The 288,358-nt window shown below is 38.4% G+C and overlaps 2 protein-coding genes and 2 long non-coding RNA genes across 4 annotated transcripts; 2 read left to right on the plus strand and 2 right to left on the minus strand.

The window, feature by feature from the left end:
- The first annotated feature begins 21,931 nt into the window (after positions 1-21,931).
- Positions 21,932-22,371, plus strand: LOC137204989 (uncharacterized). The gene is made up of 2 exons (XR_010933942.1): positions 21,932-22,089; positions 22,228-22,371. It is a non-coding gene; the product is annotated as an uncharacterized lncRNA (long non-coding RNA).
- Positions 22,372-48,705: 26,334 nt separating this feature from the next.
- Positions 48,706-74,994, minus strand: LOC137204601 (uncharacterized). The gene is made up of 2 exons (XR_010933750.1): positions 74,678-74,994; positions 48,706-49,048 (listed from the first exon to the last, which is right to left on the minus strand). It is a non-coding gene; the product is annotated as an uncharacterized lncRNA (long non-coding RNA).
- On the plus strand, positions 74,047-229,034 carry CEP85L (centrosomal protein 85 like). Its single transcript, XM_067702261.1, has 13 exons — positions 74,047-74,376; positions 95,127-95,288; positions 129,486-130,273; positions 162,164-162,285; positions 171,337-171,454; positions 190,099-190,278; positions 196,839-196,991; positions 199,185-199,339; positions 201,493-201,610; positions 202,157-202,207; positions 217,896-218,000; positions 220,082-220,313; positions 224,477-229,034. The coding sequence occupies exons 1-13, from the start codon at positions 74,304-74,306 to the stop codon at positions 224,638-224,640; spliced, it is 2,421 nt and encodes an 806-aa protein (XP_067558362.1). The 5' UTR covers positions 74,047-74,303; the 3' UTR covers positions 224,641-229,034.
- On the minus strand, positions 134,806-146,611 carry PLN (phospholamban). Its single transcript, XM_067702262.1, has 2 exons — positions 146,455-146,611; positions 134,806-137,562 (listed from the first exon to the last, which is right to left on the minus strand). The coding sequence occupies exon 2, from the start codon at positions 137,463-137,465 to the stop codon at positions 137,307-137,309; it is 159 nt and encodes a 52-aa protein (XP_067558363.1). The 5' UTR covers positions 137,466-137,562; positions 146,455-146,611; the 3' UTR covers positions 134,806-137,306.
- Positions 229,035-288,358: the final 59,324 nt, after the last annotated feature.

Here is a 288,358-nt window from a genome sequence, read left to right on the forward strand (position 1 = left end):
CGGGTTTGTGCCCCGGTCCGGGAAGATCCCACATGCCGCGGAGCGGCTGGGCCCATGAGCCATGGCCGCTGAGCCTGCGTGTCCGGAGCCTGTGCTCCGCAAAGGGAGAGGCCACAACAGTGAGAGGCCCGCATACCGCAAAAAAAAAAAAAAAAGAACATCGCTTGATAGAAACATTTGCAAATTCAATTATGTCTTATCTCAGGCTACCTGTCCAAATAGTTCTTTAACCTATATTAACCTTAGATGCCATTTTTATTGAATTTTTAAAATACTTTAGTTATAAACAAATCTCTTTGTACATAGAACCCAATCTTTCTTTTCGTCATGTTGGCAGTCTCAATTAAATGCCTGACATGTGTTTTAATTCTGTCTTTTTAAAAATAAATAAGACAGTGGTCCATAGTGAAGCTGAAGATGGTGTAGGAAATACTTTTGCTAACATACAAACTCATGTATGTGCGGGTACATGCATGCGGGTGTGTATGTGTATGTGTGTAGAGTGGTCATTACTTTATTGAGAACTTTTTGTTTCCTTCTAGTTTGACATCATCTTTTTCCATAATCAAATTTTAAGAATATTGTTTAAATGATAACTTATAGTAGGCTGAATAGTGGCCCCTAATGGTAGCACATTCTAGTCCCTGGAACCTGTAAATGTAGCCTTAAACAGAAAAAGGATCTTTGCAGATATAATTAAATTAAGGAGTTTGACATGGAGAAATTATCCTGCATTATCCAGGAGGACCCCAAATGCAAACACAAGTGTCCTTATAAAGGAGAGACAGAGAGATTTGACATGCAGAAGAGAAGATCATGTGACCATGGAGGCAGAGACTGAAGTGATGTGGCCACAACCAGGGAGTGCTGGCAGCCACCAGAAGCTGGAAGCAGCAAGGAATGGAGTCTTCCCAGAACCTCCAGTGGAGTGGCTCTGCTGACACTTTGACTTTGGCCCAGTGAAACTTATTTTGGACTTCTGGCCTCTAGAACCGTGAGAGAATAAATCTCTGTTGTCTGAAGCCACCAAGTTTGTGGCCAGTTGTTTCAGTGGCATTAAGAAACACTAACCCGGGCTTCCCAGGTGGCGCAGTGGTTGAGAGTCCGCCTGCCGATGCAGGGGACACGGGTTCGTGCCCCGGTCCGGGAAGATCCTACATGCCGCGGAGCGGCTGGGCCAGTGAGCCATGGCCGCTGAGCCTGCGCGTCCCAAGCCTGTGCTCCGCAACGGGAGAGGCCACAACAGTGAGAGGCCCGTGTACCGCAAAAAAAAAAAAAAGAAAGAAACACTAACCCTTCTTCATGTGTCTCAGGAGGAAGGGCACTTAGTTATAAGAACTAGTTATAGATCAGTGATTCCTAACTTCTTCTTCAAGATTGAATTAAATGGGTTAATTGAGCCATGTAAGGTGCCTGAATGGCACTAGATGCAGCAAGGAACATAAAAGGAATAAGAAATACTACCTTTCCCCAGAGATGCTTTTCATCTAGTTGAAGAATCAGAACAAATAGCTGCAAAACATTTAGCACACAATTCAAGACAGTGCCTAAATCAAGGGGTAAATAACTCTGGTGGTGTGAACAAAATGAGCAAAGTTAAGGGCCAAGATGACCAAAATGGGTCATAGGCAGGGAGTCTGTCAAACTCCTGGGATGGAAGGGAAAGCTCATGATGGGAATAAGTTTAGCAGTTAAGAAGGGCTCCCTTGCAAAGAGAGAATAAGCAGTAAGATGTCAGCTTAACGGTAGAGGAAGCCGGGAGCCATTAGCTGTTTGGAGGCAGAAGGATCAAATGATGAAAGCCGTGTCTAAGGAAGGCTCATTTGTTTCTCATGGGGCAGGTTGTACACTCTAGTTTGCTTGTCAGTCTCCTTTCTCCTAATAGGCAGTATGATATTATATTTTAGAATAATTCTTTTCTGAGAAATATTTGGGACAGCTGTGATGCTCCTTGGGACAATTAGAAACACTCTGGGATGTCAGAAACAAGAACTATAAATCCTTCTCTCAGTATTCCCAATTAGATGTAATTGATATGTCCCCATATCTCACCAGCCAGAAAAACAAGAACATTCTTTCTTTAATATCCAAATTGCAATGGAGCCCTACTCATGGACTGCAGGAAGCCCGTTTTCCTTCTGAAGTTACCTCTCAATTGGTTTCTGGACATCCTAGAGGAAGGTGTGTAACCTGTTGAATCCTGGCTCTCTGGACCGCCACGAATCTTCTAGTCCAGACTGCGTCTAACTTCTCCAGGCTGCTCTGGTTCCCCTGTGCCTGTCGCTCTGAGCAGGGGCTCGGGTTGCTCGCTCTAGTCCTCATGGCCAAGCAAAGTCTGGGCTGTGGTGGGGATAAACAGACACTGCTGCTGCACGGGCACACCTCATGGTTGTGTGCCCAGATCAGCCTCGGAGCTTGCAGAGCATGGGGTATTAATGGAAACTTCTATCAGGCTTCCACATGGAAGAGCCAGACCAACCCCCACCAAAGAGCATGCCCAGGCATCTTCCTACCGTGCAGTCTAGTCTCAGGAAGAGAAGTTCCTTCCCTCCTCCATCCTAGGCCAACTCACTCCCACACCAAGATGGCTCACAGGGGGAACGTCCACTTTCTTCAGGAAGGCTTAACCCACACACATGCTTAGGCTTCCTCCACGGACCAGAGGAGGCACGCAGATGGTTCATTATATGTTAGGACACCAGTGGTCAAACCTGGCGAGGCCTGGTCCATCAGTCCACTCCTTCCCATGGCCTCCCTCAGCTTTCAGCTTAAGGTGAAGGGAAGGTCAGGCTGCTTCTCACTCCCTGTGTGACTCAGGTTCACAACGTCTTGTGGGTACATATTTGGGCCTGAAGACACACAGATAACTTTAAGAAACAATAAGAAACTTCAAGGACGGTCCAATCTCAATGCCAGATTTCCTAATATTCTTCTTTAACTCGACCAAGTCTCATGAAATGTACAGTTTTTATTACTACGCAGAACATTCAGCATCTCAAGTTGCAATATCCTCAGTTTAACAATAGTTCCACATTTTCCCCAAAACAATGTGTGGTGTTTTTGCTCCATGTAGTGGTTGATTTTATATGTCAACTTGACTGGGCTAAGGATGCCCAAATAGCTGTCAAACGTGATTTCTGGGTGTGTCTGTGAGGGCGTCTCCAGAAGAGGTCAGCAGGCTGAGTAAAGACCGCCCTCACCAGCGTGGATGGGCATCGTCCGATCTGCTGAGGACCTGAACAGAACAGAAAGTCCAAGGAAGCATGAATTCACTCTCTCTCTGCTTGAGCTGAGGCATCCATCTTCTCCTGCCCTTGGACGCTGGACATCGGTGCCCCTGGTTCCCAGCTTTGAGACTCAGACTGGAAAATACACCACCAGCCTCGGGATTCTCAGGCTTTTGGATTCAGGCTGAATCATACCCGTGGTTTTCCTGGTTCTCCAGCTTGCAAATGGCAGAGAGACTGGGGGACTTCTTGTCTTCCATAACCCTGAGAGCCAATTCTGGTAATAAATCTCCTCTATATATCTATATCCTATTCGTTCTGTTTCTCTGGAGAACGCTAATACACTCCACATTTGTAAACAAATATCAATGGCCCGTTCTACTAATTATTTTCAATGAAAGGAAATGTGAGACATAAAATTGCTAGCAGCTTTCATTGGCGCTCCTTCAGCTTTCAAGAGTAGGTTAAAACCCGGTCTCCACCGTGCTCCGTTGCATATTTATTGAACTATAAATGTGATTGAACAGCTATTCATTTATTCATTCAACAAATATTTTTAAATGGCTACTATGTGCCCAGCGCTGCTCTAGACACTGGAATACAACAGTGAACCAAGCAAAATCCCTGCCCTCAGGGTGTCTGGCGTTTCATTCTGATGAGGGAAAGCATAAACAAATAAAACTGGAATGTATCAACTGCTCATACTTGCTGAAAAAGAATAAAATGTAGAGTAAAGGGATAAAGAGTGGCTGGGGGAGGATAGTTTCAGAAGGATAAAAAGGGCAGGTTTCTCTGATAAGGATATATTTGAGTCCTGAATCAAGGGAAGTGGTATGACAGAGGCTAACAGCGCTCCAGTATCCTTTACCCTTGTTGTCTTCCGTGATAGCACCTCAGAGGTTTTGCTAAGCAAATGCTTGACATTTGTACTGACTCACTTCCCAGCTTTCCTTGCACCTCTGTGTGCCATGCACTAATTTTGGGCCAATTGGATGTGAGAAAAAGTGATGTGTGCAACTTCTGGGTCATCTTTTTAAGGACATTTGCCTTTTTCCCGCTAACTGGGAAATGGTGACAACTGGAACGACCTTGGAGACCGCATAGTGAGACGGCTACCATCCCTGCACTTCTACACAGAGAGAACTAACATCCTCTTCTGAATTAAGTGGCTGTGTTTTGTTAGAGTAGCTTAGCTTGCAGCTTAGCTAATTCAAAGAAAGAGCCGTGTGGGTATCAGGGAGGCACCTCTCTAAGCAGAGGGAATAGTGTTGGCAAAGGGCTGTAAAGTAGGAACTTACAAGGAATGTTGGAGAACAGCAAGGAGGTCAGTGGGGTTGGAGTGAAGTAGTAGGAGACGAAATCAGGAAAGAATCAGAGGACAGCTCACTTTATGCCTTGGAACTTTCATTAGTGCTTGGGATTTTACTCTTGGGAACTATAGACGTACCAGTGGAACAAAAGAATGACATTATGGGCTTCCCTGGTGGTTGAGAGCCCGCCTGCCAATGCAGGGGACATGGGTTCGTGCCCCTGTCCGGGAAGATCCCACATGCCGCGGAGCAGCTGGGCCCGTGAGCCATGGCCGCTGAGCCTGCGCGTCCGGAGCCTGTGCTCCGCAACTGGAGAGGCCACAGCAGTGAGAGGCCCGCGTACCGCAAAAAAAAAAAAAAAAAAAAAAGAATGACATTATGGGATTTCTGTTTTGAAAAGGTCATTCCGGCTGTTGGGTTGAGAATAGAGCAGGGAAGCAAGGGTGTAAATCCAGTGAGACCAGTTTAGAGGTTATTGCAGTAGTCCCGGCAAGATAGTACGCTGGCTTGGACCAGGGTGCTAGTGGGGGGTGCACTTACTGTGTATTCCTAAAGTAGAGGTGCTTGGATGTGCTGATGGATTGTAAATGAGAGAAAGAAGTAAGGGTGATGAGTATAGAGGGAAAAGGGGTTGACGTGGGCATGAGAAAATCACATGAGGAGGTCGAGGGTTGGAGCAGGCAGTGGGACTTATATTTCCTTTGCTCATAAGCATCATATGACCACCTTCTTTTTGCATAATTATAATTAATTTTATCTCAGCCTCCACCAATCCAACTTTGCAGATCAAACTCCACCCTCTCTCTCTCCTCTATTTGACCTTCTGTCACATCTTCCTGTCTTTAGCCTAAGCATTATTTAACCCATTCATCCCTTTGGGGACATATTCAGTGTCAGCAGAAGATAGTGATTTCTGAGTGACATACCGCAATTATTTTCTCTCTCAAAAGCACTTAGGGAGGGCTTCCCTGGTGGCGCAGTGGTTGAGAGTCCGCCTGCCGATGCAGGGGACGCGGGTTCGTGCCCCGGTCCGGGAGGATCCCACATGCCGCGGAGCGGCTGGGCCTGTGAGCCATGGCCGCTGAGCCTGCGTGTCCGGAGCCTGTGCTCCGCAACGGGAGAGGCCATAACAGTGAGAGGCCCGCGTACCGCAAAAAAAAAAAAAAAAAGCACTTAGGGAAAGAGAAATGAGAACAGGGATATGGAATCAATGTTGAAGATACGCACTGTCACTGGAGAAACGATGGGAGGTTAAAATAATGATGAAGGTCAGGAGGGAGGAGAAATCCAAGCCTGGGACTGTGAGAACAAGTGAGAGTTGCACAGTGGGAGACAAGAGCAGGTATCAGTGGTCTCCATGACCATGAGGTGAACCAGAGGCAAGGGGGGAAATAATGACAATCCATGCTGGGGATGAGCGAACAGAAGGATTGACCTTGTCTCTCCTTCATTCATCAGTGGTGCAGTCTTCAGGTGCCCCATAAACTGATGGGATTAAGCAATCTTGAGGAAGTGGCCCCAAGAGAATTGTCACACTTTTCAAGAGCTGATTATAAATTAGATTCGAGCTCAGTTGTTCTTATACGAAAGCATGGCAAATGTTATCATAATCCTCTGTCCAAGTCTGTACAAATGACTTAAGGTGGGAAGCCCTTGTTCATTTCCAGGGGAAAGTTATCCATGGCAATTTCAATACATCTAGGGACACCCAAAGTCAAACTCCAGGGATGACTTTGTTTTTCCATTTGCTAAGAGGATGTTTACAGAATGGGCAGTCATTGAAACTGGAGCAGGATACCCTTAAAGCCACTTGGGAGACTGCAAAATATCCAGCACTATACTAGGCATTACTAGGCAAACACGGAGGGAAATATGTCTTAAACCAGTGAGGGACAGGTTGAAAGCATGTTTATACAAGAGGTACCTTCTTAATTATGATTTCCATTATGGTTTATAGCTAACAATCAAATTTAACATGAAAATTAATATGACTAGAATCTCAGCATTGTTTACATACGTTTTTGTGTGACCAGGCTTCTAGAGTGCATAGGAAATATAATCAAAATGTACATATCTTATAAGTTCAAAAACCATGGCAAACTCCAGTCTGTTTTTAACTGGGCTTTTCTTTTTTTTTTTTTTTGCGGTACGTGGGCCTCTCACTGTTGTGGCCTCTCCCTTTGCAGAGCACAGGCTCCGGACGCGCAGGCTCAGCGGCCATGGCTCACGGGCCCAGCCGCTCTGCGGCATGTGGGATCTTCCCGGACTGGGGCATGAACCCGTGTCCCCTGCATTGACAGGCGGACTCTCAACCACTGCGCCACCAGGGAAGCCCTAACTGGGCTTTTCTTGAAATCAAGAATACAGAGGCCAAAATGTTTGCTTCAAAATATAAGTACACCTGATAGTGACTCCCTGGCATCTTCACCACCAACACAATCATCCCCACCTCCCACCATCAGTAAACATTTGTAAAGTGTCTACAGTGTTCAGGGTACTGAACTGGAAAAGGGAAATCAAAAGACTATAAAACATAATTACTTTTTTCAAAGAGCTTAAGATCCATTTACGGAGAGAAGATGCAAATTAATAGATAAATACAGGTACAAAGTATGTAAAGTCAGAAGCAGCTAGGTTATGCTGCAGAAACAAATAACCTCCACATTTTGGAGGACTATAACAACAGAGATTATTTCTCACTCCTTCAACATGGTCATCACAGGTTGGCGTGGGGGTTTTGCTCCTTGCATTCACTCAGGAACCCAGGCTAATGAGGGCTCCACACTGACTTACTTTTATGATCACTGCAGCAGGAGAAAAGGAAGGTGATGAATCACTCAGTGGTTCTTAATGCTTCCTCCTAGATGCTATACTTGTCACGTCTGCTCATATGTCATTGTCTAAAGCAGGTACACGTCCACACCTAACTTCAGGGGGGATGGGAGAGTATGATTCTACCATATGCTAGGAGGGGAACTATACATATTTGGTGGACAACATAAATGATCACTACAAAATGTACATGTTAAGTGTCAAATACATTATATGGACTGTGTCCATATGCTGTAGACATTTAGAGGCGTGAGCGAGCAATAAAATCTAAGATTTTAATTTATGCATTCACTTATTCATTCATCATTTATTCAGGGTACATTTATAGAGCATTTTCTAGCACTAGGTACTCTCCTACGTGATGGTCCTACAGCATTAAACAATCCTGACAAAACTCCCTGCCCTCCTGAAGATTACCTTTTAGTAGGGGAAGACTTGAGCTAGGCCTTGAAGGATGAGCAGAATTTAGACGGGTGTACAAGGAAAAGCATTCTAAGCATAGGGAATAGAGTTTGTTTCACATGAAACCAGAACAGTATCAGGCATAAAAGAATGGCAGAATCACTTAATGAATATAACTTTTTCCACTTCTGTGTACCTAAGAGCCATTGATAAAAACCATGATCACATAGATCAAAAAATAGTTTGGGGGCTTCCCTGGTGGCGCAGTGGTTGAGGGTCCGCCTGCCGATGCAGGGGACGCAGGTTCGTGCCCCGGTCCGGGAGGATCCCGCGTGCCGCAGAGCGGCTGGGCCCGTGAGCCACGGCCGTTGGGCCTGCGCGTCCGGAGCCTGTGCTCCGCAACGGGAGAGGCCCGCGTACCGCAAAAAAATGAATAAATTAATTAAAAAAATAAAAATAAAAGAAAAAAAATAGTTTGGATAACATGGAATTAATATGGATGCTTTTAATTAGTAATTAAAATTAATTAAATAGAATATAATTTTTAATCATGCTATATTCTTAGTATATTTTGTTATATGTAAAATATAATGATTTAGATATGTTTCACTGGTAATTTGCTTTTTAACATGTCTTTATTCCTTGAAATGTTTGGTAGTGGGATAATTTGAGTAATGATTATTGTGAATAATTATGACCACTCCCACATTTCTAAGGACTTAGTTATTCCTTAAAGACCCTCAGAAACCTTAAAACTTTTTTTTCTGCATACCTACAGAATATGTCATCACCTTTGAAAATAAATTTACTAGGATTCTGAAAGAGGGCAAAGTAAAAACAAACTTACAGCTACTCTTATATACATAAACTCATAAAAACAAATAAAATCAAATACTCATATTGAGATCTTTAGTTCATTTTTTACCTAAGAGTTGTTGATGAGGCCCTTGCTAAACTCGAAACTTAGGCAGATGGAAAATGTTGTTGAAAATACAACCAGGCAACAGATGAGTGAGAACCAAGAGATGATATCACTTAACTTGAACAATATTTATCTGTGGGGAAGAGGGTGTAAATATTTTCAGAGGTTGAAAACTTGCAGATGATTTATGAAGAAACTTAAAGATACTACCTCAACTTTTTTAGGATGGCTACTATCATAAAGACAGAAAAACAACAAGTATTAGAGAAATTGGAACTCTTATGCTCTGCTGGTGGGAATGTAAAGTGGTGCAGCCACTATGGAAGATGGTGTGACAGTTCATCAAAAAAATTAAAAAATAGAATTACCACATGATCCAGCAATTCCATTTTGGGGTATATACCCAAAATAATGGAAAATAGGGACTCAAAACTATTTGTACACCCATGTTCTTAGCAGCATTATTCATAATAGCCACTTACATGAGGTACCTAGAGTAGTCAAATTCACAGAGACAGAAAGTAGAAGGGTGGTGTCCAGAGCCTGGAGGGAGGGTGGAGGAAGAAGAGTTTATTGTTTAATGTGTACAGAGTTTCAGTTTTGCAAGATGAAAACAGTTCTGGAGATGGATGGTTGGACAACAGTGTGAATGTGCTTGATGCCACTGAACTGTACACTTCAAAATGGTTAAGACGGTGGACTTTGTCATGTGTATTTTACCACAGTTAAACATAATTTTAAAATATATAAAAACAAACGAACAACAAGAAGAAATTTTAAAACTTCTGGGCCTTGTAAAATCAGCAGCCGTTTATTTTCCCTTCAGTCTTAAGCATCTCGTTTGTGTTTGGCTCAGAGACTAATTCCCTGATGTGATGCTTACACATTCCCACTGTCCAAACCTTGATCGCTCTGCCTGCTGCTACATTCCAAGAGTTCCTGTCCTAATTAACATTTCAGTCTAATAAGATTTTCTGGCTCCTAAAGTGTGATCTATCAATTGTTGACATACCTTGGGATATGGCCAGGCATAACCCAGTTAACTGCAGTGGGACAGGCAGCCTGGGAGGGGCTGGAGAAACAAGCACCATGGAACAGGTGCCAAGAAAAAAACGCAGTCGGGAGAGTAGGTAGCACGGCAGGAATGAGTACAGGGATGGCCCATGATCACAAGGCTGCAGGGAGTCCCAGTGGAGTTCGTCGCGACCTTCTGGGATACAACAAGAACTTAGATGGGCAGAAGATACTGGGCAAGGTTGTCAGCAGCTCATGGTTAGCATTGTTCCAAGAAGGGAGATGGATAAGAGCATGGCAGAGCCTCAAGCCTCAAACGGCTGGAGAATTCTAGCAGGTTGAAATTCTGGCAGGTTGAAAAGGCAACATTCTCAGCACTCAGAATCCTTGTTACCAGATCTTGAACAGAGATGGTCCGGAAAGGGTGACTGGACCTAACTTCTAGACTGTGGAGTTAAAGTTTATGCACCCGCAGCCCCTTGCCTAAAGTCAGAGGCTTGGCAGAGACTGAGCCGGGCATAGCTTACAGCCAGGAGCACCATGGACTAGCTAACTAGTCAACCATGACTCGTAGTAAAATAGAGTTGAATCATCCATTCTAAAGCCATGCAGCGTTGGGAGTTGTTAGTGTTCTGGGCTGCTTCTCTAATGTAAGGAGACTATCAGTGAAGACTCTAGCTTTCTGAAAATCACAATGCATGTCAGAACTTATAAATCTATGGCACAGAAAACATTTTGAGGTAGAAGCAGTCTAAGCTTTGTGTCTTGGCTGGAAGGAAAAGAGGAAAAATCTTGGCGAAATATCCATTCCTAATATTTCTCTGGTGTCATCAGCGAATGCCGTATGCTCTTCACTGACCTCATAGAGACAACGATCCTGAGCGGAGGGTAACTGTTGAGCCTAGTGAGCAGACCCACAACCAGAAAGAGAATTCTGTATATTTAACATATTATTGTAAACACACACACACACACACACACACACACACACACACACACACAGTCCATTTCAAGTCCAGATGGAAATGTACACAAAACCTTGGGCTTCACAGCAGAGAGAAAGCTGCTATAAACCAGTGAAGGTTAAGGGCGTGCTGTGTAGTCAGAGTTTCTGAATGGGGCAGTGCTGGTATTCTATTGAGGAGGAAACTTAAGTCTGGGAGCTTAACTTATTTTCTCAAGACCTCTTGTCCAGGCAACGGCAGCCCTGAGGTAGAATCTAACAGTGAAGAGAGTGAAGGAGAATTAGAAGGTCGGGTCCAGCTGGATAGGAGCTCACAACAGCACTCATCACTGTGTCGTAAGAAGCCCTCCTCACCACCGTCTGCTCTAGGAAATCTGTGGTTTGGAAGTACAGTTAGGGGGTCCCCCTGCTTAGCCAGCTTAGACCTTAAGGCACAGTGACTGCCTTTAGCCTTCAAAAAATCCAGGTAGGGAATCCCATGGGGGTCCAGTGGTTAGGACTCTGTGCTTTCACTGCTAAGGGCGTGAGTTTGATCCCTGGTTGGGGAACTGAGATACAGGAAGCCGCACAGTGCGGCCAAAAAAAAAAAAAAAAATCAGGTAAAAATGACAATTTGCAGGATGATAGACTTGTGATCTTTGCTGAGAAGTAGGAGGAAGAACCGGCCCTCCAGGGAACCCCCACTTCTCAGCATCACAGTTACCCACCCTATCCTCCAGCTACCCTGACCTCAGTGGCTCTGACCTCTGTTCATTCTTCCTTTCCCAGACTGGGGACAATGCCAAGTGCCAGGGCCAGCCTTGAAATAAGAAAGTGGGTATTTAAAATAAACCCTGGTCTCAGAAATGCTTCAACTCATAGTGCGTTGTAATTGACCAAAAATACATCAGTATTCATTTCTTATTGCTGCTGTAATATATTACCACAAACTTAGTGGCTGAAAATAACATACATCTATTATCTTACAGTTCTGGAGGTCAGAAGGCTGAAATGGGTCTCACTGAGATAAAATCAAGGTGCTGTAAGGATTCATTTCCTTTCTGGAGCATCTAGGAGAGAATCCGTTTTCTTGCTTTTTCCAGCTTCTAGAGACCATCTAAATTCTTTGGCTTGTGACTCCTTTCCACCTTCTAAGCCAACAGTGGCTGGTGGAGTCTTTCTTGCTAGTCGTTTACTTTATCCATTAGAGCATGTTAATCAAAGTTGTTTTAAATTTTCAGTCTGATAATGCCAACATCCCAGCCATGTCTGGGTCTGACGACTGCTCTGTCTCTTCAAATTGTGTCTTTTGTCTTTTAGTACGCCTTGTCATTTTTTCTTCATAGCCGAACATGATGTACCGGGTAGAAGGAGCTGCTGTGAACAGTGGGTGGTGGTGAGGTTGGGGGGAGGGGGCGTCTGCGATCAGGTGTCCAGTCATTTAGTGAGCCTGTGCCTCTGGGCTGGGAACTCATAAGTGTTTCCCGGGCTTTTTCCCCTCCCCCCTTAAGTGGAGTTGGGTATTTCCTTTCCCACTGTCAGTTAGGCTTAGAGAATACCCCAGCAGGTTAGGCTTCGTTAACGAGTTTCTCCAGAGGGCAGGCCTTGCTAAGAGCAGAATGCTCTGACCTTGCTGGAAGTATGAGAGGGTCTTTTTTCTCCAGTATTTACTGTGGGAACTTGGTTAAGCTCATGGAGAGAAATCTCACAATATTGTGGGGACCTCCTATGACTGGGTCCCCCTGGAGTTTTTAACTCTCAGCACTGTCTGCACTGAGCCTCCAGCAGCTCATCAGTTATAATTCACTGTAACCCTGGCACTGGTCCCTGTGGCGCTTCCCCCTCTCAAGCCTCTGTTAGGGAGGCAGAAACGCCCTGTATTCGCCTGTCTGTCTGTCTAGTCTTGTGGGCAGTGGCTTGCCCTGTGTCCTCCTCTCTCTTATGAGTCTGGGAAGAGTTGTTGATTTTTCAGGCTGTTTAGCTTTTTACTTCTTGTTAAGATGGAGAGACAACTTCCAAGTTCCTTACAGCAGACCCGGAAACCAGAGTCATGGACTCTTTCTATATGGCACCCAGCTAACTCTGATGCTCCTGCTTCCCTCTTCCGCTCACAAGGCCCTTGTGATTACAGGGGTCCCAGCCACACAGCCCAGCCTGTTCTTCCCATTACAAGATCAGCTTAATTTCATCTGCATTTTTAATTTCCCCTTGCCACATAACAGAACCAACATAGGCACAGGTGCCAGGGATAGGACACGAACATTTTTGAGGGGCTATTATTCTGCCCACTACTAGATCCTTCCTCAGAACTTTTGTGGGGGAGGAGGCCGGGGGGCAGAAAGCACCGGGGCATCATGAAGAGAAGAGCCAGGGAAACTCAAAGCATCAGAACAATTATCCTCATTTCCTAAACCCCGAGATGGCTCCACAATATACCTTAAAAACCTGTTGTCCTTCTGTCTTGTCTCCCAGTTTACTTTAAGAGAATTTTTTTTTTTTTTTTTTTGCGGGTATGCAGGCCTCTCACTGTTGTGGCCTCTCCCGTTGTGGAGCACAGGCTCCGGACGCGCAGGCTCAGTGGCCATGGCTCACGGGCCCAGCCGCTCCGCGGCATGTGGGATCTTCCCGGACCAGGGCACGAACCCGTGTCCCCTGCATCGGCAGGCGGACTCTCAACCACTGCGCCACCAGGGAAGCCCTAGGAGAATTTTTTAAACTTCATCTGTTTGGGGAGGAATGGATTTCTCATTATATACAAATACTATGTGTTTCAGAGATGAAGGAGAGGGTCTCTTCTCCAGGGCCAGTGGCCAGGGCTCCTAAGTCTCAATCCAAGAATGACAGTAATGACAGTAATGAGTCCTGAGATCAGTGTAGGGGGTGAGGAACAGTGCAGGGGTAGGGGAGAGCGAGGGAGGGAGAGGGAGAAGAAGGGATGGAGAGAGGGAGTAAAGAAGGAAGGAAGGAAAGGGAAAATGAAGACAAAAATTAAATAGACTGGTATAGAAAATATCGGGATGCCTCATGTGTTCTAAGGATAAAAATTATTTCAGTCACATCTGGACGTAGGCACTGGCTTGCTGTGTGAGTGCATTTCACGGTGGGTGCAGCAGTCTGAACCTAGGGGCTCCCAGGCAGCTGCAGGTGTTTGCAGGGAGAGGTTTCTCCCAATCCCTACTGAGAAAAGTGCATCTGCTTATCTGTGCAGAAGCTTCAAAAGGACATTAGGGGACCAAGGAGGCAAAATGGGGATGGGGATGTGAAGAAAGGAGATCAGAACAGAAGAGGCAGAGATGGGAGTTCAAAGGGAGAAAGAGAAAGCGAAATGAAATTAAGAACGTTAATCCTGTGGGATTAAGAACAAAAAGAGTAGACTCAGACAAGAAATCAGCCAGGAAGATAAGTGTGGATTCAAATGCTTTCCCGGGAAAGTGCAAAGGAGAGAAAACCCCCAAATCAAAACCAAAACCAAAACCAAAACCACCCTGTGCTCAGCGAAACTCCAGCAGCCCTCTTTCCATTGCAGGCACTTGTGGTGGGCGCTGGTGCCCGAGGCTGGCCATCTGGGCTTGCTGGTGTCTGCCTGGCGCTGTGACCTCCAGCTGTCCCTGTAGGTGCAAATCCTAGCGGGAGAAAGTGAAAATGACAGGGGACCTGGTCTGAGTGATGGGCAAGGAGGTGGAATGACAGCGCTGCTGCAGTCAGCGTGCAGCCCCAAGGGGCGGTTTCTGTTTAATGCTTGCTGAGGACCCAGTGTCCTTGACTATCGCCTCATCACAGACTCAGGGGCAACAGCTATTGAGCACTACTAAATGCAGACCAGGTACCATGAATCCTGTTACATAGAGAGGAAACTGGGTCTCAGAGGGATTCAAGAAATTGCACAGGATCAGTAAGTGGGAGAGCTACGACTCCAGCCACCCTCTGACCTCTGCACAGGGCTCTTTCCAACACAACTGCCCCTCAAGGACAAACTTTTCAAGGAGGCTGCCCCTAGCCTATCACACCTGGAAACTGCGCTAGCCATTTTAGTCTCAGGCCTCCAGGCCCTCACCCCCAACCAGGTCCCTACTCTGAATTTTGGACCAGTGGACCTTTGGGGGTGGGGTGGGTAGGGTACTTCCGGTGGGAGAGTGGGAAACCCTAGAGATGTCTTCTACTCTCATCAGCGTTCGTGAACAGGCATGGTGGACGGATGAAAGTAGCCCTCTCTTCCCAAGTTTAAAATGGAGTTTAGGGTCGCCTAAAAGTCAAATCCTTAAAAGGAAAGGAAAATACTGTTGTCAATTCATTCTTTTTTTTTTTTTTTTTTTTTTTTTTGGCGGTACGCGGGCCTCTCACTGCTGTGGCCTCTCCCGTTGCGGAGCACAGGCTCCGGACGCGCAGGCTCTGCGGCCATGGCTCATGGGCCCAGCCGCTCCGCGGCATGTGGGATCTTCCCGGACCGGGCACGAACCCGTGTCGCCTGCATCGGCAGGCGGACTCTCATCCACTGCGCCACCAGGGAAGCCCATCAATTCATTCTTATACACAAACTTACAAAGGGCTGGTTAAGGATTATATTCACGTCCATTTTATGGTCCCCTGATGTAAGCACAAGGTCAGTCTGCCAGTCACTGTTCTTCCTGGTTATCTTTTCCACTGCTTTTTCTCTTTATGTCTCAAGCACCCAGTCCTGCCTGTGAGCTCAGGCACCCAGAAGATTCTAACTGAGAGTGGCAATGGACCTGACAGGAAAGCTCTGGAAAAGACAGCCATTTCCAGTGAACAACTGGGGAGCTGAAATAGGGACACTGGAGTCCTGCTCACCTACCCCTTTAAGGAAAGAATGTCTGGAGAGTTGGGGGCTGAGGTGGGGCCTGCAGACCTCCAGAGGGGTCCGGGTGACACGAGGACTGCTGTGGACTCTCTCACCTGTCATCTCCCTCCCGTGTGACAGGCTGGTCACTAGGTAAGAGAAGGCATCATCCTGCTACCACTTGAGGAAACATTAGATTCAGTCAAATTCAGCAGAAGTCTTTCCTTCAGGATTTGGTGAGTTTAATAAACCAACAGGTGTTCTGAGTCTCCCAAAGAAGAGTACGGTATGAAGTCAGGAGCGGGGTCCTGAAGCTCTTTCTGGCAGCCTCCTTGCAGAAGAGGAACCACTAGGTGTGGGTGAGATATTATTAATCTTGTTACACGGAAGAGGGAAGTGGGTCTCGGAGCAGTCCAGGGAATTGTGGTCCATACAACACAAAATCATGAATGTAAGTTAGGTGTAGCTGCAGCTTTGATGGGACCCACACAAACAAAACTTATGCTTCCTTAGGTCATGGTCAATCCATATTTTCTGAACACTTTTTTGGGGGGGCGGTGGGCACACCATGTTTCAAGGAAACAGTCTTCCAGAACTCTGAGTCTAAGTGTAAAGTGTCCAGGGTCTTGGGCAGCTAGCCTGGCTCTGCAAGGAAGGCATCTGGGCAGATGCTGCCGCCCAGCTTGAGTCCCCCTTTAGCACAGCTTTTCTAATCCACTGAACAAAGCAGTGGCCTCTGGGCTGGAGCTTCTCTGACACACAGTGATAAAGAAAGGAAAGTCACCTGCACAGTAAAGGTGGCTTCAGGGAATTTGTTGTTTTTGTGGCTGTTGGATTAATCCTGGACACTGTGCAAAAGGCCGAGACCTCCCAGAAGGTGGGTAGGAAGCGATAGCGTCTAAGAGAATGAGCCAGGACCAAGGGACGCAGAAGCAACTCAGAGGACAGCTCCTTTCATTTTGCTGGCTTTTAAAATGCTGCTCACTCTGTTTCATGTCATGCAGGCCCGTGTGTGACAACTGTTGAGGAACTTGGGCTGTGACATTAAGCAAACACTGCTGATGTGTTTCTGATTACATCAACGGTGCCTCACTCTCCAGCATGTTAACTCATCGTAGTTGATTATGCTGACACCGAAAGCTTGTGTTAACACGTGTGTTTGTATTTCTAGCTGTAATTTGGTTCAATACCAATACGAGTATCAATACTATCTGAATTATATGTGAGATGATCAGCCTAAAACTAGAGCACAGAGGACTTAGATGAGCTCTGAAGATTTACCAGGAGAGACAGTTGCTAAACACTGAAATAGTTATTAAGGGAAGTTGTGGAATCTGTTTCCCTGGAGGTTATTAAAACAATGCCTATTCTATAGAGGGTTCCACGATCCTGACAGAAGGTAGAGCGCTTAGTTTGACTGGCAAGGTCTTCTAACTAAAATCACAGGTACTCTACTCAAGGTAACCACTGAGGGCTCTTATACGCAGGTGGCGTTTTGATTCCGTAACACCTTGCTTGCTGAGGCTATTCCTGTTAGGAGAGTTAGAAATTCCATTTCAGGTTAGACTAGCCAGGTATGAACTTATTACCAACACGATGCTTTCTTAATTCCTCTATAAAGTATGGTGATTATACTCTATAAAGTAAGGCAACTGTTGTTATTGTTGTTACTACTATAATAATAATAATTATTACCTACCATTTTTGAGCACTCGCTATATATTAGGCACTATGCTAGCTCTTTATATACATGACTTCCTCTTGCTCTTATAACAAATATTTTAAGATGAGTATTATGATATCCATTTCATAGATGTTTAAACTGAGTTTTGAGGCTAATAACCTGTTGATCACCCAGCAGGATTCAGACCCAGGTCTGTCTGACTCTAAAGCCTGTGCTTTCATGTATTACAAGGTGTGGCTAATGTATCTAGAAGCACATCAGATCACATACAGTGTTGGCTCTTACATGCAGTCCCATTGGGCAGCCATGCTCTTCTGTTGGTGCTCAGCAGAGGCTGGGTTCTCTTTTGGACTTGCCTTCATCTCCACAGACACCTCAGAGGTTCACAGAGAATGACATAGTGCCCATTAATCCCTGAAATTTTAGTTGGGAGGAGAAAGACCTTCATGACAATCACCTATTTCATATGTAGGGGTTCTCATTAGGATAATAAAAGTTCTTCTGCTAAAAAAGTTTGCAAAAATAATACACTCTTTTGAAAATTCTCAACATGTTTTGAAAATCCATTGAGCACTGGATGTGGGGGGAACACCTGAGGATTATTCAAAACCAAACCTGGTGAGTTGGGAGAATAATCAATCCAGTTATTAAAATCAAGGTATGAATGATAAAATAATGATGTCAATTTTCTTATGTGATATTGTGACATGTATACTGTCGGTGTATGCCCTGTATTTCCATCACAACCAACTGTGGCCCCGGCACTGACATCCATCTCAGAGTCCACACAGTGATCTAGAAACATCTCACCTATTCATTGACCAATGTCCAAGAGAGGACCAAAATGATGACTTCTATGAAATGCATTAATCTAGCAGCTGGTGGACTTTGGAGCAAGACAGATGGTGGAAGTGATGATTTTGTGTGAAATGTTTCCCCTCTCAGCGAGACTGCCAAAAATGTGCTCCTCTGCTATTTTTTCTATCAAGGAGAGGGTGGGAGGAAAGACTCTTTTATTGGTGTCTGCAACAGATACATTTTCCTTAAACAAGATGTAGGTCAGTGATAGGCATGACCTTTATAAACACTTTTTGTGCATATTATAATAGGGAAAAAACATTTAGCCTCATGATGAAAAAACAGCACAATATTCTTTTGCTAAGAATTCTGAAATTATTATATTTAGAGTTTGGACTTTTTTTTCTGAGAGGGTTTGGGTCATATGTTGGTTGTTTGTCACCTACAGCTAAATTTAGCCAAACTCGGGCTTATTTCCTTACCTGTTCTCCTTACAAACCCTTGTCACATCTGAAGTTCCCCATTGTTGTCAATGGCTCCATTCTCCTGCCAGCCTCCTATGTTCCTAACTTGGTCAGTTCTTTCCCTTCTATAATTTTATCCAGAAAATCACCAGTTCTAAGGATCCTTGCTCTGTGAGGCCTCTTGAAGTCACATGTTCTCTCCATTCCCACGGGGACAGCCTGCATTGGACCGAAGCATTGCATCTAGACATGGGGAATAGTTTTTAATCTCCCACCTTTAGTTCCTTCCTTATACGAACCATCCTAGCAAGCGTTCTTTTCATCATTTCCCTGACAAAATTAAATTAGAGTTATTCAGCAAGTATTCTATCACCTTACTACTCAACTCATTGTCTTGCAGGTCTTTACTATGCCCATCAGACCCTTTACTGCCTCTTCCTTCAACCGTCTTCCACCTCTGATGTATCCACATACCATTCAGCCTGGCAGTCTTCCCAACCAAGTGATGCCACCTCATCCCTTTCCAACAGTGTTCAAGATTGTTCTTTGTCATGTTTTCCCAGAGAATACGTGGTTTCCGTGTTTTCATCCCCACAACTTTCTTCAATATCCTCTTATCCCTTAGGCGCTGATATACAATACAAGGAAAGGTTGAAATTAAAAATTTACGTGCCATTGTGTTTGTATTCTTACCTGCTCCATAAATTGTTCAAGCTTCTTTTGTGGTAGAGTCAGTTTCCATTTTTGACGTTGCACCTGCACATTGGGCAGTCCTTACACACAAGATGGGTTTCCATTTGTCCCATCTCAGTCCAGGATCATCTTTTTTTTTTTTTTTTTTTTTATGTGTAACTTTTATTTTATTTTATTTTTTTTTTAAACATCTTTATTGGAGTATAATTGCTTTACAATGGTATGTTAGTTTCAGCTTCACAACAAAATGAATCAGTTATATATATACATATGTTCCCATATCTCTTCCCGCTTGCGTCTCCCTCCCTCCCACCCTCCCTATCCCACCCCTCCAGGCGGTCACAAAGCACCGAGCTGATCTCCCTGTGCTATGCGGCTGCTTCCCACTAGCTATCTACCTTACGTTTGGTAGTGTATATATGTCCATGCCTCTTTATCGCTTTGTCACCGTTTACCCTTCCCCCCTCCCCATAGCCTCAAGTCCATTCTCTAGTAAGTCTGTGTCTTTATTCCTGTTTCACCCCTAGGTTTTTCATGACATTTTTTTTTCTTAGATTCCATATATATGTGTTAGCATACGGTATTTGTCTCTCTCTTTCTGACTTACTTCACTCTGTATGACAGACTCTAGGTCTATCCACCTCATTACAAATAGCTCAATTTCGTCTCTTTTTATGGCTGAGTAATATTCCATTGTATATATGTGCCACATCTTCTTTATCCATTCATCCGATGATGGACACTTAGGTTGTTTCCATCTCTGGGCTATTGTAAATAGAGCTGCAATGAACATTTTGGTACATGACTCTTTTTGAATTATGGTTTTCTCAGGGTATATGCCCAGTAGTGGGATTGCTGGATCATATGGTAGTTCTATTTGTAGCTTTTTAAGGAACCTCCATACTGTTCTCCACAGTGGCTGTATCAATTTACATTCCCACCAACAGTGTAAGAGGGTTCAGGATCATCTTTAAAAATTCCACATTTTCCTTACAAACTTTGAAGTCAGGAGGTCCTTCCATGCTATGTAACCAAACTTCTTCTGCTGGATTTAATCAACCCACTAAAAAATTTATCTCCTTTGTAAAGAATTTTCTGTGTAAGGAAGTCATTGAGTCTAAAAACTGAGTTTTAAAATAATTCTTTCTTTATTCCAAAACTTATTTACTTTAATGTTGTGTGGAAAAGAAAGATTTAAGAATTTTTTAGAAAGCAGTTTCTGTCTGCAGACAAGTTGTTAAACAATCAACCCAGAGTTAAGATGCCTACTAAGCTATTCAAATAGGTTATGTTTATTTTTTCAGCACCAGAATTTGTTAGGTCGAGTCATATATATCAACTTATTTTACCCTCACAACAATTCTTTGAGATAGATTTATTATTCTCACATTATCGACAATGAAACCAAAGCTCAGTGCAGTAAAGTTCCAAGTTCAAGCTCACCAAACTACAAGTGGTGGAGTAGAATTGTTACTTCTGTTTCTTACCATCTAAACCCTGCCCTCTTTCCTAATGCCAAGCGGTTCTGTGCCAAGGGCCTAGGGTTAGCACGGAGCCCCTTAATGAGAAAGAGGCAAAGGACCATGCAACATGGTTGACAGGGTAGTGAGGCAAACAGAGCTGTGGGGAATGTGTCATGTTGATTAGACATTACATTCCCATATGCATTCGGAACTACTTCTGGGCATTATTTCAGTTCCATTGTTTTGTCTGTTTACTATGGAGTAGTCTGAAGCTGTATATTTCAGTATCTGATAGGGCTACACCTCATTACATTTTTCCCTGGAGATTTTTCTTCTTGCTTTAGAATCAGCTTATCTAGTTGAGAATATCATTATGAAGATTTTTGGGGTCTTATGTCAGATTTATAGATTAAATCAGGAGAGCTGGTATCTCAATAATATTTTGTGTCTTCCCAACACAAAACATATCAGGTTTTCCCATCTGTTCCAGTGTTCCTTTGTGTCTCTTTTTCAGTTCCCAGTACTAGAGTCTTTTGTGCTTTCATTAGATCATAAAGGGAAACCATTATTTTTTAATAGTCTTCCTCTTGGTTTATTCTGTGTTTCAGTGTTGCTTTCTTTTCCTCTTTCTCTCTTTCACACAGCATGCATGGACACACATACTGAGTTTTTCATCCACAGAGTCATCAAGGGCATTTGAAAGATAGTGAACTAAAAGTTCCAGAATCTTCTGTGACAGGTACACAGTAAGGTGTTCTTTCTCCCTAGAAGAACATGACAATAAGCTGTCGTTAGCTTCATGATGGAGGGACTTTTATCTCGTGTTCATTGCAGTTTTCAAAGTGCCTAGAACAGTACGTATTTACACTCAGTTATTATTTGTTGGCTGAAGGAATGAAAAATCCAGTACATGCCTCCCTAAATCCCACTGGGACAAGGCCCTTGGTTTATGTTTTCTGGCAGGTGAAACTCACTCTGGGTATTTTGTTGTAGAAAGTCTGTTGAGAAAAGAAGCAGTGTGTAGAGGAAAAGTATCTTCCTGTGCATATGCTCTACTGACCTATTTCTCCATTAGAGTATTAATAATAAATGCCCAAGGCTCTACTGAAAATAAATAAGCTTATTCCTTTTTGCTTCTTATCAGCCAAAGCCTTGCAATTCACATTTGCACAGTGATGGCTCTAAAATGCATCCTGGCAGATGGATACTTCTCGAGCTGTCATAAGGCGATGAAGAAAATCCAGTTAAATGTGTGGGTTAAGTCGGCAGTGAACAGTCATCATTCTGAACTGTGTTATAAACCGAGGCTCCGGGGCTCCTCAGCGTTACAGCGTTTCCTGGCAGTGTGGGCTGCAAAGTGTGTACAGGAAACACAGTAACACTGTGGTTTCACACCGGAGCTCAGGTTGCCTCTCATGAATATGCATGACGAGGCTGGATCTCGCTCTGGCCACTTGAGTGTTCTTGAGCTTAACTTAACTCCCACAAACCCACTTCCTGCCTATCATTTGAAGATGTTCCTTGAGGAGGTGTGAAAAAGTGAGTTGTAACTCCAATTGTGGAGCATTTTCCTTTCTTTCTTTTCAAGATGACAAACTGCATCCTGATTTATTTTTATTCACTGTGAGTCATTTGCTAGTCTTATTTTATAAATAATATTTTCTACATCTTACTCAGAGGCAGATGGGACAGTTCAAGGAAACACCCTCTTGGAGAGGAAAAGCCCTCCGGTCTGGATTTGCACATTGGTGCCTTTGCTGGAGTCCCCCATGAGCAACACTGCCATGAGGAAATAAACAGATGGCGAATGGTTCCAGCGAAGCAGCATTTAGAGTGGGTTTTCTTTGTTTTAGAAGTGTCTGTTATTCTGCTGTCACTGCGAACTCTGTGTACTCCTGAGAATGCAAGCTGGAACCATTGCACTCCTGAGAATGCAAGCTGGAAACTCTTAATATTCCTAAAACAGGTCACCAGATCGAAAGATACTTGGGATACGCGCGCGCGCACACACACACACACACACACACACTTGCTAACGGTTATTGTGTGTTTTCTTTGTGAGAGGAAATGGGGGAGGGGAAGGGGGGCTCCAGCTCCTCTGAAGCCAAGAGGCAGTGCGCCAGGAACCCACGTGATGAACAGCATGTGCTGGGAAATGCCAGCCTGTGGCACTCCTCAACTTGGCATACAGACGCAACTCCTGTTTGCCAAAATTTACGAAGCCGACAGGGAGTAGTAGGGGTCTCTTCTCTGGACAAACAGTAAAGGGTGAGAAATGGGCATATGTATGTTGCTATGCAGTTGTTTTGCTGTTTATATGGGAGCCGTGCCAAGCAGCACTTAGACCCTGGGAACATTTGCATTAGTCCATGGAGGTCCCAGGCTTTTCATTCGAACCCACACCAATGTCTTTTCCTTTAATGACAATCGTTAGGGAGAAAATGTACCTACCTTCTTTCTAGATGTGCTGCGTTTATTTCTCCACAGTCTGACGACCCCTTCCTGAAGTCTGTTACTGATATTATCTTGGTTGTCATAGATTACTACGATTCTAATGAACTGTTTGTTTTTAATGTTAGACATTCTTCTCCTATGGAATGTTCATCCTTTAAAAATTGCTCAACACTGTTTTGGCATTTAAAGCTCATGTTTTAAGAGCTGATGATTTTGTCTCATGGTTAAATGGTGAAATAACAGGGTCAAAGTGAGGTTAATGGGATTTAGAATTTCAATTTGACTGGAGTCTTTCCTTCTGAAAAATGGTGAAAGAAAAGAATGGAGGGATGGAAGGAAAGAGAGGAGGTAGGGAGAGTGAGAAGGAGGAGAGTCTATTCAAGGAAAAGTCTTGAATAGGTGAGATTATTGACTAAATCTAAGTTTATCTGAGCTAAACATTTTTTAATACATATTTTTTTAATTAAAGAAGGTAAATAATTACATTCACATTTCTAAACACTTATTCTACCACATTTTTTCTTTCAGTATTATTGAGATATAATTGACATACAGCACTGTATAAGTTTAAGGTATACAACATGATGATTTGACCTATATACATCATGAAATGATTATCACAATAAGTTTAGTGAACATCCTTCATCTCATATAGATACAATAAAAGAAAAAACTTTTTGTCCTTATGATGAGAACTCTTAGGATTTACTCCCTTAACTACTTTTGTGTATATCATTCAGCAGTGTTCATTATATTTATCATGTGACACATCACATCCCTAGTACTTGTTTATCTTATAACTAGCAGTTTGTACCCTTTGACCACCTTCATCCAATTTCCCAACCCCTCACAACCCCCTCCTCCCACCTCTGGTAACCACCAATCTGATCTCTTTTTCTGTGAGTTTGGTCGGTTGGTTTTGAAGTATAACTGACCCACAACATAATCTTAGTTTCTGGTACACAACATAGTGATTCAGTATTTCTATACATTCCAAAATGATCACCACAGAGCTAAACCTTTTTACATGCTCTTCCCAATTCTGTCTTTGTTGGTTCAACAAATACGTTTCAAGAGTGTACTCTGTACTAGGCGTAGAACAATACAGCATTTTTGGCTACCACTTAATCATAGACTCTTTGGATTTTATTCCCAAAAAGTATAATAAATCCTTTTTCCATCGTGCACCTCATATTGTGTCACCCCTGCCATTAGAAAAATTAGATTACCTGTGATTTTTGTTTCATGGCCAGTTTAGGGTTATGTTTCCCCATGTCCAGTTATCTTTACTCTGTTTAGCTCTTGTGGACCATACAACTTAATCCAAGGCCTTAGGAACATGCTGTCTTTTACCAAGTCATGTGAGTGTGCTTTTCTGAGAAGTTTTTGCAGCCCTCCATCTAATGCCCGAATTGCTTCCTCTGCATCTCTCTCATGAACTCCAATTGCTTGGGCACTTAACTCTCTCCCCCAAGAGGCTGTGAGTACCTTGAGGGCAGGGCCTGTGTCTTATTCATTTCTGAAGCGGTGGCAACATAGTCAGCACTTAACAAGTATTTGTAGAAAAAAATGAATGTTGCCCAGAGAACCTCTGTTTCTATATTCTGACCTTTTGGCCTTTTTATGGGATTGGATTCTAAGAGTGAGTTTGTTGGTCGAAGTCTATGTATATTTTTAGTTTTAATAGATGTTGCTAGATTGCTTTCCAAGAAAAGCTAAGGCAATTTTCTCCCATATTTCTACCAGTAATAGGTTTTATTGGTCTTTTAAATGTTTGCCAGTTTAATAGCTATAAAGTGATAGCCCATTGTTTAAGTTTTGTTTTCCTGCTGTTAATCAGTTTGAGTATCTTTATATGTGTTTGTTGGTCATTTAGATTTGCTGTTCTGTGAATTAACTTTTTATATACTTTGTCCATCTTGACACGGAAAAGTTTGCATTTATTTCAAGATATATAAAAACAAAAAATATAAAACCCCTTTTCTTTAAAATTCCAATTCTAGGTATGTATCCTATGGAAACACTTAGATATGTAAACAAAAATATATGCAAAGCATCCCATGACAGTATTGTTTGTAGTAATAAAAAATTAAGTGTAGTGAAAAGAAAGTAGTTTAATGAATTATGGTGTTTCCTTATTATGACACAGAATGAGGAATCAAAAAAGAATGAGGTAAATCTACATGTACTGTATAAAAGGAATTCAGCATATTGTTAAGTGAAAAAAGCAAGTTGTAGAAGATGTATTGCATAGTTCTATCCAAAATTATATATGTACATATGCACATTGTGGAAGAAACTATTTGTCCTTAATCTCAGGAACTATCAAAAACTATATATTTGAGTCACACTGCAGCAAGCAAATAGCAATTGTAAAATCTAGGTCACATTCCAAAAGATGCATTGAGTTTTTATAGTGTGGAAAATATATGACTAGTCCAATGTGGGAAAAAAGAAAAAAAAGGTGTAAATCAACTATACTCCAATATAAAATAAAAATTGAATTAAAAAAAAGAAAAAGAAAAAAAGAAATAAAACCCAGTGAGTCAGTTCCCTGGGGGTTCAATTAGTTCTGAAGTGACTAACAAGAGCTATGATTTCTTATCTATCAATGCTATATTGCCATATATTATGACTTTCTGTATTTTATTTAGAACATGTTTCACAAACCCTGATATTGATAGCTAAAGTTAGCTTACACTTCAGATGGGTAAATGCTGTGTTTGTAGTGAAAGCATTTAATAGAGTCCTTATCTATCTTTACAGATCTTCTCTTTTGTTTCCTAACTTTATTTGTGATAAAAGTGTATAACAAAGTGTAATTTTACTTAAGATCACGGCTCAACGTGATGAGTCAGCAAGTGGGTTTATTGTTTTGTTCCCTGGATCATTAATATTCTCTATCATTGAGCTTTCGTATCAGCTTATAGAAAGCAGCTTAAGTTTAGATCCAAGTGATTTGCAATGAAGTTTATTCCTATTTAAAGGAAGACATGTCTTTCTAATGTTTACATTTTCCCCTCTCAAAAAGATTATTTAACTATGCAGTTTCTAAAACTTAGGTGTGTTATGTATATGCCTGCAAACATCTTTTTGTATGTAAACCCATTAAAACGAGACCTGTCTGGACATATATCAAGCTCTTAACAGGGCCTATGTGCAGGGACAGGGAATGGGAAAGGGGAAGAAGGATGTTGGGAGAGTTTGCTTTTGTTCTGAGTACTTCTGTAACGTCTGAATATTTTAAAAATGAAAATATTTTCATTCTTTTGTACTTGTATAATGTTAAAAAATGAGAAGAGAAAATCACTAGGAATTAGCAAAAAATAAGATTTTATATATCTCTTAGAACAATATACAAGGAGATTACAACTTTTTGGAGTATGAGGATGCCTTTTAATTGTTAATAATTTTCCAGACAATCATATGATAGCAGTTGTACCTTTAGTATCCGTTTAGAAAAGAAATAACTATCAAAAGGCACTTCAAATCCATTAATACTTTTTAATCTGAATTATCTTTTGCATAAGGTTTCTCTCTAGTTTCTCAACTCCCTTGCCTGTCATCAGCATGGAAAAGCCCCAGCCTTGGAAGTGTTTATCTTCATGTTTTCCCTGTCTGCACCCACACTATTGAGTTATTCTGGAGAAATAACACGAGTCGGCCATTGGTACTATTCCAACTCTGTGTCATTAAGCACTGGTCCCTAAAAGCTGCTAGCTCTCCTCCTTTGTTTCGCTAGCCATCTTCTCTCCCACTCACCATAGTAACTATTTCATCCATTCACCATTCTTTTTAAACATTAGCCTCCAAATAATTCAATTCTCTGGAATTCAATTCGCTGGAACAGTTTTGGTTTCAGTCTTCCAGGCTAGATTTTAAGCTCTTTGAGGACTGAGACCTTGTCTGTCTTGCTCACAGTTATTTTTCAGGACCCAGCATACTGCTAGAGCGGGTATTCAATAAATATTTAAGGAATAAGTAAATGAATGAATGAATGGATGATGGTTTATAACAGATAGATGATGAGGATTGCTGTGCAGCTTTGAGGGACCAGGGCTTGATGACAGGGGCTTGGAAAACACCCGTGGCAGAGTTGTGTTATTTCTCCAGGACATCTCAGTAGCGTGGGTGCAGATGGACAGGGAAAACATGAAGATGAACTCATTCAAGGTTGGGGATTTGCTAACGAGGAGCAATGGAGTCGCGATGCTAGAGAACATAGTTAAAGTGATGGATCGTGAGATCTCTGCAGGTAGGAAAGGAGTGAAAAAAGGAGACTACTAGGTGAAGAATTGGGCTGGGCTTGTGAAGTGAAAGTTCTGGTGGAGTGTGTGAAAAGTAGCTAAATGAGGCTGGAAGAGAAGGAGATTATGGTTGGAAGAAAAATTTTTACCTAAATGTTTCAGAGGGGAAGCCGTCCCAGGTGATGAGGTTGAGGGTGTGGCCAAGGTTATAGGTGGCTGAATGAATAGAGGAGTCATTAGCTTTGAGAGGTCAGGAAACATGAGAGTCCTCCAGAGCTCTGGTTGTATTACCATGTAGATGTTCTGGGTGGATTGTAAGATTGTTTACTGGGAAGAGTGCCAGTTTTCAGTCACAGGAGGGACTGTGGGACTATAGGTCACATTGAGGAGGTGGGATGGAAGGGGACAAAGGAATTAGACATGTAGAGATGTGAGGAAAAGAAATCAATATGACATAAGTGGTGTTGACCAGTACAAGTTGGAGAAAAGAGTTAAAAGAGAAGCAAATATTGAAGGGTAGTAAAAATTTTGTTTAATTTTCAGTTGCTTAAAGTAAGCAGTACATAAATCAAAAATTCCAGGAAGTTCAAATATATGTTTCATTAGTTGAGATTACCCTAAGCTAAAAACTAAAATCATATTAAAATTTTCTGAACCTTTCAGAAGATATAACATCCCAAACAGGCTCGATTCTAGAAGGAAAATCATAGTAGCTTGCCAATTCCAGTTCTGGTCAGGCATTCTTAGAATACCTTGGAGTGGATTTTAGTCTCAGAGGGATTCTACTTTCAGAAATCAACCAAAGGGCCAAAATAAGGCTCTTGAAAATTTTCTCTACTGAAATGCTCAGTCTGCAAACCTGGATAGTGATGGAAACACATAAGCTTCATTTCTGGCACTTTGAGTGCTGATGAACTTGGTCTTTAATACAAAGAAAACTACTGTTCCTTCTCTCTAGAAAATGAAACTAAAACCAACTCCCTCATCCGAGTACCTGTGTTCTATGCCTAAATTTAAGGCGATTGATCAAGTATACATTACATGCAAGATCTGAGTCCTTCCCTTACAGAGAGAAGTACCCGAGGAGCAGGGACACACAGCTAGTGAAAGGCTGTGGTTCCTACAGACAAAGCAGCCCCAATGCTCCCCAGTTAGCTCAGTGTTGACTGTAGCAAAGAGCTGAGACCAACAATGTGGGGCAGGGTTATCGGGGAAGGCTTCCCAGGCATTGCATCAATGTACAAGGAGAGAGAGAGAGAAAGAATTCACACCAGGGAGGAAAATTATTTATGGCATTACAAGGGTGAAAAGAAGATTTTTTCAAGGTCCTGGTATCTCTATTACTCTATCCTAGTGTTTGGACATATGGAGTACCCACTGCCATTAAAGTATTAAAATGTGCCAGAAGACTTGGAATCTCTTAATAGCATGTTGAGAAGGGCTGATGACACAACTCCAATTATGCTTTTGGTACAATTGTCATGTCAGATTGATGTCTGGAAAAGGACTGAGATTTGAAAAACTGCATAATGAGTTCTTTTGTTGTTTTTATCCTTTATTTTGTGCACACCATACTCCACATGCCATTAGTAGCTTCTTCAAAACTCAGATAAAAGTCTGTAAGAGGGACTTGCTGGCTCTCTTGATCCCTAATAGAAAGCTCTTAAAACCTGGATTTGATGAGCCCAGGCCAGGCCATGTAAATAAACTTTAAACATTTTCTCTTTCGTTGTTCCTTTAGCAGAAATTATATCCCTTCCTCCCGTCCATAAATTGTCTAAGCTCAAAGGGATGTTTTGTGCTGTTTTAGTGTTATCTGACAGCCTGGGGCAAATTATCAGGTAAAACAAGAAGCCAAAATCTAATAAGAGGCAGTGTGCGGAATGGTGTGCATCCCCTGGTTACGAGAAGATCAAAGCACCACCCTTCGTGTTCTTTGAGAGCCCGTTTGACCCATGCACTTATAAAAGCAGCAGAAGAAATGCACAGAGTGGAAAAGGGTGTGTGTGGGTGATGCTGTTACTTAGCAACAGGGAAACTTCTGGCTAATATTCTGAACTGAACAAAGGAAAGCAGCTGGGATGGCATGGAATAAATGAATGTGGAAAAAATGAGAAGGAGGAAAGCAGATGTGGCGGTGAGGGAGGGCTAAGAGGAGACTGAAAAATAAAACAGTAAAGGAAAAGCATGAAAATGGATGTGATAGGTACTTAAAAACCAGAAGACTATGAATAAAAATCTTCTGGAAAAAAAGTAACTGAAAGAAAGGTGAAAATAGCCAGAAGGATAAGAAAACATCTTCAGTGGAAGCCAGGCAACTGGTGGGAGAAAATTCCCCAATGTAGTGAACTCTCAGCTTAAAACATGGCTCTTTCCTGGTGTTTGAGGTCACATCAGAGTGGACTTGATGCAAGGTTCCTGGAACAGAGTCCAAACCACCTGAGTCTGATTAGGCCACTTGGAAGATGAGCCGGGAGGTAGAGGGGTTCCAAGGATGTTTTTTGTAATATTTTATAATAGGTATGAACCCTTAGAATGATCTGAAAAGAACTTTCAGGTTTTGGGACCACTACATCAGGCCTGACCTAAAAGGAAAACCCCAAGAGAATTGGACGTAATTTAAATCAGGCTAGAAAACTCCCAATTCCATCTTTGATTCCTCCAAACAGGTTATTACAGTGTCAGCACAGAGTAGGTCTTTACTGTGATATTTTCCATGGGTAGATATGCCTTGATGTTTTCCCAAGGCCTTTGTCATGGCAGTTAGATGAAATCTTGTACGCATGGGTGTGTTTATTTATATTACATGACAGGTACAGTTCTCACCTACGTTTGTCTCTTAAAAAGGGCAGCCGTGCTTCCTAGCTCATCCTTCACATTTTTTGATCATTTACATGTGTACGTAAAAATATTGCGAGCATTTCCTCCCAGTATATGTGCATTTTTATTCATAAACTCTATGCATGTATTATCTAATGATACATGGGCCATTAGATTATGAGATCCATATTAAGAAAGATGAGATAAAGATAAAATTAAATATATATTTTAAATTCTATTTAATTAACAGTTTTGTTTATGAATGGAACCTTCTCCTCCCCACCTTCACCTTCATTCCCCCACCCATCCCGAAGCTCACCTGCCTACCACAGGGCATAACGCAATGGCACATAGTAGGGGCTCATTAGGTATTGACAGAAGACAGAAGTGGAATGGCATTTTCTCAGTCCCTACTCAGGGTTCTCACACCATGTTTTACAGGGCTGCATGGAATTACCTACATTATTGACAACCACATTGGGTGATACGTTATTTCTGTTTTTCTACGTATAAAATAGGACTAAGTTTTTAAGTTATTCCTCTTTTAAAAAACTTTTCTTATCTATAACATATAATTTATTGATTTCTAAGTAAGCATGTTGAATGATAATATACTTTTGGGTCTACTTCTTTCCCACATCTCACTAAAATGACAGTGAAAGGATACAACATGAAGAACCAATGAAAATTAGACCAGGCTTGGTGTATCAGTTATCTATCATTGAATTAGAACTACCTCAAAACTTAGTGGATTAATATAACACCATTTATTAGTTCACAATTCTTGGGGCAGCAATTTGTTCAGGGTTCAGTTGCAGCAGCTCATCTCTTCTCCACATGGCACTGACTGAGATTACTTGCAATTGCAGTCAGTGGGCAGTTAGTTGGGGCTAACGATCAGGGTGCCTCAGTTCTCCACAGAACCTCTGCAGCAGGCTAGCTCAGGCTTCTTCACATATTATTGAGGTTCCAAAGAAGGCAAGAGGAAGCTGCAAAGTCTTCTTGAGGCCTTGTTAGAAGCCACAAATCATCGCTTCTGCAGCATTCTATTGTCAAACAAGTTGCAAGGTGTTATGGACTGAATTGTACTTCCCCAAAATTCATATGTTGAAGCCCTAACTCTGAATGTGACTTAATGTAATTTAAAGGCATATGGGGCCTTTAAATTAAGGTCAAATGATGTCATAAGGGTGGGGCCCTCATCCAATAGGACCAGTGCCCTTATAAGAGGAGGAACACACCAGGGACATGCATATACAGAGAAAAGGTCACAGTGAAAGGGTGGCCAGAAACCAACCCTGCTAACACCTTGATCTTGGACTTCCAGCCTCCAGAACTGTGAGAAAATAAATTTCTGTTGGTTAAGCCATCCAGTCTATGGTATTTTGTTATGGCAGCCTTAGCAGGCTAATACACAAGGTCAGCTCAGATTTAAGGGGTGGAAAATAGACCACCTCTTGATGAAAGTAGCTGTAAACAATTCTGTGACCATTTTTAACCCACCACACTTGGAAAATGTCAGCTTGTTTTAGAAAGTGTAGGTGTGTCAAGAGGTATACTTAAAGAAATGCACAAAATACTCCCACCTCCTTCACACATACTTATTTCACTTAAACCACTTTATAACAGAAATTGCATTAACATGTTTTTACTTAGGTAAATAAGAGGTAGTCATTTAGTAGGCATATGTCTAATTAGGAACTAGAAAATGATATCAAAGGCATAAAATTTTCATTAGAAAGTGAAAGCTCTGTTATGCCAAAGCAGAGCTATCTATAGAGTAAATATAAAGAAAAAAACACATTTATTTCCAAGATTGAACAATAGAATTATATACTCTATTACATTTATTCTTCTCTGACCACTGGGTAAAAGAAAACATTTCTAATTTTCAGTAGCTGTTGAATCATATCAGTAGATGTTGCACCATGTGGACCTTTCCCCTTCCTCCTTCCTAATGGAAACTTCAATTTTATTTGGGTATTCAACCTACCCTCATGTACAGGGGTAAACTTATTAGGTTGAGCCATCATGTTAGTTCCTTTCCCCTTCCTAATGACTGGTTCAAGAACCCAGTCTTGAAAGCTGTTCTGTACATGCCATCTCCATGGTGACTATCATTGATGCAGAGATTGAAAATCACTCTAAATGGGAGAACTTATATTCCATAACTCTGAAATGTCCTCTCCCCTACTGAATATAAACAAGGAAGTATTAGAGTCTGGCAGCCACCTTAATAACCACAAAGGATGCCCACCTAAGGACAAAGTAAACACAGAGGCTCCTGAAACTCACCTTTCCTCTAGAAATATTATTATGTACGTAATAAACATCTGACTCTTTAGGCCAGTTTCACACGGGTAGCCAAAAGAGTCCTTCCTGTCTGATGATGCTGTTTTTGTCTCGCCTGAGGTGTCCTTGATGATCTCACATAAGAGAGTCCATGGAATGGTTTTACAGGGCAAGTCATTCTCCTCACACGTCACTCCCACTGCTCCTCAACATAACCAAACATCTAAGCAGATTCAGATCTCCGTATGCCTCGGGAGATTCATTATAAAGCCAAATCCAGGATCAGAAGATGTACTTGCCAAAAGAATAGAAAGACTGCTAATTTATGTTGGAAAAATATGGAGAATATATATGTGGAAATGGATTCTGAGAGTACTAGACCAAGGAAGGAAGAACAAAATTATAGACCAGATAGAATTTATCAATAGAGATGTATTTATCAGAAATTCTGGATTTAATGTGCTAGGTCAAACAGTTGGAAGTTGTCTAAATTATTTGCTAAATTATCTTTTGAGCTGTGCTCAACAGCAGTCCATTCTAAATTAACCAGAGATACTAGAAATTTCTTATTTTAATATAGAGGAAGAAATCCAAAAGTTTATGGAGATATAAATATTGGGGTAGATCCTCACATGTGAACCACTCACCTATTCCCAACTGTTTCCTTCCTCTTAGGAAAAGGAAGAAATGGCCAGAAAATATGTCCTAGACCAGAGGCTTGAGAATTGCATAGGTATAAAAAGCACTTTGTGGTTCTTCTTCATATGCTGGGGTAAGAAGACAATACTCTGTGGTTGAAAAGGGCTCCTGATTTCAATAGGGATGCTAAGATGGAAGAGGGCAAGTTGTGGTACTTAACTGCTAAAGTCAAGGTGGGTATGCTGACCATAATAACAGCAGTACAATTGGCATGGTATTCAAAATGATACAACTCTCAAAAATCTCTGCAAGTCTTTTATATTCAGTAGAGTTACAGACATCAAAATAGATGGCAGCCTACTAGAGTTCTAATTCATTTGTGTAATGAAAAATACTCCAGGATTAATGGTTGTAGCTCTGGTGTTGTGTTCTTGAACATGGTAGTTCTGGTGGTGGCCTTCTGACACCTTCCTTTCCAGCCTTTCCAGTGATTTTTGTAAGCACCTAATTCTCTGTCTTAAAACTCTTTCTACTTAAAGTACCTAGAGTAGTCCTGTGCCCTGAACACTGATGTATCCCAATAGGACCCTGAGCCCTGGCCATGATTATTTCCCCAGTTTCTGGGTATATTATTAAGATAGATGACCTCAGAAAGTGGCAGACTTCCTACACTGACATGTTGAATAAAAAATTACTGTAATATTTTTTAAACTTCATCTCTGGGGGGAATCACAGAGAATGAGGCCGTAGTGTTTCCTATCCATCCCCACTTTTGGCCAGTGCAAAAGATAGGTGAGTCTTGAGAATCACAGAGGATTGCTGTAGGCGAAGTCAAGTGGGAATTCCAAGCATACATGATCTTCTGAATCTACATACACTGTATGACTGCAGCTTGTATCTGGACGCTCCTTTTTCTCCATTCCAACAGAGAACACAAGAAGTAGTTTGATTGCACCTCAAATGACAGAAACATATTTTCAACTCCAGGTTATTTTAACTCTCTATTCTCTGTGCCATAAATTAGTCTATAAGAACTAGGTTGTCTCACCATCCCCAGCTAAATCGGCAATAATATACTGATGAGCTCCAAAGAGCAGGAAGTGGCTGGTATTTTAGATTGAAACCATGCATGCCAGAAGGTAGGAAATAAATCCTATGCTAATGCAGTGACGTTTCTTGGGATCTGTGCTATGTGGCATGTGAGTTTATCCTCTCTAACGTCAAGGACAATTTGTTTCCTACCTCTAGAAAAAAGTACTATGATTTCTGGTGCTTTTTGGATTTTAGAAGCAACAGATATAACATTTTGTGTGCCCGTCAGCTCTTTCCTGAGTGACCCAAAAGGCTGACAGCTTTGAGTAGGGTCCAGAGGAAGACTCTCTAGCTGGTCCAGGCTGCAACTTTTCCATATGGCCTATTAGGACCCAACAAGATCAGTGGTGCTCAAAAATCAAATGAAGTCTGTGGTGCGGAAAGACTGAATACAAGATTCACAACAGAAACATCAAGGTTTGAGAACAAAGCTATGCCTTCCTCAGCGAGGTCCATTCCGTTCCTCTTTGGAGGAATAGTACTTAGCTTGCTACTGGGCCCTGACAGAAACCAGGTGACTAGGAAATATAAGCTGCCCATCATGAACTGAGTGTTATCTGATCTACCCAGCTATAAAGTCAGACATATCCAAGTGGAAATAGTATATAGGTGAGTGCATCTGAGCAGGTCCTGAAAGCTAAGGTTTCACAGGCTGATGTCTTCCTACCATGCCTACTCATGCCACAGGCCACCGCTCCCCCCACCAACACTTACAACACCATGAACACTTCTCTAGTATCAGGTAACTGAAGAAAAAGACAGTGTAGTTTACAGATGGCTTTGCATAATAAGCTGACACCAGCCTCAAATGGATTGCTGAGTACCGCTCAGTCCCACTTAATTGAAGGTGCAAAATTCTCCCAGTAGGTAGAACTTTAAGTGGTATAACATCCTTGTTTTATCCTGGAAAGAGAGATAAGTTGATGGACAGTAACAAATATTTTGGTCAGATTGTCATAGACATGAAAAGAATAAGACAAGAGAGTTGGTGACAAAGAAGCTTGGGAAGAAGCATGTGGATGTGTCTCATAAAATGGGCCAGGTTGTAAAGACATTACGGTTCCATAGAAATGTCCACCACATTGGTTGTGAACCCAATAGCCATTCTTCTTTCTTGAGAACAAAACTTCAGTTTTGTATAGGTACCCATGCTCCTCCATGTGACTTTACACTCCAAGGAAGGCTGGTTACATCTCCATCCCAACAGGTGAATCAATTCATCTAGCCCATCATGGTTATTCTATTTTCCATATGAGTGGTTGGCTTAAAAAGGGCCATGTGACCCAATTTTGGCCAATGAGACATTGAAGGAAGTCTGCTATGCGGTTAGTTCTGTGAGAGTTTCTTTACCTATTAAAAAGAAAAATAAGAGGTGGTCTCTTCTTCTGCCTCACTTTGAATTGGGAGCTAGTCTTACAAATAAGAAGAGAGAGGGGAGCATTTCTACTTGTAGTGGTTGTAGGAACAACATCTGGTTTCTAAGGCCAGCTGCATCTGTAGTAGCATCCAATGTATTGATACAGTGCCAACAGTGTCAACTGTGCAAGCTGTGATTTCTGACACTAAGTGGCAGCAGCAGCTGTGTCCTCACAGGAGTAGTTTTGTGATATGATTTTCATTGTATCCCTGGATGCATGGCTTCTGAACCTGGACAATCTTTGAACTAACCAATATCTTTTAAATAATCCCTTTTCTGCCCGAACCAGGCAAAGTCCATATCTGTTGTTCGCAATGAGGCTCCCTGGCTGATATAGGTCTTCTGGATAAAATTGTCTGTGAGATGTTGGTCCAAAAGAAAAAAATGTATTTTTGCAACACTAATATTGTTTTCAGAATTGAGTGTTTCTCTGTAAGTTTTACTTTTTGATGTTATTAAAAGTTAGGAAAGACAAATGTTCATCCACCTACCAGCAGTATTGCCTGGGTCAATCTCCAGCTGGTAAAAATAATTAAGGAGGAAAACATCTTTCTTTGAAAGAATGGGAATTTGTAAAAAATGTATTAATAATGGACTCAGTGGAAACTATCAGTAAATATGCAGTTTGGAATTGGAAAATAAAGGCAGTGCCTTCCATATACGCTGTGGTGCTAGCCCTTACTTGTTACTGCTCCAGAGGAGCAGATAGGCAGATGTTTCACTCACAGAGACTTTTAAATTTTATCCTGGGACTGTCCTCGGTCATGTACTGAATGTTGTAATTTCAGCTATTTTTTCCCAACTAGCGGGGCTAGAGGTCTCTGTTCTCCTCCTGTCTCATCTGAACAGTTGGGGCCACAAGATTCCCCCTTCACAATCTGTGCATGCCTATTTCTTAGGCCCAATTCCAATCAGAAGTAAGACAAACTAAATAGCCTGAATCTCACATTTTGGCCTACTACGTGCTGGGCATGCTTCTTGGCACTGAGGGTACCCCGGTGTCCAAAAGAGACAAAGTTCAAGATTTAGTGAAACTTCCTTTCCAATGATTTCTTTCCCCGCCCACCAGCAAAAATCCCAGATGCCCCCTTCTATCGATATATCTGCATGTTGTTTCATTTCATTTCCTCTGTACTGGCTTAGCTCGCTGCTGTCTGTGCCCCAAATCTGGAAATGAAGCAGAAGCCTTAATAGATCTGTTAGATTACAAGAAGTGGGCATGTTGCTTTTTCTACTTAGAAGATTAATATTTTTATTTACTTCAGATGTATAATTTTATGCTTTCATGTAATTGGTGTAGTACATTTATGCCTTCCGTGATGAAATAAAACCCAGATGTTCTGACGCAGTCAACGAGGGGGAGGCTTTTCTTCGTAGAGGAGGCTGTACTCTACAGTCTCAGCTCTTAGCTCTGAACGTTCTCCTCGGGGATTATTTTAATGACTGTTATCACCTGCTGGCCTTGGGAGGCAAAGACTGATACCCTGCTTCCAATGCTTTGTCCCGTATATGGGCACATGACTTTTTCTCGTATATCATTTAGCTCCGCTGAGACAGATTTAACGCCCAAATTAAGCTTTACGAAAGGCTAACAAAATGGCAAACTGGATAAGAGTGAAACCATAAAAGTAACCCATCTAACAGACGTTGCATAGCTTACTCATCTTCGGTTTTTAACCCATTACAGGGCTCTTTACTTTTTCTCTTGAGTTCTGTTTCTGCAAGTACATATCCCCAAATATCTGGCTTTGTCATCATTAAGACCCAAAGAAGAACAGGAGCTTCCGTCTATCTCAGGACCATCTTCTCAGCTCTGAGTTTCTACCTGAGGACCTCCTTCCTCCCCAGATAATCGATCCTGGTGAGAACCACAAGCTTCATGGAAGAAAAGAAGACATCTACAGTGGTGTAGCCTAACCCACCAGTCCTACCCTCTGAGTAGCTGTACGAAGCATTAGTCAGGCCTCTTCCAAGTAAACGTGACAAAAATTTATCTGAAATTTGCTTAAGAAAAATATTTATATCTTTGGCTAAGAAAACTGAAAAGATAGATCTTGCTTGCTTCAGGCATGGCTGGACGTAGAGTTTCAAATAATGTCATCTAACTTCTGTCATTTGACAGAGTCTTTTGCTCTCTTTCTCTTTTTGTTTATCTTTTTGTTTATCTTTCTCTTTTTGTTTATCTCAGTCTTTCTCTTTTTTAAACTGTTCTTCCCTTTCTGTCTATCCGTCTTTGTTCTCCTTTCTATTGAGTCTACCTTCAAGGAAAATTCCCATTTTGGCAAACATGGCCACTAGCAGCTTTGGATTTACATTAAGCTGCAGCAATCCCAATGAAAAGAAAAAGATGTAACCTCTTTCTGAATGGTTCCAGCAAAATTTCAAGAAAGGACTATGATTGGCCCAGTATGGCTCCCGAACAAATCCTGCGACGGACAGATGGAGTGTTCTGATTGGTCAGCCTGGATAACATACCCATTCCTGTGAAAGGAAAGATGGTGCCCTGTGATCAGCAGTCCTACCAGGGAGCAGAGAGGTATTTCCTGGAAAGAAATGCTTTAGGACGTTCACGAAGTAACAGGTCTGGATAAAATATGGTATTCCTAATATTCATTCTAGAGATATAGGTATACCAGAGCAGATTATTAGAGTTATAGTTACACATGATAAATTTGATATGGTCTACAAGTCAGACACATAAGAATTAGGAATAATTAATTATAAAACTGGTTCAGTCATAAGCAGTCTGAGACATTGTATCACCAAAGGTGTGGGAAAAGTCCCCAAAGTATTAGACAAACGTAAATCCCATGTAAGATCAAATGCCAGGATGGATTCAGACATACAAGTTACTTTGAAGTGAACTGGGCAAATCAGAAGGGAGGGACCTAGATGCAAAACTTAACCTGAGGCAAGAACCACAGATAATTGACTTTTTTTTTTTTTTTTTCGGCCGCACCATACGGTTTGCGGGATCTTAGTTCCCTGACCAGGGATTGAACCCGGGCCACAGGCAGTGAGGGGTGCTGAGTCCTAACGCTGGACTGCCAGGGAATTCCCCCAATAATTGACTCTGTTGAAGGTGGAAAGATAAAGGATGTACTCTTACAAGCAAAGCATGGTGTGCAGGATAAGAAGAATGTAACATTATTGCAATTAATCTTTTTTTTATTACTACATGCTTGAATGAATGCGTTGTACTTATGGGGCTTCAAAATCAAAACAAAAAGAAAGATTCTTCTGGTGGTCACATGTTACAGTTGTCTTAACCTACAAACAGTAAGGCTGAGTTGCTTTAGTAATGAAGTAATGAAGTAATGAAGTAATGAAGCAATTCTATTCACAAGCACTGATCACTGTCTATTTTAGTACTGTAGCCATTAATTTCTTGATTTCCCATCCCACAGGAAATCTAAGGCAGCCAAGAACCCCTTACGATTTTTCTGCCACACTCTATAATAGAAAGAATTCCCTACCTCCTCTCATTCCTAATGGAATCACAGCTCTGAGACCATTTTCCTCATGCAACAGCTGAAATGACCTATTAACAACTGAAAGGCTGAAGATTTGAAGATAAGCTAATGTCCATATAAACTATAATTTTTTTTTTTACCAAACAAAAACCATAAAAAGCATTGTTTGTGATGTTACATGCAGTATACTAAGCTATATGCAGCGTACAAAGTTGAAAACCCAGAATTTAACGTGAGATATTTTGAGCTTTAAATTTGGACAATTTATAATTTAAAATAAAAAGCTATGTAAGGTGTAGACTAAATTTGGCTCCCACTGAAAGCAGGGGGTGAGACAAAGACTTGGCTGCAGGTCACATGTGAAGGAGGTGATTCCAGGAAACAGGAGTAGAGGAGCAGGGAGAGTGGGACAAGAGAAGTGGTAAAGTCGATACAAGCGTGTGGTATCCAAGTCTTTGCTGAAGGCACAGGGACTCAGTTTGGCTGGGACTTCTGGAAAGTGGGAATTTTTTCCAGAATTTTCCATCTGAGGGAAGTGAGGATGAAGCATGGCTCCCACATTTGTTTATGGCTGACGTTTCGCTGGGGAGCACTAACATAGCTCACCTTAGGGCTGTGTTTATACATAAGCCCAGTTGCTCCAGGGCACGGGAGAGACCCAGGGCAGAAGGCAGAATACTTCTGTACCTGCTTGAGATGGGACCTTGTCAACAGGAGATGAACCTGAACTCTCAGCAGATGAAACGGAGGTGGGCCAAAGAAATGAGAATGGGGCTCCAAGGTATCTGTTGCCTAAAACAAACATATGTGAAGGCCAGATACGGTACATGGTTTGCCAGTATTTGACCTTTGGTCTGTTGGCTTAGAAATTCACAAACTGAATTCACAGCATCGTTTAACTGACTTAGAGATTCTAGGGATAAAGTATAGACTTGGAAAAAAAAAAAAAAGACGACCAAATTCTGCTTTTTATTTATGCATTGATTCAACAAATTTAATGAACATTTACCACATGCTAGGTGCTGGAGATACATCAAAGAACAAGATAAACAAAGTACCCGCTACGTTGCGCTTGCATTCTGGTTGGGAGGCAGCCCACAAACAATGAGTAAGATGATTTCTGATTATTCAGTTATAGGGGCTCATAGAAAATGAACCAGGGTGAGCTAATAGCGAGAGAAGCATGGCTGCTATTTTAGGTAGCACCCTAAAAAGCTGTGGAAGACTTCTCTACGTGAATGACATCTGAGAAGAGACCTGAATGAGAAGGAATGAGCTAAATGAAGGTCAGGCAAGAACATGCTAGGCAAAGGGAACCGTTTACGTAGGAGCCCTGAGGGCGGCGTAAGCGCTTGTTTGGTGAAATTGAAAGTGAGAGTGAAGTGGCAAGTGAAGAAGTGAGACATGTCGGCTGGGGGCAGGTGAGGCAGGGCCCTGTGGGCTATGGCAAGGTCAGGCTTCACTCTTAGTGAGATGGGAAGTCACTGGAAAGTGGTAATCAGAGGGATGTGATCTGATTTTCTGTTGTAAAAAGTCTACTTGAATTGCTGCGTGGAGACTGTTTCCAGGCAGTGTGTTCCCTGGGACACAACAGACCTGAGAATTTGTATTTTCCATAAACAAGTTAATCTCTCCCTCTCGTCTGCGGTGTCCACACAGACTTGCACACAATATGTTCTAAGCAGCATTATTCATAATAGCCAAAAAGTGGAAACGACTCAAATGTCTGTCAACTGGTGAGTGGAAAACAAAATGTGTTTATACAATGGAAAACTATTTAACAATAAAAGGAGATCTAGATGCACGCTGCAACATGAACATCAAAATCACCATGCTAAGTGAAAGAATCCAGACACAGAAGACCACATATTGCATGATTCTATTTATATGAAATGTCCAGAAAAGGCAGCTCTGTATGTAGAGTAAGCAGACAAGTGATTGCTGGGGCCGGGAGTGGGAACAGAGCTTAACTGTACAGGAACAGGAAGATCTCACTGGAATGGTGGAAGCGTTCTAAACTCTATGGCAGTGGTGGTTGCACAAAATGGTAAACCTGCTGAAGATCATTGAATTGCATACTTGCAACAGGTGAACTTTAAGGCATGTACATTATACCTCAGTAAAGTTGTCTCTAAACACACACAGATATTTCTAAACTGAGGACATATGTCCTCAGATCCCGTGGACCCTCGGTCTGTACAGACCTTGGCCTGACCTCAGCTCCCCCCTGCAGACCCCTTGCTCTAGGCATCACCAAGCTGGCCGGGCTTTCCACTCACCAGTGTCCTGCTTCGGAACTGGTTGAGTTAAGCCTCTTCCTCTCCCAACTTTCTTCCCTCTCAGGAGATCACAGACATTCCAAGCTCTCCCCATGCCTCCTATTTTCAGAACTCTCCGGTTGGTTGGTTCCTCCGTAAGAAATTGCTTTATTACCTTTAGCCCACCCACTTTTTTCTCTCACTTTTCTAGCTTTTGTCAACTGTGTTTTTCTAAAAAAATTGTTTTTCTTTACTACTTTCTTTTCTCCTCTCTTCCTCCCTTTTCTACCTTTATTTTCTTTGCTGTCACCCATCACTCTTTCTCTGTATTTGCTCCACTTGTGATCCCACAAAACGATTGTAAAAATCATGGCCCTTACATGGGAGAACGGTACTGGGGACAGACACTTTATTAGTACCAAGAAAAAGGAGAGACTAAGCGATACTTTGCCAAGTCAGCCTCTAAACTTGAAAGTACCAAAAAATCCTTCTCAAAAATATCTCAAAATTTCCCTCTACTTCACTATTGCACAATCAAACCTGCTTCTCTCTCTACTACATTCATGGGAAATAAAGGTATTAAATCATATTTTTAAACTTTTGCTTATTTGTATATAACTGTATTTTAAAATTATTTTTCATTATGAACAAGAATAATAGCAAAAAAAGTATTGTATTGATATCAATGTAAATACTTTTGTAGGCTGACCCCGTAAAGCACACACTAGTTATCATATTATTTCTATAGAAAAAAAAATGATGTCTGAAGCCCAAGCAAGATTTAGAGTTTATTTTTGGTTTATTAATTGGAGACTGCCATTATTTAACTGGTTTTAAGCACCTTTATGTGTTAAGTGCTATACATAATTGTTCCACTGGCCGACCTCCTATCTTGTTTTATTGCAATTTTTTTCCTGATATATTCTTAAAAGCAAAAGGGAAATTGTAGATATAACTAAGCAAAATTAAATTTCCCTGTCAGTAGAACAGATGATGGATTCGTCATCATCTTTGGATTTTCCTTTCACGTGAAATATATAATGCTGGGAAAGATTAGCATATTAATAGTCTCTACTATCAGAATTCATTTCTTGGTTATGAATATGTAAAAGAATGAGCTTCTAAATTCTATAAAATTCAGCTGAAAGGAAACAATCAGGACTGTAGCTCATAATTACTTATTATGTGAGATTATGAAATCAGAGGTTACTGTTATGTCTTGCCTTAAGGGAGATGGATAAATACAGACATGCCACAGCAGACTGCATTCCAGGCTGTAAGGAAACTCTTCAGCCCTGTTGGGAGAAGGATAGGAAGAAACAGTGCTGACCTTTCATTTCCTGTAGGTTGCTCATAATTTATGAGATTTCTTTACAGCTTCAACTGTCTTTAAACCTTACATATGCTAGTTAAGCCACAATAATGACAGCTGAGGTCATAAACAGCAAAAACTCCATTTAGATGTAGGGTAGATTTTTCTAATGTAACCTAGAGGGAGAGCCTCTCAGCAGAGAGAGTTTTATGTTTCGATTTTTTTTTTAATTTAGTTTTTAATTTTTTTATTTTGGGTCTTCGTTGCTGCATGCGGGCTTTCTCCAGTTGCGGTAAGTGGGGGCCACTCCTCATTGCGGTGCGCGGGCTTCTCACTGTGGTGGCCTCTCCCGTTGCGGAGCACGGGCCCCAGGCACGCGGGCTTCAGTAGTTGTGGCACGTGGGCTCTGGAGCGCAGGCTCATTAGTTGTGGCTCGTGGGCTCTAGAGCGCAGGCTCAGTAGCTGTGGCTCACGGGCTTAGTTGCTCCACGGCATGTGGGATCCTCCCGGACCAGGGCTCGAACCAGCGTCCCCTGCACTGGCAGGCGGACCCCCAACCACTGCGCCACCATGGAAGCCGTATGTTTTGATTTTTAAGTGCTAATTTTAAAGTTGGCTGCTAGAGAAAAGGGTGTGAGTTTGTTTTAGCTTTGGTCTCCATTTCCTGTGTAAGTCCTTTGGGATGGATGTTAAGCTGAGATATGAAACCAATGGAAAAAAACAGGTGAAGAGAAAATATTATTATGAAAAATTAAACATTAACTTTCCACATAGTGTTTTTTCTTTGAAAGGAAAATTAGTTTGACAGGGTGAAAGACTTTGGCAAAATAGGTGGCCCTGAGACCTTTATCTAGGTTCCCTGATAAAAGAGTCCAGTCTGTGGAAAGATCCTCCCCAAAGACGAGCAGGCCATGATCCAACAAATGCCTCTTTACCCCACAGGCTGAAGTTTACAAGAAACAGATGATTAAGTTTAGAGCTTTTACAGAGTTGGCTAAGCTTTTGAATCCTGCCCTTTAATTAACAATATGCTTTACAAAACCAGGTAGCTGTAGTAGACAGTTATACCCACGTGTTAATCACTTATTTCAACAAGAAAAAACACTGGAATTTATGAACGGACATTGGTCTGTCACTACATGTTGATGAGAACGTTATGATCTTTGTCAAACCATGTTGCATATACACACCCAGAGGCAGCACCGATTTTCCGGCATCACTGCTGGAGTTGGGAAAGGAGACAGAGGAGTGGTTGCAGGCGACCCCGAGAGATGTTACTCTCTCTGCCCTGCCTGGGCCAAATGACTCCTTGCAATGCAGTCAATAAAACGTTAAAAAGTTAAGTTTTCATATAAAAATATTTATAGTTCATATTCTTCCATATAAACATTTCAAGGGAGAAAAAAAACAAAAAACAAAAACCTCCAGCTTGGCACGAAAAAGATTAGATTCTGTCCCAAACATTGATTTGGAAATCTTCCCAAAAGAAAGCTGTCTGATCAAATTGCTGCAACCTTAAGTGGTAAAAACAATGCACTATATTTAAATGTAGCCATCAGCTTTTTCTAATCAGAGTATGAGAACCCTCAAAATCATCTTGTCTGGACTCTTCAGAAGAACACATAAGCTTTGTGATGTAGGATGGATCATTCCTAGGAGGCCTCCGGGAACTCCAGAACTTCTCGTCATGGAAACTACAGGATTCTAGCTGCCTTAATCTTCATGCCTGTAAAAACGTGTACTTTTTCGAATCGGGGCCATATCTCCCCTGTGGCAGTGCTTTGTGTCCTTTGTCCTCAGTGGATTATGACAACTCTGGAAATTCAAGTAAGGCATAAACTTCTAGATCCAAGCTCTAGAAACATTTCCATATTGGAGCTGAGAACTCTAAAAATAACTTTTTAGCACTAAGTGCTTGATATTCAAGAGCAAAAATTTAGAGCAAGTTGAAAGTGCGTGTGTGTGTGTATTTCAGGAGTAGGAGGACTTAACTTTAGGGCATAATATTATGTGAGGCTTCACTCACCTCTGCCTGAAACACAAACTTAGGACATGTGAACAATTGAGCAGCAGAGGGGACACGTTCCTTGCACGGTTTGTCTGCCAAATCACTTCTGTGCCCTTAATACATGGCGAAGGCACCCCTTGCTTAAAACTTCTTTATGGAATTGAACCATGGGGTCCTGGAGGTGAAGACCACATTTCACACCCGGAAGGCCTGTGTTTCTAAATCCCAGCACCTAGTACAATATGACCCTACTACGTAAAGTACTAGAAATATGATTGATGAATAAAAGGAATCAATGAATGAGTAAACACGTATTGATAAACTGCTGTGACTGTGAAATGTAAGGCTTTACTTAATAAAATCAGCTTATGATATTTAGGTTGAATGAACAGCTGCTTGGTTTTTGAAAGCCACCCACTTTTTATTTTTCCTTGATTGTTTTTTGTTTTCCTGAGATTAATAATTTTGAAATGAATATTAAGGTAGGTGAAAGCATTGTTAAAACTGTTTGATGATATTTAAGTGCATCACAGGTTTAATTATAGTAAAATAATAAATAGATCTGGGTTTCAAAAGTACCTCTAATAGATTACATTTTCCTAGTCCCTCATCTGAGATATTCTTAATTAATTTATTTTATTTATTTATTTTTGGCTGCATTGGGTCTTTTTTGCTGCGTGTGGGCTTTCTCTAGTTGTGGCGAGCGGGGGCTACTCTTTGTTGTGGTGTGCGGGCTTCTCATTGTGGTGGCTTCTCTTGTGGAGCATGGGCTCTAGGCACGCGGGCTTCAGGTGCGCAGACTTCAGTAGTTGCAGCATGCGGGCTCAGTAGTTGTGGCTTGCAGGCTCTAGAGCACAGGCTCAGTAGTTGTGGTGCATGGGCCTAGTTGCTCCACGGCATGTGGGATCTTCCCGGATCAGGGCTCAAACCCGTGTCCCCTGCGTTGGCAGGCGGATTCTTAACCACTGCGCCACCAGGGAAGTCCCCATCTGAGATATTCTTAAAACTCTGTCCCCTGATATACCAGTGACTTTGCAGGAAAATTTCATGGGGTTCACATACTATCAAAACGAAAACTGCAGGGACTTCCCTGGTGGTCCAGTGGTTAAGACTTCGTGCTTCCAAAGCAGGGAGCTGTGGTTCGATCCCTGGTTAGGGAACTAAAATCCCACATGCTGTATGGCCCAAAAAGTAAAAAAAAAAAAAGACGAAATAAAAGGAAAACTGCAAAAATTTTTTAAACTAAGTGGGAAAAAAAGAACAACTTTAGATATTCTGAAATCTTTAAAGTTTCTCTGAAAATATGAGTATTCAGTCTCTTTACTGTTAATAATGGACATATTGGGTTTTTTTCACCCCAGATCCCTGATAATTCATGTTCAGACTTGTCCATTTCCTTGTTTCCCAATGCTTCTCCCTCTTATGGTTCTATAGATGAACCCAAGAATACATGGACACAATACACTCTACATAAAAACACAGCACAGTTCCTTGTTTAAAAACAATGTTGTTTGTTGAGACTGTCTTCTCTCATTTGACTTGTATAATCCACATCTTTAAATTTTCAGACTGCATTCAGTGTTTTAAGGTCAAAAACTGTACTTTTCTATGTTGAATGTACTGGTGAGTACATTTTCTACGTTGAATTACTTGGCAAGCAAGGGAAGGTTCTTTATGGGCAGGACTCAAAAGCTCTTGTTTACTGTTAATCCCGAATTCAGTTCTCAAAGCAAATGTCATATGCACAATAGCTCTGTTGTGGATTCAGAACCAAGTTCCATTTCAACAATCGTAAATTCCTCATCAGGCCCTGTTCTGCAGACATGTGGTTTCAGTCAGGCACTCCAGCATCACCTCACAATGTCTTTAATAGTTCAGCTGGATCTTAAGTTCTTACAGATAACCAGCTGTTTAGAACTATTTTCCTGCTTACCTGCTACCTAGCTCTGAGCGTGCACATCAGTTCCACAGTTCTACCTCATATCTGATGCATAAACTAAAATGCTGCTTGGTAGACGTTGACCACTGGTGGACTAATTTTTTTTTTTTTAATTTGTTTATTTTTGGCTGTGATGGGTCTTCGTTGCTGCGCGCAGGCTTTCTCTAGTTGCGGCGAGCGGGGGCTACTCTTCGTTGCGGTGCGCGGGCTTCTCATTGTGGTGGCTTCTCTTGTGGCGGAGCACCGGCTCTAGGCTCGCGGGCTCAGTCGTTGTGACTTAGCAGGCTCTAGAGCACAGACTAAGCAGTTGTGGCGCACGGGCTCAGTTGCTCCGCGGCATGTGGGATCTTCCCGGACCAGGGCTCGAACCCGTGTCCCCTGCATTGGCAGGTGGATTCTTGACCACTGCGCCACCAGGGAAGCCCACTGGTGGACTAATTTTGAGGAATTGTTTTTTAACTTTTTCCCCTCTATTTTCCAAATATTTTTACATAGAGTTTGTGTTAGTTTTGTAATCAAGAAGCAAAGAAACTATGTTTAGAAAAAAGCAAAAGCAGTGCCAACGGTAGATATCAAGATATTTTACACAGAAGGAAAAGATTCTGTTTTGGGCTGCCAGTGAAATTTCTGATCTAATATTCTGGCAGACTATGAAACCACTTCAGAAAGAATTTTACTTCTTACCAGAATTATAGAAACAGCCTCTTTGTCTACAATGTTGAAAACATTGTCCACATCTCTCCCCACTCAGTTCCACTGTAGTTTAGAAGATGTTTTGATATCAAAATGTGTAGAAGGGGAGGTAAACCAGTTCCTTGCAGAGCACATCAGGCCCAAATGCTGTTCTGTTTGGTGACCACATGATTGAAAAATTGAAATTGATGCCCCTCGCATGGACATTTAGTTCCTCCCAGGCCCATCACACCTTTAGGATATCTGCCTGGCACCTGAGGTTATTTAAAGTTGACACCTAAAGGCTAGCAGTTAGTAAACAATGGACTGAGAGATGGTGTGACTAAGACATGTTAGGCAAAGCAACAATTGTGCTGATATCACCATTCTGCTCTTCATTTTGCACACGGGAAAAACTAATTTTGGAAGTAAGGAATTACAGTTAATTCAGTATCTACAAATGCATGGCTCTTACATAACCTTCTATAATTTTCTCCCCTATATCGTCTTCCTTCCTACTTAGTTCATTCTGCACACACTGCCTGCTAATATTCCTAGAGCCTAACTCATGTATGTATTGTTTATTCAGTCATTCTTTCTTTACTGGGTGAAAGACCCCTTTTAGGTGCTAAGGAAACAAAAATGGATATGAAGCTCACGGTCTAATATCCCCTGAAGGGGATCAGACGTGAACATTAAAAGTAACAGGATTGTGATAGTTGGTAGGAACTGAGGGCTATGGAAACACAGAGGATGAAGGCTGTGACTGCCTGGGAAAGTGTTCCAAAGGCGACAACTGAGCTGACTCTGAGAAGGAAACATTCAGCTGATAATCAAGTCAGATAGAGAAGCCAAAGCCTGGGTTCAAGGGAAGGCTTGGGAGAGTCAAGAAACTGCAATTAGTTTGGTTTGACTGAATCACCAGGGAGCAAGGAATGGAGAGAAAACAGATTCATGTTATTCATCCATTTAATGATTCATTTGATAAATTGTTTAATGACATGCTCTGTGCCAAACATTGAGGATACAGTAGTGATTTATATAGTCAAATCATTTGTTCCACAAGGATCACAGTCTAATGAGAAATAGAGAAGAGTGCATCAAGAATAAATAGAGTATATTAGGTGCTGTGATAAAGTAAATCGGCTTCCCTGGTGTCTTTTATTTTATTTATTTATTTTTTTGCGGTACCCGGGCCTCTCACTGTTGTGGCCTCTCCCGTTGTGGAACACAGGCTCCGGACGCGCAGGCTCAGCGGCCATGGCTCACGGGCCCAGCCGCTCCGCAGCATGTGGGATCTTCCCAGACCAGGGCACGAACCCGTGTCCCCTGCATTGGCAGGTGGACTCTCAACCACTGCACCACCAGGGAAGCCCCTGGTGTCTTATTTTAAAAAGGGCCACGGCCACCCCAGCCTTCAGCGACCACCACCCTGACCAGCGGCCGTCAACATCGAGGCAGGACCCCCACCAGCAAAAAGGTTACAACTCACCGAAGGCTCCAGTGATGGTTAGAATCTTTGAGCAATTAAGTATTTTTTTAATAAGCTTTATTTATATTTATTTATTTGTTTGTTTTTGGCTGCATTGTGTCTTCGTTGCTGTGCGCGTGCTTTCTATAGTTGTGGTGAACGACGGCTACTCTTCACTGCGGTGCCCAGACTTCTCATTGCGGTGGCTTCTCTTGTTGCGGAGCATGGCCTCTAGGCGTGTGAGCTCAGTAGTTGTGGCTCGCGGGCTCTAGAGCGCAGGCTCAGTAGTTGTGGCGCACGGGCTTAGTTGCTCCACGGCATGTGGGATATTCCCGGACCAGGGCTCGAACCCATGTCCCCTGCATTGGCAGGCAGATTCTTAACCACTGCGTCACCAGAGAATCCTGCAATTAAGTATTTTTAAATGAAGGTATGTATATTGTATTTTTAGACATAATGCTATTGCACACTTAATAGACTACAGTATAGTAAAAACATAACTTTCATATGCACTGGAAAACCAAAAAATTCATGTGACTTGCTTTATCGTGGTATTTGCTTTATGGTCGTGGCCTGAAACTGAACCCGCAATATCTCCAAGGTATGTATAATTGAAAATATGCATTGAGAGATGGAGAGAGGTCAGTGCTAGACATATGGGTTTGGTGACCATTAGCACACATGTGGTAATTAAAAACATAAATGTACATTAGCTCAGAGTATCACTGTTCAGTTCTAAAATGGTGAGCTCTCCATGTTGCTTACCAAAGCAATTCCTAACTCCTCCAATCGGCATTCAGACAAAACAGTAATGGTTCAGCACTACGGACAGTGGCAGGACTGCGTGCACTTCCCTGCCCCCTCCTCACCCCACCCCCAATATTTTAGTTCTGTAAGATCAGGACTTCATTATCTTTCCCAGCCTAGCTTTCTCTCTTTACTTCCTACCACTGCTCTGGCCCATATTATATGCTTAAGTCATCTTGTTCAAGCTTTTGTTTCTATCAGATGACAACCTGAGGCCCAAAGAGGCTAAACAGTTTGCTTAAAACCACATTCCCGGTTGGTGGATATCCTAGATCTGTTCTCAGTACATCATCTCTTCTCTCGTTTTATTTGTTCCTATATCTTTTTCCCCTGGATTCTGGAAGGTTTTTTGAGTTCGTCTTCAAATTCATTGATTTGATTTTTGGCATTTTCCTATCTTGCTCTTTGCTGCTTTCATTGCTTTTTTAAATTTTTTTTTATTTTACTTTTACAGTCCTATTCTTATTTCTAAAGCAATTGCTCCTAATTTCAACTAGTTCCCATTTAAAATATGTAATATTTTTTAAAGTGACAGCTTTATTGAGATAAAATTCACATATCATAAAATTCACTCTTTTAAAGTGTACAGTCTAGTGGGCTTTAAGATATTCATAGAGTTGTGCAATCTTTCCCATTGTCTAATTTCAGAACATTTTCATCATTCCCCAAAGAAACCCTATTTACTTACTAAAAATCACTTCCTATTTCCCCTACCTGCCACCCAGCCCCTGGCAACCACTGATCTGCTGTTTTTATGGATTTGTCTATAGTGGGACATTTTACATAAATAGAAGCATAAAATATGTGGTCTTTTGTGTCTGACTTTTTTCACTTAGCACGTTCTTAAGGTTCATCGATGCTGTGGCATGTATCAGTACTCCATTCTTTTTATTGCTGAATAATATTTCCGTGTGTGTGTATAATTTTATCCATTCATCAGGTGATGGACATTTGTGTTATTTCCATTTTTTGGCTATTATGAATAATGCTGGTCTGAACATTTCTGTTTAGGGTATTGTGCAAACATACGTTTTTATTTCTCTTGGGTATATTTCATTTCTCTAGGAGTAGAATTGCTGGGTAATATGATAGCTCAATGTTCAACTTTTTGAGGTACTGGCAAACTGTTTTCCAAGATGGCTGTACCATTTTACACTCCAACCAGCAACGTATGAGAATTCTACTTACTCCACATCCTCACCAATACTTTTTTTTTTTTTTGCGGTAGGCGGGCCTCTCACTGTTGTGGCCTCTCCCGTTGCGGAGCACAGGCTCCGGACGCGCAGGCTCAGCGGCCATGGCTCACGGGCCCAGCCGCTCCGCGGCATGTGGGATCTTCCCGGACCGGGGCACGAACCCGTGTCCCCTGCATCAGCAGGCGGACTCTCAACCCCTGCGCTACCAGGGAAGCCCCTCACCAATACTTTTTACTGTTTGTCTTTTTTTATTACAGCCATCCTAACTGTGTGTGAAGTGGTATCTCATCATGGTTTCATTTTCCTAATAACTAATATTGTTGAGCAACTTTTCAGATACTTATTGACCATTTGTCTATCTTATCTGGAGAAATGTCTATTCAGATGATTTAAAAATTAATTATTTGTCTTTTTATTGTTGAGTTGTAAGAGTTCTGGATACAAGTTCCTTACCAGTTATATGGTTTGCTAATACTTTCTCACATTCCCTGGGTGGTCCCTTCACTTTCTCCAGGTTTCTTTTGAAGCACAAAGTTTTTACTTTTGATGAAGTCCAATTTATCTGTTTCTGTCTTTTTTGTTTGTGCTTTTGGCATCAGATCTAAGAACCATTGCCTAATTCAAGGTCACAAATATTTGTGCCCATGTTTTAAGAATTTTATACTTTTAGCTTTTAAAAAAAATTTAATTTATTTATCTTTTGGCTGTGTTGGGTCTTCTTTGCTGTGCGCAGGCTTTCTCTAGTTGCGGCGAGTGGGGGCTACTCCTAGTGGTGAAGCGCGGGCTCTGGGCACGCAGGCTTCAGTAGTTGTGGCACACGGGCTTAGTTGCTCTGCGGCATGTGGGATCTTCCCAGACCAGGGCTCTCAAACCCGTGTCCCCTGCAATGGCAGGTGGATTCTTAACTACTGCGCCACCAGGGAAGTCCCTATACTTTTAGCTTTTACAATTAGGTCTATGATTTATTTTGTGCTAAATTTTGCATATAATGTGTATATGGTGTGATGTTCTTTTGCATCTTGTTGATAGCCCAGCATCTTTTCCTGGGTTTTAGAGTTTGCTAAAGTTTTTTGTTTGTTTTCTTTGTATTATTAACTGTTCATGGATGAGGTCATTTATGTTTACACCTCTGGTTAATTGCCTTTTATAGATTAAAACTGATGCTTTTAATCTAGAAGATGGTTCTTTCTGCTTGTTCATTTTTATGACTGTGTTTATCTCCATGGATGAAGTTCACAAGTTTCAGAATTGTTTGAGGGTCCTATTCAAATATTAGGTGCAGACAATGGGAGAAGGGAAAAATTAAGATTTTTCACAGTTCTACTTTAATATGTTGGATTCCAAGTGTCTGCTGGAGTAAGGGAAGAGTTACAGCAAGAGGGGGCAGGGTCAGAGACAACCACTGTGTCACAGAATTCTTGTTTTCTTATGGCTCACCTCAGTATATGAAGGGTAAGCTGGGATGTCCTGGGATATTGCTCTTTGTGGACTCTAGCATTTAGTGTTCTTCCTATAGATGTTGGTAGGATTGGTATTTGTCCCTCCCTACCTGCCCTATATCTCACATTTACCTCTAGACACAGAACACTTTAATAGCGAGCCCTTAAGGTTTATAGCAAGTGCCAATTCATATTTCCCCCCTTTTTATACCCCTTTGGATATTCAATAGTAGTTAAAACATGTACACTTAGATCAGTGTCTTGCATCAGAGCCCTTCTTTCAGCTTCTGATTTGGCTCTGCTCATTACTGATTATTCTTGGCTTCCATCTACCGACCCACATTAGTTCAGCTTCCTACTCTCATCAACCTGAATGGTTATTTTCTGTTTTTTGCTGGTGTTTCCTATACTTGTCCTGCCCTAGTCACCAGCCCCCTGACCTTGGTGACTGATTTATTTCTTGATGTTTTAGAGCAATAAACTACAATTAGAGATCAGATTGTGCTTCTGCCGGAGGTCCCGAGAATTTCCACATTGCCTCACCTTTCTTCATTCTTAGAGTGAACCCCAGTTACACCTGAGGTAACCAAATCCTTGTAATGTATAAGCGCCTAACACACATAGGAGCTTCTGAAAGATTTTGAAGTACCTTATTCATGTTTATATTGCCAATGGCACTTAGCATCACATATGTACACAGTAGGTGCTCAACAAATATTTAAAAATTCACTTGAATAATTAATAGAATAACATGTCAATTTCTTAGTAAATAAAAAACTTCTCTAACAGCTTGAAGATAGTTGTTGTTTTTTTTTAATTTATTTTTGGCTGCGTTGGGTCTTCGTTGCTGCGCATGGGCTTTCTCTAGTTGTGGTGAGCAGGGGCTACTCTTCGTTGCGGTGCGTGGGCCTCTCATTGTGGTGGCTTCTCTTGTTGTAGAGCATGGGCTCTAGGCACACAGGCTTCAGTAATTGTGGCATGGGCTCAGTAGTTGTGGCTCGTGGGCTCTAGAGTGCAGGCTCAGTAGTTGTGGCGCACAGGCTTAGTTGCTCCATGGCATGTGGGATCTTCTGGGACCAGGGCTTGAACCCATGCCCCCTGTGTTGGCAGGCGGATTCCCAACCACTGCGCCACCAGGGAAGCCCCTGAAGATAGTTTTTCATCCTTACATTTATTTTGATGGTGGATTTGAAATGGTACAAATGGATATCAGTACTTTTTAAACAATACCTTCCTAGAGATAGTTTAGAGAAATACCATAGTCTCAGTAAGTTTTAACAGTGAAAGAGTTGACAGATCAGTGGTGTAATTATACTTTTATCTCCATTATATTAATTGAAATTAGTACTTTTATTATTAATAGTAGTTTAAAAAATATATATATTCTCAATTCAGTTCCGAAAAGGATTTAAGGTAGTTGACATAAACATATACAATATAACAATACCTAATGTAATAACAATAGTAAGTTATAAGGAAAACAAAGAGAGAGAAAATGGGTGTAGGAAAAAAAGGTAAAACCAGGAGAGAGGTTAGTAAACAAAATGTATGCTGCAAGCTCACTTACATGTACTTGCTTGTGGAAAGCTACATATTTGGTTCTGACTTTTGCAAGCAGTATCAAGAGGGCTCATAACCAGTTACAGAACTGGTGTCCATAGATTCAAACAAATTGCTTGGGATAAATACAGTTTCTCCAGTTACTGAAACCAGAAAGAAATTTCTCCATAAGGTTGTCACAAAGACGACACTGTAAGTTACAATGATCACCATTCTTACAGTCAACACAGCACCCTTTTGTAGAAGTCATTTCTCAATATAGGCTAGGAACACAGAGTTCTTTAAACAGAAAGTTCAGTAGACTAAATTTAAGTTGTGCAGTGTTTTTAGTGCTGACAGTAACCCTGCTGGTTGTCCTAATGAGGAGAACATTTCCATGGTCAAGTTGAAATGGCACGACGCCTCTAATGCAGCTCAATAGCCTTGAAGAAGTTTTCAGATCAGTGGGCATATTGTTGGATAAAATACACAGAAAAGTCAAAAGAGCAAGAGGTCTGTGGTATTAGTCAGATTTCTGCTGCAGTAGTGCTGCATAACAACCAGCCACAAATTTTAGAGGCTTAAAACAGCAGATGCTTGGGGGGGGTTTTTTGTTTTTTTAATATTTCACTTTCACATTTTTCCTTTTTTTTTGAATTTTATTTTATTTATTCTTTTATACAGCAGGTTCTTATTAGTTACCCATTTTATACATATTAGTGTATATATGTCAATCCCATTCTCCTGTTTTTCTTGCTCAAGGTTTGGTCAGCTCCACATCTCCTCGTTCTTGAGTCAGTGGCTAGCCAGTAGATTACAGAAGCAAAGAAGTGCTAAAGCCAAAGACAGGCATATGTAAAGCCTCTGCTTGCATCCCATGTGCTAACTTCAGTTGGCCAAAGCAAGTCACATGGTCAAGCCCAATAGGGTCAGTGGGGAAATATATTCTGCCTACTCTGGTGGGAGGTGCTGCAGAGCCACTTGACAGATGCCATGTAATTCCACATCAGGGAGGGACAATCCAATTACCATCACCATAATTCTGTTTGCTACACCCCTTCACATTTCACTTCCCATTTCAGACCTCTAAGGATCCTACAACATTGGATTAGTAAGGAAATTTAAAGATTGTCTAGTATGATCCTTTTTGTTTTAAATATGAATTATCTGGGGCACAGAGAGACTAGAAGACTTGCCTATAAGTCAGTTCAAAGCTCTGCTATGTGAAACTAAATGTACCGCTGACTTTCCTCTCTACATTCCACTTCCAAACCCCAGCTCTATGTGGAATTAAATGAGTTTAGTTCATGAGATAAATCTAGGATTAAGGACCTAAACTTCAATCTCCAGAGATAAAAGCCTAGATTGGCTGCAGATGTAAAGAGTTTTGATAGTACACTGAAGGGAGACCTTAAATTCTAGGTTCTGACTGTAAAAAATTGGGTTCTCATAGGGTTTTTCTAATGAAAATATTTACAGAGTCTGAGTTGTTATTTAAAAATAGGTAATGTTTCCAGAAGGAAATGTTTAGTTTCTTTCCCAGTTGCTTTCCATTGTCTCCATGTTTTATCTGACAAAGAATCAAATGTAAGTAAGGGCAAGGGGGAGGGGAGGTGGACTGAATGGAAGATTGCCAGAGATGTTGGAAAGCTATGAAACAGGTCATGTTCAAGCTGACTTTTGTTTTTTAAGTTTCCCTAATGTCCTCCCTAAGGTAAATCACCAGTGGCTATATGCTTGGCTTACTCCTCAAAAGCAGATCTGAGCTGGTAAGCACACTGAAATGCACTGGAGTCGGGTTTGTTTTGAGAGAAGGGAACAGCTGTTCCTCCGGAGTCCTCAGCAGACGTTGAGCCTATCCATTACCTCAGTGTTCCTACATGCGTTGCTTACAGCCCTTTCTGTGTTCTGTTTACTGTGCCAATTTTGTTGGTCAGTGTGACTGGATATTACTTTTTTTTTTTTAAGAGATACTTAATAGTTAATATAGTATTTGTTATTAATGTCCTGTCCAAGTTTGAAAGTTTCTTTAACATTTCATGGTTGTACTTCTAGTTTGCTTACTTCTGTGAATCGACACTTCTAGCAAGAAACTTGACCCCTGTAGATGATATTATCTTGGAGGAATGTAGGGCTAGGCTAGAGAGTAGTTTTTCTGAGAATCAGTGATCTGACCACACATAAGAAACAAAGCCAGATAAGAAGCAGCCATTCAACATAAAAAACAGAGTGATAATTTAGCTATATAACATTAACAAAGGGGCATAGGAAAAGATACAAAATATGTTTTAAAATATTTCCTATCCTAATATTGTTCTGTTCCCTTTATTTTACCCTCAAACAGATGGTCCCCAAGTTTTCAAGTAGGAGCCCATTTTTAAGATGAAAAAATTTCACAGAGCCCCACATAACAGTAAAATTGTAGTTTTAGTAGAATTTGATTGAGACGGCACATTAGGACAAAGCACATTGTTATGAATTCAGTAATGCTTTTAATTAAAATCATACTTTATTGAACAAAAGAGCATCTACATTCATTTGAAGAATAGGCATACATATCAATGCAAGCCAACTTATTCAGGGTACAGATATAAGCATACTTCATGGAAGTATGTGGGTCTCCCTGTAATAATTATAAAGATTGGCAGATGTCCATGGCTCATAGTTTGGCATCTAAACTTTGTTCTCCATTTTTATGCCTGTCAGTTTTGGAAGCTGTCCTATTTAATGACATCATTGGTCTCTCTCTACACAGGCACTGCATATTCTTACTAGTTGGATTAATCAGGACATAAGAAAATGAACTGAGCCTTGTCTTTCTAAAAGAAGACTGGAGTTTAGGACCTTTTTTTTTTTTTGTTTTTCAATCTACTGTATGTTTCCTTGAGGAAATCAGTATCTTTGAGATATTGATATATCTTTTACCTTTTGCAAAATTAAGGATGGGGGCTGGGGAGATACTTGCTCTGCCCAACTCAACAGATACTGTGAGGTTCAAATTAGATTATGTAGCACCTAATTATATAAACAATAAATGGTAGCTGGCCAGTCAGTATTTGAGTAGAATCTTCCCATTTAGAACCTAATTCTTAGCTGTTGCAGTACTAGGAATGCATAGTTCATCCAGAGTTACATTGGCCTGGGTGACTGCCATGCTCCCCAGACTCAGCAGTGGCTTGTGGACAGAAAGCAGAAGGTCTGCACAGTGGACTGGGTTGAGAGTGGTGACTTAGTTTTAAGATTTACCATGGCCTTTTCAGTGAATCATTTAATCTCTGGGCCTCAGTTCCTTATGAATAGAGAAATGGACCAAAATCTCAAAGGTGTTCACTTTTTGCAGTGGGGCTCTTTTCTTTTCCTAAATGAAATCTAATTGCAAAACTCCAATGTATAAACCAGACACAAAACAACACACAATTTTCACATGCAGTTTAAAACTTTCACTGTTTGCCATTGAGGCCCTAGGAGTACACCTTGAAAACGACTGATTTAGTTCACATTTAAGCTCCAACTCTAAATGAAGATGCCCACTTATTAAAGTGAGAGATGTTCCTTCCCAGAGAATTGCTAGTGGTCATCTCCATGAGACATCTAGCCCTGATGGTCATGTCCATTCAGGAAATCAAACCTTAGATCAGAACTTTGAGCATAAAATAAATCAAATCAAGTTCTCTAATTTTTTTGGCTGGGCTGTGTGGCTTGTGGGATTTTAGTTCCCTGACCAGGGATTGAACCCCGGGCCCTCGGCAGTGAGAGAGCTGAGTCCTAACCACTGAACCGCTATGGAATTCACCACAAGTTCTCTATTCTTGAGGAATAGTTCTGTCAAGCAGTGGTTGACCTAGCTTAATGCCCTTCTTCATGCTAATATTTTATTTTTTTTCTCTAAAGAAGTGGGCAGGGAAATCTAGAATCTCAGCACCATTCCCCATAGATCAGTGTTGGAAGAAACCTTACCCTTTAACTTGCCTTTTTATGTCTCCATGTAGATCTCCATACTCCTGACATGACTGTCCTCCTAACATTCAAAATATGCATCGTAGACTCCAGGATGAGAACTTTTCAGGTCATCATATGTTTGAACACACCTGAGCCAGGCTCTGCCTTGTGCATTTCCTACGTTTGAGGGTTTGCTACCATTGGAGATAGAGTCATTTCTCTTTCCTCCAAGGAGTAATTCTTAGACATTTCGTTTATACATTGATCTGAAATATGACTGTCTATAGATTCAAACATCATCAAATGTGTAACTATTTGATGAATGAGTCATATTACAGCATGCTCTAGACTACAAGTTCCCCATAAGATTCTGAGCTACTGCAGGATATGTTTTTGTTTCCTCAGCGCCTAACAGGACCTGAGGTACTAAGGACACTCGATAAATCTTGAATGACTGACTAAATGAATTAAGTGAATTTGTGGCAACTCGTTAAGCAAGAAAAGACTGAATTACTTTATTATTTTCAAAAGCAGCAATTATAAAGTTTATAACTCAGTTTGTCACTGAGCAAATCTAGTTTGTACCTTCAGACCCCAACAATGCCCCTGCATTGTCACAGCTTCAGAAAACTTGAGTCTCTTTCCTTTTTTTTTTTTTGGCCGCACCCCATGGCTTATGGGATCTTAGTTCCCCAACCAGGGATCGAACCTGCACCCTTGGCAGTGAAAGTGTGGAGTCCTAACCACTGGACTGCCAGGGAATTTCCCAGAAAACTTGAGTTTCTAAACCACACTGATGCCATTTTCAGGGTGCAGATTGAACTGCCATCCAGTATCTGCCCCCATTTCCAGCCACTGAAAGAACCGCAAGGAGCTAGAGCATGAGGCTGGCAGCCGATGAGGGAACCAGAGAGACTACCTGGGTTCTAATCCTGGCCTTTGTTTGCTATGTGACTTTGGGCAAGTTACTTACTATCTCTGTATCTATGACATGGATATTAGTTAATGTGAGGATTTAATGAGTTGATGCACCTAAAGCTCTTGGAACAGAGCCAGGCATGTTGTAAACGTTCAGTAAGTACTGACTTTCGTATATTCATCGTGGTTTAGTGGAAGGAGCATAAGCTTTGCGTTAGTCAAGACAGGCTTTTAATTCAAACTCTGGCCGTTTTTCTTGTGTCATCATTTAATCTCACTAAACTTGTTTCATCTTGTGTAAAATGTGAATAATAACATAGGGGTGGGGGGAAAATGCTATTTAAAACTACAGCAGACAACAGCCTTCAGATTCCTAAGACTCTAAATTTAGGAAAACACCTTGATGAGCCTACTTTGTACATGAAGGTGGAAGCCCCAGGCAGAGAACTAAATTGCTTTGCCTGATAAAGTAAGAATTTTGAGCATTCCAGAATTTGAGATGAAAGCACCAACCCCAGGAAGGAGAAAAGTCCAGCAATAGAGCCAAAAACCTGGGGCTCTATTTGGGGCGAGAGTCTTAATAGTCAACGCTGACTTGTTACTTGGCACCGCAGTGGACCATTCCTTACCTTTTCACCAGAATATAAATAGATGTTTGTCGCACAAGGAATCATGTGTGGGTGATACTTTGGGAAGTGAAGAAATTGGGATGATGTGTTTGCGGTATTGGGGAAGGCAGTGCAGTAGAAGGGAATGAAAACACAGAGGGATGTAGAGGTGAGATGAAGAAATTTGGCCTGGGTAGGAAAATAGAATGTGAGGTCAGGAAAAGAAACCTGGAAAAGTGGGGAAAACCAGCAGATTTCTCACCAGTGTGAGACAGCAATCAAGTACTTTTATTTTACACTGATCTTAAAAGATTTAAAAAATGAAAAAAAAAAAACCAAAAAAACCCAAGAGTCAGTTGAAGAAACTAAGTACCCTGGCATTTGTGCTACACACTCACCAGGATTCTTATGACAATTAGTGTTAATGGATGTAAACTCCTAGCACAAAGTAATCATTCTATAAATGATAACTATCATCCATTCAGCCTGTTAATTCATATATTATTCAGTGACTCTTTATCAAACCCAAGGAAGCTGGGCAAACAGCAGCTGGTATATGTTGAGGGCAGTGGAGCATATACAGGCTCATTCATTTTACCTAACATCCCTCCTCCTACCCCCCACTCCTCTACCCCTGGCCTCTGTCTTTCTGCACCAGAAAATACACTCCCTGACCCTTCAGGAGGGCCAGGGCTGTGCCCCTCCGGGAGCATAGGCAGGCTTGTGTGATTAGAAAAGATTTTTTCCTCTGTCATGTTCATGTAAGAGAATGCTTATACAATGAAAGTTTAAAACTTATTTCATTAATCAACTCAGCTGAGGTAAGAGTGACAAGCAGGGTTTTAAAAACATGGAGTTATTTTACCTATGATCCATTTTCCAGTAAATGACTACCAAGATAGTTGGAACACAAGAGTAGGTAACGGCTTTATTTTCCCAAGATGTAGTCATTGTGATTATTTTTAGATGAAAGATTTGAAGCCAGAAGCACAGCTCATAATTATGTTGCTGTGATTCTATAACCAGTTGTTTTGTGGAATTAATTCAACCATGACAACTTTAAAGTCATCATATTTTCCAAAAAAAAACCCTGCAGATAAAAACTGAAAATAAAATATTCCATGACAAGAAGTGCTGTTTCCTACGATTATCTCACATCTTTCTACTTTCGAAGCTTGCACAGCCCTTAGCCCCTTTCCTAGTTCTCAGCTCTTACCCTGCTCTACCATTATCGAACCCCCAGACAGCCCCTCCTTCAGGAAGCATTCCTAAAGACCCCAGCCTGATGAGCGCCCCTTCCTCTGAACTACTGCATTGATTGTGGATGGTCTACCACCTTCCTTAGAACTCCTCATTCTCTCCCTTGAATTTTAGTTCATTTTCAAATATATCTCATTATTTCCAAAGCTAGGTTTTTACTATGTAACAATTTTGCATTACAAAAACAATATGTCAGAGACCAATATTATCAAAAATTTGGAAGAGAGAGGAAAGAAAAATATTCATAATCTCATCATCTTAACACTAATTCTGTACTCATCATTTTAGGGTGTTTTTTCCTAAACTTTTTTCTATGCTTATTTTTTTCACTGATTTAATTCCAGTGGTGATGCAATTTCATATTTTGACTTTTTTCAACTAATGTTACATCACCACAATTATGCTAATTGCTATAAGCCTTCATAAATATTACTTTAAAGCCTGCATAATGTTGACTATTGTTAAAATTTTAGATTGTTAATTACAGTCCACTATTATAAATGATACTGCAGTTGACATATTTATGCATATAGTTTTTTCAGTGTGTGTATTCATTGTGTACGTGCATGTGTATTTTCATATTTTTTTCTTAGGATAGCATCCCAAAGGAAGATTACTGAAACAAAGAGTATGATGATTTTTATGGTTTTAGAAACATATTGCCAAATTGGTTTCCAGAGTTGGACCTATTTATAACACCAGAAACATATGAGAATATCCGTTTCTCCAGATTTTCCCCAGAATTATTTTCTTAATTATATAATCTTCATATAAACAAATAAAATGATGTTAGTTCACTTTTAAGTTTTTACTACGAATTCTTTAAAACATACAGAAAAGTATGGAGAAAAATATTAATCCATAGCCCTGGTTTATCAAATCTTAACACATTTTCATATCTTCACTAGTTTTATAAAAATAAAATATTACATATATGGTTGAAGTCTTTGTGTACCCCCTTCCCAATTTTGCTCCCTATCCCCCCTCTACAGAGACAACTGGAATTGGATGTTTATCATTCCTTTGCATTTCCATTTCTATATCTTTTAACTGTTAAATCTTTGATTACTAATGAAGTTAAACTCTTTCCTATGGCATAGCTCATAGGAAAGTACTCAGGTCCCAGAGTCAGATAGAACTGGCTTTGAATTCCTGCTCTGCTTCTCACTCTGCATGTCTCTTTGGACCTCTCTGTGCCACGGTTTACTCATCTAGAAAATGGAGATATAATCATTCCTACTATTCTTTATGTTATCATGAAGATTAAATGCTACAGTTCAGGCAAAATTCTTGGCACAGTGTTCAGCACTCAGCACTACCTTTCATTATTGCTCTAGTTTCTCTTTTGGATTGCTTGCTCCTTGTCCTTCTGAAAAAGATTAGCTCACCTACAACTTTTGAAACACTTTATCAAACATGATCCTGTTTACTCCTCATGACAGCTTTATGAGGTAGTACTGCAGTGATCCCGTTCGATAAATGAGGAAACTGAGCTCAAAAGGTCCAGGGCCAGCAGGGAACAGGGCTGTGTCTGTACTTGCATCTCTGGTAGCTGGCACCTTACATTGTGCATTTCTGTGCTGCAGTACCATCACCCCTGAAAGTTAACAAGCCGTTTCATGATATAATATTACGGGCCTATGAGGTAGTTTTAGCGCTGTTCTTTAAGATAATCATTATAGTTAGATCCCAGTTTCTTTCTCTATTTATAATTGTTTTCTTTTTCTATATTCTCTAAATATTCTATAAGAAATATTTATTGCTTCTATAAAACTAGATATACGTTTAAGTGCAACAAAAAACGTTACCAGTTATATAATATAATTATATTTACATTGTTAGAGATTTAAGATCTCTAAGTTTGGTATGACTTTTCTCTGATTTTTTTTTTTTGATAAGACAAAGTAAAGATCTTATGCAATTTCTGCGCCCAAATTTCAGTCCATGAATGCATTAATCCTAAGCCTTCTAACTAAAATAAGCCCATAATGATCCTGAGTGTTTAACAGTTAGCTGCAGTAAGATTAAAATTTTATGACTTATAAAAATTTAATTTTAAAGGAAAAATAATGTCTTATTAAAATGCATTTGTAAACTACATTTCATGAAACCTTATTTTTTATTTTTTTCCCAAGGAACAGTAAAAAGTGCCCTGGGTATAGATTATAATCTACTCTGGCATGCATTAATAGAACACATTAATAAATATCAATTCTGTTTATATAACTCTTAAACTACAAGAACATTTCTTAAGATGACATTTTATGGTAATCATATTTTTCTCAGTTCTCATATTTCGCTCATTTTTTTCTTTGAACATTCTGATCTCTCACATTGAGTGATATTCTTCTTATCATATTTAAGAAAACCAGGGACTTCCCTGGTGGCGCAGTAGTTAAGAATCCTCCTGCCAATGCAGGGGACACGGGTTCGATCCCTGGTCCAGGAAGATCCCACATGATGCGGAGCACCTAAGCCCGTGCGCCACAACTACTGAGCCTGCGCTCTAGAGCCCGCGAGCCACAACTGCTGAGCCCACATGCTGCAACTACTGAAGCCCGCGCACCTGAAGCCTGTGCGCTTAGAGCCCATGCTCCGCAACAAGAGAAGCCACTGCAATGAGAAGCCCGAGCACCTCAACGAAGAGTAGCTCCCCCTCACTGCAACGAGAGAAAGCCCGGGTGCAGCAATGAAGACCCAACGCAGCCCCAAAAATTTTTTTAAAAAATAAATAAATTTATTAAAAGAAAAAAAGAAAGAAAACCAGATTCAGATAACCCAAGAGGGGAGGGAGTTAATGACGCAGTTACAGGCAACATGACAAAGCCCCCCCAGGGCATGGTAGACTGAGGGACCCTTAATGGCAACTAGAGGAGCAGAGAGCATCTCAAGACTCAGGAAAAGTGTGAGTTATGGACACGATCACACAAAGGCTATTTACTGAACTAAATACTAAAGTATTTTGAAAAGATATAGATCCCGCCAACCTAAATACAGTGTCCGTTTTGGTTTTATTCCAATATGGGAATAATCTGGCTCTTTTTTCTTCCAGAAACTACAGGGTTCAGGTAAGTGGCTGAAGTGTGGGTTACTGGGAGTCTATAAAAACCATCACTTTATAAATGACAGTCTACCCCTCATCTGGCAATCTGACAATTCTCCCAGCTACTCACTGGAGCAATGCTCTGGGTCTGGCTTTTTGCCAGTATGTGAAAAGGGATCAAGGCACATGCGCTTCACTGTGGCTGTCACTGTAGGTCTCCTTCAGCAGAACTTCTCCAGGAGCCGGCCGTCACCTCAGCAGAAAGCCACCTTGCAGCCGAGAAAGGTCACCTCTTACTGGAGACTGTATTAGCCGGAGAATGCCCATACATACCAAAACATTCTAAGGGAATGCATTATAAGCCCCTAGGTGAAAATACAACAGAGAAACTACAGTGCCTGGTATCGGCTTCCCGTGTAGCTGGTAGGTACTTACAGGGTGATAACTACCTCCGCCCTGGAAACACGGAGATCTGCACACTCATCTGCTAACTGAGTCTCATTTCCTCTAAGAAATGTTAAGCAATCTGTCCTAAGAGATGGTATGGAGGAAGATGAAAATTCCTCTAAAAAAATGATACGGTAAAACCCAAACTCAAACCCAGAGCAAAAGTTGCATTGCTCTTCTACGCTTCGATTTTTTAGAAACAGCTTCAGGCAACAGGCTCAGGAGCTGGGTGAATTCAGGGGCCATTTTAGGGTAAGCCGGGTGGGATTAGATGTTCCAGTCTGCACCGTTGTCCTAAGCCTGCCGTGATCTGAAACTTAGCTCTTGGGCCTGGGCCAGAACCAGGCTGGCATTCAAGGGTGAGCAAAGAAGGCAGCAGCCTTCAGGCAACTGCTGTGCAGAATTCTCTGGATAATGCCTTTGGCTCTGTTCTCTCCAATGCTGGTCAGATGCCCCCAATCCATCCCCTGCCTCCTTAGTGTCACAACAGGTGCCTCCTGCTGAAATCATACACCTTTTTAAGACAATGAAAATAAATCCTACCGCTATCTCTATCTTTTGGTCTCGGTTGAAAACAGTTACCTTTCAGTGATGGTCACAGTATAGATAACTTGCCCAGTTTTACTAAGGCTAAAGTTTGCTCATAACTTCATTAGATTATCTGTAATGGAATAAAAAAGTACCTAATTATTTAATATATTTATATAATATCCCAATTAGGAAAATGTCATATAAATTTATGTATATCATATATATATCTTTTGTAATTTATTTTGTCATCATTCATAATATATGTATGAGGAGTGTGAATTTAATTTTAGATGCTTTGTTCATTGTTAATTCATCTCAGATTCTCTGAGTACTTATGATAATGAATATTTGATGTTCAGGTGGCTTTTCTGTGCTTTCATTTGCAATTTTGCAGTTCAGTAATTGGTGATTAAAGGTACAGAGAACATTTTTAAAAAGTCTCAATTGGGTTTCCCTGGTGGCGCAGTGGTTGAGAGTCCGCCTGCCGATGCAGGGGACACGGGTTCGTGCCCCAGTCCGGGAAGATCCCACATGCCGCGGAGCGGCTGCGCCCGTGAGCCATGGTCGCTGAGCCTGCGCGTCCGGAGCCATTGCTCCACAATGGGAGAGGCCACAACAGTGAGAGGCCCGCGTACCGCAAAAAACAAAAAAACAAAACAAAAAGTCTCAATCACTATAATAAAAGTACAAATTGGTTATTCTAGGTTTTTAAAAACTTTTAAGTCTTACTGGGTTGTAAGAAAAGTCTATAAGAAGTTATTCCTTCTGAATTCAGTTTTAGGTAGTATGTTAAAATAGATGCCCCAAATACAACATTATAAGAAATTAGAAATGTTTAAGAAATATCTTGACTATGGCTCAAAGTAGAGAAAAAATAGACCAATTTTAATGAATTAATTTTAATTAAGTTAGTCTAGATATGTCCAAATATAAGGTGATCCCCATTTTTTTTTAAGACGCATTTTCAAAAATGTGTCCCAAGTTTGGGACAACTTGACATGTTAAAATTTTGAGATATTAGTGAAATGGTTAAATGTCAACACAATATTGTTGCTTAACAATAACACGAGATATGTTCCTTTTTTCCACTTTCACATTTAATATGTATTTTTAATCACTACAATGTAGTAATTATTGTAGTACATTTTATGTTTTAAATTTATCTTTTTTAAAAAAAATACAGATTCCTGATTTTATAGATTGAATTTACATCAAGCTAGATGACTTTTCCAATCAGTATGTTGTTGATCAAAATAAAGTAAGAGGGTGATCCATAATGTTAGAGACTTGTAAGGACTGGAGCACAATATGACTCTATCTTTTCTGAGTGATAATTTGGGTTAAAACCCCCAAACAACCCACACCTTATAGATATGTATGTATGTTTACAAAACAGAAAATTCAAAAGCTATAAAGGGTTATAGTGAAGTAAGCCAAACTTTCATACCTGTCCCTACTTTTTCCTGCTCTGCTTAGGTACTCAACAAATATTTACTAAATGAGTAAGTAATGAACATTTATATACTACCTTCTTTCAGTTTTTTAGTATGTATTATTTTTACAATCAGAAAAAAATAACAAAGATAAGAAATTAGTTCCCCCATAAATCCAGAATTTATAGCTAGACTTGTCTTTTATTTTCTGAATATATAATACTTGTTAAAATTCCATTGAAATTTTAGCTAAAATGTCCACTCTTTAAATCAGCCCAGATCACTCTAGGGATTGTTTTAGTGATATTAGCTCTATTTACAGTTCCGGAGATCCTTACACATTCTTCTATTGTGTAAGCAATACGGGGAAAATTCTTTGGAATGAAAACTTACCAAAGTTAGCAGAGCTATTCAATTGAATACTACCTACTACCTAGAAGTAACGAAGCTACTGTGAAAACTGTCTTAATGTTTTAAAATTATTTGAGTAGTGAAGTTGTAACAAATTAATTACTCTTAATTAGCTAATTAAATCCTGTGGACCTCAGTGAACTCGACAAGTTGCATAAGTTTGTAGTCTGCTTCTGGAAGCACTTTGGATAGCGGCAAACTTATCTAACTGGGGCAGCAGCAGCCAGGACCACCCCAGGCAGGACTATTGAGGACTTTGTCCCGTGAGTTTCATGTGTGCCCAAGTGGCGTTCTGAGTCCACTCAAACCTGTTGTTTCTCTCAATCCTGCCTTCCTCTGCTGTTCAAAATGTAAGGTGCTTATTTATCTATACCATTGTCTGGTGTCAGTCCATGCTGCTCTGTGCTGCCTTTCTGGTAACTCATCCTCGGTTGACAGTCCTCAGAAACACTTTCAGCATGCTCTAAGAACCCCCATTTTACTATTTACAACAAACAGATACATAGATGAAAATCTAACTCTTTTATATCTTTATCTTCACGTATTGTTTCAGTTGGGTTCTCTGGGAAGCAGATGCTAAAATGGAGTTAGGAGTGTAAGACGTTTATTGGAGGGTTAAAGATAAAAGGGGCAGGAAATAGGATTGGAAAGGAAAGGCTCAGACCACAGTGCATATCAGATGAGGTCTCAGTCAATCCAATGGGGAGCTAGAGGACAAAGACTGATGATTAGAAGGGTTCTGCACTGGAAAGACTAGCAGGCCCCAGTATCTCTGCTGTGCTCAGCCATTGGCTGGGGCTCTCCAAGAAAAGAGAGGCCTCCAAAGCTAAGGCAGATCCCGCAGGTGCTAACAGCGTGTGGACTGAATGTCCTTGTGGATAACATCAAGGTCTTTCTTGAAGGGAAATCAGAGAGAAGCAACTCCAATGCTACCTCATAGATTGAATTCCTCCACTGCCCCACCTCTGAAATCTGAAACTCCAACATGCTACCCATTCACCCTAATGCCCTATCTTTCCACCATTCGCTCCCTTATTCTCATTATATCTGCTGTTTGATTTCATGTGAAACTTCCACTCCCTTACTCCTTGAACCTTCTCTCAACATTTCACCCTTTCTTGACATCACTGCTTTCTCCAGATAGGCCAGACCCGGTTCCCCATCACTTCATCCATGCTCCAGCCAATATCCTTAAATTCTTTGCTCCTTTTCCCTAAATGCCCACAATGCAAAATCCTGTTTATCCATCTGCCTTCTTTATTCCTATACTCAAAATGATGGCCGCAGCTAAAGAAAATCATACAATACTACAGATTAATGTCACATGGTTTCCAGTCTTAGCTGAAGCCTAAACACTGCACAGAAATCCTATAATTAGGTACTTCCTTCTCACATGGCACCGGAAGAAAAATCTTATAATATTTGTTTTTGCAACATGTTAAAGAGCATGATAGGGAAAGCTCCTTAGATTAGATTTGAATTGTAGCTCTTTCCTGCCTATGTGGCCTTATTTAACTTCTAGGTCTTTTTTTCCCCAGTCCTTTTTTTTTTTTTCTAAAGATTTAATTTTATTTATTTTTGGCTGCGTTGGGTCTTCGTTGCTGCACGCAGGCTTTCTCTAATTGCGGCGAGTGGGGGCTACTCTTTGCTGTGGTGCGTGGGCTTCTCATTGCGGAGGCTTCTCTTGTTGTGGAGTATGGACTCTAGGCGCACAGGCTTCAGTAGTTGTGGCGTGTGGGCTCAGTAGTTGTGGCTTGCGGGCTCTAGAGTGCAGGCTCAGTAGTTGTGGCGCACGGGCTTAGTTGTTCCGCTGCATGTGGGATCTTCCTGGACCAGGGATCAAACCTGTGTACCCTGCATTGGCAGGCAGATTCTTATCCACTGTGCCACTGAGGAAGTCCCTCCTCAATCTTTAAAATGGAGCTAATATTAACAGTTGATAGCAGATTGTTTTCAGGATTACATAAAATATTTCATCAGTTTAGTGAAAATTCTCAAACCATTGAGAGTATATACCCTCAGCTTTTTCCCCACTAACTGCTACCAACTGAACTCTATTGAAAACTCCTCTTTCCACTGAGTACATCCCAATCCAATTTCATAACATTCTGTACATTTGGTTATTAAAACAGTCCTCTTCTCCACTAGTGCAGGTTAGATAGGAAACTCTGTGTGTGTGTCTCTAGTGAAGGCATGATCAGCTTTCTTGAACTCCACACTTCCCTCCTTCCACACATCCATTTGGTGTTTGAAAAGGAAGACAGGTAGGGAAGAATTTGTTTCCTTATAGTTTGTCAAGGTTGCTGTCCCCTTTCATTGTAAATGACCTTGAATCTTTTCTGAGGCTCAGTATGACCAGGTGGCGACCATAATAAGTTCCACTGACAAAGATGTCAGTCCTCAGCAGTTCCAGTAAACATTGATGGTCCCTGGAAGACTAAACTTTATCTTTTGGTTTAATTTCATCCTTCACAGCCTCACTGCCCACCCATAGGACTGCTCCATTATTCAGTGATCCATATCTTACCTACTTTCTCATTAGCCATTGCAACCCAACTCTGGAGCCAAAGTTATAGGTGGGATTCATTTTCTGTACCTCCCAGGAATCAGGGACTTGAGATGAGGTTTTCTCACCCTTTTGGCCTGGCTACACCACCCAGCCACCTCTCCCTAATCTTCCTTCTTCTATTTTGGTAGCATTGGGCAGAGACAGGAAACCCAGTAGCTAAGCAGACATCCATATGAGGAGTTCAGGGAATCACAGCCTAGAATGAAGGCTTCTATGAACTTGGCCCCAAAGAATTTGGTAAATATTTCTCATAAGTGTATCATTTCACCATAATCCCTGGACTAATTAGCAACCCCAAAGGGTCAGGAAATGATATCAATCAGTACTTTACACTATTCTGATATACCATTCTGATACAAAGCATCATCTATAACTAACCTAGATGTACCAATCAATGCTATTTTTCCTTGGTGAGTTATAATGGGACTCCATTTCTAGATTGTATGTCTGTGTCACCAATACAGGGTGCACATTTTTCTAAGCATGCTACAAATATTAACTCATTTAATGCCCACAAAAATCCTATGAAGTAATTACTATTGTAATCCACAAATTACAGACGAGGAAATTGAGGCACAGACAGGTTAAGTAACTTATATCTCTTCTTTTCACCTTTGTATAGTTGAATGAATCTGCTAGGAATCCAATTAAGATTTTCAAACTTGTCGTCAGGAGAAATAATTTCTTAGTTTTCTTTTTTTATTATTATAAGTGGTTATTTGAGATTATGACAACCCATAATAAATTTGGTAACCTGTCATTTCTGTGATCTGAAAGAGGTTATATACTGTAGTCCTTGTTACACACTTGACACACCAGAATTATCTGTTCCTTCAAATTTTTCAGACTTCATCCACACATCTGTTTCTATCAAGTGGCAATTGTTCTTTGGGAACACTTTCAATTGTTACTGGTTGGCTTAATTTTTCTACATTTTGTTGGTTTTGATATTTTATATTTTTGTAAATATTAAACTCTCTTAGGGTTCCCTATATTATGCACAATACATTTTTCTAATTTTATTTTATTATTTATTTAATTGAATTTTATTTTATTCATTTTTTATACAGTAGGTTCTTATTATTATCTATTTTATACATATTAGTATATATATGTCAATCCCAATCTCCCAGTTCATCCCACCCCCACCCCTGCTTCCCCTGCTTGGTGTCCATACGTTTGTTCTCTACATCTGTGTCTCTATTTCTGCCTTGCAAACCAGTTCATCTGTGCCACTTTTCTAGATTCCACATATATGCATTAATATATGATATTTGTTTTTCTCTTTCTGACTTACTTCACTCTCTATGACACTCTCTAGGTGGGATTCATCTTCTGCATCTCCCAGGAATCAGGGACTTGAGATGAGGTATCCTCACCCTCCACCTCTCTACAAATGACCCAATTTTCTTCCTTTTTATGGCTGAGTAATATTCCATGGGGTATATGCACCACGTCTTCTTTATCCATTTGTCTGTCGATGGGCATTTAGGTTGCTTCCATGACCTGGCTATTGTAAATAGTGCTGCAACGAACATTGGTGTTCATGTGTCTTTTTTTTTTTTTTTTTGCGGTACGCGTGCCTCTCACTGCTGTGGCCTCTCCCGTTGCAGAGCACAGGCTCCGGACACACAGGCTCAGCGGCAATGGCTCACTGGCCTAGCAGCTCCACGGCATGTGGGATCTTCCCGGACCGGGGCACAAACCCATGTCTCCTGCATCGGCAGGTGGACTCTCCACCACTGCACCACCAGGAAGCCCTGTTGGAAGATTTTTAATCACAGTTTCAATTTCATTGCTTGTGATTGGTCTGTTCATATTTTCTATTTCTTCCTGGTTCAGTCTTGAAAGGTTATACCTTTCTAAGAATTTGTCCATTTCTTCCAGGTTGTCCATTTTATTGTCATAGAGTTGCTTGTAGAAGTCTCTTATGATGTTTTGTAGTTCTGTGGTGTTCGTTGTAACTTCTTTTTCATTTCTAATTTTATTGATTTGAGTCTTCTCCCTCTTTTTCTCGATGAGTCTGGCTAATGGTTTATCAATTTTGTTTATCTTCTCAAAGAACCAGCTTTTAGTTTTATTGATCTTTGCTATTGTTTTCTTTGTTTCTATTCGATTTATTTATGCTCTGATCTTTATGATTTCTTTCCTTTTGCTAACTTTGGGTTTTGTTTGTTCTTCTCTAGTTCCTTTAGGTGTATGGTTAGATTGTTTTTTTGAAATTTTTCTTGTTTCTTGAGGTATGCTTGTATAGCTATAAACTTCCCTCTTAGAACTGCTTTTGCTGCATCCCATAGGTTTTGGATTGTCATATTTTCATTGTCATTTGTCTTTAAGTATTTTTTAATTTCCTCTTCAATTTCTTCAGTGACCTCTTGGCTTGTTGACGCTTCCTGATGGAAGCTGGGGGTAGAGCTGGGTAGAGCTGGGTGTTGCTCTGGTGGGCAGAGTTCGGTCAAACTTTAATCCGCTTGTCTGCTGATGGGTGGGTTCCCTCCTTGTTGGTTGTTTGGTCTGAGGCGACCCAGCGCTGGAGCATACATGCTCTTTGGTGGGGCTAATGGTGGAATGTGGGAGGGCTCACACCAAGGAGTACTTCCCAGAACTTCTGCTGCCAGTGTCCTTGTCCCCGCATGCAACTATGCATATATATACACACACACATATTTACACACACACAAGCATACACAATCACTGTTTTTATTACTTACCTGTATTGTCTCTACTTATGAAAAATTACTAAAATATTGAAGTTCTGTAATAAATGTCTTAGCTTGTAAGATCCTCCTTATGGTCTTTACCTACTGTTACAATGAAACAAAAACATGCTGCTTTACAAAATTGGGCTTAGTAATCGTTAGGTAGTCCTGTCTCTCAGTCTTGTGCTATGACTGATTTTACTCATTCTGAGAACCGTGGATACTGGGTGTGTCATGGATGTGGAGGGAAATCTCAGTTCAGTATACAGTTGACTCTTGAACAGTCGAGTTTGAACTGTGTGGGTTGACTTATATGCAGATTTTTTTCAATAGTAAATACTGCAGTACTACAGGATCCCTGGTTGGTTGAATCCTCGGATGTCAAACCGTGGATACTGAAGAACCAGGGATTCGGAGTGACTATAAATTATACTCAAAAATGCCTATCACACAGAGGGTCGGCACCCCCTAACCCCTGTGTTGTTCAAGGATCAACTGTATATATATTCAGAATTCATATGATAAAAAAAAGGATGGTTATAGTTTACCTTATTTACATAATATTCTTAGTATTTCAGTTATTTTAATTGCATTAGATCTCTATCCTCTCAAGTTTAATTAGTAGGGACACAAAACTTTTTATCTTTGGTGCCAAATTCCAAAATAGCAACATGTTTTTCTCTTTGCTTTTACTCTTATTTCAATAAGTATTGAAATATTTTACATAGTCTCAGCTTCACACATACTTTTTTGCTGTATATAGTGGCATGCCCTTCAGTTTGACAAAAACATGTAGAAAACCTGAGTAAATGATTTTTTAAAAACACTGCTTAGAATTGAATGGAAGTAGGCAGAGTTTTGGAATAACAATAGTACATATTAAACTCACAAAGGATTAAGATATATCTGCAATAGTTCATACATTTCTTGGAACTGTGTAGAAAAAGTTTAGTATTTAATAAATGCTATACCTAATATGAGAGTATGGTAAGTATAAATCATGAAAAAAAAAGGATACTTTCATCTGGTTCTATAGCTTCTGATAATTCATTTTAGAATTTACTTTTTTAGGTTTCTTTTTGAACCTATACTATGCATGCGTCATATTACATGAACTAATGTACATTTAAATCACAGAAAGAAACCAGTCACATTTTTTTTTTCATGTTTCTGTCACTTTCTATCCTTAGAAACAGTTGACCCTTGGCCAATTGCTCATGATTTGGAGAAATAAGTGGAACTGTACCCAGGGGACCCTAAATGTAAAACTGCAATCTGATAAATTACAAAACAGCTGTGGTAAGTGATAGGTTATACACCTAGATGTAATTTAACCTCTAAAAGTTTTAAGCAGTATTTCCCAATTACAGGGTGCTTAAATACAAATATGAGGCCTTTGTTAGCAAACATCCAAAACAGGAAAAAGCATCACTGGACTCAAAGCCTGTTGAGGGTTAGGGACCTGCTTTCTGGTTTACCTGATTCATCGGCCATGCGCAGAGCTCGCCTCCTTCTACAGTGCCCGACCAATATTTATTAAATGCACTATTTTAGATCTAAATATTGGAAGGATTATAAATATTGCCCATGAGAAGTAAGATTTAAAAAGAGATTGCTGCATCCTTTTTTCCTTCTCAGGATACCTGCTCCTGTACTATGGGTTCAGGTGAAGGGTGGGAACTGACCAGGCAGAGGAGGAACGTGAAGGTTTAGGGTGTAAGGCAGTTACACTCCCATTACACACTTTCGTGCCATTTTCACTCCTTTCTGATTGCTTATCTGAAACATCGGGCTACTAGATTAAAATTTACAGCCCCTCCCTGAACCTTCTGGTACTGAGTACCTTGGGGCTTTTCTGCTTTTTTCTGCGCAGGTCTCCGTGTCGTAGATATTTTGGTATCTGTTCTCTCCCCCGACCCCACACCCAGGCATTGAATTTGCGAGTTGAGGAAAATGACTACTTCTCTATCCTCCACAGTGATCTATAAACGATGCTTATGAAATGCATGATGACAACTTTAATCCCAATCTCAAATGAGACTGGGAGTCCCTCAGCCTCTCCCGAGGAAACCTCTTTCATCACTCCCAAATGAGACTGGGAGTCCCTCAGCCCCTCCCGAGGAAACCTCTTTCATCACAAGCAGTCGTGAAGGGAGGGCAGGTCTTCCACGCCCTTTTCTGAGCTATGCCCTGCAGGCCCTGAGGGATTACCCAAGGTGGTGGGGGGGAGGGGAACCAAAAGACGAGGCCCGGGGCCAAGTTTCCTCCCTCTCCTCATCTCGCAGGGCGCGGGGATGGGGAAGGAGGGATGCCGCTGGTGTGTCCGAGCGACTATTTGCCACCTGCGGAGAAAAGCGGAATAAAGGTACCCACTGGTACCCGTCCGCAGCCCCGCCCGGCGCCGCGCACGCCGTTTGTAAGCGCCCGATGCCCCGCCCCCACCAGGCCCCGCCCCTCCCCGGCTCGGGTTCGGGCTCCCCCAGCGGAGGCGGGGCGGAGAGAAGCCGCAGCTGCAACTTCGCCTGGAGCCTCTGAGGCTGGGCGCAGCCGGGGACCGAGTCGCCGACATCGCAGAGGCGCCGCTTCCCCGGCCCGGGCCTCAACCGAGCCGGCTCGACCATGGCAGCCGCCGCCGCGGCGAATCCGGCCCCTGCGCTCCCCGCCCGTCGCTGATCGGCCGTTAACCAGCCCGCCCGCTGGTCCCCCGCCGGTGCCGCAGCGGCCCAGGCTTCGGACAAGTTTCCGCCGCCGGAGGCGAAGGCAGGGAGGACGGACGTGGGGAGTCGGGCGCCCCCGGCCCACTCGGCGCTCCCGCCCGCGATGTGGGGGCGCTTCCTGGCCCCGGAGGCCGGCGGCCGGGACAGCCCCGGCGGAGCCCGCAGCTTCCCGGCGGGTAAGTAACGGGACAGGCCCCCGACTGGGGTGGGGGTCGCGGCCGACCGCGGCGTCTCGGGACCCCGCCAACGCTCCCCGCCCTCCTCAGGCCTGGTTTCCCCCTGGCCGCCCGCCCCCGACGCCGCTCGCCAGCTCTCCAGCCCGGCTTCTTCCCGGCTGCTGACGCCCGGCCCCGCGGGCTGACTTCTGGCGCCCCGCGTCCCCGGCCCTGTCCGCCCTTCATCGCGGCACACGGGCTCGGCGCGGCTCGGTGTCCGGGCCGCTCCTCCTCGGGCCGCAAACCGGGCGCCCCAACTTACAGCTCGCTTGGGCCTCCTCGGGTTAGGCTTTGTTGTGCGTCCTCCTCCCTTTTTCTCGTGGGGTGTGTGGCCGACGTGGGTAACGGGGCTCACGGAGCCCCGGGCGGGAAGGTCGCTGCGACCGTGCTGCAGCGGCGGCGGCGCGGCGCGCGCCAGGGGGACCGGGATCTGCTGCAGCCGCGTCCACACACCCTACTTTAGGGCGCGTTTTGGGGCGGAAGGAGGCTGCTGGTGATGCCTTGGCTGCAAGTGCCCGCCGAGGGGTCCTGCCCCTCACTGCGACCTGGTCACCGCCCAGCAGCCCTCTCTGGAGGACATGTCCTGCCAAAGCCAGTCGATCTTTGAGCAATAGGGGTGTTAATCCGTTTGCCTGTCCCTGGCCCTTTCAAGGAAAATTGGGGGTTTGCCGCGTTGGGTGTGTGAAGAGAGCTGTTTGTAACGCACAGCCATTTCATGCCTTTTATCACTTAAAAGTTGTGTAGGAGCCGCCAAATTAGGATAAATCGTCCCCTAATTTGTGATATAAAAAATAAGGCTTGGGTTGCCTGTGACAGGTTATCTGACGTTGACGGTTCTTTCACGCACTTTAATCTTAATTGAATTTTGAACCCCCCATGAGAAGCTGCAAGTTATATGGATCATTTATCCAGAAAAAACCGCCATATGTACTTACACAAAGATTTTCCTACAACTTTAGATGCTTCTAGGACTCCTGTTAAGTAACCTTCTTACACAAAATGAGCTCTACTTGTGTAAATGACATTTTGGTATACATTTTCAAAGCTGTTTGAGAAACAAAAAAGCAGAAGCATTTGGAAGTGGTTTTTTGTTGTTAGTATTTTTGCGATTTAAAAAATATCAGGCACAAACTCAGATTTCTATTAAAATTTCAAATAATGCAATTCTGTGATAGTTTAGAAATTTGTGATGTGGGGTTTTTTTTAGACATATATAATTTTGTCATCTTTATTTAGGGTGTAATTGACAAATAGAAATTGTATTGATAGATACATTTAATATGTGCAACTTGGTTTTGATATACACCCACACACACACACACACATTGTGAAATGATCTCCACACTCAAACTAGTTGACATATCCATCACCTCATAGTTACCGTCTTTTTGTGTCGTGTGTTTGGTGAGAAAACTTTAAGGTCGCCCCTCTTAATGCATTTCAAGCATACAATACAGTATTGTTAACTGTAGTAGCATACTGTACGTTAGATCTAGACATAAAAATGTTAAAATCCAGAGTTAGATTTGAAATCATTCTCTTAAATTTGGTCCTGCTGCAACACTTTTAGAAATAATAGAATTGAACGTAGGCATGAGTTTAGTAAAAAAAAATCATATAAGTAGGAAATTATTTTCTCTGAAATGTATACCATTTGTCCTAAGAAGAGGAGACAGCACTTGAGAGGTTTTTGATGCTCACTGGGTGCTTACAAACTCTGCAATCAAAGTAACTTCAGTGAATGAGAAGGTACTTCATTATCCCTAGAGGCTGGAGGGAATGGTTTCAGTTTATCTGTACATGTCAGAAGCCATCTGTAATGTCTTTGTAACCTAACCTCTTAAACTTTATTTGTAATAATAACATGTTTGAAGGCTTAATATTCCCCAAGCATTGTATCCATTTTTCCATTGTTTTCTATGAAGAAGAAAACATCATAGTGCTTAGAAATTTTTAATTAACTGAAGGAAGGACTTTGAGGTTATATTGTACCCTCTAAACCTTTGTTGTGACAAAGAATATAGTGGAAGAAGATACTTTATAAGTACTACCCAATTTTAATAAATTTGGACAGTATGTCTTTACAACAAATATATTTTATCTAACCTTTGACAGTGATAAACCTTTGGTAAGTCAGGACATGCCTTTCCAATAAAATTTTTTTTTCAGCTATATGCTGAGATTACTTTTACAAAATAGTGATATAATTATGTTTATTTTCTTCTTGAGCCAAGCAAATCTTCAAAATTTTTTTAGTTTAAAAATTTATACCTTAGATGAAAAACTTGTGTGGTTTCTTTAGCAAATGAGCAGACGGTGAAGGTCAAGATAATGACCTCTGAATTGGTTCATGTAGGCATTTTTTCTTAGAATTTAAAGGGAATTTATATATTTGAAACACTGTCCAGTATTATCTTTTGACTACCTTGAGTGATTTTAGAGCTTCTCTGAAAGCAGAAGGAACCAGTCTTCTGATTGAATTTATCAGCAATCATTTTGGTTTTGATGGCCTGTGTGAAGACAGATATGTAAATTATTTCTGGTATTTAAATGAGTTTGTCTCAGTAAGTGGGTTAATTCTAGGTGTCCTAAAACTGGTTTGTTTATACAGTTATGTAACTAAAGGGAAAACCAAAGGTAATGTAGAACCAGTGTTCTAAAAAATTGGAGAAAACTTTCTTTTTAAGGTAATAGCAGTTAAAACAAGTGGGACTAATTAGCGTGGTTTGGAAAATACTGAACTTTTGACCTTTTCTTTAGGATTTAATTTTGTTTTGGCTTTACCCACAGTTTTTCAGCTTTACAGAGATAATTGTTATAAATGAAAATAAAATGAATATTTTCTTATATGTCCCTACAAAGATCAAACAAAAGGCCCCTCCCCCTCCTTTTTTTTTTCAATTGGCAAGTGTGGTTAGAAAGCTAATTTTAAATAGAACAAATGTTATGTCTTTTATGCATTTGGTTGAGTGCATTTGAGAAGATCCTGTTATTCAAAATGTATAATAGTTTCAAATTTGGATGAAAGATAGATGTATTTCCCTTAGGTTTTAAAAATCTAGTATGATATGGGGATATTTTGAGTACTTAAGTATACTGAATTTGTTCTTTTTTATAAATCATACTTTCAAAATATTAATACATTTAACCCTAAAACATTTGGAGGTAGGATATGATAGTTTTAAAGTGTGCTGAAGAGAAAATGCTATAGAAAATACTTACATGATCTGAAGAAGTGTCATTTGTTCAGTGCCTCAAGCTTTAAATCTGCCTTTTCCTAGTTGATTCCTGGCCATAAGGTATTTAGTAATGTCATAATGATGGTGGTAGTAACTGGTATGATTATGTCAAATACAAAGTTTTTCTGTGGTTCTGAATTAAATGGACCCAAAAGTACTCTGATAACAATGAAACATAACTCTCCTGCCTAAACTCATTTGGACGTGTTCTTTTCTAATAGGCTTTGGGGGATGAGGGGTGAATCTCAACTTTAGTGATGACTTTTGTGAAATGAACCTGATTATTACTGATAGCTTCTTGGCTTGAATGAAGCTGGTAAATTAATCTGAGGCCAGACAGTAAATGGTGAGTTCAGCCTCTGTTGTGAATGTTTCTGTATGTTGAGAACAGAAAGTTTTTACACAGTCTTGAGTTTTCTGACTGGATGAAATGTGTATATTTGTACTCTGAGAAAAAGATGAAGAAATGAAGGCTGTCAGATTTTACTGAGTTATAGCTTAATTAGTTCCTTCAAATTGTATATTAAAAAATGAACAATGTGATCATTTAGATAACTTCTAAAGCTACAATGAAATACTAATTATTGTTACTACTTAAGGATATATATATTTTACACTGGCAAAATAATATTCTACAAAGTGGAATTTATTGTATAAGGTCATTCATTTTAAGAACGGGACTGATCAACATAAAAGAACATCAAATTGCTCTTCATACTAATATTTTACTTGCACTTTCTATTTTTCTTTAATTAAAAAAAATTCATTGTTGTTACCTAGCATAGTGCTTGGCTGGTACATAAGTACTTGGTAAATATGAGTCATTCTTTCAGTAAACATTGTGTGGTAGGCATTGTACTAGGTGCTGGGGATACATCATTGAACAAGAAAGGTAGGGTCCCAGCTCTAAGGGAACTTACATTCTAGTAGGGAGGAAACAGTCTGTAAGTAAACTAACAAGATAACTCAGCTGATGTTAAGTACTGTGAAGAAAAGGGAGCTGGTGAGATGGTGTGGGTAGAGCTGGGTAGAGAAGGCCTCCCTGAGGAGGTAGCATTGCTCTGAGACCTGAATGATGAGGAGCCAGACATGGGGGCAGGAGTGTCCAGGCAGAGCGTATAGAAACAGCTCCAAGGTGGAAATGAATTAGGGGAGCTTGAGGAATATCAGAGGTCAGTGAGTCTGGAGCACAGTGAGTAAGGATATGAGGTGAGGGAGGCCTGATGTAAGGCATCGTAAGAATTAGTAAGAATTAGGGGTTCTTTTCTGTGTGAGGGGAAGGCAGCTGTGGGTGGGTAGGGGAGATGACTGTTCATTCTTTCGCTCAGCACACTGAGTGCTACTGTGAGGCAAACCTCGTTCTGTGTTCTGTGTCCTGGGGAGATGAAGTAGATATCCCTGTCCTTGGTGTTTATAGATCACTCCTGGCTGTTTTGTGGGGGAAGAAATTGTGGCGCAGTGGGGGAAAGATTGGCAGTAGGGAAGCCGGTTAATAGGTCATTGCGGTGATTGGGTGAGAGATGATGGCTTGGATCAGAGTGGTAAGATCGGATTGGAGAGAACAGAATGGGTCTGGAATATACTCGAGAAATAAAGCTGACAGGATTTACTGATGGTTTGGGGGTGGTAAATGAAGGAAGGAGGAATCAAAGACGATGTCTTAGTTGGGGCTTCAGTAATTATAATGGATGGCGGTGCCATTTTCTGAGGTGTGGAGGAATGTGAGGAAGATAAGTGGAATTAAGGGTCCTGTTTTAGCCGTGTGGCGTTTGAGATGCATTTTAGAGGTTCAGGTGAGAAGTTGGGTATACAAGTCTGCATCTCAGTGGGGAGATGGGAAGGTGGAGGTAGGGATTTTGAGAGTTAGCTGTGTCTAAATGATGTCTAAACGTGATCACATAGAGTATGGAGAAGGCAGCAGAGGTTACCGTCTTCTGGTCAGATAGAGGAGGAGGAGCCATCCAACGAGACTGAGAAGGAGCAGCCAGTGAAGTAGGAGTGCACCCAGCAGGGTGTGGTGTTCCAGAGGAGAGGAGACTGAGGAAGGAGTCTTCACCACCAGAGCCGCATGCTTCCAAGAGGCCATGTAAGACGAGACAGAAGAGGATGGACCAGTGCCACTGCATACTTCCAGTGAGAGACTTAAAAAGTTAGAACTAGTAGGGATTAAAGACTCTCTAATCGAGTCTGCACATTTTATTACATAGAATTGGTACATAAGTTCTCAGTGAGTGTTTGGGTTGCTTTCTTTGCCCTTACCACCTCTCAAGCTAGGGCGACCAACTATCTGGGTTTGCATGGGACATTCAGTTTTAAAACTAGCGGTGGTGTCTCCTGGGATGCCTTACATTGAACAGTCACTGAGTCTTGACTATAGGATTCTGCCTAGGGCATCTGAACTGGTGTAAGGTTTTAAATTACTTTAAAGATAGTAGATTCAAGATCAGGAACTTTGTTTTATGCCCTCTTTACATAGTAGATGTCTTCATTGCTTTATTGATGCTGTTTTAACACTAAAAGTTCAGAGTTCTGAAGTGAACTCTAGTTTTTAGTTAACCTTCTGAAAGAGAATGGGATGAAAAATTTGGACTACATTTCATGTAAAGTTTAAAGTTTTCTATGAGGTGCTTTCACTGTCTTGTAGAGGCAGATATTGTGTGTTTATTGATCATAATCAATATACATTGCTTTGTCATGACATTACTGAAGCTTTTTCATTAATTCTGAGCATCCCATCTCATTTTAGGAATAATGTACTGAAAAGTTTAACTAGAAGTTAAGTTTTTAAATTAGGGGGTGTTATTTATAAATTTTCTCAAAACTTTATTTTGGAGTGTTTTAAAACTAAAGTTTTGTTTTCATTTTGGCATTTAAATGTATTATGTAAAGCACTTAGGCTCCTAAGTATCAGAAAACAAAAGGCTAATTGAGAAATAATGAGCTTACTGTGTTTTCTTTGGAGGTCAGTGGCTATGTGAATTTTCATTAGGTCTAGCAGCATTAGGTCTTAACAACTTTATTTAGGAATGTTTATTTTTATTGGGGCTTTTATTTCCTCCTGGGCTGATGATCCTTCTTAAGTTTGGACATAATTTGCTACCATGTAGAATATTTTCTCTATTAATTGATATTGTGAAATAGTTATATTCAAAGACAAAGGTAAACCCCTCTGGAATACGACTTGTTATACTCCCTCACATTTGTAGTGGTTTTATTAAAAAAAACCTCTTATTAGTTTTTATCATACCTCATTTTTTTCCAGTTTATAAACAGAAACAAAGGCTTATGAGAGACTAAATTAAATATGTGGCCCTCATTCCAAATAGCTACCAAAATACTCTTTTGAATACAGCATTTCATGTAACCAGAGTATAAGATAGGAATCTTTGGCCTCTCCACATATTGAAATCAACAGGCACATGATTTTTTTCGTAGAAGGAGATGGTCTTACCTTTGTTGGTTGCTACTCTGACGCTCTTGAGTTCCTTGTTTTATATCATGAGTGAATATTACTGGTTTGAATTCATACTTTTTATGTGAAAGGTGAACCACTTATTTATCCATCTGATCATTGTTCTTAATTGAGTTAATTTTAACCTCCACCTGAACCAACCTAGTTTAAAACTCTTCCTTGTTATACTCAAATTGAATGTAAGGACATTTAGAATCACATCTGAAGACTATAGTCTTATACCTTTTGTGGTAATATTTTTTTAAATTATTTTTATTAATTTTAGTAATAATAGTACTAATAAGTAGTTTTAATAGTAATAGTTAATGAACTTCCAGATTTCTTTTTTATATTTAGAAAGCAAAGAATACTAGGTGTTGATTACTTAAAATTCGATTTAAATCCTTAAATGCAAGAAAGCCAATTAACTTAGATTGAGGTAGATTTTTTTCCAGTTTGATTGAGGTGTAATTGATATATAACATTGTATTAGTTTAAGGTGTACAATATAATGACTTGCTGTATGTATATATTGCAAAATGATTACCATAATGAGTTTAGTTAACGTCCATCACCACACATAGTTATGTTTTTTTTTCTTGTGATGAGAACTTTAAAGATTTACTAATTTTAGTAACTTTTAGATATACAGTATAGTATTGTTAACTATAGTCGCCATGCTGTACATTATATCCACAAACTTATTTATCTTATACCTGGAAGTTTGTACTTTTGGACCACCTTCACCTGTTTCAAACCCCCACCCTCCCACCACCTGCCCCCGGAAGCCACAGGTCAGTTCCCTGTCTCTATGAGTTTGTTTGTTTTTAGATTCTACGTATAAATGAGATCATACAGTATTTGTCTTTCTCTGGCATATTTCGTTTACTGTAATGCCCTCAAGGTCCATTCATGTTACAACAGGATTTTCTTCTTTTTATGACTGAATAATATTCCATTCTGTACAAATGCATTTTCTTTAGTCATCCATCTGTTGATGGACCCTTAGGTTGTTTCTGTGTTTTGGCTGTTGTAAATAGTGCAACAGTGAACATGGGGGATGCAGGTATCCCTTTGAGATAGTGATTTCATTTCTTTTGGGTATATACCTGGAAGTGGGATTGCTGGATCCTGTGGTAGTTCTATTTTTAGTTTCTTGAGTAACCTCTGTACTGTTTTACGGTGGCTGCACCAATTTACATGCTCACCAGTAGTGTACAAGTTTTCTCTTTTCTCCACATTCTTGCAAACACTTGTTATTTCTTGTCTTTTTAATAATAGCCATTCTAACAGGTATGAGGTGCTATCTCAGTGGTTTTGATTTGCGTTTCACTGCTAATTAGTGATGTGGAGCACCTTTTCATGTACCTGTTGCCGTTTGTTTGTCTTCTTTGGAGAAATGTTTTTTCAGTTCCTCTCCCCATTTTTTAATCAGATTGTTCTTTTTCTATTGAGTTGTATCATTTACTTCTACATTTTGGCTATTAACCCCTTATAAGATAGATGACTTGCAAATATTTTCTCCTATTCAGCAGATCGCCTTTTCATTTTGTTGATGGTTTCCTTTGCTGTGCAGAAGTTTTTTAGTTTGATGTAGTGTACTTTTTATTTTTACTTTTTGTTGCCTTTGCTTTTGGTGTCAAATCCAAAAAAATCATTGCCAAGATTGATGTCAAGGAACTTACCCCTGTATTTTCTTCTAGGAGTTTTACAGTTTCAAGTCTTACATTTTTAACCCATTGAGTTGATTTTCATGTATGGTGTAAGATAAGGTCCAGTTTCATTCTTTTGCATGTGGTTGTCCAGTTTTCTCAGTTCCATTTATTGAAGAGACTATTTCTGGGCCCTTTATTCTGTTCCGTTGATCTATTGTGTCTGTTTTTATGCCTGGCACTTTAAAAAATATCTTTACATATTAATTCATTTAATTATCACAACAGCCCTATAGGATAGATACTATAATTTTTTTTCTCTTCTTACATATGAAGAAACTGAGGCACAGATTGGCTAAGTGACTTACTCAAGATCTCACTGCTTATGAGAGTGGTACAGAACTTGAACCCAGGCAGTCTAGTTTCATAGTCCATATTCTTTTCCACTAAGCTATACTGTTAATTCTATAATTAAAGAAAAGTTAAAACTATTGGAGTCACTTACCCTAGAGATAAACAGTACTGAAATGAAGTAGAAGAGTAGGATGAATAACATAAATATCTCTATATTATGTTTCTTTCACTTTAGCTAGGTATTTTCCAGTGTAGTACAAGATTTTCTGTTTTTGTTTTCCTGATTACTATTAATGTATTTTTCTTGTGTTTTAATGTTCTGTTTTTTGGTGCCTTTTGACGCTATTGAAAATTGTTTTCCCACATTTATTAGGAATTTTGGCCAACAGCCTTTCAAATCACTTATAATTATTAGTGATTTATTGTTTTGTTTGTTTGTTTTTATCTGCATTGGAAAATATTTACTGATCTTTAAATAGATACTTAAATGCAAACTGGCTCAAGGGATAGTTTAAAATCTCCTGGATTTTAAAACAAACAGACAACAACCAAAAACAAAATGAAACACAAAAACACCCTGTTTTAATCCTTCTAAAACAAAGACTATTTTTAAGATCTAATTATAAAGCTTCCAAAATTTTAATTTTATGCCAGGAACATTTATTGGGTACCCAGTAGTTATAATGACTACATTTATTGAGACCCTGTCTTAACTGTGCAGCTCTGTGCTAGAGACTAAAAATGTTGCCTTTTGGTGAGGAAGAAGTAAGTCATATACATATGGGTTAATATAATTTAGTAAATGCTGTTATGGTATTTTGAGTGATATATTGGGAGAGCACAAAGTAGTAGTTATTTTAATACCACCTGGAGAAATCAGAGAAAACATTTAGAGCAAGTTAATTCTGAATCAGGACTCTTAAAGAAGAGAGAGAAGAGAAATAGCTTGGAGTCAGTGAAAGAACCTGATCTGTTTGGAGGCAGTGGTTAGGTATGTGCAGCTACAGAGTGTAGAGGAGCTGATGTGGGAGGGGTAGGATTGTAAACTCTTAGAAAATGAGGTTGCCAGTTGAAGAACTTTGCCAAAGTTAAGGAATTTGAGTTTTAAGCAAAAGAATGACGTAAATATATTTTCTGATAGTAGGGTAGAGGCTGGCTTGGGCAGAGTTACTCCAGCAGGACATCTGTGCAGCAGTTCAGCCAAAAGACATATGATCTGTGACAGTGGGAAGAAGAGGAGAGAACTAATTCAGTGAATACTTCTGAAATGGACTGAAGAGTTTCAGAAATGGATTAGGTGTATGAGTTAAGGAAAAGAGATTTTTGTTGTTGTATTCCCTGCATTTATTTCTTTTTAACTTGGTTTCTATTGATAGAATTGGGGCAGTTTGAAGGCTACTGTTCTGAACTTTGAGGAGAAGTACTTGTTAACATTTCAGAGATGTTATATTGTGAGATTTGTGTATCTTATGTCAAATAAGGGTAAATATGATTTGATATTTTCTTTTTTTTCTGTTTTATTTTATTTAAAAAGGTTGGTCTCAGTGCACTGAATGGGTGATAACCTGCATTTTAAAAGACACCGTAATTTGTATTCATAGTTTGTATTGTACATTCAGCTTTTTATTTACAACTATAAATCTGCTTTGTCAATGGTGTTGTTTATTTTTTTGGCTTAGCATTGTCATTTTAAAAATTCAATAAGATTAGTTCTTGTAAGTGCAGTTACAATTATGTTAGCATATTGTGGAAGACTTGATGTTGTATGCATTTTTGCTTCCAATTTAGAAAAAAAGCTTCAGAAATAAAATAAAATATAATAGGTTACTTATTCATTTGATGCTAATCTTCCTGTTTTTCCAATGTGAGAAATATTAGTAATTATTAAATAAGTTATCCCTGGGCGTTCAGTATTCTATTTAAAATTATTGAAATTGGTATTAAAAAATGTAATGTATTGCCTTCCAAAGAGAAGTCCCAATGTATGGTGTCTTGGGAATCTTTGCTGTTCTTGCAGAAATGCATCTTTGTTCTAGAGAGAGCGGATTCTACACAGTCATTCAGTTGCTCTAATATGATAGGACCTAGGTAATACTTTATTTCAGAGATCACTGAGCCTTAAAGTTTGTTTTTTTTTACATACCTAGAAATTGAGTAATTCCCTTTTAGTAGTGTAGTCTTATAACTATTGTGTGAGAAAATTTTCCTTGTATCACCTGGTAAACATATTCGTGTCTAATTCTGACTGCTTTGTGATTCTGGATTATGTTGAATAGAGACACGCCATGTCATTCTTCTCAGATTGAATTCATTCAATCTAAATGAAAGATTAGAATGTTATTTCAATCATGACATTTTGTTAATTATCTTCAGTGTTCTAGGCACATAAAATATTTGATCTTTTTAAGAAAGTAGTAGTTATATTTAAAGGTTAAGACAAATGTGAATTCAGGCTAGAGGAGATCACCTTCTAGAGATAATTTCGTCATTTTGGGAAACCTGAATGAACTGCCTATTCCTTTAAAAGGAAAAGTTTAGCATAAATAAGATCATTGTGATACCATCATAAGCAAATTAAAATGTCTTACTGATTTAAAAGAATAAGATGCTGTTCTGAATAGGACATGTTTTCCCCATTGATTGATCGAATGATTTGTCTGATGTGATTGGACTTATTATATGCTTCCTTCTTCTAGAGTTCTTTTGATGAGGATACCTTCCTAGAAAAAGGACTGCACTGGTCTTTTGTCAAAGTATATGAGTTGCTGTGTTTCCCCGGTAGACTCTCCTACAGCTTTAAAAAGCTTCATAATTTTTTTCTTCTACTGGACTAAATTAATTGTGATATTGAAACAGACTTGTAGCTATCAACCAAAACAAAGAACCAGTCTGTTCTAAGTTCTTTACTTTGAAGAAATTTTTTTCCTTTTAAGTGTATAAATATAATTCATTTTGTGAACATTAATTTGTAGTTTTGAATTTTTAAACATTTAAAAAAAGTTAAGGTAGTTTGATGTGTTAGAATGTACGCATTTTGTTCCAAACTAGGCCAAGTAAGTTGTATACCCATTTCCCAGAAAACATATCTCCAAAGACTTTCATTAATAGTTACTTAGCACAGGTATAGAATAACTAAGAGGTACTTAATAAGTAAATTATTTGGTTTATTAGTGGTGGGGTTTAAGGATTAAAAAAATAAAGCTTATTTTTCTGATTATTAAAGTAATAATACAAAGCATAAAAGTCAAAGAAATTACCAGTAATCTTACCATCTAGGGAAAACCACAGGTAGTATTTTGATGTATTTCTTTCCAGTTGCTTTATGCAGTTTTGTTTGTTTGAATGTTTACTGTGTGCTGGCTGCAGCACTGAGTAAGATCTGGAACACATGGTCCTTGCCCTCAATGACTATTACTACAGTCTAGAAGGAGGACAGATACAGGTACACATAACTTCAGTTTGATATGGTGAGTGCTAAGCTAGAAACAGGCAAAAAAAGAGTTCAGAGAATTCCTAGACAATATGAAATCTGAGGTTATTTGTGAACTTCTGATTTATTAAATTTTATGTCATACTTAGATTGACAATATAAACATTTTATACTTTTAGGTCTTCACTATTTTAATGGCCAAAATTGTGTTCCCTTCTCCCTTTTGGTTTATTTGTAACAGTTCCTTATTAGAAATAACGCTTAAGGAACATTCTATAGCCCCATTGTCCCAAATGTTGGATTCTTTTTTTTTAAATTTAGCTTTATTGAGGTATAATTGATAAATAAAATTGTAATGTATTAAAGTGTAAATGTGATGTTTTGATACATATATAAATTGAGAAAGGATTCTCATTAGAGTTGGTTAACACATCCATCACCTCACATAATTCCTTTTTCTTTTTAGTTGAGAACACTTTAAGTTTTATTCTCTTAGCAAATTTCAAGTGTACAAAACTGTTGTTAACTATAGTCATTATATTCTACATTAGATGCTAAGACTTAGCATAATATTCTATTGTGTGTGTTTTTGTGTGTGTGTGTGTGTGTGTGTGTGTGTCTTTGGAAAAATATCTATTCAGGCCCTTTGGCCATAGTTTATTTGGGTGTTTTTTTGCTGTTGAGTTGTTCTTTATATATTTTGTATATTAATCCCTTATTGGATATATGGTTTGCAAATATTTTCTCCCATTCTATAGGTTGCCTTTTCTTTTCTTTTTTCTTTTATTTCTTTCTTTCCTTTCTTTCTTCCTTCGTTCGTTCGTTCATTCCTTCCTTCCTTTCTTTCTTTCGTTTCTTTTTATGATGATTTTCCTTGCTATTCAAAAGCTTTTTAGTTTGATATAGTACCATTGGTTTATTTTTGCTGTTGGTGTCAAAATCCAAAAAAAATCATTGCAAGATCAATGTTAAGGAGCATACCTGTATGTTTTCTTCTAGGAGTTTTATGGTTTCAGGTCTTATGTTCAAATGTTTAATCCATTTTGAGTTCATTTTTGTGTATCGTGTAAGATAGGGGAACAGTTTCATTCTTTTGCCTTTGGCTATCCCGTTTTCCTAACACCATTTATCCTTTCCCCTTCGTATATTCTTGGATCCTTGATAGTAAATTAACTCACTGTGTATGCATGGGTTTATTTCTGTGCTCTCTGTTCCATTCCAGTGATCTGTGAGTCTTTATTTAGTGACAATACTGTTTTAATTGCTATAGCTTTATAGTATAGTTTGAAATCAGGATGTTTGATGCTTCCAGCTTTGTTCTTTTTCAGAATTGATTTGGCCATTCAAGGTCTTTTGTGGTTCTATACAAATTTTAGCATTGTTTTTTCTATTTCTGTGAAAAATACCATTGAAATTTTTATAGGGATTGCATTGAATCTGTGGCTTACTTTGGGTAGTATGGACATTTTAACAATATTCTTCCAATTTGTGAGCATGAAATATCTTTCCATTTATTTGTGTCTTCTTCAGTTTCTTTCATCTCAAGGTATTATAGTTTTTGATGTGTGGATATTTTACTTCCTTGGTTTAGTTTACTTCTTAGTCTTCTTTTCAATGCAATTGTAAATGGATTGTTTTCTTAATATGTCTTTTCAATAGTTTGTTGTTAGTATATAGAAACATAACTGATTTTTATGTATTGATTTTTGTATTCTGTAACTTTACTGAATTTGCTGATTAGTTCTAACAGTTTTTTGGTGGTTTTCCATATATAGTATGTCATATGCAAATAGAGACAGTTTTACTGCCTCCTTTCCGATTTGGATACCTTTTATTTCTTTTTCTTATCTAATTGCTCTGGCTAGGACTTCCAGTACTTCATTAAGTAAAAGTGGTGAGAGTAGGTATCCTTGTCTTGTTCCTGATCTTGTTCCTCAGCTTTTTCACTGTTGAGTATGATGTTAACTGTGGGCTAGTCATATATGGCCTTTATTGTGTTGAGTTATGTTCCCTCTGTACCCAGTTTGTTGAGAGTTTTATCTTGAAAGGATGTTGAATTTTATCAAATACTTTTCCTACATCTTTTGAGTTTATATGATGTCTATGCTTTATGTTGTTGATGTGGTATATCACATTTATTGATTTGCATATGTTGAACCATTCTTGCATCCCTGGAATGAATCCCATTTGATTATGGTGTATGGTCCTTTTGATGTGCTGTTAAATTAGGTTTGCTAATATTTTGTTGAGGATTTTTGTATCTATGTTATTAGGGATATTAGCCTGTGATTTTCTTGTAGTGTCCTTGTCTGGGTAATGTAGTGTCCAGTATAGGGTAATGATGGCTTCTTAAAAAGAGTTTGGAATTATTCTCTCCCTTTCCATTTTTTAGAAGAGTTTGAGAAGGATTGGTATTAATTCTTTAAATGTTTGGTAGGATTCATTCCCTGGTGAAGCCATTTGGTCCTGGACATATCTTTGTTGAAAGGTTTTTGATTATTGATTCAATATCTGTACTAGTAATTGATCTGTTCAGACTTTCTTTGTCTTCATGATTTAGTCTTGGTAGGTTGTATGTTTCTGGGAATTTATTCATTTCTTCTAGGTTGGCCAATTTGTTGGCTTATGATTGTTCATAGCAGTTTCTTATGATCCTTTGTATTTTTGTGTGAGCAGTTGTAATGTCACCTTTTTTATTTTATTTGAGACTTTTTTTTCCCGTAGTCATTCAGGCTTGTCAGTTTTGTTTATCTTTTCAAAATAGCTTTAGTTTCATTGATCTTTTCAGTTGTCTTTTTAATCTATATTTCATTTATTTCCACTCTGATTCTTCTTATTTCCTTCCTTCTTTAAACTTTTTTTTTTTTTTTAGCGTCACCACGCAGCTTGCAGTATCTCAATTCCCTGATCAGAGACTGAACCCGGGCCACGGCAGTGAAAGCCCGGAATCCTAAATTAGTTCCTTCCTTCTACTAAGTTTGGGGTTAGTTTGTTCTTTTTCTAGTTCCTTAAGGTGTAAAGTTAGATTGTTCATTTGAGCTTTCTTAATGTTGGCATTTATCACTACAAACTTCCCTCTTAGAACTGCTTTTGCATTCCGTAAGTTTTGTTATGTTGTGTTTCCATCATTTGTCTCAAGATATTTTTTGATTTCCCTTTTGATTTCTTTTTTGACCCATTGGTGGTTTAGGAGCATGTTGTTTAAGCACCACATATTTGCGAATTTTCTGTTTTCTTCTTTTAATTGATTTATTTCATACCATTGTCATTGGAAAAGATGGCTGGATATGGTGTAAATCTTCTTAAATGTAGTAAGACTTATTTTGTGTCATAAGACATGATCTGTCTTGGAGAATGTTTCATGTGCACTTGAGAAAAGAAATGTGTATTTATATTCTTTTTCTATCTCTATATATCTGTAGGAAGAGATTTATTGTAAAGAATTTGTTCATGTGATTATGGAGGCTGGTAAGACCCAAGGTCTGCTGTGTGAGTCAGCAAGCTGGAGACCCAGGGGAGTCAATGGTTTAGTTTCAAATTGAATTTGAAGGCCTGAGAACCAGGAGAGCTGATGTTGGAGTTTTATTCTGAAGGCTGACAGGCCTGAGACCCAGGAAGAGCTGATGTTTCACTTCCAGTCCAAAGACAGGGAAAAGCCATTGTTCTATTTTGAAGGCCTTTAGGCAGGAAGAATTCTCTCTTTATTGGGGGTGGGTCAACCTTTTGTTCCATTCAGACCTTCAGTTGGTTTGATGAGGCCCATCCACATATGGAGGGCAATCTGCTTTACTCAGTCTACCAATTTAAATATTAATCTCACCTAAAAATAGCCTCACAGAAACGTGCAGAATGTTTGACCCAGTATCTGGCCACCCCATGGTCCAGTTATGTTGACACATAAAATTAATCATCATACTATGTTTGATGTTGTCTAAGAGTTTTGAACCATACAGGGGAATTCCCTGGCAATCAGGTGGTTAGGACTCTGTGCTCTCACTGCCGAGGGCCTGGGTTCAATCCGTGGTTGGGGAACTAAGATCTCACAAGCCACACGGTGTGGCCCAAAAAATAAATAAATAAACCATACAGGTCAACTTGTTATCGAGTTCAAGCTCGTACTGCTCATTGCACAACAGGCTGTTAAATCGAGAGATGAGCTGTCGGGGCAAGGAATAGTGACTTTATTTGGAAAGCCAGCAAACTGAGAAGATGGTGGGCTCATGCATCAAAGAACCATCTTGCCTGAGTTAGAATTCAGGCTTCTTTTATACTAAAAGGGGAGGGAGTAAAGTCAAACATTTCCTGGTTCCGGTCAGCCTCCGGAGGGGATGTGTTAATTTCTTCCTCCCTGTAGTCATTCACAGGTGGGCCTGGTCAGGATGTTTCTCGCGTGAGCTAAACAGAGGTATTTCACCTTAATGCTCACTACCTGGGAGGCAGGTTTCCCAGAGATGGGCCATTATGTATAATTTAAGCTTATAGGAAACATCCCTTTAGTGATTAACTTGTAATAGAATGCAAAAGTTTCTTCCTTATTACAAACTGAGACTGTTTATTCTGGAAAAAGAAATCCAAAAAAGTTGTTGGTGTTGGTAGTCCTCAGATAACTTCAGTAATGCTCCGATGAATTTTCAGATTTAGAGCAGCAGGACTTGCTAGTATGTGCTCTAGGATGAACTAGAATTTCTTCTGAATAAAGGAATGAATTAACATGCTGGCTGAAGTTACTCATTTTGAGTCAGCTGGATTTTAGAGAATATTTATCTATTAGAATAAATTTTTACTCTCGATCAGGGGTCTGCAAACTAGGGCCCATGGATCAAATCTAGCTTGTCATCCATTTTTATAAATAAAGTTTTATTGCAACACAGTCATACCCATTCTGTTGTCTACTGCTGCCTTTAGCACAATGGTGACAGAGTTGGATAGTTTTGATAGAAATCAAATGGCTTGCAAAGGTGAAAATACTTACTGTCTGACCTTCAGAAAACTTCAGAAAAAGTTTTGTTGAGCCATTCTTCCTGGTAATAGTTAATGATTTAAGACTAATTATTGAAAATCTTCCTAGCTTCTGGTAATAACACCATATCATTATCAGTGTTTTTTTTCTTTCTTTCTTCTTTTACCACCCCGTTACTGGTGTGTATGTGTGTGTGGGGGGGCTGGGGGGTGGGGGGGATTATATCTTTTTATCTACAAATGGTTTCCTTGGGCCAAGATTTGTTAACAATAAATGGGGTGGAGGTGTTGTGGCCTAAACATGTAATACTACTTTATACTGCTCAAGATGGTTATATTGTCTAAAAGCAAGAGTTTTTACTTTATTTCAGTGGTTTTATGCAGTTTTTGTAAAATTGTTAACCAGGAATCTGTTGAATTTACATATCTTGCTCTATAGCTGGTTCCTTTCAGAATCAAATGTTGATGTAATCTGCAAATCAATATAAGTAATTTTCAGTATTTTTCCCCGGAAGATGATAGTGTATAATCATCATCATCATCGTCGCCATCATCCCTAGTGATAGAGTAAATGTTCTGTAATGTATTTGTTCCTTTAGTAAAACATTGTAGTCAATGTTGACATTTAGACGTAGAGCTCCCTGAAAGCTCCTTTTTCCATATATGTAAATGTACAATCTCTTCCCTAACCATGGAATCATACTATATATGTAGTGATATAAATGCTTTGCTCCCACACATACTTAATATTTTGAATGTCACTACATGTTAAAAAAAAAAGGTCAGTAAAATTATTTTTAGCACTTGAAGATTATCAACTAACTTACATATTTTGTTTCTAGGCATTTATTTTTATTATTAAAGTACTGTCCTTGTGCTTATATATTTTTATACTTCTCTATTACTTCTTTATAAAAATTCCTAGTAGGAGGTCTTATGTTGAAATTTAGGTACATGTTGAAATTTAGATACCTGTTTCCAGATGCCCTAATTTAGAAAGGTTCTATCAGTTTATATACCTACAAAAGTATGTGAACTTTCCCTGCACTTTGTTTGACATTGGTATTTCAAATATTTGCCAGTGGTATTTAATGTTATAGATAATTTAAAAATCTAAAAATAAAAACATTGTTGTCTTTTTCATTTCTCTCATTATTAGTAAGGTTGGACATCTTTTCATATCTTTATTTGCCATTTCCATGTACTACCAGCCTATTTATGTTGTTTTCTGAGTATTCCTTAAAAAATTTCTCCAGTTAATAGGTTTGCACTTGGGAGAGAAAGTAGTGGGCTGGTTGCCCTTTTTGATAATGGTTTAGATAGGACTTTGAGTTGATTTAAAGGAATATTACCTGAGGAGCTGTTTAAAGAAAATATCTTTGGTGCAGATTATAGACAAATCAGAGTTAGAGCAGATCTGGTGACAGAATGCCTTCACCTGGTGCCTTAATGTGTGAGTGCTTAGATGAATTAAGATAAGTCCCATTCTGAGATAGGTCTAGAATCTACAAAGTTTTAGGTGGTTGTTCTAGACCTCAAAGCTGGTAGAAGTGTTTCTTTGGCCACTATTTTTTAAGCTTGAGTTAATTTAAATGTATATGACTTTTAAGGCTGCTTGTATACTTCATAGATAGATCTATAAAACTCAAACTTAATTTATAAATTATATTATAAATAGAAATGAAAGATAATAATAATTTGGCATAATGTTTTATTAGAACTAGAACTTTAATGTTGGGGTTAATATGGTAGAAAATAGCTTCAGGTCTGGTTTTATTATTTTTTTAAAACAATTTAATATTTATTTATTTATTTGGTTGCACCAGGTCTTAGTTGTGGCAGGCGGGCTCCTTAGTTGTGGCATGCTAACTCTTAGTTACAGCATGCATGTGGCATCTCGTTCCCTGACCAGGGATCAAACCCCGGCCCCCAGCATTGGGAGCGTGGAATCTTAAGCACTGCACCACCAGGGAAGTCCCTGGTTTTATTATTAATCTCTTTATATATTTTGATATTAATAAAGAGAATGACTGTTCCTAAGTGTGGTAAAAATGATGTAATTACTTTTGTGGATGTGTTTGTCATTTTGTGATTCTTATGTTTATTAAACTGCTAGAAAGCTCTCCTTGCATGCCAATTTCAGTAGCGTGTAACGTGATAATTCTGTAATGGTGTTTTGTTCCACATCATGATGTTAAGTGGCCAGTCATTTCTGCTTTACTTAGAAGCAACTGCAATTGCAAACATAAAACCCAAATGGGAGTATTATAATTATGTGAAAATATCTGCTTTAAGGTAGCTATTCACATCATCTATAATATGCTTATTAATTTTCAAGGGTATAATTGAATTGAAGGCTCAAAATTCTTGTACAGAGCTTGTTAACTCCCACAAATAAGTCTACAGGCTTCAATTTTAGAGCCACTGTGTTAACCGTTGATAAAAACGTGTGCTACTATAGCTTTGTATAAAATTCAAGATTTAAAATTGCTTGTCCTTTATTTCTGCACCTAATTTTTATGAACTTGTAATTAATAGTTCACAGAGTGGCATTGGTCCCTGGGTATGTGTGTGTGTGTGTGTATATATATATATATATATATATATATATATATTTTTTTTTTTTTTTTTTTTTTTTTTTTTTGAGGTACGTGGGCTTCTCACTGTTGTGGCCTCTCCCGTTGTGGAGCACAGGCTCCGGACGCACAGGCTTAGCAGCCATGGCTCACGGGCCCAGCCGCTCCGCGGCACGTGGGATCTTCCCGGCCTGGGGCACGAACCTGTGTCCCCTGCATCAGCAGGTGGACTCTAAACCACTGCGCCACCAGGGAAGCCCCATGGGTATATTTCGAGTGGCATTGTAGACAGTAAAAGAATGAAGTGAGCAAAAACATAAAATGATGGATAAATCAGAAAAAGACAAATGGAAGTTAAGTAAAAATGGACAACGTAAGTGAAAATAAAGATTATAAGAGAACACTGAAAAGTGATACATTAGCTAAACAATGAAGATTTAATGTAACTCAAAAGGGAAAATTAAACAAAGAGCCAGGAAGATGCTCTGGTGTTAAACTTTTATCAAAAGATAACTGAAGAAATAAAATCAATTAAAATAATGCAAAAGAATTTAAAATTTTAAGTGGTTAGGTTATAGTGGAAAAAAATAGATTTTTTTGACCTTCCATGAGCACATTCTACTTACATTGTCATGCAATATGATTTGATTCGATTTTCCCTGAGTCCCAATTCTCAGCTAATGCCTGTGTCTGGGATCACAGATGCCTAACTATGAAATATTACAAAGCAGAGTGCTGACATTTCCAGATGGATTGATGATAGAGTTGATATTTTATATCAGACAGTAGTTCCATGTATAAAAGTTCAATGTCTATAAGCAGAAATCAGAGCTCTTCAGCCAGAGGAAGCTGCTAAATCAGCATTGAATTTGTGTATGTGTGATAAGTAAGTTTATTTGGTGAATCTTAGATATCACCAATCTATTTAAATTATTTTTGGCAGAAAATAAGCTTATTTTACCTTACTTGCATTTTTTACAAGGTCAAAAGATGTCTTCTATCTACTCACAGACATTATAAATGTTAACTTCTGCATATTTTCTTTTGTAGGCCCAGATTATTCTTCATCAGCATGGTTACCTGGTAATGAATCATTGTGGCAGGCCACAACTGTTCCATCTAACCAGCGAAATAACCATATCAGGAGACATAGTATAGCTTCTGACAGTGGTGACACTGGCATTGGAACTTCCTGTTCTGACAGTGTGGAAGGTGAGCTGAATTCTTACTGGTTAGACGTGAATCTTTGTAGAATGGCTGTGATTGAGAAAATTCAAGGGATATGTTTTATTGTTCAAAACTAAGAAATTATAAAGTAGTGTTTGAATATTTAATAATGTTCAGTGTTGTTATATATCAAATGAAATTGTTCTTCTGATCGTATTAATTTTTCCTTCATTTTTTTTTGTTTTATTTTGGGTTTTTTTACATCTTTATTGGAGTGTAATTGCTTTACAATGGTGTGTTAGTTTCTGCTTTATAACAAAGTGATTTAGTTATACATATACATATGTTCCCTTATCTCTTCCCGCTTGCGTCTCCCTCCCTCCCACCCTCCCTATCCCACCCCCTAGGTGGTCACAAAGCACCGAGCTGATCTCCCTGTGCTATGCGGCTGCTTCCCACTAGCTATCTACCTTATGTTTGGTAGTGTATATATATCCATGCCTCTCTGTCGCTTTGTCACAGCTTACCCTTCCTGCTCCCCATATCCTCAAGTCCATTCTCTAGTAGGTCTGTGTCTTTATTCCTGTCTTACCCCTAGGTTCTTCATGACATTTTTTTTTCTTAAATTCCATATATATGTGTTAGCATACGGTATTTGTCTTTCTCTTTCTGACTTACTTCACTCTGTATGCCAGACTCTAGGTCTATCCACCTCATTACAAATAGCTCAATTTTGTTTCTTTTTATGGCTGAGTAATATTCCATTGTATATATGTGCCACATCTTCTTTATCCATTCATCCGATGATGGACACTTAGGTTGTTTCCATCTCCGGGCTATTGTAAATAGAGCTGCAATGAACATTTTGGTACATGACTCTTTTTGAATTATGGTTTTCTCAGGGTATATGCCCAGTAATGGGATTGCTGAGTCATATGGTAGTTCTATTTGTAGTTTTTTAAGGAACCTCCATATTGTTCTCCATAGTGGCTGTACCAATTCACATTCCCACCAGCAGTGCAAGAGGGTTCCCTTTTCTCCACACCCTCTCCAGCATTTATTGTTTCTAGATTTTTTGATGATGGCCATTCTGACTGGTGTGAGATGATATCTCATTATAGTTTTGATTTGCATTTCTCTAAAACTACAATGAGATATCATCTCACACCAGTCAGAATGGCCATCATCAAAATGTTTTTTTTTTTTTTTCTGCAGTACGCAGACCTCTCACTGTTGTGGCCTCTCCCATTGTGGAGCACAGGCTCTGGACATGCAGGCTCAGCAGCCATGGCTCACGGGCCTAGCTGCTCCGCGGCATGTGGGTTCTTCCCGGACTGGGGCACGAATCCATGTCCCCTGCATTGGCAGGCGGACTCTGAACCACTGCGCCACCAGGGAAGCCCCCTTCATTCATTTTTTAACTAAACTTTTTATTTTGAAATAATTGTAGATTCACATGTGATTTAAAGAAATAGCACAGAGATTCTATATACCCTTTATTTCACCCCCCATTTAGTATCTTGCAAAGCTACACTTCAGTATCACAACCAGGATATTGACATTGATATCGTCAAAATACAGAACATTCCTATCACCACAGTATACCTTATTCTGCTCACGCCCACTTCCCCTCCCCCTCTTCTTTTTTTTAAATTAATTTGTTTATTTTTAGTTAATTAATTTTTTTGGCTGTGTTGGGTCTTCGTTTCTGTGCGAGGGCTTTCTCCAGTTGCGGTGGGCGGGTGCCACTCCTCATCGCGGGGCGTGGGCCTCTCACTGTTGCGGCCTCTCCCATTGCGGAGCACAGGCTCCAGATGGGCAGGCTCAGTAGTTGTGGCTCGCGGGCTTAGTTGCTCCACGGCATGTGGGATCTTCCCAGACCAGGGCTTGAATCCATGTCCCCTGCATTGGCAGGCAGATTCTTAACCACTGAGCCACCAGGGAAGCCCCCCCACCCCTTCTTAACTCTTGGAAACCACTAATCTATTCTCCATTTCTGTAATTTTGTCATTTCAGGCGTGCCCTATAAATGGAATCATACAGTATGTAACCCTTTGGAATTGACCTTTTTCTCTGGAGACTGATCCAGGTTGTTGTGTGTATCAATAGTTCATTTCTTTTTGTTGCTGAGTAGTAGTTAGCAATGGTGGTATTGGATAGACCACATTTTGCGTAACCATTAACCCACTGAAAGACATCTGGGTTGTTTCCAGTTTTTGGCTATTAGAAATAAAGCTGCTCTAAATATAAACATTCATGTACAGGTTTTGGTGTGAACACATGTCTTCATTTCTCTATGGTAAATATCCAGGAGCACGGTAGCTGGTTGTATGGCAGTTGCATCTTTAGTTTTTAAAGAAACTGTCACACTGTTTTCCAAAGTGACTATTCCGTTTCCATCAGCGGTGGAAGTGGATCTGTATGGGTGATCTAACTTTCTCTTCATCCTTGCTAGCCCTTGGTGGTTTTTATTTTAATTAATTAATTAATTAATTAATTTTTTTCTTTGGTGGTTTTTAAATTTTAGCCTTTCTAATAGGAATGTAGTGATATCTCATTGTGGTTTTAATTCTCATTTTCATAAAGATTAATAATGTTGAACATTTTTTCACATGCTTATTTGCCATCTGTATGTTCTCTTTGTTGAAATGTTCTTCATGTCTTTTGCCCATGTTCTAGTTGGATTTTTTTCTTTTGAGTTTTAAGAGTTCTTTATATATTTCAGATACTAATCCTTTGTTGGCTCTTCTGTTTGCAAACATTTTCTTCCAGTCTGGCTTATCTTTTCATCCTCTAACAGTGTCTTTTGCAGAGCAGAAGTTTTTAAGCTTGTAAGTCCAGTGTATCAGTTTTTGCCTATATGGATTGTGCTTTTGGAGTCAAGGCTAAGTAAGAACTCTTTGCCTAGTCCCAGATCTTGAATATTGTTCTTTTTTCTTTTTTCTAAAATTTTAATCATTTTATGTTTTCCATTTAAGTCTGTGATCCATTTTGAGTTAATTTTGTATAATGTGTGTATGTTTGGGTGTCCCTGAGGCCACTCTTAGGCTCAATTATTTGCTAGAACTCAGAAAAGCTGTTATACTAGTGGTTACGTTTTTTTTTTTTTTTACAGTGAAAGGATACAGATTTAAATTAGTAGTAGAAAAAGAAGCAAAGGACAAGGTCCAGGAGACAGCAGGTCCAAACTTCCAGTTGTCCTCTCCCAGTGGAGTTGTGTGGACAGTGATTAATTCTCTCAGAAGTGGTGTGTGATACCACATACAGAGTGTTGCTCACCAGGCGAGGTCATCCAAGCCTTGGTGTCCAGGATTTTTACTGTGGGTAGGTTATGTTGGTATGGTTGACTGCCTTTGTGGCTGACCTTAGGCTCCAGCCCTTGAGAAGTCAAGCTGATATTACATGGTTCAAGGCTCCAAACATATATCACATTATTAGCATGGACTATATGGAGTCACTCAAGGTCCCCAGGTAAACAAAGACATTCTCATTAGGCAGGATATTTCAAGGGTTTAGTGGTTGCATCTTAGGAGCCAGACAAGGGCCAAACCTTTCTTGGAATGCGCAGAGTGTGGAAAACTAAGACATGCTGATCCTTTCTGCACAGTGTGAGATTTTTAGATTAAGGTTCGTTTTCTTTGCCTAATAAATCTTGAAACCAGAATAATTCCCACTTTATTCTTTTTTTTCCCACTTTATTCTTTTTTCAAACTTGTTTTAGCTATTCTGGTTGCTTTGCTTTTCTATATAAGTTTTAGAATAATTCTGTCTATATTTACAAAAAATCTTTCTGGGAATTTAATAGGAATTGTGTTGTCCATATATCAGTTTGGAGAGAATTGCCGTCTTTACTCTGTTGAGTCTTCTAATCCGTTAACATGGTATGTTTCTCCATTTATTTAGATCTTAATTTCATTCACCAGTATTGTATACTTTTCAACATACACGTCCAGTACATGTTTTGTTAGATTTATAGCTAAGTATTTCTTTTTTGGAGGAGTGATTGTAAATGGCATTTAATTTTCCAATTTTGGTATCAATATGTTAATTGTATCTTGTGACATTGCTGAACTCTTTGGTTCTAGGAGGGGTTTTTGGGTATATTTCTTGGAGTTTTCTCTGTAGACAGTTATGTCATCTATAAGTAAGAATGTTTTTCCTTTTGATATCAGGGTAATACTAGCTTTATAAAATGAAATGGGAAGCGTTCCCTCCTATTTTCTGCAAGAGATTGTGTAGAATGGTGTTAATTCTTCTTTAAATGTTTATTAGAGTTCTTCATCTGGGCCTAGAAATTTATTTTTTATAGTTTAACATCATGAATTAAATTTCCTTAATAGTCATAGAACTATTCAAATTATTTTTCATGTTGGATGAGTTGTGGTAGTTTTTTTTTTTTTTTTGAGGAAGTAGTCCATTTTGTCTGTTGTCAAATTTGTGAATGTAGAGTTGTTCATAGCATTCTCTTACCTCTGATTTCTGCAGCCTCTGTAGTGGTATTTCCTCTTCCATTTCTGGTATTGGTTATTTGTGTCATCTTTCCTTTTTTATTTTTCAGTCTTGGTAGCAATTTGTCAATTTTATTGATCTTTTCAAAGAATCAGCTCTTTGTTTCATTAATTTTCTCTTGTTTTCTATGTTCAATTTCAGTGGTTTTTGCTCTTCATTATTTCTTTATTACTGCTTTGGGTTTATTTTGCTCCTTTTCTAAGTTCTTAAGGTGGGAGCTTAGATATTGATTTGAAACTTTCCTCTTAAGATGTATGCACTTAGTGCTATAAATTTGTCTCTCAGACAAGGTTTAACTGTGATTCTCAAATTTTGATATTTTCTGTTTTCATTCAGTTCATTATATTTTCTTAATTTACCTTGAGACTTCCTCTTGACCCCAGGGTTATTTAGTAGCATGTTGTTTAGTTTTGAAGTGTTTAGAGATTTTTCTGGTAACTTTCTGTTATTAAGTTCTAGTTTAACTCCATTGTGGTCAAAAACATACTTTATGATTTTGTTTCTTTTAAATTTGTCAAGATTTCTTTTAGGTCTCAGCATATGGTCTATTTGGTATATGTTCTGTAAATGTCAATTAGATCCTATTGGTTGATGGTGTTGTTGATTTTTTTCTATATCCTTGATGATTTTCTGTTTAGTTGTTCAACTGTTGAGAAAGGAAGTATTAAAAGTCTTAACTATGATTGTGGATCTGTGCATTTCTTTTTTTAGTTTTATAAATTTTTGCTGCACATATTGCAGCTCTGTAGTTTGATGCATATGCAATTAGGATTGCTATGTATTCTTGGTGGATTGGCCCTTTTATTATTATATGGTGTCCTTCTATCTCTGGTAGTTTTTTTTTGTGCTGAAATCTACTTTATCTGATTTAATATAGCCTCTCCAGCTTTCTTTTGATTAATGTTTAAATGGTATGTTTTCTGTTCTTTTACTTTTAACTTGTCTGTAACATTATATTCAAAGTTAAATTGCTTGTAACAGCATACAGTTGGATTTGCTAGTCTCTGTCTTTTAATTGATATATTTAGACCATTTACATGTAATGTAATTATTGATGTATTAATATTCAGGTGTTCTGTTTGTTCTCTTTGTTTCTATTTTCATTTTCCTGCCTTCCTGTGGGTTACTTGAACAATTTTAGAATTCTACTTGGATTTAACCATAGTATTTTTAAGTGTATCTCTTCTAGTGGTTGGTTTAGGTATTACATTATGTGTTTTGTCATATATAATGTGGATATGTAATACAGATAACTTATATATACATAGTTTACCATTTTAACAGTTTGAGTGGAGTGTAGAAACATTATCTCCCTTTATATCCTTTTACCTACCCCATTTATAATAAAATTGTTTTAGCTCTTTCCTTTGCATATATTTATAACCATATCAGACAGTGTTATAATTTTTACTTCAACTATCAAACATAATTTGGGAAACTCAAGAGGAGACAGACAGCCTGTTGTATTTACTCACATTTTTGCTTCCTGTGCTCTTCCTTTGTGTTGCTCCACGGTTCCTCTTTATTGTTTCCATTTCGTTCAGAGAATTTCCTTTAGTCCTTCTTTTAAGATACATGTGCTGGTGACAGATTATCTTAATTTTTCCCCAACTGAGAATGTCTTGATTTCCCCTAGATTTCTGAAGGATAATTTCAGTAGGTATATAATTCTAGTTTGACAGTTCTTTTCTTTCAGTACTTGAAAAGTATCGTCACTTCTTTCTGGCCTCCATGGTTTCTAATGACAAATCTGCTCTCATTTTTCCCTGGCTACTTTCAAGATTTTTTTGTCTTCAGTTTTCAGAAATTTAATATCACATGTCTTTAGGTGGATTTCTTTTGGTTTTTCCTTTTTGGGATTTGTACATGTTTTTGGGATTCAGCATCTTGAATCTGCAAGTTTATGTCTCTTGCCAAATATTGGAAGTTTTCAGCCATTATTGTCTTTGAGTACTTTTTTAGCCTCTTCCTCTTTTATTCTAGGACTCTGATGGCACAGATTGTAAATCTTTTGTTATTGTCCTGACGCTGTGTCCTTTTTTGTTTGTTTGATTGTTTTTCCTTCTGTTTTTCGTTTGTTGTTCATGTTAGGTAATTTTTATTGTTCTGTTTTCCACTTCACTAATATTTTTCTTTTGTCCACTCCATTCTGCTGTTGAGCCTATCTGCTGAGATTTTTATTTCTATTGCATTTTTCAGTTATAAATGTTTAATTTTGGTCCTCATTTATATCTTCTGTTTCTTTGCTGAGACCTTTTGTGTGTGTGTAGATGCTTTCTGTTTTGTCATTTGTTTTAGGCATTGTTTAGGCATGTTCAGTTGTTCATTGAAGCGATTTTATGATGATTCCTTTAAAATGTTTGTCGGAGAATTCTAACAATTCTGTTACCATGGTGTTGGCATCTGTTGATTTTCTTTTTTTCATTCAGTTTGGGAACTTACTGTTTCTTGTGTATGATAAATGATTTTCATTTGAAACTTGGAGAATTTTGTTTGTTACGACATTCTGGATTTAAATTATTTACTACATAATAAATATTGTTTTTATTTATACATTTATTACATGTTTTATAAATGTAAACTATATTTACATCTAAGTAAACATAATAAAAATTTTACAAATATTAATTACTTTATATATTTAAATTTTTCCATTAGACAGTGTTGTTAGATACTGCTTGAGCATGTGAAGCGGGGAAAGGCACTGTATCCTTACTGCCAGGTGGAGTTAGAAGTCCAGGTTCTCCCCTTGGCTTCTGTTGACATCTGAGAAGTTTGGAGGGGGTGCGTTACTGCTGGGTGGAGGTGGTGAGTCTGGTTTTCCATGTCATCATCACTGACACCACCGTGTGAGTGGCCTCACGACTGCTGGGTGATGGTGAATGTCTAGACTTTCTATTAGTCCTCCTCTAACATAACGTGTGTGTGGGGGGGGGGGGTGGGGGGTGGAGGGGAGGGGACTTCAGACTGCCAGACGGGGATGAAAGTTCTGTCTCTTTACCTGGACTTCTTTGATACTACCCTGGTGGGGTTATTGGAATATATTGTTACAACTTGGCAAGGTTGGAAGTCTAGGCTCCCCACTTGATTTTCGTTGGTGTGGGTGCAGGTAGGGCTGCAGTTTTTTCTGTGATATTTGCCTCGAGAAGAGTGGTTACTGTCTAAAAATCATCTGTCTTGTTAGGCTTCCTCTTTCTTGGTCTGTTGACTAGGGAGAACACGCTTTTGTTGGGACTTTCTTGGCTGTGCCCTTTGGTTCTTCTGGTTGCTGGCTTTTCCAGCTCCAAGTCTGGAAGGTACGAGACAAAAAGAAAACACAAGGAGTTCACCACCATCTTGTTGCTTGGGTCCTGAGACCACTAGTTGGTCTGCCTTCTTCTCTCCAACTTTGAATTATATCTCGTTTTATATATAACGTCCAGAGCTTTTAGTTACACTTAGTGGTAAGTATAGAGAAGAGTATCTTTTTTCCATCTTCTTACTGTCGTTTTAATGACTGTTAAAAAAATCTTATTTAACTATTACTATCTGTCATAACTTTGCTAGCAATTGCATAGAATATTGATTTCATTATGGTCTTGCAAATAGTATCAGTTGACTAAAACATACAACTCAAGGAAAGTAAGGAAATATATGCAAGGTGGTGCAGGGATAGGTAAATAGGAAGGTGAATTACAAAAAAAAACCCATATTATGTGACAAATACTCTTCTTTTATTAAATTGAAGAGTGAAAAGAATTTAAATATATAGTGCTTCTGTTTCTTTAACTTTCTTTTTACCTTCCCTAAATTTAAGATTTTATATCCTTTTTCCACAGCCTTATTTAGTTTGTGAATGAATACTCTTAAAACTATTGATTTTATTGTAAATTTGTTCAAGTATTATTCATATTTGGACCCTTGGGATAAAGTTGACAGGCTAATTGACAGTTGTATAGTGGAGTTTTCTACTTAACTGATCTGAAATAGCATTTTAGTATAGTATTTTATGTGCATTACTTTTGAAGTTGATGTCAGAGTTTTGAGAAAAAGTTGATACACTAAAGAAAGAATTAGATTTCAGTAAGGAAGTAGAAACTAAACCAAACAAATTTAGTTTTCTCTAAATGCAAAAATTTATTATCTTAAAAAAAATTGCTTTTAAGGGCATTACTTTCAGTGAGAGACTGATGATAATCCTTAAGTATTTAAGAAAATGCCTCTTTATATAGATATATTTTTTTCAAGCTTTTGATTATACTAATGGAATATTTTCTTAAGCTATAAGTGGTAGTAGAATTATTTTCTTTTGGTGTTAGTCATAGTGTTAGAATTGGATGGGTCTTTAGAGATAATATAATTAATTAGACCATTATATAAATGAGTAAACTAGTTCTCAAAAAATGAAATGACTACTCTTATCAACATGGTGATTTGGAGCTTAAGCTTTGGTTAAACCTGTTATCGGTTAATTATCTGTGCAACCTTGAATAATTTCTCATTTCTTTGAGCCTCAGATTTTTCATCTCCAAATTGGAGATAATGACTTTTCAAAATGTCTTATGAAGATTTAATAATATGACTTTTAAATTGCTTAGTGCAGTTTCTTTGTATTACCATCATTACTTTAAAAGTGATTCTTGTTCTCCTTCCCTGCTCCCTAAAACAGTGATACTTCTGTTGCCACCCTCACAGCTTTGTACCTACAACCCTGCTTTACTTTGGATTAATTATCTGTATCATAGTATAGGGACTGGTATGTACTGGGTGCTCAATAGTGTTCAATGAAACAATGCATAAATACACACACACACACACACACACACACACACACACACACACACACACACACTTGCAGTTAAGGTTCTTGTTTTAACCTACTTTTGTACTTGATATTTACGAGCTTAGAGCCTCTTTGATGTTTCCCCAGAGAGATGAATGCCCTGTGTTGCGTTACCAAAACTTGTATATTTTCAAAAGTTAACACTCTTCATTTTCTAGCTTCTGGAATTCTGTTGTAATCTTTTGTTGTTGACAGTCCTATATTGTTCATTGTCATGAGCTTCCACTTTATTACTTTTCTGTTATTTCAGTGGGTCTTGTGAGGGAGAGAATATAACTTTCTGAACTCAGGCAATGATCTTAAACAAGAAAATTTGTCATATAAATATAAATGAAAAAAAATGAAGAGAAAAAGAACTATAAAATGATTGTAAAACTTTTCCTTAATGTCAACTACTGTGTGTATTTCTTCTACTCCCCAACCCTGATTTTAAAAAGGTGAAAAATGCACATTTAAAAAAGCATAAAGATTAATATAATTTTAAAAACAAATTTGTATTTCAAGTATTAAATTTATGGTCTTTGAAAATTTGAACTCATAGAATTAAATAGAGAAAAAGTTAAATCTCCCTTTATTTTCTCTCTTCCAGTCCTTGCTTTGTTTTCAGAGGTCATAAGTGTTATTAGTGTGTTGCATGTTCTTCCACATCTTTTGCTCTGCATTTATTTACATACATAGAGGTTTTAAAATAAAACTGGATCATCCCATATATGCTTTGTGATAGGCTTTCTTTTTTTTTTTTTTATCTTCTCTGAATTGGAGTTCTTAAAAAAAATTTTTATCACTGAGATACGAGTCACATGACCTAATCTACGTCACTTGAGGCTCCTAGAATTGCTCTCTTCTCCAAGGAGATCCACCACTGAGATAAGCCAAGGACTAGGTTTGACCCAGGAGTTTGAGAGTAAGGCAGGATTTCATGGGGGCCTACTTCTTGATGTTTTGGAAGTAACTCACAGAATGAATGAAAGTCCTCCTGCCAGCTTACAACAGATGACCCAAACAACAGATCACAGAATACAACAAGCCTACTCTTTCTATTAGATATATAGATTTCTGTAGCACACATACCAACCTAAGTACTTTTTAAAAACACATGTTTATTTGGAAATTTAATACATGATATAAAGACAGCATTTCAAAATAGTAAGGAAGGATTAAGCCTGAAAAAAGTGTTAATAGATACTGACCTCAAACTGTAAGAAAATTAAATTTGAAATGGAGCAAAGAACTAATGATTTCTTTTAAAAATCATCAAAGTACTAGGAAATAGGAAATTTATTTTGTATTTTTACATTAAATATATTCTTAAGCCACACAACACAGACTTTAATAGAAATTCAAAAATTTTGAACACTGATAAAAGATATTAAATAAAAAAGGGGACATACTAGGAATAAATGTTTGTAATCAAATTAACAAGAAACTAATATCTATATTATTTAAAGAGTTCCTACAAATAAGGATAATGCCCTCAAATAGGTGTTTATCTATGAAAATTTTAAATATTTCATAATTTAAAAATTTCATAGATAAAAGAAATAAACAATTCATGTAAAAAATACAAATGGCCAATAAACATCAAAAAGATGATCAAACTCAGTCATAGTGAAGTGAAAGTCTAGACAGTGAGATACTGCTTTTCACTAGCAAAATTGCCCCCTTTTCCATAAAAATAGACTGTAATATCCAGGATCTGAGCAAAGATGGGAAAAATAGTACTCTAATAACTAGGATATGTAGTCAGCCTTTATAGGGGGCAATTTGGCAATGCTAACTAACAGCTATATAACTGTTAACCATGTTCTAGGCACTTATACATGTTAACTCTTAACCCTCACAACAGCCCTCTGATAGGGAAAGTGAGGTCAACCTTTAAGTAACACTTAGAGGTTAAATTACTTACCTATAAATAATGTATGTAAAGTGTATATATCCTTGATTCAGCACACACACAGCTGAACAAAGATAATATGTACAAGAATATCCACTGTAACACTGTTGAGTGAAAAATTAGAACTCCAGGTGTCAGTAGGGAAATGGTTAAATATATCACGGTGTATTCAGTTAATTAGGTAGCTACATATGTACCAACCTAGAAATATATTCAAGCGAATTTCCAACTTAAGATAGCAAACTAAACACAGTTCTCTAATTCTGTTCCTTTCTGAAATCGCACTAAAAGTCAGGAAAAAAAATTAAAAAACAAAACAAAACCAAAAACAACCATATGATGACAGGGGGAAAAAGAGAAAACAACAGTAAAATTCTGGGAGCTATAAGTCAGAACAATACAAATTTTCTTAGCAGATCCCAAGAGCTAAATCTGAAACCAGCAGCAGAGAAATTCGGAACAAACTGTCAATATATATTATTAAAAATCCTCAAAAATGCTCAGGAACTGGTAGTATCAGACTTGCTACATTTCTCCACCATATAGTAACAGTTTTTCCCCTTTCTATATTCTGTTCTTTGGATGCAAGTCAGAGGGGAAGGATTAAACTCCACCTCCTGGAAGAGGAAGTATCTGAATTTAATACTTGGAATTATTCTTTAAGGCATACTTGTCCCTTCTCTCCTACTTATTTATCTATTCAATAATTTATATATATCAATATGGGCCCATATATACACATACTTATTTTTTAATTAAATTTCAGAATTTATTAGAATTTTACCAATTTTTCCATCAGTGACCATCTGTTCCTAATTTCTATTCAGGATACCACACTAATGTTTCCTTAATTTCCTCTGGTCTGTCACAGGTTCTTACTTTTTCCTTGTTTCTCATAACCTTAACAGTTTTGAGGAGGACTGGTTAGGCATTTTATAGAATGTCCCTCAAACTGGATTTGTCTGCTGTTTTCTCCTGATTAGACTGAGACTGTACTTTTGGGGAATAATATACTACAGGTGCTCGTAGCATATCAAGGGGTACATGATATTCACATGATATCATTGGTGATGTTTACTTTGATTATTTAGTTAAGATGTGTTTGCAAGATTTCTCTGCTATAGGACTATTATTTTACCCTCTTCATATTCTACTGTTTGGAAGCAAGTCACTAAGTCCAGCCCAAACTCAAAATGGGGGTGGGGGTACAGAGTTTTACATCCTGGAGGGAAAAATATCTACGTACGTTGTTTGGAATTCTGTCATAAGAAAGACTCAACTGTTTTCCCTCATTTATTTATTTATCCAATCATTTATTTATGTTAGTATGGACTGTGTATATTTATCTTTTGGGTTATTATCCAATAATATTTATTTTCTTGCTCAAATTATTCCACCTTTTGCCATTGGGAACTCTTTCAGGTTGACTCCTGTGACACTCTGTGCTCTATCCCCATCCTTTTGTTTTTTGAGCACTTCCTTTTGGGTAGTGTAAGGTGTTCCATGGTCATCTTATATCTTCCCTACTGTAGCCCTAGGATCAGCCATTTCTCCAAAGATCCCTGGAGAATAGTATTTAGTATTTAGTATTTAGTATTTAGAAACCGAGGAGTGCTTGTTACCGCTGGGGTGTTATTGCTTCTGCACCGTCACGGAGGCAGAACTAGGTTATGTGGTATGTATACTTGCCTGTGTATACATGCATATCTATAATTATTTCTGTGTCTATTCATAAGTATCCATATTAAGCTAAATGAGTTCATACTGATGACTCTGACTCTAATCCAGTATAGCAGAGCTCATTTTAGCTTTTTCCCCTTGTCTATAATTTCCCTTTCCAATAGTGAGATACCTCCACCATCTACCATCTATTTACATAGTTATTCAGCCCTCAGTATACAAGTAAAGCAGGTTCGGAACTATTAACCCATATTCCCCTCTGTTAGTTTCGTAGGGCTGCCATAACAAATTACCACAAACTGGGTAGCTTAAAACAGCAGAAGTATATTTTCTCACAGTTTTGGAGACTACAGGTTCAAAATCAAGGTATCGACAAGGATATGTTTCCTTCAAAGGCTCTAGGGACAAGTCTTCCTTAATTGCCGCTTCTAGCTTCTGGTGGTTACTGGCAATCCTTGGCATTCTTTGGTTTGTGGCATGATAGTTTTCATGTCTGCCTCCTTTACGTGGCCGCCTTCTCTAGGTCTCCTCTGTGTCTTCAGATATCTCTTTCTCTCTTTCCTTATAAGGACACTGGTCATTGGATTTAGGGCCCGCCCATATCCAGTATGACCTCATCTTAACTTGATTACATATGCAAAGACCCTACTTCAAAATAAGATCACCTTCACAGGTATTGGGGGGTTAAGATTTCAGTGTATCTGTGTGGGGCACACAGTTCAATCCACAGCACTCTATTACATCTATGTGGTTAAATAGAGAGCCATAAAATTTTTGGAGAGTAATTTGATCTAAGTAGAGTTGAAAATCAAGCAGGAAACTACTTTGAAGCCTTAAAAAAATGTATTATTAGCTATTTGGTCTCGTAACTGAACTATAAAAATTAACTTTTTTTGAGGATAGAATGATGTGGGAAGGATACAGATCTGGAGATTTAAAAATTGTAGAATGGATGCTCTGGGGGGTTTTTTTAGTGCTATTACAAAGCTGTTTGCTTTAAGCAAATCATACTCTCTGCTAACTTTGTTCCTGTGTTATGACTTCTCAAAAATTTACTTGAGGTTCAGAGATAAATTCTTTGGCTTTTTGAAGCTTTGTCTTAGAAACTCGGTACTAATAATCTTTTTATAGTCAGTTACTTCAACCTCCATAGAATATTATGGTATTAATCTGGGTCCAGCTGGGAATTTTCTTTCCTCAGTTCAGCCAGGGAGAGCTTAAAAAAAAATTCCCCTCTCTCCCCCCAGACTAGGCCACGCAGTGTCAGGGCTGGGATGCTGCATTTTCATAATGACTGGCTGAAGAACTGAGAATATCTCATTGAGAATATGACTATAATGGTGTCTTTTTTATAATCTCCAGAAACTCTTTGATTCTGCTGTATATTATTATATATAATTACTCACCTTTTCTATTGCTGTTCAGAAAACTGCTTCTTTTTATTCTTTGAATTAATTTAAAACTATTTGTGTTAACAGCAAATATCACTGCTTTTCTCACTGGATAATTCATCAGGTGTTAAATGCAAGTCCCTATAATTTTTTAAGGATGAAGAGTATGATTCTCACTTTCTTCTTGAATTGGGCTGATGTGAAGATATTATTTTTATTTATTTATTTATTTTTGGCCTTCCATTAGATCTTGCCATTACCTCCAAGTTGAACTCCCAACTCCTTTCCCTGCTAGTTTTTTAATTAATACATAAAACAATGAGTGATTTTACTGGTATGTTACAGAGCACTATACAAAATATTCTAATGGACAAAGAATCCATTGAGTTCAAGGCGTGATCATAGTAGGTAATGTTATTTAGAGGCTATTCTATGTGGATAAAGCAGTGTCAGAATTTGAAGACAAAGGGCAAGTAGGGAAAGAGTTCTAGGAAGGGATGATAAGTATAACAATGGTGCATGAAAATAAGATGGAGTAGTAGGACTCTGGGAGACTGACAATAAATAACAGAAACTTGAGGCTCCTGTGGAAAATGAATCAGAATTATGGTTTGAATGACAGTGCCGGTAACGAATGACTTTGATTACATTTATTTATTGACTGTCAGGAGAGGTGAAGCGTACTCCTGTTTAAAAAAAAAAATCAATTATTTAAGAGTGTTATCTAAAAATAGGGAATAATTTTAGCAGGCATATTAAAGATTATTTATTTAGAACAAAAGCTTAGGGTGTTTGCTGATACAACACTTGATTCCAATTAGTGTAGTTTTCTTTCCTGAATATATGTCTTTCTGAAGTTCTCATGATTTCTGCTTCATAGGAGCTATTTACCATCTCTGTTCTTTGGTAAGTTTCCTGAGTCATCTAATTTGTAATCTTTGCTTTTCCTTGTTGGATTTGCTACATGCCATATCTGTTGGATTTGCTACATGCCATAATGTAAAGGTCTCAGGGAAATAACCATTGTAGAGGATTATTGAATATTGAAAATAGCCTTACATTAGAATATAACTAATAGGTTGTATTTATAACATAATGTCAGCATTAAAACATGCTGTGTATTAGATTATTTCATATCAGTGTCGTGTATACTTTATACATATATCTATATACACACTTATATATGCTTTACATACTTTGGTCTTTGATTACATAAATCTTTTTGTCATCCACTTATCATAGGTCTATAAAGTATTTATTTTTCTCATTTATAAAATTAAACAAACCTATCCTTATTAAATTCTAAACATAATAGAATAACCTAAAAAGTGTTCATCTCCTTTGTACTAAACCCCCAGTTGAGAATTACGGTGGTGTAAAATTATATTAATTTTAAATAATATACATGAAATTTGGACCTGTTACCAAATATAATTTGAGTTTGTTTTAGAATGTATCTGCAGAATATTTTAGTTAACTGCCTTTAACTCTGTTACTGTTAATATTTGTCTTGGAGGAGGGTATATATTCCTACTTGATTTCTGAGGCTGTGGCATGAAGTGCTATATTATTTTGGTTTGCTGTGACAATTTTTAGCTGAAATGTGTGAATTCATTTGAATTCTTAAAAGACTGATTATTGTAAAAATCTCAATACATGTAGCAAATAACTGCATGATTTACATACTACATGGGTTTATTAACAAAAACTTTTAATGTAACTTATCACAATTTACGTAATATACTTGATACAATATATGCATTCACAGCTATTGTAAATTACTGTCATTTCCTTTCTGAAGATATTCAGGGTAGTTTATGGAAAACAATAGTATAGAGCTGTGTGATTCAGTATGGTAGCCACTAGTAACATGGGGGTATTGAGTGCTTGAACTATGCCTGGTCCAAATTGAGATGTAAGCTGCACACTGGATTTGAATATTTTGTATTAAGAAAAGAATATAAAATATCTCATTAATACTTTTTAATATTGATTACATAATGATATACTATTTTAGATATAGTGGGTTAAATAAAAGGTATTATTTTTAAAATAAATTTATTTATTTATGGCTGCGTTGGGTCTTCGTTGCTGTGCGTGGGCTTTCTCTAGTTGCGGCAAGCGGGGGCTACTCTTCATTGTGGTGCGCAGCCTTCTCATTGCGGTGACTTCTCTTGTTGTGGAGCATAGGCTTTAGGTGCGCGGGCTTCAGTAGTGTGGCACATGGGCTCAGTAGTTGTGGCTCGCGGGCTCTAGCGCGCAGGCTCAGTAGTTGTGGTGCACGGGCTTAGTTGCTCTGCAGCATTTGGGATCTTCCCGGACCAGGGCTCGAACCCGTGTCCCCTGTGTTGGCAGCCATATTCTTAACCACTGCGCCACCAGGGAAGTCCCAATAAAAGATACTATTGAAGTTAGTTTTACCTTTTTTTTTATGTAGTTACTATAAAACTTAAAATTACAAATGTAGCTTGCATTATTATTTTTTAAAATAAATTTATTTATTTATTTTTGGCTCTGTTGGGTCTTCATTGCTGCACACAGGCTGTCTCTGGTTGCGGCACGCATGCTTCTTATTGCAGTGGCTTCTCTTGTTGCGGAGCACGGGTTCTAGGTGCGTGGGCTTCAGTAGTTGTGGCACGAGGGCTCAGTAGTTGTGGCTTGCAGACTCTAGAGCACAGACTCAGTAGTTGTGGTGCACAGGCTTAGTTACTCCGTGTCACGTGGGATCTTCCCGGACCATGGACCAAACCTGTGTCCCCTGCGTTGGCAGGTGGAGTCTTAACCACTGCGCCACCAGGGAAGTCCCGCTTGCATTATATTTTTATTGGACATATTGGTATTGACAGTATAATTTGTAAAGGGTTTACTTTCAAAGATTTTACGAGTGTGTATATATGTTTATATATTTCCCAGTAGAAACAATATTGGCTTCTCAAAATAGCTACTGTCACCCGCTTAATATTTAATATAATAGAAATTTATATCCATAGCATTATGTCTGTGATAAATTATATTCTACTGTCAGTCTGGGGCTACTAAGAGCATACTCCTTTCATCATTTTGACAGTGGTAAAAGCTTCACTGCAGTGGGATTGCCCTGGTTCCTTTGGCAAAGAGAAAGTTAAGGTTTCTGTGGTGAGATATAAATGTTTGGGTTAGGAAAGATTTTAGATTGGAGAATCCCTGAAATTCTGAAGAGTTCTGTTGCTCAGTTAAGGAATGGGGAAAAGGAATAATGTCAGTAATCCCTGCTGGAATTCTCCCATCAGGTGTGAGGTATAGGCCCTCAGACTTAATTAGGAGGAAGACGGAACATTATCCTGGAGTCTCACATAGCTGACTGCTAGACCAGTGGGTACCCACATGAAAGTGAGCAGGTAAAGAGTGTGATTGCACCAGTTTTTCATATGTAAAGTTTGGATGCAATTTCAGTTTTAGGAGGAAAAAGCCTATCTTGCCACAAGCCTCTGAAAGTTTTTCTTTGCAAATAACATTATGTTCATGTTATATAATTCAAATATTTAACCTGTAATAGTAAATTTTGAGTTCTTATTTATCTTAATGATTATTTATCTTTGTTTAAAAGACAATTATGGGCTTCCCTGGTGGCGCAGTGGTTGAGACTCTGCCTGCCGATGCAGGGGACACGGGTTCGTGCCCCGGTCCGGGAGGATCCCACGTGCTGCGGAGCGGCTGGGCCCGTGAGCCATGGCCGCTGAGCCTGCGCGTCCGGAGCTTGTGCTCTGCAACGGGAGAGGCCGCAACAGTGAGAGGCCCACGTTCCGCAAAAAAAAAAAAAAAAAAAAAGACAATTATGGTTAAATGGTATACCTCTTTATACTAAATGTAAATTTAATTTTGGGGGTATAGATAAAAGTACATGAGTAAATTTTACTTAAATTCCATGATACATTAAGTAAACAGTACAGCTGTGATGTAAGTCATCAAACCTTAAACAAACTAAAAGGTACTGTCTAGTTAGACCTTCACTTTCCCTCCCCCTTCTTTGCCCTATAGTACTGTATGCTTATAACTGATGTTCCAGTTGACGCTCTTTGGCCATTGCTAAATCCTCAAGGTATTCTGTGAATCATCTGGAAGAATAACATATTATTTTTAATTTTAATGTTGTGTTTTATTTTAATTATTTAAAAATTTTAAATTCACACATGAGTGTAGAATATATATTTATCACACAGACTCTAAATGCTCCAGGAATGATAAATATCCAGCTTTGTAAATGATATGACACAAATAAAGGTACCTTTCTATTCTTTGCTAACATACAGCTTTTAGAAGTTCATTTATTCACTTAATAAATATTTATTGAGTACTTTGTTTCAAAAACTGCAGAACTGCAGAGATCAGCATGGAGAGGATTACATCAAAATCTCAGCAGGGGAGGAACTCTAGTACAGAAAAATATTCTAAAATTACCATTGAGTGATTTGCTTTTAGCCATGGTATTTTGAGATTTCAAATAATGCTAAATAAGAGTGTGAGATTTTTATATTTAATAAGTTGGAACACTAACATTAGCGGCACCACGTTTTAACTGTGGTAATTTGTTCATGGGGTGTCAGATTCCAGGGTGGGAGGAAGTAGATCTGTGACATAAGGATAGATGTGCCTGCAGAACTACCAAATTGTAACATAAGCCACATCAGCAGATCACCAATTTCTTTCTTGGTTTTCTTTGCTGAGACCTGGAGGCCATGTATAAATAGCTGCCGCCGGCACAGAAAGGAGAGTTGCTCTTGAAGTATACAGCATTTGTTGTGTAGGGCATAACCTAGATGTGGTCCCAGAGTTGAGTAATGAAGGAAGAAGCAAGAGGAGTATAGGACTGGGAGCAGAGGACCCTGAGGCTAGAAAAGAACTTAATTTTTGCTTAGACTTGGCTCTGTAACCTTCCACAGGACGGTCTTCCTCTCCTGAATCACATGGTGCCTGAGAGGCAGGCTCACATTGCAGTTCTTTTAGTTTTTTAAATCTGAGCTCTTAAGTGTAGCTTCTAATAGTCTATTTGGGGCTAATTTTCAAGCATATTTATATATTTTACTAAAAAAAGGTACAAATAGAGTTAAATATTTTTCTTTGATAATTTCCAACTGCTAATTTGTATCAGAGATAATTTTCTTATCCAATTAACCTCATTTATTTCAAGTAGGAGGGACTGATAAAAATGGACTTCAATTTAATCATATCTTGATTAGTTAGTTGTTTTTACTAAGAAATAGTAGGACTGTTGAATAGTATAAATTTTGAGGTCATCCTGTGAGTATATGTCAGAAAGGAAGAAAAGTTAACATTTGGTGTATTGTCCTTATTTTATGAAGAAATGAAGGCCTTGTAATGTAAGGACTTGTTCAGTCATTTACTCAAGTAACCAATATTTATTATCTACTGTGTGTCAGGTCCTGTGCTAGTGGTTAAAATTAAACAGACATTTTCTGTGTTCATTGTATACATAAAGTCTAGTGGAGAAGACAAGACAGGAAATAATTATCATAAAATATGAGCAGTATGATAGGCAAAGTACACAGGGTAGGAGGACATTCCTAAATCCACTGGATTCAGGGAAGGACCCCTGGCAGAAGTGATGTTTAAGCTGAGGACCAAAAAGGTGAGTAAGAACTGACAGAGCGAAACAAGGCAGGAGAGTAGTCTAGGCTGAGAGGACAGCATGGTCAAAACTGGTGAGAGAACATTCTGAGGATGAATCAAGAGGAGAGCAAAACGGGATGCCAGGAGACCACTGGCATTGCAGGTGGGAGCCAATGATGACTTGTTCATAAAAAGAGACAGTAGGAAAGGAGAAAATTAGATGATTCAGGAGATAATTAGGCAATGAAAATCATACATTCTTTCTTTTATACAGCTTTATTGAGATATAATTTATATACCACGTAATTCACCCATTTAAAATGTACAACTCAGTGGCTTTTAGTATTATATTCAGAGTTGTATATATATCACCTGAATGAATTTTAGGACATTTTCATTACCCCAAAGAGAAACCCCACTCCCCTTAGCCATCACCCCCTCCTCCAACAACCCTATACCCCCTACCATAGGCAACCACTAATTTTGGAAGACATCATAAAAATTTCCCAAGGCTCTGTTTTCTTTGCTTGTGTATTTTATTACAGTGATTAGGTTTCATTAGTTTACTTTGCTAAATGGTTTCTTTAAAACACCTCATCTTGGGCTTCCCTGGTGGCGCAGTGGTTGGGAGTCCGCCTGCCGCTGCAGGGGACGAGGGTTCGTGCCCCGGTCTGGGAGGATCCCACATGCCGTGGAGCGGCTGGGCCCATGAGCCATGGCCGCTGGGCCTGTGCGTCCGGACGCTGCTCTCTGCAGCCGGAGAGGCCACAACAGTGAGAGGCCCGCGTACAGCAAGAAAAAAAAACCAAACACCTCATCTTAATGCAAAATATCCTCTTGTTTTTACTCTTGTTTTTTTTTCTTTTTTACAGAAAATATCAAACATATACTAAAGTAAAAAGAAGGCAAAATGGTAAAACCCACATGTACACAACACCAAACTTATACAATTGTAAATTTATAACACGTGGCAATCTTATTTCAGATATTCTGTGCTCACCCCCATACCTTAGGTGATATTTTCAAACAAATCAAGTGTTCCCCCTTAACCTTTTAATTACAATAGTAATAATATTTATTGAGCATTTACTATGTATCTATCATGATAAGAGGTTTACATGATTGTTTCAGTTAATTCAAAAATAACATGTTGGGTACAATTCTATATCCATTTTATAGGCAAAGTAAATGATATTTTCTTAGACTGTTCTCTAACCTGTTTCCTTGCTTTATTAAGGTTCATTTCATTGGGGAATAATCTTATGTTGCTGCAACTTCATAGCTTTGGAACTTTCAGGACTCTGATGATGAGTACTTCCATAACATGACCTCCAGATATTACAGTGGATTAGTTGGTCTGTTGACCTTAACGTTAATAAGAGTATGTACCATAGATTTTTTTCAGTGTGAGGTTTTATACTTCTATACATGATTAAAAAATTTTTTCACTATAGAATCAAATATAATGAGGTCAAATATAATTATTTTCTCTTTACTGATGAAAAATAAACTTAGAGGACATTAATAACATCTGGGTTTATACAGTGGTTCATGTGGTGGAGCTGAGATTCTTCAAGTCTAACTCTAAAGCCCTGTGCTTAACCGCACTGTTAGATATCTGTTCTTGAAGGGAGAAACTAGAGAGGAAGAACTGAGAGGTGCAGTGTAGGATAGTATAGGTAATACTAGGCTGAGAAACAGGAGACCAGGATTCTCTTTTAAGATCTGTACTTGGTCAAGTAATTTAACCTTTATGGACTTAGTTCTTCATTTGCATATGGAAAGAGGTGAAGGGTTATACACAGAATACTTTTTTGCTTGTGAAATCAAATAAGTTCAAGGCAGTATTCAAAACAATTATGATTTATATTCTTTTGCAAACCAAATAACCCTTTTCCTTTGCTCCCCATCTCTACTTAATTTTCTTGTTAATCTTACCTTACTGCTTAAAATATTTCAATTTAAACATGGCATATAAGAACATTACAGCTGTAGTAAATTTGCAGAAATTAAAATTGTTTGTTGGAGGTATATTTTGTATCTTTATGACCCTCATTTTTACCTTCATTGTTGTTCATCCATCCATTTGTCTATTCATTCACTCATTTTTTCATATCATTTTGCTTCTTGGCCTGGTAGAATATGAACCTGATCAAGCTGAGCTGAATTTAGTCCATTTTTGAGAACTGTGATGAACCCATGTACTTCTGACCTGGAAAAGCCCTTCAGTCGCACAGCCATGGGTTTAGGGAAGAGGTTAATGACTTCACATTTCCCCAGACATGCAAGTGGTTAGAGGACCAAATGATAATTTCTTGTCAGTTCTGTCGTAAATTACAGTTTTTCTTCCTGAGAAAATTTGAATTTTTGAAAATCACATCCCATATTTTGAGATCATTACAATTTGATTTATAACCATTTTTATAGGAGAGAAGTAACACTTTTAGCTCTTTGCAAGTAAACTGCCTGATGAGACTTAATCTAAATTGAGACTAGTAGGAGATATCTAGAAAATGGTACAGTTGAATGAAATTTCAAAAGCCATTCAAGAAAAAAATAACTAAAATTTTTGTGTAAATACGAAAAGGAGCTTTTTTACTGACCAGCTTTTAAAATTAGTTTTTTTAAAAAAATAAATTTATTTATTTATATTTTTTGGCTGCGTTTGGTCTCTGTTGCTACTTGCAGGCTTTCTCTAGGTGTGGTGAGTGGGGGCCACTCTTCGTTGTGGTGCACAGGCTTCTCATTGAGATGGCTTCTCTTGTTGTGGAACACGGGCTCTAGGTGCATGAGCTTCAGCAGCTGTGGCATGTGGGATCAGTAGTTGTGGCTCGTGGGCTCTAGAGCACAGGCTCAGTAGTTGTGGCGCACGGGCTTAGTTGCTCCGTGGCACGTGGGATATTCCCAGACCAGGGATCAAACCCGTGTCCCCTGCATTGGCAGGCGGATTCTTAACCACTGCACCACCAGGGAAGTCCCTAAAATTAGTTTTGCTTTGAATTGTTGACCTCTTTAAACTGTACTTCAGATTGTCCTTTAATTAAGTTGCCAGTAGTCTGGTTGGAGATCAGAAATGCCCCCCTTTTTTAAAAACCAGCTTTTCATCTTGTTTTATATAAACTTAGAGAATGAAGTTTCTTAGTTTGTTGTGAATGGTTGCTAAGAGACAGTGTACAAAAAGAGCTTGAGAACTAATTTGTGAACAGTGTAGACTTCTGTAATTATTTTAAACAAGTAATTTTAGAACTTCTCACTCGTTTTCTGCTTCAATAGGATTTGAAGTGACTTCACAAAATACAATTGAGAAAAAAATAAAATATTCAAGAAAAAAAGATGATAGGTAATAATGATTAGACAATAACAAAGTGAGAACCAAGATTTGCACAGAATTGTGTACTATTGCTATCAAGTGCAGTTGCTAAAAGAATAGGTCATAGGTTTGGCAGTAGGGAAACAGAAGCTTCTCTCTATCCTTAAGATATAATGAATAAAAGCAAGCAGTTCATGGAACTATGCTTTTCATAATCTTGATACCTGACATATACTTTTCCTAATGTTCTTGATAGTTATTTCTGTGTAATTCTTTTATGTAATCATTCTCAGTCTCTATGCAGATACCATAATGCCAAAATAGGACTTCATATTTTAGGTGTATCTTCTGTAAACATTTAGCTTTAGCTAGATTAAAAAAATTATGTGGACAATTCTTGTCTTTTGAGTGGATATTCATTTACTGTGATTGTTAAACTTTGATGCATTTTAAATCATATTGTATACTTTATAGTCTGCTTTTCTCAAGTATTTTCCTTCTTGCCTTCTTTGTTTCACTTTTTCTTCATGACATTTTCCTTCTAGTTTATTAGAAGTTATACACACTATCTCTTATGAGCTATAATTCATATACTATACAATTCACCCATTTAAAGTATACAATTTAATGCTTTTTAATATATTCTCAGAATTGTTCAACTATTACCACAGTCTAAGTTTAGAACATTTTTTAGCCTGCCCCCCTCCTCCCCAAAAGAAGTCTGTTAGCTGTCACTCCCCATCTTCCCTCCCATCCCTAAGCAACCACTAATCTGTATAAATTTCTTTTTTCTGGACATTTCATATAAATGGAATCGTCTAATATATCGTCCTTTGTGACTGACTTTCACTTAGCATAATGTTTTCAAGACTCATCATGTTGTAGCATGTATCAGTACTTCATTTCTTTTTATTACCATAATAAAAGATAATATTCCATTGTACCACTTTTCATTTATCCATTGATCACTTGATGGACATCGCATTATTCTGACTTTTTGGCTGTTAAGAATAATGCTTCTGTGAATATGTTTCCATTTCTCTTGGGTGTATACTTAGGAGTGGAATGGCTGGATCATATGGTAACTGTGTTTAACCTTTTGAGGAACTGCCACACTGTTTCCTAAGCAGCGGCACCATTTTACATTCCCATCAGCATTATATGAGGGTTCCAGTTTCTCCACATCCTTGCCAGACACTTGACACTTACTTACTATCTGTCATTCGGATGATAGCCATCCTAATGGGTGTGAAGTGATGTCTCATTGTGGTTTTGATTTGCATTTCCCTAAAAATGACAAACAAAAATGTCCTTTTTGTATGCTTTAATAGGACCATCTGTATATCTTCTTCGGAGAAATGACTACTCAAATTTCACATCCATTTTTAAATTGGATTATTTGTGTTTTTATTATTGAGTTGTGTTTCTTATATAATCTAGATGAAAGTCCCTATCAGTTGCGTAATTGCAAAAATTTTCTCCCTTTCTTTGGGCTGTCCTTTTACTCTCTTGATGCAGCAAAAAATTTTTAAATTTTATTGAAGTCCAGTTTATTTTCTTTTGTTGCTTGGGCTTTTGGTGTTGTATCTAAGAAATCACTTCCTGACTTAAGATCATGAAGATTTACACCTATGGTTTCTTCTAAGAGTTTTATAGTTTTAGCTGTTACATTTAGGCCTATGATTTAGGCCTATGATTTAGGCCTATGTCTGAAACCGTTAGCTCTTCTGTGCTCTCTATAAACCCTGTCCTCTGGTTTTTTGTGTTTTTTTAAAATTTTTAAAAATAAATTTATTTATTTATTTAGGCCGCATTGGGTCTTCATCACTGTGCGTGGGCTTTCTCTAGTTGAGGCGAGCGGGGCTACTGTTCGTTGTCTCATTGTGGTAGCTTCTCTTGTTGTGGAGCACAGACTTTAGGCGTGCAGACTTCAGTAGTTGTGGCTCGTGGGCTCTAGAGCGCAGGCTCAGTAGTTGTGGCTCTCGGGTTTAGTTGCTCTGCGGCATCTTCCCGGACTAGGGCTCAAACCCATGTTCCCTGCATTGGCAGGCAGATTCTTAACTACTGCGCCACCCAGGAAGTCCCATGTCCTCTGGTTTTTAAAAGGACGGCCTTCTGCTGGTTTTAGATTTCACTTGTTCTAACTTAGATATGGGCTGGATGCCATCATAATAGCTTGCATTTGGGATTTGTGGCTACAATTAGGTAGTATAAGAAAGCACATTAGGAATCACATTGCATCTACCTCCAATTGATTGTGTTTTGTTAGGCAAAATAAATTATGTTTTGATTCATTTCTTAGATAGAATGGTCCTTTTTTTCAGATACTTAAACTGTCAAATATTTAATACTTTATTCATTAATTCATGGTGTATACGTGCATGTGTATGTATGTGCATATGTATGTGGGTAGACTGAATTTTAATCCTTAGTTTTCACAGCAATGAATTCTGAATGTCACAGTAAATCAGTTTTTACAGTGAAACTCGGATACTGGTGATGGTTGAACTTAAGATATTTAAACTTGAAGGCTTCAGAACTGGAATCAGTCCTAGGTGGAATGATGTGGTGAATAGAACAGCAGAATCACTTATTAAAAAGTGATGTTTCCTGGACCCTCTCTACTCTAACTGAAAGAGAATCTCTCGGAGTAGGGCTCCAGATACCAGCTAAGTTTGTTGTATTTTAAAGTTTGAGAACTTCAGGTATAAGTGACTTTTGGAGTAAATTCTATTCTCAATGTAATGTTCTATGAACAGCATATATTATCAGTAGCTTTCAGATTTGTAGGAGTAAATACTAGTCTGATGTGGAATTGGTTTTTATCACCAATTGTTGATTTTCTCTGCAGTTGGGAAATACTGAGCTACCAAGGTAGACAGGAAGTTAGCCTGTTATCAGATAAAAGTAGCACCCAGGACTGGTGATCTCTGGTCTCAGAAGTTTCAGCTGTGACATAGAAAGTGAGACAGTCACCTGATACATAATTCACACTTTAGTAACAGTGTTCTATGAGATATTTCAAACTCTCTGAGGTCACAGAATAAAACACCTTTGCAGAAGTTTGGCCAAATGGTAATTAAAATAAGATGTTGTGTAAAGTAAAATGTGAAAGCATCTTTCTCCTTTTCTCCTCTTTCTACCTTTGTTTATTAAATTTGTGGTATATTCCCCTAGACCATTTCTGTGCCCATGAATATATATGTATTTACATACACATATGCACATGTATACATATATTTACTTATGTGTTTGCATATTTTAAATATTGATGTATACAGACAGATTGCCCCTCTTCTTCCAAAGGCTATAACAATTTATGTTCTTACCATCGTAGGATATTAGCAGCCTTTAATAATTTTATGAATATGATAGGGAATGTACTTCTATTTAGTGAGTTGAAATATCTTTTTTGAAAAACAAACTTTTTTAAAAAATTTATTTTATTGAGGTATAGTTGATTTACAATATTGTGTTAATTTCTGCTCTACAGAAAAGTGATTCAGTTATACATTTATACATTCTTTTTCATATTCTTTTCCATTACAGTTTATCACAGGATATTGAATATAGTTCCCTGTGCTGTACAATAGGACCTTGTTTATCCATTCTATATATACTAGTTTGCATCTGCTAATCCCCAACTCCCAGTCCATCCCTCTCCCACCCGCTACTCCCCACCCTGCTTGGCAACCACAGTCTGCAAGTCTGTTTCTGTTTTGTAGATAAGTTCATTTGTATCATATTTTAGATTCCACATACAAGTGATATCATAGGATATTCGTCTTTCTCTTTCTTACTTAGTTCGCTTAATATGATAATCTGTAGGTCCATCCATGTTGCTGCAAGTGGCATGATTTCATTATTTCTTGTGGCTGAGTAGTATACCATTGTACATATGTACCATATCTTCTTTATCCATTCATCTGTCGACGGACACCTCGGCTGCCTCCATTAAACATGTATGCTTTTTTTTTTTTTTTTGCGGTATGTGGGCCTCTCACTGTTGTGGCCTCTCCCGTTGCGGAGCACAGGCTCTGGAGGCGCAGGCTCAGCAGTGATGGCTCATGGGCCCAGCCGCTCCGCGGCATGTGGGATCTTCCCGGACCGGGGCACGAGCCCGTGTCCCCTGCATCGGCAGGCGGACTATCAACCACTGCACCACCAGGGAAGCCCTAAACATGTATTCTTTATTTGCTTTTTGTTTTGTGGTTTGCTTATGGATTTCTTTTGCCTACTTTAAAATTAGGTTGTTAGGGTTTTGTTTTGGGGATTTTTTTGGAGTTCTTTGTACAGTATGGATATTTAGCCTTTTGCCTGTTATATTGAAAATATCACTTAGTTTAGCTATTTCTTTTTTTTTTACGTCTTTATTGGAGTATATGCTTTACAGTGGTATGTTAGTTTCTGCTTTATAAAAAAGTGAATCAGCTGTGCGTGTATGTATATCCCGATATCCCCTCCCCCTTGCGTCTCCCTCCCACCCTCTCTATCCCACCCTTCTAGGTGGTAACAATGCATCGAGCTGATCTCCCTGTGCTATACAGCTGCTTCCCACTAGCTCTCTGTTTTACATTTGTTCGTGTTTATATGTCCACGCCACTCTGTCACTTCGTCCCAGCTTACCCTTCCCCCTCCCTGTGTCCTTAAGTCCATTCTCTACGTCAGCATCTCTATTCCTGTCCTGCCCTTAGGTTCTTCAGAACCTTTTTCTTTTTTTAGATTCCATATATGTGTGTTAGCATACAGTATTTGTTTTTCACTTTCTGACTTACTTCACTCTGTATGACAGTCTCTATGTCCATCCACCTCACTACAAATAACTCAGTTTCATTTCTTTTTATGGCTAATATTCCCTTGTGTATATGTGCCACATTTTCTTTATCCATTCATCTGTCGATGGACACTTAGGTGGCTTCCATGTCCTGGCTATTGTAAATAGAGCTGCAGTGAACATTGTGGTACATTAATCTTTTTGAATTATGGTTTTCTCAGGGTATATGCCCAGTAGTGGGATTGCTGGGTCATATGGTAGTTCTATTTGTAGTTTTGTAAGGGACCTCCATACTGTTCTCCATAGCGGCTGTACCAATTCACATTCCCACCAGCAGTGCAAGAGTGTTCCCTTTTCTCCACACCCTCTCCAGCATTTATTGTTTCCAGATTTTTTGATGATGGCCATTCTGACTGGTGTGAGATGATATCTCATTACAGTTTTGATTTGCATTTCTCTAGTGATTACTGATGTTGAGCATCCTTTCCTGTGTTTGTTGGCAATCTGTATATCTTCTTTGGAGAAATGTCGATTTAGGTCTTCGGCCCATTTTTGGATTAGGTTGTTTGTTTTTTTGATATTGAGCTGCATGAGCTTCTTGTATATTTTGGAGATTAATCCTTTGTCAGTAGCTTCGTTTGCAAATATTTTCTCCCATTCTGAGGGTTGTCTTTTCATCTTATTTATGTTTTCTTTTGCTGTGCCAAAGCTTTTAAGTTTCATTGGGTCCCATTTGTTTATTTTTGTTTTTATTTCCATCTCTCTAGGAAGTGGGTCAAAAAGGATCTTGCTGTGATTTATGTCATAGAGTATTCTTCCTTTGTTTTCTTCTAAGAGTTTTATAGTGTCTGGCCTTACATTTAGGTCTTTAATCCATTTTGAGTTTATTTTAGTGTTTGGTGTTAGGAAGTGTTCTAATTTCATTCTTTTACATGTAGCTGTCCAGTTTTCCCAGCACCACTTATTGAAGAGGCTGTCTTTTCCTCATTGCATATTCTTGCCTCCTTTATCAAAGATAAGGTGAGCGTATGTGCATGGGTTTATCTCTGGGCTTTCTGACCTGTTCCATTGATCTGTACTTCTCTTTTTGTGCCAGTACCATACTGTCTTGATGACTGTAGCTTTGTAGTATAGTCTGAAGTCAGGGAGCCTGATTCCTCCAGCTCCATTTTTCTGTCTCAAGATTGCTTTGGCTATTCGGGGTCTTTTGTGTTTCCATGCAGATTGTGAAATTTTTTGTTCTAGCTTTGTGAAAAATGCCATTGGTAGTTTGATAGGAATTGCACTGAATCTGTAGATTGCTTTGGGTAGTATAGTCATTTTCACAATATTGATTCTTCCAATCCAAGAACATGGTATATCTCTCCAGCTGTTTGTATCATCTTTAATTTCTTTCATCAGTGTCTTATAGTTTTCTGCATACAGGTCTTTTGTCTCCTTAGGTAGGTTTATTCCTAGGTATTTTATTCTTTTTGTTGCAATGGTAAATTGGAGTGTTTCCTTAAATTCTCTTTCAGGTTTTTAATCATTAGTGTATAGAAATACAAGAGATTTCTGTGCATTAATTTTGTATCCTGCTGCTTTACCAAATTCATTGATTAACTCTAGTAGTTTTCTGGTAGCATCTTTGGGATTCTCTATGTATAGTATCATGTCGTCTGCAAATAGTGACAGTTTTACTTCTTTTCCGATTTGGATTCTTTTTATTTCTTTTTCTTCTCTGATTGCTATGGCTAAAACTTCCAAAACTATGTTGAATAATAGTGGTGAGAGTGGACAACCTTATCTTGTTCCTGGTCTTAGTGGAAATAGTTTCAGTTTTTCACCATTGAGGACGATGCTGGCTGTGGGTTTGTCATATATGGCCTTTATCATGTTGAGGTAAGATCCCTCTGTGCCTACTTTCTGGAGGGTTTTTATCATAAGTGGGTATTGAATTTTGTCCAAAGCTTCTTCTGCATCTATTGAGATGATCATATGGTTTTTCTTCTTCAGTTTGTTAATATGGTGTATCACATTGATTGATTTACGTATGTTGAAGAATCCTTGCATTGTTGGGATAAACCCCACTTGAACATGGTGTATGATCCTTTTAATGTGCTGTTGGATTCTGTTTGCTAGTATTTTGTTGAGGATTTTTGCATGTATGTCATCAGTGATATTGGCCTGTAGTTTTCTTTTTTTGTGACATCTTTGTCTGTTTTGGTATCAGGATGATGGTGGCCTCGTAGAATGAGTTTGGGAGTATTCCTCCCTCTGCTATATTTTGGAAGCGTTTGAGACTGATAGGTGTTAGCTCTTCTCTAAAAGTTTGATAGAATTCATCTGTCAATCCATCTGCTCCTGAGCTTTTGTTTGTTGGAAGATTTTTAATCACAGTTTCAATTTCAGTACTTATGATTAGTGTGTTTATATTCTCTGTTTCTTCCTGGTTCAGTCTTGGATGGTTGTGCTTTTCTAAGAATTTGTCCATTTCTTCCAAGTTGTCCATTTTATTGGCATATAGTCGCTTGTAATAATCTTTCATGATCCTTTGTATTTCTCCAGTGTCAGTTGTTACTTCTTCTTTTTCATTTCTAATTCTATTGATTTGAGTCTTCTCCCTTTTTTTCTTGATGAATCTGGCTAATGGTTTACATTTATTTTTGAACTGGTCTTTATGATTTCTTTCCTTCTGCTAACTTTGGGGGGTTTTTTGGTTCTTCTTTCTCTAATTGCTTTAGGTGTACAGTTAGGTTGTTCATTTGAGATTTTTCTTGTTTCTTGAGGTAGGATTGTATTGCTATAAACTTCCTTCTTAGAACTGCTTTTGCTGCATCCCATAGGTTTTGGGTCTTCGTGATTTCATTGTCATTTGTTTCTAGGTATTTTTTGATTTCCTCTTTGATTTCTTCAGTGATCTCTTGGTTATTTAGTAGTGTATTGTTTAGCCTCCATGTGTTTGTATTTTTTACAGAGTTTTTCCTGTAATTGATATCTAGTCTCATAGCATTGTGGTCGGAAAAGATACTTGATACAATTTCAATTTTCTTAAATTTACCAAGGCTTTATTTGTGACCGAAGATATGATCTGCCCTGGAGAATGTTCCATGAGCACTTGAGAAAAATGTGTATTCTTCTGTTTTTGGATCGAATGTCCTATAAATATCAATTAAGTCCATTTTGTCTAATGTGTCATTTACAGCTTGTGTTTCCTTTTTATTTTCATTTTGGATGATCTGTGCATTGGTGAAAGTGGGGTGTTAAAGTTCCCTACTATGATTGTGTTACTATTGATTTCCCCTTTTATGGCTGTTAGCATTTTTGCCTTATGTATTGAGGTGCTCCTATGTTGGGTGCATAAGTATTTACAATTGTAATATGTTCTTCTCGGATTGATCCCTTGATCATCATGTAGTATCCTTCTTTGTGTCTGGTAATAGTCTTTATTTTGCCTGGAATTCTTCTGAGTCCTTTACATGTATTATTTCATTTAATCTTCACTGTTGTCCTCTTTACTTTATGGATGAGGTAACTGATGCAAGAAGGTTAAATAACTTGTTTGAACATGCAGCTACTAAGTGGTAGAGCCAGGATTTGAATCTAAAAATGCTGATTTCAAAAATATTACACTTAGCCTTTACACCATCTTTACTTACAGCTTTTTAAAAATGTAAAAGTCTGAAAATTTTAAATTTGATATAAAACTCATTTTTTGTTTTTTAAAGAATTGAAGATATTTTTGAGAGGCTATGATGATTTTAATACAAATATTCCTTTAGGAATAGTAACACAAACACATGTATAGATGTAGATATAGTGCTGTAATGTATTAATACCAATATTCCATAGAATTTGGGGGTCATTTATCCTGTTTCTATTTAGAACTGACCTTCAGTAGCATATTCCTCTCTATTTCCTTCTTCTACTGATTACCATAATAATCCATTAATCTTCCTGCTGCCAACCATTTTGCTTTAATTTGTCCTCAGCAGTTACTGGAATAATCATCCTAAGTACAGTTTTGGTCATGTCACTTGCTCCTTTGTTTGGAAACTTTTGGTAGGTCACATTTCTTGCCGAATGAAGGGTAGGCTGTTTCTGTAGCAGGGTGTTTGAAGATTAGCACAGCTCTGCTTTACATTTACCTTTCAAGAATTATCTTGAGCAGCTTTTCTTGATACTTACTGCATACTGCAGATAAATGGGATAATTTGTTTTTCTTCTTTTGAGGCCATATTCTCCTGGCTTCATACTTGGATCAGTTAGTGTTCTGAATCAGTAGAAGAAGCTGACTGGATGATTGAGCAGATGAGGAATTTATTTAAGGGCATTTGGTTAACTCAGAATTTTTGAGGAGGGCTGGAGAGCCAGGCTTATGGTTAAGCTTCCAGGTAATATACCTCAGTCACCTCTGAGAACTGGCACCCTCCAGCCCCACTGGAGGAAACCACCATTGCTGCCCAACTGCTGCCACTTCTGGGCCAGAACTTGGTTTGGCCACCTCTGCTGCTGTCATTGTTGGGGGCTAATGCCTCTGTTGTTGCCAAACGTGGTAGCTCCACACTGAGCCTGTTTTCTCATGTGACTCACTTCCAAACAAATCTTGTGCAGGTCCTTCTGAATGTCTGTATCATAGTTGCAGGGTATGTTGGGAATTTAAGGTCTAAAATTTATTTTGGGAGGTTGGGCTTGTAATGTGGGAATTTTCTTGAGTATGAAAAGGTTCTGCAGAAGCTGATGGGAAACTCTTACATGGTAAATGTCTACTATATTACTTTTTCTTGTATTCTTTCATCTATAATGTTTTTCCCCTTTCATCTCCAGGTGAATAAATTCTGTGCAAAGACCTATTGGAATTCCATTTTTTAATTAGTTTGCCTGGGTCTTTCTCATCTGAATTTTCTTATGACTTTCTCAACATTTCTTTTTCTATTACTTTATTTCTTCAAAACAGTATCAAAGCTCACAACTAATATTTAAATATATTCTGTTATGAGTCAAACAACATGGAAAGATACAGAAAAAACTGTAAAAGTTGCCTTTCACCACCCACCTCCTCTCCCCCTACATTTCAAATCGCTATCCCCCTTCTAGATATCATGTGATAAAAATGATAATCTTTGATTTTAATTTGGTACTTGATAGTAAGTCCATTGAGTATAGAGGCCCTTATTTATCCTTTGGGCTTCCGTAGAGCCTACTACAGCTGTTCCTATGTGTAGGGTAGTATTATGTGAAGGCCTGACCTACAGCAGTAACTATGTAATCATTTTGGAAGTAAAAATGTACAACGTGGGCTTCCCTGGTGGTGCAGTGGTTGGGAATTTGCCTGCCAATGCACAGGACACGGGTTCGAGCCCTGGTCTGGGAGGATCCCACATGCCATGGAGCAACTAAGCCCTTGAGGCACAACTACTGAGCCTGCGCGTCTAGAGCCTGTGCTCTGCAACAAGAGAGGCCGCGACAGTGAGAAGCCGCGCACCACGATGAAGAGTAGCCCCCGCTCGCCACAACTAGAGAAAGCCCGTGCACAGAAACGAAAACCCAACACAGCCATAAATAAATAAATAAACAAATAAATGTACAACATGGGGATTTAGTAAATGTGCAGAGAAAGATAGGAATCAAAGTAGACTCCAAGTGTTCTAGCTTGGGAAATATATTATTGATGATGCCACTAAGGGAGATTGGGAGTGTAGGAACTACTCTGTATCTGCAAATATATTGCTAGAACACTTTCTGATTATTTTCCATTATTGCAGGAGCACCTTTACCCATATTCTAATTTGAATTGTAGTTTGAGAGGTGCTAAAATGTTCATATTGGGCCTCTGTTTCCACAGTTGAGGAAAGACACTAAGAGATACGATTTTTTAATAAAGTTGTGTCTGAGGCTTCAGTGATAGATCATGAATAAGACCTTTCAATGCAGAGATGGATTTTTCTTTTAAGGCACAATACTTAGATTAAATAGCATGAATATAAACCTGTTTCCCAGTCATTTTTCATCTGTAAGTAGATGGCACATGAGCATATATTTTGTTATGTATCCGTTTTTAGAAAATGATATTTGAAAGTATGTTTGATTTGTTTCAGATAAACTTAAAGGAGTAATAATAGTAACAATAATAAGCCCCTCATTTTGATGAAAGTGCCTCTGAAAAACCTGTGCTGGGAAACCATGTTCAGATTTTTGTTTTGGCGTTTTACATTTTGCCTCTTTTTTTTTTTTTCTGTTAATTACAACTAATTTGGCATTCTTTTTTCTTTCCAGATCATTCAACTTCAAGTGGCACATTATCTTTTAAGCCTAGTCGATCGTTGGTTACTCTTCCTACTGCCCATGTCATGCCATCTAACTCCAGCACTTCAGTTTCCAAACATAGGGAATCATTGACATCAGATGGCTCAAAATGGAGTATAAGCCTTATGCAAACATTGGGAAACCACAGTAGGGGAGAGCAGGACTCTTCACTAGACATGAAGGACTTCCGGCCTCTCCGGAAATGGTCATCTTTATCCAAACTCACTGTCCCAGGTAACTGCAGCCAGGGTGGCATTGTGCACACAGAAGAGTCAAGGAGAGGTTTAGAAAAGACAGGGAGAGACAAGGCTTTAACATCACAACTAAGGACAATTGGACCTAGCTGTTTACATGACAGTATGGAGATGCTTAAGCTAGAGGACAAGGAAATAAATAAAAAACGACCATCAACTCTGGACAACAAATATAAATTTGAGAGCTGCAGCAAAGAGGACTTTAGAGCTTCTTCCTCCATTCCTAGGAGACAGGCCTTAGACATGACATATAGTGCCTTACCTGAAAGCAAGCCCGTTATGACAAGCTCAGAGGCTTTTGAACCGCCGAAATATTTAATGCTTGGTCAACAAGCAGTAGGTGGAGTTCCCATTCAGCCTTCTGTGAGGACGCAGATGTGGCTTACTGAGCAGTTGCGGACAAACCCTTTGGAAGGTAGAACTACAGAGGACTCTCACAGTATAGCTCCTTGGCAGCAGCAGCAGATTGAAGGGTTTCGACATGAAACTGAAACACCAGTGCAGGTAAGGCTCAAAATCTAGTGTTTGCTTCCCTCCAGTGGATGTTATGAGTACCAGCGCACTTGAAGTAAGCATATGACAGTGTGTCCATAGGCACAGGTTGTTTTGCTTTTCCTTTCCGCTACAGGATAATAAGCATAAATGTTATAAACTCTAAAAGTATTGCATTGGTAAACAAAGCTTAAAAAATATTTGAGACTCCAAATATTTGAGGGGCTTATTTTGGAGTAACACGGAAAACTTTAAACCTTTACCTGCCTTGGCCTTTATTTTCCTTCTCATTTTTTTAAATGGGCATAAACATAAACAAAGCAAAAAATACTCAATTCTGTTTCAATACTTGAAACAGAAACAAAGGAGCTGGCATGGTATAATAGAAAGAACATTAACTTGGGTGTATGAAGGCTTGGATTTTGTTGTATCAGATTCAGTCTGGATGATTCTCTACCTGTCACTTAATACTTAGTATCTCTGGGCCTGAGTTTTTCTTTCTTTCCTTTTTTTTTTTTTTCCTGAATTGAGATATAATTGACATATATTAGCTTCAGGTATATAACATAATGATTCAATATATGTATATATTTTAAAATGATCATCACAGTAACTCTAGTTAACATCCATCACCATACGTAGTTACAAAATTTTTTTCCTTGTAATAAGAACTTTTAAGATCTACTCTTAGCAACTTTCAGATATACAGTACAGCATTATTCACTATAATCACTATGCTGTACATTGTATCCCTGTGACTTTTTTATTTTATAACAAAGTTTGTACCTTTTGATCTCCTTCATCCATTTACCCACCCTCCAGCCCAAGCCTCTGGCAGCCACCAATCTGTTCTCTGTATATATGATTGTGATTTTTTGTTTGCTTGTTTTAAAAACATAATTGTCTTTCTCTGTCTGACTTATTTCACTTAGCATAATGCCTTCAGGGTCCATCCATGTTGTCACAAATGGCAAGATTTCCTTTTTATGGATGAATAACTTTCCATTGTTTATTGTAGTATTCCATACACACACACACACACACACACACACACACACACAGACACAGATATGGCACATTTTCTTTATTCATTCATCTACTGATGGATAATTAGGTTGCTTCCATGTCTTGGCTATTGTCAGTAAAGCTGAAATGAACATAGGGGTGCATATATATTTTTTCGAGTTTGTGTTTTCACTTTCTTCAGATGGATACCCAGAAGTGGAATTGCTAGCTCATATGGTAGTTCTCTTTCTAATTTTTGAGGAACCTCCATACTGTTTTCCATAGTGGCTGCACCAGTTTACATTCCCACCAACGTGTACAGGTTTCTTTTTTCTCTACATTCTTGTCAACACTTGATATTTCTTGTCTTTTTGATAATAGCCATTCTGATAGGTGTGAGGTGATATCTCATTGTGATTTTGATTTGAATTTCCCTGATGATTAGTGATGTTGAGCACCTTTTCATGAACCTGTTTGCCATATATATGTTTCTTCTCGGTTTCTACATCTATAAAATGAGAAGGTGTAACTAAAGTCATTTATAAAGCTTTGGTAGTGGTTGGTATGTATTTAGGTTTATAAAATAGATGTGCTTATTTTTTTTAATTAAATTGAATGTCAGGATTTATTAATCATTTTAAGGAAAACATTTTACAATAATATTACATAAAAGAAAAATGGTGTGTACCCCCTAATGTAACATGTAAATGTTTAAATTTCTTGATCTGGAAATGTTTTCTATTCCGTGGTAATTTTCTACAGCTCATTTTAACTGGGAAACCAATTATCTGTAGAATTTTTCATAAATTCTATCATCCAATTTTTTTTCGATTGCCAGAATTTTCTGAAACAAAGTAATTCCATTGAAAATTGTAAAATTTCCCTAGAGTAAAAACTTAAAATTGCTAATCGTTACAATTACTAATAAAAAAGTAACAAAGATTAAAGGAATATACTCTATGAAAGGATAAGGAAATCACTTACCTAGGAACCTCACAAATCTGAGTGCAGCTCCAAAACATACACATAACCTAATGTGCTACATTCACAGGAGAACCCTTAACACATCGCATGTGCCTTCTTTACTCTTGTTTTGGACATAGTTCTTATCATCTTGATTATATATATTTAAATTGCATAACCAAACAGAAGTATCATTATGATGTGTGAATTACAAATCAGAAAAGAGCAATTTAACCAGATTTATTTGTGATTTATCTATTCAAGCAGTTGAAAGATAGGAGACCTAATTTATCAAATACTACCATATTTTAGTTCTCAGGTGCTTGTGATTATAGGAGAGCAGGGTTCAAGTAGTTGTTTCTGCAGCTGGTGTCTTTACACAGAAGTGGAGCGGCCTCGGGTGGTGGGGGGAGGGGCTGAATGTTCTGCTCCAACCTGCAGAACGGTAGGTGCGATAGGGAGGTAACTGTGAGAGTTGAGTGAATTTAAAGGAATAAGTACTAATTCATTCCTTCTTCCATTCTGGTGGGAGGACCCGCTTCTGTAATCGAAGTTTTCCCCGACCTTGAAGCAGTGCAGAGAGGGTAGGGAGCTTGGAGGTGCTTTGTGGAGAAAACTAATTTTTAAATTTTCTTGGTGCGTTGGTACAGGAAGAAGTCTATAAGGGACAAAACTTGCTTGTGCTTGGGAAACCCTACTTTTTGATTAACCTTCTTTGGGATGGTCTCTTTATAGTGCATTTAAGTTTCATAGTAGAAAGATGAAACCAGGTAAGGAAAACCTAGACACTTTAATTGCAGTGTTTAAATGACCGCTTCTCTTCTAATTCTCTTGGACTACTACAGAAAAAAAATTCTAAATACCTTCTCCTTGGAGCCTCTAAATACTGTATTTTAAAAGTGGTCATCTTTGTCTTAAGTCTCTTTAAAAACATTGATTTTCTTTTAGTCTAATTTTTGCATAAAGGGAAGAGGCTTAATAATAATTATCCCATCTCATAAATTGTGAGAATGTGTATGATTTTCAAGGACAACTGCTTGTCACCGTGAAGAAGAAAAAAACACAAAAACTATTTACAACAAAGAAGAGGAATTTGGCTGAGAGGCACAATCTAACATCACCATAAATTTATCTAGAACTTTGTAGCTGTCAGAGTGTTTTATCTCAATTGATCCTCAGAACCTCCTTTCTCCCTTTACACCCTCAAAAGTTTAGTATTGTAACATGGAAGTGTCACTCCTCTTAGAACTCAGTTCTAAATAATTACTGAGCCAGCCTCACAGTCTTATGTGCATGGTGTTCTTTGATTCCCATGGTTTCCTATTAAATCAGCTAGAGCGTAGGTGATGTGGAACTCTGAAGCGTTTTCCCTTGTGAATGAAGAGAAGCCATCAATGCCCTCAGTTGATTAGAGTATAGGCCTCCATGTGCAATGTCCACCACAATCTTTGGTTCGTTCCTCTGTTCTACATTTGCTGCTCTCTTTCCACCTTCCCCAAAAGCTGTCTAACCCTACATGGACTATGACATAAGAGAAAAACAAACAGCAAAGTCTTATCATCTTCTCTTTGGAAAGACTGTTTCCCATTCCAGGACCCTTTTGCATTTCCCTTTTGGGGTGGGGTGAGAAGGGATTGGAGGATGCATACTTCTACACACAGCAGTGTCCATTGGGTCCATATAAGCTCACAGTGGACCCCCCAGACAGAAGTGAAGAAGTGTTCTCTTTATTGACAAAGTAGTTCTTCTTTTCTCTTATATTCTGTAGGATCTTTCTGAGTTCTGGGTTGCAATCATTAAGAGGAGGAAGATAAAATTTTGTGCTTGTTTTAACCAAGGAGAGGCTTGATCAGCCAGGATATTGGCACCTAATGATTTCAACGTATTTTACTGGAAGATTTCTCCTATATAAATAAAAAATATAAATATTTGGTAGAATGACTTAAAGCTAAATGACTTGCTTTTTGTCTAACATCACATATAAATGAAAGGTTTTATTTTTAATGTGAGAGCATTTTGTGTATTCTATTACATTCTCTGAAAAGAAAGTTTTCTTTTTTTTATTCTTATTTTTGCACCCTGTTTTGTTTTTAACTTTTTTACTGTTTAACATAATATAGCACAATTGCATTGAAAGATGTGGACACTGTGACACTCTCAATAGATAGGATACGACATTCACTAGCTAACTAAAATGCATATAATTGATTTTTGTATACATGTTTTAATGAATAAACTTATTAATATGTTTGGCTTTTTTCAATCTTTCATCTTTTCTGTATAGTACTGGCATATAATTTTGAGACATTTTAAAGTGTGCTGTTACTTAGAAGAAGAGCAAATGTTTTTGAAATTTTACCATTTTCTTGCTTTTCCAGAACTCAAAAATAATCAAAGGATAAATAACTTCTAGACAGGAGGAAATTCATTGTTTTATGTAGGTCTGCCCTCTTGTGTCTGTACTAGGAAATCTTGATCTTATTTTATTTGGGGAAAGTCACTGAAAACAACCTACAAAATCAAAACTGCTTATAATTAGATTGTTTTATGGTCATATCAATCATGAGCAATTTCACTGAGTTCAAGAAGGCTCATTTTAATGTAGGTTATTTGCATTAAATAAACATCTTGGACGAGATAAAATAAAAAAGACAACATTAAACATTTAAGAATTAGTTCAGTTTTGGTACCCTGTAAAGTAAGATTAGAGTTTATTCTACAGTAGAAAGTATTTGAGCATTTGGTATTTTAAAATGTTTAAATACATAGTTCATTATATCTTACTCTTTACACATCATGATAAACAGAATAAATAAGTTGCATTTAAAGAATGGGTTTTTGTTTTACAATATAATCTAAGGTACATTACAATATAATCTAAGGTACAGTATTCTGTAATCCTCAAGTATAAGGTTTTAATTTCTGTTAAAGGTAGAATGAAAAACAAAAAAATTCTTTATTTCTGTTTGACTTAGGAAAAACTCCATAACCTCACAGCTTATGGTTTGAAGTTGATGTTGTAATGAGCAACATAATGAAAAGGATAGAACTTATTATTGTAAAATTTCCACTTATTTTTTAAGATCATTGCAGCTAATTACAGAACTTGGTTATTTTTTGCATGGGTTATTATTGACACCAGTGGAGTGAATGCATTCTTGTTTATAAGCTCTTCTAGTTGATGTTAGGGATATCCAACCCATAGATGAGGTTTCACTCAAGAAATCCCTCTGTTAGTAAGAAACCCCTTTTCCCTCTGTTCTCAGATAATCAGTGAACCAAAATTTTCCCCCTTCCTGTCTCCAGTACCCCTCAGGGATTCAGAAAAAACTTAAAAGCAATATTTCCTTCACTATTTTCTTAGTAGCACTTGTGTTACAAACCAAGGTCAGCACTGATTTTTCCAGTTCTTTTAGCAACCATATTTTGGCAAATCGTAGGAAATTACATATTTTCTACTCCTTTAATAATTACTATATCGCTAGTATGTCTTGAACGTAAGTTAAAATTATCGGATTGTGCAATATAGGTGTAAACCATTTTAGACTTAATTTTAAACTGAGTCAATTTAAATTACCAAATTTTGGTGAATATATTTTCTAAACCAGTTTTTACTTCTATTGTTTAATGAGTTGTTGGAAGATATTTTTAAATGACTAGAGGAGACTAGATTAGTATTGCTGGATCTATAATTTAGCGTAATTGAGTGGCCTACCAAATATGTATTTACCATCTGGGTGATAGATTAATGAAAATAGCTAAGCCCTATCATAAACAATAGTGGGATAAAAAGTTCATTTCAAGGGCTTCCCTGGTGGCGCAGTGGTTGAGAGTCCGCCTGCCGATGCAGGGGACACAGGTTCGTGCCCCAGTCTGGGAAGATCCCACATGCCGCGGAGCGGCTGGGCCCGTGAGCCATGGCTGCTGAGCCTGCGCGTCTGGAGCCTGTGCTCCACAACGGGAGAGGCCACAACAGTGAGAGACCCGCATACCACAAAAAAAAAAAAAAAAGTTCATTTCAAAATTTAATCAAAGAATTTGTTAATTTTGGAGAGATAGTTAAAAATTTTATTTTTTAATGCTGGAAATAATATTTTTTCTTTTATTCTGTTCCTTGCCTACATTGAGTGTGAGATTAGAACAGAAGACCACCTGTAAAATCATTCTGATGTCTTAAAATTTCATGATTCCAGAGATACAGTGTGGCAGTTATGTGCTCTAACTCAGATAATTAGCTATAGTGCCTTAAATTAAGGTTGATTCTGTTCTATTAGTGTATTAGTATTTATGGCTAATCACAATGTCAGATGTTAAATTAACCAACAGTTCTTGTCTATTGATCATAAAGTCCTAGAGAGAACAGATTTACAGTTTACCTACATGTGCTAAAATTCTGTAATTCTTTGAAAAAATTAGTTAAATTTTACTTATGTAAGGGTATGATCTTGGTTTTTTAAACTTGATTCACATAAACTTAAAATATTAGGGTAGTATACAAAAAACGTAATTTCTATTTTAGAATGTAGGTTCTGATAGAATTACTACAAAGACTTCTGTATGATGATAGTAAAGATAACAGATGTTAGGGCTGTTTCAAATGATGACATTTCATTTGAATGATTATTTTGATATATTTGGTAAAGACCTGAAAAATACTTAATAAACATCAAAGAGGCTTTTACAGTACAGTATAAATTATATTTACCCCCAAAGAGTGAAGCTAATACTTTATATATGAAGTGAACTTGTTAGCAGTGCAATTTCAAAATTAAACCCCAGTTCATCCTTAGGAAAGATTTGGGATAGAAACTTATAAGCTCTTTTGAGAAAATTAGCAGTTACATTATAGTCATTTTAAAGTTAATTTTTTAAAATAAAGCCCTTTTTATGTTTACAACATCCAGCAGATGAATACATTTGCTAACAATTTGTTTTGTTCCAAATCTTGACCTTTTCACAAAGAAATTCTTCTACTTAGGAAGTGGTCTCTTATGTAGTATTGTTTTCCCTTCTTCATGGGATGATAGATTTTAAGCTGATGGTGATAAGTTGCAGCACTGGAGATTGCAGCAGAACTTCAGAGAAGCATCACGATGATGCAAATCAGCAAGAGACATATTAAGATGAGACAGAAATTGACAAATAGGTTCTGGAGATTTTGACGTGCGTGTTGAGGCACGTCAATGGTTGAAGCTCTTCTTATAGCAGAGCGAGTGAGGTATTGGACTTTATCCATGACACCAGGACGGCAGGAAGCCTGAAGTTTTAAACGGTCAAGAGAAAGATAAAAAGCTGCCAGCCAAGTGTGAGATCACTGTCTTCTTTTAGGTTGTCTGGAATGTAAAAATAGAAAATGGATTAGCATAATATGTGTAACCTATCCTCTGAACAGGCAAAACAGTTTTGCGTTAATCCCTCTTCCTCAACATTATTTGTATTTATGACATCAAATATCTCTATAGTCTGTGTGTGTGTTGCTCTGTCTCTGTCAGTCTGTTTTGGTGATGGTCACCATGATGTCTTGTATTTGGGGTGTAATAACTTTAGTTATTACACCCCAAATAAATAACTTTAGTCTTTGCCTCCTCCTCTCAAAATGACTGGAAGTATAGTTTGGTTAGGGTGCAGCTTGTTTTGGGCTATTCCCTTGGGCAAAAGTTCTTACATATAGTTTATTTTTTTTAATGAATTTATTTATTTTTGGCTGTGTTGGGTCTTTGTTTCTGTGCGTGGGCTTTCTTTAGTTGTGGCGAGTGGGGGCTACCCTTCATTGCGGTGCGTGGGCTTCTCATTGCGGTGCCTTCTCTTTTTTGTGGAGCACGGGTTCTAGGCGTGTGGGCTGCAGTAGTTGTGGCACGTGGGCTCAGTAGTTGTGGCTTGCGGGCTCAGTAGTTGTGGCTCGCAGGCTCTAGAGTGCAGGCTCAGTAGTTGTGGTGCACGGGCTTAGTTGCTCCATGGCGTGTGGGATCTTCCCAGACCAGGGCTCGAACCCGTGCCCCCTGCATTGGCAGGCAGGTTCTTAACCTCTGCACCACCAGGGAAGTCCTTACATATAGTTTTATTAAGGCTTTTTCTCTGTGAGCATAATTTTTGTGAACATTAGTATATAAATAGCTCCAGAGCAAGTCGTATAATAAGAAATGCATGCATTCAATTATTCTCTGGATGTTGATTTCACTCCAGAATAAAATAGTTCAATGAGCAGTGTTTTACCAGAACTATAGATTCAAATGTTTCTCATTCCTTTTTATGATTTTATAGCTTTGTAGAATATGCTATTTTAAGTAACTTTTTAACAAGATGATATTAAGTACTGAAGGCTGTCAAGACTCAGAAGGCATAGTAATAAAATTATCATTATCTCACTGTCTAGCACAGACAGTTGCTATTTGCAAAGGACCTGTACTTAAGAACAGCATTTCCATTTGTTTTCTTTCAGAGCTCCCACAAGCTATTCTGCCTAATTAATTAATTAGTTGCTGCCTAATCAATTATTGGTGCTAATTAATTAACAAAACAAAACTTAAAACAACAGATCATTGTAGAAAATTAGATATAGATTAAAAATTAACTGTGAGTTAACTGCCCAGAGATAATAGCTATTAACATTTGGTGATATTTGTTGTCAATCAGGATACGTCTGTGTTAATTTTGAAATAAGAAAAATTAGAAATGGAATTTTAAAAATAACTGTAATTAACTGCCAAAGATAATAGCTGTTAACATTTGTTGATATATCACTGCTAATCAAGATATTACTACCTTACCCCAGCTGCCTGATTTCATTTTCTCTCTAGTGCCTATATGTCTCATGAAAACCCATCTCAACCTTCAGCTGTATTTCTGAGAGAGACTAGTGCTGAAGACAGCAGAGGGAAGAACTGAAAGAATGAGGAAGGGGAAGATATATATTAGGACTGATCAGTTAGAACTCCTCATTTATTGTTACAAAGAAACCATGTGGTATATGGTGGTTAGATTCTATATAATTTCAGCACTTCAACTTGGCTCTATTAATTTTTTTAACATCTTTTTTGGAGTATAATTGCTTTACAATGGTGTGTTAGTTTCTGCTGTATAACAAAGTGAATCAGCTATACGCATACATATATCCCCATATCCCCTCCCTCTTGCATCTCCCTCCCACCCTCCCTATCCCACCACCCTAGGTGGTCACAAAGCACCGAGCTGATCTCCCTGTGCTATGCAGCTGCTTCCCACTAGCTATCTATTTTACATTTGGTAGTGTATATATATGTTTGAATTATGGGCTTTCATTTGGCTGAAGACTCTGGTCTCCTTCATAGTATTGGCCTATAGTGAGGAGATCCAAAAAACCAACTTAGGTCAAACTTCATTCTTTCAAAGAGTTGGTAACAAACTGTGTTTCTCTAGCGCATATATATATATATCTGTAGCATATATTCTTCATTCTCCAACACAAGTGGCTGTTACTTAATAGAAAATGACAGCATAATCTTGGTATAAATTTAATTTAATTACTTTTTTTTTTAATTCCTCAGGTAAAATACTATAGAAATAAAGGGGTTTTCTTTTGTTCCTTGAGAAGAAGCATCCTTTAAGTTGTTTCGGCTTATATTTGTTTATTATAGATATAGCAGATTTATACTGTTGGGTAATTGTGGAGAAGGTTTTCTTTGTTACTTTATTATACAAATCTGACTAATCTCTTTATATAACAGAGTACAACTAAGAAGGTTGTAAAGAATTAGCATTGGTAATTCCTATTTAAACTTAATTTTTGTGAAGTTTCAGGACTTAAATGGTATAAAAGGTCTAAATTTTAAAATTATTGTGAGATATAACATGGAAAAGGAAGAGCAGGCCAGTTATTCATCATGAAGCATATACAAGAGTCACTCCCTACCCTGACACTGGTGAGTGGTACTTGAGTCACATGAAACATGTCACCTTTCCATAAATACTTCATTCCCTTTTATGATTCTGTTCTTTGCACATGTTGTTCTGGCTCTGCCTGGAATGTCTTCCCTCCCCCTGCCTCTACCTTTGATTCTTTGCCAGGCAAACTTCAGTTAATCCTTAAGGCCCAGTTTAAATATCACTTCCTAATGAAACCTTCCATTACTCATTAAAGCAGAATTGGTTATCACCTCTGTTGGGTTTTAGTAGGGCTCTGGTATTACCTGTATCAAGATATGGCTGTTGGGCTGTGCTGTAATTTTGATTTACATGCCTGTGCCCCCAACTAGAATTCTAGTTCGTGAGTATAAGAAATCACGTGTTTATTTTGTATTCTAGTACTTAGTGCAAAATTAGTACCATTTGAACAAGTCAGTGAAGTTAAACAAGGGTTTTTATGATTTACTTTAATATTTTTAGAAAATTATTAATGATCAAAGATAGTGCTGTGATTAACAGATTAACCATGTAGAAAATAGAATTTGATAAACACATAATCTCCAATATTCTTCTCAAGTCTCTTTCTTTTTGTTAGCCTGAACTGGGCTTTGTACAAGTGGATATTTGGTGTTTGTGAAATAAAAAGAGGTGTGCCCTAAATAGATGAGCTATCTAATGATGAATATACAATGAATAGATTTTAAAGATAATCTCATCATACTTCAGCCAACTATTGTTAGAAAAGGATAGTTAGTTCCTGGAGACAGATTGATTATAAAGGAGACAACCAAAGATACTGTCTTATTTCTTGTCAAACTTAGAAATATGTTATAATTCTAAAGTGATTTGTAGCCACTTTATAACCTTATGCTAAAACCAAAACAAACCTACTTTACATGCTGAAATGTTAGCTATATGCATGCAATTTATTGGGCCCAATTTATTTTACAGTGGTACAATCTGCAATGTGTTGAGTCCTAATTCTGCTGAACTTCCAAAATCTGTATGATAATAATTAAGCCAAAATTCATCCCTACAAGATGGGGCTTCCAGTCATATGTTGAGAATTGGAAAAACGTGTGTGGGAACAGCACAGTCCTATTTTTAGAGTTGTCTGTGACCTTCACTACATCATAATTTATGGCATGGTTGTCAGGTGTTTATCTTTTCTTTTTTTTCCTCCTCTGTGGTCACAGCCATCCTATGAGTTTAGAACTCCTGCAGTCTTTTTTTCCTTCTCTTTCTTAGAGCCAAGCTGTTAATGCAGTAGTATTTGGTAGAGAGCCTAGAAAAATAGTTTCACTGTATTTTCATTTAATTTAATCTTTTAGAGCATTCTTTTGGGATAGTCAGAAATAGATTGTGTTGGGGTATTCTGAACTTACATCTGGCCTAAACAACCAAGGAGACTGAAATTAGCTCTACCCCCTCAACACCCCCCCGGGGGGGGGCTTTTTAAAAGGATGACAGTTATGTAAGTTAAGTGTTTAGGACAAGAGGAGTAAGGATACTTCGAAAATTAATTCATCATCTGGGCCCTAGTATCAGAATATTGAAAATATGAAAGATGCTTTGATAGGAATTTGGTTGTAGATGTGCCAGATCCCTGTCTCTTGAGTTACATGTAAGAGGCAGAAAAGTACCCACAGAATATCTTGTATGTCTGTGGGCACTGTGATTATTCAAATTTTTGGAAGGATGGGAAGAATAACTCTTTACTGTTCTTTGTAGGATTTATAAAGCCTTTGCTTGTCCGCTTTTCCTCTTTTGCTCAAAAAGATGAAATTGGGAAGTAAATACAGTCAAGTTCAAGATAGTATTCTGTTTTTTTGAAGTGGAAGAAGGAGAGACCAAACTACAGGCAACTCTAATCCTTCAACAGGTATCATGTGCCATGTTAGGCAACATTTTGGGTACAAGGTACCTTGTCAGCTTCTGCAGTAGTTCTCACTTTGTCTGCATTGATTTCTATTTTTTAAGGTAACATCAGATGCATTCCTGTGCAAAAGGAACCTCAGTAGACTTTTGCAGACTTTTGGTGTCTGCTTTATGACTTGCTAGGCAATTGATACCTTAACGATGTTATACACGCTGAGCAGTAATCCCCACGTGTAATTTAAGCACTTTCAGTGCTTTGCAGAACTTACTGAACTTCAGTTTTTTTTCAGTACTCCCTCTGCTGAAACCATAAATTCCTTAGATTCTTTATTTGTGGTGTTCAGAATTTTGCTTCCCTTTTAATTTTTATCTGCTTGTTTATGCTTTTAGTAAAGTAAACATGGACATATTTTGCTAGTAAATTCAAGTAATACACATCTAAGACTACAGTCTGACATCATTTTTTGAAAAATTTTTCCCATTAGTTTGGTTCAGAAGATTAGAATTCTCTATAGATTTGAGTTACAGGACTTGTCGATATTAGGATTATTGGGGGGGGCGTTATTTTTTCCTACTCTTTGCTGTCATTTTCTCAGATAATCCAGAAGCGATTGTGTATGCATCTTTTTTGTTGTGGTTGTTGAATTAAATCAGGACAGTTCATCATTAGATTTGTCATCAATCTGTTGGCATCCAAAAGTTCACTTTGGTAGAATCATTTTCCTTTTGAGATTGCCTAATGCTAATAAACTTGGAAGTTGTATTGGAAGTTATTTTGTGTTAGCAACTTTCCAGAGCTTTGTTGGTCCACACTGGCTATTTGAAAGAATCTTCAAGCTGCTTCTGCCTGGTTATGAGAAGAATTGTGTAAACATATAAAAATCAACATATTCTCCACCCCTAAATTGACCCCATAATAAATTGTTTCCCTGAGTTCAAAGCTCTGCCTTTAGGAAAATTCATTAAACAGCAGCATACAGATTTTCTCTTTGAAATTGGCACACTGCTGTTGCTAGTCTGTAGGCTTGTCTTTATTGTCTGTTTATTATGCTAAGATTAATTTATTTGCAATTAAAATATTCTTTTTAACCTTCAGGTTTTTCTTCGGGGGGGAAAAGCATGTGAGGAGGAAGTGTAGAGGAAGTTTTAAGGAAAATGAATGCCAGTTAAATATATCCCCACTAATGTGGGTAAGTTGGCCTCCCTTCTCTCCCTGTTTTGGAAAGACCTGAAGGTGAAATACATTTTAGAAAGCACTAGAGGTCCTCAGTTGACTACAAGTTTACTGGGGTGGAGATGTACACCCAGGCCTCATTTTCTTGTGTTTCTCTGGTAATACATGCTTCAGAGTTATGTAGGGTAAGAACATTGATATACTATTTCTGGAAATGTTCAAAGAGACTACATATTATCTGATTTAGGTCACTGTAATTTAGAAACATCACTTCCTTGATTTCTGACCTTTAGGTTTTCTTCTTTGCTGGTGTGATCAGTACCGTGTTAACAGTTTAGATGAAAGTTAGTGATTTTCATAGCGTAAATAAAGCAAGATTGCTCTATTCAAGCACTTCAGAACAAATGAGGTTAAATATTTTAAATGGTAGAATGTGAGGAGGTCAGAAATGAAACTTAGGAAAGCCAAGGATTTAATATGGAACTGGAATAAAATACGAAAGTGTGGTTTTTGTTTATGCAAGTGTTCTCCTATCTCCAATTAATTAGTGAGATTAAGAAACAGTACATAACAAAATGTAATTTTTTGAAAAGTTTTGAGGAGAAATTAACCTGAATTTTAGGTATCAAAGCTAAAGATTAAAGACATGAGTATTTTAGCAATAAAACAAATTAAATAAAAAGAAACTTTAATTTGTGCATGTTATTGTTCTTTAAAATCTGTGCAGTTAGTTTGAGTTTTGTCTTCCAGGGTGTATCGCTTAATAACTGAGGACATCTATAACTTTCTTATATTCCTGGCTTTGAAAGTGATCAGAATATTATAAGGCTATTAAGGACATCATACCTCATGCATAAATTTAACTTTAAATGAAATGGAATGGTTTTAAATTAAAATAGAAGTTTGTATCCTCTAACTTTGCCTTTTAGAGTGCCATTTGAGGACTTTCAATTTATTTTGTTTTGCCAATGTCATGATTTATTTTTAAGCCATGTTGATCAGTGGATGAGACGTGTGTGTGCTTTAGAGTCATAAAATCTTGGCTCTTGTCAAGGCTCCACCATTTCCTAGCTCTGTGACCTTGGGCAGTTCACCTTTTTGCATCTGTTCCTAAACTGTAAAATAGAGATGGAGTGTCAAACATATAGGGATTTAAGAGGATCAAATGAAATATTTGTATATGGTGCATTTAGAATATTGTTCAAGAATAAAGAAGGAAGTTTTAATTGCCCTCATTATTCTAGGATTGGTAATAAATATACAGTCTAATTTAGGTACTCTAATTTTTACATTTAATTTTTACTTAAAACTTTAATACATGACACAGTTAATATTTTACCTAATACATTTAATACATTAAAATTTTAATTCTTCTGGGGAACTATTTTGCTTATGTAAATATTCTATCTCCAATTAATTAGTGAGATTAAGAAATAAATAATATCAATAAGTAACGAAATGCAGTTTTTTCTGGAATATTATTTTCCTTTATGTCCACTGAAATACTGTTAAAATAATTTTGATACTTGAGTTTTAGGAAATGATAGTGACATGACTCCTCTTAGACAGAGTACTCTAGCTCTTTCATGTGTTTTTAAGACTTAATCAATTTTTCATAATTTAAACATCTTTCACATTTCTTCCATTTTATTTCATCAGACACTTTTTTTTTTCTTTTAAGCACTTAGTCTTAAACCACATGAAACAAAGACAGTACTTAAATTTCACATTATGAAAGAGATGAACTAGTTGGGACATTATGTCTGGCACTAGGGCATTATGTTTCAAATTTGAATAACAGTCACTGTAACTATGTAATTTCCGTTAATCTGGCACACGAAGGATAACTTTAATAGCAGAATTTCTGCTCTTTCTAGAAATTAACTTCGTGGAGCAGTATGTGATGTGAAATTTTGGTACTATAAAAGAATTCATGAACATCTCATATGAAGTGTGAGAATGTAATTTGATAGATATTTGAGTAAAAACGCATAAATCTGCTTATAAAACACCTGCACTGAGTGACTCTTGTGTAACATCAAAGGAAAAACATTTTATGAATATGAAGATACTTAGAGGCAGTTAGGGTGCCTCAGTGGTAGACAGAAATTATAAATGCTTTTGCATGCCTCAAGGAAAGCTGCTTAAGGAATTATACAAAGTTCTTATCTATAAAAAGCAGTAGAGTTAACATTGGTCATAAGAACTTAGAATTCTAGAGGTAAATTTTATTTTGACATATATATATATATAAATAAAAATAATGAAATAAAATCAATGTAGTATCCTTTATGCCCTGACTGAAAGTTAAGAATGAAAACACATTTCATATATTAAATTGAGGATAAAGAGTAGAGTAGAATTTAAACAGAAGTTATAAAATTTATGGTGGCATCTCCATTCCTGGGCATTTTTTCATCCTCCTCTCCACCTTCCAAATACAAGAGAGGAAACTGAGGAACACTGGAGGCTAGTAACTTGATAAAAGTATATTCATTAATAGCAAAATAAACATTCATTTGATCAAATTCACTCAAATGAGATACTTAGGAATATTTGTGCTACCAAAATAACGTCTCTTTATTTTTAAAATAAAGAAATTAATGTTCTGTAACTTCAGAAAGAATTTTACATGTTTTTGACAAGTGTTTTGAAATGTCCAAACTTGTTATTTATGATATAATATTGAATTTAATATAAATAACTCAATTTATTAAAAGCTTGGATTTTTTAATAGAAGTTGACTGGACTTAGTTCGTGCTATATGTTCTTAAACTCCACTTCATTAATATTCCCTGTGAAGAATCATAATGATAATATTGGAGTAGTGATGCCAGTAACACAACTGTTCTTAGTATTCCGGATGTAAGCAGACAGCTCAGTCCTACCCTACTTCTCAGCAGAGTAACACATAACAAAATGAAACCATATTTTTGCATGGAGAAATCAAATCACCACTAGTACCAAACGTGGTATCATGATTGAAAGATATTTTAATTGGTAGAAATTTACTTTTGAAGAGCAAAATAAAAGTGAAGTTTGAATTAAAATGATAAACCAACAACCAGGACCAAAGATGAATGCTATCTTTATCATTTCTGGGTTAAGTCTTATTCTTACTATCACTGAATGGGTAAGCATTTGTTTAGAAATTAAGCTTTATGTCAGTCAGACATGTTATTATCTAACTTTGAACTGAAGTTTATAAAATATGATTAGCTTTTTAAAAAGTTCAGTAAGTTTGAGTTATAGAAAGTAAGAATTGCCATAATCAGTGAAATCTGTTTCTTACCTTGGCTGTTGTGATGATCACAATATAGAATATTGTAAGTTGTATGAAGTATTATCCGGCGTTTAGCTGGAAAGTTTTCTGACTGTTACCAGAGTTATGGGAACAATTGAAGTAGGTGGAGGAGAAAAAGTGTTCTAGGGAGGTCTTATGATGTCACGCAGGAATTCTGAAGTTATGATTGGTTAGCCATAGTCTTATCACAACCAAACTTTTTAGAATGTCATTTATCTTAACCTTAGGTATGGAAAGGTCATTACCACTTTGTGCCTTTTGTTCTTTATTTTAAAAAGTATATGGGAGATAAGTGAAAAAGTAAGTTCAGCGTGGTAGAAAGCTCTTTTTTAGAGGTTCATGCATCTTCAGGCTTAAAAGTAATTGTAAACTGAGGGTGATAATGTTGAAGAACTAAAATAAAGTAATAGGAATTTTAATAGAATGAGAATAATAATACTGGCTTAAGCCAAACAGCTTTCATTGAGTTTGTTGTTGCTGTTGCTTTAATACTGCAGCTTCATTAGGTTAGCTTCTAGCAAGACAATAATTAAACATTGTCACAGAATCAAATTTTATACCTTTTCCTGACTTATTTTCTTCTTTTCTCATACCTACGTGTGTATGGGGGAGAAGAGTATGTGTGAGAAAGCCAGGCTGAGAAATCTGATTTTGGTTTTAAAAATTTTGTGTTTTCTCAGTTAGGGCTTTAACAACATTTTTATGAATAGTAATTCTCATTTGAACTGATAGATATCACCCCAAGAAAAGTTACTGTTTACACATTTAAGTACTTAGGATTTTTTAACAGCTACATTAACTTACCGTAAAATCTTACTAAAATTCCAATAAGCTGACAGTATCAAGAGTAACTTTCTAGCAAAAAAGAAATAATCACAAATCACTAATCAGTGGCATCCTAGCTAGTGATACTTTATTGACAATAGATGTGCATGTGTTTGGAAATTTAGTACTTCTGAAAGGGTGTGCCTCATTTAATGCAGTAGTTATTTTCCTGAAAATTACTGTGTAAATGAAATTTTAGTAAATGGAATGATGTTTTGAACTTCTGAGAACAGAAAAGGATTCCTTCGACAAGCCAGGCATCATTTTCCTGTTTTTTCTAATTTTTTTGTTTATATATTAGATTTACTTAAATCACCACACCTCCAGATTCTAATTCTTAAATCTTGACTGTAATTCTGGAGAAGCTACTTGTTATTTTTAATTTTTAGAATACTTACAGCAGAGTGAACCCAGTCTGCTGCACTCTCTTATGGGTGACTAAAAGCCCTTGCAGCAGCTGCTTATGTGTCCTTAAATGGAGATGATTTTGGCTTCTTCCAAAGAAAGATAAATCCTTTGCTAGAACAAATCTCTTGTTATTTAAAGAATCAACTAAAACTATCAGAAATAACATTCAGCAAAGGCCCTCTGTAAACATTGCTAAGGGAAAATTTTACAACTTAAAAGTAAAACCCCAAATTAAATAAATTGCATGAATGTTTCACAGTTTGCTCAGTGCTATTCAAGCATTTTTTCTTTCAATCATTACATAATGAGGATCTCTTATTATTAACAATTGCCAATGATTACTGAAATACAAAACCTAGGGCCTTGAAATATAACCCTAAAGTGGTTTACAGTAATTTGTCAAAGATGACATAGCTGCTAAGGGACAGACTGAGGGTTTAAATCCAGATCTGCTCAGTTATAATTCTCTGATAGGTTGGCATGCTGTGTGGGGGGAAAGTCATAATCTGGACATGGATTTCAGAGAGTAGTATATGTCAACTAAGGAATTTTAAGATGGAGATAGCTGAATTACTGAAAACTCAAACTATTTTTAGAAAGTCTGCTTTAAGTTCACTTACACATTCATTTGAAAGTGAAGCTTAGGGGATAGATCATTGTAGTTGCACCTCTAGTTCTAAGAAAATAGAATTAGTAATACTTAGTTGTATAAGAAACCTCCACAGACCAAATAAAATATGGCCTAGATATTTCACATGTTGGCAGATTTGCTTAAAAGCATATATAGGCGGGCACACACACCCTTAGAAGGATACTAACAAACTGTGTGTTAGAGTTGGAAAATGGAGATGAAAATTTACTTTTCGGATTGGTGCAAGGGCGGGGAGCTTCTGTGTTTCCCTTTTTCGTTTTGGTTAGCTGCTGCTGCTGCTGAGGATGGTGATCTCTATTATTACTCCAAATGGAGCTCTAGGAAGCGTTACACCTTCGTTTTAGGCTGATTGCCTAAACAGAAAGTTGCTTACCAGGAGCATTGGTGAGCTGCAGTATAGTCAGTAGATTGTTCCTCAAAAATTCCACAGTGAGGGGCCAGAAAGTGGTTTTGGAGACGCTTTGTCAGAATCTTCATTTAGAGTCAGACTATAGTCTGAATCCATTTTTGGTCGCATGACCTTATACAAACTTGTCGAAGCTGCCTTATCTGTGGAATGGGTTTGTTGTGAGGATTTAATGAGAAGAAGTATGTATAATGACTATTAGAGATCTTGCAGCACAGTGTCCATTTAGTGTTAGCACTTATTTTCCTTTTGAAGATGGTTCTTAATCTGCAGTCCATGGATAGAGTTCAGTGCCCTTTGAACTTGGATAGGAAAAATGTTAGACATCTTTATTTTTACTAAACTCTAAATGAGGTTTAGCATTTCTTCAGTTTTGACTGTAGGCCACAAACTGCAGAAGTATTAGCAGTATGTTTGACTGTCAGCCGTTAGCAATCTTAGGTAATTTCATATAGTATAGTTGTTGCAGATAGCTTGAAATACTGCTTACATTCATACCACTTGAAATTACAAAATTAGACCTGCCTGTAAATATATTGTTATTTAATACATTAATAAAGAAGCATAACAGAAACGGAAAATAAAAGAAAAGCAGAAATATTACAACACAAATTTGTTTCTTTTTAAAATACTTATTTCAGTGTAATTTATTTCCTTTCTAATCCTATGTATCTCACTTAATTCTTTCAAGTTTTATTTTATTTTATTTTTTGATATGGACCATTTTTAAAGTCCTTATTGAATTTGTTACAGTATTGATTCTGCTTTACGTTTTGGTTTTTTGGCCGTGAGGCATGTAGGATCTTAGCTCCCCGACCAGGGATGAAACCCGCACCCACTGCATTGGGAGATGAAATCTTAACCACTGGACCGCCAGGGAAGTCCCTAAAGTTTTATTTTAGAACAGTTCTAAATTTACAGACTTATTGCAAATATAGAGAGCTCCTGTATACCCCATACCCAGTGTCCCCTGTTGTTAACACATCCTACATGAGTATGGTACATTTCTCACAGCGGTTATACCAGTGTTGATACTAAAACCCATACTTTATGCAGATTTCCTGTTTCCCCTGGTGTTCCTTTTCTTGCCCAGGATTCTTTCCAGGACACCAGATTACATTTAGTAGTCGTGCCTCCTTTGGTCCACTTGGTTGTGACCGTTTCTTACAGAATGTCCACAGTTGGGATTCGTCTGATGTTTCTCTCATGGCTAGGGCTGGTTAATGTGTTTTTGAGAGGAAGATCAGAGAGGTAAAGTGCCGTTTTCATCATATATCGAGTGTACAAACTATCAGCATGACTTACCGATGTCGTTAACCTTGATCACCTGGCTGAAGTGAAGTATTCGTCAAGTTTCTCCATGGTAAAGTTACTCTTTTCCCTCTCCCTCCTTACTGTACTCTCCAGAAGAAAGTTACTATGCACAGCCCACCCTTACGCTTCACTACCTTAAGAGTGGAGTGTCTATAAAAATTACTTGGCATCCTATGTATTTTATGATATAAAAACATTGAGAACAGGTCAGTAGGCTTTAGCTGTCTGCCAAAAAATGTCCATGGCACAAAAAATTAAGAAGTCCTATGCTGGGGGTTGTTTCTGTCGTAGTATGGGGCAGCCCTTTGTGGAAAGAAGACTGAGTTCTCAAACAGGCTAAAATCCAGACCTCCTAGTTTGCTTTTTTAGGCACTGCTTTTCCAGCTTTGTCTCGTATCACATTCCCTTGTATCCTGTGCTGTGGCCTCGTACAGCTGCCTGCGGCTTTTTGAACAGGCTGTTGTTCTATTTTAAGCCTCCTCACTTTTTGTAGGAATGTCCCTTACTAACCTTTATTCCCATTAAAGTGCTAGTTTCAATTTATGTCTTCTGTGCAGCCCTCTCTTATGCTATATACTTTTGCATGTTACCCCTATTATTATGTCTCATTTTATTGTGTTTATTAGTATATCTGCCTAGACTAGATTCCAAGCTACTTGAGAACTATCCAATAACTCTTATGTAACTATAACTATATATAACTTATATGACTCTATAACTATCCAATTTATACCCTCTTTATTCCTTATAGTATAGAACCTGGCTTATAGCAATTCGTAAATATTGGCTGAATGGATGATTGGATGAGTGAGTGAATAAAGGGGGACGAGGAAAGATTGCAAGGTGTTAGTGAATGAGTGATTCTGCAGAAGTAAGTGTTATAAACAGTTAAAAACTTCTCACTTTTAAAGCTCATCATGGGGGAGGAGGAGAATAATTGGGAGAGATTGGGGATAAGAGTACAGTAACTGAGAAAATAAACTTTCTTGTCATTTAAAGATGATGTAAGTATATTTGTAAAGACTGAAGGAAGGTGGAACCATAAGCCCATGCTTCCTGAATTGAGCCTCTAAATTTTTTTTTAAGTTTTGTTTTCTTTGCTCATTGGATTCATAATAATTCATGTTACTTTATATACTCTTAATATTGCAAGACCTGCTTTTATTTATGTAATTATTTAGTTTTTATTTTATTTTAATAGTGAAAAATAAAAGCACCTCTAAGATTACCACCTGAACATAAGCTGGGATGTTAATAACTTATACCTAACCACATGGTCTTGCCATGTTCCCCCTATCTTCCCTACCCAAGTAAATGATTATTCTGATTCCTGGGTTAAGTTCTTTACATTTGTTTTTATAGTTTTGTGGCATTTTAAATTACGTATTCCTTAAAAGTTCTTATAATTTTACTTAACTCTATGTAAAGGAAATTGTGATGTATAAAAATCTTTTTTACGCTGAGTATTTAAACTTCAAGTTGTAGTGGTATGTCAGAAGCAAAAGAAGCTTCAAGGTAGACCTTTTTTTTTCCTGGAAACTTTTTGACAAAAAGATAATTTAAGTGGTGACAGAATTAAAGCATTTTAATACTTAAATATATAATACAGCAAAATGCAAGCTGTGAATAAATTTTTGTGATACTTCAAAGATAGGGAGCTTTTTAAGGTTAGACCCCCTAGACTCCCAAGGATTTTACCTAACTCTTAAGGGTTCTGTTCTATTAAAAGTTTGAGAATTACTGCCTTAAAATTTAAAGCTACCTAAAGAAGGATTAGTTGAAAAAAACATCTAAGAGCAAAAATGATGAGACTAGTAGTCTGAGACTTAGGGGATGGGGAAGTGCCTAAGGTAATAGAGAAGAGAGAATAGGAGTTATTCATCCAGTCGTGGGTAAAAAAGACCAATAATAAAGTAACTTATAAAACTTGATCATTTAGGGAGGTAGATTCGCTTTTAAAATTGACTTGTCAGATACTTGAAGGCTCAAGCATTTTATTTTTTCGTAAGTGCTGAACTCTGGACAGATTCTCTTTCCTTATTAAATATCCCAGTTAGCAACGGGGAAGTTTGACATCAAGAGAAGCCAGTTAGTTTAAGGGAGGGGCTTGTCATGTAGGTTTACACAATTTGGGGGAAACGTACAAAATACACTCTAAGTGATGGAAAGAAATGCTATAGCATGTTCTGCGGCTTTTTAAGGAACTTGTCTATCGGTAAACAAGTAATATACAGGTGAAACATTTAACATTTGGAAGTTAACCACTATTGCAAGATAACACTAGGAGCTCAAGAAAATTCAGGATCGAGAGTCAAATTAGCACATGTAGTAAGAAGCAATATGATTTCTAAGAGAACTACATATTTTATACGAAAGAAGCTGGCAGAATTGAAGCCAAAATAAGAAATGGAAAATCTCTCTCTCTCTCTGTTTCTCACACACACACACACACACACACACACACACACACAACCAATTTAACAACAAAAAACAACCCTCAGGTCTCCAGATACTTGCTTCAGAACTCTGTAGACCATGATGTTGTTCCTTTGTTAGGAAGATTCTAATCCACTTCAATAATTTGTAGTCCCACCCCGTCCCTTATATTCATTATCTTTGTGCTTGGCATCCCAGTAACTGAGCTCCTTGCATTCCCAATCTTTATGATGGCATCATTATTTATTTTGTCATCCAAAATGGAAATTTGAGACTCATCCTTCTTTCTATCTTCTCCCAGACTCTGGTCCACTAAGAAATCAAATGCAGATTGCCAGTTAAAAATCTGTGTTCACATAGCCTCATCAGCTCTCCTCTGAACTTTTACATATACCTTCTGTCTTGAGCCTCTCCACTTCTTTACCCTGATATCCAAGTTGCCTTTTCAAGGGTAAATTTGGTTCTCACATGCTGAGAACTTTCCTTTATTATCACCATGTCCCTCAAGATTAAAACCCCAAATTTTCCAGCACTGCATACAGAGGTTTTTTCTAATCTGGTGTTGTCATCTATTCCCACCATATTTGACAACTCTGCAGTTTGTGTGTGTTATTTCTTCTATCTGGAATCTATTCCTTACTTTCTTGTTCCTTTGGAATGCCTTTATTATTCAAAAATAGGTAGGGAGAAGCCTGTTTTGTTTGTTCTTAATTTTTAATTGCATAAGTAATAAGTGAATATCTCTTAGCAATTCAGGAAACTCAGATAAAGCAGAAGATAGAGGGGGACTTTATACATTTTGTAGGTATTTTTTCTTTACCATAAATTTCATGAATAGGGACTGATTTATTTTTTCTTTACTCCTCACACTGCTAATCCCTTGGAAATTAAGGTTAATGGATATTTTTAATGTTACTTTGCCATTACAAGTGAGCTTGTAAAAGGATAAGTTAAAGGAAGGTATGGAATACAAATGCAACTGACCAACTGACGCTTGAATTTTCAGCATAGATGCATTCTTGAAAAGGTTATGTAAAATGGATTTTGATATGTAAAATTCATGTTTATCTTATAAAGCAAGCCCAGATGTCCCAGTGGAAAAGGTTAATAAGCCCAACTTTCTAATACGCAGACATTGTAACTTTTTATCAGCAGTTTAATGTACTGCGAGTTGTACATTGTTTTGCTATATCTCAGTAATCTGTACTTCCTCCTTAACCCATCTCCAAATTAAAAGCTTATATAGCACAGCAAAAGGATGTGAACATGTCATCATCTGGGGTTTTCATTTGCCCTTGAGTTGGTCAAAGGTGGTGAGTAGGTTCCAGGACCAGCCCTTAGCATTAAGATCAAGAGCATACTTTTGGCAAAGTTTATCAGACTGCCCTGTTAATGTATTCATTTTTATAGGTTTATTGCTTAGTTAGGGCCATGGATAGTTGAAGAGTTGATTGTTGACTCCAGCATAATATGTTGATTTTTAAAATCTAACTTAAAAACATAAAATATCTAAAAATTCAGTATTTGGATCATTATGAATCTGTGTACTGATTGTTTGAGAATCAGAAAATGCTCTTGAGACTTTACACCTACGAAATAGAAACACAGTATGGTCACTGAAGACTTTCTTTCAAATGTATCTCTAAAATGCAAACTAAAATTAAATTAGTTATGTAGATTATTCAGCGATTTCCTGGGTCTGAAAGAAATGAGGCTGAACCTCAAGAGCTGGAAAGCATGATTTTTATTCAAATGTAAGTTTGTGGATTGATCTTTGAACTCTAATCTTTAGAGTATATACATTTCTTTTTATTATGTATATCATTGCTCTAAAAATGATAGTAGAGATTTTTAAGTAATGGTAATTTCAGGGATGGTAGACTTTTGTAGATTGTAAATTTTTAGATTGCTTAATATTTAGCAAATATTGTCAGGTTCTGTGCTGAGTACCAGGAGTTATAAAAGAATAAGGCCAAGCTTATTGTGATGCAGACTAAAGTGGGAAAGGAACCACTGCCGTAAGTACTGTCATAAGTACTGTCACTCTAATTACAATACCTGTCTGTGCTGTTCAAAATAATTTTGGATTGTTTTGAAGGCTGAGAAATATACTTGAGGGATTGTTGTTAGTCATTGTCTTTTTGTTGATTGTGTGCTATGGGCTAGGGATGAACTAGACTCTGGGCATGACAAAAAAGAAAATCTCTAACATTTCTGGTGCTTATACTTCTTAGCAAAATATGTGAAAGGATGTTTAAATTGAACAGCAATCAAGTTGCCCCTCTAAACTCCTCTCAACAATTTTACCCTGAGAAGATTACCCATTGTTGACTCTTGAAATATTTTTTTAAAAAACAGTAATTTTAACATATGGAAGAATAAAGTATTTAATGGCCCATAATTACACTGTCCGAAAAGAAGTAAGTAGTACATGTATGGTAAGCAAAGTCAGTTAATCCCAACTGATATAAAGTAAAAGCCTTCTCCCTCTCTGCTCACAAAATAACCATCATTAATAATTATTTTTGTATACTTTGAGAAAAATCCTTTCATACATTTTAAAAATAATGTAGGCAGTGCTTTGGTCCCCAAACACATGTATTATTATATATTTTTCTTTTATCTCTCAATAGTACAATATGATAAAAAACTTGATAAAACATATTTTGGTAATGTGCTTTTAAAAATAAGTGAAATATGTTAGCGCTTATGCTACAGCTCCGTTTTAGTAGAATCTGGTTCTGTAGTCTGGTACATTTGTTATCCTTAAGTAATTATACAAAACCTTTGGAAAATGCTACGTTCTATTTGTTTATAAGTAAAATCCATGATTAAATTTGAAGACTTAAACACCCCCCCACCCCCAATCTTCTGATTGATTTCTTAGGGAAAATGATTTGTTCCTCAATCTTGGATATATCATTTACCCGCTTCACTTTTGCATTATAACTGTAATGAGATCATGTTTCATGCATAGATCATTCCTTTGTTGGCATTTTTATAAAACATGCTCATGCTAACACAGATTAGACATAAACCAGATTGATTTTTGAGAGGAAAAGTGTCCCTTCCTCCAAAAGAAAATAGTTACATTAATAGTAACTTAGTTGTTTAGCATGGTGAGAATCACTAATATGTTTAGGGTTCTCTTTATTTTCATGTACATGTATTTTTAAGATATAAAATGTAGGATATATTCCTCTCATTAGTTTCTTTTTGTCATTTTTTTAGGGTCTTTTACCCTTGAAGTAACTTGATATATTTGCATTGTTATTTCAGTAAAGCATATTAGGATGGCAAAAATAGCATTATAGAGTTAGTTATAAAGACAAATTGAAGAACTAATGAGATCATTAAAAACTCAGTTCCTTCTTTAAGTTTCAAGAGTTAAGATGCATACTTCTGTTTATAATTAGTCACTCTGATGAAGAGGTTATGGATAGAATTTTTTTATATGATTTGTTTTTATTTTGTTAGAGAAATATGTAGTAATACATTCCGTAAATAATTACATGGGCTTAGTTAAGATACAGATTATTTTTATTAAATGCACATTCTTTTAGTAATAATATAATATGTAAGATACAGATTTTATTTTAATGACAGTTCTTTCAGTAATCATATAGTCCGTGTTTTTCCTTCTTGTTGAATAAAAACTCTAAACTCTGTGTAATTTGTAATTTATTTTCATCTTCATTATTGAGCTTTGTGAACTTACTTCTGGGTGAGGTGTCCTGATCCTTTTACCAAAAAGCACTCATAGAGTATCTCTTCAGATAGACTATTCCAGGAAAGAGAGGAAGATCTGCTGTGTTATTTGACATGTTGTGAGTGGTGAATGAGCTAAGGAACAAAAGCAAATGAAAGAGAGATAACAAACTTGAAGAACTGCAGAGGCTGTATTCTAGTTAAGTGTGGCAGCACTAGATTATCTAAATTTAACAGTATTTGTCCAGGCTGAAGCCAAAGAATTTGGAACTATTTTCAGATGCAAATAGTGAGCTTATTTTAGAAGCATGTTTGACCATTACATGACATATTTTGGCAACTTTTCATAGCATCTGGGTCTCATCTAAATAGATATGTTTGCGATTGTTGTAGATGCTTGTTTTCCCTATTCAGTTATGAGAGTGGAATTTGCTGTTTACAATAAGAGGTGCCAAAATATGTGTTATATCTCTGGGTGGTTGGGCTCTAGATGCAGAAGAGTTATGCTAGTCTACTGGCTAGACTATTTGGCTAGTCTACTGTTTTCTCCTCTAAACCACCATTGCAACAATTGTATCTTACGTATTTTTAGGTAAAACATCTAAATGAGGAGTTCCCTTCCCTCCCTGAGTTTGGTAACTACCAAATATGTAAAAAAAATGTTTACTTGTAAAAGTTGTCCTTGTTTTGCTGTACAGATTTTGAAATATTCATTACTTTGATGATGTCCTTTCTGTTCCGTGCTTGAAGTTAGCTCACAGTTATATGCCTTGATAATTATCTTTTAGACTTCATGTTCATGTCTAGTTACAGTTTTATTATTCACAAGCTATAAATATAAATTATATATTCATATGTTTAAATTATATTCTCCTTGATTAGTTATATTGGTTATGTTCAAGTAGAAACATGACTGATGACTTGAAATTCTGCCACAAAATGGTATTCCTCTCATGACCAGTTATGATTTTATTGAATAGAAATTCTTAATTGCTTTCTAACTACTTGGGATAAAAATGTGTTACTAATGGTTATGGGGAGAGGTTATTTCAATATGAAATACTTTCTTCTTTTTCATATTTGGAAGCAGCATTGTCCCATCTTAAGAGAAGGCTTCTTTGTTCTTCTTAAGTATTGACAACTCTTAAGAACCAGCTTGTAATTGTTATAGGGGAGGACAAATAATTTTCCCTCGGGCTTCCCTGGTGGCGCAGTGGTTGAGAGTCCGCCTGCCGATGCAGGGGACACGGGTTCATGCCCCGGTCCGGAAAGATCCCACATGCCGTGGAGCGGCTGGGCCCGTGAGCCATGGCTGCTGAGCCTGCGCGTCCGGAGCCTGTGCTCCACAATGGGAGAGGCCACAACAGTGAGAGGCCCGCGTACCGGTTAAAATAATAATAATAATAATAATAATTTTCCCTCTACCATTCTTAGTTCTTAGCTGAGACCACTGTAATAAAAGATAGATTACAAGAAAAAAACAAATAGAAGTTTATTAACCTATGTACCTTGTGTACGAAAATGAGGAACTCAGAGAGGTGGCTTTAGAATTCATGATTAAATACCACTCAATTCAGGAAAAGCAGAGGAGGGATGCAGGCCTCTCAGGGGACAATAGATGATTTTTAGGAGAGTTGAATAGGCCCTTAGAAGAATAGATAGGAAAGATGATAACCTCCTGTGGGAAAGTTTGTCTGGGTGCAGTGTCTGCTTCTAGTCTCCTTTCCTGTGACAAGAGCCAATCCTCCCAGATTGATGAAACTCCCAGGGAGGGGATTTATGACAGTTGAGTTCCTTTGGGAGGATCTGTCTTTAGGCAGAGAGTGGAGTTCAGAAAAAGCCTCTCCCTGCATTTGCTCGTTTTCAAGTGCCTACAGCTCAAAATAATTAATATGTCATTAATTATGGTGGCGTGTCCTGAACTCCTACAGTCGTATTTTGGGGTAGCATATTGTGCTACCCTTCATTTCCAGCTCTGTTTTTGCATTCTTGGTGTACAGTATTTACTTCATCTGGTCATTTATCTCTCAATTATTTGCCTATGTAGGATAGCACCGTAGCGATGAATAGATAGGAAATTATAGCCGAGATAGTGCATTGTATCATCTACAGAGCATCTTTGAGTACTTACATATCCTCCCACAGCAGGCAAGGCCTTCATTTCCCCTCAGTCCTACTTTGAGGTAGAGAGAAAAATAAAGTCTAGGCCCATGGTTAGTATATTTTGTTTTTGTTGAGTTAGTATTGCATTTTGTGGATGTAGCACAGTTTGTTTATCCATTTATCAGTTAATGGTTTGTTTCCAGTTTTGGGTGATTAAACATTTGCCTTCAGGATTTTGTAGACATACGTTTTCACTTCTTTTGATTAGATACCAAATTCAATTCCCCATTTAATCAGCTTTGCCCCTTCGGAAGTTAGTTGACCAAATGAAATAAGTCAGAGAAAGAAAAATACTGTATGATGTCACTTGTATGTGACATCTAAAAATGCCAAACTCATAGAAACAGAAACTAGAATGGTGGTTACCAGAGGGTAGGGGGTAGGGAAATGGGGAGATGTTGGTCAGAGGATACAAACTTCCAATTTGCTATAAATTATAATAAAAATAAAATTTCATCAGTTGTTTCTTTTCTGTATATCTTTAGTAGTACAGCGTTGTTTATATAGTATGCAAAATCATAAAGGTACAGTAGCTGCCTTGCTATTTGAGATGTCACAATATGATTTTAATAACTCTTGCTAGGTAATTCAAATTGTGTTCTATAACTTCATTTAGTATAGCATGCCCTATGGCCTCATTACAAAAGCCTTAAAAGGTAACATGTTTCCGTAATTGTCATTTTCAGTGATAGGTAGATATAAACAGGGTTTTAAAATTACGTGTAACTCCACCTGCAGCATTAGGTTGTGTGTCAGGATTCATTCTCCTTTTTAAACTACTTCTATGAATCAGGGTTAAAGTTTCGTAGGAAGACTGCCATGCTGCTGATTTGGTAATTGTTTATTGCGTCTTAATTACAGAGAAAGGGTTCCTTTCCTTTATTCCTGTTTGCTCAATTTTATGGGTCAATTTTTGTTTTCTAAAGGGTTTAGGTTAAGGGAGCTACAAATCAGAAGAATAAAGCTTCATGTTTTGTTTTATGTATATTCACTGGATGTATCTGGCAAGTACTTCAGCATTCCATTCTGTCGATGACTCAGGTGCTATAAACCAAGTAGTACTGTTGTTTGCTTTTGTCTTGCAGATCTACTTTTTTCTTCTCTTTATTCCCTCTTTCTTGATGCCAGGAAGTTTTATAAAACAAGAAAAGGCTTTTCCTTAAGTTGTCAGCCATGGGAAAAATTTTAGCAGATGACTGGTGGAAGAATAGAATAGTTAATGTCTTCTTGAAAAGATCATCATCTATTGTCTAGGCACTTGTCTTACTGAAATAGGTACAAGATATGTAAGGTAAAGCATAGCTTAAAATATTATGGTATAGGTCATTCTGATTTGTGTTAATCAGCAGTGGAGGAAACTTTTATAAAGTTTTGGAAGAGGATACCATAGATCCTCAAGCTATCTTAGAAGTTTTTTGTTAGGCATGGTAACAATATACAAAAACCAATATTTAAAATATCTGTAACCTGTTATCAGGATATTAATATATAATTCAATATATAAATAAAATATATATTCACTTTTATTCTACAAATAAATTAAATATTTAGTATTATAAATTATAGCACAAATGGTTCACCATATCATTCTGATAATTTCCACATCTTATGTTGAGTTTTGGAATTATTGATATGGTCTTTTGTCTTGCTTAGTTTTTACCAGTTTTAATGAATTCCTGTTTGAGCTGCAGTTTGACAAAATAAATTTCATGAAATGAGTACCTATTAAACTGATAGTCATTAAGTAACATGGAGTTGCAATAAGCATAGACTTTCTCTTAATATCAACAATATTGTTTATAGTGCTTAATCTTCTCTTGGTTTTTAAGAGTAGTTACTTTCAAACATATTTTCCAGTTCCTGTAATGCTATGAAATTTGAAATACCTCTTGGTCAACTGGGCCATAGTAGAAAGAATGAGACAGTGTGGTGCTCTTTTGTTGGGCTGCCTATATTTGAATCCTAGCTCTGCCAACTAAATATAAGCTGGTAGGTAGTGTTGGGGTGGGGGAATTTTGAGGGACTGACTAGTAGAAACCAACCAATCAGGAAGGATGCCATAAATAGTGTCTCGAGGGCCCCTTTTTATGCCAGGAAGTAACTCTTTATTTGTTGGATGATGGAAAGTTCTCAGGATTGGGTTTGGGCAGCAGCTAGTGTTCAACCACAGTGAAAGTACTTCAGTACTGCTACAACTAATATATCTATACTGGTGCATACTGGCCCAGTATCAGCCTGAGCTATATGTTGGGCAAGAGAAAGAGTGAAATTCAAAGACCAGATCTCTGACTAACCTGTCTCTATAACCCTATGTGTCACTTAGACTCCAAATATGTGACCATCTGACAAAGTTATATACCCTGTTATCTAGTTTCTGCGCTTCTTAATCTGATCACCTTGTGCTGTCTCTGTGCTGCCTGAAACATCCTGTCCTAGTATTACTTGACAGTCATCTTAATTTAAAGGTTTAACCTAGGACTAGTTGATGTCACCCAGTTAGTGGTTTATTCAGAAGTAGGTCTTGTCAGTAGCATCTTTGGAAAACAAAGGATAAAAAATATTGCTGCACATTTGATTCTCCTAAAGTTGCTTTGTGGTGTTTATATAGCATCTCTTAGCTTGCCAAGGAATTTATTTTCCTATCTGATTTACCAGTTGTATTGGAAATTCACTAGTTTCCTAGAGCTACCATAACAAAGGACACAAACAAGGTAGCTTAAACAACAGATATTTATTGTCTCACAGTGTTGGAGGTTAGAAGTCCAAAATCAAGGTGTCAGCAAAGTTAGTTCCTTCTGAGGGCTGTGAAGAAAAATCTGTTTCAGGCCTGTTTCTAGTGGTTTTCTGGCAATCTTGTTGTGTTCCTTTGCTTGTAGATGTATCACTCCAATCTCTTGTTTTCATCTTCACATGGTGTTCTCTCTGTATCTCTTTACATAGTCTTCTGTGTGCATGTCTGCATTCAGATTTCCCCTTTTACATCAGTCTCATGACTTCATCTTGACTATATCTGTGAAGTCCCTATTTCCAAATGAGGCTACATTCTGAGGTATTAGGGGTTAGGACTTCAACATCTTTTTGAAGGGACACAGTTCAACCAGTACCACCAGTATTAAAATTTTGATTTTGTTTCAATGATAGAAATTTGAGGATATCTGCTGTATTGGGTTTTGTTATTATCTGTTTTAAATATCTTAAATTTTTCTTAAAGTCTAAATCGAATTTTTTCTTAATGATATATAATAAACACTGGAGACCAGTAATCATCTAGATTATCTGCTTAATAGTCATCTTCTATGGATATATTTACTACTTTGTGAAAATATTTTAGCTTTTGAAATTTCAGTGATGTGATGAATGACAATTTGAAGTCTGAATGCTACAGATACTATTTTTATTCCCTTGTGGAAACCCTTCTGGTAATGCTTGTACAGTCTAGCCTTGGTATGTTCTTTCATTGTACTCCTTCCTTAGGCAATGATTAATTTCTTATTTCCAGAAAGCTTCCACAAGGTAATGAGAACAGGATCTTACATATAGTATTATAATAATGTTCTCTTGTCACCAATTCTTCATTAGATTTGTACATTTACTTTAGAACTTCCTTGAAATTCTTCAAGTTATGTTGTATTCACAGGTGTGATTTAAGATGGTTTTTTAAAAAAATCAAATGGACAGTTCTCTATTTTTTTTAAAATGAAAATCACTGGGAAAATACAAGGTGACATATAAATATTCCCTTTAGCCACTTTTAGTATACTAATAGTTTAAACATGTTTGTGCAGGTTTTGACTGGATCATCTCGTCAAAGTTATTCACCTCCTGGCTATCAAGATTTCAATAAGTGGGAATCAGTGCTGAAAATAAAAGAAGGACTACTAAGGCAGAAAGAAATTGTAATTGATCGGTGAGTCTTTTTTTTAATTACTAAATATTTCAGGCATGCCGAAATGTAGATTAATAAAACAAATATCTTTGTACCCACTGCTTAGAGTTTAAGAAATAGAACCTTACAAGTACACTGATGTCTCATGTCTGTCCATCCCCAATCCCAGTACTTTTAAGAACCACTATCAGAACTGAGGGTCAGTTGGTTTATCTGCCTATCTATCTATGTATCTGTCTATCTGTGTCTGTTTTCTACCATCTTCTCATTTATATTAGGGTAACTCATTATTTGGAAACTCCTCTCCATCTTTTTTGTACATGTAACAAGTTAGCTGCAATGCTGATGAACTATCAAAGCTAGTGTCTTTGTGTTTTATACTTGGGAACTATCAAATTGGAAAGCTACTTTAAAGTGGTAGCTTCCTTTAACTAATGTATGTTAGATCTGATAGCACAGAAAGCATGAAAATCATGAATGTTTAAAATTAAATGACCTACAGATAAGAATTTTGAAAATTTTGGGAGACATTTCCAAAATTTTGCCTATTTCAGTACCAAAGCTCTGAAAACAAATTTCTTTATAGTTGCGTATCCTGGTAATTGGGAACTAGTTTGAGGAGGCATTTTTTCTTAATCAGTGCTAGTTACTACTTATTTTCATGTGCTTATATGGGATAAAGTAGTAGATATTTTAGCCTTAAAATTAAATCCTAATTCAAATCTTTAAATATATTTAATAGTTGAAATTTCAAAAGATTTTGCTTAGAAACTTAGCAGTGTTAAGCAAGATCTGCTGGGAAGTAAACTAGAGCATAGACATCTGGGCGTCCTTATTCTCCACTATGTTCTCAACGTCTTGAACAGAACCTGGCACGTAGTACATGTACTTAGTGCTTGATACTTCCATGTTTGATAAATGAATGAAGATTGTAAGAGATAGTTATAATTGATTTTATGAAAAGGCTATTTTAAAATATTAGATGCTTCTAGTACAAGTGAATTTTATGTATAAATAATTATAGACCCTGTTGGATATATATTTTGAACACTTAAATAATTTAACTCATTGTATAGACTTGAAATTAATACCGTTTTTAAGCACACCAAAATTCAGACTTTCATTAATATGAATAGACTTGCCCTCAATCAGAATCACTTGGCTTTTATTATTTTTTAAACACCATTATACTATTCTATTGGGTATGTTAATAAGTGTCTTAGTTCATTTGGGCTGCTATAATAAAATACCATAGACTGGGTAGCTTATAGACAACAAATATTTATTTTTCCCACTTCTGGAGTCTGGGAAGTCCCAAGGCACCGGCAGATTCAATGTCTGGTGAGAGCCAACCTCCTGATTCATAGATGGCCGTCTTCTTGCTGTAACCTCCCATGATGAAAGGGGCAAGGGAGCTCTCTGGAGCTTCTTTTGTAATGGCACTAATTGCATTCATGAGGATTCTGTCCTCATGACCTAGTCACCTCCCAAAGGCCCTCTACCCGCTATACCACACATTGGGCATTAGGATTTAATGTGTGAATTTGGAGGGGGGGGTGTATGTCACAACATTCAGTCTATGGCAGTAAGAAATGCAGATAATTATTGATGTAATCTATTAAAATATATTTATATTTGTCAATTCTGTATATATAGATGGATACTAAGGAAATAATCCAAAATCATTCAAGTTGCTCAGTTGGCCAATTCTGTTATTTAATTAAAAAAATTTTTTTATTGAAGTATAGTTGATTTACAATGTTGTGTTAGTTTCAGGTATGCAGCAAAGTGATTCAGTTTTATTTATATTTATATATATATATATATATATATATATATATACTTTTTCAGATTCTTTTTCCATATAGGTTATTATAAAATATTGAGTATAGTTCTCTGTGCTATACAGTAGGTTCTTGTTGTTTATCTATTTTATATATAGTAGTGTGTGTATTTACTCCCAAGTTTCTAATTTATCCCTTTCCCCCATCTTTCCCCTTTGGTAGCCATAAGTTTGTTTTCTATGTCTGTGAGTCTGTTTCTGTTTTGTAAATAAGTTCATTTGTATTATTTTTTTTAGATTCCACATGTAAGTGATATCATATTATATTTGTCTTTGTCTGACTTACTTCACTTCGTATAATAATCTCTAGGTCCATCCATGTTGCTGCAGATGTCATTATTTCGTTCTTTTTTATGGCTGAGTAATATTCCATGGTATATATGTACCACACCTTCTTTATCCATTCATCTGTCAATGGGCATTTAGGTTGTTTCCGTGTCTTGGCTGTTGTAAATAGTGCTGCAGTGAACATCGGGGTGCATGTGTCTTTTCAGGTTATGGTTTTCTCTGGATATATACCCAGGATAGCATTGCAGGATCATATGGTAGCTCTCTATTTTTAGTTTTTTAAGGAACCTTCATTACTGTTATCCATGGTGACTGTACCAATTTACATGCCCACCAACAGTGTAGGAGGGTTCCCTTTTCTCCACACCCTTTCCAGCATTTATTATTTGTAGACTTTTTGATAATGGCCATTCTGACTGGTCTGAGGTAGTATCTCATTGTAGTTTTGATTTGCATTTCTCTAATGATTAGCAGTGTTGGGCATCTTTTCATGTATCTTTTGGCCATCTGTATGTCTTCTTTGGAGAATTGTCTATTTAGGTCTTCTGCCCATTTTTGGCCGATTCTTTATCTAGTCTCATTTATGGATCTGTGGTAGCCACATTGTCAAGTAGGAGTTGGCTGGCCTAGGCTAGCCTTATCTGGATGGTCCTTATGCTCCATGGGGGTCTGTCATCCTCCAGTATGCTAACCAGGGTTTGTTCATAGGGTGAAGTTCAAAGAGAAAATGAAGCACACATGTTCTCTTGGAGCTTAGGCTCAGAACTGACACAAAGTCCCTATGGAGAATCTCTGTACCCTTAGTTTAATTTCTCTGTGAACCTAAAACTTCTCTAAAAAATAAAGTCTGCTTAAAAAAAAAAATCACTTCCACTATGTTCTTATTGGTCACAAGGCCAGGAGACTTCACCTGTGGACAGTAGGAACAGCAAAATCACATCAAAAAGGAGTATGAGTAATACAGGGAAGGGAATACTTGTGGATGTTTTTGTAAACAATCTACCACACCCAGTGTCTTAAATAATCTTTGATATTTTGCATGCTTATTATAAAGTTTTTGATGATTAATGCATTTGATATTATATAAAACAGAGGAAGAAAAAGTAGCAACTCCTATTTCTAAAGCAACATGACCAGAATTTAAAAGTAAAAATGTTTGGGCTTCCCTGGTGGCGCAGTGGTTGGGAGTCCACCTGCTGATGCAGGGGACACGGGTTCGTGCCCTGGTCCGGGAAGATCCCACATGCCGCGGAGTGGCTGGGCCTGTGAGCCATGGCCGCTGAGCCTGCGTGTCCGGAGCCTGTGCTCCACAATGGGAGAGGCCACAGCAGTGAGAGGCCCGCGTACCGCGAAAAGAAAAAAAAAAAGTAAAAATGTTCATATATAAAGATCTTTATAACACATATAGTGATGAAAATTAGAACAAAATTATAGTATAATTTTTTTCCAGGAACCAGATTAGACTAATGGCCTTTAAAATGGTGATAACACATGCAGAGACTATTTCAGAGACAGAATTGACAGGATTTAGTTTCTTCCTGGATGGAACTGAGAGTAAAGATGCTGAACTTTTCTACTTTGGAATACAGTGTGGGTGATGATACCTTTTAAGTCACTTAACTAAAAATTGTATGCTGGATATTATTCCTGAAAATATCAAGTTATTCATGATTGCATGAGAAAAACGTGGGGTTTTTTTTTTTTGCAATGCATATAGCTTTCGTAGATTTTGGATAATTAGATCAAAACAGATAAATGTTAAGGAAAAATAACTGCTATAGAAACTGTTCTTCTTATGGTTACCAGTGGGGAAGAGTCGGGTGCGGGGAGGGATAGATTGGGAGTTTGGGATTGACATGTACACACTGCTATATTTAAAATAGATAACCAACAAGGACCTACTGTATAGCACAGGTAATTCTGCTCAGTATTCTGTAATAACGTAAATGGAAAAAGAATTTGAAAATGAATAGATACATGTATATGTATAACTGAATCACTTTGCTGTACACCTGAAACTAACATAACATTGTTAATCAACTATACTCCAATATAAAGTAAAAAAATGTTTTTAATTAAAAAGAAAAAGAAACTTCTTAAATGTTCCCCATCTTGTGAGAAAAAGCAAATAGGTTTATTTCAAAAACAACTCAGAAAAAAAAGGAAGAAACCTGGTTTCTAATGCTTTATATTTGACACTAACCATTTAGGTAATTCTGAATAGGGTACTTGACCTTTTGCATATTGATCTTCTCATCTGCCTGGGTACAAGGAGTTTCACCACTTAAGCAAAAAATGAGGTTTTTGAAGATCACTCTTCTATGCAACTCTCCTCTCCCACCTAGTTGTACAGCATGAGGATTAAATGAATAAATGTATGTAAAAAGCACAATACTGTCTGATGCATAGTGCCCATCAGCAAACAGTAGCCACATTATACATGTTTTGTATATGTAATAGTTATGTTTACGTGCTTGTCTTTCCTCAGTCGACTTTGATCTCTTCACAGAAGATACAGTTTCATGTACATTTTATTACTCATAGTAGGTACTCACTAAATATTCATGCAGAGCAAATAGCCTCATTTTAATGAAAAAGAGGTTAAGGTTGTTGGTTAACCTATGCTGTTGCTGATACTAGTAGTTCATATGATGATTTACACTTAGAAATTGCATAGCTTGTGCCGCTGAATTGAACAGATGAAATATAGGGGTAAGTCAGTGCACTGGAGCCAGATTCAGAGAGGAAACCCTATACCCTGTGTGGTGACGGCTGAGTTAATGCTATTAGTAAATGATACTGGCAGTATAGAGGAGAATTCTCATTTTGTCATTACTTGCAATTTACAATATAGTATCTACAAATCTTCTTAAGATCTTGTCCAACAATAGAGAATCTGACTGGCCATTGTTTCTGGTTCTTGGAAAGGAGACTGTAAATCTTTAGAATGTCTTTTTTATTCATGAGCCCTGGAACACACCTGCATTTATGCTAATGAGGTGATTCTTGGGCCCTGGATAGCAGCTTCAGCTATTTACCATAGAGACCAACACTGTGATCAGAGGGTTGGGACTTTTGAGCCAGTCCAACCTCCAGGGAGAGGAGGAGGCTGGAGATTGAGTTCAGTGATTTAATCAGTCTTGCCCACACAATGAAATTCTATAATAAAAACTCTGGGAACTCTCCAGATTTGTAGCCATTTGGTTAGAAGTGTGGATGGTCTGGGGATCCCACTTGAGTCTGGCATCTGAAGTGAGGCTTTCTTGTTGGGGATCATGCCCTTAAAGCTGTGGAGTCTGATGCTAACTTAAGATGTTTAGTGTCAGAATCAAATTTCACACAGTGTAGCAGTTGGCCTTGAAACAAAATAGATTCAGAAATTGATTTTATAAAGCTATATACTTAGGTGTAAACAACCAAAATAGATAGAAACAAACTGTTGAAACTGTATTTAAATACTCAGATAAGCTGATAAAAATAACCAAATCTTACTTCAACACTTGTGATGGAGAATAAATATGACTCTTGCATTATGGGGTCCGTCTCAAAGTAAAAGATGTTCTGCAAATTGCTATGAGCAAACTGTCATATGTTAATTGATCATATCTGTGAAGTTGGAATTTTAATAACTTTTAATAACCATGATATGTACACTTAGGCCTTGCTTTAGAAATATGATAAGTCCTAGCTTCTAAAGCAGATGAGTTAGAAGGACATTTAATATGAATTCCATTAAAAAAAAATCCACACTATACCAAAGAATCCACCACTGATTTTAAGTTTACCTAGCAAAATTATAATGTGATTTTACTTCCACATGTAATTAAATGAGAGACATATACATTGCTGAAGGCTCAAATGATAGCATTTTTTAGTAATAAAATATTTTAAAATTAAGGTACAGACTTTTTTTTAGACATACTATTATGCAATAGATTACAGTATAATGTAAATATAACTTTTATATGCACTGGGAAACCAAAAAATTCATGTGACTGGCTTTCTTGGAATATTCAGTTTATTGCCACGGTCTGGAACCAAACCTGCAATATCTCCAAGGTCTGCCTCTAAATGTAAAAGCATCCTTTTAATATACTTTGGGAGTATTTTCAGGCTATACTCCCTTAACGCATTTACCGTTCTTCCTCTGACTACTCTTAGGATTTTCTCTTTATCACTGATTTTAAGTCATTTGATTAGGATGTTCCTTGGTTTAGTTTTCTTTTTGTTATTTGTGCTTTGGGTTCTTTGGTCTTCTTGGATCTGTGGGTGTGTCATTCTCAGCAGATTTGGAAAAAATTTGGCCGGTTTTCTACAAATACTTTTTCTTCCTCATTCCGCCTCCCCTCACTTCCCCTATAGGGATTCTAATTACACATATATTTGGCCTTTTAAAGAAATCCACAACTCATTGATTCTCTAAGTTTTTGTTTTGTTTGTTTTGTTTTATCTATTTTTTTTTTTTTTCTGTTTCTTTTTGGATCATTTCTATTGATATGTCTTCAAATTCCCTAATCTTTTCTTCTGCAAATTCTAATCTGCCCTAATCCCATTCAGGATAATATTTATGCCTTCCATGTCTCTGCTTAACATATTATGTCTTTCTTCTAGTTTCTTGAACATATGAAAATAGTTACAATAATTGATTTCGTGTCCTTCACTGTTAATTCTGTCATTTGTGTCAGTTCTAGCTCACTTTCAGTTGATTGGCTGTTCACCTTATTGTGGGTCATATTTTCCTGCTTCTTTGAGATGCCAGGCATTATGAATTTTAACTTGTTTTGGATGTTACATATTTTTGTATTCTTTTTTTAAAATTTGTTTATTTTTATTTTTGGCTGCGTTGGGTCTTGTTGCTGCACGCGGGCTTTCTCTAGTTGTGGCGAGCGGGGGCTACTCTTTGTTGTGGTGCATGGGCTTCTCATTGCGGTGGCTTCTCTTGTTGTGGAGCATGGGCTCTAGGTGTGCAGCCTTCAGTAGTTGCGGCACTCGGGCTCAGTGGTTGTGGCGTGCGGGCTGTAGAGCGCAGCTTCCGTAGTTGTGGCACACGGGCTTAGTTGCTCCGCGGCATGTGGGATCTTCCTGGACCAGGGCTCGAACCCGTGTCCCCTGCATTGGCAGACGGATTCTTAACCACAGCACCACCAGGGAAGCCGTTATTTTTGTATTCTTGCACTTTGTTCTGAGCCCTAAATTGCCCTCAGTTGGAAATTGCTGCTAACTGATACCCTGTAAATTATGAAGTTTTGGCATTTGGGAACAGGCACAATTCCGGGCCCGATGTGAGCCTCAGGCACTGATTCTTCTAATCTTTTTGGCTAACATATCCCCCACCCTCACCCCATAACGCCCCCTCCCCACTTAAAGTAGTTTCTTCATGCATTCGTTAGTTAACACTCAACTGAATACTCAAGGTGGCTCTGCACTGTGAACTCTAGCTGCCTTGATTTCTCCAGATTACCAGCTTTGTTTTTTCAACTCAGAGAGGTCACTTTCCCTGTTCAGAGGCTAAGACTTAAAACGCTAATCTCTGGCAATCTTAGGACTCATAGAATTTGTTGTCCACCTCCCAGAAGTCACGGTGATTGCCTGTTGTCCAGTGTCTTGAGAGTCTTTCTTACCTGTATTTTGTTCCATTTTGTAATTATGTCAAGGGGAAGGGCAAAACTGGTTCCTGTTACTCCATCCTGGCTGGAAGAGGAAGTTTAGTTTTCTTTGTAAAGTTTTACATTATTTGAAAAGTACCATGTGAGTAATCTCTCCTAACCTATCTGTTTCCTGTTTGATATTTTCTGTGTGGATGTTCATAAAGGATAGCATATCTGAAAAACAAATAAAAACAGCTCTGAATAGAATAAGCTCTTTGATGCAGTCTGAACTTGGTCCAAAAGTTATTTTGTAAGTAATTTTGGAAAACATCAAGCTATTTGTTTACCCACATGTATCCTTATTATTCCTTGAAAGCACGTGCTCTTGCTCTCTTTTGCTCTCACTCTCTCTCTTATAACCTTAGTATGAGACTTGTTATTAAATTTTTGAAGATTAATGATAATACATATAAAGGTCTTAGCATGTTGCCTGGCACATAATGGTTTTCAAATGTTTAAGGATACATATTCACAAAAGTTAAATAATTTGATTAAAATAAGCTATGGGGCTTCCCTGGTGGCACAGTGGTTGAGAGTCCGCCTGCCGATGCAAGGGACACGAGTTCGTGCCCCGGTCCGGGAAGATCCCACATTCCACGGAGCGGCTGGGCCCGTGAGCCATGGCCTCTGGGCCTACGCGTCCGGAGCCTGTGCTCCACAAAGCTATGATCCACTGAGGAAATACTTGAACTTCAGTGTGCCTGGTTCCAGCATGAGGTTATATTAAAATGAAATTTCAGAGCTATCCAGAGATGCAAATCTGCCACCATGTGAGTTCTCCATCGTTGGTGATGTGTATGTGTAGACCATGCAACCTGGATGTTGTAGATAAGATGCAGGCATAGTACAGCAGTTGAGCTAGATGATATTTATAAAAATACCTCTCACCCCGACAATGAAATTTTCAGAAGCTTCAATTGGTATTAAGTGTTGAACAGAATTTGGACGAATGGAAATAATAATATTAAGGTAAAGACATTCCAGACTGAGATTGAAACAGTTTTTATGTTAGGCAACAAGAAGAAAGAGAGCAAAGCATGACTTTGTTCGAATCTAAGAAGAGTATTCTACAAAAGATTATGTTCTTTAAAGTGTCAGAAGTACTCTACAGTATAAACTTTTTCTGTATTTAACATATGGTACTGTGGTTTAAAAAGATTTCCTATTATGAATTTTAAGATTGATCATACTTTTAACTCTTATGCCAAATTAGAATACTGAAAGTTCTGCTTTTAATTATCACTTAGAAAAGTATATTTTTTGTAATGTGGTACCTCAACTTATGTTTTGCAGGCAGAAGCAACAAATTACCCACCTGCATGAAAGAATAAGGGATAATGAATTACGAGCACAACATGCCATGTTAGGACATTACGTAAATTGTGAGGATTCTTATGTGGCTAGTTTGCAGGTAAGATTATAAAGGATTTTGTAGTCGATTTATTAGTAAAACATGTAAATTATATACTAAGCTTGAAAGATTAGGACATTTTTTGGAGTTAATAATCTGTTCACATGGTTCATATTTATATGTGTAGTGAAAGATGTCCAAGTGCTGTTTTCCATCTGTCCAGTTCACACCCTTTCCCCACACGAACAGGAGCTACTATTAACAGTTTCTAGTGTAGCCTTCCAGAGTTGACTTATATCACAACAAACACATATAAATGTATTTTATCCTCCTACCTTCACAAAAGGTATCAAAATAAATACAGTATTCAACACCTTGCTTCTTTCCCTTAATATTATATAAAATTATATAAAATACAGTGATTATTTTCATATCATTACATAGGCAGCATCCCTTTCCTTTGCTTTTACAGCTGCTTGATTTCCCATTTTATGGAGACAGCATAATTTATTCAACCTGTCTCTACTTGTCAAAATGTGGGTTGTTTCTAGTTTGGGACTATTATACATAATCTTATAAAAGTGAAACGCTGTACTCATTAAACAGTAACTCACCATTTCACTTCCCGACCCCTGGCAACTACTATTCTACTTCATGTCTCTATAATTTTTATTACTCCAGGTATCTCATGTTAAGTGGAATTATACAGTATTTGTCTTTTTTGTGACTAGCATATTTCACTTAGCATAATATCCTTAAGGTTCATCCATGTTGTAGCATGTGTCAGAATTTCCTTCCTTTTTAAGGCTGAATAATATCCCATTTTATGTATACCACATTTTGCTTTTCCCCTCATTTTTCAATGGACACTTGGGCTGAATCCACATTTTAGCTATAGTGAATAATGCTGCTATGAACATTTTTTATATTATTTATTTGGGTGTACAAATGTCTCTTTGAGACCCTGCTTTCATTTCCTTTGAGTATATACCCAGAAATGGAATTGCTGGATCATATGGTAATTCTGTTTAAATTTTTGAGGAACTGCCACACTGTTTAACCACAGTGGAGGTACCATTTTGCATTTCCATCAATAGTGTACAAGTGTTCTAGTTTCTCCACATTGTCACCAACACTTGTTATTTTCTGGGTTTTGATAGTAACCAACCTGATGATATCTCATTGTAATTTTGATTTGCATTTTCCTAATGATTAATGATGTTGAGCATCTTCATGTGCTTATTGGCTACTTCTGTATCTTCTTTGGAGAAAGGTCTATTCAAGTCCTTTGCCCATTTTTAGATTGGACTTTTTGGTTTTTTCTTTATTGAGTTTTAGAGATTCTCTATTCTGGATATTAATCCTTTGTCAGATATATGATTTGCAAATATTTTTTCTCATTATGGGGGTTGCCTTCTTATTCTGTTGATAGTCCTTTGTGTCTTTTCATGCACGAGATTTTTAAATTTTCACGAAGTCTGATTTGTCTACTTTTCTTTTATTGCCTGTGTCTTTGGTGTCGTAACTAAGAAATCATTACCAAGTCCAGTGTCATGAAGCTTTTGCCACATATTTTCTTCTAAGAGTTTTATAGTTTTAGGTCTTAGATCCCTTACAACTTAATTCTTGTATATGGTGTTAGGTAAGGGTCCAACTTCATTCTTTTTGCATGTGGATATCCAGTTTTCCCAGCATCATTTGTTGAAAAGACAATCTTTTCCCCATTGAATTGTCTTGGTACCTTGTCAAAAGTCATTTGACCATATATGTGAGGGTTTATTTCTGGGTTCTCTATTCTGTTCCATCAGTCTATATATGTCTCTCCTTATGCCAAAACCACACTGTTTTGATTACTGTAGCTTTGTAGAAAGTTTTGAAATCACAGAGTGTAAGTCCTCCTCTGTCCCCCGTTTTCAAGATTGTTTTGGTTATTTGTAGTCCCTTGAGATTCTATATGAATTTTAGGATGGGTTTTTCTATTTATGCAAAAAATATGTTATTGGGATTTTGAATAGGGATTGCATTTGAAACTATAGATCACTTTGAGTAGTATTGACATCTTAACCATATAAGTTTTTCAGTCCGTGAGCATGAGCTATATTTCCATTTAGTTGTGTCATCTTCAGTTTCTTTCAGCAGTGTTTTTTAGTTTTCATTGTACAATTCTTTTATTTCTTTGGCTAAATTACATCTTAAGTATTTTATTCTTCTTGATACTATTGTAGATGGAATTGTTTTCATAATTTCCTCTTCAGATCATTTATTATTAGTGTGTATAGAGATGCAATTAAATTTTCTGTATTAACTTTGTATTCTGATACTTTGCTGAATCCATTCTTTTTTTTTTTTTTTTTAATTTCTCCAGCTCAAACCCAGGAGGGTGGAGATACATTTTTTTAAAATATTTATTTGGTTGCACTGGGTCTTAGTTGCAGCAGGCAGGCTCCTTAGTTGTACCATGTAAACTCTTAGTTGCAGCATGCACGTGGGATCTAGTTCCCTGACCAGGGATCAAACCCAGGGTGCCTGCATTGGGAGCATGGAGTCTTATCCACTGCGCCACCAGGGAAGTCCCTGAATCCATTCTTTATTGCTAAAGAATGTGAATGATCATATCATCTGTGAACAGTGATAATTTTACATCTTCCTTTTCAATTTGGATGCCTTTAATTTCTTTTTCTTGCCTAATTGCTCCAGCTAGAACTTCCAGTACTCTGTTCAGTAGAAGTGTTGTAAGTGGGAATCCTTTTACCTGATCTTAGAGGAGATGCTCTCAGTCTTTCACCATTGAGTATGATGTTTCCTGTGGGTTTTTTCTATATAGCTTTTATTATGTTGAGTAGTTTTCTTCTTTTCCTAGCTTTTTGTGTGTTTTTATCATAAAAGGGTGTCACATTTTACTACATGCTCTTTTCAGCCTCAGTTGAGATGATTGTTTTTCTTTTTTTGCTGTTTTTTGTGCTGTATAATAACATTGCTTGATTTTTTTTTTTTTTTTTTTTTTGCGGTACGTGGGCCTCTCACTGCCGCGGCCTCTCCTGTTGCAGAGCACAGGCTCCGGACGTGCAGACTCAGTGGCCATGGCCCATGGGCGCAGCCGCTCTGTGGCATGTGGGATCCTCCCGGACCGGGGCATGAACCCGTGTCCCCTGCATCAGCAGGCGGACCCTCAACCACTGTGCCACCAGGGAAGCCCGCATTGATTGATTTTTGAATGTTAAACCAGCCTTACATTCCAGGAATAAATCCCACTTAGTCATGGAGTATAATCCTTTTTATATACTGCTAAATTCAGTTTGCTAATATTTTCTTGAGGATTTTTATATCAGTATTCAAAAGGGTTGTTGGTCTGTAGTTTTCGTGTAGTGTCTTCATCTGGCTTTGGTATCAGAATAATGCTGACCTCAGAATGGGTTAACAAGTGTTCCATCCTCTTCCAGTTTTTAGAAAAGTTTGAGAAAGATAGATATTAGTTCTTCTTTAAATGTTTGGTAGAATTTGCCAGTGAAGCCATCAGGTTCAGGGCTAGGGCTTTTGTTTGTTTGGAGATTTTTGATTACTGATTCAATCTCCTTACTAGTTGTAGGTCTACTCAGATTTTCTACTTCTTCATGATTTAGTGTTAGTAGGTTTTGCTTCTAGGAATTCACCATTTCATCTAGTTTTTCCGCGGGCTTCCCTGGTGGCGCAGTGGTTGAGAGTCCGCCTGCTGATGCAGGGGACACGGGTTCGTGCCCCAGTCCGGGAAGATCCCACATGCCGCGGAGTGGCTGGGCCCGTGAGCCATGGCCGTTGAGCCTGCGTGTCCGGAGCCTGTGCTCCGCAACGGGAGAGGCCACAACAGTGAGAGGCCCACATACCAAAAAAAAAAAAAGGTTTGTTAATTTTGTTCTTTTCAAAGAACCAACTTTTGGTTTCATTTATTTTCTCTATTATTTTTCTATTCTTTATTTCATTTATCTCTGCTCTGATCTTTATTTTCTTCCTTCTGATAGCTTTGGATTTAGTTTGTTCTTCTTTTTCCAGTTCCTTATGTTGTAAAGTTATGTTGTTGATTTGAGATCTTTTTCTTGTTTTCTCCATATGGATTTAATATGTATTTCTCCTAAGACTGATGTTGAACTTCTTTTTATATATTTAAGACCCATTCATGTTTCTTTTTCTGTCAATTGTTTTTTCGTATTTTTTGCTTATTTTTTCTGTATTGGTTTTTTTGCTTATGGATTTTATGAACCCTTTAATGGAAAAAAGTTAATTTCTTTTACATATAATTTGATTTGATAATGTATTTTCTGAATTGTCATAATATTTTCATTCTATTTATATCATTTTCTCATTCTTTTCCTTTATCTATTTTTTTCTACCATGAAGTCTCTCTAATTCTGATGAGTATTTATAAATAAACCATTTTGGAAATGAACCCATTTAACAAACAATTATTAAACATCCACTGTGCTAAATTCTGAGGTCACAAAAGTGAAAAATAGTTCCTGCCTTCATGAGTCTCAAACTATAAAGGGAGAGACCATATAGGTAAACACATTTACCCAATCCTTTAAAATTTATTATGATTCCTATAGATTATGCATTGTCTAGGTGCTAGGAATAGAAATGTGAATGAGATTGGTTTTGTCCTTGAGAGTACAGTCTAATGGGAACACAGACATAGGGTCTATGACGCCTCATAACAAAATTTATGTGGCCGGAAGGACTACTTTCTCAAATTATTACTGTTTTTAAGAATTGTCCTTAATATTTGTTTTTATATATTTCTATGTAAACTTTATAATTGGCTTGTTTATTTACAAAAAGAAGAAAAACTATTGGCAAGTTACTTAATGGTGGTATGTACTTCTGTTTGGTCACTTTCATTAACATCTTTATTCCTAGAATTAAAAAAATCAATTTAAGTGGAATTCTTTCCGCCATTATATTTTCAAACTTGTAGTTTTATTAAAGGCATTGTTATATTAAAATCGGGACATATTAAAGACCAAATAACTATCAGACTTCTTTGAGGCAGAGGCACTTAACAGAGATTCCAGCTTGTTTATCATACTTCAGTTACTAGTGTATCAAATACCTTGTTATTATGTGGCTTCATCTTCAAGTTCCATCACATGATAGCAAGGCTCTGTCATACTGAGATTAATAGTGTACAGTTATTCGAAAGTGGTATTTCTATACTACTTAAGTAGTATAAGTTGCTTTGATAAGGGTATTTTAATAGAACCATGCAGTTTCTCCTTATAACTTTATTATTCTGAAGAAAGGTTTTACTTGAATTATACAATTATTATTATATTACCAAAAGCATTTAAAACTTACATTATTTGCAAGCTGAAGAAAATGTTTTTTGACACAGCATCAGGCCAGAAGAGGGCTCTCTAAGTCAGTCTGCAAGGACAGATAGAAATATCTGGAAAGGTAAGGAAAATGGGCTACTAAAAATATTAGAAGAATTTTAAATTATGTGGGGAATTAAAATATTGTTGAGAAATTCATTTTAAAAGAAAAGTACAATTAATAAAAGGAAATACAAGGAAAACCCTAAGTACTAAATGATATGATAAATATATAAGATAAACATTTTTCCAGGAGATTGATACAGAGAGTGGATAAAACAGCAAAAGTTCAGGAGAAACAACTAAGATAATAAAATTTTCTTTAGTGAAGGAATTATTTTGGCATGTGAATAGTGTTATTTTTCTTCACTTTTTCATTGAACAGATTTGACATGTAATATGGTGTAAGTTTAAGGTGTGTGGCGTGTTACTTTCTTACATTTGTATGTAATATGATTGCTATTGTAGTGGTATTTATCACATTACATAACATATATAGTACGATATAATTGTCTGTATTCATTACACTGTGCGTTAGGTTTTTATGGCATATTTACTACTTGTTAAAGTTTTACCCTTAAACACCATCACTCTTATCCCCTGTGGGAGCTCCCCACCGCCCATCCCTGGTAAGGAGGTACTCTTATGTTTTTTACAGGTTTAACTTTTTTAGATTCCACATATAAATGGTATCATACAATACTTGCCTTTCTCTGATTTATCTCACTTAGAATAATGTGCTCAAGGTCTACCCATGTTGTCTCAAATGGAAGATATCCTCCTTTCTCGTGGCTGAGTAATATTCCATTGTGTGTTACATCTTTTGTCGATTCATCTGTTGATGGGCATTGGGCTGTTTCCATACCTTGGCTGTTGTGAATAATGCTGCGATAACCATGAGGGGGGATGCATGTATCTTGTAGAAATCCTGTTTTCATTTCCTTTGGGTATATGCCCAGATATGGAATTGCTGGATCACATGGTAGATTTGTCTTTTATTTTTTTGAGGAGCCTTCGTATTGTTTTCTGTACTGGCCACGCCAATTTACATTCCCACCAACCAAGTTTGGTTTTGTTTTTTTTTAAAACATCTTTATTGGAGTATAATTGCTTTACAATGGTGTGTTAGTTTCTGCTTTACAACAAAGTGAATCAGTTATACACATACATATGTTCCCATATCTCTTCCCTCTTGCGTCTCCCTCCCTCCCACCCTCCCTATCCCACCCCTCTAGGTGGTCACAAACCACCTAGGTGATCTCCCTGTGCCATGTGGCTGCTTCCCACTAGCTGTCCACCCTACGTTTGGTAGTGTATATATGTCCATGCCACTCTCTCACTTTGTCACAACTTACCCTTCCCCCTCCCCATATCCTCAAGTCCATGCTCTAGTAGGTCTGTGTCTTTATTCCCGTCCTACCCCTAGGCTCTTTATGACATTTTTTTCCTTAGATTCCATATATATGTGTTAACATACAGTATTTGTTTTTCTCTTTCTGACTTACTTCACTCTGTATGACAGACTCCAGGTCCATCTACCTCACTATGAATAACTCAATTTCATTTCTTTTTATTGCTGAGTGATATTCCATTGTATATATGTGCCACATCTTCTTTATCCATTCATCTGTTGATGACAATTAGGTTGATTCATGTCCTGGCTATTGTAAATAGAGCTGCAACGAACATATTGGTACATGACTCTTTGTGAATTATGGTTTTCTCAGGGTATGTGCCCAGTAGTGGGATTGCTGGGTCGTATGGTAGTTCTATTTGTAGTCTTTTAAGGAACCTCCATACTGTTCTCCATAGTGGCTGTATCAATTTACATTCCCATCAACAGTGCAAGAGTGTTCCCTTTTCTCCACACCCTCTCCAGCATTTATTGTTTCTAGATTTTTTGATGATGGCCATTCTGACCACTGTGAGGTGATACCTCATTGTAGTTTTGATTTGCATTTCTCTAATGATTAGTGATGTTGACCATCCTTTCATGTGTTTGTTGGCAGTCTGTATATCTTCTTTGGAGAAATGTCTATTTAGGTCTTCTGCCCATTTTTGGATTGGGTTGTTTGTTTTTTGTTATTGAGCTGCATGAGCTGCTTGTAAATTTTGGAGATTAATCCTTTGTCGGTTGCTTCATTTGCAAATATTTTCTCCCATTCTGAGGGTTGTCTTTTGGTCTTGTTTATGGTTTCCTTTGCTGTGCAAAAGCTTTAAAGTTTCATTGGGTCCCATTTGTTTATTTTTGTTTTTATTTCCATTACTCTAGGAGGTGGGTCAAAAATGATCTTGCTGTGATTTATGTCACAGCGTTCTGCCTGTGTTTTCCTCTAGAAGTTTTATAGTGTCTGGCCTTACATTTAGGTCTTTAATCCATTTTGAGTTTATTTTTGTGTATGGTGTTAGGGAGTGTTCTAATTTCATACTTTTACATATACCTGTCCGGTTTTCCCAGCACCAATTATTGAAGAGGTTGTCTTTTCTCCACTGTTTATTCTTGCCTCCTTTATCAAAGATAAGGTGACCATCTGTGCGTGGGTTAATCTCTGGGCTTTCTATCCTTTTCCGTTGATCTATATTTCTGTCTTTCTGCCAGTACCATACTGTCTTAATTACTGTGGCTTTGTAGTATAGTCTGAAGTCAGGGAGCCTGATTCCTCCAGCTCCATTTTTCGTTCTCAAGATTGCTTTGGCTGTTCAGGGTCTTTTGTGTTTCCATACAAACTGTGAAGTTTTTGTTCTAGTTCTGTAAAAAATGCCAGTGGTAGTTTGATAGGGATTGCATTGAATCTGTAGATTGCTTTGGGTAGTAGAGTCATTTTCACAGTGTTGATTCTTCCAATCCAAGAACAGGGTATATGTCTCCATCTATTTGTATCATCTTTAATTTCTTTCATCAGTGTCTTATAATTTTCTGCATACAGGTCTTTTGTCTCCTTAGGTAGGTTTATTCCTAGATATTTTATTCTTTTTGTTGCAGTGCTAAATGGGAGTGTTTTCTTAATTTCACTTTCAGATTTTTCACCATTAGTGTATAGGAATGCCAGAGATTTCTGTGCATTAATTTTGTATCCTGCTACTTTACCAAATTCAATGATCAGCTCTAGTAGTTTTCTGGTAGCATCTTTAGGATTCTCTACATATAGTATCATGTCATCTGCAAACAGTGACAGCTTTACTCCTTCTTTTCCAATTTGGATTCCTTTTATATCTTTTTCTTCTCTGATTGCTGTGGCTAGTACTTCCAAAACTATGTTGAATAAGAGTGGTGAGAGTGGGCAACCTTGTCTTGTTCCTGATCTTAGTGGAAATGGTTTCAGTTTTTCAACATTGAGGATGGTATTGGCTGTGGGTTTGTCATGTATGACCTTTAGTATGTTGAGGAAAGTTCCCTCTATGCCTACTTTCTACAGGGTTTTTATCATAAATGGGCGTTGAATTTTGTCGCAAGCTTTCTCTGCATCTATTGAGATGATCATATGGTTTTTCTCCTTCAATTTGTTAATATGGTGTATCCCGTTGATTGATTTGCATATATTGAAGAATCCTTGCATTCCTGGAATAAACCCCACTTGATCATGGTGTGTGATCCTTTTAATGTGCTCTTGGATTCTGTTTGCTAGTATTTTTTGAGGATTTTTGCATCTGTGTTCATCAGTGATATTGGGCTGTTGTTTTCTTTTTGTGACATCTTTGTCTGGTTTTGGTATCAGGGTGATGGTGGCCTCATAGAATGAGTTTGGGAGTGTTCCTCCCTCTGCTATATTTTGGAAGAGTTTGAGAAGGATAGGTGTTAGCTTTTCTCTCAGTGATTTGATAGAATTCGCCTGTGAAGCCATCTGGTCCTGGGCTTTTGTTGGAAGATTTTTTTTGCAGTACGCGGGCCTCTCACAGTTGTGGCCTCTCCAGCTGCGGAGCATAGGCTCTGGACGTGCAGGCCCAGCGGCCATGGCTCACGGGCCCAGCTGCTCCGCGGCATGTGAAATCTTCCCGGACTGGGGCACAAACCTGTGTCCCATGCATCAGCAGGCGGACTCCCAACCACTGCGCCACCAGGGAAGCCCTATTGGAAGATTTTTAATCACAATTTCAATTTCAGTGCTTGTGATTGGTCTGTTCATATTTTCTATTTCTTCCTGGTTGAGTCTTGGCAGGTTGTGCATTTCTAAGAGTTTGTCCATTTCTTCCAGGTTGTCCATTTTATTGGCATAGAGTTGCTTGTAGTAGTCTCTCATGATCTTTTGTATTTCTGCAGTGTCACTTGTTACTTCTTTTCATTTCTAATTCTATTGATTTGAGTTTTCTCCCTGTTTTTCTTGATAAGTCTGGCTAATGGTTTATCAATTTTGTTTATCTTCTCAAAGAACCAGCTTTTAGTTTTATTGATCTTTGCTATTGTTTCCTTCATTTCATTTTCATTTATTTCTGATCTGATTTTTATGACTTTTTTCATTCTGCTAAATTTGGGGGGTTTTGTTCATCTTTCTCTAATTGCTTTAGGTGCAAGATTAGGTTGTTTGTTTGAAATGCTTCCTGTTTCTTAAGGTAGGATTGTATTGGTATAAACTTCCCTCTTAGAACTGCTTTTGCTGCATCCCATAGGTTTTGGGTCATCATGTCTCCATTGTCATTTGTTTCTAGGTATTTTTTGATTTCCTCTTTGATTTCTTCAGTGATCTCTTGGTTACTTAGTAACGTATTGTTTAGCCTCAACGTGTTTTTTTTTTTTTTTTATGTTTTTTTCCCTGTAATTATTTCTAATCTCATAATGCTGTGGTCAGAAAAGATGCTTGATATGATTTCAATTTTCTTAAACTTACTGAGGCTTGATTTGTGACCCACGATGTGATCTGTCCTGGAGAATGTTCCATGCGCACTTGAGAAGAAAATGTAATCTGCTGTTTTTGGATGGAATGTCCTATAAATATCAATTAAATCTATCTGGTCTATTGTGTCATTTAAAGCTTCTGTTTCCTTATTTATTTTCATTTTGGATGATCTGTTCATTGGTGTAAGTGAGGTGTTAAAGTCTCTCACTATTATTGTGTTACTGTCGATTTCCTCTTTTATAGCTGTTAGTAGTTGCCTTATGTATTGAGGTGCTCCTATGTTGGGTGCATATGTATTTATAATTGTTATATCGTCTTCTTGGATTGATCCCTTGATCATTATGTAGTGTCCTTCCTTGTCTCCTGTAACATTCTTTATTTTAAAGTCTATATTACCTGAAAGGAGTATTGCTGCTCCAGCTTTCTTTTGATTTCCTTTTGCATGGAATATCTTTTTCCATCCCCTCACTTTCAGTCTGTATGTGTCCCTAGGTCTGAAGTTGTTCTCTTATAGACAACATATACATGGGTCTTGTTTTTTATCCATTCAGCAAGCCTGTGTCTTTTGGTTGGAGCATTTAATCCATTCACGTTTAAGGTAATTATCGATATGTATGTTCCTATGACCATTTTCTTAATTGTTTTGGTTTGTTTTTATAGGTCCTTTTCTTCTCTTGTGTTTCCCACTTTGAGAAGTTCCTTTAGCATTTGTTGTAGAGCTGGTTTGGTGGTGCTGAATTCTCTTCGTTTTGCTTGTTTCTAAAGGTTTTGATTTCTCCATCGAATCTGAATGAGATCCTTGCAGGGTAGAGTAATCTTGGTTGTATGTTCTTCCCTTTCATCACTTTAAGTATATCATGCCAGTGCCTTCTGGCTTGTAGAGTTTCTGCTGAGAAATCAGCTGCTAACCTTATGGGAGTTCCCTTGTATGTTATTTGTCATTTTTCCCTTGCTGCTTTCAATAATTTTTCCTTGTGTTTAATTTTTGCCAAATTGATTACTATGTGTCTCAGCATGTTCTCCTTGGGTTTATCCTGTATGGGACTCACTGCGCTTCCTGGACTTGGGTGGCTATTTCCTTTCCCATGTTAGGGAAGTTTTCAAGTATAATCTCTTCAAATATTTTCTCTGGTGCTTTCTGTCTCTCTTCTCCTTCTGGGACCCCTGTAATGCGAATGTTGTTGCGTTTAATGTTGTCCCAGAGGTCTCTTAGGCTGTCTTCATTTCTTTTCATTCTTTTTTCTTTATTCTGTTCCACAGCAGTGAATTCCACCATTCTGTCTTCCAGGTCACTTATCCGTTCTTCTGCCTCAGTTATTCTGCTATTGATTACTTCTAGTGTAGTTTTCATTTCCGTTATTGTATTGTTCATCTCTGTTTGTTTGTTCTGTAATTCTTCTAGGTCTTTGTTAAACATTTCTTGCATCTTCTTGATCTTTGCCTCCATTCTTTTTTCCAAGGTCCTGGATCATCTTCCCTATCATTATTCTGAATTCTTTTTCTGGAAGGTTGCCTATCTCCACTTCTTTAGTTGTTTTTTGGGGTTTTATCTTGTTCCTTCATCTGGTACATAGCCCTCTGCCTTTTCCTCTTGTCTGTCTTTCTGTGAATGTGGTTTTTGTTGCACAGGCTGCAGGCTTGTAGTTCTTCTTGCTTCTGCTGTCTGCCCTCTGGTGGATGAGGCTATCTAAGAGGCTTGTGCAAGTTTCCTGATGGGGGGGACTGGTGGTGGGTAGAGCTGCCTGTTGCTCTGGTGGTCAGAGCTCAGTAAAACTTTAATCCGCTTGACTGCTGATGGGTGGGGCTGGGTTCCCTCCCTGTTGGTTGTTTGGCCTGAGGCGACCCAACACTGGAGCTCTACTGGGCTCTTTGGTGGGACTAATGGCCGACTCTGGGAGGGCTCATGCCAAGGAGTACTTCCGAGACCCCCCCGCCTCTGCGGGAGACTCTCCAACACTAGCACATAGGTCTGGGTCAGTCTCCTATGGGGTCACTGCTCCTTCCCCTGGGTCCCGATGCGCACACTACTTTGTGTGTGCCCTCCAAGAGTGGAGTCTCTGTTTCCCCCAGTCTTGTCGAAGTCCTGTAATCAAATCCCACTAGCCTTCAAAGTCTGATTCTCTAGTAATTCCTCCTTCCATTGCCGGACCCCCAGGTTGAGAAGCCTGACATGGGGCTCAGAACCTTCACTCCAGTGGGCAGACTTCTGTGGTATAATGTTCTCCAGTTTGTGAGTCACCTACCCAGCAGTTACGGGATTTGATTTTATTGTGATTGCGCCCCTCCTACCGTCTCATTGTGGCTTCTCCCTTGTCTTTGAATGTGGGCTATCTTTTTTGGTGAGTTCCAGTGTCCTCCTGTAGATGATTGTTCAGCAGTTAGTTGTGATTCTGGTGCTCTCACAAGAGGGAGTGAGAGCACGTCCTTCTCCGCCATCTTGAACCAATCTCTAGTTCATTTTTGTGGAGGGTGTAAGGTCTGTGTCTAGAATATTTTTTTGTTTTTTTTTTTTTGCATGTGGATGTTCAGATGTTCTAGTATCATTTGTTGAAAAGACTGTTTTTGCTCCATTGTACTGCCTTTGTTCTTTTGTCATTAGATTGGTTGACTGTATTCGTGTGGATCTATTTCTGGGCTCTGCATTCTGTTCCATTGACCTGTTTGTTTGTTCTTTCCCCAGTACCACACATTCTTGATTACTGTAGCTTTTCTGTAAGTCTTCAAGTCAGGGTGTCAGCCCTCCATCTTGGTTGGTTCATCTCCTTAAGTATTATGTTGGCCATTTTGGAGCTTTTGTTTTTCCATATAAACTTTAGAATCAGTTTGTCACTATCCACAAAATAACTTGCTGGGATTTTTATTGAAATTGCATCGAATCTATAGATCAGGTTTGGAAGAACTTGACAGCTTGACCATACTGAGTCTGTCCATGAACAGGGAATATCTCTTCATTTATTTTGTCCTTCTTTGATATCTTTGATCAGAGTTTTGTAGTATTCCTTGCATAGATCTTGTATATACACATTTTGTTAGATTTATACTATTATGTTTTTGAGGGTGCTAATGTAAATGGTAATGTTTTTAGTTTCAAATTACACTTGTTCATTGCTGTTATATAGGAAAGAAAGTGCCTGACTTTCATGTGTTTCACTCCACTCTCTTTTTGCTTGCATGGTTTCTGAGAAGTTGTATAAAGCTCTTATCTTTTCCTGTCTATAGGTAAGGTATTTTCTCCTCTGGTTTCTTTCACAATTTTTTTAATCTTTGATTTTCAAAAATTTAAATATGATATGCTTAAGTGTAGTTTGGGGGCATTTATTCTGCTTGGTGTTCTCTGAGCTTCCTGGATCTGAGGTGTGGTATGTGACCTTTTGGGGAAATTCTAAAATCATCTTGTTTAAAATATTGCTGTTTTCTTTCTCTCTTTTCCTTGTGGTGTTCCCATAAGATGTATATTACAAGTTTTGTAGTTATCTCACAACTCTTGGATATTCTCTATTTTTTCCAATCTTTTTCCTCTTTGCTCTTAAGTTTTAGAAGTTTCTGCTGTCATATCCTCAAGCTCAGATTGGTTCCTGCGCCAGGTCCAGTCTACTGATAACCACATCAAAGACATCCTTCGTTTTTGTTTCAGTGTTTTTTGTCTCTAGAATTTCTTTTATAGTCTTTCCGGCTCTGTTCTTATATTATCCATCTGTTCTTGAATGTTTTCTACTTCATCAGTAAAGCCCTTAAGCATATTAATCATAGACATTTTTAAAAATGTCTGTTCTGATAATTCCAACATCTGTGACATATCTGACTCTAGCTCTGATGCTTGTTCAGTCTCTCCAGATGTACTGATAAAAGGAAGTGCGGTAGGTAGGCCTTTAGTAATGTCATGGTAGGGTGTGGGGCAGGGGAAGCATTCTCTGGCCCTCTGACTTAGTCTTTTCATGAGCCTGTGCTCCTGGACTGTGAACTTCACCAGTGCTTCTTAGTTTTTTCTTTCCCACCCTTAGGTAGGACAGGATGGCTAGAGGCAACTGAGTTGGCTATTAACCCTTCCCCCATGTGGAAGGCTAGAGGGAGCTGGTTTGGGATTTTTTCCTTCTAGGTATGTTAGTTCTCTTCTAGGTAGGTTAGTCTCTGGTAAAGTAGTTTCTCCTGAGGACAGGCCTTGTTAAGAAGAACATGGAGCTCTGGCATTTCAGAATGGTTTCTCTTCTCCTCCCTCTGCTGGAAGCACAAAGGGATTCATTGTGAGGACCTGGTAGAGCTTCTAGGGGTATAATTCAAGGATATTGGGTGTCCCCTATGACTGGGTGCCCCTGGAGATTTTGACTCTCAGACCTTCACTTTGAGCCTCCCACAAATTCATCAATTACAGTTCTGGTTTTCCTACTTCAGCACTGGTTCCCATGGATAATTCTGTTCCAGTAAGTGTGATTTTCTTTATTTGCCTGTTTCTCCAATTTTGGGGGTGGCAGTTTGCCTGATAACCTCACTTCTCTGACAGAGCTAAGAAGAGTTGTTGATTTTTCAGTTTGTTCAGCTTTTCACTTGTCAGTAAAACAGGTTGGCAATTTCTGAGCTCATTATATGCCTGATGGGAAATTGTAAATCTGTATTCACTTTTTTACAGTTTCCTAGCCTATCCTGGCCATTTTTCTGGGTTCTAGACCCATCTCTTTGCCTGATGTTCATATATATTTGTATCTTAATATTAAATTGATATTAACTGGCATCTTAATATCAATAGGCTCTAATTGTAATTAAGTATGTTTGCTTAAACCTGTTCTCCCACATGACCTACTTACCTCTGCTCAGAATATGATCTTCCCTGTTACTTAGACTCAGAATTTCGAACCTTTAGTTATCTTTAACATTTCTTGTCCATTCACACCTTAAAAAATAATTTTCTCTAAATCCTCTCATTTCTGCTTCCAGAGCTTCTTCCTTCTGTTCTCAGTATTCTTGTTCAGCTCCTTGGTTTTTTCAGCTAAATAGGTTAGGATAATTTCTTAAAGTGATATATTCATATCCATTCACCATATCCTTTAATTCATCTTGTTCATTACTTCCAACTGTTATAGTTCTCTCTTGTCCTTTTTCTTCTTTTCTTTTCCCTTTAATCTAAAGTTACTAAGAGTTTACACTATGGTAGTTTACGCTATGGTAAGTGCTAGGGAATACAGAGATTTACAAAACAGAGTTCACAGACTTCTTAAACATGTTACTTTCTTGTTCTAGAACCATCACCGGATTCCCATTTCCTATGCATTAAGGTTGAATTCTGAACCTTGTGATTCTAAAGTATGGTCTCACGTAGATGTTTTAATTTTCTCTTATATTCCCCCCTCTTGTAACCTAAACTTTATGGGTACTCTGTGCATATATTCCGTCTTTTACCTTTTTAAAATGTTCTTTCTGGAATGCTTTTCTTCCTTTCTCTGTTCCTGCCAGAATCCTCCTTATTTTCAAAGTCTGTTCCAAAAGCCACCTTTCCAGTAAAGCCTTTTCCCTCATTCTCCCCATGCCCTTTTCATTTATCCTCCCACCTTCCAACACTTTGTACTGAAGATGGCTTTTCTTTGGCTGCCATACTATATTGTATCCTGTATATAATTATCTAAGGTTTCTCTTATGCTTCTGATTAGAATTTGAGTTTGTAAAGGGCAGTGCCTGAGTCGGTTATCTTTGAAATACCATGCACATGATGAATGCTGTTTATATAATCAAAATTTTTTTCCTTCCAGTTTTATGGAGATATAATTGACATACAGCACTGTATAAATTTAAGGTGTATAGCATAATGATTTGACCTTCATGCATCACGAAATGATTACCACAGTAAGTTTAGTGAACATCCACCATCTCATACAAATACAGAATAAAAGAAAAAGAAAAAAACATATTTTTTCCTTGTGATGAGAATTCTTAGGATTCACTTTCTTAACAACTTTCATATATAACATACAGCAGTGTTAATTATGTTTATCCTGTTGTCCGTTACATCCCTAGTACTGGAGGTTTGTACCTTTTGACCCCCTTCATCCACTTCCCCTTCCCCCACCCCTGCCTCTGGTAACCACAGATCTGATCTCTTTTTTTCTATGAGTTTGTTTGTTTCTGAAGTGTAATTGACCTACAATGTTATGTTAGTTCCTGGTGCACAACATATTGATTCAGTATTTCTATACATGACAGAACGATCACCACACTAAGTCTCGTTACCTCCTGTCACCATACAAAGATATTCCAGTATTATTGACCATGTTCCCCACACTGCACATTTCATACCTGTGACTCATTGATTTTGTAACTAGAAGTTTGTACCTCTTCATCTCCCTCATCTGTTTGTTCTCTGTATCTATGACTCTGTTTTGTTATGTTTGTTCATTTGTTTTGTTTTTTAAATTCCGTGTATAAGCAAAATCATATGGTATTTGTCTTTCTCTGTCTGACTTAACTTCACTTAGCATAATAATACCCTCTAGGTCCATCCATATTGTCGCAAATAGCAAGATTTCATCTTATATTATAGCTGAGTAATATTCTGTTGGAAGGATAGATAGACAGATAGACATAGATATCACCTCTTCTTTATACATTCATCTATCCATAGGCACTTAGGTTGCTTCCATAGCTTGGCTGTTGTTCACTGCTGCAGTGAACATAGGGTTGCATGTATCTTTTCAAATTAAGTGTTTTTGTTTTCTTCAGATAGATACCCAGGAGTGGAATTGCTTGATCATATAATAGTTCTATTTCTAATTTTTTGAGAAATTGACCTACTGTTTTCCATAGCGGCTGCACCAGTTTGCATTCCCACTAACAGCGCACGAGGGTTCTTTTTCTCTGCATCCTGGCCAACACTTTATTGTTATTTGTTGTCTTTCTGATGATAGCCATTCTGACAGGTGTGAGGTTGTATCTCACTGTGGTTTTGATTTGCATTTCCCCTACGATTAGTGATGTTGAGCATCTTTTCATGTGCCTGTTGGCCATCTGTATGTCTTCTTTGAAAAAATGTTTTTTCAGGTCCTCTGTCCATTTTTTAATTTTTTTTGATGTTGAATTGTATGAGTCCTTCGTATATATTGGATATTAACCCCTTATCAGATAAATCATTTGCCATTATCTTCTCTCATTCAGTAGGTGGCCTTTTTGTTGTTGATAGTTTCCTTCATAGTGCAAAGGCTTTTTAGTTTGATTTAGTCCCATTTGTTTATTTTTGCTTTTGTTGCCCTTGCTGGGGAGACATAATCCCCCCAAAACTGCCAAAACTGATATCAAAGAGTGTACTGCCTGTGTTTTCTTCTAGGAGTTTTATGATTTCAGGTCTTACATTTTAAGTCTTTAATCCATTTTGAGTTTATTTTTTATATGGTGTGAGAAAGCATCCAGTTTGATTCTTTTGCATGTAGCTGTCCAGTGTTCCCAGCACCATTTATTGAAGAAGCTGTTTCTTCCCCTGTTGTATATTCTTGCCTCCTATGTCGTAGATTAATTGACCATATAAGTATGGGTTCTTTTCTGGGCTGTCTATTCTGTGCCACTGATTTATGTGTCTGTTTTTGTGCCAGTACCATACCGTGTATATAATTTTTGAATTGCATCTCTACCTTTTGAAAAAGTATGAGTTCTTCAAGGCCTAGTTCAAGTTCACTTCTATAAAGCCATTCTATAGCTACTACACATACAGCTATCTTAGCACTTAGGCAGTCTTTGTTGTCTTTTTGTGTGTGACACTTTATTAAACTGGTGGGACCTTGTTTTATTAACTGTTGACTCCCCAGTACACAATGCCTAACATATGTGCTTAGTAAATAGAAAAGTAATCTGTTTCTTTATTTTCACATTACTTTGTTTGTATCACATTCTTATCACATTCTAATTTGTTTGAGGAAATATTTGTATTTCCTGCCCTCCTCTTCCAGGTTGTAATGCTGCAGGGGGAAGGGGAGGGAAGAGATTTTGTCTGACTCTCCTTCAAAGCCTTGCTCATGAAAAGAATAATACATTTATTCATTAAGCAATTATTTTTTAACATTTATTTTGTGCCAGCCACTGCTCTATGAAATAGGGATATAAGAGCAACTAAGATGGACAGAAATTCCTGATTTCATGGACCTTAGTTTCTAGTTAGGGGAAGCACTCTATTAATACTTACTGAGTTTAATATTAGCTAAGAAATGATCACCTGTGAGGAAATATTTCTTTAGTTTTTATTTATTTCCCCTGAGATTTCACTTCTTTATAATGTACTTTTTATACTCTGATACTTTTTAACCAAATAATAACTGCTTTTTAGTAAGCTTCTGCTGTGTGCTAGGGACTTTACATAACTTGTTGATGGTAAGCAATTTGAATTGATCATGGCACATAACTAGGAAGCAGGAGAGCTGGGATTTATGCCAAGGTCTGTCATTAAAGGCTATTTGTGCTCTTTGTACTGTAGGTACCTCATTTCTAATTTCTTTCCATTTATTCAAGACAGGTAAACTTTTAAAGTCTTACCTATGTTTTTTTTCTTTCTGAATAGCCACAATATGAGAATACTTCCCTCCAGACTCCATTTTCAGACCAGTCAACATCCCATTCCCAGCAAGAGGAGCTTGAGCAAAAGCTTGCATCTACTGAGAAAGAGGTTTTACAGCTCAATCAGTTTCTAAAGCAAAGGATAAGCCAATTTAGTGAAGAGAAGAAGAAACTGGAGGAAAAGGTAGGTATTTTTAATAAAGTTGAATTGGGTCAAGGGCATTCCTTCAACATATGATTTTTTTGTCATCTGTTGTATGCCAGGTGTCATACCAGGTTTTATTTACATTGAAGTGATTAGTTTTACAGTAACTTTTGAGAAACCCTGTGCTATCTACAAAAATCCAGGCATTTTTTTTTTGAGAGATAAAAATACCACTGTGTATTATATTATGTCTTTCTAAGTAATAGTAAAGCTTTTTTTAAAGTTAGTTGTCTACACTGAGATGTGACACCAATAACTGTTCTCCTTTTCCTTTTGGGGCCCTGTGTCTTTGTAATGTGGGATATGAAGGATTGGTAAATGAAATGAAAGTGGTCCTTCTTTCAGAAGCACATGACTTCACGTTATTTAAGCTGAAGCCCTTGATTCAGAATAAATAGCTGAAAGCCAGATACCTCTATATACACAATACATCTGTCCATTTATTTGACCTTTCTGCCTTTATTACAGTATTTTCACAGACTTCATCTCATTCCATTCTAGTATCATTAAAGATCAAGTAAGATAAGGATACAAGCTAGCCCTGATTTATTGAAGAGGCATAGATCCTTAAGCTACTACTTAGTTGCATAATTGGTTTTAGATTTCTCTTGTTATACCCAGCTTATTATTCTATTAACTAACCTTCCCTTCAAGTGATCTTGAGGCGTCACCATGATTTCTGTAGGCAGGTTTGGAGCTATTAATTGAGAGCTCATTGACATTTTTGAGTCAGTACACACACACACACACACACACACACACACACACACACACACGAGCTAAAATTTTTATCTTCCAAAAAACTGACAAATTTTACATGGTTTCTCTTTCTCAGCTATATGATGTATTTTATTGTGGCTAACTTGAAAGTACCTTGAAACAGGTACTGTTTCTTGTTTCTTTTGTGTATTTTTTGGGCTTTATCTAATACCACAATCTGGAGGGAGCTATGGAAATATCCATCGGTCATACATAAGTGGGAGGGATTAAAATGTTTTCTCACCTGAAACTTGTTAATTAAAAGATTGTGTGAAAATTGTGAAGATTCAGTGGAGGCAGTTTTTAAAATATATTTTTATGTTTTATCTAAATTTTTCTCATCTTTTATTATTTTTCATGTCTGTTGCTTAATAAAATCAGTTTATATGTTACCTACCTATGAGACAGCTCCTAATTGGATGTGTTCAAAATACTTCAGACTTCTCATGTCTAAAATCAGTTCTTAATTTTGCCTTCTGACTGCCCTATTCTCAAACGACATAAAACAACATTTTCTTCAATGTTCATTGCTGTGTATTCAGTTACTCATGCTAGAAACTCTACTAAGTTAATCAAGCCTGTCTTCTAAATCTATACAAAACCTGTCCAACACTACCAGCCTAGTCCAGGTTCTTAGCTCTTGGCAAAGCTTTTGTAATGGCCTCTTCATTGGTGTCTCTGAATTCACCCTTGCCCTGTCTACCTGTTCTCCTCAATCACTTTTGTTGTTGTTGTAATTCTATGTATTTTATTTATTATACTTTTAAAGATTGAAGCATAATTTGCATACAGTCAAGTGTGCAGATCTTGGGTGTTCAGTTTTTATGAATATTGCTACTAGTATACAGTCGACCCTTTAACGGAATGGGTTAACTGTGCGGGTCACTTATACATAGATTTTATTCAGTAGTAAATACTACACATGTGGTATAGTGGAGGAAAAAGCAGATACAGAGGGCCGACTGTAAGTTGTATACTGCATGGAGGGTCAGCAACCCAACCCCCTTGTTGTTCAAAGGTCAACTGTATACCCATATAACCACTGTCTAAAATGAGATCATAAACATTTCAGTTATCCAAGAAGTTCCCTTGTGCTTCTTTCTAGTCAGTCTTCTTCCCTTCCCTGAAACACTTTTTTTTAAAATAAATTTTATTTATTATTTATTTATTTTTGGCTGCATTGGGTTTTCATTGCTGCACGCGGGCTTTCTCTAGCTGCGGCGAATGGGGACTACTCTTCATTGTGGTGGGCGGGCTTCTCATTGCAGTGGCTTCTCTTGTTGCGGAGCACGGGCTCTAGGCGCACAGGCTTCAGTAGTTGTGGCATGTGGGCTCAGCAGTCGTGGCTTGTGGGCTCTAGAGCACAGGCTCAGTAGTTGTGGCACACAGGCTTAGTTGCTCTGTGGCATGTGGGATCTTCCCAGACCAGCACTCAAACCTGTGTCCCCTGCACTGGCAGATGGATTCCTAACCACTGCGCCACCAGGGTGGTCCCCAAAACACTTTTTTATCACTGTAGATTAGTTCTGAGTCTTCTTGGACTTTGTATAAATGGAGTCATACCATATATGTTCTTTTGTGTGTGTTTTCTTTCCCTTAATATCTTTGAGATTTATTTGCGTTGTTGCACGTATCAGTAGTCTGTTCCTGTCTATCCTTGAGTTGCATTCCATTATATAGATCTCTCACAATGTATCTATTGTCCTGTTAGTGGATATTTGGATTGTTTGCAGTTTGGGAAAATTATGAATAAGGCTGCTGTGAACATTCTTATACTAGACTTTATTTGGTATACATAAGTTTTCATTTCTCTCGGAGAAATTTCTAATAGTGGAATTTCTAGGTCATTTGGTTCATAGTGTAGATGTTTAACTTATAAGAAACTACCCCAGTCCTCCCAAGTGTGTGTACCATTTAACACTTCCACTACCAATGAGTGAGAGTTCCAGGTGCTCCACAGCCTTGCAAATCCATTCTTAATAGTATGGAGGAATGAACCTTTTAAAATGAAGATCCAGTCATTTTTCTTACTTGGTTAAAACCCACTAATGCCATCTCATTGTCTTTAAAATAAGAATTTAATATTTTCTATGACCTGAAAGAGCCTGCCTAATTATATAGCCTTGGGCCCTACCAGTCTCCCTCTGGTACACTGTGTCTTGGTATAGTGTCTTACAGTTGTTAAGCAGGTCAGACCTTGTTTCTGGTATAGGTTCTTTACATAAAGTGTCCTCTTTGCCTGATGAATACTTGGCTCTCTTTTCCTGCTCCCCAGTCACCTATTTATCAATATTTTATCAAGTCTCAACTTAGATATATTTTCCCTCCAACCGCTTCTTATACATGCTTAAAGCATTTTGTTCTCAGCACAAATTTGAATGTTGCTATGTTTTTTATACATCTCTGTAAGTTTTGTGAAGGCAGGGATGTATCTGAATGTGTCACTGTAGCATATGTAGCACCAGCCATGGTCCCTGGCATATTGAATGAATGAATGAACAAATGCTTTCAGGTGATTTTTGCCACAAAGGGAGAGCAGGGAATGAGATAACCCCAACAAAGGACTAGGGAAAGAATAATTAGAGATATCGAAGATGTCAGAATGGGTGCACGATGGACCAAATTCCTAAGGAGAAATAGGAGAATGTTGATAACAGATGCCAAGGTAGAAGAGTTCCTCTTGGAAAAGAAGAGAAATAGCCTCTCTGTGAAGTGAGACAATTAAGAATGGACGTGTCTATACCAGTGGACCTTGAGGAGTGGGGTTAATATAGAGGGTAGACTTTGTGTCAGAGGACATGGAGATGACCTGAGTTCTTGAAGGGAGTGTAGAAGCTAGGAAATTAGACTCATGCATCAACTAAACAGCACCCTGGGCCCACATGAGATTAGATTGCATTGTTTTCCTTCTACATTTAGTCTCAGTAACCCTGATCAAGACTGATTCTAAGACAGAAAAACATTTAATGCGGTAAGTAAGAATAACAAGGGAAGTTACTCTTTGTTGAACACTTTCTTTTATGTGCCAGATAGTATGTTAATGTACATTAAATGCATTTTCTTATTCAATCCTAGTGTCACAGAAACCCTATGAGGTATATGCTGTACCCCATTTTTTTAAAAATGAGGTTACTGAAATTTTGAGAAAAGTTAAGTAATTTGTCCAGTTGCATGTGGATAGAAGTTGTTGAAAAGCTGGAAGTAAAATTCAAGACAATTTAACTCTCCAGCTGATGCCTTGGTTCTAATAATAATTTATAAAAATTTTACTGGAAAACATTTTCTCCCTAATCTATTTTCTTCTAATAATTGTATTTAAAATGAAGAAAAATAAATCTGTTTGTAAACCTCTTCTGAAATGGGGAATTGCCTTCTCGGAATGATCTCAGTATTGCATAATACCTCCTTGAAATTTTACTTAACTTTTTATAACTAGAATAGGGAAGATTTATTAGTGGTGCCTCATTTACCTGTAGGTAATTACTGGAGTTCAGAATTCAGTAACCTCTGTTGATCTGCTAATCTGCAACAACATAAAACTTGGAAGTTAAAAAAAACAGAAAATAAAGAGCTTCTCATCAGTGAGCAGGGCTGGAAAAAATAAACAAAAAAGATCCAGTAATTATGTGTGATCAGCTTGTGGCCACAAATAACAGAGATGGTATCCAATAGGAGAGTGTTGGCCGAGATTTGTGATCAAGAGCAGCAAGCTTGACATGATAGCAAAGAAGAGAATTGACCAAAGGAAAAGAAGAAACCTAGGACACCTTTGCATAGAAGACAGCATGACTAACTTACTCCAGTGGCTGCTTTTTGAGGACACAATTATGTCACTTAAACAATTATGTCACATTTAAGACACAAACAATTAAGTGTAAATTAGGGAGCATGCAGTAAAAATAGGCTGGTAGTTATGTTTACTTCTGTAATTTACAGGGTCATTTGCTAAGGCAAGAGCAGGATTATATGGTCTTTCAGGTCACGGCCAGGGCCGACAGTCTGTGAGTTCTGATAGATCAAAAGTTAAATTGTCACACCAGCATACTTGATTTTAGTCCTAAGAAAGCCCAAATAAAAGGTTTTGTCTGTTTTACCGTTGTTGCTCCTTACCCAAGGACCTAAGTGAATCCTAACGTTATTGATGGAATGAATAGATGAAATGCGATGTCATTTGTTTCTCCAATTGAAATTGGGAGTTTTTTTTCTTTTTTTTTTAAACATCTTTATTGGAGTATAATTGCTTTACAATGGTGTGTTAGTTTCTGCTTTATAACAAAGTGAATCAGCTATACATATACATATATCCCCATATCTCTTCCCTCTTGCATCTCCCTCCCTCCCACCCTCCCTATCCCACCGCTCTAGGTGGTCACAAAGCACCAAGCTGATCTCCCTGTGCTCTGTGGCTGCTTCCCACTAGCTATCGGTTTTACATTTGGTAGTGTATATTTGTTTTGTGTTTTGTTTTTCCAATTGAAATTGTTTTAATAAAAGTTTTTATACATTGGAACTGAAATAAGTTAGATAAGGCATGAAAGAAACTGGATTGTGGACAAGCATTAGCTTTAATAAAATTTGAAAGAGTAATCTATTATACTACTAATTACTCGTACTTATTTCCCTGGTGAATATGAGAAAAGGCTATAAAGATATTTTAGAACCCTGTAAGCCTCTGAAAGAATGTTAAATGTTTGGAAGACTGGTAAATTAAAGTAAATGTGAGTCTGGAGTTTACTTTTTAGGCAACTATTTGTATATACATTGTTTTTAATTGATCTTGATTATGAAAGAGCTTTAGAGATAGTATATCTACAAAATTTAAAGATCGTATGTTTTAGGTGGAAAGCTGAAAAAAAAATAGCACATAAAAGTCTGAGGTTCAACCTACAGAAATTGGGATTTACTAAAGATCATGAATTGTATGTATTCCATAGTAGGTGTTCAATTAGCATATTTCATCAGTCCTAAGGTGACATTAATGGTAAGGCACATCTTTATTTTGTATAGTAAGAGAATATAGTACAAGTTCAGTCTGACACAATGCCTTAACAATAGTCTTGCTTGAGGTATGAATTAGTCTCACTAGTCCCATTATTTGTTCCTAAGTATTTGGTAATTTTGGTGAGTGCCCTGGCTTTGATTGCTTTGCTTTAGTGCATGATAAGCGATTCCTTTGTAAGTCTGTAAGTAACAAAACAGCTTTAATTACTTATAAATATCTTCCTTTCTTAATTCACGTAAAACATTACATATAACTTTGCAATAAATAAGAAATTAAAGTCATCCTTCCAGAGATGAATACTTGCTTCACTGATTTTTCAGTTGTTCCCTGAAACTGTCTTTCTGGGTACCCAATAACATTTTTCAATGCCAAATTATAATGTAACATTTCAAAGGTATTTTAAATATGATTTAAACTCAACACACATTCAACATGTACATAATACTGTTGAAATGACAAAGATATGAATAGCCTTGACCAAATTTGCACATGTGCAGGCAATAAAAACTACATCATTACTGCTGCCTGACTGCAGTTTATATCATCAATTGTAAAATCAAATAAAAATTTCAAAACTCTTGATTTCAATGATACAAGAATTTGAAAAAAATGTGAATCTTCGAATCTATGAAATAAGATAAATCATACTTAAGTTGGAAGTGGTGTTAACTATATCTGGAACGGTTGGTGAATTCAGTGATGCCTAAGATTAGAATGTTGGCTTTTATATTACTGTTTTTTGACAAAACCACTGAAGCTTCATAATCTTTTTCTTTAGCTTAAAACCAGAGATAGATACATCAGTAGCCTGAAAAAGAAGTGCCAGAAGGAATCTGAACAGAATAAAGAAAAGCAGAGAAGAATTGAGACCTTAGAAAAGTATCTGGCTGATCTTCCAACTCTTGATGATGTACAGAGTCAGAGTCTACAGGTAACATGAAATAAAATTCTGATCTTTAAATGAGAGGGAAACATATTCTTTTTTAAGTTGACTCTTTAGACATTTCATTTTTATAATTTTTCATTCATTTTGTAAATTTTTATCATTTAAAATTTTAGTTGTATATTTGGCTAATTGTAAGTTAAATCTGTGTGCTTAATTGCTGTTTTTAGGATTAACTTTAATTAGAAACTTTGTTCATCTGAGCATGAATAGATCTTTCTTGTTCTTAATTAATATGCGGTTTCCTTCCTAATGAACCTGTCTTAACTCTCTCACTTACTGTTCTACTCTAAAAGGTAGTTTCTAAACCAGTGACACCCCACCGCATGCACACACACTCATGCACCTCAGTTCTGACTTTTCCCAGTATTCTGTGGGATCCACCAAGGCTTAACAGGACCTTTTTTTGACCATCTTTCCAGATACTTGTTTTGTTTTCATCATTCTTCTTAATCTTTCTATAAATTCTTTCATATACTTTAATCTATGACCTCCATTCACTCCTCTGACTTCTCTTCTGGCCATTTTCCTTTCTTAGCAGTACCTCATCCAAAGTCTTTCTACTAACTCTGGTGAGGCCTATCCTCTTGAAGCCTTATTTGTAAATCTATTAAACCTACTCTTCAGTCTTTTCTCAAAATCTTACTAATCATGGGACTTTCAGTTTTAGGACTCTTGACATTTGAGGTTAGGTAATTTTTTGTTGTAGAATTCTGTCCTGTGCATTAAAGGATGCTTAACAACATTTCTGGCCTCCACCTACTGGTTGCCAATAGTGCTGCTTCTTCCCTTCCCCCTAAACCAAAAATGTCAGCAGACTTTTCCAAATGTCTGCTGGGGTGAGTGGAGGGAGATCACTCCCAGTTGAGAATCATTGATCTAATCCATGGAGTATCATTATTCTGTAGACTCTAGACCTATAATATAATTTCTGTTTACATTAATTTATAAATTGTAAAACTAACAGAGGGTGATATCATGAAGGAACTAAAGAAGGACCCACAGGAGCTTGAGCAGGAACAGAGAGGACTATAGATTTTAAAACATGTGTTCATACCACAGTACACCCATTAGGATGGCTAATATCTAAAAAACAGAAGTAACAAGCATTGGTGATGATGTGGAGAAATTATAATCCCTCAGGCACTGTTGGTGGTAATGTAATATGGTGTAACCACTATTGAAAACCATATGATGGTTCCTCAAAAATATTAAAAATAGAATTACCATATGCTCCACGAATTCCACCTCTGGGTATATGCTAAAAATAATTGAAAGCAGAGTCTCAAACAGGTGTTTATTCACAATGCATGTTCATAACAGCATTATTTACAATAGCCAAACAGTACCTCAAGTGTCCATCAGTGGGTGAATGGATGAACAAACCGTGATGTATACACACAATATAGCCTTAAAAAGGAAGGACTTTCTGACACATGCTACAACATGGGTGAACCTGTGGACGTTTTGCTAAGTGAAATAAGCCAATCACAAAGATAAACATTGGGATTGGCATATGTATAAGATGGGTAACTAATAAGAACCTGCTGTATAAAAAATTAAATAAAATAGAATTTTAAAAAAATGATTACAGTAATTATTTTAGGAATTGAAAAGGAGACATTTAATTAAAAAAAAGAAAAAAAGCAAAGATAAATAGATTAAAGATAAAGAAAAATAGGTATGAGATACCTAAAGTAGTCAAATTCGTAGAGACAGAAGGTCAAAGGGTGATTGCCAGGGCTTGAGGGGAGAGGTAGATGGACAGAGAGGTAGATGGGTAGAGAGTTTGTTTTGAAAGATGAGAAGAGTTCTGGTGATTAGTTTACAACAATGTGAATGTACTTTACTGAACTGTACACTTAAAAATGGTTAGGATGGTGAATTTTGTGTTAGGTATGTTTTGCCACAATTAAAATTTTAAAAATATCCCCAAATTGAGATCATTCACTTTTCTCTGTCTTCTAGAAATTTCTGACCCTATTCTCCTCTTCTCCATAATCTCATTCTCTCAGCTCCCTTTACACAAAGGAAGAGATAAAGTGTTAAGTGCTATCCATGAAATGAAGATAGTGTAATTTTAACCATAAGTCTATTAATTCTTGAGAACCCAGTATCAGTTTCTAGTAGGAACATATTTAATATTCTTTGTGTCATGAACTTTAAAAAATTTCTCTTTAGCTGCAAGTTCTAGAAGAAAAAAACAAGAATTTGCAAGAGACTTTGATGGAAATGGAAAAAAGGCTTGAAGAGTTCAAAAAACAGTGTCAAGAAAATGAGGCACAGCTAATATGCCAGAAAAAGAAAGAAAAGGAGTTGGTAACTACAGTTCAGAGGTAAGAAAACCTTCAGTAATTCTTTTATGTTATTTTTAAGTTATTCCTTATTTGTCATAAAGCATTTCACTTAAAATATGTTAATTTATAATTAGTACTCTATTATTTCTCTTAAAGATGTACTATTGAGAACCAGAAGTATTATGTCATCGAAACAGGTTGTCTCAGTTGTGATTTAACAATGCGATGCAACATACTGACATCTCGGTTTTAGATAAGAGTAGGTTTTAGATGAGAATAGTTTTCTAAAAAAAAAAAACATCAATTGAAAACTGGAAGCATTAACACAAACCCTTTATCTAATGGCTTTGTCAAAGAATAAGTAAAAATTCTAAGTAACAAAAAGAGGGGCAGCCGGACTGCACTCCTTAATGGGACATGTCAAAGTGAAGTAATTGGCTCCCATTTCACCTGACTGCAGAGTAACAGATGCGGCCGTTTGCCATGCACCTTCCGAGTTTACTCACATATCTCTTGCCTCACAGGTCTCTTCGAATTTAATACAGTTAGAACTGCAGTGAATATTATTTGTTAGTATATTTTGTTAATGTATTTAAGCTGGAAAATTAATGTTGGATTCATGAAAAACCTAGAAAACTATGCTATATATGCATCTACATGTGCACTGTTTTGTAGAACTTAAAAAACCTTAATAAATTGTCAACTATAAGTAGATAACACTATCCTGAAGAAGAAGACAACGAAGCAGCAAAAAACTAAATTTAATAAAGGCACTCTTTATGCTTCTATCAATTATATATAACTCAATGTAACTCACTTTTTTAGTCAAAATCCTCCTGATAATTCCATGTTAATATTGCTTTACTGCTATTTTCAAAGTCTTAAATATGCCTGGTCTACTTTTTTTTCCTTAGATTTCAGTGCAGAAAACCTCTGATTTCTGGGACAATTCAGTCTTCTGTGTTTCTAATCTCAGCTCCAAAAAAAATCCATATACCTTTGACTCTACCTTTATTTTTCTCCTGTTTTCTGCTTTCTTGGTCTTTAATTTCTTTTTATTACTCCACATCTTATATCCTATTCTCTAGTCTCAAAACAGCTTCCTGACCTCCGTTAACTCAACCACATATCTTTTTCTTTAATCTTATGACAAAATGAAAAGAGGTAATGCGTTTGTTCTGTTTTATAGGGCATTACAATCATAAACTCAAGCTTTTAAACTCTTGTGCTAAAAGCATAGCATAAGAAACTGTTAGGTCAAGGAATAAATATATTGGATTGTTGCTTTTCAAAGAGGAGGCCCCACTCAGCATCCAGTGCAAACTCTGGTCACCACAACACCAATCACACCCATTAGGGCAGCACACACTGAGGAAAGACGTGGCAGGGCATCCATCCTAAAAACAGCCCTCGCATCAAAAACGTTAGACGCACGCAGGCTATACAGGGACGCTCCCACAAAAAAAGCCCTTCAAGACCACTAGGTAACTGTTTCTTCTAAACTCATACAGTCAGAGAAATATAAGTAAAATGAAGAAGCAGAGGAACCACTCCCAATGAAAAGATCAAGAGAATTCCCTGAAAGAATAAAGAATGAAACTGACCTCTCGTCTACTAGATCCCAAGTTCAAAAAGGAGGTAGTAAAAATGCTGAAGGAAATAAGAAAGGTTATTGATAGAAATGCAGATTACTGTAAAAAGGAACTAGATTGTTCCTCATATTAATGAAGGAGAAGTGTAATTCTGCTGATTTAGTCAACAATTATCTTTACAAACAAACTTTTGCTGAACTCAAAATGCAGGGCAAAAGACGTGTATCCGTATTCTTAGGCTCCCTACCATAATCATCTTAATCAAGGAACTCTCCTTTGGGGGAGAGGGAAAGAACACGGCTTAGATTGTAGAGCTCAGATTAGGGTCATGAAGGACTTCACCAGGGCCTAATGTTGTCACATACTAAGCAGCTCTTGACTCTGGTCTCGTATTTGCTATTTCTGAAAAGATAATCTGCCTGCGTTATATTTCTTATTTGTATGAAATATAGGTACTCAAACTTAGTCATCTGTTGTCTGTAGGCCTTGATTATTGCTTGCTTAAAAAATATTATAGACGCTAAGAAGAGACTTCGTTCATCTACCAAAATCAGCACAGAGAGCTTATTTTCTTCATATAATTATGTCTTTCTAAAACAGTTTGCAGCAAAAAGTAGAAAGATGCCTTGAAGATGGAATTCGCCTTCCCATGTTAGATGCAAAACAGCTTCAGAATGAAAATGATAACCTGAGAAAACAAAATGAGAATGCTAGTAAGGTCAGTATATGTCTTTAATAATGAAATTTGATAGTGAAATCTATACTATATGGATACGTGCATAGATATAAATTTATCTAGTTTATTTGATTTATATTTTTGCTAATATTTAATAGCTTATGGAATTTTTAGTTTGAATGTTTTTATTAGGAAAGAAAATAGCAGTTTAAGTAACTTTAATTTAAATTTAAATAAAAGCCAAACTAAACTTATATTATTTCTTAGCAAAAACAAAAGGATATCTTTTTCCATCCTAAATTATTCAAAATCTGTCTCAAACTTATTTTTATAAATTGTAAAGATTAAAGTTTTATCAAGAGCTAGAGTAAGACGTTTACAGTTTTACATATGTGTGATCCAAATCATACAGCTGTTTAAAGGATACTTTGTATGAATACTTTTGTTAAAAAAAAACCCACACACACTTTGATTTAAAAAAAATAAATTCATAATTCCCTGTGCTTTTGTTTTCTTGAAATTTGGTACTTCCAAAAAAGCAATGGAAAAAAAAATTTGATTCAGACTGATATATTTCCTATGTTGTAGATAATAGACCGCCAACAAGATGAGATTGACAGAATGATTTTAGAAATTCAGGTAAGGAATACTTTGTGCTTATTTTAATTTAGCTGTGTGCTGATTTACTCTTAGTAATTGCATATCTAAAAAATATCAAAGCATATATGTTTTTGTATGAACATATTAATAACACTTGAGGTGACATTGCAAATTCTTTAATATTAATCTTTCAGTTCTTTAGAATGAAAATGATACTTGGTAAATCAGTTCTTCAAAAACTGTGAAAATTATTCTTCTCTATTCCTTACCTCTCCTCAATTGGGTGCAGTCTATCTCTACTACTGAGAACACATTTGGTTAAGGTCATCAGTGATCTAAAATTAAAGACAATTAACGGTTTTTAGTCCATTGTAACTCGGCAAGAGCACTCTCCCTCCTAATAATTCTATATATTATTTTTCTGTATTATCAAAGTATGACACTTTGCATATTTGTGTCTGTATCTAGAGCTTAGGGTATCTGACCCAAAATATAAACCAAAATTTGTAGATTAAGTGGATTTTCATTCTTTTATTGATTTGCCAGATATTTACCGAGCCCCTGCATATATGCCAGGCACTGTTCTTAGCACTGGAGATTCATCAGTGAACAAAGCAAGTCCCTGGCCATTCTAGTGGGGTGAGATGGAGAAAATGGAAACATAATGTCAAGTTACGGATATGTACGATTATTTAAAAAAAAAAAAAGGAGGATAGAGGGCAATGACAGATCGTGCTGCATTATATGCAGTGGTCATGAAGTTTTCCCTGAAGAAGTAATATTTGAACATAGTCCTGAATGAAGATAAGCAGGGGAAGAACATTCTAGGCAAAGAGAGCAGCCAGTGCCCTGAATGTGCCTGGTGTGCTCTAAGACAAGCAAGAAGGCTGCTAGTCTGGAGTACAGTGATTGTGAGATATAGTGAGAGGTGACTGATGGTAGACAGTAGCCTGGGGCCAGATCACATAGAGGTATATGTCTTTGTATTTTATTCTTTGTGTGATAGAAAACCATTGGACAAATTTTGCTGAATAAATTATTTTTATATCTCCTAATTTGAGTATTCTCAAAACTGGAAGTAAAAAAGAAAAACGTAATGGTTTGAGTGTCAGAATTTATGGACAATCTGCTTTGTCTTTTGGCCATATTAAGTGATCTATCAGTTTAGTCAAACACTAGTCCAATTCAACAAGTGTGTGGTCTTATTGGATTGATTCACAGAGGTTATACTCTTTAGTGTGTATTCCTTCAGTTGTTCTGCAAGCCATTCGAATTACGAGATGGTTAGATTCCCTCAGCCATTATTATCTGACTTCTTATCATAGACCACAATGAAAGGAATTTCTCTTTCATTTGGTAACAATATCCAGGAGGTAAATCTAATAAAAGTTATCGCGATACAAATTAAGGACAGTCAACTTTGTCCTTTGGCATTGAAATTTTGGTGGATAAAACATGTAGGATTTATTGTTTTTAATTTGTTTATTTGTAGGATTTATTGCATACTCTCTCTCACATTATAGATGTTTAGTGTATATTTGTATTAATTGAAATGTGCATTTTCCCCATTTGTGGAAGCATCGTAATGCAATTTACTCTTACACATTAACCAAGTCTTTAGTCACATTTAGATATGACTATATATAAATGAATATGTAGAAGAATATATAATTATGTGCCATTCCATTCTTTGTTCTTAAAATGCTTGAGTTAACGTTCTTTTATTTCTTCAAATTAATTACAGAATGGAAGTCAAATTAATGAGGTACATTTATTTCCAAATATTTGGGCCCAGACAGTATACTCATTAATTCTATTGTCTACCTTTGGAAGCAAAGCCTATCTTGTTTTGTTTTGTTTTGTTTTGTTTTTTGTTCTTAGCCATTGTGATCATCTAGGTTTATAGGTCTAGGATATAGTTTCCTCACAGAGAGAGACAGCAAATGTTGATAACTGGCCAACTAAACTCCATGTATTTACCAAGATATTATTTGAAAATATCTTGAAAATTACAGATGGAGACAAATATGCCTCAGATAATGAGAAAATTTTTTGCTTAACATTACTTGTTTAAACTTGTTATTTTGGGGCCCTCACAGTTGAGAAGGCTAGGTTTTTTGTTTCATTTGTTCTTTGGTGGTTTGTGATGGATATAAAAAGTGCGTAATCTGTAAAAACCTGAAATTTTCAGAATATTGCCTCTTCTGAAAAAATGAATACTAATTATTTACCTAGCATTGGAAACTGCAGAATCCTAAAGAGAACACTCTGGGTTGAAGAAGTATTCTTGTTGCTTTATACTATAGTCAATGGGCATGTCATCAAGTTGAACCACATAATAGAGCAATTCCTGTCAGTTACTGATTATTTAAAGCTCCTAGCTTTTCCTTTTGCTTACATCAAGAATGGCCAACCTTAGTCCTATGTAGATGGTGATGTCCTTCCAACATGCTATAACTCTGTTTTATATTACTTCAAATTCCTTGGCATAGCCAAAATAACACAAAATATAATTAAGAACAACAGAGAACTTCCCAACCAATTTTAACATGAATTATGCATTTTAGCTATTAGTATAGTATTAAACTTATTGTAAAATGTCATTGCCATTGTAGTTTGCGTGTTTTGTTCCTCCACAGTGCTGGGAAGTTGTTCCATTTTTGGGTGTTTAGTAGACAAAGCCAACTTAGTATTATTCGAGTTTCATGTTTCACTGCTTCTTTATGCCCCTGCACACTGTTGAGAATATCAAATTTGTTAGAAGTTCGTTTGGCTGATTTGGAGTACTGCATTGTCTTGGGTAGATGCAGGTTATTCTTATAGCTTAAATTTTATGACACAAAAAATAAAATCCCTTGCCATGTTTATTACGTCCAGTTTATAGGCAGTAAAAATAAGGCATTGTTATAGAGTGAAAATGCTATATTTAAAATACAACTATTGAACTTCCCTGGTGGCTCAGTGGTTAAGAATCCGCCTGCCAATGCAGGGGACACAGGTTCGAGCCCTGGTCCAGGAAGATCCACATGCCGCAGAGCAACTAAGCCCGTGCACCACAGCTACTGAGCCTGTGCGCTAAAGCCCGCAAGCCACAACTACTGAAGCTTGCGCACCTAGAGCCCGTGCTTCACAACAAGAGAAGCCACTGCAGTGAGAAGCCCATGCACCACAACAAAGAGTAGCCCCCGGTCGCTGCAACTAGAGAAAGCCCGCGTGCAGCAACGAAGACCCAATGCAGCCAAAACCAAATAAATAAATTTTAAAAAAGAAAATAAAATACATGTAGTTTACTACCTTGCACCAGAACTCAAATAAATACTTACCTGGTTTAGGTCAGTGGCAAGTTTATTGATTCACAACTTTGGAGGTTTGGGGAGAAATCAGTCTTCTACTAGTTATATTGTATTTGTTGTTGAATATAGAAAAAGTTTTACTTCATGTAACAGTATATGCTGATTTTGAAATTGAGTTCAGTGTTATAAAAACACAGATTTATCTACTATTTTGTTCAGCCGTCAAGATGATATTGTTAACTGGCATGAATACCTTGATTAGTAATTGATCCTTTAGAAATATTCCCTTTCCTTATATCCACGAAACCAGTGTAGCTAAACTGACTTCTCCTCTTACAGGTTTTTCTTCTGTCAATATATATACTATAAAAAGACATTTTGCAGTAGAATGTTTCCCATCATTTCCATAAACATGGCTACAGTCAGAATGTGAATGAGTTCTTCACTGGGCATTATTACCTTCCTTCCTATTTATCCCTCAAAAGGACATTTCACCCATATAACCTTGTTTCCAGTGAGCTGCTATCTTTATGTTATCATTGTAATCTTTTGGCAGAGGAGATACAAAGTAAAAAAGTTTGTTATGTTTACTTGTTTTCTCTAACATGTTAAAAAGTTTTCTCATTAAAAGAATTTACGCATTTAAATGGCCTTTCTGAATTGACAGCTATCAATGAATGATTATAATATTACAAAGTAAGAATGACACTTTTAAAAGTCTTTAAGACTGTTCACTTTTAATGGCATGGTTGGGACCACCAATCTCAAAACTGTGACAGTATGTCCTATTTATAACGCTTCAAGAGAAGATGTTTCCACAGCCTCAGAAGATTTTATTCCAATTTTTAGCAATCTCTCTTATTAAAGCTTTCATCAAACAGGTTTTTTCAGTAGATATGGTGAGAAAATGGATCATAATCCAATACAATGTCATACAGGCAGAATATAACTTTTCTTTAACCTAAATAAATATTGATTTAATGTTTTTCATTATTATCGTGTGATTTTATCTCCATTTTTTATGTTATCCTAGTTTTGTAATGTGTCCTGACATGAAGTTCTTTCTTCCCAAAGTTTTTTAATTTTTAAAAATTTTACCTATGTGTAAATGCTTTATATAATGCATGAAAAACTGAAAATTTCTCATCAGAAATCAGTACTAATTTTTGAAAATCCTAACAGCCAAAAATATGTATTCTATCAAAGGAAAAGTAGATTTTTAAAAAATAAGCTTTCTCTCTAGTCTTTGTACTTACAAAGAGAAAAAATCTTTAGTGTTTAGGCCTTTTGTGTGCACAGTATAGTTGTTAATTAAAATCTTAGAATAAGATATGTAAAAGGTGACTTTTGAAAAGTCAGTTCTTTGTGTCTGAGGTGGGAAGTTGCAGGAAGGGAGTCAGCTCACTTGAATCATGAAAGAGTATTCTTGAGCCTGTGCTATGAGTGGTCACCAAACCTATATGGATATTCAAAGTACTTGGGTTGCTTTCTAAAATACAGATATCTGGGCCCCATTGTGAGTCTGATGAGTCAGTATCTCTGGGGTGAAGCTTGAAATAATGTATTATTAATAAGTTCTCTAGGCAGTTCTTCCTTATAGCCCAGTAGTAGTCCTAGTCCTAGAGCCTTTAGGAAGTATTGTACAATCCTCAGCTTGCTCATGGGACCACAAGTGGGACTTGACTGGAAAGACTGAGATTTAAGTTTAAAAAAAAGGATTTAATTCTGAGACACTAACCTTAGGTGTGTAATGGCACGTTTAAACTCTTGGTAGCTCTTGCTTTATAAGCCTGAGAAAATCATGACCTGGAAGAAAAGGAACCCAGGCAAGTGGTGCTTTTTTAATTTTGTGCAGATTTTTTAATAACAGTTTTATTGATATATAGTTCACACACCCTATAGTTCACCCATATAAAGTATACAATTCAGAGGGACTTCCCTGGTGGTCCAGTGGTTAAGACTCCACGCTTCCAACGCAGGGAGCTCAGGTTTGATCCCTGGTCGGGGAGCTAAGATCCTGCAAGCCAAGTGGCCAAAAATAAATATACAATTCAGTTATTTTTAGTATATTCACAGATGTATGGAACCAAGACCACAGTCAATTTTAGAGCATTTTTGTCACCTCCAAAAGTAACACCTTTAGCTGTCACTCTCTTAAACCCCATGCCCTCCTCAGCATAAGCAATCACTAATCTACTTCCTGCATTTATAGATTTGCCTGCTCTTAGACATTTTGTATAAATGTAATCTGTGGTCTTTTGTGACTCTTTCTCTGACCACACCAGTTGTTGAGCTCCATTAATTGCCAACACTCTGCTGTTTTCAGCGATGCCCTGTGGCATAAATTGCTTCATAGACTGGTCCATTCTGGCTCCTTTGAAGGACTAGCTTCCTGGGTTAATGTTTGAGATTTTTACTGTTCCCAGGAGTGTTCTTCCCAGCTGTCTCTTTTACTGTTTCTCTCTTGCAAGCTAGCCAGCCTACAGTAGAGCCTGTTGCTCCAGTGAATCTAACACTGTCCTCCCAACTGCCTTTGCCACAATCTCCCGCTATTTTGAGAGTGCCCTTAGGATTGAACTTTATACTCTGTTGCAAAAGAATTCAGTTCCTTTAGGGAGACCTTCAGCGGTCTCTGTTCTGTGGCCTATTTATCCCCAGGCAAAATCTCTGAGCCTAGTCATTGTGGGTGGGAACAATGTCAAGATTCTGAGTGACTCTAGCTGAGTGCTAGTGGAGGGAGGGTGCGCAGCAGCTCTAGGTCTCTCGGCTTGCCTCTTTCAGTGGATACTCCTGCCCCAGAAGCCAACGCAAGGGCAGTCAGGGCCCCAGTATTCTCGTGGCTACACCCCAGGTAAAGCCTTCCTCCCTTGAGGCGGCTTGGGCTCTGAAGAACGGAGCCCCCACCTTTTGGCTGCACTTGCCTGGAACTTAGCATCAGCTACAGATGAGAAGTGCTGACGCCCTGCCCTTCCTAGGAAGACAGCGGTCCAACTAGGAGCTGGGGGAGGGGGAGCCCTCTGTTCTTGGCTGTTCCAGTCTGGAGTTTCCATCTTGCTTAGCTGTGAGAGGGTAGGAATCAAGTGGATTTTGTTTCAAATACCACAGACTTCAGCTCTTCTGAGTTTTAATAGCTTTTCTTGAATATGTTTCTTCATTTGCTTGTATGAACCATTTCCAGAAGCTTTAAATGTGTTATTTTATGGTTTTTCAGCAGTTTCCTTGGGGAGCAGGTCTGAGGAGCTCCTCATGCCATCATGCTGAAAGCAGAGCCCTCAGGGAGATTATTTTTAAAATGATATCAGGTAACAAGGTGATAGTTAAGAAAGGAATTTGAGGTGTACACTATCTTCAATTATTATTAAACAGAAACCTAAAAAATTGCAATTTCTATGGTGCTTGCATATTCCTTAGTTTTACAAATATTTTGAAAATTCTCTTTTATCAGTATGGAAGAATGAGGAAAAGGAGTTTAATATTTGTCTACACTTAGGCCAAAGTGAGAAATAGAACCTCTGTTGCCAAATGCAGAGGTGTCAGAGATGATGCTAGTGATGATATTACCTGTTACAGGAGCAGTTCTTTCTGGTTTATGTTTATTATCTCTAAGCCTCAACAGTAATCTTACAAGGTAAGAAAGAGCATATTTTTATACTTGAAGCTGCTGAGATTTAAAAGGTGCGCCCAAGGTCTCAACAGCTGAGATTCTAATTCACGTCTGTCTGACTTCAGAGTTTGTGCCTTGGGTGTTAATCCTGGATGTCTCAAAGTGAAAAGTCCCAAGAAAAAGAAAAAAAGATGTTAGTCTGATTTCTTCCTTGTATAAGCCTTAGGGGAGGGAATTGTTTTAAGGGTCTTTTCCTGGAATGAAAGATATTTAAACTGGAGCACACTGGGAAACTAGTCTTCTGCGGAAAGCATCTTATGCTCAGTTACCTAGAAGCACAATTTGGAAATTTTGTCTCCAAAGTGAAATCTTTTAGTACATTACACTTTACAGTGTGGTGGCATTATTTGCTCCTTGAGATGAATAAAATGCCTTTTTTTTCTGATACATTTATTTCAAGAGCTTTTTGCGGTACGCGGGCCTCTCACTGTTGTGGCCTCTCCCGTTGCGGAGCACAGGCTCCGGACGCGCAGGCTCAGCGGCCATGGCTCACAGGCCCAGCCGCTCCGCGGCATGTGGGATCTTCCCGGACCGGGGCATGAACCTGTGTCCCCTGCATCGGCAGGCGGACTCCCAACCACTGCACCACCAGAGAAGCCCTCAAGAGCTTTATAATGGGTACACTAAGGTCTTTGAACATTCCTTATCCAGTTCAGCACTTAGCACAGTGCCTTGTGCATAAAAGAGGCTCAGTAACTGTTTTGAATGAGTAAACACAGATTCTTACTTAAACAAAACTAGGTGTTAAATAGTTACTTTTTCATATTTTGTCATTTATTCACCAATTCAGGTCATTTAGTAATTGTTAACTGAGTTTCTACCATGGGCTAGGCACTCTTCTAGGGGATGACTAGTGAAAAGAGACAAAAAAACCTTTTTCCACAAGAAAATTCACCCATAATGCTGAATTTGGAACGGGCTCTTTTTTGTTGTTTTGTGGTGGTGTTGTTGTTGTTGTTTTTAATTTGGGGCCACACTGTGCATCATGTGGGATCTTAGCTCCCCGACCAGAGATTGAACCTGCACTGGTCCACTGGTCTGCCAGGGAAGTCCCTGGAATGGGCTCTTTTTTTCCCCCAGCTTTATTGAAGTATAGCTGACAAATAAAATTGTAAGATATTTAAAGATATCATTTATATCATATATATATATATATATCATATATATATATAAGATATTTAAAGATATCATTTTAAGATATCATGGTGATTTGAAATAAGAAATGGGCTTTTAAATATTAGTATAAGAAGAAAGGAATTAGTGTTAGTTGCATAAGTATTTTGTACTAGGTGAAAGTAATTTAGGCTTTTTGATTGTAAGCAACAGAACCAATTCAATTTAGCCTAAGCAAAAATAGTAGAATATACTGTATTACAAGAATGCAGAGATATCTGTGGAATCCATAGGTAGGAATGAAGCCTGGCTTCAGGAAGGAAAAGGCTTTGTTGCTGCTCGCATTCCCCTCTGTTTCAGTTCTTTTCTCTCTCTGCAGACTGACTTCCTTTCCTCCTTAACTCATATGGCAGACCATGGCTGTCCCACAGCCCTGAAGTTCTGTAGTTCATTTCCCGCCACCTGCAGAGACTAACTCATAGACTTTGGGTCTCACTTCCTCAGGTTTGGTCAAGTGTTCATTCAGCCTGACCCGGTGAGCTATAACCCAAGAATATAGAATCCCAGTACAAATATGACTACTTATGTATGATTCATGGGATTTGTGAATAGGCAGGCATCCAAAGGTATTGTCTACATATATACCACGTAATTTTCACAGTACTTTACAAGGTTGGAAAATCTTTCTGATGAATTTGGAGCCTAGAAAGGTTGGATAACTCACCCATGATTATACAACACATAAGCTGTGCACCCAAAACCTAATTTTGTCTGACTCCAAAATCTTATCTTGTTACCATTAACTCTATACTTTCTTTCTTTCAACCTGTTATAACATGAGTTTCAGGTGTACAGAATAGTGATTTGATACTTTTATATGTTGCAAAATGATCACCACAGTAAGTCTAATAATTAACATCCATCACTACTTAGTAAATTTTTTTTCTTGTGATGAGAACGTTTAAGATCTACTCTCAGCAACTCAAATGTACAATACAGTATTGTTAACCATAGCCACCATGCTGTACATTACGTCCCCAGGACTTATTTTAAAACTGGAAGTTTATACCTTTTGACCCCCTTTGCTCATTCCCTCCCCGCTCCCACTCCCTCCCCTCTGGCAACCACACATCTGTTCTCTGTTATCTCTGAGTTGTTTTTTTTTTTAATATTTCACATATAAGTGAAATCATACAGTATGTGTTTCTCTGTCTCATTTATTTCACTTAGCATTATGTGCTCAAGCTCCATCCATGTTGTTGCAAGTGGCAAGATTTCATTCTTTTTATGGCTGAATAATATTCCATTGTGTGTGTGTGTGTGTGTGTGTGTGTATGTGTGTGTATTATATACAATCACATTTTCCTCATCCATTCGTCCATTGAGGGACACTGAGGTTGCTTCCATGTCTTGGCTATTATAGATAATGCTGCAGTGAACAGTGAGGTGCACATATCTTTTCAAGTTAGTGTTTTCATTTCCGTTGGATAAATTCCCAGAACTGGAGTTGCTGGATCACATGGTACCTCTGTTTTTAGTTTCCTGAGGAACCTCCATGCTGTTCTCCATAGTGGCTACACCAATTTACATTTCCACCAACAGTGGAAGGGTTCCCTTTTTCTCTACATCCTAGCTAACACTTATGTCTTTTTGATAATAACCACCCTGACAGGTGTGAGGTGATCTCATTGTGGTTTTGATGTACATTTCCCTGATGATTAGTGAAGTTGAGCAACTTTTCATGTGCCTGTTGGCCATTTGAATATCTTCTTTGGAAAAATGTCTATTTAAACTTGTACCCATTTTAAATTGGATTTTTTTTTTCAGGTCTTGAGTTGTATAAATTCTTTATATATTTTGGATATTAACCCCTTATCAGATACATTATTGGCAAATATTATCTACAATTCTGTAGGTTGCCTTTTCATTTTGTTGGTGGTTTCCTTTGCTGTGCAGAAGCTTTTTAGTTTGATATAGCACCCTCCCCTTTTTATATTTTTGATGCCACAGTTTATCTTGTCTATCCATTAACAAATTATTGTAGTTATAGTTCTACTACTTTTGCCTTTTAACCTTCATAGTAGCTTTATAAGTGATTAACCTACCACCTTTACAACATTGGATTATTCTGAATTTTACAATATATTTACCTTTACTAGTGAGATTTATACTTATCCTGTTACTAATTAGTACCCTTTTGTTTCAGCTTAAAGAGTCCCTTTAACATTTCTTGTGAGGCCAGTCTAGTGGTGATGAACTCCTTCAGCTGTTGCTTGTCTGGAAAACTCTTTATTTCTCCTTCAATTCTGAAGGACAACTTTCCAAGTGGAATGTTACTGGTTGGCAGTTCTTTCCCTCCCCTCCACCCCAGCACTTTGAATATATAGTGCCACATTCTTCTGGCCTGCAAAGTTTCTGCTGAAAAATCTGCTGGTAGCATCATGGGCTTTCCCTTGCATGTAATAAGTTGTTTTTCTCTTGCTGCTTGTAAGATTCTCTCTCTTTAACTGTTGACAGTTTCATTATAATGTGCCTTGCAGTGGGTCTGTTTGGATTCATCTTCTTTGGAACTCTTAGTTTCCTGGATCTGGTTGTCTGTTTCCTTCCCCAGGTTATGGAAGTTTTCAGCCATTACTTCACTTAAGTTCTCTGTCCCTTTCTCTCTTCTTGCTCCTCCTTCTGGAACCCCTATAATGTGAATGTTGGTCTGCCTAATGTCCCATAAGTCCCTCAGACTATCTTCAATCTTTTTTTCTTTTTACTGCTCTCATTGGCTGAGTTTCACTGCCCTGTCTTCAGATGTACTGATCCTTTGTTCTGCCTCATCTAGTCTGCTGTTAAACACCCCCTATTGTATTTTTCAGTTCAGTTATTGTATTCTTCAGCTCTGTGACTTCCATTTGGTACTATCTTATACTGTGTTGAAATTGTCACTTTCTTCTTGCTTTGTTCTCCTTACCTTGGTGAACATCTTTATGACCATTACTTTAAAGTGTTTATCCGGTAAACCACTTTTCTCTTTTATTAAGGTCTTTTTCTGTGGTTTTATCTTATTCTTAAATTTGGAACATATTCATTTTCCTTGACTCTCTGTGTTGGCTTCTATGTGCTAGATAAAACAGCTATCTCGCCCAGTCTTGAACGAATGGATGGCCTCGTGTAGGAGATGAACTTTTCTTAACTAGTTTTTAAAAAGGTGTTGAGAGAAAAATATTAAATTTTATTAAAAGAATATAGTCTTCTTATTAATGATTTCTAAATGCCATTATCTTGTTAAGTATGCATGCTCTTTATTGATTGCTATTTCTTATGATAGTAGCACTATTATCTTACCTTTTATGTGTAGTTACATATGCTATTGCAAAAATAGTGTGCTTGTATTAATAAAATCATAACAGTTAGTATGAAGCCTTTTGACTGTTCTCAGCAATAAACTTAAAGTGACTGACTTATACCTTGTTTCTAGATAATTGAAATATGTACAGTAAAATGACAATCAAAAGAATTCAGAGGAACTTGCTTTTTAAGATTTTTTTGGTTGTTTTTGTTGTTTGATTTAACTAGACACAATGAATTTAAGGTCCGTTGCATAAATCCTATTGTAATGTATAGGCAGGTTAGTAGACTAGTATATAAAAATTGGACATATTACCTTATTAGAAACTTTTCCAGTTTATAATCTAAGGGTAAGTTTAGTTTCATTTGTGATATTTATGTTAAGGTTTATTTTGAAGACATGTAAATTACTTTCAAAAATATTGTATCATATTCCAGTGAGCAAGATTAAGAGGTACAAACTTGCAGTTACAAAATAAATGAGTCACAGGAGTGAAACGTACAGTGGGGGGAATATAGTCAGTAATATTGTAATAACTTTGTATGGTGGCAGATAATAACTAGATTTATCATGGTGATCATTTTGTCTTGTATAGAAATATCAGATCACTATGTCGTGCGCCTCAAATTAACATAGTGTTGTAGGTCAGTTATACTGCTAAACTACACACACACACACACACACACACACAGTGTCATATTTCAAAAAAGGGGTTTGTTTCTTTCCTAGGATTCTCTATTTATACTTCTCTTGGTGATCTTACCCAGTCTTATGGCTTTAAATATAATGTGTGTGCTCACTACTCCCTAATTTTTATCTCCAGGTCAAAGTGCTCCCCTTATCTTACAATTTGTATATCCAATTGCCTTCTCAATGTCACCACTTGATGTATTAGACATAACATGTTCAAAACTGAATTTCTTATTCCCCTAAGCCAAAAAATAATAAACCTGCTACACCTTCCATATTTCCCATAGCTATTAATGACAGATCTGCCCTTCCGTTTGCTCTGTCTGGAAACCTTAAGACTTACTCTTGACTTCTCTTCTGCCTTACATTTTGTGAGCAAATCCTGTTTTCTTCAAAATATATCTAGCATCTGGCACCTTCTCCCGACCTCCACTGTTGTGCCACTGTTGTGCCACCCTAGTTCAAGCATCCTCATTCTTTATCTGGATTATTTCTTTCTGCTGCTACCCTTGCTTGCCCACAGTGTTTTCTCAGCAACCTGAGTGAGCTGTTAAACAAATATCAGATCACATCATATCTTCTTAGTACCCTTCAGTGGTTCCTCATTTTTTCCTGAGTTAAAAAATCAAAGTTTGTGGGCTTCCCTGGTGGCGCAGTGGTTGAGAGTCCGCCTGCCGATGCAGAGGACACAGGTTCGTGCCCCGGTCCGGGAAGATCCCACATGCCGCTGAGCGGCTGGGCCCGTGAGCCATGGCCACTGAGCCTGCGCGTCCGGAGCCTGTGCTCCGCAACGGGAGAGGCCACAACAGTGAGAGGCCCGTGTATCGCAAAAAAAAAAAAAAAAAAAAATCAAAGTTTGTAACATTGGCTTAGAAGAACTTATGCAATCAATTCCCCACCTCGCCTTCCTTCTCTGACTTGATCTCTTACTCTTTTCTGTCATCCTGGCTCTCTTGCTTTTTCTCAAACAGAAAAGAAACCATCTGCCTCAGAGCCTTTGCACTGACTGAAACATACTCTCTAGATACCTATGGGACACAGTCTCTCACCTCCTTCAAGACTTTACTCAGCTGTCACCTTTTTCCATGAGCCCTTATTCTACCCCATTTGAGATTTTAACCCCCCTGCCTCACCACGCCCTATTTATTCTCCAAAGCATGAGGCAAGTCCCAGTGTGTGATGCTACGTAACTTATGTATTTATTATGTTTATTTTCTTTGCTCTTTTCCCTCCTAGTACAAGTTCCACAAGGACCAAGTGTTTTGCCTGTTGTGTTCATTGGTGTACCATCCAGTGAACAGATAGTGCTTGGCTGTAATTTCTGCTAAATGAATGATTGTAGGAAGGAATGTGTTTGTGGAACTCTTGTATGGCGTGTGGGGCGGGGTGAGGTTGGTCGCTTGCTGTGTTTCTATGGTAAAACTGCTAACTTCAGTGGCTTTCAAAACACTTCCTCCTAAACTGGGTTTGTGGAGTACATAGAATGCGCTGAGTCAGGCACGTTTGGCTTTCCTTCATTGGAGCTGTTTGTATATGCGCCAAAAAATGGTTAGCGTTTCTGGATATTTACATCAAAATAAGAAATGAATTTAAAACCACTTTCAACTGCAAGAATGATTGTGATCAACACCTGTGGATTAGTAACTGAGACTTTAAAAAAATCGTTATTAAACAGGAAATTTAAAGAGAAATTGTAGACATTTAAAAATGATTTCGTTTTTAACTTCAGTAATCCCATTCTAAGCGTAGTAGAGATTCCCCTCACCTTGCTTTTTTCTTAAACTTTAGACATGTGCTTTTTCATACAATTTGGGATAGAGAAGTAATTAATCGTTTAGGTGAAATGTTATTGTCAGACAGCTGTAGCACTCACACCTAGTATTATCCTATAAGTTGTACAGCATTTGGTCTTACTAGAATGTGTCTGTGAACTCTTTCTTCTATTAAAGGGCTACTTGATTAGTGCCTTTGAACCTAACCAACATAACACGTTAAGCTTAATGAATTTCCCCAATTCAATTTTCCTTCTTATGACAGACAGCAGTACTCCCAGACATTTCTGGTTTATTCTGATGGAGATTACCTTTTTCTTCACTGATTTAAATTTAGTCTTACACAGTAATGTATTAGTCAGATTTATTAGCTACTTATTAGTCACGTTCAATATGATAAAAATAAAAACCACTATAATCTTCTAAAGAATTATATTACAGCATTGTGAAAATACCTCTCTTGGGTTCTGTTTTCACTGTTAAAATATGAGATTTAGAGTAGTTTATTTGTGGTGCCTTTCTTCTACAATTGTAATAAAATAAACAGTCACAAATCTTAAGAAAATTTAGGATGAATTCTGGATTCTAGCCGAATAATCTTGTCATGCCAGTAAGTATGAGTTTTTAGCTAGATAAATAAATCCCAACATATCATTCAATCAAATGGGTTTTGATTCAGTTACAAAGGAATTTCAATATCCAAAAATATATATTATCAGATAGCCCATGTGACTTTGTACTGTGGAATTGATCTTTGTGGAATGTAAAACAAGTTTTCCCTGGAAGAAAATGTACTTGTTATAGAGCTTGATTCATTTGTATCCAACTTTTGAGTAATTAAATATAGTATTTTTACAGAGTTTAGCAGACAAATGAAATTAAAAAGCAACAAGGTTGAATACTGTTACTGAGAAAACTGTTTTATATTTAGAGTCTTATCTCAACCCGTGGTGACAGCTATCCTCTCTTATTCCATCCAGAGATAATGTGAGGGAAAAAAAAAAACCTTCACAGTAGATTGTGTGCTATTTAGGTCATCAGTATTCTGAAGTATTTTCAGAGTTGAGACTAAATATAGACCTGAAGCAAAAAATAATGAAATTTCTTCTTTAGTCATGTTTATTGATCTTGTGGTTTAAAAGGGGAAAAGTTGATAGAAAAAAAAATCACTGATAAGTACAAGGTTTATGTCAAGTTCTTTGGTGTGTAGCTGAAAATCAGATTTATAAGCTGAAATGACCCAAGCACTCTTAAAATATCCTATATTCTGCTTTGGTATACTCAAGATTATCTCACAATAGTATCATGTCTGAATAATTTTATAATGGAATTAAGAGAGATTAGTTTATCTAAGTCCCATAATAGACCTTTGCCCTGAATTGAACATCATATTCACAGCTTGGAATACTATACACTGAGAGAGGTTGTTTAGCTGTTTCAAATGATAGAAAACAGGGATAGTCGTACGATCTTATTATCTTGTACCTTATTAATCATAAGAAAAAGGGTTTTTTTAAAGTATAGATTTGCTAATACACTCCCAATATATAAACAAAAGTCAATAAAATAAGAACTGTTTGTAATATAGTTGTTAAACAGCAACATTAGATTTAACATGTTTTACCCAGATTAAAAACTGTCTTGGTAAAGATGATATTTTCTCCTTCCTCCCTCCTCCCCTGCTTTGGAATTATCCACTCTAGAAGTAATATGGGTTGATTGAAAAGTGAAGGCATCATCTTCCAAGGGGTGAGGGAGGTCAGAACATCTAAAGTATTCAGAGCCAGTATTCCTGGTTACCTACCTGATTGCATTTTGCTTTAAGCATTAACATGCTTTGCAATTCTCTTTATTCTAGTCTATGCAAGGGAAGCTTTCTAAAGAAAAATTGACTACTCAAAAGATGATGGAAGAGCTGGAAAAGAAAGAAAGAAACCTTCAGAGATTAAGAACATTGCTTGATGTGAGTAAAAGAAATTCAGATAGCTTTCAAGGATGATTCAGTACCTACTTAAGTTAAAGCAAATGCCTATTTTGTACATATTCATAAATCACTTTTTAATTGAAGACTTGTTTTGATGTGCCAGTTAATTAAATCCATTAGGTTTCTTACTAAAATTATAATCTAAAATACAAACTTTTATTTTTCTAATGTCTTAGAAACAATTGCACAAACTTAACTATAGCAAAGTCAAATGGTATACAGAGATTAGATCCTAAAGTCATCAAATGATGCATAAGTTGAATATAAACAAAATTACCCTTGAAAATCCTTAAGGGAAGGTGCAATGTAGACACTTCATCACTGGAACAGGTCACACTTTCTTCATTTAATTATGAGATGAAATACTTGGCTTGCATTTAAGGACATGTTATATAAAAAATGCTTATTTTAGTTTTTGAGTTGTCATCATGACATTTTCCTCTAAATACTTAGGAATGCATCTCCAAAACGTAGGGACAGTTTCCTATATAACCATTTCACCATTGTCACACCCAATAAGAATAATAATTTTCCTTGGCGTTTGATAATACCTAGTCTTATGAAAATTACCCCCTTCTTCCCCAAATGTTTTTTTTTTTAACATCTTTATTGGAGTATTATTGCTTTACAATGGTGTGTTAGTTTCCGCTGTATAACAAAGTAAATCAGCTATACATATACATATGTCCCCATATCCCCTCCCTCTTGCTCCCCAAGTGTTTTTTATAGTAGCTGTTGAAACCAGCATTCAAACAAGGACCGTGTGTTGTGTTTCATTTTGTCTTATAAACCTAAAGTTTCTTTCTTCTCCCTGAAGAAACTGGGCATTTTGTCTTACAGACTTGTAAACTTGTCACACCTAGTTTTGTCTGATCATTTCCTCATGGTGTGGTTTATCTTGTTCTCTCCCCCCTGTATTTCTTGTAACCTAGGAGTTAAAGCTAAAGATATTAGATTCAGTGCAAACATTTTTTGGCACGAATACTTTGTAGGTATTGTTCACATCATCAAATTATACGTGTTTGTTTATCCCACTGTAAGTGTCACAAGTACCCACCTCACTGGGTTAAGGTGGTGACAGACTGATTCTTTCCATTGTAACATTGTAGCCTCTGTAGTCAGCAGTTAATGGGGTTGTTGATACTTAGGCAAGTGTGTGGATGTGCAGTTTGCCAGCAACCTTTCCCTTGATGGTTTTAGCTTACACCAGTGATCATTGTCTGAATCATTAGATGATTAAAACGACAGTAATTTTTTCTAATATCATTCCCTTTACATTTATTAGCTGGCATTTGTCTGTAAAAATTTGTATTTTCCTCATCAACCCAGGCTATTTGGCTTTTCTGAAATACAGTTCCAACTGGAAAGCTAGTTAAACTTACCTTTAATTAGCAGTTTTCAGGATGAGGAGTAAATGGTGATAATTTGGGGAAGAGGTGAGCGTAGCTTTTTCTGAGCATAATAAATCATGAGTTTGTACTGATACTTCCAATTCAAATTTAACAATTCAGAGTTGTTTGGCGTTTTTTTTTTCCCTTTGATTTTATATTTTTATTTCTTTTTCTCTTACACTGAAAAGTTTGGTTCCTGTCAACATTAATATAGTAACATATATACTTTTTTCCCAATGTACAAAAAATAGTTTCAGAGTAACTAAATCACTGTGGCTACTAACAATAAAACTGTAGGATGAGGTTTAAGTTTTCTTTGCAGTTCTTTTTGTTCTTGGGATACATATCATAGCAAAATATATACACAACCAAGGTACTTTTTATGTGAGATCATGAGAGACCCCCTAGAAACTGAGGCTGTTTGAATTCACGTTTCCTCTCTCAGGTTTACTCTAGGCCATCAGATGTCACCGTTTCCACTATTTAAATTCTTTTTCGCTCCCTTTTTATTTTTCCTGCTATATGTATGCAGTTAAATTTGGTTAATGGGCATGTAATATTCCACTGTTTTCTTTATAGAATTGGATGAGGGATTGTTAACCTTTATGGCTTTTGAGTACCTTTCCTCTGTTCTAACAACCAGATTTTTGTTTTCTTTATCCATTGCAGAACCAAAGACAAACAGAAGAGACCTGCTCTTTATTGGATCAGGGCCAGGAAGCAGACCAATCCAGGCAGCAGACCATTCTTTCCAAAAGGCCACTATTCGATTTGAGTGTGATTGATCAGCTGTTCAAGGAAATGTCCTATTGTTTGTTGGACTTGAAGGCATTGTGTAGTATTCTTAATCAGCGTGCTCAGGGCAAAGAGCCTAATCTTTCATTATTACTGGGAATCCGATGTAAGTGGCTAATGACTTGTTCTTACTGTATTGCTTAACAATTAGAAATGTGTTTTCATGAATCGGGAACTTCTGACTGCCTTTTCCCTATTTGTTTTTATCTCCTTTCGTACTTAGATTTATATATTTCTGAATCAGTCTGTGGGTCTGAATACCTGTTCCTACTTCATTGCTAGAACTTGCCTCATTATGTTTATAGAAATGAGCAGGGTCGTAGTTGATATGGACTGCCACTCAGAAGAATGCCTATAAATGTGCCTGCTAGGAGATGTTTCCTATGCTGATTCTGTTAATATGTGACTGGAATGGTAGTTGGGTGTGATTTCCTGATTACTCTTCTAAAAGTAATGATTCTCTTTGCTTTCATGTGGCAGTTGTATTAAATTAATGACCCAGCCATCAGTCCACTGGTAAAGTATTTGAGAGAAGGTACTCGTAAGCTTTCTTACGTATGTTCTATGGCAACTGTCTAAAGTAAGTGCCAATGCTGTCACATGAGCCAGTTTTCATGGCCCATAGATCTGTTGCCCTTGTGATGCACACCTGCTGGCTTTGTCCCTTCCAATGTGACACCCACTCATTCTGCCTCAGTTCTGCCTTCCTGAACACATAATGGTGAGAACCACCACAAGAATATCCTAGTGTCTCTTCCCGTCTGTGCTAATTTTGCTGGAACACTCAACTTACATGGCTCTAAATTATTATAATATTGACATGTTGGTCTCTTTTTAATATGGAGGAAATGGACTTCAGTAAGGAGATATGAGTGGAGTAAGACCATAGTGTTTATGTACCAACATGTTTGTATTGAGTAATTGCCTAATAATATGGTTAATATGTGACTGAGTGGAGACTAGTTTTGTTTCCAGTTTCATCAAAAAGATTCTGCCGTCTTGCCTCATAGTAGTTATTTTGGCAAACCAAATAATACTCTTTATCGAAGTATCTCACTTGTTAAATGAACCATGTAACTGTACTCAGAGATGTCAGCAGAATTTTCCCCTCCACTTCATAAATGTGAGAACACATATATGAGTGTGGGTATGTAAAAAACACTTTTTTAAAAATATTGAAGTATAAGTTGATTTACAGTGTTGTGTTTTAGTTTATGGTGTACAGAAAAGCAATACAGTTATACATATAAAATATTTATTCTTTTTCATTTTAGCTTATTATAAGACATTGAATATAGTTCCCAGGAAGACCTTATTGTTTATTTTATATATAGTAGTTTGTATCTGCTAATCCCAGACTCCTAGTTTATCCGCCTCCCCTTTTCCTCTCTGGTAATGAAAGGTCTGTCTTCTATGTCTGTGAGTCTGTTTCTGTTTCATAGATACATTCATTTGTGTCGTATTTTAGATTCCACATATAAGTGATATCATATGGTATTTGTCTTTCTCGTTCTGACTTACTTTGCATAGTATGATAATCTCTAGGTCCATCCATGTTGACGCAAGTGGCATTATTTCATTCTTTTTATGGCAGCTCTATTTTTGGCTTTATGAGGAACCTCCATACTGTTCTCCATAGTGGCTGTACCAACTTACATTCCCACCAACAGTGCAAGAGGGTTCCCTTTTCTCCACACCCTCTCCAGCATTTATTGTTTGTAGATTTTTTGATGATGGCCATTCTGACTGGTGTGAGGTTATACCTCATTGTGGTTTTGACTTGCATTTCTCTGGTAGTTAGCGACGTTGAGCATCTTTTCATGTGCCTGTTGGCCATCTGTGTGTCTTCTTTGGAGAATTGTCTATTTAGGTTTTCTGCCCATTTTTTGATTGGGTTGTTTCTTTTTGAAAGACACTTCAATGTTTAAGTATATTCACTCACTCAGGAAACATTTATCAGATGCCTTCTACGGTCCAAGCACTAAGGTGCTGATAATGCAGGTAAGTTGAATACAGCCCTTGCTCACACATTAACCAAAATATTACAGCATTGTGGTAAGTACTGTAATTGAAATGTGATCAGAGGGCAGTGGGAGCACAGGGGGAAAACCAACTAAATCTACCTGGGAAGGGCTGTGAAGGCTCCATGGAGTAGCTGGTGTTTGGCTTGAATCTTAAAGGAGGAGAGGTTTGCCAGGTGAACATGGGGTGTTTAGTTAGCAGTGATCTCTTGGAGCAAGAAATAAAAGCTCACACACAAAAGACTGGTTTTCTCCACCATTTTAGAGCTGGTCACCCCTTCAGTTACTTTGTAACCTTCTACATCTGCACTGTCCTGTGTAGCATTTATTACTTTTTCAGTACCAGGATAAGAGCGTGCTCCTAATGTGAACAGAAGGGAGACTCAGCACCTCCCCCACACAGTGTACAGCCCTTCCAGTCTTCAAAGTCTAACCCCAGAGCCCTTACCTTATAGGCTGGCATTTGCAAATTTGACCAGCCAACTAATTTCTCAAAAACAATGGAGGTGTTTTGAACCTTTATCTCATCACACCATCAGTTATCTGTTGATACTGTTCACCCCACCCTTCTTAAATCTGGGCTACCATGGTTTCCATGACATCATTCTCTAGGCTCCACTTCTACTTTTATGACTGCTCAGCCTCAATCTGTGAAATTCTCCACCACTTAAATACTGGCGGTCGCCCAGGAAACTTTTCTTGTTGGTCTTTTTGTTTCTATTTACTTTCTCTGAGTAATCTTGTACATATCCACTTGTTTGCTGTTTTCTCTACACCTTTGACCCATACAGACATTCATCTCTCACTGCCTAGAATGTCCCTTTTGTCCTGATTGTACTCACCTGTATATTAGGACCAGCAGTTTCACAGGTATCACAGACTCAATATGTTTGAAACAGAACCTACTTTTCTTTCCTCCCTACCCTAAACCCGTTCCTCCTCTCAATAAGTAGAACCACTATCCACCTATCACCCCAACCCAGATTTTATCCTCCACCCTACTCGTTCCCCCATCTGTGTCCCGTGTCCAGTCCCTGGCCCCTTTCCAAGCTGATTGATAATCGAACTTCTTCATGTCTATGAGTCCCTTCCTACTTGTGACGTTTATTCCTGCTGCCACATCTCCACTGCACTGTTGCCTTAATTCAAGCTTTCGTAGCCCTTCGTCTGGACTGGTTTCTCTGCCAGGCCTTGTGCCCTCCCCACCCCAGTCCATCTTTACATTGCTGCCAGAGCCATCTGTCTAACCTGTGATTCTGATTTCCTAATACCCTCCCTGAGAATAGAGATAAAGGTGGCTCCCACCTGCCTCTCCAGCCTTGTTTCTTGGACCTCCCCTCTCTTAATTTGTGTTCTGCTATTTTAGAGCTGGTTTTCTTGATATTTCTCAATTTCTGTCAGACTGTTTTGTTTTCTGCTTCTGTATACCTTTGTTCATTCTGCTTCCTTGTCCCATTCAGTGAACCTGTCCCCTCTCCAGTGAGGCCTTTTTTTTTCTCTTCTTTGTGCTAATGTAGCCTTTGTGTAGTGGCAGGTCACCTGTGGTACCTGACTGAATTTACTTGTTTGTGAAACTGTATGTAAATCATTAAGAATAAGCCACTGTATGCATTATTTTGCTGACCTCAGCACGCAGCATAGTGCCCAGATCATGATTCATGAACAGTAAAACAGTTCAATTAATGTTTGTTATAAATAACAAGTTATCTGACTCTTATGCCTCCAATTAATTAAAAGCTAGCTAACTCAGGGCCTTACCCTCAGTGATTCAGCCATTGGGCAGCTAGCTATCAGCCTGATTCAGTTGTCTAGAATCATAGGGTCCCAACCCACACACACACACACACACACACACACACACACACACACACACTCGATTGTTAATACTTTGCAATCTGTAAAAATATAAGATAATGCCCCTCACCACACAGTGATTTTCAGATTTTTGTTTCTGAGTTTGAAGAGAGCTGTTAGAGCATGTTCCTTTTTACTTTTGGAATATTGTCATCCATTAAACCTGTTGAATTTGTGTGTTATCACTGTATGAATTTAATGCATTTTAGTTAGCAAAATTTTAAAAGGACCAAGTAGATAAGATGCATTTACTATTGAGTGATGCATAATTTAAACCTGAGCCTGACTTGTATTCAGTATCCAGCATTATATTTACAATGATAATAAGCTGAAAATCCTAAAATGACTTTGTTCCCAAAAAATGTGAGATTTTCTCCGTGTTTTATTTCCACAGCAATGAACTGTTCAGCTGAAGAGACTGAGAATGACCACAGCCCAGAAACACTCACTAAAAAACTGTCAGATGTATGCCAGTTACGGAGGGACATAGATGAATTACGGACCACGATATCAGACCGCTATGCTCAGGACATGGGAGACAACTGTGTAACCCAGTGACCAGTGTTGGTCCCACAGCAATAACGACCCATTGTTACATGCTGCTGTGCTAGGTTCTTCACATTTCTTTTAGGAGCCATGATAGAAACTTGCAAGTGACATACGACTTGCACATAAGTATTTTTTTCTGTGGATTTGTTCTGTTGGGGAGGAATTGGGATGTGAGGAAGTATCGAAGGGGCTTATCTAATCAGGAAAAAAATTAAATTACCATTTGAAAAATATGATAAAATGTATAAGAAAAAAATTTCTGTATTCTCAAACTACTGATTGTAGGACCAAGCTGTGAAGAGTGCCCTTCAGATAAAGGGATAGGATTTCTTTTAATCCTGTAGTTTTTTTTGTGTGTGTGTGTGTGTGTCCGTATGTGTGTGTGTTCACAAAATTATAAAGATTTCTAGGATCAAAGCAAAGCTTCTAAGAAAGGCACACACTGTATTCTTGTGCTGCTTCTTTGTTCATGGAGAAGCTTGTGTTGTACTTGGGGTTTTCAAGGGCTGGCTGAACGAGAGTTGCCACAGCAGGCAAGTGTTCAAATAGTAGTACAGCAGGCGAAACCATCTGTGTTTGAACAATCCCTGTGCTGAGATGGTGAGGTTGTAGGGTTGGGTTGATTTTAGTACTGTAGATAGGTCAGCTGTTTTTCCAGAGTGCTTGTGAATTGCTGAAGAGATGTGAAATTTTGATGTGATGGTTTTCCCGTTAGCATTGTAATGTATGTATTACAAGGCAATTTAACGTAATCTGAACTAATTTTAACATGTCCCTTACTATTTACAACTTTTTGTTTATATATTTTATCTATCTATCTATATATCTATATCTATATATATCAATGTAAACAAAGCCATATATAATTAATGCAAACCTAAGGCCTCAGATCATTATTGTAAAAGAAAGATTAACAAAGTGACTCTGGAACAATAGCTTATTTATCCAAATCTCAAATGTTTACATTTTAACAGTTTTGTATCTGTTTTAAAGTTGAAACTACTTTAAGAAAAAAATCAACCTGTATTCTTTATATCTGAATTATCACTAGCATAAAACAAAATCTAAACCCAGGTGATATTGCAATTCCTTTTGTTAGGTAAAGTACATTAAAAACAGGGTTCTTCATAGAATACAAATTTGGCCAGGTTAGTTCTTCTTCTGGGGTACAGGATATCACTATGAAATGCAACTGACTTTTTTGTAGACCTATAATCATTTAAGCTTCCAAATGAGTATTTCCCTGTCTTAACTGGTATTTTGGAAGGACTGTATATTCCATTGCCTTCAGAGCGTTTAAATGTACGTTCTTTTTAATGTACTTAGTTACGGCAGTCATTGTCCTTTACAAGTTGTTTTGATTTATCTCTTGATGCAACCCCAGGTCTCATTTAGGTCAAGACTAAATAACAGGTAGAAGGAATGAGGGATGTTAATCAAGCAGGAGAATATTGTTTGAGGCAAGAGCAGATCACATGTCTGTTTTCTTGCCGGGCTTATATACTGGTATAAAGGCTGCTCCTAGAAAAATATGCTCCTAAAGTTTTCAGCAGTGAAAACATATTTGGGATAAGGCCTTCAAGGAAACTACCCAGGAAGACATTCAGTTCAGAAATTGGCTTATATACAGCTCTCAATAGTTATTTTATAGTTATATTTCAACAATCAGTTATAATACATTGTAAGGACATCAGACTTTCCCTTCCATTCAGTGCCTGAGTCCTCCCTGCCCTTTTAAGCCTTAGGATCTGGGCACTAAGAAATCAGTGCATTGTAGTGATTCTGCATCCCAAGGTCCCTAACCTAATAAGGAAGGACTTAGTCACTAGCAAGAATTTGGCTTTCTCATGTGTTCTTTTGTTTTTGAATGTTGGTGGTTTGAAGACAATCAGGGAGTAGTAAATTTGTACCAAAAATCTGATGCAAAGAATTCTGCCTTATAAAAATTAAGATCTGTAAAAATGGCCCTTTACAGTAAAGTAGGTAATAGCATCTGAAACAGATAAACCACAAGTGTAGCACACAACACTTTTACATCCTCTTTGAATAGAATCCCCTCCCCCACACCCCAGCCTCCATAATTTTGAAAGTAAAGGTACCCTAAAATAATAGTGATAATGGGCAAATAATCACTGATTTGGGTCACTAGATTTTTAAATGTATATGTTTGGGGGGTTTATGGTTAGTATTGTTGTTTAAACAAACTTTTGATCGTTTGTTTTGATCACTGTAGATACTTTGTTTTCTGGCTTAGTTGGGATTAAGTAATTTATATTTTTTAAAAATAAGTTAGCTTTCTAAAACTTACAGAATTTGACTTAGTTCACGTATCTTGAGGTTAAAACAAATTTAACCTAGTAGAAAATTAACTAACTACTGCTGATGTATTTCAGTTTCCAAAATTGTATGCTCCACATAAAAAGGGGATTTAAGATGTGATAGTGTAAGTATAACCCTGAAGTACAGAATGTAATCTCTTGGAGTCTGGGTTTTGAAAAGGGGCCTAGATAATAAGTAGACAGACTTGGAGGGAATTTGGGGGGAAATAAAACTAGTAGTATTCTAATTTGTCAGTATTTAATTTTGATTTTGATTTTTCAGAAAATTCCCCTTTCCCAAGACAACCTTTTGTGTTAGAATAGTAAGAATATCAGTATCTCATTAAAAACAAAGATTTTACTGTTAGGCTAGGTAAGATGGGCAAATAGAAACACTATAGTATCTTGTCCTAGTTTGAACTAGGATATTCTTGGAAGTTATTACAGTGATTGTATGTCTGAGGTGAAAATTAACCTAAGTTTTAAAGTAAATCTGTTTGAAATTTTGCTTAAGTATTGACTAGGTAAGCCATGCCTGAATTAAATAAATAAATAAATAAGTGTGGCCCCTTTTTGTATTTGAAATAGGATTCGGTATTTAATGTTAACAGTATTTTATTTTAGTGGAATTTGTTTTTTGGTCATGGCAATTTATTAAACTGAATTAGACTTCTTCCAGTAGCCTGTTAGAGACAAGCTCAAGAGCTGGAAAGTGTTGCTAAAATGGATATTGTACATTTCTGACTCACTAATGAGCTTCTAAATTAATTCTGTCATAGTTCAAGACTTATTAATAGGATTCTCTTAGAGGGCATTTTTAAAGGAACTACTTTATTGGGAAAATGTTCTTTCAGTATCACTAATAGTTCATTGAATAATACAGTAGCTGAGAACTTGGACTATATTTTTACATCACACAGTTCAGCTCAGGCACATCTTCAGTTTGGATTATTGGCATTCTCTTATGCAGCTTTCTATCACTGTAGATATGTAATTACAGAAATAAGCAATTCTCATAACCATGCTCACTCAGACTGTGTCATTTGAAACTGCCAGTAGCTAGAGCTCTCAGAGCCAAAGTTAATTCATTTTGTTTCCATTTTTGACAGTTTTTTTTCCCAGTGTTCACAAAACATAAAATTTCTAGCTTCACCCCAAAATGTCATGGTGAAAATTGCTGCATGATAATGTTCTACATTTAATCATGAAGAGGGAAAGGTTTTGGATATTTGGATTTTTTTCTTTTTTAAAAGAAGTATTGAGTATATAAAGAATGTAGTTTCAAATCAATAAGTCATTAACAACACTGTTACAGCTGCATACAGAGAGAACCTTTTGTGCCTTTTTGCCTGCAGTAAGCATTCATTTCTATTTTACGTGAGCTGTAAGAATGTTGATGATTATTGCACCTTGTTCTTCTGTAAATAGACTTGATTAGGATTTTTTTTTCCTTTTTTTTAAAGCAAGGAGCAGTTTTTCGTTACTAGGTAGATACCTTAGTAAACATGAGGGGAGGTATCAGATATATGTCTTTGGAGCCCAGCCTTTTCCCTGTTTAGTGAGCAGGAAGCTCCTTTGGATTATAGTCATTTGTGTGTATATGTGTACATATATGTATAAATAGTTATTTAAATATGTAAACATAAAATTCAGCATCACATTGGTGTGATGACAAGAAGTAGTAAGGTGCTAGGTAGTTATATTAAAAGCACAGCAGAGTGTATAATCAGTCACTATGACTGGTGGTTTTTGTAAACTAGGTTCAGTTTTTGAACCACCCAGAATACCTCATGTGTAAATACAACGGTCATGACTTAATTGAAATACAGTTATTGTAAGAAGAATGTGAAGCCACTGGTTGGCTTATGCCTTCTGATCTATCATCCTTGCCTCTTTTTTTGTAAAGGGGTTGTTTTTTTGTTTTTGCTTTTTAATAGGGTTTACAGCTAGAATTTTGAATGCCAAAGTTCTATTTATTAAATAAAAGAAGTTTTCAATGTTAATGGCTAAGTATTTTTCCACTGGACTATTGTTTGTTGATGTTGGAATTTGTATTAACAGAGAAATAAATTTTTTTATAAAAGATTTATGTCTACCAAGTGCCTAATGTTATTATAAAAATGTATTTGAAATTTCAGACTCTCTGAATTCTCAATAAGAATATGCTGACTTGACTTTTTAAAGTTTTCTTTAAATACGCAAGAGAAAATCTTACTAGATCGGGGACACTTCTGCCTTCTACGTCTATCTTACAGTTTCTTTGCAGTCATCAAAAAGCTTTTTCTCAGGGCCTTCCCCTGAAGGGCACTGAGATTTTCTGATGGCAGGTGCTGTAAATACAAGGGCATGTCTATGCATTTCAGCTCATAGCACAGCTCATAGCACTGTGTCTGTACTTTGAATTTCTAAGGTACTTATTTGAATCAAGTCTTCTTTCTACTTTTCCAACAGACAAATCAGATTTCAGTTTTTTATATTGCTGAAAGCTTGGGCTGGCAAGTTAAATCTTTTTTATTTTCTCCCTTCTAATCAGAGATTAAAACCTTAACTGAAACATATACAAATAAAACCTTGTTAGAAGGTTACTCTGCAGAGGCCTTGACGTCTCAGCTTTGATGGCACCTGGGTCCTTGTTCTAAGTCATACATGCCTTAGTGTCTCTAGCTGGTTAATATTTGGATTAGAAGCATCTGTTTCTAGTCCAGCTAACTTGGCATTGCTATCAGGAGTTTCAGATGAGGCATCTAATTCAGTTAACAGGAAGAAGAATCATGCATTACAGACCCCTTAGGTTGCAAGCAAATGACTTGGAAATAAAAACAGAATGGATAAAATCCTAGAGTATTTCCAAGGTGATTAATGAAGAGGTTTCTCCTTTATAATGAAAGATATGATTATTTTGATCTGGTTTTAAAAAAAGTGTTTTGATGGAGTCAGCAGAGGACTTACGGGGTACATCCCAGTGATTTTGCCAGTACTTAGAGCTTTTCTTTATGCAAGCTTTCCCAACCAACCAGAGTCATTCTATGTAGAAATGCAGAGGACTCAGTTAAAACGAGGGGTAGAATATGCTGTTAGTGATGGTGCAAAATGGCAGCGTGTGGATCCAGTAGAGCAAACCGTTTACAAATGAATAGCGCTCTAACATCATGTCAGTCAAGATGGTCTCCTTGATTTAGAGGAGATTCCAGTTTGAGGACTGAAATTGAGATAAAAGATTTCTTCAATGTTTAAATAAAACTGCTGCCCCTGACAAATTCGGCGCGATCACACACGCACACACACACACACACACAAAACTTTCCATTTTAGCCAACCCGTTTTTACTTAAACAGTCTTGCCTCACGATCTCTATTGATTCCCTTATAATAGTTGTTTTAATTAAACATACACCTACCCTGTGACCCGGAAATTCCACTCTAGGTGTTTATTTGAGATAAACACTCATCTAAAAAGAGACTTGTAGTCTGAAGTCAGGAAGCCTGATTCCTCCAGCTCCATTTTTCGTTCTCAAAATTGCTTTGGCTATTCGGGGTCTTTTGTGTTTCCATACAAATTGTGAGATTTTTTGTTCTAGTTCTGTGAAAAATGCTAGTGGTAGTTTGATAGGGATTGTATTGAATCTGTAGATTGCTTTGGGTAGTAGAGTCATTTTCACAATGTTTATTCTTCCAATCCAAAAACATGGTATATCTCTCCATCTATTTGTATCATCTTTAATTTCTTTCATCAGTGTCTTATAATTTTCTGAATACACGTCTTTTGTCTCCTTAGGTAGGTTTATTCCTAGATATTTTATTCTTTTTGTTGCAATGGTAAATGGGAGTGTTTTCTTGATTTCACTTTCAGATTTTTCATCATTAGTGTATAGGAATGCCAGAGATTTCTGTGCATTAATTTTGTATCCTGCTACTTTACCAAATTCATTGATTAGCTCTAGTAGTTTTCTGGTAGCATCTTTAGGATTCTCTATGTATAGTATCATGTCATCTGCAAACAGTGACAGCTTTACTTCTTCTTTAACGATTTGGATTCCTTTTATTTCCTTTTCTTCTCTGATTGCTGTGACTAAAACTTCCAAAACTATGTTGAATAAGAGTGGTGAGAGTGGGCAACCTTGTCTTGCTCCTGACCTTAGTGGAAATGCTTTCAGTTTTTCACCATTGAGGATGATGTTTGCTGTGGGTTTGTCATATATGGCCTTTATTATGTTGAGGAAAGTTCCCTCTATGCCTACTTTCTGCAGGGTTTTTATCATAAATCGGTGTTGAATTTTGTCAAAAGCTTTCTCTGCATCTATTGAGATGATCACATGGTTTTTCTCCTTCAATTTGTTAATATGGTGTATCACATTGATTGATTTGCGTATATTGAAGAATCCTTGCATTCCTGGGATAAACCCCACTTGATCATGGTGTATGATCCGTTTAATGTGCTGTTGGATTCTGTTTGCTAGTATTTTGTTGAGGATCTTTGCATCTATGTTCATCAGTGATATTGGCCTGTAGTTTTCTTTCTTTGTGACATCCTTGTCTGGCTTTTATCAGGGTGATGGTGGCCTCATAGAATGAGTTTGGGAGTGTTCCTCCCTCTGCTATATTTTGGAAGAGTCTGAGAAGGATAGGTGATAGCTCTTCTCTAAATGTTTGATAGAATTCGCCTGTGAAGCCATCTGGTCCTGGGCTTTTGCTTGTTGGAAGATTTTGAATCACAGTTTCAATTTCAGTGCTTGTGATTGGTCTGTTCATATTTTCTATTTCTTCCTGATTCAGTCTTGGCAGGTTGTGCCTTTCTAAGAATTTGTCCATTTCTTCCAGGTTGTCCATTTTATTGGCATAGAGTTGCTTGTAGTAGTCTCTCATGATCTTTTGTATTTCTGCAGTGTCAGTTGTTACTTCTCCTTTTTCATTTCTAATTCTATTGATTTGAGTCTTCTCCCTTTTTTTCTTGATGAGTCTGGCTAATGGTTTATCAATTTTGTTTATCCTTTCAAAGAACCAGCTTTTAGTTTTATTGATCTTTGCTATCGTTTCCTTCATTTCTTTTTCATTTATTTCTGATCTGATTTTTATGATTTCTTTCCTTCTGCTAACTTTGGGGTTTTTTTGTTCTTCTTTCTCTAATTGCTTTATGTGCAAGGTTAGGTTGTTTATTCAAGATGTTTCCTGTTTCTTAAGGTAGGATTGTATTGCTATAAACTTCCCTCTTAGAACTGCTTTTGCTGCATCCCATAGATTTTGAGTCGTCGTGTCTCCATTGTCATTTGTTTCTAGATATTTTTTGATTTCTTCAGTGATCACTTCGTTATTAAGTAGTGTATTGTTTAGCCTCCATGTGTTTGTATTTTTTACAGATCTTTTCCTGTAATTGATATCGAGTCTCATAGCATTGTGGTCGGAAAAGATACTTGATACAATTTCAATTTTCTTAAATTTACCAAGGCTTGATTTGTGACCCAAGATATGATCTATCCTGGAGAATGTTCCATGAGCACTTGAGAAAAATGTGTATTCTGTTGTTTTTGGATGGAATGTCTTATAAATATCAATTAAGTCCATCTCGTTTAATGTATCATTTAAAGCTTGTGTTTCCTTATTTATTTTCATTTTGGATGATCTGTCCATTGGTGAAAGTGGGGTGTTAAAGTCCCCTACTATGAATGTGTTACTGTCGATTTCCCCTTTTATGGCTGTCAGTATTTGCCTTATGTATTGAGGTGCTCCTATGTTTGGTGCACAAATATTTACAATTGTTATATCTTCTTCTTGGATCGATCCCTTGATCATTATGTAGTGTCCTTCTTTGTCTCTTTTAATAGTCCTTATTTTAAAGTCTATTTTGTCTGATATGAGAATTGCTACTCCAGCTTTCTTTTGGTTTCCATTTGCATGAAATACCTTTTTCCATCCCCTTACTTTCAGTCGGTATGTGTCTCTAGGTCTGAAGTGGGTCTCTTGTAGACAGCAAATATATGCGTCTTGTTTTTGTATCCATTCAGCCAATCTTTGTCTTTTGGTGGGAGCATTTAGTCCATTTACATTTAAGGTAATTATCGATATGTGTGTTCCCATTCCCATTTTCTTAATTGTTTTGGGTTCATTATTGTAGGTCTTTTCCTTCTTTTGTGTTTCTTGCCTAGAGAAGTTCCTTTAGCAGTTGTTGTAGAGTTGGTTTGGTGGTGCTGAACTCTCTCAGCTTTTGCTTGTCTGTAAAGGTTTTAATTTCTCCATCAAATCTGAATGAGATCCTTGCTGGGTAGAGTAATCTTGGTTGCAGGTTTTTCTCCTTCAACACTTTCAATATGTCCTGCCACTCCCTTCTGGCTTGCAGAGTTTCTGCTGAAAGATCAGCTGTTAACCTTATGGGGATTCCCTTGTGTGTTATTTGTTGTTTTTCCCTTGCTGCTTTTAATATGTTTTCTTTGTATTTAATTTTTGACAGTTTGATTAATATGTGTCTTGGCGTATTTCTACTTGGATTTATCCTGTATGGGACTCTCTGTGCTTCCTGGACTTGATTAACTTTTTCCTTTCCCATATTAGGGAAGTTTTCAACTATAATCTCTTCAAATATTTTCTCAGTCCCTTTCTTTTTCTCTTCTTCTTCTGGAACCCCTATAATTCGAATGTTGGTGCATTTAATGTTGTCCCAGAGGTCTCTGAGACTGTTCTCAGTTCTTTTCATTCTTTTTTCTTTATTCTGCTCTGCAGTAGTTAGTTCCACTATTTTATCTTCCAGGTCACTTATCCGTTCTTCTGCCTCAGTTATTCTGCTATTGATCCCATCTAGAGTATTTTTCATTTCATTTATTGTGTTGTTCATCATTGTTTGTTTCATCTTTAGTTCTTCTAGGTCCTTGTTAACTGATTCTTGCATTTTGTCTATTCTATTTCCAAGATTTTGGATCATCTTTACTATCATTATTCTGAATTCTTTTTCAGGTAGACTGCCTATTTCCACTTCATTTGTTAGGTCTGGTGGGTTTTTATCTTGCTCCTTCATCTGCTGTGTGTTTTTCTGTCTTTTCATTTTGCTTATCTTACTGTGTTTGGGGTCTCCTTTTTGCAGGTTGAACGTTCGTAGTTCCTGTTGTTTTTTGTGTCTGTCCCCAGTGGCTAAGGTTGGTTCAGTGGGTTGTGTAGGCTTCCTGGTGGAGGTGACTAGTGCCTGTGTTCTGGTGGATGAGGCTGGATCTTGTCTTTCTGGTGGGCAGGTCCACGTCTGGTGGTGTGTTTTGGGGTGTCTGTAGACTTATTATGATTTTGGGCAGCCTCTCTGCTAATGGGTGGGGTTGTGTTCCTGTCTTGCTAGTTGTTTGGCATAGGATGTCCAGCACTGTAGCTTGCTGGTCGTTGAGTGAAGCTGGGTGCTGGTGTTGAGATGGAGATCTCTGGGAGATTTTCGCTGTTTGATATTATGTGGAGCTGGGAGGCCTCTTGTGGACCAGTGTCCTGAAGTTGGCTCTCCCATCTCAGAGGCACAGCACTGACTCCTGGCTGCAGCACCAAGAGCCTTTCATCCACAGGGCTCCTTAATTTGGGATGATTCGTTGCCTATTCATGTATTCCACAGATGCAGGGTACATCAAGTTGATTGTGGAGTTTTAATCCGCTGCTTCTGAGGCTGCTGGGAGAGATTTCCCTTTCTCTTCTTTGTTCTCACAGTTCCCAGGGGCTCAGCTTTGGATTTGGCCCCGCCTGTGCGTGTAGGTCGCTGGAGGGCATCTGTTAGTTGCTCAGACAGGACGGGGTTAAAGGAGCTGCTGATTCGGAGGCTCTGGCTCACTCAGGCTGGGGGGTAGGGAGGGTCACGGAGTGTGGGGCGGGCCTGCGGCGGCAGAGGCCGGCGTGACGTTGCACCAGCCTGAGGCGCGCCGCGTGACGTGGCACCAGCCTGAGGGGCGCCGTGCGTTCTCCCGGGGGAGTTGTCCCTGGATCCCGGGACCCTGGCAGTGGCGGGCTGCACAGGCTCCCCGGAAGGGGGTGTGGATAGTGACCTGTGTTCGCACACAGGCCTCTTGGTGGCGGCAGCAGCGGCCCTAGCGTCTCATGCCTGTCTCTGGGGTCCGCGCTTTTAGCGGCGGCTTGCACCCGTCTCTGGAGCTCCTTTAAGCAGCGCTCTTAATCCCCCCTCCTCGTGCACCAGGAAACAAAGAGGGAAGAAAAAGTCTCTTGCCTCTTCGGCAGGTCCAGACTTTTCCCCGGACTCCCTCCCGGCTAGCCGCGGTGCACTAACGCCCTGCAGGCTGTGTTCACGCCGCCAACCTCAGTCCTCTCCCGGCGCTCCGACAGAAGCCCGAGCCTCAGCTCCGCGCCCCGCCCGCCCCGGCGGGTGAGCAGACAAGCCTCTCAGCTGGTGAGTGCCGGTCGGCCCGATCCTCTGCGCTGGAATCTCTCCGCTTTGTCCTCCGCACCCCTGTTGCTGTGCTCTCCTCCGCGGCTCCCAAGCTCCCCCACTCCGCCTCCCGAAGTCTCCGCCCGCGAAGGGGCTTCCTAGTGTGTGGATACTTTTCCTCCTTCACAGCTCTCTCCCGCTGGTGCAGGACCCGTCCCTATCCTTTTGTCTCTGTTTAGTTTTTTCTTTTGCCCTAACCAGGTACGTGGGGGGTTCCTTGCCTTTTGGGAGGTCTGAGGTCTTCTGCCAGCGTTCAGTAGGTGCTCCGTAGGAGTTGTTCCACGCGTAGATGTATTTCTGGTGTATCTGTGGGGAGGAAGGTGATCTCTGCGTCTAGGGATATGGGTTTTAAAATTTTTGAGCTAGATTAAAATGTCCAATTTCCTAATGTAGGTAAAGTGGGGTAATTTTGTTAATCCTTTTCATAAATAACCTTTGTGTAGTATTTGAACCTGTGATAAAAAAAATACTTGTATTTGTATCTTTCAACAATTGCCCTCAATAGCTCTAAGTCGTGTTGGAAAGTGGCAAGTAGTAAACAGAGGAATAACCATAAGGTCAGAGCTAGAGGAGGTGCCTAGAGTAAACACTGTAGTGGAGAAGGAAAGGTGGTGGAACAGAGCACCGACGCTGATGAGGGCACCAAAGATTGGTAAACTTGGTGTGATAGCAAGTGTTTTTATCTGGCTTTTGAGTTCAGAATGAAAGTGATGGTAACTTTTTTTTTTTTGGAGGTACGCGGGCCTGTCACTGTTGTGGCCTCTCCCGTTGCGGAGCACAGGCTCCGGACGCGCAGGCTCAGCGGCCATAGCTCACGGGCCCAGCCGCTCCGCGGCATGTGGGATCTTCCCGGACCGGGGCACGAACCCGTGTCCCATGCGTCGGCAGGCGGACTCTCAACCACTGCGCCACCAGGGAAGCCCAATAGTAACTTTTATGTGCAAAAAGTGTGGCCAAATGTGTAAGGATTTATGATTCGATGCTAATATTTTGCCATCAATGAATCTGGGGCAGAAGCAGAAAAAAAGAATGAATCTGACTAAGAAAGAACGCAGTAAAATCCCTCTCTGGTACTCAGGAAGGCCACATTATTGGTAGAGAGGAGGAGTGCTTGCCTCTGTTTTATGTGAATGAAGCGACGTAGTGGGGATTGCTTATTCCAAAACATCTGCCAACATTTCACGAGTGATTCACACTTTTGTGTTAAACATTTCACTCAGCTTGAATTTCTCTTTTAATAGATTTTGTTTTTAGAGAAACGTTAGGTTTACAGAAAAATTGCACTGAAAATATACCCACTCTCATTCCACTGCTGCCACACACAATTTTCCCTATTGTTAATGTCTTCCATTAGTGTGATACATTTCTTATAAGTGACCAACCAATACTGATACATTATTTTTACTAAAGCCTATAGTTTATAATTGGGTTCACTGTTGTTTGAACAGTGCTATGCATTTTGGCGAATACATAGTGTCAGGTATACACCATCGCAGTACAGTATTAAACAGGATAGTCTGACCACCTTAAAAATACTCTGTGCTCCATTTATTCCTTCCTCCCCTCAAACTCCTGGCAACCACTGATCTTTTTTGCTGTCTCTATAGTATTACCTTTTCCAAAATGTCATATAGTTGTGATTATATAGCATTGTAACCTTTTTAGATTGGCTTCAGCCACTTAGCAGTATGCATGTAAGATTCTTTCATATGGCTTGATAGCTTATTTCCATGGCTCGAAGGCTTAGTTCTTCTTATCACTGAATATTCCATTGTATAGATATACCACAGTTTATACTTTCACTTACTGAAGGACAGTTGGTTGTTTCCAGATTTTGGCAATTATGAATAAGGCTTCTGTAAACTTCCGCATACTGGTTTTTCGTGTGGACATGTTTTCAACGTTCTGGAATAAATACCTAGGAGTGCAATTGCTGGGTTATATGGTATATTTAGCTTTATAAAACACTGCCAAGCAGTCTTCCAAAATGACTTACCATTTTGCATTCTCACCAGCAATGAATGAGATTTCTTACTGCATTTGGTGTTGTCACTGTTTTGGACTTTATTCTAACAGGTGTGGAGTGGCATCTCATTAGTGTTTTGATTTGCATTTCCCTGATGATATACAATGTTGAGCATCTTTTCATATTATTATTCGCCATTTCTATGTCTTCTTTGGTGAAGTGTCTGTTCAGATCTTTTGCCCATTTTTTAAATTGAGTTGTTCGGTTTCTTATTGTTGAATTTTAAGAGTTCTTTGCACATTTTGGACAGAAGTCCTTTATCAGGTATGCATGGTTTACATTTTCCAGTCTATGGCTCATAGTTCATTCTCTTAAAAGTGTCTTTCTCAAAACAGAAATTTTAACTTTAAACAAAGTCCAACTTTTACATTTTTTCTTTGATGGATTATGTTTTTGATGGGGTATCGAAAAAGCCATGACCAAACCCCAAGGTCACATAGATTTTTTTTCCTATGTTATCTTCTAGGTGTTTTGTAGTTTTCATTTTATATTTAGGTCTTGACCCATTTTGAGTTAATTTTTGTGAAAGCTCTAAGTTCTGTGTCTAGATTCACTTTTTTTGCATGTGTATATCATGTTTTTCCAGTACCATTTGCTGAAAAGACTATCCTTTCTCCATTAAATTGCCTTTGCTCGTTGTCAAAGATCAGCTAACTGTATATGTGGGGGTTGCAATTCTCTTTTAAAATAAAGCTCCTTCTGGGAAAGGAAAGATGTTGAAAGTTATTAATATTTTAGTGTGAAAGAGTTATTCAAAATCTTCTCTTGACAGCAGAGAATGGGCTAGAGAATACTGGCTGTTGAGGTAGTCATAGTAGGTTGGCAGAAATTGGCAACTAAAATGTACCAAAGACATACTCTAATTTCTTCTCAACTTGGTCTAGGGCCTGAGTGTGTGGGGATGAGGGGTTACCTGAAGTCAGAACGTCAGTCTTGTGGGTCCTCATCCTCTAGGTAAAGGATGGGCAGCTCACTTACCTGTTCCTTTTTCACTTACTCTGTGACATGTAAATTGTCAAGTTGTTTGAATGTAGTAGCTATGGCATTGTTATCAAGCAATTAATCATTTTTAGAATTACATTGCTGTCAATCTCAGCTTTAATGTATGTGATAATTCACAAAGCAAGCCAAATGAATTCACATTTTCTGTGGCTGTATCCCAGTTTTTCCTTAGCTCTGGAGCAGAGCTGGTCTAGAAAACTTTCCAGGCAGAAGTGATAAAAAAATGAGGACACTATGGAAAAACAGTACCTTTAATAACCTTGAACTGTCAGTCCATCTATGCAGGGATTAATGCTTTCATACAAGAGTGCTATTCCAGGAATATATAAATTCACTTAAATTTAATCTAATGGATAGATTTAATTTTCAGTAAACATTGAAGACTTCTTTTCAGTCTGAAAGTGGTGGCATGTTTTGTTCCATAAATCTGTAAAAGGATAACTTTTTAAAGTAATATGACTCATATGAATATAAAGTGAACATGCATCAAAGATTTTATTTAACTCATTAATTAATTGCAGGAACTGGAAAAGCTATCACAAGTAATTCAAAAGAGAAGCCAAAGAACAAACACGTTTATAAATTAGGAATACTGAAATGAATTTGCAAGTGGTTGCAAAACGCTTTTCCTTTGTGGGGAAGGGAAGTCAGCAGAACCTCCGCTAGTCAGAATTTATCACATATTGATAAACAAGAATTGTCAGTAGACAGTTATTTTACCTTATTATCAGTTATCTACAACTTATAAGAGTTGTAAAATAGCTTCAAGGCAATGACAGGCTTAAATCAGATAACCTGGAAGACCGTGCTCTAAATGATGCCTAGCTTTCTGTTGAAGATACTTATTGCAAAGAATATTTTGCAATATTCTTATTGCAAATTTCCTTACAAATTTTTCTGTGCTTCTATTTTTCTTTAGATTATGGGACATTTGTATTACTTCAAAGATAGTTGAGGCTTGTGGCTATAGATGATGTTTATAAATTCTTCCTGAACCCAATCCAGATGTGCAATGTTTCCTTACCAGGCTACCTTGGGCAAAGCAACACAGCACTGAAACAGACAGCCATAAGTATATTCTGTTAAAATATGTTTATTTGGAAAAGAAATCTTCACTTGGCTTTCATTTTCTATTTTTTGGAAGCACACTTTTCTGTTTCTCTCATTATTGACTGGATAGTTTTGTAGCTTACAACCCATCTGTTTCAGCTTGTATATCTGATACTTAGGCAATGGGTGTGTGTGTGATTGCCTGATCTCTACACTTTGAGGAGATAACATTAATGTATTAACAAGCATTTGTTATTTCCTCTGGATTCTTTCTTCATACAGGTCTAGATATTTAGGAAGGGTATTCCTAAAGAATCCCACAGAAAGAGGTCAGCAGTAATTTTGTGTGAATTTTCTCCTTTCAATGTCCCGGAGTCCCAGAGACTATTGTCAACAAGAAGGAGATTGCGGTTGGGGACAGGAGATGGATGTAAATCATGGTGTTCTAGAGGGAACTTGCTGAAAGGAACATCCAAAGGCAGATTTGGGGGAGAGCTCTGTTTATAATTATTTTTCTACCTACATTAGGAATGTTGGCAACAGCTGGTTTGAAGATCACGTAAGATATTATCAGTGGGTTCCAACCCCACGCGAGGTAATCTTTGACCTTGAATGACCTCATCTAGTGAAAAAGCTTATTTTTAAAATAAATAAAAAATCTCCTGTCAGCCGTGTACTAATCCAAATCATAAGAAATCCTCTTTTCACCTTAATAATTCTTCATATTTAGAATATTAGAAGAAGCAAATAGAGCCAAAAGGAGATATAGCTGCTGTACTATACTATACTATATACAGGTTGACTAGGGTCCCCCCCAAATTGATGTCCACCTGGAACCTCAGACCTTATTTGGAAGTAGGGCCTTTGCAGATGTAATTAGTTAAAATGAGATCATATTAGATTAGGATGCGCCCTAATCCAATGACTGGTGTCCTTATAAAGAGAGAAAACAGAAATACAGACAGAGAGGGAAGAATACCATGTAAAACAGGGACAGATATTGGAGTGGTGCATCTCCAGGCGAAGGAGTACCAAGCACTGCCGATGACCACCAGAGGCGAGGAAGAGGCAAGGAAGGACTTTTCCCTAAAATTCTCAGGGAGGCCTTGTCAACACCTTGGCTTTGGACTTCTAGCCACAGTGTCACCGAACCAGGTTCCTTTGCCCAACATGCAGCAAGCCAAATGCTGAGAAGCTAAGGTTTGCAGCAGAGAAAAAGTTTATCCGTGAGGCAGCCAACTGAGGAGACAGGAAAACAAATCTCAGCTCTGCCTCCCTGAAGGTGGGGAACTTGGGAGAGCGACAGGTGAAGAGCATAGGGTGGTCGGAGGTGCAAGGGAAAGTGATGGAGGCAGGAAAAGGTGACGTGATCATCTTCCTGTGCAGGTGCTGCTGAGCTACATGCTTCTTCCTGGGATGCATGTGCAAATCCGGGGGGAATTAGTGTGAAATGTGGGGAGATTTGGGGCTGTGACATCAAAAGGTCATCTATTAAACAAGCAGGTCTATTCTGTGCAGACTCGGCTCAGTCATGTTGGTTCCATCTGGTTTCAGCCAGATTTGTTGTGTTACAGGCAGAGGGTTTTTTTTTTTAACAAGCTGTTCCCTTATCTGCTGTTCTGTAAGATAAGCCCAAGAGCTTCTGTTAGCCACCAGTTTTTATTAACCCTATGGAGCATGGTTTCAGGGTTTTTTTTTTTTTTTTTGGCTTAGAAAAGAAACATACATTTATTTTTCACAGTTCTAGAGACCAGAAGTCCCAGATTAGAGTGCCAGCATGGTCTGGCTTCTTTTTTTTTTTTTTTGCGGTACGCGGGCCTCTCACTGTTGTGGCCTCTCCCGTTGCGGAGCACAGGCTCCGGACGCGCAAGCTCAGCGGCCGTGGCTCACGGGCCCAGCCGCTCCGCGACACGTGGGATCTTCCCGGACCGGGGCACGAACCCATGTCCCTTGCATCGGCAGGCGGACTCTCAACCACTGCGCCACCAGGGAAGCCCAACCCTCTTTTTTTTTTAACATCTTTATTGGAGTATAATTGCTTTACAGTTGTGTGTTAGTTTCCGCTCTATTGAAAAGTGTATCAGCTAAACGTATACATATATCCCCATAGCCCCTCCTTCTTGCTTCTCCCTCCCATGGGGCACAGTTTCCGGGAGAGAATATATTTTGCTGTTTTCAGCTACCCAATTCGTGGTCCTTTGTTATGCTAGCCCTAGGAAAATAACACAGTGCCCTTAAGCAAAATGGTGATGAGGCATGAGTGGCTTCTTTGTCCCTGGCAACCCTCCTTTTCACTCTTGCTTACATATTCTTTAATGGGTTTTCATTCCAATGTTTTAAATGGCACCTTGAAAGGCTCGTTACAAAGGAATGAAAGACTGTGAGGTCGTGTCAGATGCTGCAGCACCTGGGCTAGGAAGGCTTTCAGGGCAAGTGGAAACTTCCCAGAAGCTTTGGCAGAACTATCTCCCCTTCCCTCCAGGGTAAGGGCTTTCAAACAGACAGGAGCCACAGTTCCCCTCCTGTCTGCAAACAAGTCCCTCTCAGCTCAGAGGGTCCCTGACACTCGGATGCATCCAGATATTTGCTCATTTGCTACATTCCTTTGTCATCACTTCCTGTGCTGCCCATGGGTCTCCTGAGTATTTCTCCCAGGAAACAGGCCCTTCAGACTCACAGCTGTGGTGTATAGTGCAGTGACCACACAGCTAAAACTTGCTGCTAAAGCTTTACTCAGAATATTCTCAACAAACATCCAGGCTCCTGATCTTTGCGTAGAACTCTTGTTGAGGGAATATTGCCTCCTTAACCTGCCTATGGTAAACACACAAAATAAGTACAAATCAACACAGATTTGTGTTGAAATTCTGTGTGAAAATCACAGATCTGGACTCTACGGCCTACTACAGTTGTCCCACGGTATCCACGGGATTGGTTCCAAGACCTCTATGCATACCAAAGTTCTTGGATGCTCAAGCCCCTTATATAAAAGGGTGTAATGTACAGTTGGCCTCTGAGCAGTGGGTTCCACATCCTCACGTTTGGTTGCATCCACAGATGCCGAACCCAGGGATATGGAGGATGGACTGTACTGTGCTTTAAGTTCTTGCTATTCAAAGTCTGGCTGGGGAAGCAACTACATCCACATCACAGGGAACTTGATAGAAATGCAGAATCTCAGGCCCCCCAACTCGAACCTACTAAACCCAAATCCACTTTTTAACAAGATTCCCAGGTGATACATATGTGTATTCGAGTTTGAGAAGCACTGCTTTAAGGACTGCAGTCAGTACAGTGTGGTGGCGATAGTTAACAACACTGTATTGTATACTTGAAAGTTACTAAGAGAGTAGATCTTAAGTGTTCTCAGCACACACGCACACAATCTATGTGCCATGATGGATGTGGTAAATAACCTTATTGAGGTAATCATTTTTCAAGATATACATATATCAACTTGTCCCATACATCTTGAACACACACAATTGTTGTAAGTCAAGTGTATCTCAGTAAAACTGGGGGAAAGATACTGCAGTCACTGCCATAACAACAGTCAGCTCTGATCCTTGGGCCCTGCACCCAGCCAGCTCCAAACAGAGGCAAACAGAACATCTAAGTGACTAGAGTGGATCTCTAGTTAGTCCATCAGTCAAGACATGTCTATTGGGCATCTCCAAGGTGTCAGTCACTCTAGGTGCCATGCCTTTAGCCCCCGTGTGTCTCCCTGAAACACTATTAGTCACATGGAGTGACTAATAGTTCTCACTAGTCACTAACAAATTCTCACTATTAGTCACTTGGAGGGTCGAGCCGTGAGGCACCTCGGAGAAGACCTCATCCAACCCCTTTATTTTGCCTGTAAGGAAACCAAGGTTGTGTGTGACCCGGGACATACAGAACAAACTAAAATCCAGGTTTTTGTTTATTACATCACACTTTATTCTTCCTCCATATGTAAAACTCAAGAGAGTTATGGTTAGATTTGACCCCTACACATTCTGAGGTAGGGATAGCTTGTCCCCAGACGGCCCAAGGGAAAGTGACATGTGTCACTTGGGAATGAACTTCTTACATTCACCTTCTATCATGGATGAGAGGGCATTTAAAGAGAGGGATAAAGTGCGGGTCACATTTTGACCAGAGGAAAAGGGTACAAGGGAGAGTCTTCCAGGCACCAAGATCTTCCCAGAGATGAGGCAATAGAGGTCATGTGTGGAGACCACAAAAGGGTCAGTTTGGCAGGAGGTCAGGAGACTAGACTGTGGTGGAGTTGGGGTCACATCTTGGAGAATGTCAGCTCTAAGCTAGGGACGGAAAAGCACTGAATTTGCAAATAATCTTTAAACCCCTCCCCAATTGTTTTTTCCAAAGCCAAACTCTCATCTTTGGCTCAGAGCTTGACAAGGAAAGTCACTTTCTGCTTCTAAGTGTGGTTGGTCTCTCCCTCCCAATTGCTCTTCCACACGTCTACCAGCTGTTTTTAAATGCCACTTGGCTGTGCTGCCTACTGCTCAAAATATTTTGAGAACTTAAAATAGAGGACAAAGTAAGGCTGTTAAGCCTGGCATTCGGTGCTCCCTGCAACCTGACCCCCACTTTCGTCTCAGGTTTTATTTCCTGTGACCTGCTCTAGAGCTTCCTGCCCTCGCCAAGCTGGAGAATCCACTGCTTCACAGTCTGCCTTATGGCCACAGCCCCAGCTGGAACAGCATTTCCCTTCTCTCTAGGTCCATGAATCTCATCTTCCTTCTGCATCTAGCTCCTCTAAGATTTCCCTGACTCAGCCCACTATCACCATCAGCTACCCTCTCTTCCCAAAATCCTTTGCAATTTCCCCTCTCATTCAAACAGCAACTGGCTCATTCTTTCATTCAGCTGAAATTTGTTGGATGCCTGCTGTGTGTCAGGTCCTAAGAAGAGAAGTGTCTCAATCCCAGCATTGGAAGAGCTGACAATCTAGTGGGGGAAATATTCACTGTTACAGTGGAATATGATAGATGCAGCCATAGCAGTAAAACTGAGTGACGTGAAAGCACCCAGCACAAAGTAATGGGAGGGACAAAGGGTGGGAGGCAAGGAGACAGGGGAAAAGGCAGGGACGGGGGAAAGGGGAGAGAGAGGGAATGTGATGGCTTTTTGGTAACTGATTTCTCAGTTTAGCTTTGAAGGATGAGTCATAGTCAGAAAAGGATGATGTGATGGGGAAGGATGAGTCTGTGTGAGGTCTTCAGGGGACAGTGGCAAATTTGAGAAATCACTTAAGCTAACTTAGTGGGTACTTACTGTTGATGATGCTCGTGGAAATATGTGATTTGCTCCATGCTTTTAGGAACAATTTTTCTTTAATCCAGTCGAGGGGCAGCTGCATTATCTGTGACATTTTGTCGCATGGCTGCAGGTCCCCCAGTTAATCAGCTGTAGTTAGACTGAGCTGATAGTTGGAAAAATATTTCAAAAATCAGTAAATATTAAAATTCTTCCATGAAACAAGATCTTCTAAAACAGAACCTGTGTCTTTTCTTCACTAAACTACCGATGATTATGATAATAAATGACTGGGGACATTTTGCACCTCTTCAATCAATAACTCAGACTATTATAATAAAATTCTACCCTTTCAGCAAATACTTTTTGAGTACTATGTTAGACTCCTCTTATGTACCACTTCCCATCCTTTCTTCCTCTGCGCGAGCTCTTTCCAACTTACCCCCGGTGCAACTAGCCCACGTGGCCTGCTCACAGCTTTTCTATTGACCACGAGGTGTGGAACTCTGGGGGGTCCCATACATGCACAACTCAGAAACGTAAGGGAGACTAGTGGGAGATGGGGGCCAAGGGATGCATTCTTCTTTCTTCCTCTCCCAGAGGATTGTTTTGAGATGCAGTTTCTACACTTAGCAAAGGATGGTCTTAAAAGATCAAATGAAACATTCGCTCTCAGAACCCCTTTCCCTCACTTTTGCTCTTCTGGGATTCCTTCCACCAGCAAAGTGGTTGAATTTAAAGCCTTTGTCTCAGGCTCTGCTTTCTTGGGACTCCAGGTTAAGACAAGCATTTATTATGTGCCAGGAACTGTTCTAGACTCTTGGGCTATAGAAGGAACAAAGACTACTGAAGTTTATCACCAACAAGCTGAGGAAAGTGAAAGTACAAATTGTATCATTTGCATAAATGCAGATATTTTATTTTATTTTTTAGATGTTAGGAGTAGGAGTTTTTATTAATTAATTAATTTATTTTTGCTGTGTTGGGTCTTCGTTTCTGTGCAAGGGCTTTCTCTAGTTGTGGCAAGCGGGGGCCACTCTTCATCGCGGTGCGCCGGCCTCTCACTATTGCAGCCTCTCTTGTTGCGGAGCATGGGCTCCAGACGCACAGGCTCAGTAGTTGTGGCTCACGGGCCTAGTCGCTCCGCGGCATGTGGGATCCTCCCAGACCAGGGCTCGAACCCGTGTGCCCTGCATTAGCAGGCAGATTCTCAACCACTGCGCCACCAGGGAAGCCCATAAATTTTCTTTTAAGCATAGGAAATTGACAAAGAAGAAACTATTTTCATTACTGAAGGTTTTGAAAATATGTCGAAGGGAAGATAGTTAACTTTCATTTCATTAGTCATTTTAAAGCATTCCACAATGAAGTAGGTGACATCATTCCTACTTTTCCTGAAGGATCTCCCAAGCCTGCATACCTATTTTGATCTCCTGAACGTTTTTGTTTTGTTTTGTTTTGTTTTTTGCGGTACGCGGGTCTCTCACTGCTGCGGCCTCTCCCGTTGCGGAGCAACAGGCTCCGGACGCGCAGGCTCAGCGGCCATGGCTCACGGGCCCAGCCGCTCTGCGACATGTGGGATCTTCCCGGACCGGGGCACGAACCCATGTCCCCTGCATCGGCAGGCGGACTCTCAACCACTGCGCCACCAGGGAAACCCCTCCTGAATGTTTTAAAAACACAACATCCCAACTTCTCTGCCCCTACCATCTCCATCTTCAAATTTCTCCCCTCAAAAAAGAACTTTTCCACATCCTCCTGGTGAGTCTCTACCTGACCATGGCCGGTCATGTGGAGCTCCATGTAATTTCATCAGCCTCAGGTCCATTTGTCACTATGAAAAAGAACACCATAGACATGCCACTTAACTGGGCTGCTCTTGGGGGAAGCAGACCCTGGTGACTGTTCCAAATAATTGCCAATACCATCACCCAATCTTGCACTCACAGAGGCAGGTGAAAAGTCATGAATAGGAGGTATTTATGCAACCAGACTTCCTTAATTTTTTCTCAGGCAAACGTGGCATTGATGTACCAAAAATTTGAATGGCTCATCTTTAGATAAAATAACCAGTGTTACTTTCTTCTCCCTAGCCTCAAGTTGGCTGGGTTTTGATGTCAGTTTTAAATTCCGGCTCTTCTCAAAAAAAAAAAAAAAAAAAAAAAAATCAATCATCTTGCAGACAGAAGTTCTTCTGCTTCTTAGAAAATAGCAGGAGGCTCTATTTATAAAGGGAGAGATTTCTAAAAGACTAAATTGTGGTTGCCACCTTTAAGTAGGATTTAGCACTTAATACAATAATTTTTGGCAAGAGTTTGACTGGTTTCTTTCCTGCCCAGAACTATTTGCTGTGCCTGCTTTATTCTTAGCCTCCTTTTCAAAGCGGAGCACCTGTTGGTTTCTGCGTCTCTTGGAAGGCAGGGGTCCTATTTTTTCAGCTTCTTGAACTGAACTGGAATTTGTGGTTTGGTCCAAGGAGATGTATTTTCTGTAATTTTTTTCTTTCTGGAAAGTATAAAAATGAAATGCAAATGAAAGTTAAAGTCTTAGTTGATTTTTAATAACCACATGAACATTAACCAAGAATTATCCAAGGCTTATCGTTCCATAAATGACATATTTTTGCACAACTGCAACTTCAGGGCAAACTTGCCTAAAGGTTCACATTTCTAGGGAGTTGGGATGATTGGGGAATAGCTGTCTATTTTTCAGCTAATAAAGGTTGGAGACACTTTAGGAAATCTCTGCTTATGGACTGAGGATGGCTTTGGAATTACTTCTTTTGCCCTAAATACTGTAAGTTCTCACCCTCTGTATCCATGTGTCATTTGAACCTTCCCTTTCCTAATGACCTCCACGTTTGTACATTTTGTATCCCAAGTCAGGCTTTGGTTCCTGATTGACACCTACTTCCCTCCTGGGACAGGAGCTCTAGTAGAGTGGAAGTCACTTGTCAGGACCAGAACCCTCCTGGATTTGCCATCCTCTCCTGCCTTTGTGTTCCTGACTACTGTTTCCCCCCATGTCAAGCACATGAAGCCTGTCATTTCAGCTAATCCAAATCCTACGCTTTCATCCAGACTCTTATTAGGAGTCTCGTTTCCGCATAGGGGGGCATCTGTCCCCTTTTCTTGCCAGGGTAAGTGCAAGGATTGGAAATGTTGCCTCTCTCCATCTTCTTATTCTGCCCTTCCCCAAGGGAGAAGGAGTGGCAATGCGGCTCAGACTTGACATCTATTGAGTTTGAGCCAAGTCAGCTGGTGGGTGAGTAACTGGGCCCCTGAAGCCAGGTTCAGTCTCCATCCATTTGTCTTTTTTCACTCTGTTCAGGGGCAGGGGGTTTCTCCTCTCCTCTTCTGGATCCAGGCATGGGGGGTGCTCCTCTGCTTTCTGTCCTCAAGCAGTAAGCACACCTGGATGGGGCCCAGGTCCATGGCAGATGGTCCTCTCTACAGTGGTTGGGAGGACAGGATTCAAAATCTGCCCTTTAAATGTACTTAATTGCCAGAGACAGTGTGGCCATGGTTACTATGGTGAACAGCTGAGCTGAAGTTGTCATTAGAATAGTCTGACCCGCAGAATCTTTGGCATTGGTGATTGACTGTGGTGTCCTTAGAATGAAAGTAGGTGTATATCCCACCAGAGTCTTATTCGATTTGTGTAAATAGAAAAGCCCTAAGTCTGATGAACAGAGGTCCTTGAATCACCATAATAGAGTCACATTCTCTCAACCAGCCTTGAGCCTCTTGACAAATATAGAGCCCCTTGGATGAAGGATGCCTTAAAGGAGGGACCCTTAATACCTGTATTTCAAATACGTAAGAATATTCCTATGGCTGTAGTCCACGTGCATTCTTTGGCGTCCAAAAATTCATTGCATTTATTTACCTGCTATTTGGCTATTTTAAAAAAATATTTTAAAGTGATGAAACATGGGGTTTCAGTGGACGTTTCTTCTTTAATTTAAAGAATCAGGAATGTCATAACTGCACTGAAAATATACTTTCTTTATAACCTGTAAAAAATAAAAATAAAAAAATAAAGGAGGGATCCTTGAATACTGAATTCTCTAAAGGGAAAACCCTGCTACACAGGCAAAGTTCATACGGTAACATTCCTCATAGCCTTCCCAAAAGGGACCTGTGGGTATTTCCCAGGGTGACTGTGCAGTGGGGAAAGGAGTCTGATCAGATGTTGTGACTCTGGCTCTGAATTGACACTATCTCCTGGAGACACAAAATGCTACTGTGGTCCACCAGTCAGAGTAGGGTTAAATGATGTCAAGTGATCAAAGAACTTCTGGCTCGTGTTAATGTAACAGTGTATCCGGTAAGTTCCTGAACCCACCCTTCAATTCTAGACTGCTCTGTTAGAACAGACGTGTTCAGCAACTGGCAGAAGGCCCAGACCGGTTCTGTGAAATGAGAGCTGTTGTAGTAGGGGGAGCAAATGGACGCCGTTAAAGCTTACCCAATTAGTAAACCAGGAGTAACGCTGCAGTCTTAGAGGTACTGCAGAGATTAGCACCACCATCAAGGATTTGGAAGGTTTAGGTGTTGATTTCTACCAAATCTGCATTTGCTATTTGGCTGATGAAGAAGACAGACGGATCATAGAGAATGATAGTGGATTACTGTGAACTTAATCAGATGGTGACTCAGATTATAGTTGCTGTTCCTGATACGGCTTCACTGCTAGAAGCAAATCAGCAGATCCCCTGCTGGCTCGGCAACCCCTGATAAACAGTGTTAGATGGTTGAGCTTAGGCTGAAGCGGAGGCCACAATTCCCTCCTTTCCTCCCAGTCTGGGTCTTGTTCCTTACCTGTAGGGAGAGCTCTTTCTGCAGAGCGCACGTTTTCTCCAGCCAACCCCACGAAGAATCATGGCTGTTTACTAACCTGATGTCTGGCAGAACAGAGGCCCAGCTGAAGGGGAGACAGATGTGCTACTGGCCTTTCAGTGCTGTGCCTCATCCCCACCCTGGTCAGCTTGGTAAACGTGTGCCAGATTATTTTCTGTCTCTTCAGACAGATCTGTTTTTATTCTAATGAGGAAAAATGAGTAAAGGGACAAAGAGAAGATCCAGAAGTATTCATTCCAACATTGCTCCTTCATCTCTGTGGAAACGTAGAAGGGGAGGCAGGTGTTCCCCCAAAAGATTCTAACTGGGATGCAGACACTGCTCTTGTTTTGACAAGAGCATTCTTTTTTATGTATTTATTTATTTAAATTTTATTGAAGTATAGTTGATTTACAATGTTGCGTTGATTTCTTTTGTACAACAAAGTGACTTAGTTATATATATATATATTTTTTCATAGTCTTTTCCATTATGGTTTGTCACAGGATATTGAATATAGTTCCCTGTGCTGTACAGTAGGACCTTGTTATTTATCCATACTACATATTATAGTTTGCCTACGCTAATCCCAAACTTCCAATCCTTGCCTCCCTGTTGGCAACCTCAGTTCTGTTCTGACAAAAGCATTCTCGTTGGATGTTGCTGTGGGTGCGTATGAGATATACCAGAAAAAAATGTTTAAATTTTGAAAGCTTAGTTATAGCTTTAAATTACTTTTAATTTAAAATAGCTAATTTAATTTAAATTAGCTATTTGCTAATCTGCGAATAGCCAACGGCTTAACCTTTTTTGCTTGTTATAAAGCAGGGTAGGGTATTTCTCTTCTCTGGCTTGGTTCCCTTGAGCCCAGAGACTCAGAAATGGGAAATCTGGCTTATACAGAAACAACTTCAACTCTCAAGGTCAAAGAGCATACTGATGAGCTCGAATTTCTTTATTTATAGAATCTGCTTACTCTGCCTCACATCAAACAGTGTAGTCCATATGCCTTTCTACAAAGAAAGCTGTGGGGTATTGCATAAAACTGCTGAATCATCATCATGGTACAGATGAATGCAGCGTCTTCAGGAGACAGGCTTTCTCTCATCCGGTATTTCCTGAGTACTTTCTTATTATATTGTATGTGATGCTGGCATAAGTCCTGGGGATGTGATGATAGACTTTGCATTGTCCTTATCTTTCATGAACTTCAAAGAATCAAGCAAATACAATATTTAGCATTTTAAATAGAATCTCATAAATTTACACAAAATCCTGGTTGATAAATACAATAAGACTGTGTGTAAAGAATATTTTATTGGTCTACAAATCTGGTCACAATATAGATCAAATTGCAATCCCCTCTATGCATCTCTGTCCCTGTAGCCCAAGAAGAGAGTTCTCCGTACGATATTGTATGGCATTTTATCAGAGTTACTCAAGATAAAAAAAAATGCCTATTGGTCATGCAAGAAAGGGAATATATTGGCTCAGGTAACGGGGAAGTCTAAGGCGCATCGGGCTTGAAACAAATTTCAAATAATGTCATCAGGGTCCTGCTTCCCCTTATGTATCATTACACGTGGCAAAGATGGCTAATGGTGGCTTCAAGCCTACATATGCTGTTCTTAATCCCAGCCAGCATCTATCGATTACATTTCAAGGAGGACTCTGTTCCAGTTTGGCTCAAATGTTCATGCCTGAACCAATCACTGTGGCCAGTGCCTTGCAGTACTATGACTCAAGTCACCCCTGATGACAGGGAGAGCTGGGGTCTTTGTGTCTCCACTCTTTGGCCCAACTGCATGGAATAAGAAAGAGGTAACTCCACAGAGAAAGGAATAATGCTAAACGATGAAGAGGGAAAGAATGCTGTATGGTAAAAAACAAAGCACATTTAGAGCAATCAACCGTCCAGAACAGGCCCTTCAGATCTACTCACGCTCTGAAACGGCAAGATTCTTACGCTGTTTGGTAGTAGAGTGCTGGTAAATGTTTGAAACAACTGGAGGTCTGGTGAAAAGCCCTGCTTTGTACGATTTGTCAAATTTCATGGTGTAAATACTCCAGCAAAGCTATTTTCAAGCTACCAATCTCACATCACTGCACATGGAGCTGGGAAGAGATGTGCAGTAAGGCTCCATCATGTGCTATTTCTACCACACAGATACAATCCATGAAAATTACCTCAAGCCCACAGATACTAGCAAATGTAGTAATGTAAGTAGGAAGCGGTGGGGTTTGAGTATTTATTACATTTGGTTTTGATATATTTAATTGCAAGTTTATATCTTACAGGTTTTAAAATTATTTTATTGAAGTATAGTTGATTTACAATATTGTGTTAGTTTCAGGTGTATAGCAAAGTGATTCAGTAATAGATATATAGTATATTTATATATAATATATATTATATATATATTATAATGGTTTTAATCTGCTCGCTCATTTTGCCTCACTCTTCTGATTTCAAATCTACACTCACCAGCCACACCTTACCTTGGAAATTTTACGTATTTACCTGTCTGGATTCAAAAGGCCCCCATCAAGAACTTGCTTCTCCAAGTTCTGTTTTTGATACAACTAAGTGCTTTTTCCCTCTTTTCTATTTTAAAATACAAAGTAAAAGCTGTGTTCTGAGCTCATAACAACTCATTTTGTTTGGCTACCAGTAAGCTTAGTTACACTGAAGTAGGAGAGAAATTTGTTCATCATTTAGTTATCTTCTTTTAGAAGAACCTTTAAAAATCCATGCAAAACCTATTTCCACAGAGAGTAGATCAAACACAAACTACATCACGTTAAATGATTAAAATACAGTCTTAGAGGAAAAAAAAACAGTTAAAACCAAGAACTCGATATCAGAACGTCAATTAAACAAAAATCAAAGCCACTTGCTGCAGAACTCCTCTTCGAAATTCAAAGAAAGATGACGCAAAAGTTCAAAGACTTGCTAACAAGCAACTCCTATTCTTTTTCCAAGGAGGAGGCCAGAAAGAGGTCAGGAAGATTTCATTTCTTGTTTTGAACCAACTCTGAGATAACTTGCTTTGCGGGTGCTGTGGCCCAAATAGACAGGCTGGAAGCACTCAGAGAACCACTGACAGAACTCAGAGAAGAGACTGTATTGCCAAGCGAGTTATTTATGACTAACATGTGTTGGGATGAAGGGTGGGCAGGGAAACTGACACCAGGTGAAAGAGAACTCTGTCCTAGAAGAGAATTTTCACCTCTGACATTCCAGTTGCATCCTCATAAATTGCAAGTTACACCAAATCATTTTCACAGGCCAACTAGAAAGTGGGGAACTTCTCCCTGTCCATAACCAGTAGTTTCTTCAGGAAGAAAATATATAAATCACCATCTCACTTTGGGAGTCATTGCTATTATCTGGAACATTTATTCTCTAAGCTGCAGAATGATGCCAAAGGCAACAGAAATATTTCTCTTTAATTAATTTTCACCGTGGTCACTTTTGACCACGATGGTAGACCATTGTTTAATCCAATTTCCCTACCAGTTGCATGGGTTTGAATTTCCCTAATGTTCCGTTTATAGCTGCTCTCGGAAAATAATGATGAAATTATAAAGATAGCTCAGTGACTTCACCCAAGACAGGAGGAAAGGAATAGGTGGCTCATGAGTTAGAAAGTCCTTTTTAAAGGCAGAAGCCCTTTTAGAAATGGGTAACAATGGCAACCCCATAAACAAGCTGCTCCCTTATCACAAGGGGACAATTACCTTGCTCAAATGAATTTGATTCAAGATGATATGTTATAAATACCCCTCATCTCTGTAAACTCCCTCGATATATATTAAAAATACCCATGGTTTGCTGTAAAAAATTTAAATTCTATAAAAAGGAAAAAAAAAAAGACTTTCTGAGACCAAAATTCAGCTTTGTATATCCCAGCGCATCCTCATTCAGAAGAGTGTATCTGAATAGGGGGTATTTTTTATTTCTCGGCTCTGGGTGAGGTATTGTTGAACAAAACTCCACTGAAGTCTGTGAGATGTCAGTTCTGGAAACACTGCAAGGCTGACGAAAGGATGCCTCTTGCCAACTTTAGGTAGGGGTTTTACTTTCTGATGAGCTCAGAACTGGCCTTTGCAGTTTCTGGGCATCAAAAGAGTACAGGCTGGACAAAGCAAAGAATGAAGTGGGGCCATATGAGGAAAGGGGGCAGGGCTGTCATTTGATAGAGGAGCTTCATACTCTATGAATTCAAGGGCAAGGAAGAAAATCTAAGCCGAGTAGAGGAAGTAGGGAGATGTCAAGCTGAGGAAGAGGCATTAGTGCTTGGAGGTGACCCAAGATAGATCCCCGAATTCAGCTTTGCAATCTTGCTTTCTGTTCCCCCAGGTTAGAGAGACCAGTGGTCAAGTAGACTGGTTTCCTTCTTCCTTCTCATTTCTTCCTCAGGTTTGCTAAGGATGCCAGTCTAGGGAAGTCTCTCATCAGAGGCCCCTGGACCTCTAGGTCCCGTGAATCCGGCAATGAAACCCTGCATATCGGAGGCCATTTGTGCAAGATTAGGGTTTGACTCTGTCTTAGAAAAGACACAAAGATGGGGCCATATGTAGAGGTTTTAGAATGGATGGGCTAAGACACTGTAAATCACCATAGTAAGGGTGTTGTATGATACCACTATGGGATTGGGCTTTGATTCTAGTCATGCCTGCCATAGGCCTGATGACACAGCAATAAATGGGAAACAAAAGTGCATACATACGATACAGCAAGAATTTTTCTTGAGTTAATGGAGTGAATCCTTGACTACTGGCAGCAAAAAGGGCTATGACCTAATGAAGTCCTTTCTCCACAGATGTTAAAGTTCATATAGATCTACAGGTGGGCCTCAGTGAGGGATGAGGGTGATGTCAGGAACCACTTCCACTCGCCTGTATCAGTTCATTCATAGATTTAACAAATATTTGTGACACCTGCTATGTGTCAGGCACCAGAAATACAGAAGTAAACAAAACAGACAAAAATCTCTGCCCTCTGAGAACTTATATCTGTCAGAGGGAGAGAGACAACAAACAAAATAAATAATTCTAGTTGAAAGGTAAGCAATTAAAATCTTTTTTTGTTCAGGGATACGTGTACCTGTGGTAAAACCACCGAGAAGAGCAAGAGAATACTAAACATAAAATAGCTGGCCTGGTAGTAAACTGAAGTGACCACAGACCCTTCTGGAGGTCACTCTCAAGCTTTCTCAGGTTGAGGCCAGCTCAGAAGCATTTCTGTTCTGTACAGTGCTTCACACCTGATCAGCCCAGAGAAGGACTGTGATAGGATTTTGATAATTTGAAAAAATGCTCCTAGTTAGACAATTTGTGTGTGCAGGAGCTGGGAATAGACAAATGTCTCTGAATAGTCCAATGGTCCAACCTCTGACCTGGGTGCCCATGGTAAGTATCCTGTTCCTGCGGACCATTCTCCTGCTGGCGTGTTCAGGGGGGCCCATGTCCTGGGCACTTTTGCTTTCACCACCTGTTCTCCGAATCCTTGCTCGTATAGGTGCCAAGTGCTATATGAGGCAGTTAGAACAGTGTCTCCACAAACAAGCAAGCTAAAGCTGACCCTTTCTCATGTCACTTGCATCTTCTCCTTTATTATAAAAATTCATCGATCTGCTACTGGACTTCTTTTTAAAATGGGGATTTATTAGCTGTTTTTCTTTTTTTAAACTTTCGTATTGGACCATAGCTCCTCGGAATTGGATTAATCACATTTCTGGTTCATGACACTCTTAACATTGCTCCATGAATGGTCTCTTTTATTTACTTCTTTGCTGGTTGGTTTCCTTTAATAATGTCATCAGCAAGTGACATTTAATAATCATCACATTAAAAAGCTTCTGCACAGCAAAAGAAATGATCAACAAAATGAAGAGGCAACCTACTGAATGGAAGAAAATATTTGTAAATCATATATCTGATAAGGGGTTAATATCCAAACTATAAAAAGATGTCATACAACTCAAGAGCAAAAAACCCAATTTAAATACGGGCAAATTTCTAAATAGACATTTTTCCAAAGAGGACATTCAAATGGCCAACAGGCATATGAAAAGGTACTTATCATCACTAATAATCAGAGAAATACAAATTAAAACCACAATGAGATACCATCTCACATCTGTTAGAACGGCTATTATCCAAAAGACAATAGATAACAAATGTTAGTGAGGATGTGGAGAAAAGGCAACGCTGTGCAGTGTCGGGGGGAATGTAAATCAGTGCAGCCATTATGGAAAAAAAACATGGTGGTTCCTCAGAAAAGTAAAGAGAACTACCTCATGATTCAGCAAGTCCAATGCTGGGAATTTATCTTAAGAAAATGAAAACACTAACTTCAAAAGATATCTGCACCTTCATATTCACTGCAGCATTATTTACGATAGCTGAGACATGGAAGCAACCTAAACATCCATCAATGGATGAATGGATAAAAAAATATGTCATATATATATATATATATATTCCATAATATGTATAATTAAATGTGCCACTATATATATAATGAAATATTACTCAGCCATGAGAAGAGCATCTGCCATTTGCTACAACATGCAGGACCTTGAGGGCATTATGCTAAGTGAAATAAGTCATACAGAGAATGACAAAAACTGTATAATTTCATTTACATATGGAATTTAGAAAAAAAACAAATTTATAGTGACCAGGAGCCAATTGGTGGCTGCCAGGGGCAGGATGTAGGGGTGGGGGAAATGGGTGAAGGTGGTCAAGAGATACAAACTTCCAGTTATAAGAGAAATAAGTCCCGGGGAAGTAAGGTGCAGCATGGTGACTGTAGTTAACAATGCTATGTTGTATATTCGAAAGTTGCTAAGAGAGTAGATCTTAAAAGTTCTCATCACAAGGAAAAAATTGTAACTGTGCAATGTGATGGATGTTAGCTAGACTTACAGTGGTGATCATTTTGCAACATATACATATAACAAATCATTCCATTGTACACCTTAAACCTATACAATGGTATGTCAATTACATCTCAAAAAAATTGGGAGAAAATAATGTCACTCGTGAATATACCACTCAGTAAACAAAACAAAACAAAGAAACCTAGAACTAAGATGATAACCTGCATGTTTATTGGTCCTTCTCCACCACTCCCCTGTGCCTCCCCCAACATAAGGTAACCTCCATTCTGCATCAGTGTTCATTTCTCCCTTGTTCTATTTTTCATTAGAATTATTTTTAACTTTACCAAAATGAGTCTCATATTGTATGTTATCTTCTAGGACTTAACTTTTTTCGCCTAATGTCATATTGCTAAGAGTCACTTATAATATTGTGTAACTGTAATTCATTTTGGCTGCTGTACTCTTTGATGTGAACATACTAATGTTTATTCATTGATCTCCTGACATGAGCTCTTGGGTTGTTTATAAGTTTTGTTATTATGAACGATGGTGTTAAGTATCGCTCCTCTTAGAACTGCTGTTCACAGGGGGCGTCGGTGTTCACCTTTATAATATGAAACTGTTTTCCGAATGGTTTTAACACTTTTCATTCCCTTCAGCTATGTATAAGAGATCCTGTGGAATGACATTCTCCAAAATACTTGGTATTGTCAAACTTTAAACATTTTTTGTTATTTGAAAGAATATAATATGCTATCACAACTTGTTCTCAATTTGTGTTTCCTCTGTCACTAATACAGCTGAATATCATTTCAAGTATTTATTTGCCATGCATGTTTCCTCTTCTATGAAATGCATGGATGAAATGATGTTTGGAAAAAGGTGAAATTAGAACATTTCATATACAAAATCAACTTCAGATTGATTAAGGACTTAAATATAAAAAAGGAAACTTTGTGCTCTTGTTAGAATATATAAGTGATTATGTTTTAGACCTTGGTGTAGGGGAAGGCTTCCTAAGCAAGACATAAAAATTACAGCTCTATGAATATTGATATATTTGACCATACTGAAGTTGAGAAGTTTTATTTATCGAAGGACACATTCAAGACAGTGAAAGGACAAGTTAGAAACTGGAAGAAAATATTTACAATACACACCATCAATATAAGATTAGACTCAAAATAATATTTATATTGAGAATATCTGTAGACCTTTAAGAAGGACAGAAAAAACAGAAAAATAAGCAAAAGAAGTGGATGCATATTTTTTTATTTCTCATTATATACTAACTTATTTTTACATTTGGATACAGTAAGGTAAAATGATTAAGAATATGAATTCTGGATTTAAAGAAAGAAGCCCGAGCTCAAATCCTTGCCCTGGCACGTATTAATTATACAATCTCTGGCAAGTTTCTTTAAACTTTCTAAGTCTCAGTATCCTCAACAGTAAAATGTTATTGTCCCATCAGCTGACGAATGGATAAACGCAATGTGGTGCCTCCATACAATGGAATATTATTCAGCCATAAAAATGACTGGAGTACTGACACCTGCTATGACATGGAGGAACCTTGAATACATTATGCAAAAAGAGAGGAGCCGGACACAAAAGGCCACATATTGTATGATTCCATTTGTAGGCAAATCCATAGAGACAGAAAGTAGATTAGTGGTTACCAGGGACTGGGGAGAGAGGGATGGGGAAGGACTGCTAATGGGTGTGGAGTTTCTTTTTGTGGTGATACAATTCTGGAATTAAATAATGGTTGCATAACCTTGTGAGTATACAAAAAACAACTGAACTGTACAATTTTAAATGGTGAGTTTATGGTGTGTGAATTTTAAAAAAGAAAAAACGTTATTTTGAGTATCGAATGGGATAACTTGTAGACATGTCTCAGTATATTGCCTGGCACATAATAACCATGCAAAAATGGTAGGCAGTTTTAAAAAATGCTCTTTTATTATCTTTTGCTTCATTTTTCCCCTAGTTATAAATATCTCTCTCCAGAAGGTATGTCATTTGACCCAGGTTTCAAAAACGGAACAAAAGTACTATGATGGCTGTTCATGAAAATAATAGCGATCACTTACTGACTGCTTGGTAGGCATCAACCCCAATATTAGATGTTTTCTAAAAAATTTTCTTGGTAAATCTGCAGAACAATCCTACGAGCTATCCCTATATTACATTTGAGAAAACTGAGGCTCTCTTGCCCAAGATCAAACAACCAGTGGATCTGGAGATAAAACAAAGAAATTTTAAACCCGAAAATCCACTTCTCTGTGCTATCCTACAGTAGACAAAGGTATAAATTTCTGTGGGGAAATGCTGAAGAATATCAAAGAATGTTATGAAGTACTTTAATCCAATTATATGTTCATATCTTTTGAAAGTAAAGCTGTCTGTATAGAAGCAGGATTTTTTTCTTTGAACAGGAAAGATTTTGTTTTATAAAGAGACTGCTGCTAAAGGTGGTGGCTTTGCTCCTGAAATTCTCCAAATCTCCTTCCATATACAATACAAAAGTATGGATGAACTTATAGAATGGAAGAGGAACCAAATTTGTCATTTAAATGTCAGTGCTGTGAATGTCATTTTAATCAAAGCATTTGAAATCCCTTTATCATGACTCTTCACAGCATCTTTCTTAATTAGAAAGAGCTTTGAGCCAATACTATGGTGTTAGAAAAATTTGCAATTGACAGCATATAACTGAAATATCATCAGTGAAAATACCAGACTGTGAAATCATTGAGAAATGCTGCCTTCTAGCAAGTTGGCTTCTACGAACAAATCTCCATAGAGGTTCTATTTTTACCCCAGGCTTTATTTGATCTACTGGAAACCACAGGACTTTGAGCTAGGGCTGAAGGCATCACAAGAATAGTTTCTTTCATAAGACGATCTTCTCATCATTGTACCGAATTCTCACAGACAGTTCTTCATTAGAAGTGTGGTGCTTGAGGTCACCATGCTATCAGAGGAAGCCCCAGAATGAAGCTAAGGTGTTTGAATGGAAAGCAAAATTTTCTCTTTCCACTTTGACAAACTGTGTTTCATATAGAAGAGCCGGTGTTTCAGGGAGAAGAACTTTTTTTTTCTCGTGTATAGCAGAAAGCAGGCATTCCACATCGCCACTGAGTCTCCTGCTTTAAGGAGAAGCTAACCTTTTTAGGCACAGTCTGTGGGATGGATACTATACTATTTATCCTCCATACGCTGTCTCATTCATCCAATATCACTGTTCCTCTCCTACAGCCAGGAATTGAAGCCTAAGGCTGTTAAGTAACATACACAGCTAGTAGGTGGAGGGATCAAGATGAGAGCTGAGGGCTTCCCTGGTGTTGCAGTGGTTGAGAGTCCGTCTGCCGATGCAGGGAACGCGTGTTCGTGCCCCGGTCCGGGAGGATCCCACATGCTGCGGAGCAGCTGGGCCCGTAAGCCATGGCCGCTGAGCCTGCGCATCCGGAGCCTGTGCTCCACAACGGGAGTGGCCACAACAGTGAGAGGCCCGTGTACCACAAAAAAAAAAAAAAAAAAAAATAGAACTGAATTCAGTCTGACCCCCAAATCTAGGCTGGTTTTATAACGTTATGTTGCCTCTCAGAGAAATACATTGGCTAAGCAAGGAAGAATATTCTGAGCATAAGAATGACCTAGTTCCTGTTATACAATGCACTGTAAAATGGGATTTTTAAAGATATGTGATGAATAATTATTCTAGTCTAAAATTAAAGCTATTCCTATTTGTACAGTTTAATAATCTTGATTGTTAAGGGAAAAAAATCTTATTCGTCATTCTTTATGTTTCCAGGGGAAAACTGCTAGCTCCTTTTCCCACCGTGTTCTCATTCTTCCCCAAGGGAGGAGGGTGGCCACTGGAGGACTGCCAAGAGTGTCACATCCAGTGACCCCCCCTCCCAATAGCCCGCTGGGTGTGACGCAGGCCCTTCCTCATCTCAAGTCCTTGCCTGCTGATCCCTCTGCCTGGAACACGCTTTCTCCAGACATTCTGGATCCAACTCCCCAACCCGCAGTGTTCTTTGCTCAAATATTGCCTTCTCATAAGGTCCACCTGACCAGCCTATTCAAAAGCACAAACTGCTCACACCCCTGCCCCCCAGTCTTCCTCTCTGCCACTGTTTTGTTTTCATAGCGCTTACTATTTTCTAACATACATGATTTACTTATTACATTTATTGCTTATTGTATTTCTCACCAACTGGAATATAAGTTCTTTGTGTGTTTAGTTCATGGATGTATTCCAAGCGCCTGGGACATATTTGTTTGATAAATAAGCAAATGATTGAGTGTGCAACTACACATTTCTGTACTTCTATTTCCTTCAATTTCTACTTTCAAGTCAATCATTTATTTACTGCCTTCTGATTTTTTTTTTTTTTTTGGAAAGCCATGCTAAAGATAGCAATGGGCAGGCAGCAAACACAAACTTTCAGCTCTGTTCAAGTACTTTTCCTGTACTACTGACGCAAGAGGTTCGTTATTGCAGATGAATGTTTTGCATGGTCTACAAATGTCTCCAGCTTTCCAGCTTATAATATCTATTTCCTTCTCTATATATTATAGTAGAATGAGGAATCTTAAGTTTTCTATGAAAAAATGCTCAACGGTGCCTTATTTTTGGTGATGCCTGTACAGGCTAATGCCAGAGCAAGAAAAACAGCTCTAGAAAGGACGTGGAGAAGCAGTCACCTGGTACAGTCCTCTAAAACATTTCCCCCAGGAAATAAGAATCACACCTTCTTTTAAGATTATCTAGACAAAGAAGCTCTATCGTCCTCTTCAATAGCTCATTTCTCCCCAATCCTTCCTTCAAGTCTAATTTCTGATGGCCGTGTTTAAGTGGTTCTGTTTCCCCTTGTAGTGTAAAATCCTCATTCTGCATTTGAAATCTGCTTCATTTGTCATTTGTTCCCGGACAGTAGAGTGCATTGTGGAAGCTCTCCACTGTGTACTCGTACACTGAAGATGGCGATGAAAACAACGGAAAGTTGGCCTAATGACCCCAGTGCTCTTGGATATCTTGTTTCTTTTCCCTTTATTCTCACATCAGTAAGATCGATGTTGCTAAGGTTCCTCCTGTTTTGCAGATGAGGAAACACCACTTTAGAGAGGTTAAATGATTCACCTAAGTGTACCAGAGCTATTGAATTGCTGCGCATGAGTCAAACTTTGTTGGCCTGAGTCCAAGGGCAACGCATCCATTCATACAGCAGAGATTTCCCAGCACTCACCCCAAGTCCACTCCTCCTGTTAGCCACTCACTGTATTAGAAGTGCCAAGCGAGCCTGTCACTATCTGGGGTGAACATACTTCTCAGCCTCCGTTGCAGTTAGTTATGGCCAGTGCAGTGGGGGCAGGGTGGTGACTTCCCCTGGGTGGTTCTTCATGCTATTTCCTCTTTCCAGGACACTGGATGGTGACATTCAGGACAAGTCTGGAATACTAGAATAGTCATCTATCTGAGTCCCTGAATACCTGCTCTGGGCTGTTACACGAGGAAAGAAAAAACACACTAAAAAAGCTTTTTTCTTTTCTTTTCTTTTTTTTCTTTTGGGCTGTGCTGAGTGGCTTGCAGGATCGTAGTTCCCCGACCAGGGATCGAACCTGTGCCCCCTGCAGTGGAAGCGTGGAGTCCTAATCACTGGGCCACCAGGGAATTCCCAAAACCTTGTTCTTTAAGTCACTGAATCTTTTGGCTGTATTTGTTGTTTCAGCTTAGGTTTCTCTAATTTATACAAACCAGATCACCATTTTGAATGAAGATTTTCAGTGCTGGCAGGTTTACTACTTTTCAAGGCAGTAAAGGTTAACTCTTTTTTTATGTTGAGTCAAAATATCTTTTTTCCTATTTCTTCTAGTTTTTCCCTTTGAAGTAAGCAGAATTTCAGTACATTTCTTCAGAACAAGCCTGCAATATTTGACTACAGCTTAAAGGCAACCAAGTGGTCTCTTATTCAGAGCTTGCATATAAGCGTTTGTGCTTTGTAAACACAAAATAATCACTAAAACTAAAAGCTACCTCTCTCCTAAAATGTGCTATATTGTGTGGCATTCAGTATCACTTTTTTCTCCTGCTGCTTCTTTTAAGGCCAGGGAGAGCAAAGCCATGCAAGAAATTCTCCTCAGAGAATTTTGGTTCAGTCCTCTCCCTGATTTAATCTTGCTGTCTAAACGGACTCAGAAAAATCTGATGAAATGGGAGTATTTGGGGATCACAGGATCTAAGCTGACTTTATATTACAGGTGATCCCTTGAAGAGAGAAAGAGAATGAGTAAAGGACGGTGAGCACATGACCCCGCGTGTCCATGTGTGACATGCAAGCTTCACAGAGATCTGTGAGGAGAGAAGGTGGTGAGGGGTTGAAAAGGCAGCAAATGGTTGGAAAGGTCTAGAGTCACTCCTTCCAAGGAGGCAGTCAATGCCTTCCCTGCTCCGTGTTTCCCTAATACCACTAGGGAGAGCCCACCACTCTCAGCAGGACCCTGTTTACCTGCCAGGTGACCTTTCCCCTATCAATTTGCAAACACAGCCCCTCACCAGGACATCCCCCTGTCTCCACAGCTGGGGTGTACCCACCGAAACATGGCAGCCCAATATTCAGCCAGTTGTTCATTGTCTTCCGATTTTTAACATTTCACTTAAACACCTTTCATGGGATCTGATCTAAATGTGTCCCCGGACTGGCCAGTCAGCTCAGAGATGTTCTCACTTGCTTGATTCCTATCCTGAAAGGATTGCTAAGTACGATGAGGGGCTGAGGTACTTAAACATAGGATATTAACGTAGAGGGTAGTCAGCACAAATCACCTCTGAGACTCCTTATGGAAAAGGATGGTGGGGGGGACAGGTGAGACAGTGAAGAGAGTGAGCTGGACTCTGCCCGGCTGACCTCACCCCAAACGATCCGTTCAATGTCTGAAGGTGAAAATATTGGACAGGGCTTATGACTCCACTGACTGAGAAGAATGACTGCTTCTTGCTTGATTTCATCAGTCTTCCATCCCCATAAACTCCCCTTGTTCATCCTGCTTTGACTTGCCTTCCTTTTGACTGACAAGTTACTTCCTTGTCCAGATGTTCCAAAGGACACATAAACAGTTGAGAGTAGCTAAGGCCACTCTGTCCATTGGAACTGTCTGCCTTGAAATGAGGATGCAATGTCCTGGGCACAGTGCCGTCCATGTCCTGTAACGGTCTCTCCTGTTTTCATTAGTGACAACAAAAGGGCCCTTTGTGACTGGAAAGTACATGGGGTGCACACACACACACATACACACAAATGTGAAAGAAATGCTAGAATATGTTTCCCAATAAAAACCTGGGGCTGATACAAGCCAGTGTTTTTATTCAAAAGGTCAGTAACTGAAAGCAGAATGTTGTCACTGGCCTCCGCTGTGTCTGAAGTCATCTTCAAAGATGATATCGACTTCCTTCCGCCTGCCTGCCTTGTGAGATCTCCAATAATATCTTGGTCTTCATCGGGGTCCTAACAAGAGGTCAGCAGGCAGTGAGAAAAGGATGCAGAATTTGATCCCCTTTCAGGAAATCAGTTTGTCCCCAGGTGTACCGCCTCCTTCCTTGTAAATCACAGCTATAGATGCAGGGAAGCCTTCCCAGATGTGGGAATTAAACCTCCCGGAGGCTGCAGGTTTCTTTCTTTGCAGGACTTTGCTCCTCTCGGTCACTCAGGTAACAGATTGAATTAACATCTGCCCCCTCCTTCACACCCTTGTCAACAACCAGTCCTCTCCTGCTCCAACTTAATTTCTATTTTCAGGCCTATGTAGAAAATTCCTTTTAACTCATGTTAAACCCACTCTTGCTGTCAGCGGTGTCCCTCAGTAGTATATGCCTCCAATATGCACTTTGAAAACTTCCTCCTGACTTCTCCCATTTGCACTCTCAGAGGGAATTCCCATTTGCCTTTCAATGTCCAATTTTTCCTTTCCTGAGAAAATAAAAGTAAAAAGGAAGGTAGGCAGCTATGATTAAATGGAGTGAATGCTGCAGAGAGTTTGGAGTTCAAGCTGGAAGGGGTGACTGGGAAAATTTTTCCATTGGAAGTTGTACATAATGGTTATTTATAGCCTATCTTTTTTTCTCTCCCCATCTCTCCAGAGACATCTATAAAGGCTCTTATTTTGATCAGGAAAAAAAGGGGCGGGAAGGAGGATACAGAGGAGAAAGAAAAGAGACAAGATGGCTTAGCAATAAAATGGTGAAGCCAAGGACTTCTAAGGAGAGAGATGAAGATTATTTAGCTTTAAAGTTGTATGAGTTGCTGTGCTATAAACTTCCCATCATTTTCCCTAGACCTTCAGTAAAGTTGCCTTTACATCCAAAGACTGGGTGAGTAGTTTGTTTGGCAACTCTGTGAAAGTGGCAGGCAACCACGGCTGGTTTCACGTGGTATGGACCAGATTCCTCACATGCAGGGCAGTGACTGTAAACAAAACAGTCTAGCTGAAGCAGGAGATCAGATAAAGAAGCGGCCATATTTACCTAATACCTTCAGAAATTCAGATCACTCTTGACAAGGGCATTGGACTTTCCATAAATTATGGAGTCAGGATATTTGATGGGGTAGATCAAACACAAGAAGATCCTAGCATCATATGTAGAATAAATATTTTTTTAAAAATACATGCACATCCCCAGAGTGTGTGCTTATGTGTATGTAATGTAGGCTTTTTCTATGTAGACTAGTTTCTTGATCCCCTACCCCCCAAATAATGAAACAACTAAGTGAAAATTCTGGCTGGTTACTTCTGGAAACTTTGTACCAGAGCAATACACGTTGTTTGGCTGTTTTCTTGAGGACAGGATGTGGGAATGAAAAGACAGGAAAGAGTGATGACAGGCTACCTTATTCAGCCCCGCACCCTAAAAGCCAGGAGCAGAAAGCCACCCTGGAAAAGACTTTTCTCTACCTGGAAAATCACCACAACATTATCAGCCAATATACTCTTTTAAGACCTGCCATGCTTACAACTGTATGTATCTGTCATATACAGTGTAAGCCACAGCACACAACTCATTTCATGGAGAGGCACAGGTGCCTCGATCTATCAATGAAAAGGGTTCCTGAGGATCGGAGCTGGAGGAGATTATCCTCTTTTTCTTTTTTTTTAAACATCTTTATTGGAGTATAATTGCTTTACAATGGTGTGTTAGTTTCTGCTTTATAACAAAGTGAATCAGCTATACATATACATATATCCCCATATCCCCTCCCTCTTGCGTCTCCCTCCCAACCTCCCTATCCCATCCCTCTACGTGGTCACAAAGCACCGAGCTGATTTCCCTGTGCTATGCGGCTGCTTCCCACTAGCTAAGTATTTTACATTTGGTAGTGTATGTATGTCCATGCCACTCTCTCACTTCATCCCAGCTTACCCTTCCCCCTCTCCATGTCTCAAGTCCATTCTCTACGTCTGCGTCTTTATTTCTTTCCTGCCCCTAGATTCTTCAGAACGTTTTTTTTTTAAGATTTCATATATTTGTGTTAGCATATGGTATTTGTTTTTCTCTTTCTGACTTACTTCACTCTGTATGACAGACTCTAGGTCCATGTGCCTCACTACAAATAACTCAATTTCATTTCTGTTTATGGCTGCGTAATATTCATTGTATATATGTGCCACATCTTTTTAACCCATTCATCTGTCAATGGACACATAGGTTGCTTCCATATCCTGGTTATTGTAAATAGAGCTGCAATGAACATTGTGGTACATGACTCTTTTTGAATTATGTTTTTCTCGGGGTATATGCCCAGGAGTGGGATTGCTGGGTCGCATGGTAGTTCTATTTTTACTTTTATAAGGAACATCCATACTGTCCTCCATAGTGGCTGCATCAGTTTACATTGCCATCAATAGTGCAAGAGTGTTCCCTTTTCTCCACACCCTCTCTAGAAATTATTGTTTGTAGATTTTTTGATGATGGCCATTCTGACCAGTGTGAGGTGATACCTCATTGTAGTTTTGATTTGCATTTCTCTAATGATTAGTGATGTTGACCATCCTTTCATGTGTTTGTTGGCAAACTGTATATCTTCTTTGGAGAAATGTCTATGTAGGTCTTCTGCCCATTTTTGGATTGGTTTGTTTGTATTTTGATATTGAGCTGCATGAGCTATTGTAAATTTTGGAGATTAATCCCTTGTCAGTTGCTTCATTTGCAAATATTTTCTCCCATTCTGAGGGTTGTCTTTTCATCTTGTTTATGGTTTCCTTTGATGTGCAAAAGCTTTTAAGTTTCATTAGGTCCCATTTGTTTATTTTTGTTTTTATTGCCATTTCTCTAGGAGGTGGGTCAAAAAGGATCTTGCTGTGATTTATGTCATAGAGTGTTCTGCCAATGTTTTCCTCTAAGAGTTTGATAGTGTCTGGCCTTACATTTAGGTCTTTAATCCATTTTGAGTTTATTTTTGTATATGGTGTTATGGAGTGTTCTAATTTCATTCTTTCACAGGTAGCTGTCCAGTTTTCCCAGCACTGCTTATTGAAGAGGCTGTCTTTTCTCCATTGTATACCCTTGCCTCCTTTATCAAAAGTAAGGTGACCATATGTGCATGGGTTTATCTCAGGGCTTTCTATCCTGTTCCATTAATCTATATTTCTGTTTTTGTGCCAGTAACATACTGCCTTGATTACTGTAGCTTTGTAGTATAGTCTGAAGTCTGGGAGCCTGATTCCTCTAGCTCCATTTTTCTTTCTCAAGACTGCTTTGGCTATTTGGGGTCTTTTTTGTTTCCATACAAATTGTGAATTTTTTTGTTCTAGTTCTATGGAAAATGCCATTGGTAGTTTGATAGGGATTGCAATGAATCTGTAGATTGCTTTGGGTAGTAGAGTCATTTTCACAATGTTTATTCTTCCAATCCAAGAACATGGTATATCTCTCCATCTGTTTGTACCATCTTTAATTTCTTTAATCAGTGTCTTATAATTTTCTGCATACAGGTCCTTTGTCTCCTTAGGTAGGTTTATTCCTAGGTATTTTATTCTTTCTGTTGCAGTGGTAAATGGGAGTGTTTCCTTAATTTCTCTTTCAGATTTTTCATCATTAGTGTATAGGAATGCAAGAGATTTCTGTGCGTTAATTTTTTTATCCTGCTACTTTACCAAATTCATTGACTAGCTCTAGTAATTTTCCGGTAGCATCTTTAGGATTCTCTATGTATAGTATCATGTCATCTGCAAACAGTGACAGCTTTACTTCTTTTCTGATTTGGATTCCTTTTATTTCTTTTTCTCATCTGATTGCTATGGCTAAAACTTCCAAAAGTATGTTGAATAATAGTGGTGAGAGTGGACAACCTTGTCTTGTTCCTGATCTTAGAGGAAATGGTTTCACTCTTTCACCATTGAGAAAAATGTTGGCTGTGAGTTTGTCATGTATGGCCTTTATTATGTTGACCTAAGTTCCCCCATGCCTACTTTCTGGAGGGGTTTATCATAAATGGGTGTTGAATTTTGACAGAAGCTTTTTCGGCATCTATTGAGATGATCAGATGTTTTTTCTCCTTCAATTTGTTAATATGGTTTATCACATTGATTGATTTGCATATATTGAAGAATCCTTGCATTCCTGGGATAAACCCCACTTGATCACGGTGTACTATCCTTTTAATGTGCTGTTGGATTCTGTTTGCTAGTATTTTGTTGAGAATTTTGCATCTATGTTCATGAGTGATATTGGCCTGTAGTTTTCTTTCTTTGAGACATCTTTGTCTGGTTTTGGTATCAGGGTGATGGTGGTCTCATAGAATAAGTTTGGGAGTGTTCTTCCCTCTGCTATATGTTGGAAGTGTTTGAGAAGGACAGGTTAGCTCTTCTGTAAATGTTTCATAGAATTTGCCTGTGAAGCCATCTGGTCCTGGGCTTTTGTTTGTTACAAGATTTTTAATCACAGTTTCAATTTCAGTGCTTGTGATTGGTCTGTTTATATTTTCTATTTCTTCCTGGTTCAGGCTTGGAAGGTTGTGCTTTAATAAAAATTTGTCCGTTTCTTCCAGGTTGTCCATTTTATTGGCATATAGTTGCTTATAGTAATCTCTCATGATCCTATGTATTTCTGCAGTGTCAGTTGTTACTTCTTTTTCATTTCTAATTCTATTGATTTGAGTCTTCTTTTTTTTCTTGACGAATCTGGCTAATGGTTTATCAATTTTGTTTATCTTCTCAAAGAACCAGTTTTTAGTTTTATTAATCTTTGCTACTGTTTCCTTCATTTCTTTTTCATTTATTTCTGATCTGATCTTTATGATTCTTTCCTTTTGCTATCTTTGGGGATTTTTTGTTCTTCTTTCTCTAATTGCTTTAGGTGTAAGGTTAGGTTATTTATTTGAGATGTTCCTTGTTTCCTGAGGTAGGATTTTATTGCTATAAACTTCCTTCTTAGAACTGCTTTTGCTGCATCCCATAGGCTTTGGGTCATCATGTTTTCATTGTCATTTGTTTCTAGGTATTTTTTGATTTCCTCTTTGATGTCTTCAGTGATCTCTTGGTTATTTGCTAGTGTAACGTTTACCCTCCATGTGTTTGTATTTTTTACAGATCTTTTCCTGTAATTGATATCGAGTCTCATGGCATTGTGGTCGGAAAAGATACTTGATACAATTTCAATTTTCTTAAATTTACCAAGGCTTGATTTGTGACCCAAGGTATGATCTATCCTGGAGAATGTTCCATGAGCACTTGGGAAAAATGTGTATTTTGTTGTTTTTGGATGGAATGTCCTATAAATATCAATTAAGTCCATCTTGTTTAATGTATCATTTAAAGCTTGTGTTTCCTTATTTATTTTCATTTTGGATGATCTGTCCATTGGTGAAAGTGGGGTGTTAAAGTCCCCTACTATGATTGTGTTACTGTCGATTTCCCCTTTTATGGCTGTTAGCATTTGCCTTATGTATTGAGTTGCTCCTAGGTTGGGTGCATAAATATTTAGAATCGTTATATATTCTTCTTGGATTGATCCCTTGATCATTATGTAGGGTCCTTCTTTGTCTCTTGTAATAGTCTTTATTTTTAAATCTATTTTGTCTGATATGAAAATTGCTACTCCAGCTTTCTTTTGATTTCCATTTACATGGAATATCTTTTTCCATCCCCTCACTTTCAGTCTGTAGGTGTCCCTAGGTGTGAAGTGGGTCTCTTGTAGACAGCATATATACGGGTCTTTGTTTTGTATCCATTCAGCCAGTCTATGTCTTTTGGTTGGAGCATTTAATCCATTTACATTTAAGGTAGTTATCGATATGTATGTTGCTATTACCATTTTCTTAATTGTTTGGGGTTTCTTATTGTAGGTCTTTTCCTTCTCTTATGTTTCCTGCCTAGAGAAGTTCCTTTCACATTTGCTGTAAAGCTGGGCTGGTGGTGCTGAATTCTCTTAGCTTTTGCTTGTCAGTAAAGGTTTTAATTTCTCTGTCGAATCTGAACGAGGTCCTTGCTGGGTAGAGTAGTCTTGGCTGTAGTTTCTTCCCTTTCATCACTTTAAATATGTCCTGCCACTTCCTTCTGTCTTGCAGAGTTTCTGCTGAAAGATCTGCTGTTAACCTTATGGGGATTCCCTTGTATGTTATTTGTTGTTTTTCCCTTGCTGCTTTTAATGTTTTCTTTGTATTTAATTTTTGATAGTTTGATTAATATGTGTCTTAGCATGTTTCTCCTTGGATTTATCCTGTATGGGATTGTCTGTGCTTCCTGGACTTGATTATTTCCTTTCCCATATTAGGGAAGTTTTCAACCATAATCTCTTCAAATATTTTCTCAGTCCCTTTCTTTTTCTCTTCTTTTTCTGGGACCCCTATAATTCGAATGTTGGTGCGTTTAATATTGTCCCAGAGGTCTCTGAGACTGTCCTCAATTCTTTTGATTATTTTTTTTTTTTATTCTGCTCTGCAGTAGTTATTTCCACTATTTTATCTTCCAGGTCACTTATCCGTTCTTCTGCCTCAGTTATTCTTCTACTTATTCCTTTCAGAGAATTTTAAATTTCATTTATTGTGTTCTTCATCATTGTTTGTTTCATCTTTAGTTCTTCTAGGTCCTTGTTAAATGTTTCTTGCATTTTGTCTATTCTATTTCCAAGATTTTGGATCACCTTTACTGTGATTACCCTGAATTCTTTCCAGGTAGACGGCCTATTTCCTCTTCATTTGTTTGGTCTGGTGGGTTTTTACCTTGCTCCTTCATCTGCTGTGTGTTTCTCTGTCTTCTCATTTTGCTTAACTTACTGTGTTTGGGGTCTCCTTTTTACAGGCTACAGGTTCGTAGTTCCTGTTGTTTTTGGTGTCTGCCCCCAGTGGGTAAAGTTGGTTCAGTGGGTTGTGTAGGCTTCCTTCTGGAGTGGACTGGTGCCTGTGTTCTGGTTGATGAGGCTGGATCTTGTCTTTCTGGTGGGCAGGACTATGTCCAGTGGTGTGTTTTGGGGTGTCTGTGATCTTAGTATGATTTTAGGCAGCCTCTCTGTTAATGAGTGGGGTTGTATTCCTGTCTTGCTAGTTGTTTGGCATAGGGGGTCCAGCACTGTAGCTTGCTGGTCGTTGAGTGGAGCTGGATCTTAGTGTTGAGACGGTGATCTCTGAGGGAGCTTTTGCTGTTTGATATTATGTGGAGCTGGGAGGTCTCTGGTGGTCCAATGTCCTGAACTCAGCTCTCCGACCTCAGAGGCACAGGCCTGACACCCAGTTGGAGCACCAAGACCCTGTCAGCCACATGGCTTAGAAGAAAAGGGACAAAAAAAGAAAGAAAGAAAGAAAGAAAGAATGAAAAGAAAAGAAAGTTATTAAAATAAAAAAATTATTAAAAATAAAAAAGTAAAGAAAAAAAGAAAGAAAAAAGAGAGCAACCAATCAAAAAACAAATCCACCATTGATAACAAGTGCTAAAAACTATACTAAAAAAAAAAGAACCCTAGGACAAACGGTAAAAGCAAAGCTATACAGAGAATATCACACAAAGAAGCATACACATACACACTCACAAAAAGAGAAAAAGGAAAAATATATATACATCTATATATAAAAAGAAAAAAGGAAGGGAGCAACCAAATCAATAAACAAATCTACCAATGATAATAAGCTCTAAATACTAAACTAAGTTAAACATAAAAGCCGAAACCAGTCAGTCGCATACAGCAAACCCCAAATCTACAGTTGCTCCCAAAATCCACCACCTCAATTTTGGGATGATTCGTTGTCTATTCAGGTATTCCACAGATGCAGGGTACATCAAGTTGATTGTGGAGCTTTAATCCGCTGCTCCTGAGGCTGCTGGAGAGATTTCCCTTTCTCTTCTTTGTTCTCACAGCTGCTGAAGTTCAGCTTTGGATTCGGCCCCGCCTCTGCGTGTAGGTCGCCTGAGGGCGTCTGTTCTTCGCTCAGACAGGACGGGGTTAAAGGCGCAGCTGATTCGGAGGCTCTGGCTCACTCAGGCCACGGGGAGGGAGGGGCACGGCGTGCGGGGCGGGCGTGCGGGGCGGGCCTGCGGCGGCAGAGGCCGGCGGGACGTTGCAGCAGCCTGAGGCGCGCCGTGCGTTCTCCCAGGTAAGTTGTCCCTGGATCACGGGACCCTGGCAGTGGCGGGCTGCACAGGCTCCCGGGAGGGGTGGTGTGGACAGTGACCTGTGCTCGCACACAGGCTTCTTGGTGGCGGCAGCAGCAGCCTTAGCGTCTCATGCCCGTCTCTGGGGTCCGCGCTTTTAGCCGCGGCTCGCGCCCGTCTCTGGAGCTCCTTTAAGCAGCGCTCTTAATCCCCTCTCCTCGCGCACCAGGAAACAAAGAGGGAAGAAAAAGTCTCTTGCCTCCTCGGCAGCTCCAGACTTTTCCCGGACTCCCTCCCGGCTAGCCGTGGTGCACTAGCCCCCTTCAGGCTGTGTTCACGCCGCCAGCCCCAGTCCTCTCCCTGCGCTCTGACCGAAGCCCGAGCCTCAGCTCCGCGCCCCGCCCGCCCCGGCGGGTGAGCAGACAAGCCTCTCGGGCTGGTGAGTGCCGGTCGGCCCTGTTCCTCTGTGCGGGAATCTCTGCGCTTTACCCTCCACACCCCTGTGTTAGCGCTCTCCTCAGCGGCTCCGAAGCTTTCCCCTTCCGCCGCCCGCAGTCTCCGCCCGCGAATGGGCTTCCTAGTGTTTGGAAACCTTTCCTTCTTCACAGCTCCCTCCCACTGGTGCGGGTCCCGTCCCTATTCTTTGTCTCTGTTTTTTCTTTTGCCCTAACCAGGTACGCGGGGTGTTTCTTGCCTTTTGGGAGGTCTGAGGTCTTCTGCCAGCGTTCAGTAGGTGTTCTGTAGGAGTTGTTCCAGATGTAGATGTATTTCTGATGTATTTGTGGGGAGGAAGGTGATCTCCGCGTCTTACTCTTCTGCCATCTTGAAGGTCTCCTCCCGGAGATTATCCTCTTTTATAACCCTAGGTGTTTCCCTTTCCCTTCAGTTTCAACACACACACACACACACACACACACACATATCACAATGAACAGAGTTTTAATAGATTATCCTTTATACAGTTTGTCTAAATCTTAACACTTTGACAAAATTTGATAAACATTTGCAGATGCTCTAAAATATCCAAAGTAAAAGCATTTCTTTTGTGACTCGTGGAGGCTAAGCCTGGACAGAAATCTCACATTTTCGGGGTGGTCTTAAGTGAAAAAGGAGTGGTTCGCCTTTCACGTGATCTGATCTGGGGGAGATCAGACCAATGCTCTGTACAGGCTTGTGATCCTGATGCATTTCCACCAAATGAGATGAATTTCTCTGAGTTGAAGCATCATTCCCGGTCAAAGTCTCCTGGCGGGGAGTAACCCCTTAGGAAGCTCATCATGGACCCCTCTCTGAATGAAAGCTTGCTAGTGGCTCTCCATCTTCTCAGATGGAGGCAAAGTTCTTTCCCGGGTGTGCCTGGGCTTTTGCTGCCCGCTCCCGCAGCGGCTCGTCCTGTTCTCAGCAACTGGAGACAACCCTCTGAAGGGCACCCTTTCAAGCCCAGGTCAGCTCCTGGCACCTGTCTGTCCCTCCCTGCCAGCAGGGCCACTTCCTCTGCTGCCAGGAGATTAACTGCAACTCAGCAGAGCCCAGCGGCCACGGGGCACGGACGTGTGTGTCTTTACTCCTGCTGCCTGTGTTTGTTCCCTCTTCTTTTATGGGGTAGCATAGCAACTGGCACATCCTACCTTCCACACACTCCGCCCACGATTTCCTCTTCATCCTGCTGTTAACAGTCGCCTTCCCCTACATGGCCCGGACTCCGTGGGTCCCAGGATGAGCCCTGCCCTCCCTGCCCCTGTGCATTTGTGCATGTTTCCTTTGCCTAAAATGCCCTTGTCTGTCTGCAAAACTCAAACTCAACCCTAAGGACTCAGCTCAAACACTATCTCTGGCCTTCCTGGGTGTAGTTGATTATGTCTGCTTCTGTGTTTTCATTAGCACCATGAACAAACTCTTAACAACATTTTTAGTACCATAGGTTTTTGTTCTTATTCTTTGGTCTCCTTCTCTAGATTTAGTTACTAGAATAAGGACCGTAGTGATTTTTATATCCCCCAGAACCTATAATGGTGCCCGGTGCTTAATAAGTAGATATGGGTCGAATCCATAAAATATAATAGTTACTAACACTCTAGTGAGAAATGCTTTGTTACAGCCTTTATGGGTGACAACGAGCTATAATTAAGCTCTTTACTTCAAAATTAAAGTTGGAAACTACCCAACCCAGTATTTCCTCTAAACTCCACATTCCTAGGTCCAATCGTGTTTATTAATATCACTCTTAACTGTCTTTTAGGGTGTTCAAACAGTATGCCCAAACGAAACAAATTTTATCCCTCAGTTGCATCTTTCCAGTTTTGCCCATTTTAGTTAGTGGCAACTGCATTCTTTCAGTTGCTGAAGTCAAATATTCTGGAGTTGTCCCCGACTCATTGCTTCCTTCTACATTCACATCACTGCATTAGCTGATCCTGTTGGCTCTTCCTTGAAAACATCATTCATTCCACTCCTACGCTGGTACAAGCCACCATGCTCGCTCACCTTCATTGCAACAGCCTCCTAACTGGTTTTCATGCTTCACCGTCGCCCACATCCCACCCCTGCCTCATGGTCTATTTTCAACATGGTGACTAGAGTGGTCCTTCAAAATTGTATCCTATCCCTTGTCTGCTCAAAACTCTCCAATGGCCCTTTTGTCCCCTGCTTTCCCCCCAGCACCTGAACAGACAGGTAATAACTATTAGCTGATTGAATAAATTAATGTTCAAGCCTTAGTATAAAAACAGATGCCAAGACACTGCAATTTATTACTGTCTGATCACCTGGTAAAGTATATAATATGAATTTACTACATTTTGGATATAGTCGTGTTTTTTTTGTTTGTTTTTTGTTTGTTTTTTTCTTTGCGGTACGCGGGCCTCTCACTGTTGTGGCCTCTCCTGTCGCGAGCACAGGCTCCGGACGCACAGGCCCAGCGGCCATGGCTCACGGGCGCAGCCGCTCCACGGCCTGTGGGATCTTCCCGGACCGGGTCACGAACCCGTGTCCCCTGCATCGGCAGGCGGACTCTCAACCACTGCGCCACCAGGGAAGCCCTAGTCATGTTTTTAATATCACCAAAATGTTCCAGAAATATCTGGGTACCGAAGATGATCTCTTCCTGCCTACAAAAGAGCCATGTGGTTCTGGTCAGTCACATAGCTCTCAGGGAGTTGGTTTCTTCAGCTTTTAAAGGAGGGAATTGAATTCAAAGATTTTTTTTTTTTTGGCCGTGCTCCACAGCCTGCAGGATCTTAGTTCCCAACCAGGGATCAAACCCATGCCCCCTGCAGTGGAAGCCTAGAGTCTTAACCACTGGACCTCCAGGAAAGTCCCTGAATTCAAAGATTTTCATAATCTCTTGCAATTTAAAATGCCTATGATTTTTGTGTGAACTTCAGCTCTTTCCCTTTCTCAAAACACGGACAGACTTGCTCTTCCTGGATAGTTCTTTATTTGATCTGGCTTTCAGATCAGGAGTTTGGTATCGACGTGTCCACACTGCTATATTTAAAATAGATAACCAACAAGGACCTCCTGTATAGCACAGGGAACTCTGCTCAATACTCTGTAATAAGCTAAATGGGAAAAGAATTTGAAAAAGAATAGATACATGTATATGTATAACTAAATCATTTTCCTGTACACCTGAAACTAACACAACATTGTTAATCAACTATATTCCAATATAAAATAAAAAATTTTTAAATGTTATAGTTAACTTCACAGAAGAAACCTTCAGAGACGCTGGGAGAAGAATTCAGGCCTGGTGGGTGGGGCGGGAGAGTGGACCCAAATGAGATGGAACCAACTTCCTGGGCCAAATGGGGCAGAGGAGAGAGTGTGAGAGCCGGATTCTGAGGACAAACCTTGTCCCTGCCACTATGTTCTCTTTTCCTCTCTTGAGATCTGGGACAGGGGGCTTAGTGAAGTGTCCTTGACTTTGGAAAGTAATGACAAGCAATGAAATTTCAAGTGCAGCTCATTCACACTTGTTTGAGAGATTGTGTTTGTACCGAAAGCTGTTTTAACATCAAGTTGTCTGCAGTAATTTGTTCAGTGGTATATTTAGACAGGAAACTAATATAAGATGAAGTCATTGCTGTCGACTCTAACAGGTTTTTAAGTGATTGGGTGTAAAGGTGGTTCACCCAGCCTTTGGGTGTAAAATTCTGAAAACAAATCAAATTGGAAGTTTATTTAAAAACTTCACCTTTCAGTATTTTAAAATTAAATTGAATTCACTTTTCAAAATATTTATTGTGTAGGTTTCAGATGCAACTCCTTATAACCTGCAATTACTTGTGTGTGACTCAAATTCATCATTTGAGAATGGGAAAATTGCCGGCTTATGTAATTTTAAACTTTAATACTCTCAGCTCTCACTCGCAATCAGAAGATAGAAAATGGCATACAAAAGCAAGGCAGTTCAAGGTTCTCAGCTTCAGCCTGGCCACTAACCCTCATCACGAATTGTTCAGAACCATTTTCCAACTCATTGACGACACTCTCCAGTTTCTGCTGAGTAATTCTGCAAATTACTGCCATCACCCCTGCTCCAAGTCCCTCCAAACAATGTGCCTTCAATGAGTAAACATTCACCGCTTGCTTCTATCACGCCCAAACCCCAAGTTAATATAACTTGAGTGTGCACTTGAGCTTGTAAAGACCAGACCTAGAGAGAATGGCTTATAGACTGCTTATGTGGTTTTTTTAAAAATTTATTTATTTTTTTTTACGGTACGCGGGCCTCTCACTGTTGTGACCTCAAGACCCAACACAGAAAAAATAAATTAACAAACTCCTACCCCCAACATCTTCTTAAAAAAAAAAAAAAGAAAAAAAAATCCTGATGCCAAACAGACTGACAGATATAGAGAGCAAACTGGTGGTTTCCAGTGGGGAGAGGGAAGGGGGGGAGGGGCAGGAAGGGTAAGGGGATTAAGAGATATAAGCTACTATGTATAAAATAAATCAGCCACAAGGATATATTGTACAACACAAGGAATATAGCCAATATTTTGTAATAACTATAAATTGAGTATAACCTTTAAAAATAGTGAATCAGGGGCTTCCCTGGTGGTGCAGTGGTTGAGAGTCCGCCTGCCGATGCAGGGGACACGGGTTCGTGCCCCGGTCCGGGAAGATCCCACATGCCGCGGAGCGGCTGGGCCCATGAGCCATGGCCGCTGAGCCTGCATGTCCGGAGCCTGTGCTCCACAATGGGAGAGGCCACAACAGTGAGAGGCCCGCGTACCGCAAAAAAAAAAAAAATAGTGAATCACTATGTTGTACACCTGTAACTTATAAAATGTACATCAACTGTATCTCGGTAATAATAATAATAATAATAAAAGACTGATGCCATTGGGTTTCTGAGAAGGCCTGAGGTTTCCGCCTGCCTAGAGTCCAGTCAGAACCTCGGGGTCAGTTCATTCCACCCAGGCTTCTCATCCTTGTCACTCAGACGCAACCCCCAATGCAAGCCCTCTGCTCACCCAGGCTTCATGCTCTGTCTCTCATTCCCTCCTTGCATGGCTGTCCCCACACTCAGCTCTTTCCATGGCTCCTCTTGCACCGGATGAATGGGCATCAGAGTCCTCTGATGATGGGGGTCAGGAGTCCCTCCATCTCCTCACAGAGCAATTCCTCCCACTTCCTTCATACTGATGCCTGACTACCTGAAGCAAGAGTCATAAACCTGTAGTCTTTTCAAGGGTCAGTGGAGGCTGCTCCTCTATCTTCATCTTCCCCGTTTCTGAGCTTGGGTCTGAAAATGGAATGAGGAAGAAGAGATCAGAAGTGAGAGGAGAGGTGGCATTCCAAATACTATTTGTGTTCTCCACTGTATGGGCCACTATCATGGGGCTAAACCATTTGCTTCTCAACCTCGTTACTCTCAGCTTCTAAAGTCTTGGTCAGTCCTCCAGATCGACGGGAAGTTTTGGTTCCTGTGCACATCATAACCTTAAGTCCCACCTTCATCCTGGGAGGCTCCACTCACAATGTGGGGACTCAGGGAACACAGGGTCTTATAGGCTTGACTTCCTCCACTTCAGGGATCGTCACCCCCCCTCCCCATTTCCATCACCCTCAGCCATGCACACCCACTCCCATCGGTAGGAATCCCCCCTCCTCCGAGATCTGCAGCTCCTACATCTCACTCTCCTCCCGGGTCTCTCACTCCCTCAAGCCCAGCTCACCTGCTTTGCAGCCTCATCGAGATCCTCACACGAGTCTGGAACCTCGGCCTCATCCTCACTTTATCTCTCAGTCTAATGAGTCTTTGTTCAGATTTATTCTTTACTTTCTATCCTCCCTTAATCTGTGCTCCAATCCTTGTCCGAAATCCACCCGCCTTCCACCTGAACTGTTTCAGTATCTCTGAAAGGACCTCCCCACTTCTAGGTTTTGCTTTGCACGTTCACTTTAACCTAATTCCCCGGGATGCCTTGAACACTCTGTCCTATGGCAGGAAAATCTACCTGTTCTCCCAGGTGACGGAGGGCACTCTCTATTGTACTGACATCCCCCCATCCAGTCTCGCTGCAATTGTCCTCTTTTACATCAGTCTGCCTTTGGCCTTCTTCTCCTCACTTTCATGGAGATCTAGGGCTGTCTGTCGTCTGTAGAACATCTTCATTTCCTAGGTTCAGGGGTACTTTAGAGGATAGTTCCAAGTTCTCTTATAATATTTGACGTCTTGAACTCTGACATTAAAATGGGACAAATTGACTTTGGCGATTACAGCTTTCAAACAAAGCCACAAAGTAGACAACCCAGGAACATGAAAAATAATTATGATAGTAAAACCTCATAGTCATATATTGCCTTTATTATTCACAAGGGGATCTCTGTCTATTATCCTATGTGATCCTTATAGCAGTTCAGGAAGTAGCACTCTTTCCTTTTTATAAATGAAAAATGAAACACAGTGAAGTAAAGTGACTTTGTTTACATATCTGGTTTAGGAGCAGAAGCTTGGCATTTCAAAAGCCAAGCACAAGTTTCTTAAATCTAAATCTTATGCTTCCTTTTATACCTTGTTGGCTTAAAAATATATCTAAGTTTACTCCATAGGGAAAAAAGGCCAGCAAGACTTGAATTAAAGTCTAAGGCTTTGTGACCCAGAAAACACCCTGTTCTTGGAGGTAATAGTCTAGGGACATCATGATTTTCCCCTATTCTTGAACCATCCTAAAGTTCAAGCAAGGGCATGGTTATCAAAATACCAGCTCTAATTTTAGATGGGACAAGAGGGGGAACAGGCAGTGAGGTGAGGTTTAATCAAAAGTGCTATCACTTAGGGACGTTACTAAGTCAGTTATCAGGCTCCCAGTGGGTCTGGCACATCTGACCTCAGTATCTGGGGAGCACGTGGTGCAGGATCCCAGCTTCTGGTCACCAGGTGGATGACTCCGAGCTACGGCTGCTGAAAGCCTGTTGGAAACAGAATTCCAAGACCCAGTAGGAGCCAAGAAATCCTTCCACACACTCTGTAAATAGCATGTGATAACTACTTATATCAAACCAGAACAGTACCTGGGTATTTTCCTGACCTATGAAGTGTGGGTACTCAGGGGACGGAATAAATGCCTTATCAAGAAAACATAACATTTATCCTGTTTTCAGAGTCTTTTTAAAGGTGTCTTTAGAAAGCAGGTTCACCTGTTTCTTGTTTTTTATGTTGGAGTATGGCTGATTTACAATGTTGTGTTAGTTTCAGGTACACAGCAAAGTGAATCAGTTATATATATATATATATTTTTTTTTTTCATATTCTCTCCCAATATAGGTTATTACAAGATGTTGAATAGAGTTCCTTGTGCTATACAGTAGGTCCTTGTTGATTATCTGTTTTACATACAGTAGTTCACTGTTTTTTTTGTTTTTGTTTTTGCGGTACGCGGGCCTCTCACTGTTGCGGCCTCTCCCGTTGCGGAGCACAGGCTCCGGACGCGCAGGCTCAGCGGCCATGGCTCACGGGCCCAGCCGCTCCGCGGCATGTGGGATCTTCCCGGACCGGGGCACGAACCCGTGTCCCCTGCATCGGCAGGTGGACTCTCAACCACTGCGCCACCAGGGAAGCCCAGTTCACTGTTTTTAAGGTGAACTTTGTTACGAAAAGTCCAGGGTGGGAGTAAAAACAGTTGAACAACCTGATTGAGTACTTGGGCCTAGGTCTGAGCAACGGGATATACAATTATTCCCTTACGTCTGACCTCAGAGACCAAGTTGACTCCTGGCCAGAGCTGTAGGAATTGATACTTCAGGCACCTGAAGCCAGAGACCTAGTCAGTCAGAAGGTTTCAGGTGGCTTCAACCACAGATTCATCGCTGACAGGAAATTGCACCACAACTGTACAGGAAAACCTCATTCCCAGCAAATAGGATCCCTATTTTGGGTTGTCTTGAACATGCACTAGCCCTGGCAATGAGGACACAGAGTTGGAAAGTCCTGGGGTCTTCTCCAGCTCCGAGAAGGTTGAGAAGCCCAGGTCCAAGCTGGAGGATGCTATGAGAAATGGGACTGCCCTTCGGTCATTCTGGTGGCTTGTTTCGGCATGGGGCAGGTTCTAGGGGGTCACTGCCTTCTCTGGTTTCTGAGGACTCCTCTGGCTCTTGGGAAACTCAGTCTCTTCCGCAAAATGACTTCAGGGGGTGTGTTTTAGGGCTGCTGGGGGATGAGAGATGCCTGGAAAGACCAGAAGGGAATTGGACTCCACGGGTCTGGGGGGACTGGGATGCCTGTAATGCTGGTGCTGTCTCCTTGGCTGTTCCCTTTGGGGGGACCTGTACCTTAGTTATTGAGGGCCACAGTGCTTGGACCCTTCCCAGCACACAGGAAGGTGAATACTTTCAAGAATGCTTGAAGCCATCCAAAGGCCTAACTGGGTAGATTCTGGAAGACATTAGAGTGTTCCCTGCCTGAACGTTGGTGACCGGAGAGGTCTGTGAGCATCAGGCTTACTTCCTCTTAGGCCTTGACCAGGTGAAACTATTCCATCTTGATGGGAAATACGTTCCTAAAGAGCGCCCCCACCCCCCCGACCCACACAAATGACACTGTCTTTAGCTCTCTGTCTAAAAAATGTGGTTATTAATAAGGGGGAAATCCATCCTCAGATTAAACCTTCCTCTTGGAAGCTCAAATATATGCATGATACATGAGTTGTTGCCCCATTTTCTCTGAGGGACAGCCTCCTACGTCTCTCTGAGAGCCTGAAATAGCCATGGGCATGTGCCATTCTTTATCTGCTTAAGACCCTGGGCCAGGAAACGCAACACAAAACAGAACAGTGGCTTCTAGTTTTCTACTCTTTAAGGAAGCACATGGTGGAGAAGATTAAGCTGACCCAAGGGCACAGTGGCTTCCCTCTGCCCTGGTGGTATGGACCATAGAGCCCTCTTACTCCAAGTGCCAAGGGACAATGGAGCAGGGCTTCTATCGGGCCTGGGGGATAGGAGCCTCCTCGGAGCTCTCTGGCTTATTGTACTTTATACTATAAGCAATTATTTATGTACACACTTATGGATGACCTCTAGATATTTGACTGCCTATTAGGTTCTCAGTGCGGTCTGAGTGGATTTTAAAAAGTATAATCACTTTAAAAAACTATTTGGAAGTTTCTTAAAAAGTTAAGTTCACTGGGCTTCCCTGGGTGGCGCAGTGGTTGAGAGTCTGCCTGCCAATGCAGGGGACACGGGTTCGTGCCCCGGTCCGGGAAGATCCCACATGCCGCGGAGGGGCTGGGCCCGTGAGCCATGGCCGCTGAGCCTGCGCGTCCAGAGCCTGTGCTCCGCAACGGGAGAGGCCACAGCAGTGAGAAGCCCGCGTACCGCAAAAAAAAAAAAAAAAAAAAAAAAAAGTTAAGTTCACATCTATCCTGTTACCCAACAATTCTTCCCCTAGGTATTTATCCAAGAAAAATGAACACTTATGTCCACTTAAATCCTTGTATAGGAATGTTCTTAGCAGCTTTATTTATAATAGACAAAACCTGGAAACAGCCCAGATGTCCTCCCAGAGAAAAATGGATAGGCAAATAGTGGTGCATTCATGCCATGGAATACAGCTTAGCAACAAAAAGAGATGAACTACTCTTACAGGCAAAAACATAGACAAATCCCCCCCAGTATTATGCTGAGTAAAAGAGAAAATATTGTGTTGTGTTGTGCATGCTGCATGCACAGAAAGAGTGCAGAGGTCCATTTAAATGAAATTCTAGGCAAAATGAGCTCATGATAATAAAAATCAGGTCAGCAGTTGTTTGTGGTGGGAGTGAGAGGTGACCGGGAAAGGGCACAGAGGAACTCTCTAGGGCGCTAGAAATGTTCTGTGTCTCCATATGGATTAGTTAAAACCGTTTCAGTGGTACACTTAAGATCTGAGCGTTTCAGATCTTATAGCATTTCAGATCTATATAAATAAAAAGAAAATGTGGATTTAAAGATTACAGGGATATTACTCCCAGGTATTGCTCAAAATTGGCTTTCTCTTTCCCTTTGTTTTTCAGTTTCTATGACTTATCTTCAAGCTCACTGATTCTTTGCTCAGTTATTTCCACTCTATTGATGAGCCCATAGAAGGCATTTTTCATTTTTGTTACATCAGGTTTCTTTTTTTTTCCTTGTGGCAAAATATAACATAAAATTTACCATTTTAACCATTTTTAAGTGTGCATTACAGTGGCATTAGTATATTCATAATGCTGTACAACCATCACTACTATACATTTCCAGAATTTTTCATTTTTGCAACGGAAACTTTGTACCCATTAAATAATAACTCTTCATACCCCCTCCTCCCCAGCCCCTGGTAAACTCTAACCAATTTTCTATCTCTATGAATTTGCCTATTCCAGGTTCCTCATGTAAGTAGAATCATCCAATTTTTGTCCTTTTGTGCCTGAGTAACTTTGGATTCCGTCCTGGGTATTGTGAATGTCATATTGTGCAGACTCTGGATTCTATCATAGTCTTCTAAAGAATGTTAACAATTTTGTTTTAACTGCTAATTAAGTATATTGGCCTTAAACTTCAAACTCTGACTGTTGGCTGCCACTCAAATCTCCATTCAGTCCTTTTATCTTTAGCTGGTTTGCTTGCAGACTGTCCTACCCATGCATCCTGGTTCAGGGAGATTTGGACAAAAGTTTGTACACAGAATTTGTGGCTCTTCCCCTCTGGGTCTCTACTTTCTATCATTATCTCCCTTCACATTTTAGTGGCAGTGATTGCCCTGAACTCTGTCCTCTGAACAGTGGTCCCCAGCCCCCAGGATCTAATGCCTAATGACCTGAGGTGGAGCTGATGTAATAATAATAGAAATAAAATGCACAATAAATGTAATGCGTTGCAATTATCCCAAACCATTCCTCCACCCGCCCTGGTCCGTGGAAAAATTGTCTTCCACGAAACCGGTCCCCGCTGCCAAAAATGTTGGGGACTGCTCCCTTCGAGGTCAAGAAAGGCCTCATTTAGTCTGAGACCTGAAGGATTAACAAGTATCTAAGGACTCCAGAGAACAGCATTCCTGGAGGTAGGATCAGCATATACATGAGTCCTGAGGAAGGAATAAGCTTGATGTATTCAAGGAACTAAACGGGGGCCAGTGTGGATCTCGTATAATGAGTAAAAATGAGAAAGGCGTAAAGCTGAGCAAGAGCCAGACTGGAGGTCTGCATCTATAGGCCATTTAGTGGGTGTTTGTTACACATGAGATTATCAATTTTAAGTGTGTTAAAAAATTGTCACAAGTGTTTTAAGAATTTTACATTAATAATTTTTGCAATGGGTGACATAGTATACTGACTTTCATCTAAGATTTCTGTATCTGGCTCGGTGAGAGATTGTCTAAGCTGGGGTTTCCATATATAGCTAGTTTCTTTTCTTATACTCTATTTTTGCTTAATTAAAAAATCTCAGCTTGTCATCAGGAATGGCAGCAAGGGTTTGATGGCTCAGATAGATGTTTTGGATATTCCAGTGGAACATAGGCAGAGAGGTTATAGGATGATTGCCCAATAAAGATCACTTTTAAAGTTCCATTAGACTAAGTCAACAAACCTTTCAAGGCTTTAGGGCTTTGTCTATATCCAATGCTATTCTGACAACTGGCCTTTCTTTCTTGTTGCAGATAATTCCCAGTTGTTAATAAGCAACTATTCAAAGTTCAGATTTTGTTACGTCTACTGTTCAAATTTACACAGATATACACCAGGCAGAAACTTTCACAACTTTTACTTTGCAAGCTGCCTGCAATGCTTATAAAGACATGGAGTGTAGAATACCCAGAGACAGCGCCCCTGGGCACCAGCCATCCATTCCTTTGGCACAAGTGGGGCTCACCAGCCACGTCTGGGCCTCAGCAGGCATTCACCTCCCCTTCCACTTCTTCTTACACAGATAGTTCCTGAATTCCACAGGAGGTGTCTCACTTTTGCTCCAGCAGCTGACTCTTGTGGCTGCCTCACATTACCCTTGATTCTTCTTCTCTCACGCTAGAGTCTAGCTTATTATTGTTGTCTATTTTAAAAAAAAAAATTTCCTGAGTAAATAGTATTAGTACTAAAATTATTTCGTTAAAGGGAGTGAATTTGATTTGAAGATTCAAATCAAATTGCTGAATTTCTTTAACAAAGTTTTTGCAAATTTTCACTCACTGAAGGTATATAAATCTGTTTCATTCATTAACAGATATTTTGCCAATTTAACAGAAGAAAATGGCATTCATTTTGCTATATTAATTTTCCGTTCTTTATATTTTAGTAAGGTTAATCTTTTTTCGTATATTTTTGTACATGTATATATTTTTTCTTGTCCTTTGCCAATTTTCTCTTCAGTTATTGCTTGATTTATCAGAACTATTTCTGCTGAAAATATCAGTGAGCCATCACATGAGTTACGAATGTTTTCTTTTTTTGCTATTGTATTTAATATTTGTTTATGGCATTTTGGGTGTTTAAAAACATTTATATAGTAAACTGTATTACTCCTTTCCCTTATGGCTATTTGTTTTTGTTTATAAAGGAAAATTCAGCTTTTTCCCCCTAATTTTTAATGTCATATTTGTCTTTAAATTTTTTCATGTAGGGAATAGATTTGTTTTATAGTGAAATGTTTTATAGTTCTTTTCATACAGGACCTGTACATGTATAATTAAGGTGCATTTCTAGTATTTTTTAGTTACAGTTATTGTGAATGGAGTCTTTTTTCCATGTATATATATAATATTTCATTTTTACCATTATAAAGGAAAGCTATTTTTTTATATTTAGCTGTTTTACTGAACTCTTTACTTAGTTGAAATAGTTGAATAGCCTAAGATAAATTAATCAAAACAACTATGTTTTATCATATTTCACTTATTGAAATAATATATTAATACATTTCTTAAACACTTATCCTTTCTGGGATAAAGACTACTTGATTTTAGATTGTTATCCCTTGAATATATATTTGAACTTGTTTTCCTAGTGGTTTGTTAAAAAAATTTTTACACCTAGTTTAAAAATGTGAAGGATCATACACTAAAAAAGAAAACTCTAGATCAATCCCAGGTTTTAATATTCAGGATATGCTAGTTTTATAATATGTTCTCGGTAGGTTTTCATCATTTTGTTTACCCTCTACAGATACAGCATGGGAGTTGATGACTCTGAAAGTTTGAAAGAAGTTGCCTGTAAACTGTGCTCCACAGCACGGAGCCTTTGAGGAGAAATTCCTTGAGTGCCTTTTCTCTCTTTCTTTGTCATTGGCCAGTTCAAGTTTCCTATTTACTGAATCAATATTGGGTAACTTATATTTTCCATGAAATACTCTGTTTCAACAAAATATTAAAACGTTTAGCATTAGATCGTGCATAGGGTGCACCTATAATTGCAAAATACCCACACTTGTTGTTGCACTGTCATTAACCTTCTTAATTTTGTTCATGTGCTTTCTCTTTTGTAAGCCGAAGGGTTCACTGTATACCTCTCTATCTTGTTACTTAAAATTCAAGTCATATTTATATATCAACTATATTATTTCTGATTTTACTCTTTATCGATATATGCTATTATCTTTATCTTTCTACCCTAGCAGAATTAGTGTCCCACCTCCTCCCCCCTCCCCAGGCCATAACTCATCATTTTAGAAATTTCCTAGGATATTCTGGCCTGTGGAATTTCCTTTTCTGGTTAAAAAAAATCCTGGTAGTATTTTCACTGATATCACTTTAAATATGTGGATGCCAAGAGCAGGGCATGATTTTCATTTGCCCAAGCCTTCCTTTTGGGTTTTTCAGGAGTGTTTTAAATTTTCCTTCTTAAAGATTTTATACATAACCTTTAAATTTATTCCTTTTATCTTTAAAAAAAATTCCCATTATCTCTTTTGTTGCTACTGTAAATGAAGGTTTTTTCCTCTGTGATAGCTCCTAATCAGTTTTCTTGTGTATGTCAAAACCGTTGATTTATTAGTCTTCTATCTGGTCATATTAGTGAATTCCCTTGTTAATAGCAAGTTGATACTTCTCTTGGGTTTTTTGGAGATATAAGCACATCATCAGCAAATGCTGATTCCACTTTTTATATCTATCTATCTTTCATCTATCTATCTATCCATCCATCCATCTACCTATCCATCTATCTATCTATCATCTATATTTTTACCTAATTCCATTAGACCTCAACTTCCAAAACAGTGTCAAGTAGCAGTGGTGACAGTAGAGTTAATTTCCTCATTCTTTTTTTTTTTTTTTTTTTTTTTTGCGGTACTCGGGCCTCTCACTGTTGTGGCCTCTCCCGTTGCGGAGCACAGGCTCCGGACGTGCAGGCTCAGCAACCATGGCTCACGGGCCCAGCCCCTCCGCGGCATGTGGGATCTTCCCGGACCGGGGCACGAACCCGTGTCCCCTGCATCGGCAGGCGGACTCTCAACCACTGCGCCACCAGGGAAGCCCAATTTCCCATTCTTGATGATAATGCAAATACTTCTAGTGTTTTCCTATTTAGCTTAATGAGGGCTTGTGGGTTGTGGAAGCTATATTTTAATTCATGGGCATTTTCATGGGATGGTGGGAGGTGATTCAGTTATACTTCATTCACTGCTAGTTTAATCCAGAAACCTGATGAATTTAAATGTATACAAGGACTTTTTCCTTGATTTATAGACCTGCCTGATTTCTGAGCACAATTTTGAAAAACATGTTTTTCAGAGGAAAAAAAAGGACATAAATGAAGCAGATGTTCATGAAATACAAAGTACTAGGCAGAGGAAGAAGCTTTTTGTTTTACCTGGTGTAAAGAATGTCTCATCGAATGTAGCCAGGTGAATAATGACTCAGGCTAATGGAGAAGTTGAATAACTTCTGTTTTAAGCTGCTTCTTTAACAGCCGTGTACAAACCACATCAACTGATCCATTTGGGGCAGGCTATTAGGAAAATGATTGTTAATGACACGTGTGTTATTTGAATTCAGAATTCATGCTGTAATCATAAATCAATTCAAACCTAGCAGATACCTTGCTATATTTATCCTAATGAAGTTTGATCTTGTTATGGACCAAGTGTTCTTCAAGAAACGTAAAGCAGAAAGTATACTTTAGAGTGTTGTGGATGCACATGTCATATTTCAACTGGCCATTGCCTTTTGAATAGTCCTTCTATATTTGGAGACATTCCACTTGAGTCCTGCTTCCATAACAGAGGAATCAGAATGCTGTTTCTCTGCCTTTCTTGAACTAGGGCAGTGGCATGTGACCCAGCCTCTGCCAACGAACCTACCACACAAGCCTTCCTGTTAGAGCAGCTGACGTGTGGAATTGCTTCCCCTCAAGGCTGGCTGAGTGGGATGAATAAGCAGCAGCTTTCAGGGGCATCAGTGGCAGTGATTCTAACAGTGAGGTCCTTCACCCAGGACCTGCCTGCAATCCATCCACAGTTCCCGGAGTTCTTTAGGAATTCTGGAATGTTACCTGATATCCTCTAAGAAATTGCTTCTCTGCTCAAGCTAGCTAAGGTGGACTCTGTGCTTTGTAGCCAAGAACCCTTGTCAGCAGCAGCTGGCCCAGAAGGGAAAAGACCACTGAGATTACAGTCCATCAAAAGCATAGTGGGGGGCTTCCCTGGTGGCGCAGTGGTTGAGAGTCCGCCTGCCGATGCAGGGGACACGGGTTCGTGCCCCGGTCTGGTAAGATCCCACATGCTGCGGAGCAGCTAGGCCCGTGAGCCACGGCCGCTGAGCCTGCGTGTCCGGAGCCTGTGCTCCGCAATGGGAGAGGCCACAACAGTGAGAGGCCCGCATAATGCAAGAAAAAAATAAAAAAGCATAGTGGGAAGCTGAATTTCAAACCCTGAATATTTTTGCTCGTTAGGTAG

This window comes from Pseudorca crassidens, chromosome 13 (assembly GCF_039906515.1).
Source record: "Pseudorca crassidens isolate mPseCra1 chromosome 13, mPseCra1.hap1, whole genome shotgun sequence".
Classification (NCBI taxonomy): Eukaryota; Metazoa; Chordata; class Mammalia; order Artiodactyla; family Delphinidae; genus Pseudorca; species Pseudorca crassidens.

What these genes read in the sequence shown, in the direction of transcription:
- CEP85L (XM_067702261.1), top strand. Translation starts at nt 74,304, where the DNA reads ATGTGGGGGCGCTTCCTGGCCCCGGAGGCCGGCGGCCGGGACAGCCCC. An exon ending in AAAGAAATTGTAATTGATCG is followed by an intron (nt 162,286 to 171,336) that starts GTGAGTCTTTTT and finishes TATGTTTTGCAG; the next exon opens with GCAGAAGCAACAAATTACCC. An exon ending in CTTATGTGGCTAGTTTGCAG is followed by an intron (nt 171,455 to 190,098) that starts GTAAGATTATAA and finishes CTTTCTGAATAG; the next exon opens with CCACAATATGAGAATACTTC.
- PLN (XM_067702262.1), bottom strand. Translation starts at nt 137,465, where the DNA reads ATGGATAAAGTCCAATACCTCACTCGCTCTGCTATAAGAAGAGCTTCA.